Consider the following 216,342-nt stretch of genomic DNA (forward strand, 5'->3'; position numbering starts at 1 on the left):
CTGCAACACCACTGCCTGTTATGGCACTTTGGCCCCCACACAGCCATAAAATAGCTTAGTGGCTATCAAAGTGTGACACGGTACAGTGAAGCACCAGAAGAGCCAGATAATGCTTTTTTTATTTCCAGGGGAATTATAGGCCTGGGGAGCAGAGTAGATCTAGGTTTAAACTGCAGTTGTAGAAGGGAATCACTCCAAACTGAGAATGCCAATTAACTCCAGCATCCCTTGAACGAATTAAGCTAAGGTCAGAGCTGCAGCAAGCAACCATCACTAATGAGCTTTCAGCACTGCTCTGCCTGCTTTATGCACATCAGATTTCCTGTGAAGGAATCCCTCAGGGCACAACTGTTTGGCTTCTGTCTGAAACTTCAGGAGCCTCTGGCTCTGAAAGACATTAACTTCAGCCTTGACGCTGCACTAATCAGAAGGCAGGAGCTGGAGCGCTGCTTTAGCAAATGGCAGATGATTTTAGGCAGACATCACAACTTGGAATATAAATTTTCTTTCTTACAATAAAAAATGTATAAATATTTATTTATTTTATTAAAATTTTATATTTAAGCTTTATATTTATTAAATATTTATTTATCTATACCTCTGGTAATCCTCAATTCCACTTTTGTCACGAACAGTGAATGCAGTTCTTAGTTTTATCTCAAGCATGCTGCAGAATGCTCTGTCCCCATCCCAAGCAAATGGTTTTCCGAGCTCTCCCTGTCTCTCTACTGTCTGTCCCACGTGCTGCCCAGATGCTGACAACAGCAGGAGGAAGCAGAAGAAGCGCCACTGCTAGAAACTGATTTTTTCAGACACATACTTTGCGCAATGTTACACGTTCCGGCGTGAGAGAGATTATTTGCTCTCAAAACATATGTGCCCAGACCAAGCTAAATCCTTGAGAGACCTTCTTTCCTGGGGTGGGGATTGATGTTCTCCTTAGCCAGCACCCCTGTTGGGAGGAGATGGCTGTAGCCTGGAGAGACCTCACCCACCGCAGGGGGCTACTGGCTCTATCATCCCGTGCCGGTGGGGATTAAAAAAACATAAACAAAAAATGCCGGCAGAAAACGCGCCGGTTTGCTTCCTCAGCTCATTTGTGCTCCTTGAAGGAAATCAAAGAAGGCATTTAATGATCCTTCTGGGCGCAACATGATTTGTATCTTCATCCTTCCAGGGCAGGCTCACAGCGCGAAAACCCCTGGGGTGGAGGGGAAATCTGTTTGAAAGCTGCTCGGCGAGCGAGATGCTGTCAGATGTTGAAGGGAGGAAGAATGAGCGCGTGTTATGGAATTTGGCAGGTGACGGAGCTAATTACGGACTCAGAGGCAATTTAGGGTGACGGGAAGTGACTTGAATTGTAACCAGAGGTTAAAAGAGTTTAAAAGGAGGCAGAGCCTGTGCTGCTGTGCTTGGACGGGTGAACACCATTCCCCGTCAGCCGGAGGTCAGGGAAGCACCTTTCACACTCGGTGCAGACTAATTTCGGAGCAAAACACAAGCCGCTGCAAAATGGTGTTAATTGGATGTGGAAAGCCTTGCGGAGCCTTCCCCCACCTCTTCTTCAAATCTGTCAGGTTTTTTTTAATAACAATTGATGGTTGCCTAAAATCACAAAACATGTTTTCATTAATATTCATGAAAAAATGGACTGTTTTTATCTACACCTACATCAATGTGTGGTAAAATGTATCCAAAGCCCAGCTTTTATCTTTAATCACACTGAAAACGATCGCCTCTGATTTTTGTGGGGAAAAAAGTAGTCCTGTTTTCAAAGCAGAAAAGCATGAAAAGCTATAATTTCTGACCTAGAATTTTGGCAAAGCCGCTCCCTTCTGTGAAATCAGAAGGAAGGCAGAAAAAAAAATAAGACTTTTAAGATTTTTAATTGAGTTCTGAATATTCCAGAAATTCCGATATGCATTTCTACAATAGCTCTTGCCTGAACACTCAGTATCAGCAACACAACAAATAAAATTGTCAGGACACCTTTGAAAGGCTAAAAAAAAAAAAAAAAAAAGTCTTTCTGCCTAGACATTGCCCTTTATTTATGCTCTGGTAGCGTGCAGCAGCTTCCCCAGGGATCAGGCACAACTGCTGTACAGGCCATGCAAACCCACAGACGCAGAGCCCGTGGCCCACAGACACTTCACTGGGGATAGTCAGCTCATCGGTATTGATGCCATTTCTCCTGACAGGCAGATGTTTAACGCCTGGATCACTACAAAGAGGTCTGCAGAATGCTGCAGCCCAGCTCCACTGGCTCCCTGATCCACCCCTATTGCCAGGGAACAGATAAAACCACGCTGTGGGCTCAGTCCAACCCCATGTAAACTGACAGTGTGATCCAAATAAATCAGGGGAGGGGAGGGAAGTGGATGGGTTGGTTGTTTTACCCCAGTAGATCACTTGCCAAGTGAGAAGAGGGTCATTTGCCTCCTTCTGTAAGAGCTCATAGAATTAGACAACACCCTGTATTTCCAAAATACCCTACAGCCATTACCTAATAAATCCTTATCAGCAGATTCGTGAGGCAGTAACATCAAACCACAAAGGCAGGTAAATCATCTCTGCACCCCCCACACCTGCTGACTCTGACAGGGGAACACATGGGGGGACGGACCCTCCTTCTTTCTAGCCCAGCCAGGTTGGAGAAACTCTACTTTGCCCCAAATACCTCTGTCCTGATAACCTTGCAAAACTCTGAATCCTTACACACTGAGTAGAGAGAAGGAGGTATCTGTTGTGTGTTCCCTGAATAGGGTTGTGGCATCACACGTTTAATAAGAAGGATTTGGCAACATAGATGATGTTGCTAGATGTGCACTGAGTCGAGTGTCTTTGCAGCATAGAGACTAACAGAATGAGTAGTATAATTTATTTAGTCACTTGATGCAACACGGTTCCTGGGACTCCCTACAAAGCAAAGCCTCCTCCTGCGAAAAAGCTGTTTTAGTGCAACCAGTTTATTACAAAAGTCTTTAATCTCTTTAAAATGGGTTTTCCCTTCCTCTTAATCAAGTTCCTTCAGGTGGACTTGAAATGGAAAAAATTAAGTTTAACCCTTTGGTAGTGGAGAGATAAGGATGACTTTCACTCTGGGTGCTTTTGTGGCATCACCCAGGAAAGCTACATTTTGCTCAGAGTTCTCCCCAAACAGAGCATCTGCTTTCACTTACTTTTCCTTTTTTTTATTTTCAATTGATTCTCCTTTTTCTTGCTTTGGGTTCAGAGGCGGTGGAAAGGTGCTTCAGTGCTCTTTGTTTCCTATGCATTCTACTCTCTCTTGGTGTCTCCCTCTGTGCCCTCAATTTCCTGCTGCTCAGAACACTGTGTCTGATGAGGGTTTAAAATGCTGCTAGCAAAAACAAATTTAAAAAAACACTCATTTCATCTTGGAGTATTTAAACAAGTCTAAATTTAGAGCGAAGCTGTGGAAAAAAAATAAAAAGGAAAGAAAGCAAAGTAACCAGCCGAAGGCATTAATTAACATGACACCTATGTGGCTGCTTCTATAAACTACAGGGAGAGCACGTGGCTTGCAGATGAATGGGTCTGCAGGCAGATATTTACTGAGCACACGGGTGGAATGTGGGGTCTAGAAGGATGCACGTGGTCCAAGTCATCCTGCTGATGCCTCGTGATGCTCTGCAGGCCAGACATTCATGAATTATTTACTGCCTCTGAGGCAACCTGAAATGAGTCAGTGGTGTAATACTTGCCTACATGCCAGCCAGGGTACCTGTACATTCCCCTGTGTAACCCCCCTGTGTTACACTAGGGGTGACTCTGTACTGCCCTACAGAGATTCTAGTGAGTTATCAGGTATGCAGGTATTAGGTGCATTCCCATGGTAAATAGGCTTTTGTGTGCCTTCTCTGTGCAGTCATATCAGGATCTCCTTATGATCACTGGCACTCATCAGCCCAGTCTCCAGCGGCAGAAGAACCCTTCCATGCAGAGCTGCAAACTGTGTCAAGCATTTCCCCTGCACCTGGAAGGTGTTAAGAGCAGCTAATTTAACCCAAAACACACCCACCGGGGTTGCAGTGAGGAAGAGGCACTCAAAGAGGCTGTGCTCACCCAGCACCACACGGTGATGAAGGTCTGTCAGGTCTCACCATTCCAAATGTCCCAGATCTCAGGTGCTGCCAGTCACGTGGCCAACAGAGTCCTCAGCCAGGCAGCCTCTCCCTGCCTCATTGCAGCTTCTCTGGGGCCAGCTGGGGTTGTGCAGGGCCTGATGTGACCAAACAGGGCGGGAGGGCAGCGTTCAGCAGCAGGGACCCCTCCCCAGCCCCCAGCCTGCATCCTGCCTGCAGCGCCAGCACTGGTGCAGAAGCACCTCCTTCCCCATCCCCACTCAGCGATCAAATCCACACCTCTGCAAACAGCCCGTGAGTGCTGACTCTCCACAGCTCTGAAACCTGATCAGAAGAGGTTTGCATGCCCAGCCAGTAAAACCATGACTGAAAGTGCTTTTCCATCGCTGCTTCTGGCAAGGGCCCCCTCCTCCTGGCAGCTGCTGAGACGGGGAGTTCGGATTCTCTGGTACTGGCAAAACACTACACGTCTGCTTTCCAAACCACACAGAGGAACAGTTAAACCTACTCAGACAAGCCAGAGACGTTGTCCTCATATCTCCTCAACAGGACACAAGTTCAAACACTGGTGACAGAGCAGTTTCCTATGCAGAATATTTGACCAGAACAGAAAGGAGCTTTTGTACCCAGATACTCGTCTAAGGAGTTGTGTCGAGAGATAACGAGAGGCACAAGATTATGATCTCAGATAAATGCATCTGCTGTGAACAAGACCGCATAGTTTATTCCCATCATGCCTTGGTTTAAGTTATTCAAAATCAAAGCAAATTATTCTTATTAAGTGCTTATCTCCCAAATGTTTTTAGTTCAGGATCATGATGGAGCAAAGACTTGCCTTGAGGTGTGCAGTGGTGGCAGGCAAACAGCAAGAGTGCAGTGTCTCCAGAAGGGAAAATCAAATCAGTGCTGATCTCTTGCAAGCTCTTCCCCAGTCCTGATGGTGCAAAATGGTGCAAAAAGGTCTATGGTGCAAAAAGGACCCTGATGTTTGCTCTGTGTGAGCCCTGAGACACTGCTCCAGAGTACCCAGAAAATAGGAGGGACAGCCCTGCCTCACTGCATGGGCCATCTGGGAGAGCAGTACTACGGATGCCATGGGGAAGAGGTGTCTCTGTTGACCAGTATCAGCCCAATAAACCTGCTGGCAACAAAAGTAGTAACTTCACTATGAGCTTGGTACTTGAGGAGCTGAGACACTGTCCCATCTGCTCTTCATCTCCATGAAGCTGCACGATCTTCTCTTTGCTGTGCTCAAGGTTGTTGCCATATCCCCTGTTCCAAATGTCTTTCTAACAAAGAGACACTTGGCTGCTACAGAATGTGGCTTATTGACCACTAGTGCATGGAGAGAGGTTGCCTCAAGAGGTTATGCCATGCCTGGCATCTTTCTAATCAGCTTTCTCAGAGGTATTTAAAAGAGGTGTCGATGTGGTGCTTAGGGATGTGGTTTAGTGCTTGACTTGGCAGTGTAAATTAATGGTTGGACTGTATGATCTTGAAGGTCTTTTCCAACCTTAATTATTCTATGATTCTACTCTATGATTCCATGACACTCAGTGTAGATTCCCCTTTCTTCATTTTGCCTTCTTTTCCTCGTATTTATCCCACCGTAAGACTACACTTCTTAACCAGTGTTCTGATGTTATTTGTTCTTTTGCTAATCTTAACATTTGCCAGTATCTTCTCGTAACATGATAATCCAAACTGAACTCGGGTTCTAGTCAAACCAGAAATAAATAGAGCTGGTAAATTTTCCTTGTGCCTGTGAACACAGCATAAAATCACACTGGCATTTCTTTTTATTTCCTCGTGGTTTTGCAAATGTAGCTCTAAATTGCTGTACTTGCTCATCTCATATCTCTTGCAGCCTTAAATTCCCACTCCTTGTTATGTATTTGCTTTCATTCTTTCTCACAGGATTAATTTTCTTTTTCCCCAGTCAGATCCTGGCATTGTTTATCTCCTTCCCGTGCTCCAACTGTGCTTACACACTGTGGTGGCTGAGCTCTGCAGAAGTAACTGGATGCACACTAATCCCATTAAGGGCCCTCCAGGCACCTGGGGTTTTCAGTTTTCAGTGCTATTTTCATTTAATCTTCAAATCTTACTTCCTTGCAATTTTAGATCATTAAGGGGTTAAGTGAGATATATCCAGTAAATGAGATAAATCCAAATAAAGGGATTTAGATCTCCCAGTTCAGCGTGTTCCTGTGTCTCACTGTCTTTTCTATCAGTGTTCCAGGGGTTTCCAAACACACCCAGACAAGGGCTCTTGCCAGAACCCATCTGGATTAAACTGGGTCCCAGCTGCAAATAGCACACAGTGGCTGGGAGGGTTAGTGAAAAGATCCTGCAAAAATCACTCACAATAACTATTTATATGGCTCCCTGAAAAGTGGAAAGAAAATGCAATCTAAAATGTTGATGCTCCTGCTTTCAGATCTCATTTTAGATTTTTTTTTTTTTTTCAGAATGCGAATTTTTATCATCTCTTCCCTGAAGTATCCAGACAGGGAAGCCTGCCAGCCTGGATGCTACCCCTCATTTGTAATCCTGGTAAACACAGACAAATGGAACCTTGATTGTCAGTGTTCCCAGCTCCTCTAAGAGCAATCTTCTCTTCTTTTCAGGCTGCAGAGGAAGAATAAGGCAGCAGAAGCCCAGCCCTGTGGCCCCCAGCGTGAGGCTGAACTCAGGGGAAGGGTAATCAGCTCCCTCTGTTCCCATGGGGGCACATTGTCTGCAATTTCTGGGAGGAAATACATTTCTCTGTACTGCTCTCACCTACAGATTCCCCCTGGGACCATGCAGGTCTGCATGTACTCCTTTTTGGATCAAGAGCCCTCATAGAACATTTTGGCAATTTGAGAAATCCATTACTAAGACCCAAATCTGGTCTTCCTAAGGTGACTGGTTTTGCAATTGCCATGCACTGGTGGTATGCTGAAGACACTGTCTATAGAGTGTTCATGTGCATAGAAATTGATTTTTTTTTGTAGATTTTAAGGTCAGAAACAACCATTTAAACCTTCCCATGTAACCCTTTGCACAGACTTAAGAACATTATCTGGAAATTTCTGCCCTTCAGGCCCACAGCTTCTGCCTGAAGAAGATCGTAACTTTCAATAAGACACTCAGTCTGGAGTAAAGATTGTAATAAATGATGAAACCATCCTATCCTGAGGTGAATTATTCCTGTAATTACTTAAGTGCTCACCACAGACTTTCAGCCTCTTTGTCATACAATTTAACCTCCATTTCACGTCTCATAGTTTTATTCCCTTCTCTGTATTTCCTCTGTCACTTCTATTATCCCATTTAAAGTGCACCTGTGCTGGTTTTAGCTGGGGTATAGAGTTAATTTTCCTTATAATAGCTGTTATGGGGCTGAGTTTTGGATTTGTGCTGGAAACAGTGTTGATAACACAGGGATGTTTTGGTTACTGCCGAGTCAAGGTCTTTTCTGCATCTCACACCACCCCACCAGCGAGTGGGCTGGGGGTGCACAAGATGCTGGTGGGGATGGGACACAGCTGGGATCACAGATCCCAACTGACCAGAGGGACATACCACACTGCCTGGCACCTTGCTGAGCATATTGAGCTGGGGGAAGAAGCAGGAAGGGGAAGACTTTCGGAGTGATGGCATTTGTCTTCCCAAACTGATGTTACACATGATGGAGCCCTGCTGTCCTGGAGGTGGCTGAACACCTGCCTGCCCAATGACTTCTCATTTTTTCTGCTTTGCTTGGGTGTGCAGGTTTTGCTTTACTTATTAAACTGTCTTTATCTCGACCCATGAGTTTTCTCTCTCACCTTCTGATTCTCTCCCCCATCCCACTGTGGTGGTGTGAACAAGCAGCTGTGTGAGGCTTAACCCCAGTTGGGGTTAAATCAGAAGAGGCACCAGTGCTGCACTAGATAGCACATCTGTAGTACATGCCTTAATTTGATTTCAGTGCTTTGTCAGTCACTCTGCCCTCCACATCCTCATGAGAAACCTAACAATATAGCATGGCTTTGCATTTTACATTAAATGAGCCATTTGTAAAGGTGCAAAAGATGATTGGAAGATACTCTTAATAAATGGCTTGATTCATAGCAATAGAGTAAGCAGCTCAACAGGTTGCTGTAGTAATTTATAATCTTTCTGCTGCCATATCTGTAGTTATTTATAATTTATACTTCTTGTGATAATAATGAGCTTCGATAGCGTGTCCCTCATTCGAGCATGCAGTTTGCTACTTCCTGCTATTCATCAAATTCAGCCGTTGGGCTCCTTTGATTCATTGGTCTCCAGACACAGATGAGGGGATGGCAATCTCAATTGAATGTTGCCCAAACGGAAAGGTCTGACTATTAATAAATAATCATTCACATTAGGAGGTGATCAGTTAAAACTGGCAGAGTCCTTTCTTTCACGCCACTTTTGCTTCCCACTGCTCATTTTCCCTCCTCTCCCCTCACCAATGTGAGATTCCCACTCCTGGCTCGGAGGGCAATTTCCTTGGCAATTGCCTTGGACCTGCACTGGATGCTGCCAAAGCACCAGCTCTGCCTGGCCTCATCTGTCCTGTGCAAACCTCAGCACCAAGCAGTGGCTGGCATGAACCTGCTGGTACCTGCAGGACCCCACCATTGCCCCCACACTCCCAGTGCCAATCCCAGGCACCCACTGGGGAGGAGGCAGTGCTGGGCCAACCTGTGGAGGGACCTGTCAGCATCCTGCAGCGTCAGACAGAGATCAAAGCTCAGGCAGAGGTGTTCGAGGATGCGGATGAGACCCCTTTAAAGCAGGCATGGCCTGACCTCCGGCTGGAGAAGCCAAGACCCGTCTTCAGGAATCAGAGTAATCCCGGGTGATTTTATCCCACTCCACTTCCCTAAATCTGTGGCTGCTGCTGCTTGGCGAGGGGATTAAGGGGCTGGCAGGGGATTACGCAGCCACTGCGGCTCCGGTCGCAGAGCTCCCTCCTGGCGCGGCTGCACCTCGGGGCACGGAGACGCACCGCACCTGGGGGTGCCCATCCTCGAGAGGTGCCGGCAGGTTTTTGGCTGCCTGCCCTGCGCTGGAGACCCCCGACGGCGCCTGGCAGCAGGAGCGACGTTCCCGGGGCAGAGGCGGCCGGGGTCGCCCCGGGGCTCGGCCCCGCAGCAGCAGGGCCCCCAGCCCGGCAGGATGGCGGGGGCCGCCCGGGAGCCCCCCCAGGGCAGCAGCAAGGGCGGGGAGCCCCCGCACCCCGCCGGCCGGTCCCGTTGCTGATGGTCGGTGCGCGGAGGATGGGGCCCTGGGCCGTCCCGTGGATGATGCTCTGTCTCTTCTGCTTCCTGCCCCCTGCCAGGGCCCAGACGAAGATCCCGCTGGAGACGTAAGTGTTCCTCTCTCTCTGGCGTGGGGTTTTCCTGGCGTGGAGCGGGCAATGCCGTGGGCATGGCAGGCGGGTGGGAGTGTCTCCCTGGCAGTGGCAGGCTCCGTGGGTGTGGGCTCCTCCACAGGGGCACGGTGCTGCAAGGGGTGGCGTTTCCTTACGAGGGCAGGGATGGCTCATGGCAGAGGACACAGACACAGGAGCCACAAATTCAGTTCCCCAGGTCTAGCATAGGATGCAATACCTCTTTTCCCCCATTCATCAAGCGTAGCAATGATACTCATCTGCTTTAGTTAAGCACTTTGACATCTATTAATGCTCTGCTTAATGCACTAGGCGGCAGAAGGCAAAACCAGTTTAAAGACGCGTTCGTAAAACCCCGCTGCTGCTGCAACTGGTGGAGATCCAAGCATGGAGGCGCATGCAAGTGGCCCCAGTTTGGCAGCTCCCCGGTTGAGCAGAGTGGTTTCAGTAGACACTGCTGGTTTTCAGTATGGCAGGAACACCCAAGGGATGCACAGCACTGGCCAGGAGCTGGCTGTGGGAGGATACACACAGGGTGTTTATCCCACAAAGCAAAGACACATCGCTTCGTCACACATGAGATCCAGATCGTGCAGGGCAAGGTTTGCAGCTCCGAAGCTCTGATCCCTTGCATTGATCTGGAACACTGATAGCTTAAAAGGACCCTCATGCACACACATTTACTCACGTGTGTGGACGTCAGGGGATGTTAGTGAGAGGAGGCTGAATAGAGGAAAGAGGCCATGGCACTTCTTACTTGTTCCTGCTCCTCTTCACTACAAAGGGCGTAGTAGCCCTTCCCAGAGGTCTGGAGCAAATGACTGAAAAGCTGAGCTGCAATATAAAGCATACACAGCCACGTTTTGTGCATGCACTGCATTTGGGTCCAGGTGCTAGTGCACGTGCAGGGAAACTTGATGCACCTTTTTGGATGTGGGTTTGCAGGGCACCCACGCCTCTGCTTGTGTTGGTGTGACAAGCGGCTCCTCTGGCATGGTCGCTCCCTGCCAGCCATGCAGCCCGCCCTGGCAGCCCCCCAGGAGCCTAACAGCTCTCAGCAACCCCAGTTTATAAAAACTTCACCTTGTTAAGCTGATTTAGACGAGTTAAATCCTTTAAGGATTAAAAATGTCAGCACTGCGATTGGTAAAAGTTGTTGTGGGGTAGCTTCTTGGGTGCTACAGTATCTCCATCGGTGCAGGACAGTGGGCTGGTCTGGAGAGGAGACAACACTGCCATCCAGTTTCAGAAGGAGATATGTCCAATAAATCAACAAGTCAGCTCAAGCCCTTTCCTGAGTTTAGGAAAATGTTTTACATTCAAAAACTGCCAATAAAACCCTTACAGATGTGCCCACCAATACAGCTCATGGAATTACCAAGAGCTGAGCTGACATCCAAGAGGGTCTCAGGAAACTTTGCTGCCAATGTTATACTTGGCTGCACTATCAAGCCCTTCCTCAGCAGAGTGGTTCTGATTTGGGTTTCACAAAAAGGACACAGTGGCTACCCAGAAAAAAATCCAACTTCTGATAACTGCGAACTATGCAAATTGACTTTCCATGCCCGGGATAAATACTTCATGGAAATACTTTTTGTGTGGCATTAAGAAGCCAGCCAGTCTGTTCCGCTGTTTTTGCCACTGAATGCAAGTGCAGGGATTACACGCAGGCAATCTCTGACCAAATCCTTTTCTGATGTGTTTAGTTATAATGTGATAGCCCTTTACTACTGAGAAAAAGATTTACGTCACTTTGCACAGTTTGGAACTTAATTCATGTACAAGAATGAAGAATAAACAATAGAAAAAGAGCTTTTCTCCCCTGGTACTAAAACCAGACCAACAGCTGAATTAATCCCTGGTGTTTCACATCCACTTATGAATTTAACTAAAACACAGAAGTCACCCTTTTCAAATGAAATTTCAGTAGAGAAACACGTTGGACACGGGTCCAAAGGGAGTAAATCAGCAGAAAATGGACCTGTTCCATAGGTTACACAGGGACATTTTGGGGACAAAAAAGCAGTCTTTTAAACACCAGCTGGGTTCCATCACATTTAAGTGACACAAGGCTGAGTCGGCCTGTGCTGCTCCCCAAGTCGTGTCTGGCTTTGCTGCATCGCGCTTGGCTCAGTGCCGATTCATTCCCATCTTTGCAAAGCTCACTCAGCTTTAACTCCAGCAGTGCAAAAATCTGCTCAGTTACTAGCAATGCTTCTGGGGTGCATTGCAAGTTCAGCACAGAAACTGCCTCTTCTTTCCTCCTGGACACAGCTCTGCTTGTCTGGTGGCCACGGCATGGGCAGGAGTGCTTGCAGCTGTGAGGATTTAGGGCTGGCTTCTTCTTGAGCTGATGGAAACGTTGGGAAATGCTGGTGGGAGAGGTAAAGATCAACCTGGTATGGCCTCTTTAAGCTGCCCCTATTGCCTTTATACATCTGCTCTTGGGCTGATGGAACCAGCAGCCTTGGACAAAATGTCTCTACAACTTGATGAGCTTTAGACTGACCTTTTCTCTCACTTGTTTATGAAAAAATTAAGGAAACCTATTTAAGTTCAGCAGGCTGCCCTTAATTCCCCAGTACTCTAAGGTTGCTCACTTCCCTGGCAAATAATTGTCTTTTAAATATGTAAATGCCAGTGTATTTCTGCCTCTTCACTTTCCTCCTTTTCGACTTCCATGAAATGCCACCAGATATTTTTAATTACCCCGTCTTCAGACCTGTTACACAGGGATTCTGAACCTTTGTGCCTCCAATTCCTCTGTGCCCCCTAACTTTCCAACAAACCCTCCAGTTCTGCCAGTCTCTGGCCCTCTCTTTGGTCCCCCTGCCCTTGCATCTCCTACTTCTGCTTCAAGACCAGCAGAAATATCAGCCCCTGAGCCAGAGTAGTGGCTCAGAAGTGGCTGGGAGAGCCCTCCCAGGGTAAGGGTCCACTCGACACATAGAACACCCACACAGAAATCCCAAAATTATACAAACCTCAACCTTTTTATTTGAGTTATGCCGTTATTGGAAGCTTCAAGAACTTTCAAGATGCTCAACTACACCTGCTAATCAGAAATTAACACCACAGGCACTTCCACCCTGCTGGGTTGAAAAATGATGAGGGCTGGAAGGAGTAGGGGCGCACACATGACCACAGACATGACACTGAACAGAAAGGCCAGGGTCAAGTGCACCATTTTTGTAAGGCAAATGGGGTAAAAGTAAATATCCCTGCTAAAATTACTATCCCAAGCTTCATGTTTATGTTCTCTCTTTCTGCAGTAAAAGGTGAGGAAGCTGGAGAATATCAGTTAATATCAGCATAAAACATCTCATACATAAAAGTTATAAAGCCAGCAGCAGCAGATGGGCATCAAGTTAGCTGTTGATCCAGAGATCCTCATATCTAAGGGAATGTGTTAGTCACTACTACAACAAACAAGAAAGCATCCCATGGGATCCCTCTTTCTGGTTTCCTCTTTTATTCTAGGCTTGCTAAAATAACTCTGATATGGCCCAATAAATCCTGGTCTCCTAGAAAGTACTTGTATTCTTTTTTCTCTAAGGATGACATGATGAGATAAAAGCTCTGGCTCTCAAAATAAGATGCAGAGCACAATGCAAGAAAAAACAAAATTGCTTCAGCTGGTGCTAGTTCACACTCAGTGGTTAAATATGAATGCCTTGTTGCCAATTAAGGAGTGATTTAAAAAGGCACCCACTCCCTCATGCTTTTTTTACAGGCAGTGGAGAGAGGTGCAGATCAGAGCTGAAGTCCTGTGCCTGTTCCAAATCGTTGCCTGTAGCTGCCTAGTTCCTATTTGTAAGAGAGGAGTCTAAACAGGCTTTCCTAGGCTAAAGCTAGCAGTTGTGATTATTCCCCCATTGCTATGCTGGCTTCACTCCAGAGCCCATCTCTGTGTTGGTGTATTATTTGTGGTGCAATGCACTGGGGAATCAGGCCCTGAGGTTAAAGTCTGCTTGGGACTCAAAGAAATCTACTGGAAGCCATAGGTAAGACTGCACACCATAAATAAGTGGTGTATTCAGGTAAGTGGAGAAGGCCACTTACTGCATTAGAGACATCTCTCTGAAGTGAATCCTTGTTGAAGGAACTGCAACTGTAGGTGGAACTGCCTAATGTGGATCGTGTAACAGATTTCTGATGAAGTGCTCTGTCAATTATGAGAGCCATCTATTTTCATTTGGATGGTTCAGTGTTCAGGCTGCTCTTCAGCATCCGTATGTTCTCCATGTGGTATTGCTATCGTCAATTATTTATAGGATGGCACGAATGTGAGTAGTGCTTTACAATGATGAGGTGCATAATCTACTGTGGCATTATCAAGCAGTAGTGTCTCCACTGAGAGCAGTGCATTCATCTGCCTTATTAGTCTCTGGCCTGCACTGCTGCAGGAACTGAATCCAAGGGGTGAATCTTGACAACTTCTTCCAAGTCTGACACTTCTTTCTCTTCAGCAGTCCTGACACTAGGTGTCTAGCCCATCACCCCAGGCCCTGTCAGTGAAGATAAATGGGTGTCTGCAGCAAGCTATTTATTTCACTGTGCTGGCAATAGAAGGAAAACAGATGATACCTAAGATGAAAATTGTACCTCTAAAGTTAGGTGGGAAAATTTCAACTCCAAACATAATGACCAAGACCAGCAGACCTCAATGTTTCCCCTTGCTGACAAATGTCCAAGAGCAGTGCTTGTCTCCTGCCTTACTGCTTGTCTGGCTAGCAGTCTGGGGAAAAAACATTGTTATTATAGTAGCTTAGAGAAATAGAGCAGGGTTTATACTTGGAAAGATGGGGTTTTCTCTGTCTGAAAAAGTGAGAAGTTGTGCAGACTTTGATTTATTAACATTGACTTTCCTTTTCTTTTTGTCTTTTTAGGGTGAAGTCCTGGGCGGATGCCTTTGGTGGGGAGCTGTACTCCATTGTGACTAAGTATTCAGGCTCTCTCTTGTTGCAGAAGGTAGGCAAAATGTGTGAGGGTTCCCTTTGCTTCACATTATCTCCCTGTGTAGTCCTCCAAGGTTTCCCCCTGGTGTGGAAGAAAAAGGCACAGGTCTCCAGCTATCTTTCAAATCTATCCATGAGCACAGAGTGATGCTCTGTGCCAATTCTCCATGTACTGGAGAGGGGGATCTGTTTAATGCCTTTCCTGTTTCATTAACCATTGCCAAATACCACCTAAATTGTCCCATTTTTTACTAATACTTTCTAACAGTTTCTATTTTTCTCCCCATGTTTCCCCTCTAATGATTATTTCATGCCCTCACATACTGTGCCTCCGCTTCTCCTTTCCCAAGTCTAAATCAGTCCCTCTGCTTCTCATCACCCACCTGCTTGTTGTCACCCCATCATCCCCTCCTGCAGCTCTTCAGCTGGCACTTATTTCTTACTGCTTCCTCATCAGTATTCATCCAGTTGTGCATCAATCCTTTGAATTTTGCCCTTGAAGCTCTGCTTTGGACAGGGTCCCTGAGGCAGATGCCCTTGGAAGCCACAATTTTCCAGAGACACAGACCTCTGCTTGGCTTCATCACCAAACAGGCTCTGTTTCATTAAACTCTCTACCAGCATTAAAGGGTGTAGCTCCAGGGGCTTTAAACAAATAATCCCAGTTGCAGCTCTAGAGGAGTTTCCTTAAGTCAGTGGTGAATGGCTGCTCCTCTTTCAGACTTGGTGATCTCCACCCTCTATGCTGCTCTGGGGGACTGAAGGGGGCCTCAGAAATGCAGTCACTTCTCTACTTCATGTGTCACTTCTCTACTTCAGTTCTTTTTCTTTACTCTTTCTATGATTCTTCTCTTCAAGACAAGTAACGAGTTGCCTCTCAGGCCTCCTAGGTGTCTGATTTCTGCATCCATGTTAGTAATAACACCCATATCCCAATGCAAAAAAAGGGACGTGGAAATAGTTTTCCTTTCCTTGCTGCTGAGCCCTGTTTCCCTGTCCCCTGAGTGCTGCTTTTTGTCTTGAGTAAGGGAGTATTTCCTGCAGCATCGGCTTTGCTAGGCTTTGGCCAAGAAAGGCTTTCAGCATCCATCACAAAGGTCTGTGGTGATCATCAGTTCTTCTTGGGAGGAGAGGGTCACAAGGCAATTAAAAGCTATCAGCACTGATATAGGTACTTCATGCGCTAACCACGAGGCAGCTGCAGTGGGGTATTGATAAGGCAAAAGTTCACCTTTTAGCAGTTTTGATGATGCTTCCACGTTGCCTATTGACCCACGGGGTCCCCAGGCAATAGTTGTCAGAGGTGAAGTGACATGCTAAGGCATCTCTGGTGGGTACTGGAGCTTCAGTGGGGAGGAGATACAGGCTGGGGTTATTTGATAGTCAGGTACCTGGCTGATGCTGTATAGGTGTGGGTCGACACAGGCAACTTGCACTGCTTCATACTAACACATTAAGGGAGCTCATGTTCCTTGAGGTCCAAAAGTCAGTGGGACGAAGAAGAACCAGAGTTAGCTTGAAAATACAACATTGTGGAAGATAGCAATGCAGGACAAGGATGGCAGATGTGGCACTGGGGTGACTGTCAAGGCAGCTGTGCTGTGCTGGCACTTTGGATATATTGCACCAGATTGCCTTACCTACCTCTGCCCACGCTGTGGGTTTTATTCTTGGGATCCTGATCCCTTTGGGATAGGGGTTATGTGAGACCTGTAGATGCTAGTATAGTACCACTAAAAATTAGAGTCATAGTTATCTTGAACCAAAATTCACAACTATTATCAGTGTTTGGTATAATTCTCCAGAAGCGAAGAAAACTAATTTCTGATGAAAAAGAAGCCCGAATGTAACCAAATCCAATCTAGTACTCACATCAGGAGGAACTAAGGCAGACCTATATTCTCCTGATGGTCTGACAGCCTTGCCTGCCTGATAGCACTTGCCTGCTCCATACACACAGTTTTCATCTTGGAGAGGGGAAGGTGTTTGGTTTGGTTTTGCCTGGATACAGCACAGACTGATTGTGCTTTGTGCAGTACAGTGTTATCTGTGACTGAGAGGGGAAAATGTCAACTTCCAGCAGGGGGTACAGATAAGCTGGATCCAGCCTTGTTCTGTAAACACTCCAGCAAAGTCATCTCCTAAATGCATGTTGTGTCCTTCCCTGCCCTAACTTTACTTAAGCAGTTTAAACAGCTCAGATTTACCTTTCAACCCTGAAGCCCCACTTCCTGAGCTCTTTCATTTCCCCTTATTTCCCTGTGGTAAGGAAATAGAGGAGAACCAGCCAGCACCCACTTCAGTCCTTCTCTCAGCCTCCGTTTCTTTAGTAGAGCAGTAAGTCAGGCACCTTCTCACAAATCCTCATCTTAAAGCAGGGACCATTCTGGAGGCTTCCTTCTGCATTTTTGGCACCTTCTGTGTTTCAAGTGGATGTAGGCATGTCATTTACTGTTAGGCAACACTTTCATGCAGAGTGGCAGACCCCAAATAACTTTATGTAGATCATCATATTGGCACAGACTGTGGATGAGTTATGCCTGGGGAGCCAAATACACCAAAGTCTGAAAATCAAACACGTGGATTTGCCTGCTCCCCTGGCACTTTTCTCTTCTTTGGGCTGTTGCCTCTTTTCCATGGCAAATATTTCGCTTTGTGCAGACCAGCAGAATGGTGGGGAGCACAGTGCAGAGGTCCAGGCAATTCTTTTCTCAGTGCTTGTCTAAGTCAATGGGCATTTTGCCTTTGACGAAACACAGACTGAGAGATAACAGCATATTTTGTATTTTTCTTCATGTCTCCCTTGTGCCTAATAGTCTTGAAGTAACTAGCTTATTGTTGCTTTGAGAGCCATAATTTCTCAGTTACTGGATGCTTTGCATGTAAACCTTGTCTTTAACATTAAGCATAAACTTTCTTTTGTTGCTTTGAGTTTACTTGGTTTTCTTTGGGTTTTTTGTTTGCTTCCTCCAGAAGAACCTTAATATCATGTTGCAAACCCAAATGGTTGACTTCTCACCAGGATTTATCATTCCCAGAGACTTGGTGAACCAGTAGACACCCCTTGAATCCACAGGGACAGGCTTTTACCCTGGATCAGAAATCTTTAAGAAAGTTCTCAGATGGCTGGCAGTCCCAAGCAGGCAGGATGTCAAATTAAATCTCACAGAGTCAGCAAAAGCCAAGTGGCTTTGGCTTGATGGCTGAAGCATTCATTGTCTTGTATTCCCTTGCCCATTATGCACACTTAAACCTGGCTCAGAGAGGATAGATCTGTATTAAAGTGTTGGCTGTGGCCTGGGACAGCTGAGGGCAACAGGGCTGGAGTAAAGAAGCAATGTGAAAGGGTGAGTAGGGGGAGGGCAGTAGCGTCTCACAGAGCAAAGGAACAAAAGTTTGAACCTGTGGCTTAATAGGTGTTTGCCACAGCCTTGCTGCTGCAGTTGGCCAAGCAGTGACCATAGGCTCAGGACCACCAAGGGCAGCCATGCCAGGAGATGACTCTGGGCTTTTCAGGGCTTGTCTTTAAGTGTCAGAAACATCATCAGCTTCAGCAGACCCAAAATTTAAATTTCCTTCTACTGTGTTAACAATGCACTACAAGTGTTTCTGAGAATCATCTCCTGCTCTCTTTTATAGTTGAGGTGCTGATTGCCCTGCCCAGTGGATAGAGTTGAGAAAGGACAGCAGGGCTTGACTCCAGCCCTGCAATTACTAGAAAGTGCAACAAAAAAGTACATGGCAAAGAACAGACAAACTCAAGAAGTTCAGTCAAGACTTTTTCCTGGGTGAAGATGAAAGGAATGTCTTTCACACTCTTAATATAGTTCCACTAGCAGTGAGTAATGGAGCACTGTGTATTTCAATAGGCTAAATTTTGTGGAGGTGGGAACAAGAAAATATATTTGGTGACATATCTCTGTTCACAGATAAAACTTAGGATACTGAATTCTGGATATTCCACTTTTAAATTACCACCCCCAACGCTGCAGAAGGCGAATCTTAATGAATTGCTCCTGCTGTTTTAAGGGAGTGCTAAGTACTAGCTGAATAAGAAAAGATTTTCTGTTAGATCTGAGCTAACTTTTTGACCTCTTTTCAACATCAGATCCTTCCAGCCAGTTCTCCCAAGCCTGATTCGTGTTCTGTAAATTATAATGATCTGATTACCTGAACCCTAAATGCAGGTTGCATGGGATAATCTTGGCCAGCTACAAGCACCTGCTTTGACTTTCAGCCGTGGTGTCTGGTAACAGTATTGAAATCACAAGTACTACTTCGTTTCCCACCATTAGAAACTCTCGGAGTCAATAGTCATTAGTAGCAGGAGATTTTAGTGGCAGAAATATAGGCACAAAGTGGTTTGCTGGTTCGTTTGTAGGAAAAAAGCTCAAAGAGGATCTGAGCTCAAACTTGATGTATTCTTTCAGCGAACCAAATCTTGCAGAAAGTTTTTTGGGTTTTTTGGTTTGGGTTTGCCTTTTTTTTTTTCTTCCCAGCTCTGGCTAGATCTTGGGCCTGAGGCATGTACAGTATTAGCAGAGTGCTCATGATTGCTTGTGATAACTTTTATCCTGTGAGCATCTGCTTGTCAATGTGTGAAAAGCACATTAAAAAATAATTGAGAGGTAAAAAGACCTGGTTTTTAATTGAAGATGTGACCCAAGGCAACGGGTGGCAGGTCACTTTGTGAAGCCCGTGCTGATGTGGTCCCCCCCCTTCGTTAGCTTTCCCAGGAGAGATTACCCTCCTCCCCCCGAGGAGAGCCTGATTAAAGCCTGGCCTGGCAGAGATCACTTCTCTCCCGACGAAACCATGACATGGAGCTAAATGGGACAGACACCAGCTGGGATGTGCTCCGGTCTCGTCAGCGGCCAGGGACCGCAGTCCGGGGGTTGTCGCTGCACATTCCTCTTCCTGCAGCATGGTTACACCAACCTTCGTGCTCAACCCCACCTCCTCCTCCCCCGCTGCCTGCCTGTCCCAGCCGCAGCGGAGGGGATGCGAGGCCTGGCGTTTTTAATCCAGTAAAAGCCTCGCCGTTAATCATGCCAGACAGAGCGAGCAGCCTCCCTGCCATGCCTGCTGCAGGCTGGATGCTGCTATTTCTGTCTGACCTCCTCAGCCTGCCCCATCCTCAAGGCGTTTCTTACTCTGCCTGTGCTCAGCTGCCTTCCCAGACCATCAAGGAGCTGCTTGAATAAAAGGAGCTCCACTCGCTCACCCTAAAGACGTGCAAAGTCCTTTCTCTGCCACTTTCTTCTAATTCGAAAGTGTTACCAAAGCCTCTGCCATCTCCTTTTCCTTTTCACCACCTCATTTTTTTTCCCAGCACAAGAAGTCCAGCCCTGGCTGAGATTGCTGCTGTGGTGCTAGCACAACATGAAGGGGGTTTGAGTACAGTGCAGAGAAAACTGATGATGAAGGACCAGGGAACTGCACTTGGTTGCCTCCATGTTTCCATATTGCTGAGGACATAAGGCTCTGTCTCTTCTGAATAGGTTAATCATACTGTGTCCTTTGGCAGGTTTTTTTACTCTTTCCTTTTGGCTATCTCTGTTAGCTGTGGGATTTCTTGAAAAGCAGAAATAAAGGCCATTGTATCCAGTCTTGAAAGGGCAGATTTAAGGAGGCAGATTAGTACACAGTTTGGGAGTACTCAAATTTTTTAATGCCTAGATTATATGAAACGTGGTCAGAAGAAACTAGTTATCTCTAAACCTGTCAGATCCAGATCTTCCTCATCACAGCATCTCTCCCAGTGGAGGCAGCACTAAGCAGCCATGCTTCTAATTCCTAGTTTCTGGGAAATGCCTCTGTGGTGCTCTTGGCCTAAAGCGTGCTCCTGGGTGCCTGATAATTAAGATCATAACTGTCTATATTAGCTTTCCTTGGCAGTCTCCCACCTAAGCACTGAGCAGACTCTTCTTGCTGGAGATCTGGCAAGTTACCTTACAGATATGATGACACTGTGGGAGGACAGCACATGCACTAACATGGCATCCCTCCCACTGCTGCCCCAGAGCACATATGACATAGGAGGAGATGTTAATGACAGTATACAGCTCTGGTCCCTTGCTCTTCCTTCTGCCTTAATTAAACTTCAGGTATGTGACATGTCTAATGTTGCTATGGATGTAATCACAATCTGTGATTTAGGTTTTTTTTAAAAACTTGGCCTTCTGCTTCTCTCTCTCAAATTTGTCAGCACTAATAGCTTCAGGTACATTGCTGTTTTCAACAGCCACAAGCTCCCAATTGGATCAGTTGCTTTTACTTAGTCAAAATGCTTCAAGCTATGGTCAATGATCTGCACACACTCAAATTGTGGGGTGAAAAAGGGGGAAAGGCAAAGATGGGAGAAGGTGATAAATCAGAGCAGCTCCTTCAACACCTCTTCCTTCACCAAAGACAATATCCAGTCAGCAATAATAGATTCACTTCACTCCTTACGAGCCTCTTCTTCAACAGCATTTTCTTTTTTCCCTTGGGCAGAAGTACAAAGATGTGGAGCCAACTCTGAAGATCAAAGAGGTGGATGGCTTGGAGCTGGTGAAGAAGTTCTCGGAGCAGATGGAAAGCATGCTCCGCAGGAAGGTCGAAGCTGTCGAGGTAGGACCACTGGGGCTCTGGGAAGGGAGTCCTCTCCTTCAGTCAGCCCCAGAGCAGCAGGCACAGGCCTCCTGCCTGTTCCAGGAGTGTGTGGGCGCAGAGGTTGTGTGAGGACTTTGCCCAACCAAACTCCTGCTGGTGCGGCTGGCTGCTCACTCTGAGCTTTAAGCAGACACTGGTGGGAGGATGTGGGCGTTCAGACAAGGGAATGCTGGCTTCTCCCTCAGCCCAAAGGAGGAAATAAGATTAAAAAAAGTCTAAGAATAAATATGAGGGAACGAACACTCTTTTAGGAGACAAGAGCTGTTTTAAGAAGGGGAAAAAAAACCCTCACAAGTGAAAATAAAGTTCATCCTTGCATAATGCACTCTGGCCACTGAAGACTAGTAGCTTGTTTCAGCTGTGTGTGTGGCTTAAGGGAAATTTCTTTACCCCCTGAACATGAGCTGCAAGGAAGGTGCTTGGATTTCTAGCTGTGTACATGGGGAAGTGTGGAGGAGGTGGCAAGAGGTCTTTAGCTGTTGCTGTGTGGGAGATCAGAGCAGGTAATCGTTATGGCCCCTCTTACTTCCTGCATCTAAGGATTTATCATATTCCTGTGTATTTACCTTCTATGAAAAGCATATTTCTGTAGTCACAGAGCCTTGACTGTTTAAGGCGTCTAATGTGGAAAAGTCATCCAGAAACACATCATTTGAGTCTCAAAGTGAAATGTGGGCATATTTAAACCCAGAGCTTTGGCCCATAACATTAAATTCTTAGCCAGACTTTTCCAGTGTTTGGATTGCCTTATCCTTTGTAAAGGAGCAAAACGTAGTTTTGCTGAGACTGTTGCTGATTGTGCAACCCTGAAAACATGTACATGTTTAGTTGGATTCCTTCCCAGTCTGTACCGATTGAGAATTAGTGCCCTGAAGCATCATACTGGAGAACACTGGCTGATTTTTACTGCCTTCCATAAATGGTAAGAGCTTATAAATGGCCACAGCATCACTGAGCCCTTTATGAAATCAAGTCATGGTCTTTGTCTCAGTAACAATACCAGACTGAGACTCCCACAAGGCCTTTTCCTTTGATGAGATACTGACATCAAGCTGGGTCTGAGAAGTCTTTCCCATGGCTTTTTGGAAGGGTTCATGGAAAATGAAATTAAATCTCTGTCTGTTGTTTCTCTAAATGGACCTGTTTCTGTTTGCATACGTCCTGTGCTACCTAAAATTGCTCAGGGCTTTAGTTGGGACTCTGCAGTAAATAGGTGTGAATATACTTGGCAATAAATAGCTGCAAATATACCTTCCAAGCTATAAAGTTGCAGCACAGAATAATAGGTCAGCCGAAAAGGAGAGAAAGAGGGAAGTTTATAGCTCCATGATCTTTTGTGGTGAAAGAGGCAGTCGTGCCTTTTCATTAACTGTGTGAATGGCTGATACAGCTGGAAGAGCTTCTGGAGGGCTTGCCACAGCACCCACTCATCTTTCTTTCTGTGTGCTTGCATTAGAGGTTGGTGGAAGCAGCAGAAGACGCAGATCTGAACCACGAGTACAACTCCTCACTGGAGGTAAGTTTATCCTGGTCAGTGACAAAATATGACACACATCCTCAGAGAGACCGGTCAAAAGATAGGCCTAGCCAGGAACCCAGCCACCTCGGGTTCCTGGACAGGTTAGGAATCTCCTTGCCTTCAGGACACTCAGCTTGTCTAGAGACTACTGTGAATAAGAGACTCCCCTGGCAGATCCCAAATCTAATAACACCAAAGAGATTAGTTCTTTGGCTTTGGGAGGGGAAGGATTTGGGAAGACACTAGGTTGTGTGATATTATTGGCATAACTTTTACTGCAGACCAACACTATCATTATGTGGTGCATTAGTGCAAATTAGCTGGCACTTGGTGGGTTACTTGACTGGAAAATGAGCTAAAAATTGAGTGTGAATGAGCAATGAGGAGGATGCTGTTACAAATACTCACAGCAAACTGTTAATCCAAATGAACTGAGCTTCTCACCATCTTTCTCCACAGCTCCCACCATCTTTTCTCTACCAGACAGGCACCCACTTGTCAGGACTTCCGTTAGGTGAAAGTTTGGTGCTGTCCAAGCAATTTGGATAATTGGCTTTCTGTTAATAACTGTTAGTTGTGGCCAAGCTATGGGATTATTGCTGGTGAGGGGAACTGGAGGGAAAATTCTGTTCAAGGAAGTTCTCTGTCCGTAGTACAAGCACAGATATATTAGCAGAAGTGCAGGCTAACCCTGCAAGTAGACATCTCAGTGCAGGGAAAAGCTGAGAATGACAACACTTGTTGAAATCAGACTACCTACTAATTTAATCTCTCCTACCTCTTTGTTTGTTTGTTTGTTTTTTGTTGGTTTGGTTTGGTTTGGGGTTTTTTTGTTGTTTTTAAGAATCACATTATTCATGGTAGTTGGGTCACCTGCATTCCCAGTAAGGGTCATGGGTGAGTTGACATATGTGATTTGGTATTTGCACCCTCTGAATACTGATGGTGCTTGAACATAAATCCTTAAATAACCTCTGGCTAAGATAAAATCAGCAAAAACGTCTTAAAAACAGGTTATCCAAGGACAAAGAATGTCCTAAATGTACTAAAGTGACTGTAGATAATAAATCCCCATTGACCTTCACAGGGAGGAAACTGTGTTGTCTTTGAGCACCTTCTGGTTGATCCTTTGCTCTCGATGAGTGCCTGCCACTTGGAGTGACAGAATGAGGGGATAATCCTAGCTGGATGTACACCAGGAGTTAACCCTAGCAAATGACAGCTGTTGAGACAGGGCAAGTAAGGTCAGCACTGACATGCCTTGTATTAAACCTGGGAGCCAGACCCAGTGAGACACTCCAGCTCTCCAGCTAATCACTTAAATACCTCTGAGGGACCACAGGAGTCTGCCACTGTGTCCCTTTGCTCTTCAGTGGCTCTTCTGCTCCGGGCTATGGCCATGCTTTCAGTCATTTCTTATTGACAATAAGAAATTGGCCAGCAATCATCATTTTGGCATGACACAGCTTTACAATTTTCATTTGACACTAGCTTGTTTGTTGGCTCATCTTGATCCTGTTTGAAGCCCCAATTCCCCATATGTCCCTTCTTTATGTTTTAAAGAGTGTTTTTTTCAGCCACACTGGTAATCGTCTGTCTTATTCTCTCTTCGTCTTTCTCTTTTCCATTGTCTTCATCAACAGTTTGATTACTACAACTCTCTCCTGATTAATGAGAAGGATGAAAATGACAATTATGTGGAGCTTGGAGATGAATTCATTTTGGAGCCAAATGAGCATTTCAATAACCTGCTGGTGAACACAACATACAGTGATATCCAGCTCCCCACCAATGTCTACAACAAAGGTAACGGCCTCTACTTTCTCACTACTGGTAGATTGCTGTGGGAATTATCAGGAATGATACTGGAAACAAGGATGGGAATAGAAAAAAAAACTTACAGGAAAGAAACCAAGGCTGGAAAGGTACTATGCCAAGGCACAGTCATGCCTGTGCTGTCCTCTATCACTGTGACAGGACTTAGGTATAATCTGCTCTTGGAAAACCTCTTATGATGGACAGTCTTCCATCTTAGGCAGGCAGTATATTCTCCTACAGTTCATTTACTCAAACAAAGATGCTGTGAAAACTGATGTGACTTTATTGGCGATTGTTGCTCTATAGGAAGGGTTGGATCTATCAAGGTCTTTAGACGTCAAGGATCTCCTTGATTTCAGCTGAGAACTGAGACTCCAAGTACCTTCGTGTCAGGAGACATTAACACTTGACAAGGACACTCTTAATGCTCAGTGAGCATATCCATAGGTGACTAAGGATGATTCACAATTGCTGCTAGGACATGACTGTTCTGGGCTGTTTTCTGTTCTCAGCAAGCCTTTGGCACCTTGGCAGCTGCAGGAGCCCAGGGAGGCACCAAGGGCACATTCACAGCACTCCAGCTACACCCCAGAAACGGGTTCATCTCTGGGCTGGTGAGCACACAGCCACATCTGCAGGTTGAGACACCAGTTGCAACTGTCTTAAGTTTACAGCTCATTTTGGCCAACATTCAGAGCTGCCTGTGCTGGCTCCTTCCTTGCCTCCCTATCAGCTCTTCCCCTTGTGTATTTTTGACAAGAAAAAAAAAGTGCCATTGCTTCTCTCATCGATGGAGCTCATTTAAAGTCTTCAGGGCCAGACAGGGCAGGCGCTGGTGACTATGCTCACAACTGCTGTGTTATTTAGAGAGACAATAGAGGGAGTTCTGTTTCTCCCATGATGTTAAATTAGTTCCATCTGGTCCAACAGCCCCAGACACTAAAATCTTGCTCACAATAGAGCCACCAGCAGAGCTGGCTGTGGGTAGATACAGCAGAGCTGCACAGTGTAGTCTGCTCCCCTCAGCAGAGGACAGAGAGGTGGTCAAATGGCCACTGGCAGAGACAGCAGAGAGGCACTGCCCAGCTGGCTGATTTCCTGCCTGCACAGCTTGGCACAAACTAACCAGCTCCTCTGGCTATGGCTGGAGCATGAGCAGGACATGGAGGGCTGCTTCCATGTCCAGGGATCCTCCAAGGAGCAGTGTCCAGCAGTACTCACTCCTTCTTTTGCAAACAGCATCAAGCCTGGCTCTCCACAGCTCTTGTGGCTCTCCATTCCTATGAGACTTACTTTGACCTCATCACTGGGGAGTCACAGTTCATTTTTTTCCCTTATTTTGACCAAAACTGCCTTTAGTAAAGTAACTAAACAGGAAGTGGTAGGTCAAATCCCCAACCCTTTCAACATTAATACAATGACCAGTTTCTCATGATTCCCTGTTTCTACTGCTGCTGCTCTTTGGTCTCCTGAGACAATGAGTCAACGCAGACACCAAATATACGTGGCCTCTTAGGAGTTCTTGGAATCTGCAACATCCTATTGATTCTGATGAGATGGGGGTGAGGTAGGACAACCCAGGCTTTGTGAGAGAAAGGGCAGGCAAAGAAAAAAAGAAAGAATTGTTGAGGAAAAGACAAAAGAGAAACTGTGTAAATTCTAGGACTCCTCTGTCTTAGGTAGTTACATCTAGCATGAATTTCAACACAATTTGCAGAAAGGCTGTTAGTGGTGCATCAGGCAGTTGCTTTTCAACAGCCACAGGTCCCCTCTCAGGTACCAGCTGTATGGTGTGCCAGCTGTGCTTGGCACAGTGATGGTTGTCTGGGTCTCTCAGAGCATTCTTCCAACCAGATGTAATGCTCAAGGGCAGACAAGGCTGGAAAGAGAAATGAGGTTAACAGAGTATGACCATGCTGAGATCACCTGCAGGGGCCAGTGGTGACCTGACCTCCAGGATTTATTTTGAATGATGCATCCAACTCCCTGCCCAATGCAAAAGCTTTGGATAAGGGTGCATTCCTCCTGGAGTTTCCTGTTCCCATCCCTTTTCTCTGTCAGGGTGGCAGATGTCCTTCCTTCTTTTACACACTTTTTTCCCTGTTTTTATTCTTCCCCCCACAGACCCTGCCATCCTTAATGGAGTTTACATGTCAGAAGCCCTGAATCCTATTTTTGTGGACAACTTTGAAAGGGATCCCACGCTGACCTGGCAGTACTTCGGCAGCTCCACTGGATTCTTCAGGCTCTATCCAGGTGAAAGAGAAGATTGGGTTTTGTCTTTCAGTGCAACACAACAGTTTTGCAGGACAGGGTCTGTGCCATGGAAGAGTCCAATTTGGGAAGGCTTGGGAGCATTGAAGGGTAGGGTGCAGTGAGCAAAATACTTCTTGCATGGGCTGCTTAAGCTGAAGGAACAGTGTCCAGCAGGCATAAACCCCTTTTTCCCATGGGAACCAGCCCCCCAGGTATGTTGCCCTTGCAACCCCAGAGGAGTCTGATGGCAGGGGTATGCCCTGGGCAGGCTGCCCTCCAAAAAGCTCACAGAACACTATGGCAGACCTCCCCCATGGCAGGGCTCCCTGCCTCATGCTCCCCTGGGCTTTTTAGTAGTGGCCAAAGCCTCTCTCTGTCTCAGAGGACACACGTGGCAGATGCAGCTGGCCAGCCTGACTTGTTATCCACTCACCAGCTGTGAGTGGCACATAAGGTCATGGCACGAGAGGGAGGTCCCATGCTCAGAGGAACCCACGAGATACTCTGCAGCTGTAGCTTGGCCTGGTGGCCGCTCTGTCAGATGGCTGCGTGCCCTTGTTCTGTGACCTGTCACGTGCTGGGGAAGGGGAAAGCAGGGATGACTGTGAACAGAGCCTTTAGCAGGGAATCTGGGACACATCCCTGTCACCGCTGCTGCTTTTTTATGCTCTCAACCACCCTTGGGGAGAAAAATACGTTGTTGAGAACTACATCAAAGTGGCAAAAAGTTCAAAGTACATCCAATTGCTCCCCAAATTTGAACAGACTACGCCCAGGTACATTTTTTAACAAAAACTTTATAAACAGTCTACCGAGAACTGCCAAAGACCACGCAGCTCTGCTTGGGTTTCTGCAGAATGGGTGCTGCTGTTGCTGGCCAGACTTGTGTGCCCCCGCTGAGTTGCTGGGTCTTGGCAGTGAAGAGCAGCAGTGCCAGTGCCTGGGGAGCAGGGAGCAGATGCCTGTCTGTGTGTATTGATTGCTCTTTTTGCTGCTCTATTCAGGGATAAAATGGTTACCAGATGAGAATGGAGTCATCTCCTTTGACTGCAGAAACCGTGGCTGGTAAGTTTTGGAGAGATGTGGCCAGAGCACCGTTCAGCCTTCCTCTCTCTCTCTCTTTTCCAAGGTGACACCTTGGTGAGTTGCTGAGAAACAGTTACTGTCCTGTACTGCTTTTGTGAGAGATGGGGGGGTACATAAACACAGGGAATGGCAGGAAACCCTATCACCTGCCAGCAACAGCTTTTCATATGGGATCTGCACAGAAATCACCAGTGTATCCTTTCTCTGTCCCATTCTCCTTATAATTTTGCAATTTGGTGGAAGGGACACTTAGACTCTGGAAATGTGGCATATTAACTCAGTTTACTCAGCAGACCTAAAGAAGGCTTTAGCAATGGTCACTCTTGGACATGTGTCTGGAGCAGGCCCAGCACTTCCCAATGCAGGAAGTGAGGTGCTGGGGCCAGTGGAAGGGGCAGGTTGGTAGGAAGGGACCTCTGGTAGGATCAGCCTGATCCTGCTGGATAGCTGTGCTCGTGGCCTGTGTTATGCTGTGGGTAGCACTGTGTGACAGCAGTATGTTCAGCATTCCTCCTTCCTGGATGCTCATCCTGCTTCCTTGTATTCTTCTTTTTATACAGGTACATCCAAGCGGCCACCTCTCCCAAGGACATTGTCATCATTGTGGATGTCAGTGGAAGCATGAAGGGCCTGAGGATGACCATTGCCAAGCACACCATTGTCACCATTTTAGATACTCTGGGAGAAAATGACTTTGTCAACATCATTGCAGTATGTCTGTCTCAATTCTAATACTGAATTGCCTTCCTTGTGCCTCTTACCAACTTCTCCTTCCCCTTAGCAAATTACAGGCATTCCAGTGATGTAGCTACAGGAGCTATGTTGGATGGGAGATTAACAAAAATTACCCTTGGGAAGTCAGTTTTGTGTGGTCAGCAGGGTGGCTGTCGAGTCATTTCACCTCTCCTCTACAGAGCATGTCAGCTGCATCTTTTTGCTTACTTGAGGGTGTGACTGCAACAGATAACAAGGAGCTGTAGAGAGATGCCTAAGATAGCAGGGACCTGAGCTAATAAATTCACCTAGCTTAGAATGCTGTCTTTGGGTCCAGTAGCAGTGTAATCCTCAGGATAATGTTTCCAGGCTAGAAAATTACCACCATGTGCCTTTTTGTGCACCAGCACCCTGCAAGGCTGCCACTCCAGAGTCAATCTGCACAGGCCTGCATGGAGTTTGGTCAGGTTGTCTTGGTGTTATTCTCTTCCTTTTTAAGGCCTGACTAGGATAAGGATGGGCTGGTTACCCACAGAGAACTGGTACCACTGACCACAGAAAGCAAAACTTTTCCATGACTTTTGCCAAGACTGGTGTCAGGTTAAAGGCTGCTCACCTTCTAATTTTCAAGGCTATTTCAGCATCATGTCCTTCCCCAAGCTCCTTTCCACAAAAGCTTGCCAGGGCACAGAAACTGAGATATAAAGTCTACTTTTTGTCTATAGCTTTTTATGTTAGATAATTAGAAACTCCAATGGCAACAGCTCCGTCTTTATATGGCTGGACAGATGGAAGAGTGAACAGTGTTGGCAGAAAAATGGAGAGGAGTCATTAAGGAGTTTGAAATATCATCTGTTCTTCAAAAACAATCCCAGAAAGACCATATAATATATATATTCCTTTACTGCACTCGCACCAAGAACCTACTGGCTCAGACATATTATAGCCTGACCTCCTACTGATCAGCTGAGCCTCTTATGAATTACACTCTTCTGAACCTTGTAGGAAAAGGTTTCCACATCTGAGGTAAAACGTGCCAGGCTAGAAGCATACACCCCACTAATTATCACCATTTTGTGGAGGTGTGGTTACCGGGTATGTTATTACTCAGCTGTGTACCCAGAGGCACCAAGCTTCAGGTTACAAAACCACTCGCAAAGTTCAGCTGGTGGCTGGGGACTCACAAAGTTTGCAGAAGTCAGAACTATGTGCAAATAGTGCTAGAAGGGGCACGAGCTAATGGAGTGTGGATAAAAACTCTACAGTGTGAGTGGGGAAAAAGCTGTGTAGGTATGCTCAGATAGAACTCATCAAAACACTGTAATTAATGCGTTATTTAAACAAATAGATGATTTATCAAAATTGTAATCTGCCATTATCACTGTAAGCAATTTTAAAGGGAAATAGGTATAAAATAGCATAATGCTCCATACTGCTTTCTGAACATCCACCAAAGACATGAACCCATTTTGTGAATTTTCTCCCATTACAACCCCTTTCTTTCCCTTTTCTCTTTGCAGTACAATGATTATGTTCATTTTGTTGAACCCTGTTTTAAGGGTATCCTGGTCCAAGCAGACAGAGACAACAGAGAGGTGAGTACCGGGCTCCCATCAGTGTAATTCAGGTAGCTCTCTTAATGTGAGAATTACATGGGGTTAAGATGCCGAGATACGAAACTCCAGGGACAAGGAACAACCATCTCACAGCAGCGTGTGGTTTGCATTTCAGAAACAAGCATCAGTTCAGTGGTGTGTACTGGCTCTGAGGTTCATCTTTGCTTACGTGAAGTCACTGTAGCATGGGGTCAGCTGGCTAACTAAAGAGCAGCAACCAGCTTTCCTGGGTCACCACTGTTGGACCACGAGCAGACCTAGTCCAGGCTGCTGTGGAAAAACAGTGTGCAGAGGGCAAACCAACTTCAAAACCCCACATCTTCAGCCTTCAGAAGGGAGAACAACCAGCCCTTTCCTGGTGAACGTGTTCTCAGCCTGGTCTTATCCTTCATCAGGGTGGACTGCCAGCAAGCTTTCCCTGGTGAGGGATTTTGCTGCTCTGATCCAGGAGGCCTCTGCAGCCCCAAGGTGGTCAACCTGCATCCAGCTGCTCTACCACCTTCTGGGCTGACCAGTATTTTTAGCTCTTCATACTGGCTTTTTTTCTTCCTTTTTTTTCTCTCTGTATTAATACCAGAGAGGGTAGCACATTCCTCCATGTCTTCAAAAACTAGATTTCTCTCCAAATAGCTTTTCCTGGCTTGGTCCTCGGTCACAGAGTATGATTCCAGAGGGTGATGTCTCCTACAGTGTTTCCTAAAGGATCCCCAAGCCTTTTGAACACTATCTTGCAGAAAGCACTCCGAGGTTTTAATTTACAACAATGCCTCTTAAGTAGTAGACAAGCATTCAAATGTTTTCTTCCCCCCCCCAGTCCTGTTGCTTTTGCATGCACAGGATGTTCTTTACCTGAAGGAATGGATAAGGGAAAGTCAGATTTCTAGTGGGTTTGTCCCTGGCATGATTTTTCATGGGCTGTCAATGGTTCACAGCACAGAGACTGAGAAATGCAGTGCTGCTGTAGCTGCATGGGCAAAGGTGTAACCTGATTGTGCCACCAATGGAGTGGCCATGTGACTTTCCCACCTCCCTCAATCCCAGTGCTGACCTCCCCTGCCCCGCCAGCAGTAGTGGAGGAGCAGGAGCCCAATGGCATGAACTTGTCTAGGTTACCCTTTCCTCCCCTGGCCAAAGGGAACACCCTGCCTACAACTCATTCCTGTCTTTCTCACTCTCTTCTTGCCAGCACTTCAAGCAGCTGGTGGAAGAACTGCAGGCAAAAGGAGTGGGGACTGTGAGCAAGGCTTTGACAGAGTCCTTCAAAATTCTGCGGGAGGTAAGAGTCGGTGTTGGTGCTCGTGTTGGGCACAAGAGTCCCTGCCCATTCCTACATTCCCCTCTACAAGTGGTGACTCAGCACGTCCCTCACTGTGTTGTGCTGCAGGGGGATGTGGTATGAGCTGATCTCATGGACCCCAAATTTGTGACAAGCGGTGCAGGGGGAGGTGACCCAGCTCTGGGGAGGTGTTGGTTTGTGCATGATGTCTGTGGCCACTGATCCCTGCCCAGGAGGGATGAGGAACCAGCAAGGCTGTGGCTCTGTGAGTCTTTTTTTAATGAGATCCACAACTGTGCTTTGACCAAGCACCTTTATAGATGGTGGCAATAACATATAACTGATCAACTGAGGGCAGCAATTCTGGCTGTAAGTAATGTTATTAGTGAGTAGTAGATGACAGTGAAGACATGAAAGACTATTCTCAGGCTTCAGATTTATTTCAGTGTCACTTTGCTGAGTATCAGTGCTTGGGGAAGAAATCACAGGTCCAAGAGAATTAATCACTCTGATTATACCCCGTGATAAGAATCATAAATGATTCATTGCCTTCTCTGAACAATAGGGACTTCAGTAGCCTGGAGATAAACATGCAACTTAGCTCTATTTCTTAAGGAATGGTAACAAAAAACCCACCAAGAACCAGCTGAATACCCCCATCTCTTCATGGCACTGTCCATAGTGGGGTTGGCATAAAGAAGCCAATGCCTTTGGTGCTGACAAAAATACATATACATACAATGTTAGTGGCCATAATGATGATGTGGGTGTTAAAGGTGGGCCAGAGGTGTGACTCCCGGGAAGGATTCTCCTCTCTCACTAATCCTGAAAACTGAAGGTGTAGGTTTGTTTGGCCATGGTAATGCTATTCCTAATTTATGCCAGTGCTGGCATGATCGGAGTTGAACCCAGGGAGGGTTGGAGCTGACCTGACTTGTCACTGGTAGTAGAAGCAGAGTGGTTTTAATGACTACCTGAGAAGAGTGGGATGTAGACTTGGCATGGCAGTAATAGGCTGGCAGCACTCCGAGGAGTTCAACATCTTTGGAGGAAGATAGTTACTGAGATGACCAGGGAAGCAGTAATGATATGAAACTAGAACAATTACATGGTCTAGATGCCTGCTAGGTTGCCTACAAATTTGTATTCTTGCAAATTACAAAAAAACCTCAACAAACCCACAAACACAAAAAAACACAAAACAAATAAACAAAAATACTTTAAAATTTTTTTTTATTAATATTTGAAACCAAAGATCCAGAGCCTATACTGGGCTGCATTGTATAAATCAGAATATTTAAAGAATTTTTGCACCAGAGGAAAAATTACTTCCTAATGTCCAATGTAGCCCTGGTATGTACAGTGACGACAGGTTAAAGAAGCCCAGTGCAGTACAACTGCAGACATTCTCAAGCAGCACAGCTATGAAGGTCTCAGTGGAGAATCATAAAGCACAATGCTAAAGAAAGTCTGCTTGCCCCAGATGAGATAGCAGCAGGTCATTCCAGGCACAGACACCAAAACTTTCTGGTTCACTAATAGCTAATGAGGAGAGCTCACACCTCCTTTCTGACAGGCATGGATCATCCACTAGACTAGGCCATCTTCAAGCCTCCAGGAGGCAGAACCTTTATAAAGCCCTGCATGCTTCAAGACAGGCATGCCCATGGGAAATGGAAGGTACATGGTAAAACAGCTGAGACAGAAAAAAGTGCCCTCCACTGACATAGCTAGACCAAAAATACCTCCAAAGAGAGACTGATGTCCATGCAGCCCAGTGGACTAACATGATTCCACTGCAGTAATAGATAAGAAATTATTTGTAGGTAAAGAAGTTATTTTTTTTCTATTTGGCATCAAAAATGCAGTCAACAGTTTAAGCAGTCATCACTTCTCTTGATCCTTTTTGATTCTCCCTTGTCTAAGGAGCTTGAAACAGCTCCAAGATGGCTCTTGGACAGTGCTGCAGGACCCAGCAACCTGCTCTTCACTCACAAGGTGAAGTACTGCTTTCCTCATGCCTTTTGCTATCTGGGAGAAGGCAACTGGCTCAGACATTTTAGCATCATTCCTTTGAGCACCTGCAGATGAGGAAAGGTGTCACATTCTTCTGCATCCTGGAAAAAGCGGTCCATAAAACAGTAGTTCAGAAATGGTATCTTTGCTGCCAAAGAAAGGCATGAAACAGGGCTAAACATCTCTTCCACCCAGCCTTCCTTCCCCAGTAACACTGAGTGCAGCTTTCTTGCAGTGTGTCTTCCACTGTAGCATGGACCATGACTGTACTCTTCAGCACAATGGGACCTCAGCCCACGGTCATTGAAGCCATCAGCTGAGAGCCTTGTTCCCAACCAGCTGTGGGGCAGCTGGAGGTGCAGCAGGAGTCCTGCAGGACCTCCTGTGTCTTCATCCCAGGATTTCTGCCTGGTGACATTCACAAGAGACAGACACTGTGTCTCTGTGCACACACAGCAGCCCCAGAGGCTGCACATACACAGGCAATGCAAGCGTAGAAACGTGCCTGTTGTCCTGCTGCAGCCTTCCCCTGACTGCAGCTTCCCTGGTAAGGGCTCCTCTAGAGAGTGCCTTGATATCACCAGCTGGAGCACCCCAGGCTCTGCAAGCACCACAGCTTAAGGCAGAAGGGTACCACCTGCCAAGTGCTCATATGGCTTAAGGGCTCTCTGAAATCTTCTCTTAGAGATTCTTAAATCTGTATCAGTAATAGTGGAGGCAAAGGTTTTTTCATCAGTGTGCCTGGAAACAAGTCTGTGCTACTGCAGTCCTGCAGGCAGGAGAAAAGGGAACTTCGGTGGACTTGACCACCCCCTTCTCATCAGGCAAGATTGACATTCTCAGCTTGTAATTGTAGCTGTTCCTCACAGACTGCCCTGTTATTGTTCACAGGAGCACACGCAAGAGAATGAAAATGAAAATTGCTACATCACACTGATGAAACAGGCTTTGCTGATTACAATAGACAACCAGTAATAATATCTGTAATGAAAGTGACTGCAAAATTTCCCTGGTAATTTTCCTCAGTCCAATTGCTCATAGAATTAATAGCCCAGCAGAGACCTACTCAATGAGGTATGAGTAGCAGAGAGGGTATGAAGAAGAGCACGAATCTCTCACATCTTTGTTTTCTTCCATTATGTTCTGGGGTAGACAGGGCATATTTTAATCCATGACGCAATTTGCAGAATGGTTTCAGGAGAACGGTTATCCAGAGCTTCCCCTGCCCCTCTCTGCCACGCTCAATAAACCACTTATACTTTCTAATTCAATTTAGCCACACGCCAAAGTGGTTTCAATGTAATAAGCATCCCAGGGAAACGACGGTCTTAAGCACACGTTTATGAAGTGCTTCAGAGTTCTCAGGTGTTAAGTGCTATCTTTTGAGCTCTTCTCTTATTTATCAGTAATCTATCTCCCTGTTATCTTCTCTTCTGTTTCAACAAGCTCTGCACGTCTTGTTCTCTCACGCTTTTCCTGCAGGATTTATACCCCTTTGTTCTGGCTGCTGCTCTGCTCGTGGCTGCTTCCAGGCTGTCTTCCCTGAGACACCACGCTCCCAACAATGTGTGAGTGCTGCAGCTGAGAGCTATCGAGTGCTAAGCAGAGCAGAATAATTGCCTTCCCTGTTTTACACACCGTAGTCCTCTTAACACAACGTAAGACAAGAGCTATGTTTTTTCAGACACTGTCACATCGTTAATTCCTATCCAGCTGATCTGTCTCTGCATTATCCCTCTCCAGGCAGTATCCACCTTCCTGTTTGGTATTTGAACCACTGACTCTCCTTTCCAAGGTACATATGTGTGCACACATATACATATGCAAACACCCTCCCCCAATCCTAAGAGAGACATACAAATATATTCATATATTTGTTATATATTAATCTTTTAAGATTAGATAGCACATTAGATAGACCAGATGATCCTTGAGGGACCCCTTCCAACCTGGTATTCTTATGATTCTATGAAAATCTGTGACACTTATGTGTCCTCCTTTCTCAGAACCCACTCAGAGTAAGTATTTTGAAAGCTAATGCTTTACCCATTCTCTGGAGGACAAGAAATGCCAAGTTCAGCTTTCCAAGGCCACCTTGGAACGTTGTCTTCTCTTAACATCAAGATGCTTTAATCATGCCTTGACTCACTGCTGACCTCAGAAATCACAAAAAAGTTCAAGTTAACTGAGTAGGTCTCTCCAGAATGATTATAGGTGATAAAACATTATGAAACTGGTAACAAACTGGATTTGAGTGAGGCATAAAATTCTGAGTAACTCGAGCAAACTGGTGCTATGAAGAGAATGAACCCATCTGCTGATGTGAGTTATCAAAAATTTGTGGTCTCTTATGCTCCACTTGTGTGAGGAAACATCTCATTTGTGCACTCACAACTGTGTTACTAACTTTTTTAGCAATGAGCTAAATGTTTAAGGACAACTTACCCATCTAGTTTCATCCCTTCTTGTAACACATTTTCTGTTGATCCTCTCTTCATCCTTTGGGATCTCATACAGTTCCAGTCAGGTCTCAGCTCATGAGGCAAGTAGTTCAGCTATACCTTCTGCAATTCTTTCCCTTCATGCTGAACACAGATTATTCATATGCTTTCAATTAGCTTTCTCTTTAACTCTACCACTTTCTGATCCTGCCTGTAATTCTGTCTTTTCCTTGTTTCTTATCACTTCAGCAGGTACCCAGCCACTACAATATTGTCCTTTTGATGATCAAGTATGGAGGCTGTAAAGCATCTCTGTCCGACCATTTCCCTCTGGTTTTTTATCAGCTGGCAACATACTCTTTTTATTCCCTCTTTTGCTTCTTCTCTGAACGTTTATAAATGTTTTCTTTATCCCAGTCGCATTTTTGGACCTGGATTTTACAGTGTGTTTTTCAAGACATGCAAAGCTCAGAATTTCCTGTTTACCAGTTCTTATTGTTTTGCTTAATTTCTCATTTCTTCTGCACTGGCTGTTTCCTTCTCTACTGCTAATTTTCTACCCATGAGACGCTTTTCACCAGGTTTGAATTTTCAGTAGTTCTGGAGGCCACTCCAGAGGCAGGTCTGCATAAGAATAGGGCAGGAGGAGATGAGGAGGGGCTGCTCAGTCCTCTGGCCAGATGTGTACATAATCAGCACGTGTGCCTGCACATCTCTGAGCGATGGTGATGGTTTCTATTGCTTAGCTAGTAACTCTGTGCCAGGTTATAACTGCAAAGCAAATGGCAATGAGCAAACAAGGGAGTACAGGAGACTGTGACCCTGAATTAATTAGATCATGCCTGTTAGTCCTGGCAACGTGACCAAAGTTCTATAGGAGAACATGTAGCTCTGTGCTTTTTCCTCTGATCCAGCTCTAGCCCACATTTCTTTAGACATCTATTCTGTGGACATATTATTCCTCATCTCCCCTTCTTTCACGCTCCTGAGACTTCAATCAGAGGAGGGAATTATGCTGAGAGCTTGATGTGAATGCTGTCAGATCATTTGCTACAGCTGCAACCAGTCACAAAAGGACCTAAAACCCAAGGATTACCTCCTTGTTCATTTGTTTTCTAAATCTGTCTTTTTAATCTCTATTTCTATGACACTGATGATCTCATTTTCCCTGTTGAAAATATCATCTACTCCTGTAATTAGGAGATTGCTAGTTCTGATGCAGCATCTAATTTCTCAGTATCTCAGTATTATGAAATCTGAAGCAAGCTTCACGAAGAGATGTCTTAAGTAGTTTGATGAAATGGTGGGTGACCTTAATTGAGCGTTAATTTAATAATAATCTAAACAAACGTTGCAGATTGCAACATTTTGGACTAAGCTGCTTTTGTAACTATAAGGTTTGCAAATCTGTGATCTGAGCCTCATTCTAACAGCATCTCCTGCACCATCGTAGCCCCATGCCTCCCTGGTGGACACTCACACTGTCTGTTCTCTGCTAATCTGCATGCAGTTGATCTCTGTCCTAGAAATAGCTCACTTGAGGCTCTTTGTCTTTTTTGTACCTGATGGTCTGCAGCAGAATGCTATGTGGCTGTCACCTCCTTTTCTCCCTTAGTTTTCACCTAAGGGCATCCTGTGCTTGTCCCAGTTGCACACTCTCAGCCTTTGCCCTGAGTCTCCCTGTTGAGCAGGATGAACATGAGCTCTGACCCCTGCTGAAGCTCAAATTACCCTGCAATCAAGTTACACTGATGGGGTTTTTTTCCATGGTACAAAGTATAGCAGCTTTTTGGACAACTGGAAATGGTAGACCTTGGGATATCCCCAGGGCTGTGTTGGAGTGGCCACAGCAGCAGAGTTGCTGTCTGTCTCCCCTCTGAATGTGCTGCTGTGATGACACAAAAGAGGAGGTGGCAGAAGGTGATGTTATGGTGATGTTAGCACTGAACCTGGTAATTTCATAATAAGGGACAATCACAGAGGTAACTGTGGTGAAATTACTGGGGAAATCTGGACTTGGCGTTGGCTTGCAGGTATTGATGGACATGATGTTGATCTGCAGTGGAACTACAGTACCATTCATGTTGGTAAAAATATTTGTCTGTCATAATATAGCATGACCAAAACAGAGGGGAGTTGTGAATTGAACCCTAAAAGACCCAAAAAGTCCCAGTTCGCACTCTGAGCTTTTGTTTTCCCATCCAGTGCTTGCTTTCTTTTTATGCTATTAATCTTGCCACTTGGATATCTTTTTCCTCATTTGTAAGGTATAACTATCCTCTCCAATTTAAAATTGCTGCTGTTTGATATAACCTTACTCACCCTTCAGTTAGTCTCCTGTATACTCTCCATCTCATGCCATTGCCTCTCATTAATCTCTTGTGCAGAGTTGTCATCTCTCCCTCTTTCTGTATCTTTTTTTTTGCTCTGCATCAGTTTCTGTATCTTCCTCTGTTGATTGGACTTTTCCTTGCTCAGAGCACAGAAATGGTGAAATGCAGAAAAAGAAGCACATAGTGCCACCGAGCTGGGAGCCTCAGAAAAGTGGCTGCTTGGTTTTGTACCTTGGATGTCCTCCACTACCTCCACTGGTGGCTGTTAACACCTGTGTTGGTGCTGGATAAGGCACTTAGCTCTCTAGAGCTGGGTACCTGAGGGCATGAGAGGCAAATGGCTCTGCATGCAGAAGCACAAGATAAGCTGTGCTCCATGGCTGTTTTTTTTTGGCTGAAAAAGAGGAAGGGCTTGCCTGCAAGAGCACATCTGTTCAACACCTCTCCAGGTGCCCTTGGGAGCACATCAACGTTTGTACCAGAGTCCCAGTGTACTTCTGCCCTGCCTTAAATATCATTTATGCACAGATAACGGGTCATCTGTCACTACAGTGTATGGACTCCCTATCTGGCCCATCCACAACCTTTCTCAGCTCTGGTGGCAGTAGCCTCCTTTTCTCATGTGCTCCTGCCTTTCTCTGCTATTCTTTGGCAGATTGATGTATTTACCCTGAAATAATGAGTTTGATTTCCTACTCCTCTCACATTCTCTGCCATAAAAAGTGACAGTTACTGCTGTCAAATCAGAATTGCAGTGTTTATGGTCCATCTATAGTTGTTTTGCATAAACGAATGCGACTGTGCAAGATGTGAAGCAGCAGGGAATCGCACCCTTCCTCCACAACGCTTATTTCCCCCTCATTATTTTACTTCTGTAAAGCCTCCCATGTCTACATGTGCGAGGCAGGGCTGTATAAATAAAAAAATTATATGCAGCGTGCGAACACAGCAGTTATTTGAGCAGAGCTCTTTCTGAGTGTGAGGTTTGCAAGAGGAAGTCAGGATCTGGCCCACCGTGAATAAATAGAGTGCAATTACACAGAAGCAGCCTGAGCTGGGATAACTAATGCTCTTCCTCTCTGTTTGTAGTTCAGAGAAGCTGGTCAAGGAGGCTTGTGTAACCAAGCCATCATGCTGATCACCGACGGAGCAGTGGAGGATTATGAATCCGTGTTTGAAAAATACAACTGGCCAGATCGGAAGGTTTGTCTGGGAAGTGATAAGTAGAGAGGGAGAGGAAAGGTGCTATCCTGCTATGGTGGGAATAGAAGAGCACAAGTCAGGATATCAGGCAGAGCTGAGCATTCACATCCTCCAACACCTGTATACCCGTGAGCACCTGGCTGTAAACACAAAACAAAGCAGCCAGGTAGGAGCCTGCTGCGGAGGTTTTCAAGGTGGTAGGATTACAAATGGGTATCTGTAGGTCAGTAAAGAGGGTTTTTTCCTACATTTCATTTTCTAAAGGTATGGACAACCAAAGTGTTCTCCTGATAACATTATAAAGGCTGAGTTGAATACTTAAAAATTTAAAAAAAAACCCCACCAAAACGCCTTTTTGAAAATAGTTTTAATCCTGTGCAGGACTGTTTATAATTGGTCCTGTTTGGGAAAGGTTTGGCTATTAGCAGTTCTTATGTTGGGCAGGGAATGGCCCAGAAAAGCTCTCTAGGTGCCCTCCAGCTCTGTTTACTCTGAGGTCTGTAATTACAGTCTTGTACTAGCAGAGCTGACTGTGAAAGCGGAATAGACCAGGGCTCATCCTAAACCCTCCTGATTTATTTGTTTACCTCTTCCCAGCTAGCAGCAATGCACAAAGGGAGAGAGAAGCCTACTGAGAGACCAGAGCAAGGGGCTGTTAAAGCAGTTTATTTCAGGATTGGCTCTTTTGTTGGTGGTCAAACACAAGAGAAATGGTAAAGCTTTCTCTAAATGATTCATGCAGCCAGCTGTTCCCTTGGGTAAAGGATTCCTGTGAGCTATAAACCTCTCTGCATGTGGTTGCTGAGTGCCTGGCAGAGCTGCTATCATAAAATCAAGCAGAATTTGCACTTCTGCCTTGTTATTCAGACGATGCTGGGTGCTACTTGGCTTTCTGGGCTTGTTGTAATCGGAAATTAAGTTCCAGCCCGCAAAATGCAAAACAAATGGTGCAAGAGGCTCCCGTCTCTGTGTGAAAGCAGAGCTATTGCTTTGCACCACAAACAGGCCCTCACACCAGTGTGTAACAGGATGCCAAACCTCAGCCTCAGGATACCAAACCTCAGGATTTGGTAGCACATTACAGACTAATTCTTCTATCTTCGTGTTCTTGTTCCCAGGTCCGGGTTTTCACTTACCTCATCGGACGGGAGGTCACTTTTGCCCCCCAGGTGAAATGGATTGCCTGCAACAACAAAGGTGCTGTGTGGGAATGGTTCCCCAATCCCCATCACACACGTCACCTGTGGACTGCAGCCACAGGGCCCTGGACCCTGCTAAGGCTCACCCACTACAGCTGGGGCCCAGGAGCCCTTGCTTGGAAGACAACATAAGGAAAAATCAGACCCTGCTAGTCCATGTGAAGCGTGTCTGTGTCCAACTAACACCAGTCCTCCATGCTGAGCCACTGCATTTTCCTGTCACGGTGCCAAGGGACACTATGACCGAGATTCATGCTGGCTGTAGTCCACCTAAGTCCCTGTGCTTATTGTGCCCCAGTTGCTGGCTTTTGACAATCTGTCTACAGCTCTGTCAGAGAGCCCGACATCTTTTGGCTGAGATGTAAAACAAACATCACCTCTTTAAAGATTTTACAGCATTTTTCATGAGGTCTGTGGGTTAACCCCTGTATCCTGGCCAAATTCTTTGTGTGTCAGTGGTTTTCACTGAGGCACCAGAATAGCTTGTTAATCCCACCCCAAACCCAATATTCTCTCTAACTGGCATTAAATGACATGAATAGGAAAATCCATTCACAGTAGGTGAGTCACCTCTATGCATTAGGGGCCAGTTAAAAAGTCAATTTAGTCCTATCAGAGTCTACAAGGCTAAAGGAAGAAGGAGGGGGGACAAGTTTTCCATGTTTGGGCTTGACCTGGCCTCAGTGTGCCTGGAGACAGCAGTGCTTGCTACATCAGTGTCCTGCTTAAACAGGAAAAGGAAGGGAAGACTGGAGCTGGGTACATCAGCTGTTTTCCAGTCTGAGCAGTAGTTCCAGCAGACTATGAAATGCATGGAGGCATTTCTACTGAAAATCATTGACAGATGAGTTCCTGACCTGCAGAATGTCTGTGAGCTGGGGATTTTCAAGGCTCAAACATTCACCTATTAGCACTTTGAATTACACATAGTGTTTTTAGGTTTTGTTAAATGAAACAAAATCCTGGATTTTAGATTGTATTCCCAGTGATGAGGTTAGTGACAGGGAATTTGTAGTGCTGTTGGTTCATCATAAAATGTCAGAACGGGGTTCTTCTGAATAACCAGATAACAAAAATATGCTCTTTGCACTTGGATTCTTATTTACCACACTTGAGCTCTGTAGAGGGCTCCCTGATTTTGGTTCTTCTGTTTCAGCACATTGTATAGCTCTTATGGTCCTTGTTTTCAAGCACACTAAGTCTGTTTCCAAATCACAAAGCTTATCAGAATACAAGCCCTTTCACATGACAGTGTTTCCCTAGTGATAGGAAAGTTTTCCATCTATCTGATGTATTCCATCTTGTACCAAGTACAACCAAACCATGTGGTGAGAAGCAGGACAAGGGTCCTCATGACATTACACTATGTTAGCATCTCTAACCAGTTAAGTAGCTAGTGTTGAGGACCGTCTGATAACTTGAATATGTTCTTCCCCTATACTTCTTGTTGTAGTGTTAGACTGTTATAGGTCCATCTGCAGGGACAAAGCCTTGGAAATAGGTTATTTGCACTTTTATCTTTTGCTTCCAAGGGGTAGATGGAAGTAGTCGCCATCCTTGGATGTAAAGCTAGGCAGACTGAAGAGTGCTGGAAAAAAATCTGGAAGCAAAGGTGGGAGTTTGGTCTTAATATAAAATAGCTCAGGGTAAGCAGGTAGGCTGGTGAAATACTTTGTCTGCATATGTTTGACCTTCAGGACCAAAGGCAGCCTCAGTAGTGGAAGGTTTTACCCAATACCCAATGCAATGTTGTGTATTTGCTTTGCATGAATCTGGTTATACCAAGACTCTGACCTTGAGCATTGCTTCAGTATTTTGAGAGAACAGAGTCCGTGCTTCAAAACTAGATTTCCACAGAAACATGTGCCCACAGAAGCTTGTGAATACAAGGCACGTCAAGGCTTTTGTAAACTGGGTAGATAGAGTGTTTGACATCCAGTTTTCTAGCTTTGCACAGGCGCTCATGTAAAAATACGGAAGATGCGTTGGCAGAGTGACTCAAACCTCTGTTTCTCCACAAAGGCTACTACACTCAGATCTCCACGCTGGCGGATGTCCAGGAGAACGTGATGGAGTACCTGCACGTGCTCAGCCGTCCCATGGTCATCAACCACGACCACGACATTATCTGGACTGAGGCCTACATGGACAGCGCGGTAAGCACCTACAGCACGAGCCTTTAGTCGGCAAACAGCAGGGCCTGTGGGCCAAAGTGGCAGAGGTCTTAGGCACACAGCTAGTATGTTAGCCATATAACTTATCCCTGCTTCCCATCTAAATATCTTATGTGTATCAGAATCTAAATAAAGCCCTGAAATTTATGTAATACCGGGAGTTGGCTGACGGACAGAAATTACTGGTCCCTGGCTCTGTTGATACAGACAATGTTTCTTTTCTACTCTCTCCCGGAGCTGAGGTGGGTATGCGGTCTCAGATCAGAATCTGCAGTGACCCAATCGCCCAGGGCTAATCACACAGGCACAACGTCACTTAAGTAGTGCTTCTGTGAAAGCAGGTTACCTTCTAAAGGATTATTCACAGGAAAGATTATCCGTGGCTCAGGGTACAGGTCACAGAGACTGATTTCCTCCAGACCAGGAGCCAACTGCATATTGCTTGCCTCCCAAAGGTACAGATTGCTGGGGAAGCAGGCTTGCTCTTTTGTTCCTTGCTCTAGCAAGGCCTGTCACCACAGTGGTCCTGTGCCCAGCCCTGAGGGCCAAGGACACATCACAAAGGACCAGACAATCAGCACTCCCAACCCCCCTTGCTTTGCCTTAGGCCTGCCCTGTTGGAAGACATTTGGACCACGAGCAGGTGCTGTCATCATGTGGTGTTGCTAAGGCAGCTCTGAAATTCAGAGGGAAGGGAAGGACAAAGGTGTAGATGACACTGAAGGAACCTTCCTGTGCACTTCACCAAACAGATGATGTTCCTCAGTCTCCATCTCCACCCCTTTTTACACTGCTGAAAGAGAAAATTACAGTTTTTCCTTTGTGGTTCTCTGTGCCCTCTATGTGGGAGAGAGTTTTTTTCCCACATTGGATTCTTCACTCCAGAGAAGTGCCTGACTTCTGGACAGCTAGAGATGATCTGAAGTCAGGTTTCCCTCTTCCAGAAACGAACCCAAGGTTTCAGGACTATTTATTCTATCTGAGGAGAAGAATCTTCTAGAAACATTGAGAATGTTTCTGTACACAGTCTCACTGCGGGACTGAATTTGCAGGCTCCAGTCTGGACAACAGCAGCTTTAGGGTGTCTGCCGCAGCCCTGGGGAACACAGACAGTTTTCAGGTTTAAGATCTACAGTGAGAAACATGAGTTCTCTGAGCTGAAGTAAAACTAGGGATAGTGTGCTTAGGTTTGTAGCAGGAAACATGGAAGTCCAGGCTACATATGGTGGTACTCAATGCTGTGCTCAGAGTCGACCATATGAACCCCAGGAAATACCTTCAAGGTTGCCAGGATGGTGCCATCATGGTGTATAAATGTTATAATTGGGAGACTCTTGTAGGAAGGGACCATTCCCCACTTTTGTGCTGTGTCTGACCACTGAGGCTGCAGCCATGGCACACTAGCTCTGGGAGAGTGAAATGGAGATGTCTTTGCTGCCAGGTGAGAGCTGGGACATGGTACTTGAAGGTACAAGGCAAAACCTCCAGAGATGCTACTAATTACCCAGCAAGTTTATTTTATCAGCGGGCTTGCCACCTCTGGCACTGCTGTATGGGGTCACACTTCCCAAGGCAGCCACAGAGATTTGTTTGCTGCATGTTTGTTGCTGCACCTCTTTTCTTGCCTTGTGTCTTGGCTTGCCATTCTCTTCCTCTGTCCCAGCCTCTCCCATCTTTGATTCATTCCTCCATTCATGTATTCATTTATGTGTTCATCCATGTCTCCCACTAGCTGCCACAGTCTGAGGAGGTAACTGCACCCCTGTGTTTTGTGAGCGTGCTGTTTCCCTTGTGCCAGTTGGTGTGTCAGTGCCAGTGTTCACAGCCACAGCTGGCCTGTACATCTTGGGGGGGGTGGGGGACACAGCACTGAAAGAGTCCTCTTGCACTGGCAAGAAGAGGAGAGGAAATGCTGGATGTACTGGGGAGCTGTGCTGTGCTGCTGGTTCAGAGTAGGTAGGGGTGTCTGTGTTGTGCAGTAGCTTAGCTCACCTGATCTCTTTTTCAATATGTCCAGTAAGTGCCAGGGAAGTTTACTTGCTGTGTGTTAGTGAGCATTGCTGTGAATGGGAATTTTCCACAAAAAATCATCAGAATAGTAACTCAAGATATGAGGCTCAAATCCCCATCAAGTGACTGATTATTGACTGGCTCCTTTATGGCTCCTAGTACATATTGTAATGAAGACAGGAGGTCGCTTCTTGCCTTGCTACTTACTTGGCCAAATGAGAGATAAAAGGGGGGGATGTTACTGACAACAAAGGATTAGATTCTTTTGATAGCTTGGCATGTTTGGGAGACTCATTTGCATGTGTCTTACCTGTTTACCTCCTTTCATGTGTGTTTTTAGAGCATCTGTCTTCTGTTGAACTGGGAGCATCTGTTACCCCATTACATGTGCATGTCCTGTATCCCTCATAGAGAAAGCTCACTCTGTTGTATCTGTTTGGATCATGATTTTGTCTCTGTTTTTCGTACACTTAGATGGTTGGGTAACAAGTATATATAAGCAGGCTTTGTGTGTATTTGTCCCTGTTAAATATTTGCCTGTGGTGTTTTTCATTTGTGGTATTCATATGTTAGCAATATAGACAATACCTTGTCTGTGGTTTTGCTCATATTTGTGTTGCTTTTCTCCATTCTGTGCTCCTTGTGTTGGTGGTTTTTACACTCGTTGCATAAGTGTTCATGTCTACACTCCTAACACATGGTGGGTACAAATTGTGCCACCAATTCTACAGGTTCCTGTCTCTTCATTAAAGCAACTCTTCAATTTCTCCTGCTTCAACACATTTCACTGGCTTTCATCCCATCCTCATCACCCCACACGAGCAAGCATCCACCCCAGGATCTCTTGGATACAGAGTATTTAAAAGTGCTGCCATCTGTTTCTCGAGAAGTGTGGGAGGAGGCAAGGAGGTGGTTAATTGTAATCAACATCTGGGGTCCTTGGGAATTCCAGTGCCTTCCATTTGGGTTATCTCTGTTATTGCACTTGCTAACACACGTTCCATTGCTCTGTGGCAGCTCTTTGCATCTCAGGCTCAAAGTCTGTTGCTCATGACGACAGTGGCCATGCCAGTCTTCAGCAAGAAGAATGAGACGGTGAGTGTAACGTGGGCTTTGCTCTCCTTCCTGCCAGCAGAGGTGACAGGATGCAGGGTTTTAAAGCCATTCAGAAGTGCGATAGACCTCTGCCAGGATGGATGGCTGATAATTTATCTGTCAAAATGATAGCCTGTCATGTCCTCTGAATGCTATTTCTTTAAAATACCTCTTAAATATGACATGTCTCTCTGTTTTATCCCTTCCATTTTCAAAATGTGCCTAGTTCATTGACCTTAAAATTTCAGGCTGGAAGAGATCATTACCTTGTCTAGTCCATCTCTTTTATTGCAGATCTTTACATTTCACACAGAGGGTCCTTCACGAACCCAATAACCTGTTTTGGCAAAAGTGCCATTGAAGAAAAGCATCCAGCCCCAAATCTCTCCATTGTGGTTTCTCACTCTCCACTAAAAACTGGTGTCTAAATTCTGCTTTCAGTTTGTCTGGCCTCGTGTTCCTGTCATAATGGCTTCCTCTACTTGATTAAAAAGCCTATACCCCTTGGTACGTTCTCCTGGGAAGCATCTTCTACACTGACATAAAGTCAAACCTGATAAGATAAAAAGACTGAATTATTTAAATGTATTTGATAAGGGCATTTCCTCCGGGGTTTAAAACCCTTTAGACACTTTTCTGTACAATTTCTTGTTTCTCAGTATCCTTTTAAAATGGTGGACAGTATCTTTCCTTTGCTGTATGAGGGATAAACTATTCATCCAGGTCTTACAAACAACTGTCTGCCTTCTCCACCTGGGGCTGGCCTTAGCCTGTATTAGCACAGTGGTGCAATGGGAGTCTCTGTGTCATTTTTTCCATCATGCTACATTAATAATGCTTATTAAACAACCTATTTCCCATATCGTGGAGGGGGGAATTCCTTTTTCCTAGGTTAACAATTTTATATTCAGTATTTGATTTAGTTGACCCAAGTTGTCAACCAATCCGTGTTCTGTTGCATGATTGTCTTGACCTTATTTTGTTTACACATACTAAATGCAGGAGTTTGCCCTCAAAACTTGTTTTCAGTGATTTTATGTTGCTTCTGAAGCATAGTAAATAGTACTGACTAGTATTGTGTAGAAATACTCCTCTCCACAAACCCTGGAACAACCTCTTTATACTTTTTGAAGTATGCTAATTGATTTTAAATAAAGATACACAAGCCTAGAGAGGATATGTGAGAGACTAGTAGGGAGACAATGTGCTTTCAGGTAGAAAACTACCCAGGTCTTGCTTCTGAAAATAGATTCTCCTTTGTTTTAAAGCGATCCCATGGCATTCTTCTGGGCGTGGTGGGCTCTGATGTACCACTGAGGGAGTTGTTAAAACTTGCTCCACGGTATAAGGTAAGACTCAGAAAATGCAATTTGTTCTTTTGCACAGCAAAGTCACTAGTCATTTTCTCATGGGCATGACTGAAAAATCATTTCTCTGCCTGTAAGAAAAACTATGAGCATAAAGGAAGAGATGTTGGATGTGGTGATGTGTGGTTTCTATACAGCACAAGTGACATTCACTACTAGAAGCTCTTTGCTGCTTCAGGATCACAAGACCTGGATGATCCAGTAGATTGGCAAAATGTTGTGGAACTTTTGCATTTTGATGGTCACCAACCTAGATCCCTCAGAGATGACAGCCTATCTTAGAAGAATTAAACTTTTATATCCAGTTCCCAGTGGACAAGAGTTGCCATGCCAGCTGGCAAAAAATGTATTGGTTTCACTGTCAATATTCTTAGAAGAAAAAGTGAGGGCTGAATGGATTATGGAGAGCCAACTCTTCTGGCATGCCCAGAAGAATTTCTCCAGATCAGCATGAAGATTTTTTGGCAGGACAGTGCACAGAAAGTTGGCTCTCACTCACTTTTTCTGTACCTAGATGGAGTATATGCTCCCCAGACTTGTTAGTCAAAAAGCTTTCCATTAGCTCTATGTTCAACGTATCTAAAAAAAAAAAAAATGTTCATTCATAGGAAATCCCTCCAGAGATGCACTGTTTAGTTTGGTTTCTGATGTAAACTCTGTGCAGTGACCCTTTGTTCAGTCAGGCTGCACACCAGGAGACAACAAGCACATCCAAGGACCACCATGAAACGAGGAAATTTGAGCCATCATTTCAAGTTTTCGGTTTCTCTTAAATAACTATCAGAAAACTACTACCAGTTAGGCAGTTGTCCAAAACCTGATTGCTAAAGGCTCACAGGACTGAAAGTGCTGTCAGAAGCTATGAATTTCTGTGGCGCTTCCAGACATGGATACACAGCAGACCATTAACATGAAGCTGTAGGAAATGATCCTTCAGGCAATCCTAGAACTAGGAGTGTCAGGGTGCATGCATTCAGCATGCAAAAGCTGGATGCTTTGGGCCTAGGGGAACCTTGTCTAGGAGTTTCAATTTTTATACATTTATTTTCTGTTTAAGACTGATACCTTTTCATCTTCCTCCCTCCATGTCACTCAAAGGCCAGGTGTCACAATAATCTTTCTTCTGGCCCAAGAAGGGACACAGTTCTTTCCTCCAAGCAGTGTCAGGGAAGGAGAAAAAATTATTTGAATTTCTTTACATCAAAGGCAGGACACATCTTCCCAGAAGCTCTTCCAACTCCAAAGCAGTTTAGAAACCCAGGATCCTCAACTTAAATTCCCTGGAATATAGGTTACAAAAGGACCAGTTCCAGAGTTCCAGCCCTCAAGAGCTTGTGTATTAATGATCATGCTTACTTGGCTGGGAAATATCACGTTTAATAGGCAAAAAAGAAGTTTGCTGATCCAGTGTCTTGGTTTTGTTCTTGCCACGCTGAGCTGAGCCAAGTGTGCTTTACAAAAAGCTGCTTTACATAGAGACAGTCCAAAGTTTTGATCCGAGATGTGTGAAATACAGAATTCGTTCCCTGAATGCACAGACGGATTGTAAATGACTCACCTCCTCACTTTCCTGCTGTTATCCCTCCAGGATTGTCTCTATAGGAAAATAAAGTTGCAACATTTTTTTGGAGATAGAAACCTTAGACATTCTTGTTTTTCTTGAGACACCTCTTTTTTTGGCAAGCACAGGCTATCTGCAGATTTTTAGCTGGAATTTGTATTACATGTGGGCTTGAGCTGAGTAATTGCTCTCTCGGAAATCTCTTGCAGATCAGGTCAGCCAGTGTCTGCTCTTGTTAGACTGTGCTATTCCTTAAAAAGCATTTTAAGACTACAGGCTTGTACAACTGGCCTAGGCTAGGTCTGGTCTTGCCAACACTGAAACATAACGCAGAGCTCCTCTGAAGGCCGACAGGGTTTCCAGGGAAGCCGTCTGTGAGATTCATACTCACTTGTTCATTCACTGCTCTGCACACATAGTGATGGGCACACAGACCTGTCACCGGTGTTTCTGGGCTGTTTACAACATTCTCCATCGTTGCACTTTTTATGAGTGGCTCTGCTATGCCTGCTGTGGAGAGCTCAGTCTACCTCTGGGTGGTGATTGTCCAGGACGACAGTCAGACTGTAGGGGGGCATCTCTCTCTGAAGGTGTACACAAAACCAATTACCTGTCCATCCTTTTGTGCATCCAAGCACAGTGAGTCTGCTTGGGCAGAGCAGTCAGAGATCTGGAGATAAATGGTTTGGGATGGACCCTGTTTTCTGCTGGTCAATACCTACAAAAGGAAAATACTTCTGACTATTGGTGGTGCCAGAGTATTAGTGGTACTCATTATACATGTTTCTAGCTAAAGCACTAATTATTCTGATGCCTCTTTCTTCAGCTGGGTGTCCATGGATACGCCTTTCTGAACACCAACAACGGCTACATCCTTTCACACCCAGACCTCCGTCCTTTGGTATGTATAGCTGTGAATCTGAGAACCTTTGCTGACTTGAAAACAGAGAATTTCAGGGGTCTTTCTGATTTGGGGGTTTTTTGAGCTGTGAAGGCTACCAGGCTCTGATATACAGGCACTCAGTAGCAAGAGGGACGGAGAAATAAATTCCATGTACACAGATGTATATACGTACACACATGGGTATGAAGCATAGGGTATCCTGCCTCTCTGTTCTCTGTAGGACTGCATGTGAGGGCTGTATTCGTGTGCACTTGCCGTACTGTGGGTGCACATGTATCTGTGCCCATGCAAGGTTTCACTGCCAGGCTGCAGGAACAGGTCCCCTTGCTCAGGCATATCTCCTACGAGGAGATTCAGCATGAGTATCACCCCAGTAATAACCACCCAGCAGATATGGACATTTTAGGATTCTGAGCCTAGCAGGGTGCAGTACCACCAATCTTAGTAACATGGTAAGTCCGAGACCATTCAGAGACCAGGAGATTGCAAACACCTCCTGGGACTTGAGGGAGTGGACATAAGGACAGCGTTTCTCCCTCGTGGTGCCACTGGGAGCTCCAGGCTACCCATCTGTTTGCAAACACACAGCTGGCCTCATCAGTCAGATAGCCAGGCACGCAGTGATTTTACATTTCCTACACGTGCTACTCAGCACCAATCCACCTGCACACAGCTCTGAGCATTAGTGTGGTCACCAGCAAGAGAAAGTGCCACCACAGGGCTTCACAGCAGCTGTCTTAAAAAAGGCAGCTTTGCAAAGGGAGACCACTGGCACAGGGAGTTTCTTTGTTACGTGAAGAGAAGGGACAGGGCAAGGCAAAGTTAGGCAAGGGCTATGCTTTATCCTTCCACCTTAACTTGGCCTCTCTTGGTCTGCTTCACACCTTTTCCCTCACCTGGAAGATTACAGTGAAATAGCTCTTTTTTGTCAGCTAGCTCTAGGTGAAAAGTCTACCCTCAGAGGAGTCAAAGCCTAACTCCTGTCAGGAAGGATCTCCTGCTGGTATTATAATGTTAACGGGATTATACTCTTAGCTGCAGGGAAAAAACTGATTTTCTGGAGGCAAGTGTGTTGTACTGATCTGTTTAGAAGTAGGAGGCCATAGCTTTTACCTGCCAGTTTACCTGTGTTCCTGCCTTCTTCCTGGATCAACCTCTCCCACTTGAACTCTCCTAGCCCCTCACTGCCTGTGTAAAGAAATACATGACATAGGACCAATAAGGCACCTGCACAAATGCTGCCTTCCTAGTCAGTGAATAAATGAGACACCCCTATTTTTCAGCCAATTCTTAAAGGGTTAGTTTAGAAAGTTATCTAGCCACTTATTTGGGTATTTTTTCTTTCTTTTTCTTTTTTTTTTTCAATAAACACCAGTATAAGGAAGGAAAGAAACTGAAGCCTAAGCCGAACTACAACAGTGTAGATCTCTCAGAAGTGGAGTGGGAAGACCAGGAGGAAATAGTGAGTATCAGAAAGTGAATTTAGCCTTTTTTGTAGTTCCTTCTTTCTATTACTTGGTGTGTCTGTATGGAAGGCGTGGGGGAGCAGTGGGCACTCCTGTTTTTTTCTGTGCCTGACCGGCTCTGAGTAAGAGAGGCTGGTGCTCTAAAAGAGGACAAAAGATGAAACTCCTCTACAAAGTGTTTGTCTTCCATCCCAGTATGAGTTTACCTTCACAAGGAACAAAGAGGGAAAGTGCTGGCATGAGGAAGGAAGCACTTTGGAGGGTGCTCCACGGAGCCAGTCTGTGCATACATGGCCCAAATGCTGCCTTAATACAAAGCCAAGGTAGCTTTAGGAGTGTGGCAGTGTCCTGTGATGTTACCCATACATTCAGGATGTGAGATATAGCTGAAACCACTCAACTAACAAGATCTGCAGCAAGGAAGAAAGTGCATTCAAGAAGAGTCTAAAGCTTGCAGTTACTATTAATACTAGACAAAGAGGATAAGGGACTTAGACACTTAAGAAAAACAAATTTCCAGAAATCACCTTATTGCATAGGTGTAGAGGCACTGAAAATAATAGCTGACCAGAGGGTAAAGATTAGAAAATACTTTTTCTATTGTCTTTTGAGAAAAAATTATTAAAAGGTGATAGACAAGAAAGAGCATGCATGTTATAGCTGCACATTGCTGCTTTGCATAATTAGGAACCTAGATAAAATGAGAAGGTAGTGAAGTTCCTCTGTGGCTGGTTTTATTTTACTCAGAAGAAGTAGGAGAAAAGAGATACTTAAGTTACTAAGATAAGAACTGAATTTGGAGTAAGACAGAATTAGCTGCGAGACAGATGCTTCTGGATTACAGGGGAGACTGCAGAGATAAACGGATCTGATGCTATAGATATCCACTTAAACAGGTAGGACAAACAAACTGACCAGCAACAGGATCAAAGTAGCCACTGCCACTAGTGCAGGCCAAGTACAAAGGGTACACCAAAGGAACTTGGGAAGGGGAAGAGTGGCAAATTGAGAAAGAAAACACAGCAGAACTGGGTGTGAAACATGGAAAGCAAGACAAAATAAGAGGCTTTACGTGTAGTGGGACCACCAAGGTGCTAGCTGCCAATGGCTTTGTGTAGGTTCACTGATAACTTATACGAGCTCTGCTCCCACTGTAGTTTTTCTCTCACTGGAGCCACTTTTAGAGCTGTTCCTCTTTACCTAATTTGCTGTTAAAAAAAAAAAAAATCCAGGAAATGAGAGAACTTTGCTTTGCTCTCCTATTTATTTGGCTAGCAGGTTCCTATCTGACCAATTAACTGATACCTGAATGCAACTACAATGCAACGTGTAAGGTTTTTGTCCATAGGCAGTCAGAACAAAACTACCCACAGGGGAAAAAAGTCATGAAACAGGCATGAATAACAAAGCCACTTTGTGTTTCTCTGTTGCACCTTCCAGAAGAAAGGTTGCAGTCACTGAGGGTACAGAGACATTCAGTGACGCGAAGTATATCTGCAGTGTGACTTCAGCAAGTCTAGAGACTCTCAAGATACACCCACTGCAGCAGAAAGCTGCCAACATTTCAACACTCAGATTTGTAGCTATGGTATTAGATCAATGACAGACTCAACATCAGTTGCAGTATAATCTCAGCAACACTGATAAGCAGCGAATTCCGACTGGAAAAATATGCCCAAGTGCTAATGATGTGTAATACAGCCAGCCGCTAAAAGGAAATCTAGTGGAGGGAAGATGGCATTGTCTGGAAAATACCAACTGATGCACAATGGTACTATCTGCAGCCAGGCAGCAGCAAGGGTTTGGGCTTGCTTGTGAAGCAACACAGGGGTATTTGTAGTGTGAGGGGGAAAGAAGAAGGGTCGAGGGTCTAGAGCGGAAGACGTATAAGGAGTGGTTGAGGTCACTTGGTTTGTTTAGCCTGGAGAAAAGGAGACTGAGGGGACACCTCACAGCACTCCACAGCTTCCTCACAAGGGGAAGCAGAGGGACAGACACCGATCCCGTCTCTCTGGTGAGCAGTGACAGGGGGGCCCCTTGAGGGAATGGCATGAAGTTGAGTCAGGGGAGGTTTAGGTTGGATATTAGAAAAGGTTCTTCACCCAGAGGGTGGTTGGGCACTGGAACAGGGAAGTGTCACAGAAGCAAGCCTGACAGAGTTCAAGAAGTATTTGGACAACACTCTTGGACGCACGGTGTGATTCTTGGGGCTGTGTTGCACATGGCCAGGAGTTGGACTTGATGATCCTCGTGGGTCCCTTCCAACTTGGGATATTCAATGATTCTAAATCCAGAACCCATAGCAAATGCTGCAGGCTGTCAGACCAGAACAGAGAGTATGCCGTGGCTCTGGCAGGAGGTCAAACACTCTTAGCCAAAAAGGAGTAATAGTACCAGTCAGTGTTTTCATTTCCAAGATGTGGGCCTTGGGAAACATGAGCTTTATATTCTAGGTCTGTAAATAACCCACATCAAACAGCCATAGTAAACAAAGCTGTGGCCTTGTAAAGCAAATGCAGTTGAGACTGGCTAGCAAGCACCTGAATGGAGGCCTGTCTCTGGAAGTAAGGAAACAATTTGTGTGAATGAATAAGTTACTTCCCACCTATTTTTTCTGTCCAGGCTGAAGCAATAGGCTGATATGCTCTGGCAGGCTGGGCCTAAAGTCAAAGCCTCTGCACTCGTGGAAAAATTTCCTGGCTCTTTCTTGCAAGAGGCTGGGAGTCACCGTGAAAATTAAATTTTGGAACCTGGATTGAATAAAGAGGTCTTCTCACTGCCTACCCTGCTGACATACAGTCTTGCTTTGCTGCGCTAAACAGCTGCTTTGCTGCACCTCAGAAGTGGTGCTGAATACAGCCTATAATTTATAAATCAGTTTTTAAAATGTCAAAGAGCTTTGGATTCGGTCTGGGGGAGTTAGTGAGTTTCTCAGTTGTCTCCTCTTCCAGGCTCTCAAAGCACTGTGCTAATGACTTTCTGGCTGCCACACAGTGAAGCCTGAAACTCAGACTGGCAATTTCATACATTCCAGATCCTTTCTTTGTGCTAAAAAGACATATCAACAGGGTTTCAGCATAAACCATTACTTATCAGCTTGACCGAACAAGGATTCTGACCACTGAGAACAGGTTTTCAGTTTAAAAGAAGCAAGAAAGAGCTGGGAAGGAGAGGGAAGCTGCAGTCACTCTTTCTGCCAGCCACTGTATGTTAATGACAAGTGAGTCTATTAATTCCTGTCCTGCCTGGAGACACTAATACTAAACTTGTTCACCTCTGCAGCTGAGAACTGCCATGATCAATGGGGAAACAGGCTACCTCTCTATGGATGTGAAGGTCCCTGTGGACAAAGGGGTAAGAAATTATCCTTCTGTTCAGGTCACACAAGGGAGTGGATGGGAAGTGGATGCTGAAGAACCACAAAGGATGTGGTTTTAATGCTCAGCATTTCTGAGTGTGAGGATTTTATTGTTTCAACACATATGTAACGCATGTGCTAAAGACATCTAAAAAAGCATCATTAGAAGTGCTCCTTACACCTACTAATATTCTGGTCTTAGAAAATTATTGGAAATGCCTCTCAGCCCCCTACTTTTTCCAGCCAAAGCCAAAAAGCATGTTGTTCATTGTTTATAGGGCTGTGAAATGGAATCGGAGATCTTCAAGAGTTTAGAATAGGGAAGATTACGCAGATCTGACCTAGACAGAAAGAAGTTTGGAGACTATTTTGCCACTCCCTTTCCCTACCCAAAACCTCTCATGAAAACTTTGTCCCTCACTTTGTCAGAATATGATTTCCTTTATCCAGGTCCAGGATTAAATTTCTATGCAAATATTTGCAGATGTTTTATGAAAAGCCCTAACGAAATGTAGACTTTTGAACATTCCCTACCAGCTCTAGGGTAGGGTTACACATCTTCCCTTGGAATCAGTGCAAGATTATCTTGTACATTTATGTTCACTGGTACTTTTTCATTCAGGTTTATTTAACTCTCTTAAAGATTTTGGCTTTCATCATTTCCTGTTAGGAAGTATTCCAGAGTCCTGCAAGTTACACTGCCCAGAAATCTTCCATATTTCAGGAAAATTTTCCATCCTTTACAGAGAGTAATTTTTTCAGTGGCTGGCTGAACTGCTCCCATGCTAAGCCACAGTCAGCACCAATTCCAACAAACTGCTCACAGCCACTGCTGAAAATAGTGCCACTTCCTGATGAAGACACCCCTTTGTTTCCTCTGAATGGTTGTACTGCTAGATCTTGTCACTACATTTTCTCTCTCTATTCTTGGTGTTTACAACTCTCAGGTTCCTGTCAATGCCTTTGCCTTTCTTCTCCCGGATTGCCAACATCTACATTTGAAATATTTGCACATTTTTCAGTCCACGCAACTCAGCCATTGTGTTTGTTATCTTCATGTCTTTTATCATTTCTGGTGTACAAGCACTAGGGCTTTGCTGAATTAGAGTTCTGTTTCCCTGATGCTCTTTAGAGAGCATCTATTCTCTGCAATATGATACTTCTGAACAAGGAGCCCCAAATCTCCTTTCTGCTGTCCCTTCAATTTTTTCTGCCTCCCCCAGCTCCGCTGGAACTGCCACCTTCACTTCTGTATTTCTTAGCTATTTTTTTCCAGTTGCCATTTTTCCATGTGAAACCCACTCCTCCTCTTCATCCAGCCTTTCTAATTTTAAGGTCTGTTGCGGCTTTTATTCAGCATGCAGAGAAATGTTGTTTTATTTTGTCTTACAGATCCCTGTACATAAGGGCTGCTAAGGCAGAGTCTGTCTGTTCCTCTCATTAGATCTTTTTCCCTTGATGGCTTGTTGTTTACTGTCTCTTTTTGTTTACAATGCTGCAGCTGGTTCTCACTCTGTATCTTATTTAAGCCCACTTTAACAGATTCCTTAGAATAAAATTTCATGAGAAGCTGTTTCAAGTGCTTTATATAAACCCAGACACATTGCATGTCCTTTATTTCCTTCATTCCTCTACCTTAGTTATTCTGTCAGAAAAGCAATCAAGGTTTTCAAGCAAAATCTATTATTTGTAAGTCTAGATTGCTTATTTTGCTAGCTTAACCTCTTTGTGCACCCTCAACAACACTTCTTCTGAGTCATCCAGAGATATCTTTTTAGTTCAATATTTTAGAGACATCTTTCTGCTCCCCTACCCAGGGGGGGAAAAAAAGATAACAAAAAGTAGCCTTGGTAAAGAGGTATTACCTGTTTCATTCTGCAGCTCTGGAAGCCTTATGAAGCACAATAGGAGACTGAAGTATGTGACAGTTTTACTACTATTGGAATACACACGGTGGGAACCAGAAACAAAATTCAGCAATTCCCAATTTTACCCTGCCAGCTGATGAAGCAGATCAGCATTGAAACAAAGAAAGTGCTGACAGAGCCTTGAAACAAAGAGAAGGAGGTAGTCAGACTACAGAGAGAAGGCCTGAATGAAGAGATAGAAATTATTCTGTCAGCCACGTAAACATTGATTTCCCAGGCTGATCTCAGGAAGGTATTGAGAGCAGAGTGAGACAGAGAGGGGAAAATAAGGAACAAATACAAGAGGTGGTTTTTAGAGAGATCAAGTGGCAAAAATATCTTTGCTTGCAGCTGGAGTACAAAAGAGTTGTGACTGTTAAAGCAAAAGGGTGAGGACAGGGGTAGGAGCTGCGGCAAACCACTGGTAATGGCAATAACCAGGAGTGGATACCTGGTACAGTGACAATACCAAAACTGGAAATACTCATGTTCCCAAGCTGCAGGGGATGGTAGTCAGCTATCCTATCATGGTGCCAACGTGCCCATGCTCTTCTCTTCTCCCTTGATCCCCCTATATAGCAAAGTCCTGTCTGATCATCCTCAGCCCTGCCTGGTTCAAGGGTGCCTCTGCTTCTCTTCCTTCCATGGATAAGTGGTGATACCTCCAGCTGTCTTGGAGCAGGCTGGCCACCCACTCTCTCCTCCTGCCCCAAAAGACGTTTGCCCTCCCTCCCTCAACTTGCAAGTGCTGAGTGGTTGCATGAGCAGAAGAGGGGCAGGTCAGGGGAGCAAAGGATGAGCAGGACAAGCCCTGCTAAAGGAAAGGGTCTCAAGCAGTGGCCAAATCTTCTTCTCCATGCCTCCCTGCCTCCACCATCAGATCAGATAGGCAAGAAAAGGAAGGATTAATAGCTCTTGTACCACCTCAAAACATCACCATGCCATGTTCTTCAGGGGTAGCACAGCACTCTGGAAGATCTTGCACATCAGGAGAAATAACTTCACAGAAAGAGTTATTAAACATTGAAATGAACTGCCCGGGGAGGTGGTAGAGTAACCATCCCTGGAGATGTTCAAGAAACAACTGGATGTGGCACTTAGTGCTCTGGGCCAGTTGACAAGGTGGTGATTTGGTCATCTTAGAGACCTTTTCCAACCTAAATGATTCCGTGATTCTGTTGTGATCTTGGCACAGCAAAAGACCCTGTTGCTCAGCAGTATAGAGCTGCCATACATGGAGAGAGAGAGAGAGGAGGGAAGGGGTTGAGCCACCTGCCACCTCCTCACCTAAAAATATCCCCCAGCCCCATCAGCCCAATAAGCACAAAGTCAGTGCTCGCTGTGGAGCTGGCACTGGCTCATCCTTTGTGCCTCGCTCCACTTCCACTGCTGCACGGCTTGAGCACGTTAGAGCAGGCACAGCTCTCCCTGGGGAACACTGAGTTTTCTGTGTTCACTCCCCTGTCTCCCACACACATCCTCTCACCTCGTTTTCAGGCTGGGTCTAGGATTTTAAACATATTAGGGTTCATATACTGGCATGAGACTTGGACAGAAACTTTCCAAAAACTTTTCTCCTTTGGAAAAGAGTTCCACTGAAATCAACACTTTCCTACAGGAAAAGGCTAGTCTGGCAAACAGATGAAGTTCTGAAGCAGCTTTCAATAATCTGAAATGTCTTCAGTTGAAATGTCAGTCTGAAAAAAATATTTGCACGTGAATCAAAACGGCTTGGATTTGAATCAGCACTTTTTTTCCAAATTTAAAGCGTAAATTTTTTTTACTTATGTTTTTTAACAAAATTGGAATATGCTAATGTTTTGTCCCAATTTGGCATGAAAGCAAAGGTCAGGAATATTAGAATTCCCACAGGAGTGGGGAGACTTGGCTCCAGCTGCCTTGGCCCCAGCTGCCCACACACACAGTGGGTAGGTTTGCCATCTTTCTACCTGCCCCACTGAGCCCCCCTCCTGCTGGAGATGATGATGATGATGATGATGTGCAAAGCTGTCAAGGTTGCTGTGTATGGCAAAAGAGCAGTAGGGCCCCAGCACATTGGCTTGGAGGGTGTGAGAGGGAGGGCAGCTTCCCCCCACCCCTTCCTGCAACCAGTGCAGGAGCCCCAGAGCAAAGAAAGGTTTAACTGAAGCCCTAGTTGGAAAGACAGAGTGGCTGCCTGGATGCTGAAAGAGCTGGATATGCTGAATACTGCACATTCATCCCTGCTTCCAGCCAGCCCTAGCAGGGTGTGAAGTGTTGGTAATGATTGACTGCTTTTGCTTAGCCTTGGGGACATATATCCCAGGTCCCCATCACCACTGTGCTCTTGGTCTGTCAGATGGTCTCTCACTCTTCTTATTCTTGCTCTTATTCCAGAAACGAGTTCTTTTCCTCACCAATGATTATTTCTTCACGGACATCAGTGGCACACCCTTCAGGTGAGCGAGGACTATGTGACATCAACACAATGTATCAGAAGTATGATCATGGATCATGGACAGCAGATTGGTCCCTTTTCTTCATAAAACTGGCTACAAGTCATGAGCAGAGGAGTGTGAACAACTGACTTCTTTGTTCCTATAGCCATTAAAATATTGTTTGGGGTCAACTCAAAAGGAATATTATGATTTATCTGAAGTTCAGAATACAAAAGCTATGCCTTAGGTGAATCATGTTTCATTTCAGAGAAATAAGACATCTTCAATTTTCCATTCCACTGAATATGGTTTATGTTCTGGTGTATGGCTTTAAAAAAAACAACACTGTTATAAACTGAAAATTATAAAAAATCAAATAACAAATCAAGCAAAGCATGTGTGTGTGATTGCTTGTGGGTTGGCTTTTCTTTTCCCCAGTTGAAATGATTTGAAACTGGCACAGATTTGAGTAATGTTATCATTTACCTGAATCTACAATGTTGGCTAAAAAATTATCACCAGAAATGCCTCATTTCAGCTCTACAGACAGGTTCCTTTGCCTCTTATGCTGAAATCGGATCTCACTTAATCCTCTTCTGATGATGTTCTTTTCTTTAATAGCTGTGGAGGGAGTTAATGTCTTTAAGGGTTGTTACCGCAGGGAATGCAGCGTCACGTTTAGGAATGACACCTTTCCTTGCTGACAAGTCCTCTGTTTTCCCTCCTGCCTCCAGCCTGGGTGTTGTGCTGTCCAGGGGACACGGGGAGTACATTCTGCTGGGGAACACTTCAGTGGAAGAAGGTAGGTTAATCTCAAAGGGCCATGCTGTCCCAAGGGACAAGGCAGCTACTCTGAACTTCACCACTTCACTTCTCCTCCACAGCCTGTATATGGCTGGTACCTAACTGAATATTCCATGTATTATCTGCTTTCAGGTTTGCATGACCTGCTCCAGCCAGACTTGTCTTTAGCGAATGAATGGTAAGTGAAGGAAATCCTGTCAGTGACACAGGACTTTGTCACGATATTTGGGCAAACTTCCCAGCAATGTGGCTTGCATTCACCACCCTCTGTGGCCTAGGGAAAAAGCAGTGCTCTTCAGGGGCTGTACCTGCAAAGACCTGATTGTGTCCAGGCAATTCAGTTCCACCTCTTCCTCTGGGAGATCCCACCAAGACCTGGCACATTACTGTGCTAACAAACATCTGAGATTTATCCTCAGTCTTCTCTGCTCAGACTTATTTTTTCCCCCCATGTTGCTCAGAATTGTCTTACAAGACCTACAGTATGTCAGACCTGTCAGGAAATTTTGTTGCAAGCTTGGTGAGAGATTGAAATGCTTTTTTAAATCCTAGCTTATTTTTGGTTGGCATTCTTCTGAACTGAGCCTAGACCTAATTTCTAGTGAACATGGAGGTGATTTATGACTCCTGTTTCAATAGCAAGCAGAATTTACAGTTTTGCTTGGTTTGGATATGAAACCGGGTGAAGCATGGCACTTTCCATTTATTGCTGTGAGGTTTGGGGTTTTCATGAACCCAACATTCAGTTACACTCAGTCACATGAACCCAGCCTGTATCAAAGCCAAAATAACTATATTCAAGAAGCCCTCCACCTCTTCTCACCTCTCATTACACTGCTAAGTTTCACAGGCAGCGCATTTGAGACACAAGCAGTGACTTCTCCTTCTTCTACCTCTGACTTGGTGTGTCAGCTTACACACTTTACATATTAATTTCTCTTAGACTTCTCTCATAAATCACTCCTTTCAGCCCCTTTATGAGTTGTAATTCTCTCTTATAACCCCTTCCTGTCCTGACAATGGAGTGGTCAAAATTGGAAGCAGGATTAGAAGACTGGTTTCTTTTATAATGCCGAGCATTTGTAGCACATTCTTCTGCTTCTCCCCAGACTGTGTCCAGAGGCTCCTGCAGTGGTGTCCCTTTGGGACAGATTTTCTTGTCACCATATCATACTGCAAGATCATTCCTCATCTCACATTCTGTTTCTCTGTCTCTCGTTTTTTCTGCTCCTGGTCTGGTCTTACTCACGTTACACACGACTCTCTGCTTCTCAGGTCTCTCCATCACATTGTTATTGTCTATATAGGCACATGTACACATCTTACACAACATGTAATACATATAACTGCTGAGAGGATTTGGGACAGCTGTTTTACATTGTGAGCTTAGGCTGAAGACCATAACAGCAGCCCTACCAAGCTCAGCAGTCAGGTTGATTGGTGTTGGTTTACTGGTAGGGTTTGACTTACAGCCACACTGCTAGATTTTGAGTGGGCACACCGTGCAGCAGCGGCAAAATCTTTGCAGACCCAGGTTTCTTGCTGAATTTTTTTTTTTTGCAGTTATTATCTTCCAGGAGCATTTGGTTAACTGTGGTTTATCTTTGCCCTTGCTTCTTCTTCCCTTCCCACCAGGATTTACTGCATCACCGACATTGATCCAGACCACCGCAAGCTCAGCCAGCTGGAGGCTGTGATCCGTTTCCTCACTGGAGAGGACGCTGACCTGGAATGTGAGTCCCAGGCACTGAAAGTGCCTTTTCCTGTACCCATCACAGGGGAGAGGGGACTAGGACAAACTGATTGGTGTCAGACTGAGCTCTTTTGGCACCTGTTCACACACGCAGGGCAGAACTCAAGCCCAGAGTAATTCACAAAAGGAAACAAACAGAGAATCCACTCCCTTGATTCCGTCAGAGGATTCTTTTTCCATTTCAAAGCTGACATGTAACTCAGCCTTATTGGAGGTCTCAGCATAGGAAATACTGAGGGGTGAAAAGCTTGAAAGGAGCTTGGTAGGGGCTGCAAACCATGTTTAAGACAGACTGACCAGCTGGGCTAGATGGGGCAATGGCAGGAGGAGCCAGAAAAACTAGAAACTACTCAGCTTCCCAGGGTCCCAGTCATCATCCTCCAAGGGTTCACAGTGCCATCTAAAGAGATGGGTTCTTTCAGAACAAGGATTATTACCTTTGTTTTCCAAACACAACAGGTAACTGACCTAGGGGTAAGAAATTGTCACAGAATTATTGTCTTTCCTGCTCCCCCTGCTGCTCATCCATTACACCAGTTCCCGTTCTCCAGGCAACACGTAGCCACACGGGCAGCTGATACAGCACCACCACAGTGAGATCTCTGTCAGGGGGCAGAGGTGGGCAGCTGTGCATGGGAACTCCTTACAGCTATTTAGCTTTAGGATGTCCTTCAGCCCCTTTAGTTGTGCAAAGTATAAGATTTTGCATATAATGCTGCAGCTGAGAGGCACAAACCTTTGGCACAAGAATGGGAATCTCTTAAAAATAAAATCAAATGTAATCCAGTAATTTTGCCTCTCTTTGTACAATGTGAGTGGACCCCCACCTGGCTCTCCTTAGAGCAGGCTGGAAAGAGGAGATGTATCAGCTCAAGTGGCCAGGGAGGAGGAAAGTTTCAGGAGAGCTGACTATGAGAAACATGCAGACTTGGAAGTGCTGTGGAGGAAAAACAAATATGATTTGAACACATCTTAGACATATGGGGCCTGGAGAGGGAAAGGTCTCGTGGTGAGCTCTGATTCTGAGGTTTGAATTACAAGGATGGAGAGAAGGATGAAGGCGAACTTGAGATAAAACATTAAGGGAGACTGGAATATCAACCCAGAAACACTGAAATGGTGAGGGTGTTTCCATCTAGAATAGCACTGAAAGGTGCATTTCTGCAATATGATGGTCATCATATTCTCATAAGAATGAGAATTAATGCAAGCAGGGCAATACAATAATGAAGCAGGTCAAAGAAATGGGGTTTGGGGATAAGTCATTTAGCACATGATGATACTTCGAACTTTCCTAATCACTTCTTAGTTCCAAAGTGGATTAGACTGGTGGCCTGGACTGGCTTGAGCACCTGATGGAAACCAGGACAGGACAGTGTTTTGTGAGACTTACAGGAAGGAAGGAGGGCTAACAGAGAAGCCGGTGAACACAGGAACAGAGTAGAGGCCATAAAGAAGTCACTAGGGGTTTTGAAGGAAGTTTCTTGAGTGGAACGTGGTGGCTGGTATCCTCTCTATGGGATACCCAGAAGAAAAGTCAAGGCAGGGATTTCAGGCAGTGGCCTGTTCATTAAAGGAGATGGTTGAGTGAAGGTCTAATGAATAACTTCATTTGAAAGCCTCTCACTTGCCCGAACTTGTTTGGGCACCACCCTTCCATCAAGTTTGCAGGGGAACTGGTCTGATGATTTTGAATATTGGGAAGAAATTCTTCACAGAAATGATGATTGGAAATTGGAATGGGCTGGCCAGGGAGGTGGTGGAGTCACCATCCTTGGAGGTGTTTAGGAAAGACTGGACATGGCACTCAGTGCCATGGTCTGGTTGACAAGGTGATGATCCGTCACGGGTTGGACTCGATGACCTCAGAAGTCTTTTCCAACATAATTGATTCTGTGTTTCTGTGATCTTGGCAGTAACATCTGTTCCTGTGCTCTCCACCATCCGGGGGGGTAGGTCCTCTTCTCTGCCCTGTGATGAGAGGTCTCCTTTTGTGCCACATTTCTCCATTTTCCTGGCCAGATAGATGTTCCTTACCAAGGGACTCTCTAAAACACTTAGATGGGAACATATTTTTCTTTCCTGATTTTTGTTCTCCCTCTTTCTCAGGTGATGAGGAGTTGGTCCAGGAAGTGCTGTTTGATGCAGTGGTCACTGCACCCATGGAGGCCTACTGGACTACATTAGCCCTCAATATGTCCATGTAAGTGTATGAGAAATAAATATGGGTAGAACACCATTGAAGAGGCATCTTCAGAGTATATGGGCTTAAGGCAGTGCCTGAAACAATCACAGAGCCTTGTACAGCATACAAGAAGTTCAAAAGGCTGATAGAAATAGCTCAATAGTTTTAGAAATAACACAAAAAGTGTCTCTCAGGAGTGAAATCCAGCAGGCTGGGCCTCCTCGGGACAGCCTTTAGTTTGGTGAGGGATTATTTTAGTGAAGAAAAGGTACTTTGGTCTTGTCTCTATTGGTGATGCCTTCAGATTGAGCCTCAGGAAGGTAGTGGACAGGCTGGCTTCACTAAACAACTTTCTACTTTATTATTTCCAGTGATGCACCTGTTGCTTGTAGTATCTTGTATCATGTCACACAGATCTTCTTTCAGCAGACAACATGTTGCTTACACAGATATGTGGCCACGGAGCTCCTGTCTCAGTTAGTGGTATCCCTACCACTAACAGAGGTTGAGCCAGTGACAATCATTTTAGGATACCCACCCAATTATCAGTACACCCTTAAACAGCTACACCAACACACTCTCTTCAGAGACATTCTGCTATGCTGCCCATCCTCTGCATCCCTGATCCAGCCATTCTCTCTCCTTCACTTCAGCCTCACGAGGGTAGCCTGAAGCAGGGTTAGCAGGGGGAGAGGAGCTTGTGATCCACTTAAAAGAGAATGAAATGAACAAACTTCAAAGGTGTGAACCTAAGTACAAGTCTTAAGCCTGCCAATTGTTAACCAGCAACCACCTGTTGCCATTAGCAGGGAGGAACCACTGTCACTCCTGGTGTAAATGGGTTATGTTGCAAATTAACCATGTCTTCGGTGTGGCTTCTAGTTTGGAAGGCTCCCACCCTGGGGCAAGGACATGGCTGTTCTTCTGAGAGCTGTTTGCTTCTGCCTGTGTGTTTCTGTTCCACAGGGACACTGAGGCAGGTGTTGAGATGGCTTTTCTAGGCACTCGGGCTGGACTCATGAGGAGTGCCCTCTATGTGGGCTCTGAGAAAATTTCCAACAGGTAAGTCCCTAAACTGATTAAGGGGTTTCTCTCAGTGTCTCTGAAGGGGCAGCACGAAATCACCACCAGCCTTAGAAATGTATTTAGGGAGACAGAAACAGAATGGAAACAACACCTTGACAGTATTGGTGCTGATTTGGAGAGTCAGGTTAGGGGGCCTTTGTCTTCCTCTGGTCCTTTCAAGTTTTTCTTAAAATACTGTCCCAAAGTGCATTCATTTAAATGGAAACCTTCAATCATTCCCTGACTTCAGTCAGCCAGTGCAGAAAATGCCCACAGTTACCACATATCCTCAGGACCATTTTGCAGTGCAAAGGCTCTCTGCACTCCAGTGCCCCGGCGACATCCCAGCTTGGCTATGTTTGATCTTTCTGTCTCAATTCCTCTCCCACATTTATTCTGTTCTGCCTCCTTCATTGCCCACATCGCAGCAGCATCCCAGTGCCTTCCAGTGAGGCATTAAGTGATGTGACTGACATCTGTCACATACAATTCGTTCTCTTGCCCTCTGCCTCAAGGCAAAAGCGTGTGTTCAGTGGAGGGTTTTGACATGGAAAGGGTATAGTTTGCATTCTGTTGCATTTTGAATACGCAGGCTGGTGCACGCTGCTGTAAGAAAGGACAGGTCACAGAGGCACACCAGCAGATGGAACAGAAGGGGACCATGTTCATGGTGGTCATTAACTTCTTGGCAACTGTTTCACTGTCCCCAAGTTCCCCAAACATAAGTCCTACATTCAAGCTCTGCTGTGCCTGAAAGGTGACATCCCTCATGTTTTTGAGGTAGTCTGAACAATTCAGAGTAATCAGTCTCTGGCAACAAGGGAGAAAACGCTGTGTGCTGCAGGAGGCTAATATGATGATTCCCTATCCCCCACTGCTCATCAGGAGCAGCGTTCAATGCTTTCAGACAGCCGCAGTCACCACACTGCTGAGACAGAGCCCCACGGGAGGCGCTTCTGGAATCCCCTGAAAGGAAGGAACCATATAAATGAGTAATTATCATTACGTCAAAATATACAGAAAAACAAGAGCCCGAAAACAAAGGAATTTGCCACCCAAGTCATAGGGGCCTTTAGGGAAACCAATGACCTGATTTTCATGAGGTCTCTCCTGAGAATCCACTGTTTGTCTTGTCATGCCCCCAGGACACATCCTCCTGCCTTCAGGAGCACCCCTTTGCTCAAGCACTTCAGTCCCTGCATCACATCATAGAATGTCAGGGGGTTGGAACGGACCTTAAAGATCAACTAGTCCCAAACCCCCTGCCATGGGCAGGGACACCTCCCACTAGACCAGGTTGCTCAGAGCTCCATCCAACCTGGCCTTGAACACTGCCAAGGTCAGGGCATCCACAACCTCCCTGGGCAACCTGTTCCAGTGTCTCACCACCTTCACAGAAAAAGATTTCTTCCCAATACCCAACCTAAATTTCCCCTCTTTCAGTTTTTACCCATTACTCCTTGTCCTATCAATACAGCTCCTAATGAAGGAGTATCTGTGGTCCCCTTCAGATACTGAAAGGTTGTTATGAGGTCTCCACTCTGAGAGAGGGACTCCTGAGGAGATCGGGATTTGGCTACAGTAGCGCGACCTTGCGCTTGGAGTGGATTTGTTAGGAGACTGCCCAATCCCCCTTTCCTCACCTGCTCCCCATTCCCCTGCGGTAACTCACGGCCACACTCCAGCGCCACGTGGGCTCCCCTCTCCCGCCCGCTCCCACCTGCCGCGCTTCACCTGCGGCACTCCCGGCCCTGCCCCTGCTCCCCGCGGGGTAACCCGCCCCGGCGGGGCAGGGGGATGCCCCCTCATCCCGCCCTTCCCGGGCTCCAAGCCGCAGGTCCCGGGAACCGGCGGCAGCACCGCCCGCCGCGGGGCTCGGCCGGGCCAACAGCGGCACCTGGCGGCGGCTCCGGGCCCGGGAGCGGCCGCCCCTCACGGCGAGGGGGGGCCCGGCACTGCCCCGGGGGTCCCCCGGGGGGACACCGTGTGCCCCTTTCGCTCGGTAAGCCCCGGGCGGTGAGAGGCGGGCGATGTGCTCAGCCCCGGGGGTCGCGCTGCGGTGCCCCCGAGGAGGGCACGCCCTCCAGCCCGTGAACAGCGGCCGCCCTGGGTTCTTCTCCCGGCAGGAAATTCCTGACACAGAAGGACAAGGAAAGTATCTTCACTATGGACCACTTCCCTCTGTGGTACCGCCGGGCGGCCGAGCACCCCCCCGGGAGCTTCATCTACAGCATTGTCTCGGAAGACGATTCAGGTAATCCCAGCCTGAACTCAGAGGAGAGAGAAAGAGAAAGCTTTTCACATCTTGCATCCCGCACCACGCCCATCCCGATGCCTTTATGGCTGCTTCCCGCCTAGTGGGAATTGCTAAGACCTGACCGCTGGGTGTTACCTTCACACCAGTGTAGAGGCACAGAGGTCACAGCCGAGTTACTGGTCAGAGCAAAAAGGTAAAGCTGCAAGTTGTGGGGAAGGCGGTCAGGGCTGTGTAATGCAGAGTCACCGAGGAGGTGAAGGATGCATGGAAATGCAGGGCTTGGGTAGATGGAAAGATGTAGGGAGGTGGGAGTTGTGGGAACACAAGTTACGCGTGGAGCTGGAGAACACATGAAACGTGAGAAGGGAACAGGCAAGGCGTTGCAGAAGGAATGAGACACATAGGTGTGGCCAGGCTTGGGAGGGAACATCAGCCATACTGGATGACAGTAGCAGCTGGCACGGATGAGGGACCATCAGCACTCAGTCAGGAAGTCTAAGTTTAGAGGGTGTCATTTCTTCCATCACCACTTTTCATGGCAGGAATGGATGGGTTTGTTATGGAAGATGGCAGAGGAAAAGGGTGGGGAAAAAGCTTTTCCACAGCATTGGTGCCCTGCATCCTTCCTACTAGAATATAGCATAAATAAAGAAGTTCAAACACTAGAGGAAAGCAAGGAGTAGCTTTTCAATGTCTGTTGCTTAGGGTGTTGGTTCCTGTGAGTATGCAGGGCCAGCCAGGACCTCCTCAAAGGCTGGAAGAGAGCAGAAGAGCCTAAGAAGAAACAAACAAAACAAAATATTCATGTGAGACTCCTACACAGAAAGCAGAAATCCCCTCTGTGCTCCTCCCTGGCCCCTAGCTCTCCATCTCTGTCATGGAGCTCGGCACTTTAGCTGTTAAAGCTTTTTGTGGTGCAGTGGTGGGAGGCTGGTGGGTGGGAAAGCAAGTAGCAAAGTGAAGAAAACCAGGCTTGAAGGCAAGAGATGAACCAGGATGTAAAGCGGGAGGAATGGAATGAGAAAATACTTGAAACCTCTCAGAAAAGCCTCTCTCTGCCCAGCACCCTTAAATATCACTTAAAAGTCAAGTGTGGAGAGAGGGGGAGAGAAGGCAGGAAGGACCTTTTACTCCTCTGCATGTCACAACATTTGCTCTTTGGAATAGAGCATGGGTTAGAAAACCAGGCAGTGACACCCTGTGGGACTTCCTAGGGCAACCATTACCCACAGCAGTCACTCCTGGCTTAACACTGGGGTTGTGGTTTGCTGTGGCTTTCTTAGAAGTCATGGGTAGTTATGCATAAAGACAGAAAACACGTAGCTGCCACTAGTTTTTGTTTTACATGGCTAATGGTCAGAAGCTTCAATCAAGTCCAGAACCCCATTCACCTGGAAACCCTGCAGGCACATTGTAAGAAGTAGTATATGACCCTGAAGACCTTGTGCCCTAAACTGTAAGGGAGATTAGTAGTCTCTTCAGGGATGAGCAGCTGGGTTTAGAGAGACTGTGATCCATGAGATCACACAATATGCCTGGAAAGAGCCAGGAAATAATACTCAGTGCTTCTGAGCCACAGGGGTTCACTGTAAAGCAAAGTCCAGGCCCTTCCTTGACATCCAATGAAGCAGGGCTGCCCCACCTTTTAGCCAAAATAGGCCACCCAGTTTCTTATTAAATTCTGTTAGATGCTGAAGTCCCTTTTCATGTTTTCCACGATTCCCTGCCCAGTGACAAGGGGTTTTTATGGCTGATGGAATTCTAATCATACAAGAAGGAAAAGCCCCAAAGGCTCCCTGCTGGGGAGGAAACCAGCAGGGAATGACTGCAGGTCATCAGAATACTTTATCCAGGGCACCTCCTTCCAGTGTCCAAAAGTCCCAGAGATAAAAAGATATCAGGGAACCCTCTGCATGTCAGGTAGAACTGTTCTTGCAGCCCAGATCTCTCATGTGTTGGATGAGATATTTTTTTTCCAGAGACACTAGATGTATTTTGCTTCTTTGTCCCATCTGAGGAAGACCAAGACATTTGGGATTCGCCATAAAGGCAGGATCATGCCCAAGGCATGTGAGCATAAGTTGGCTGGGTAGTGTTTCACAAGGGTTTTCCTATTTCTGACACCCTTGAGCAGGTTAATGTGGCTCTGGTCCAAAAATCAAAAAACAGTGAGAGCCTCCAGGCTAAACTGTGGTATAATCTGAATTGTGCTCTGGACGCACTGGGTACCACCTAGAACGATGAAAGCAGAAATGGAAAGCAGTAGCAAATGCTGGAGCTGTTGGAAAGAAAGAATCCCTGATGCATCTGTCTAAGCAAGAGATTTCCATGCAGCATGCAAGGAGGGAATCAACTGCAGACCAGATCGATCATACTGACCTTTAAACTGTCCCCTGGCAGTTCCAGAAGAGGTGCCCCAGCTGAAGCTAATCTAATAATTTAAAAAAAATACAGAAATGGGATCTGCCACATGGACAACTGCAGAAACAACTGCAGTAACACAGGCAGAGGAGGTTGGGTTCAGTTGCTTAAGCCTATCCAGCCATGTTATTTTAAATGCCCTGTGGGAGCTGAGAGATCTGCACAGGGCTGGCAGATGTGACACAGGACTTACAGAATGCTTAAAACAGCAGCTCAAAGATAATCAGGAGACCCTGGGGCATAACAGAGTTTGAAGTCCCAGAGGACCTTGTTTCTAAAATGGAGTGCACCCTGGAAGTACCTGGGAGTGCTTTGTCTGCCTCTGCAGTTTGTGGTGCTGGTCTGGCTTGGGTAACTGAGCTAGACATAAGCCCAGCCTTTACTGTGCAAGTGTTGTCAGAATTACCTGTCCTGCTTCTCTGTCTACAGAGTTTAGATGGTGCATTAAGCAGAACAGCTTTTTGGCCTAAGAGAGGCTCTACATGTCCAAAATCGAGGAGGCCAATCCTTTACATTTTATCTTAGAATCATGGAATGTTTGAGGCTGAAAGATCATCTAGTTCCACTCACCCTGCTAGGTGGTGTGTCTCCTGCAGGGACACCTTCCACTAGACCAGATTGCTCTGAGCCCCATCCAACCTAGCCTTGTACACTTCTTTTATGCTGAGGATGCTCCTTTTATCATGAGACATCATCTAAAAGGCAAAAAAAATTAAAATCTACTCATAGCCCATTACGTTGCTTATGTGTCTTGAAAGATGTAGTCCTCGAAACTCTGGGATGTTTTAGAGTTTATACATGTGTACACACTGTCCTGGATGAGAAATTGTGTGAGCAAGCTGCTCCTGCTGCATTTTACTCCTCTCTGGTGGTGAGCTAACCAAGCCTGCTGTGTTTGTGTCTTGACAGAGGGAGGTGACCTACCGCAAGTGGTGACCGTGAGCACGGCTGTGTCTGTGTCTGTGGATGGGAAGATGGGGATTGCTGCAGGTAGGACATTCTGGTGTCTCTTTTTATCTTGAATGGAACGGTTGCATTTTTGTATGGAGTGTGGGAGCTGAGAGCTCTTAGCTTGTCATTCAAGGGAAGTGATGGGAGCCACAATAGATTGTGATGTTGAAAACTAGGCTCAACAGAGAATAACAGAGCAGGTACTGAATGGCTGACAGGCTTCTGAAAGGGGAACTGGCTGTTTGAAAGGAAGCTTCCCATTGTCCGTGCTGGTGAATTTGTGGATTGAGACTCTTTCTCTGGAGCACAAGTAGGTTGAGAAGTCCGTGCAGGTTTAAAACTCTTTGCAGGAGACACTTTTGGCTTTGGAAAAGCATCATGTTCGTGCATCTCCACTGCTGTCTCAGCTGAAAAACGAAGTTTTGCTGGTGGAATGGATGTGTTGCTAGATCTCCAACTCAGACCTATAGGTTGCCAAACTTATTGTTGTATCTGAGCTTTAAACTCCTTTTGGCGGACCTTCACTAGACTCTGCATCTACTTTTGGAAAATTCGTACAGCACGTTATTTCTGGCAGAACCCCAAAGCTTTTGAAGATTTACCATTTTCTGTATTAATTGCTTCAGCCTTTATGGAAGTACAGTAAACTCACAAGTGAAACAGAGCACCCATTTAACAAAGAAAAATCAACATAAATCAATAACACTGGTGTCATACCCAACTTAAACGCTCGGCATAGGAGTATTGGGGTAAGAGAAGATGTAGCTCTTACCCCAAGTTTTTTTTAGAACCTGGAAGTGTTGACCAAGGGAAGAGGTTGATGGAACAGGTAATGGAGTAATTATCACCAGAAATACTCTGTGATGCAAAGCTTCTTGTGAAAGAATGGTTAGTGTTAATGGAGCTTTGTATGGTGGAAGGAATGACTGATGGAATAGATACCAAACAACAACTTTCTTATAGTTATATATAGTTATGTATATATATCTCCAGTAGAGAGAAGGCCATACAGCAGATACCTTCAGATCACATATTGCTTTTGCCTAGGCTGGGTAGTATACAGGGAATGATCTTCAACACTACTACTAGTCAGTGAAACTGTGGCAATTTAACTTCATCTAGTCAAGTGTTCCTTAATTTCCAGGCTTCCAGTAAGTTCTAGCTGAGAGTGTTACTCTTTAAATATCACCCAGGCATTAAGAAAGTACTTATAAGCTGAAGGAAGGGTGTTATGAAATAGCACTTTTCACTAATAAATCACCACGTTAAGCCCAAAACCAGAAAATTGTTATGAAGTCTGTCCAGAGATACCTGTAAAATAGAGATGGTTTCAGCAAAGTTCACGTTAATAGGTGCTTGGATCATAGAAACTGCTCCCCAAACTGATACTAGCTGGCACTGTTATACCCAGCAGAGAAAGAAAAGAGCATTGAAACTGTACCAAGGGTCCCTGTGTAGCACTGGAGCATTTTTCTAAACAGTAATTAAGGAGGACAAAAAATATTTTTAAAAAAAGACCATGTGTTTTTCATGGTCCTTTTGCTTCCCTTTCCTGACCTGTGAGTTAGAGCAGAGGCACAGCAGCAGTTCATCTGGCACTCAGCATAAATACAGGGAAGGAAACTTCTTGGTGGAAGCACTGGAGCAAGAAGAAGTGGCAGGAGGATCTGCCCCTGACAGAGCCATTTCTCTTCTGTCAGCAGCGCTTTTCACAACCCCTGTGGAGATTTCCACCCACTCACTTATGCTGCATACTGAATTGACTGTCTGTGTGGACATGCTGTGAAGGGGCAGGATCCTTTGCAGAAGGTGGAAAGAACAGCAGAGGATAGGGAAACAAATCATGTTAAAACAACAACAATAAGGTAGAAAATCTGTCATTTATGGAAATGATACCGAACAAACCAGTGTTCTCACTGGCAACCACAGAAGTTGAGGCACAGAAATGAATTTTCAGTTGTTTTCATCCCTTAAAGGTACCATGGTCCCTGTCATTAAAGGCCCATTAGGTGACCTGACCACAAGCATCTTCTGTTCTCACACATGGTGTGTGTTCTTCATTCCTGGTTTCTTATGTTTTGATGAAAACTACCTGTCTTTCATCCATGGTATGGACTCAATGACAGCATCCAGACAATTACTTTCTCCCAAAGGGTCCAAAGTCCTTCATCCCCCCCTTGACTTCAGCAGGAGTGCCAGGATTTGCTGAGATATGACCCATCTGCTGGTTTGGGTGTCAGCTTACACCATGTTTTGGGGGTTTCAGAGAGGAAAAAGGTATTATATCTATACTACCCTTTGCTTTGTTTCCAGCAGTGACTAGGTTCATCATCTGAGTCTTTCATACTAGAAGTCATTAAAAAAAAAAGGATAATAATTGTGATCACACTACTTATTGAAATACTATTTTTTATTGAGGATGTCAGCTTTGAGAGTAAGGATGTAGGTCTCACTTCATCTCCCCTCACACTAATATTCTGAGTGGCTAGATCCTGATTCTAGGGAACTTCATCCTACAGCAGTCTCCAGTTCAAATGATGCTGGGCTGTGCTGCAATACCATCCTGAATACAGGAGAGAGGTAAAGGAAGGGGAGACACAACAAGAAGCAATCAGAGCAGAATGGAATGCAGATTGTTGTTATTATTATTATTGTTATTCTGATGGCATCAGACCTCAGTGGGATTGATGCTGTATTCATTTAGGATTATGATACTAGCAGAAGTTTGGTACCCAGAACTTGTTCCCAGAAAGCCAAATATCTGTGTAGACTTGTAGTTTCTGAATAAATGCAGTCACAGTTCTATAGAAGGGAAACAACAGAGACTTTGTAAGTGCCCCTATAAAAGAACAAGTGGTATGAACTGGCTTGTCATTCTGCCAGTGATCATTACTGTCACTTGTTTGACTTGATGGTGCTTGAGGGGATTTGTAAGCACTTGGAAATGTTCACTATGCATGCAGTGAAAAATTAAGCTCCAGGATTTACAGCCATGCCCGTGGGGAGGGAGCACCCTCAGTGTCCCCGTGGGGAGAACGTCAGTGGTGGAGTGTTGGGCCCCTTTTCTTCTGGCAGATGAATGTCAGGCCCCAGCCAAGGCAGAGTAAGGCAAACTGGTAAAATCAAATCTCCTGGCAGATGACATAGGTCTGGGTGCTGTCAGGGAGTGAGGGAGCAGTCAGATGGGATTAGAGAGTAGCCAGTCTAGAGGGCTGAGAGAAGGGATGAAGGAGGGAATACAAGGGCCTCCTTACTCCCATTTCAATCTGGTTTAGCTCACTGAGAAATCCCAGAATGTATTTGAGGGATGTCAAGGCTGCTTCTCTTGCCTTTAGAGATGCTACTCCACACAAGGACAGGTGGGGAGGTGGCCAAATTCAGGAGAGAAAAGCAGTGTCCCCTGCCCTGCCCTACCCTTTCCCCTTTTCACTCATCCCTCTCCTTCCCCCATGGGCTAATCCTGGGGCACAAGGTGGGTGCACAAAGGGTATGTGCAAATTTCTTGGAGGATGTGGTGGAGCCAAGGCAGAGTCCACTTGTGTGAGCTGAGTTGGTGTGGCCTCTTGGGTGGGAAGCCACACAGGGAAACCTACCCCTGGCTTGACTATATACCCGTTTCTTGGAATTAATAATATCTACCTGCTATGTTGTGCTTTGCCACTTCAAAGCATTATGCAAACATTAAGTAATGCCTGGATGATTAATTATAATTAACGAGAAGGCAGCTATTCTACTGGGATGTCAGTCCAGAACCTTTCACGCACACTAACGTTGTTGGAAATGAGAAATAAGGCATGGTGATGGCACTCCCCCAAGCCATGTCCTGCCCCAGATAGCACTGTCATCTGCTCCCTCCCGTGAGTCAGTAGCCCGGGGCTTCCTGGTCCTCGGGGTGCAAGGCAGAAATCACATGTAGTTGCTGACAGAAGCTTTTAGTGATTTAAAGCCCCGGTGAAACTGCTGGAATGTGCCCAGGAGTTCAGCTGTCACTCTGGGCTGTGTATGACGTCTCTTTCATTGCCTGACCTTCTCGCTGTTCGACTTAGGTGGCTGTCAGCTGGCTGCCAGTCCCAGCAGGGGCAGGTAGGGGTTTCTTTCCATTAGGTTCCTGGCCGTGGTCGTCATGTTTCAGGGATGGGAAACGGACGATGGGGCATGCAAAGGCTCCATGGTGCCCCAATAAAAACAATCCAAATGGGCACTTGGGAGATGCAGGTTCATTTTATACAACACTTAGCTCCTCTGTTTATATTGAAAGTTACTGTTCTTAGCAGCAGTGATTGGAACACGGTGAAATCATTATCCCCTGACACCAACGGTATATACAGATGTATTGGGGGAGAGCTCTAGGCAAGCTCAAACAAGGGCCAGAGAAGAGAAATATTGTCTCTATTCTAAAGAGGGAGTTTTGGGACGCTGAGTTATTAAGACCAGTATTTTTGGAAGACCTCTGTACTCACAGCAGGAGCAGATTAAAAAAAAACAAAAAAAAAAAAACTTACGGTTTTTTCGAGAGGTATTTGAAAACAATCAGTCTGACAAATAGATAATGGGAAGTTATTTTGCCATTTTACCACTGGTTAATATTCCACCTCTGTCATTCTGATGGAAGCTCTTCATTTGAAAAGCGATTCCTGGCCAGCGTGATGTCTCTTCCTTGGTCCCCAATTTTGGATACCTGCTGTCTGTCACCAGCAAGCAGGGACAGGAGCTGCAGGTGGCTTTTTCAGCAGTTCTGTTGCTGTGGCATCTTTTCAAACTAATCTACACACAATTCTATATTCCTACAGTTTTGTTGCTTGGATGGATAAAACATTTCAACCTTCTCTCTAGAAAGTGACAGTTGCTTCCATAGAAGCTGCTAAAAGGCATGGAAATAAGCTGTAATAGCATAAGCATATTTTACATTGTAATAGCTGCATCTTAGCTAGAGAATTAAATTTATTTCACTAGTCTGGTTCAGAAACCAGCAGAAAGTTACCCATACAAAACTTGAGGGCAGCCGACCTCTTGAGTGTGTGCTGCAGTATTCAGAAGGAATGCTGTCCCTCTTTTGATGCTGAAGGTTGTGCCTAAGTTGTCCCAGTGCAGAGACTTCTGTCAGCTCTTGAGTCATCACCAGGTGCCTTTATGGAAATCACGGTCCCCCCGCATCCAGTGGTAGGATGGATAAAAAGAAGGAAGACTCAACTCATTTTTAGCCCATCACCTGCTATGTTTGGTTTCTGTCTGATGTCAGCCCCTTCTGGCAATCCCCAAAGCACAAGCAGTTTCTCGCTCATCCCTTTGATCTGACAAAATGAGAGACATCTGAGGGGGCCGTGCCCTGGCACTGAGTCATTGGAAGTGTTGGGGCACTGCAAGGCAGAAATGCTGATGATTTTAGTGCCAACAGCAGCTGTGCCTTCTCCACCTCTCAAGATACCTGTCTGGGGCACCTTTGGCTGGTCTGAGGGTAGAGCCAGTAGTTCATGGGCCACAGTATCCACATTACATGGTGCCAGTGGAGTGCCAAGACCAGTGTTTCTTGCACCCTTCCTCTACCCATCTGCCTGCCATCCATTGAGTTCTGCTTCTGTACTGAGCCCTGGGGGAGAGACCTGTAAGCATACAGGCTGCTTTTCGGGGTGTTTCTGGGGCAGACACAAGCTGATCTATGAGCCAGACAAAAGTGAGGTGGTTGCATTGTTTTGCACTGGCTCTGATATTACAAACTTTACCTTTCACTAAGGTTTGGTGTAGGTTCTGGGGCCACATGGTTCCCTGTTCAGAGCTGGTTATCCTCCAGCCATGTCAATGAACAGGCAGAAAGAGCAAGCATCTACCTACAGAACTCCAAATAGATGTCTCCATGCATAGACAGTAGCTGGCAACAAGAGGGGAAAATAAGATGATTTTATCCTCAAAAGAATGCTAAAAATAGGCATGTGAGATATCTTCCATAGTTTTCTGTTCACCCTGGCTGGACCTTAGCAATTTCCGTTTCTTCCATGGTGTATCCGCTGTCTGCACAGGCTGTAAGATCTTCAGTACAGGAGTGATGCCTCCTCCCTGTGTGTGCAGACATTTCCTTTTGCCTTGGGAGGAGTCCTTTTCTGGGAAACAAGTGAAGAGAATAGCCAATTCTGTAAATAAATATTTCCTTCTGGTCCCCGCTGAGTGCCAGAGTTTGCACACTGTACCAGTTCCTGGGAAAAGAGCACTAAGTGACTGAGCCCCTTGTGCCTGTGCCCAGGCCCTGCCCTCACCAGCCCTTTCAGAGAATTTCCTCAATGGGACACCAAAACAAATTGGGGTTTTCTCTTGCGGGGTCTGGTGAGGCCTCTCTCAATCCTGCAGCCTGTTCCAGGCTGGAGCTCCAGCCCAGGTCCCTGTTCTTGCCTGTGCGTAGCAGAAATCTTCTAGCCTGAGGTTATCTGTCACCACTGCCTCTCCAACTCCTCTGATTGCCATGGTTGTCACTCTTGAAGGGAAAAGAGCCCTTGACACCAGCTCAGGAGAGACTTGCATATAGCTGGATATTTTAGATTGGCACCCGGCGCCTTTGCCGTGTTCCCTTTGCTTGCAAATTATTTGATATCATTTTAATTCTGAGCCGAATTAGAGCAGTGCACGGGTTGCCATAGCAACCATTTCCTTGTGCCTTTTGGTCTGACTCATTGCAGACAATTACTCTTGCGCTCCAGGATTCACAGATGTGATAGGAGAAGAATCATGTGCTGGGTTTTCAACTTTTTTTACTTTTAATTTCCTTCCCAGCCTCTCTCCCATTAACTCCTACATAACCAGCATCAGCAGGGACCTGTATCTCTGCCCAGGGCCACATGGCCCCGAGGGAGCACACTGCAAGTGGACTATGTGTAGACGCACAATGTTTGAGGGGATTTGTGCATACCTGTGTGTATTTATATACATAAACAGTTTCTCTGCAGTGCATGGCTTGGGATACCTGTCTGAATGTCTGATTAGGGATGTGCACAGATATTTCTACCCAGGGAACGATTTGCACTTAATTCTGTCTGTAGTGGGGCTACGTGCTCACACGTGTTTTCTGTGTGTGCACACGGGCATGGATGTGATTAATACCTGTGCACATGGAATTTTACCCACTGTGCAGGGTCTACCAACACACACTGAGTGTCTGGGGGACTGACAGTGCAGGGGGCACAAACAGTCCAGGATCTTCCATTTGGAGCTGTGCGGAGATCCAAATGTCAAGCAAGTGGCACTGACACCTCTGACCAAGCAGGGTCCACACCTAAATCCCTGTGTGAATTCAAGGACAGCACTTTACCTTGCTCACACCTGTCCCCCCAACACCCTGTGTCTGTGCATCTAAAGTACATGGAGTAAAGCAGAGTCGTCCATGCAAGGACTGCAGCCTTAGCACAGATATAATCGATGTCATGAGCTGTATTAGGACCTACAGCTCATCAGAGGAGCAAAGTCACGTGAGAAGATGCTGAAAAGGATCACACAAGCATATGGGATCATAAATACGAACATAAGCAGTCTGTAGATGTAGGGATGAAGGTGGCAAATATCACAGCAGAGGAGGTTATAGGAAATGTCTGGTAAGATGGTTTAGCTGAAGTTCAGCCAAGGCACAAGCAGACAAGTTTTGCAGGGTGAGAACCACAGAAACTTAGCAGATCTGAGTAAAGCTCCAGTCTACTCCTAAGATACATTCTTTTTACCACCAAACTCAACCTGAATTATTCTTCTTCTGCCCTACCTGTCACCTAAGGCACAAATCTCCCCACCATAAGCCTATATTAAGGGACTCTGACTGCCATCTCTTTCCCCTCGCAAGGGACTCTGACTGCCATCTCTTTCCCCCTTTTTCCTCTCTTCGTTTCCCTCTCTGGGATGCAGAAACCCCACTCATAGGATCGCAGGATAATTCTGGTCAGAAGGCACCTCTGGAGGTCTCTAGCCACCCTTCTGCTCAAAGCAGGGTCAACTGTGAAGCTGGACCAATTTGCTTAGAGCTTTATCACATGAAGAGTCCCAGAAATATTTCATGTTCCTCTCTAGTGCTCTTGCACTGCACTGTCCCTGGCTGCACCATGCAGAGGCTGTACTGACAGCCATTCCCTTTCTCCCTGTCCTTGTGCTGTGTGAGGACTATCAACAGCTCTTCATTGCCCACTGGGAGCTGTGGAGGGCAAGGTGGTTTGCAGTGTGTATGGGCCCAGTGTTGGATGCTGAGGCAAGGAGCACGTGAGAGGAGAGGAAAGGAAAGAGCAGAAGGTAGGCATCCTGCTTCTGCATATGGGAGAGCCCTTGTCTGGAAGCCATGGGGAGTTCCAGGCTTTCCCAAGGCAGTGCAGAGGCAGAGAAGAGAGGTTGTGTGTGCAGGAGATAGGCAAGGTGTGGACTACACTGCTGCCCAGAGTGCGTGGAGGGTGTTCTGCTGCTGACTCTCTGCACTGCTTTCACAGGCAGCAGTGCAAAGTCTGGAGTGTGGGGAGGGAGCAGTTGAGCTTTTGGGGACAGCGTGAAGCCCTCATTTCTGTAAAGAGCCCGATTCTCTTGCCCTCCAACTGTCTGCCACCACAGGCAACTGCTTAGGCTGCTTACGCTGGCCCTGCAGAGAGCCTGTGTGGAATGGAAAAAGAACAGACAGCAAAGAAGATTGCCTTGACCTGCCCTGCCCCCTTTTAGGGGTCAGGAAATATGGGGATAAAATGCAGATTGCTTACAAGCTAAGTTAGACCTTGCAAAGCAAGTTAAAACAAAGAGCAGAAGATCCTTCAGCTATTTGAAAAGAAAAAAAAAAAAAAGAAGAAGAAGTAGGACCACTTCTGGCAATAAGAGTGCAGTGGAGATCAAGGAGTCTATAGCTTGAGCCAAAACCAAAGAGAACGCTGTGCCCAAGTTATTGATAAAGACAGAAATGTCGTCCTTGGGGAAAGAAACAAGCTGACTACCATGAATAAGCAGCTCAAGCTGCTTAGTGCACTCACAGTGCTGGGCTTGGGTGCTCTCTGGCCCTGGGAGCGCTGGCACGTGGAAACACAGGCTTATAGCAGAGGGCTTTTTTCAACTCTGCCCACAGTAGTGACTCCATGCAGCCTGGAAAAGTGAAAATTCAGCAGTTAGGATTAAGGAAGGGTGAGAAATAAGTTTGTCAGGCCTTTAAGTGTGACCTCTCTAATGTTTGTAGCACTTTAGAGGAGATCTTGAAGGAAAGTATAATTATTACCAAGCAGTTAGGGGAAAAGGGTTATCAATGCTGGATCATACCAGACTAACCCAATAGCTTTCCTTCAGATGATTGTTTTCGTGGAAGGCAAAAGAAATTTCAAAGGCCTCCTCTCTGTGTTTCAGTAAAGCACTTGATACAGTGCCACACAAGAAACAATTAGTTAAACTGGAGAAGATAAGAAAGGCAGAGGAGTTGTGAGGGGCAGGGAGGGAGAAGTTAATCTGGGAAGACAGAAGCAGCAAGAACACCTATCAAAGTCTGGCAAAAGGTTACTTGTTACACTCCCTGTGCTCGCCCATGGGATTAGCCTTTGCTAATATTAACCTCAGACCCTATAGCTATAGATAGTGAGGAAGTATCCTGATAATTCAACACTAGAAGGCATTGCTAGTGCAGGGAAGGACCAGGATATCATAGAGAAAGCCTTATTTGACCTTGGCAGGAGTACTAGAAACAGAATGAATTTCAGTAGTGCGACAGACAAGGTCATATGCTTGACAACTAATAATAGAAATATTCTGTAAGCTGGGAACTCTGTGAGATCTGGCAGAGAGCACAGCAAGCAGGACTAGAGGCAGTCCTTGTCTTCTGGGAACTGTTGGGCCAATTTTGCCAAGACTCAGTGAGGATCCTCAGTGTAAGCTGCATTGCTCCCTGCTGCCCACAAAACATTCAGGGAACCTTTGTCATCTGCCAAGATGTGTCCTGAGATTCTTGCTGAAAGGCAGCTGGATAGACTCATTAGGTAAACATATCCTGAGAAAGCTCAGGAAAAAAATGCTGGGATGGTGGCATGGTGGTGAGTGAAAGTGTGATGCAGTTGTGGACAAAGCAAATGCTGTTCTAGAAAGTACTTAGGGATGTTTTCCCAGTAGGGAAATGCATTGGCACTCCTACCCAAAGCCCTGTGAAACCTCCCCTCTAGTTTGTGTTACAGCTTTGGTCAAAGGAGTACAGGCTGACACAGGAACAGACAGGATGAAAAGATGATGAGAGGAAAGGGAAGTCTGACTTTGTGAGAGGAACCCGGGAGCACCCAGCTTGTTTAACCACATGCAACCAAACCAAAGTGGATAGGTTTGCTGTAATAAATGCATCTTGGAGGAAACATTTAAACTAAAGCACATGGTTGTATGGAGATAGTGTAGTACAGATAGGCAATGAAAATATTTAGAGTGGAAAATTAGAAGGGGGTTTCTATCTGTTGGGGTAACGCATCTTTACCCAGAATCTGAGGTAAAAAGACAAATGGGTTTAAGCTGGAGCTTGAGAAGTCTGTAAGAAGGAGGTGGTGCCTTGAATAGAAAGAGCTGAGACCCTGTTAGTCTGCCATCCCTTCTCCATCACCAGGGAACGGGTGAAGTCCCTGGTCTCACCATGCCACAGTACAATAATCAGCAACGGACAAGGTGCAGGATGGTCACTCAGGGAACTCCCTGAGTGCAACATTCCCTTTGGGCACAAGGATGGGCCTTCTTACCATCGAGTTCACACACTGCGTGATTTTAGTCATGACCGAATAAAAATATGTTTGTTAATGCAGCTGAAAGCCCCAGCACAGCACCTGGAAGGCCAGAACGTAGCGCTGATCTAAACCCTTCTCTCAGCCTTTGGCAGTGTGGTGGTTTCTCTTGATTGATTTAGGTATTGCAAATTAAAGAATTGTGAGTAGAGAAACCCCAGCTTATGACAACAAGTCCTTAGAAACCAGGTGGGGATGTGGGGGCTGGTGTGTTTTGTGGCAGCTGAGAAGCGACAGTTGAGCAGAGCAGAGAAGGGAGAATCTGAAAAGCAGCTGGTCAGAAGCACTCACTGAAAAGGGAATGATCAGTCACAAGAGGATGAAAATAAGGAGGAGAGAGAAATAATAATTGGGGAATCAAAAACATATATGTCCAGTAGGAGAGATGTGAAAAACAACCATATGAGACCCTGAGTGGATTAAAAAAGTGGAGAATGCTAGAAGGGGACCATCCTGTTAAATAAAGGGCTAGATTTTCTCTTGCTAAGAATTGCATAAATCTGGAGGCTCTTATATAGAATGCAGTGAATTTATACTACTATAAAGGTGGCTATGAGTGGGATCAGAACCAGTTATCCATATTCTGACTTCCTCAAAATTACTAGTTAGGGGTTTGCCCTAGTATTTCCATATGACTCCACCTTTAAAGTAGGAACAACGTTCACACAGCCTAGTGAGTGGGCTGTGAGACATTGTTTGGTGGGCAGGAGTGGGGAAAGATAATATTTATTATTTTATGGCAAAATCATGTCGTATGTACAATACAGAGCACAGATATTCATGGATGAGAAGAATACTTCTAAAAGGAGGAGGAAAAACTGTAAACAGTGTGACAATAGGCTACAGTGTTGTTCCAGAGGTGAGGAAATGCTTTGCAGGCAAAAGACTTAGTGAACTCAATCTGCTTTTTTTACCTAAAAGAAGACTGAGAGATGATTGGATTTAGAGCATAAAGTGCTTTCACGGGGAGAGGTGCTGGCTACTGAAGGTTTATTTTTTTAATCTAGGGAAGAGAAGCATAACAAAAAATGTGATGGAAACCAAATAAATTCAAATTAGTTAGTAAGCATGAATGCTAACAGTGAGCATGAATAGTTACTGTGGTAAGGTATGAAGGGAAACAGGATTTTTCCCTTTCTTGAATGTTTTTTAAATCAAAGGTAGACGCCTTTCTGGAAGATTCGACTTAGCTGCATGTAAACATTCACTGTTGGTCTTTCTGCAGGATAACTTCTTTAATTTCTGTTTCATAAGCTAAACAGATTGAGCTCTTTAAGCCTTTCACAGGAAGGCATTTTCTGCCACCCTCAAATAATGTTTGTGGTTCTTTTCCACACGATTTCCAAGTAGCGTGCAATACGCAGAAGGTCAGACTGGATGATCTAAAGTCCCTTCTGGCCTTTGTATTCTCTGAATCTCTGCCTCTGTGAATTCATTAATGTTTGCAAGCTCCCAGAGAGCTGCCAAAGGCAAGCACTATAGAAATGCAAAGCATTGTTGTTTCTCTGCATATTTCCCCTGAGCTTTATGCAGAGCTGGTTGAATATCGCAGGGTATGGTCTGTGCGTGTTGCCTCAAATGAAATACCTGCGCTCCTCGCTCCTTCGGCGCCCTTTGCGACTTGATTTTCTGTGGCTGTTGTAACAAAACAAGTTTATTCCCGAGTTAGGACACAGAAAAGGCAAATGTGAAGGGGCAGATCTCTGCTTGGAGCCCCGAGCAAAGAGTGGCACGTTGTTGTCCTGGCCCAGCAGCTCCACACAGGGCAGAGTTATTCTTAGCATCACTCTTTGCTTTCTCCTTGGCTCCAGGTGCCCTGCACATGGTGTCTGCCTGGCTGCAGCACAGCATAACAGTGGGAAGGACAGATCTGGCCCCTGTTGGTTGCTTTTCCCCCTATCCTCTATGGGGAGAAAAGCTGTGGGTATGCTGCCTTGTCCCCAGATTTCCAGGGCTCCTACCGATGGCAAGAGCTCTCCGAAATGACACAGGAAATCTTTATTTACTTGCACTTCATTCTGTAACCGTCCTCATTGGGGAGTGCTTATTCTTTTGTTTGTATTGTTCTTGGAGGGAGGGCTTTTTGGTCCTCAGAAATCCCATGCTAGGACTTGCACTTATCTGATCAGAGGACAGAAGCTGACCCTCTGACCTGTGCTTCCAGTCAATACTGGCAAACACTCTTCAAGCCAGCACAGCAGTCTGCTGATGAACAAGATACTGAAGAGGAATTCTATTTTATACATTTTATATGTTATATATACATATTTACATGGTTATATATGGTGTTATATGTGTGCATGAGTAGATAGGTAGGCAGGACAAATACATTTGCCGATATAAAATAATAATCAAATTATAATAATCAAATTGCAGAAAATTACAGCCTGCTCCCAGATAGTTCATGAACTGAAAAGGCCTGGAGTCATCAGATGAGTGTGTTGGCTTTGCTTTTTTTCTGCTCTGTGTTTCTGGTATTATATGAACTGCTTAGCAGTATCTGTGTGCACTCCTCTACCTACATGGCAAAATTAGACTAAACTATGTGTCATAGACACCATACTATTAAACAATAATGGTGACTGTCTTGCAGCACATACCTTTTTAGCAGCACAGATGCTTCAGCTCTTATCGGATTAAGAGTATCTGGGTTCTGTTCCCAGTTTCTCTCTGAAGATCAGCCTGAGACTAACAGGGTGACTTGAGTATAACAGTGTGAGTTCGGTGGCACAAGGGTTTGCTTGTGGTGGGGCTTAACATCTTTTGTGGTTCCACATGCGTCAGGATGAGCTTTTTTCTCACAGGATGAGAATGTGATGAATTGTGTATGCTTAGCACTGAAAGTGGCAAAGTGGGGAATTTAAACTTCTTAGCTGTGTGTGATAGACCAAGCCAGTGAACAGCTGGTGGAGAGACTCTTTTAGCTCCAGGGGTGACAGCTTGTGTACTTGGGGTGCAATAGGATTAGACTGCAATTTCCATCCATTTCAAAATAACCTTGCTCAAGAGGGTCAGGAATCTGGAGATGTAGGAAGCCATAGCTCACTATTTGTTACATTACGTTCTAATTAAAAAAAAAAAAAAAAGGCTTTTGGAATCAAATTTGACCTGAATATAACTCCGTTGGCTTCTGCGTTCTTACACTAGGGATTAATTTGGCCCTTTCTACTTTTATGTAATGAGCTGATTGCCACAGTATCTTATCCTTGTTACACAATCACCCTTGTCTGGCTGTGTCCCTGGAGCACTGTGTGTGTGTGTTTCTAGATCTAGGGTCTCACCTTGACTGTGTGTCTAGTCCTAGAGCCTCACCCTGAGTTACACTGATATACTCTGTGTGTATGTGTGTGTGTATGTTCATTCCAAGTTCCAACAGTGTGTACAAACCAGCATACATATATGGGAATTGAGGGGCTTTCTCGTTTGGCTGGCTGTATCCCTGTGGTGTTTGCTTTTGCAGGGGGCAAGGAGAGAGGGAATTTTATCATCAGAGATCTCATTTAAACAAGAAGGAGCATAGGAAAATACATTCTTTATTATTATTCTGTAACAACAAGCCAGAAATATAATATACCTTTAAAAATTTTCTGTCTCATGCCAAAGAAACCTCCATTCAATCATTTTAGAAAATCTTGTCGCTCTCCCTCAAATGGTAACAAAAAAGAAAAAGGAATTACAAGTGCCATCTCTTCCCTGCAAGAAATGTGCCTGTGCCACAGGTGGATGTGTGGGGAAGGGGAGTGGGGGAGAGCAGAAGGGGTGTTTCTGGTGGCCCTGCCAGCCCCTAGATCGCCCTGGCATGCGTTGGACCTGCCTGCCCCAGAATACCATTTCCTGAGTGCAGGCACCTGTGTGGAGCTTTGGTGCACCTGCCTGCACCAAAGGGTGCATTCAGGGGGGTTTCCCCCATGCCTAGCCATGCCTGCAGGGATAACAGGAGCCCCTGTCTCCACACACCAAAGGAACCCATTGGCTGAGCACGCAAGGAGCACTGGGTGTCATTCTGTATCCAGCATCCCACAGGAGAGTTTTGTTTCGGACTGTGCTAGCTACCGTGTTCCCTGGTGTGCCTGTGGACAGTGCAGCAGCTCAGTCACACCAGGGCAGCCTGTTTTCTAGGTGTGCTAGGGAAAGGAGGAAGAGCCTGTTTGCAAACAGTGGCATGAAGAGGGTATTTCCCAGTGAACCCAGTTACTCTGCTCTGCGTGTGAGAGGTCCTCATCCTTCCCAGCAGAGTATTTGCTTTCCAGTGGGACTCCCCATAGCAGCCAGCCTTCATATTTCTCAGCAGCACTCAGTTCTCTCCTTTCCTGGGTGGGTTTCTAAACATAGCAGTCCCTTGTCTAGGGTTGAGATAAATCCAGACTTTCTGCTGTATGAATTAAAACAAAAAAGGAAAGGATGGGCAAGGTCATCATCAGCCCCACAACACAAGATATAGAAAATATTATTAGCAACAAAGAAAAATTGGTCAGGGCTGGAGGAAGTCACAGGGAAGGTGCGGGGAAAGGAGGATTTCATCCCCTCAACCCCTGCAGTGTGCCCTGCCTTTCTCCCATTCATTTTACCTCTGGTCTATTCCCTTTAAAACAGTCTCTCACTCTCTTGCTCACTCACACACATACATACACACACACACATATATAGATCCCATTTGTTTTGTGCAATATTTCACCATTTTTTGATGCAAGTAAAATATAGATCTATAAATATACCACTCTGACTCAAGTCCCATTTCAAGTATGATTGTGGAGTCCAGTATGGTAAAGGGAGAAGTTCCCCTGAGAGGGAGGCTGGGGAGAGGTTTGGATCCAGCAGGCAGAGTCTAGTCCTGGCTTGCTGGGAATGTGGAGCAGCAGTGACACGCATATGGAGTCTGCAGTGCACCAGTTCTGCCCTTCAGAACGGGCTACACTTGGAGCAGATGGGATGGTTGTAGTGGCTATACAGTGTATGGGGTGAGAGTCCTTCCTCCTCACGTCTTGCAAGCCCCCCTCCTCCTCTTCCAGTTCCTCACAAGCAGTGTGCTGGGAGCAGGGGTAGAATGTGTGTGCACACTTGTGGGTGGACTGCTTCTCCCAGTTGTTCTTCCATGGCAGCCTTGTCTTCTGCTTCCTGAAGAACATCCTCCCCCGTCCCATGCATCCCTGTGTCGAAGGAAAGTCATGCTTAAACAGTTCAGAGCATCCTGTCTCCTTGCCTCTGGTGACCCTGGGTAGAGCAGGAGGGATTTTACCACTCCAGGCTTTGATTAAAGACGTTGTGTGCCCATGGGTCAGTACAACCACCTGTCTGGAGCCAGAAGGGGGTGAGGAGCCAGCGTGCATTGCTTCCGCAGGGATCCGGTCACAGCGAGCAGGAGGGCTGCGACATGTCCGAAGGCATCGGGATTCAGATGGAGCAGGTGGAAGAGGTGATGTGCCCTGGCAGGGTCCACCTGCAGTGCATGCTGGGCTCTGAACACAGGTTGCCAGCGAAACACCCTGCAAAGCTGGGCTGGCTGCCAGCTTGTTTCCTGATGGCAGAGATCACACCATCCACAGGCACTGTGGATGCACGACCTCCAGTGTCATCTTCCTCGCCCAGGAATACCCACTGTGACGGGTTAGAGCAGGTTACCATGGCAATGTGTGCTCTCCCCTGGAGACAGCATTTTATCCCACTTCCAGTGATACAAAATGAGTCCTTATGTCGAGTTCCTTTCATTTTTTTTTCCCCTCTCACTTTTTTTTTTTTTTCCCCTGTCAGGTCAGAATGAGCAAAGACTAATAGGAGGCACTGCAGTCTGTGGGCTTTAAAGTCTGACTGGGGGAAGTCACCCTACGTGACAGTGGCAGTGTGTGCAGTTGCGTGTGTGGGCACGCTCGTGTGCAGCTGTGGATGGCGTCAAACACACCAGTGATGGTTAAGGGAGCGTATGTGGGCTGTGCTGCCTTCCATGCCAGACCCTTCCTGGGCTCTCCCACACCTGCCACGCTGTGATCCAGGTTTCAACCTTCAGCTCAAGACCCCTCAGAATTGCGCCCACGCTTTTCAGTCATCTCAACTGCATCACCCTGCTCCACACGCCATGCTGGCCCCTCTGCCAGCCATGTCAGTTGTGTGACTTCTTCCCCTGACACCTTTCCCCAGGCTCACACTACTCAGCATGGCTTACGCTACTGAGGCTGGTAAACCACCTCCTCCTCTAGTCTTTCCTGATGACCCAGTTCTACTCTGCCAGCCAAACATTTCTAAATGGAGGCTTTGTATCCTTACCCTCTCCATTTATCAGAGAAAACATAAAACAGATAAGAAGAATACACCTTATTTTTTTCACGGACTCATGCTGTAATCTCAATAACTTTGCCTCTCTCTGCCGTCTCCTGCCAGTTTCCACTGACTCTGCACTAGGGCTGAGATGTCTCTGTTAGCTCCTCAGTGGCAGTGTGCATGTATTTTGTCTGAAGCAGAAGGCAATATGCAGTGCTGTGATCAGGGTAAGGTAAAGTGGCTGAATGTATTCAACACACAGAGGGCAGATCAGCATGGGCATGTGTGGCTCTGCATGTGCAGGTGGGGTGCCTGGATATCTGGAACTGTGGCTGGCTGTGTGTGCGTGTTGGGATCAGAATGAGTCAGTGTGTGTGTGTACAGGAGGGTGACTCCGTGTCTGTGCACCTATAGGAGATGACATGTGTGTCAGCTCACAGATTTGGACTTGGCCAGGAGCAAAAAGAAGGACACTGTGCTCCTGGCAGTGTGTTAAAGTGACACAGGTTATCTTTCCACCTTTAAAAATGAGAAAGGAACTCTCCCACTGACTGTTGTCCTACCCTGGGGACCTTCCCTCCCATCTGATGTAAGGAGCACTGACTTGCAGGTAGTGACCCTAACAGTGAGGCATGGACACTTCTGGTGTCCTGCTTCCCACACAAGCTTTCACAGAGCTGCTCTCGGTTTGCAGAGAACTCTTGACAGGATACAGGATGACTCAGGACCGAAGCTGAGAGAACAACACAGGTTCCCAGAATGTGCCAGCTGCCTTTGCAGCAGGCATGTGAGGGAAGCTCTGTGCAAGGGCATGAGGCACAGCAAGCACTCGAGGTCTGACTCTACTTTATTTTGTCTGGGAGGCCCCAAGGGTGAAAGGGCACAAAATGGGCCTGGGGCAGAGGAAAAGAAATTGAGCCAGGTGCCCTGACCCCCCAGAAGCATGTTGCACTACTTGGGTGAGTGGAGCAATAGCACAGTCTGTCTCTCTGTCTGGGAAGATGTATTTTGGGAGGGCCCCATGCTTGACTGCTCTCAGGTACCTTTTTTTCATCGCTGTCCCTTCCTTCCTAGAAGAGTTTCACGCCACAGAGGAGATTTGTTTTTGTTCTTCGTGTTCACCTTCTGTGTCACCCATGAGCGGCTGCCTCTTCTTCAGCTCCCGATGGTACTTGGCCATGAGGGAGGCGTAGATGCAGCCGTAAGCAGCTGCCACCACCATCATGATGCAAACGATGCCGCAAACCACCCCTGCAATGATCACAGTGCCAATGGCCCGGCGCACGCTCACGGGCCTGTATCGCTGTTTCTGAGGGCATCCCACACTGGGCTCCACTTCTGTTTCTGGGCCTGATTTAGATTTGGAAGGAGTTGGGCTGCCTTTAGTGCAGGGTGGGCCAGTATTGTCCAGCACAGTAGAGCTGTTCTCGTCATCCAGCTGGGAGCAGTAGTTAAACATCTCCATGGGTACCATTCGCATATCCTTCCCTTTCAGCTCCTTGGGCAGGGTACATGCCAGCTGGTCAATTTTGCCACCTGTTCCAATAGAGATAACAGGAGTGAATCACAGCTTCATCCTGTGACAGTGACAGCAGAGATAGATCCTGAGGTGGGGTGAGTTCATGGGCCCCCATTCACGTCTGCTAAGTATTTTCCCTGCAGAAGTTTCAGCCATGTCAGCTGGCTGATATGATTCTGCCTAGGCTGGATTCCACACTAGAGCTCATGGTGCATATCTGCACAGACATCTTTCAGGCCAAGACATGAAAGCCCTCTGAAACCATTTATTAAGTCAGCCTCATATTGTTTAGTGAGTTATGTAAGTGTCAGTAGAACCGTTTTATAAAAGGAGAAATAAAAGCAAAAAGATAGGACCAGGCTGTGTCTTCTCAAAATAACAACAGATGCATGGTCCCATCTTCTAACAACAAATCCATCTCTGTGAAAATAATGACAGATGATGAAACAAATGCCTGAGCGAACTTGGGCAATTTCTTTGGAAGGGGACTTAAAAAACAAAGTTACCTCTGTGTGCTTTCCATCAACATATCGTGTGATATGGGAGTCAAGAAAGAAAACAAACCAAAAATGAAAAAAAGAGGACAGTGGCACTTGTATGCTTGTTTGATTCTGCTCACACAAATGCATATTTCAGACTGCAGTGTAGCCATAGGCAGAGATAATCTTCTTGCAGCATGGCTGTGATCAGCAGGGATGTGACAGCTGACTGTTGCTATCCGCATGATTTGAGACCCTTTCCTACTCGTTGGCTTCAGCAACAGAAGGTCAGGCCTTCAATCGTCATTCCTGTAAAATGTGCCATCTTTCTTTGAGTTGCAGCTCCTAAAAATATGTCATCCCATCAGCATTCCCCATAAGTGATATGTACCTTTCAGCCTTCTCTGTTTCAGGGAAAAGGTGGAAATACAAACTTGTCAAAAACTGCTTGCTTTAAAATGATGATTTTGTAGCCAGTCTGACTTGGGGCCTGGCTTGTAAATTTGAGCTTTCAGTTTAGGTTTACCAATATTAGTTGGAGTGTTTTTCCTAAGTGGCACCTTTGCCTATGGTTCTTTTGTTGGCAGAAAACCTGATGCTTTATAGCCAAATCTGACTTTTAGTTCTCTTGGCTTAAGAAAGAGAATGGGATGGCTATTTTCAAGTGTGAAAAGCATTTCTTCTCTTTAGGCAGAAAGGGAGAGATGAACTCATAATCCTAAAATTTTGATGTTACTTGGGGAAAGTTCTTTCTTCTCCCAAGGTTAAAAAAAAAGGGGGGAGGGGAGTAATTGTTCAGATTAGAAACAAAACAAGGAAATAGGAGATCGGGGGCTGCAGAGGACTCCCTGGCCTGGCAGTGTTGTTATACAAATGTGCAGTGGCACTAAACTGTGGTATGGTCCTCATACTCTTTGGCTAAGACCTGTCATTCGGGTCAGCCTGACCTGACAGGTGTATCTGCTCGTGTTTCTCCCCTGCCTTTGTTTGCCCTTCCGTGGAAGACCAGCACTTCTGCGCTTTCGCTCCCGCAGCGCGAGCACCTACCTCGGTAGGAGAACCACTCCATCCAGTGCTTGAAGTCTCGGAGGTTGCAGTCACATTCCCAGGGGTTATCCCCAACTTGGAGTAGCTGCAGGCTGGTTAGCGGTTCGAAGGTCACCCTGTCCAGGCTCTGCAGGCGGTTGGACCTGAGAGAGAGGGAGCGGAGAGCAGGCAGGTCGTCAAAGATTCCCGAGGGGATCTGGGCCAGGCCATTGATGGAGAGGTCCAGCTGACGCAGCAGGGCCGTGTGTTGTAACAGGTCCTTGTCCAAGGCCCTAATGCTGTTGTTCCTCAGCTGGAGCTCCGTGAGGTTCCCCAGGTCACTGAAGATGTTCTGAGGGAGCTGGTCCAAGAAGTTGTTGGATAGGTCCAGCCTCTGTAGAGCGGAGAGGTTGGAAAACACTGCCCCTGGCAGGATGCTGAGTTTGTTGTTGAGAAAGAGGAAGGTCCTGGTGTTTGTGGGGATGTCTGAGGGAATGGAAGAGAGGCCCAAGCCACTGCAGTCCACTTCCAGGTTGCCACTGTTACACTTGCAGGAGGAAGGACAAGCAAAGAAGGACTCAGCAGCACATAGCGACAGCCAACAGCCAAGCACTGGTGGGTGAAAAGCAGGAAAGAAAGAGTGCATGTATTAGAGCAGTGCTTTCCCACCCTCACCCATCGCCACCTTGAGCACAGCTAGGACCACAGTACAACCCTCACAGCAGGACCCTTCGCTGCAATGCCCTGCAGTGTAATGAGTTTCCTCACAGCTACATCCCTTTGCTGCTGGCCTGCACCCTCACACCGTGACTTTCCTCTTAGCCTTTCATTTTTATGAGCAAGTAAATATCCTTCCAGCTTCACAAAGAAGTTAGAACAGTGCATCCCAGAGGACTTTGCTGACAGATACTGGAGCACTGGTACCTGTCAGAGGAGAATGGAGCAGAGAGCAGTGGGAGGTGTCACCTCTGATAAAGGACAACTCTTTCTAAACAGTCAGGGCAGAGAGAGGAGGGACCAGTTTATATTTAAGAAGCTCTGTTTTCTTCAGGAATAGACATGTTAATGAAGAGCTTTTAAGAAAAAGGAAAACAAAACAACCTACATCTCATTTGCACTCCTGCAGTTTGAATTCTAAGATTTATGATAGATCAGACTCAGGTTCTAAGTTAGCCTCTACATCAGGGTATTGTTTGCTTTACCATATTCATAGTGTGTCATGTGGGCCTTGTGTCCACTTTCAATGAATTAGATTACATTACAAAGGGATGACCAAGAAAGCTGGGAAAAAGTAAGAAGAAGTCCCTGGACTGAACACCTGGAACTTGCCACTGCTCTCAAAACAGTTTAATGATCCTATAACAATAGCCCCAGAAGTACCTCCTCTGACTAAAATTGCCCACAGCAATGGAATGAGGAAAAAAATTGCAGATTGGTAACTAAAGAAAGAGGTGTTAGGAAAAGGGTTACCATGTGCACCCTTTCTCCTTCAGTGTCTCAGACTTAAGATCAGACAGTCCACAAATCTGCATTTTTTTAGAGGCTGCTCTGGATCACCATTCCAGACATAGGTCCAGATCCTCTTAGTGGAGTTGGGACACTTGTTACCAACCCTCCCTGGGTGCCAGTGGCTTCTAAAACTCTCATTTCTGTGACAAAGAAGCAATAGCAACAGGAAAGTGAGCTTTGTGCCTCCTGTCATTAGAGGAGTGGGAGTTATGTTTTAGCAGACTATGTAAAACATTTGCATCCTTCATCTTAATTCCTTTCATGGAGTTGAGCTCGCACAATGAATTCCACAATTTTTCAATGTGGGAAGCAAATTCAGCTCCCTCGCAGTTTTTAAGGTGACAAGTTTAAGCATTTAACTAAAACTGAAGCAGGTTCGTCTGTATGTCATGCCCTGTCCTCTCCGTTTCTCACTTTTCTCCAGAGAAGGCAGTCACTTAGGGGTCGGTTTTAGGGGTCTTTTTAGGGGTGAATGGTGGCTAAGGTGGATGCATTTATTGTCTAACCATTCTTTCCTAAACTGAAAATCAGTTTCTTTTGTCCTGCTTTTTTTCAAAGAACCAACACGCAGGTATTTTGTTTCTTAACCCTAAAGGAATTGTGAAAGGACTGCCACAAGAGAGGGAGCCAATGGAGACACAAGCTCTGGAGTAGCTCTCCTTGGAACAGTTCTGAAGTCAGCCATGCTCTTCCTCTCTTCCCCTGTGCCACTCTCTAGAGCTCAGTCTGACCCATAGCCCATTTTTTATATCGACTTGGCTTCTGTCAGCAAGGTGCCTTCATGCTCAAACCCTGTCATCCTGCATAGGGTGTTTTTCTGTTCCCAGAGATCCTTGTGAGAACTGACAGATTTGTGGACTGGTAGCCTAAGGAGAAGTACCCATTTTGGATCCTAAGCTATACAACTTTATTAAGGACCAAGGGATAAGCATTCAGAGAGTGTCCCAGCTCTCTCTTATTTTATCCATCTTTCTCAACCCTTCAAGAATTTTTTGCTATCCTACAGTTGAGAGCTCAGGTGTACATCAGCCCAGGCCATGCCAATATGTGTGACCTTTTAACAATAATCATGGATCCTTATGGTGAAATACAAGACAGATCTTTACCCCGAGCACCTCTGTGCTCTCTTGGCATGCAAATGTTGGGGTTCACAGCAGAGATTGCCATGAAAGCAGATTGTACCCTCTGGACTTGCAGTACAGGTACTGACTGGCTGCCTGATATTTAATTCTGTTCAGAATACATCACAGCCTTGTTGTAGGAAGAGAATTAAAAGAATGGGAGCTAGAATGGGGAAGGGAGAGAGCCATGAGTCACTGAAGTGACCCCGTCTTTTTCCTAGATGCTTAACAAAAGCACAGTATTAATAATAGATTGACAGCTGTGATGATGAGATAACACTTAGCTACTTTGTACACCAAGAAAGGCAAGAGCAGACCGTGTGTAATGCTATACAGGTGGCATTCTGCTCACAGGGCTTATCTCTCAAAATGCCTGCCCGCCTCCGGCGCCGACTGGGTGGCTGTGGGGTTCCACCAGTATGTGTGCTGGCAGCGGCTGGTAGGAACAAAGTCTCAGGCAGCTGGCTATGGTTATGTTCAGGAAATGGATTTATGCCAAGTTTCTGCAGCCATGTATAGGATATGCCAAAAATGTCTTGTTGTTACCCATACATTGCTGTATGCTTTTGGAAATATTTTACTAAGATCACAGAGAGAAGAGAAAGCCTGATTTCATTTTCGTCTCCTTACAAGAAGTGCATCACACTGGGATGTGAGCTGAGACCAGGGAATTCATTGCACTGGTTAGGATGCAGCTCCATGGGAAAGAGAGGCAGGGAAGCCATAGACAGAACTTGGAGATGTCTTCCAGCCCTACGGAAGGATGAGTAATATGTGTTTTCGTGTTAGGGACATATGAAGTTACTTTGTGAGGTGTTTGGTGACTCTAGTAGGTGGCAGAAAGCTGATGCAGGTATATCAGATTAAGTCAAGACTCAATAGCATTTATTATAAATAATTTATATAGCAGTCTAGTCTGTGAGGATGGATTACAAAGATGCCTGTTTTCTGGAGAAGGAATAATTCCTCCAGCTTCTTACAGCCCAAAATTTGATCAGGAGGACTGGAACAAGGGAAACCACAGACCTACTTGTTGCCTGGGCATGCAGTAGTGATGGACACACTCCAAGTGTTCCCTTTCCTTTGCTGTGGTCCCCAGATGCTTCTCTGAGATCCAGGTACATTCCCAGAAGGCCACATCACCCTAGCTGTCTCTGCCCTGCACTCAGAGGTACTGTAGCAGTCCCAGTCCACTGGGAATATGCACAGGCTGAATGCTTACAATTTAATTTGAAAGAGATCTTCTTTATTTACTCCTTGATTTTCCCTACATGTGGCAGTGCCTAGTAGGAGAATTCTGCCTTCACGTCCTGCATTCCCTTCTAAAATCTGTTTTGAGTTCTGCTGTGAAGAGCTGGGAGCCTTGTTCAGCAGCCTATGTATAAACCCCTACCATAGAGAGGAGTCTGCAGCTTATAGGATACTGATTTGAGAAATGCTCGGGGTGGATCTTTGTGTGATGGTATCTGTCATGCTGTTTCTCACCTGCCAGGCCCACTGGAATTCAGAAGCAATCATCACTCGCTGTCCCACTTTAAGCCCATATTCAGCTTTAGAATCTCACTCTCCCTCCCAGCTAGCCTGGCCTCTAAAGGAATCAGGAATTAGTTCAAACATCTCCATTCTTAGCTGTCCCTCTCCCCTATTCTTAACCCTGATGTGACCCATTTTCTTCCCACTCCCTTGACAAACAGGAATATCGTACTGAGTACCTGAGTAGGCATTACTTACGACAAGCCTCTTGCCACCTCATGAGGAACCTGCTCCTCCACCGGTGGCCAGCACTTGTAGGCAGCATCCTTGTCTTCTCCAGCGTGTCTTCACATCCAACAGCCAGCCTGGCACACAGCCCCAAAAGGAGAAGGAATGACCTTGTAGCCTGCCTGCCAGGTCCTGGAGTGAGAAAGCAGAGCAGAGCGGATGAGATTCAGTTCCCTGGGTGGAGAGCGAGGGGCTGGGCTCAGTGTTGTCCTTTCACCTCCCCAGCTAGTGTGTTGCCTTTGAGGCATCATCTCTGTTTTGGAGGAGAAATGGAGGATGTTTCAGGAGGCACAGCATGTTGAAGGCTCAATGTTAATTCATTTTGAACCTCACAGTGCAGAACTAAGGCCTGATTCACCTAAGTGCCAGAGAGAGAAGTTTGTGCTTGAATAGCCTGCCGTGGTGGCTACATCAGCCTCATGCTCAAGGTTAGCCTGATGAATTGCTAAGGTGACCCTGCCAGGGCAGCAGACTCCAGCTCATTCCTGTCGCCTCCACGCTGGCTGGTACCACCTGTGCATCCTCTCCCTGACGCACGGCTCAGGCTCACAGAGATCTGGGCACCAGCGGCTGCCAAGCTGCTTTTCTCCCTCCCACCTCCCCCCCCCCCACCCCCTCCCCGTATTCCCTACCAGCACTTCCTGTCTGTTTTAAGGTAAAATGGATGTGGTGGCTAGAACAGCACAGCTTCAGCTTGGGGATTTCCCACTGCAGCAACTGCAGGAGCTGAAGAGCAAGCGAGCCTCCGAGGAGAAGGAGAAGGAAGGACCTGGGGCGGGGGAGACGGAGTGGGAGTGTTGAAAAGAGGGGAATTGCATCTTAATTAGAAGAAGGAAAAATCCTCAGTCTAATTAGAAACCCAAAGACCATAAACTATCCCCTGACAATAAGTGACTGACAACAGGTTTCAACTTCCCTCCTGCTTCCCTTCTGGATACAAGGAGGCAGGAAAAAGGAAAACACCACGAACCCTTCTGTCCCCCTGTGCACTCTCTGACGTGCCATCCACAGTCGCAGCAGCAGTTAGATGGACGCATTTCAACCAGAGTACAGATATAAACCCTGCTCCATCCCCTCTGAGGGGCTCTGACAACAACCACAGCTGTTATTTTAGCTGGGCAATGCACTCCCACTAGGACACTCTCCCCACACACATGTCAGGCTCCCCTACCCTCCCCCAGGCTCCCGTGACTGATTTATTTTATATGGGAATGTAAACCACCAGAAAAAAATATTTAAATTAGCATCTTGATGAGAATGATGAGCAGGTTCAGTGCCTGGACTAGTACATTAGCAAGGCTATTTAGATCACTTACCTAAATGTCAATGCACCAAATAGATTAATACCTCTCACGGTACCGAAACTGGTTCGACCTTCACCCGCTGCAACCCCCCACTCCCCAAACTGAGCTGGAGCCCTTTCCCTGCAGCCCCCACTGAAGGAGAAGCCGCAACAAATAGCTGTCCCCATTTGGTGCTTCTGCTCGACCTGACTGAGGAGACTTTCAGCTTCCCCCATATAAATGTCTCCATCCTAAATGCCACCCTGAAGTCTCCTTTCCTCGCCTGTCCGTATTGAAAAGGAGGATGAAAAGCCACAAGCACTTACCTGGAGAGGTTCTGCCTGCAGCCACTTCCACCTGATTCCCCGGACACTGCCCAATTACAGCCTCTTCCTTCCCTTTCCCTCCTTGACTTTCATTCCCCAGCAGCAGGCTTTCCGTGTGCTCTATTTAACTCCCTACAGCACTGGAATAAACGGCAGAGTTAAGCTGACAGCCACAGAGCCTTATCTGCCTGCTGGATAGCGCGAGTCGATCAGCTCCAAATCCTGTTGCCAAATGATCACGTCCTTGCTCTCAGCATCAGGGGCAGCCGCCTGCCACGCTCTGTCTTTCCCTCTTCCCCACCTTCACTCCATCTAACTTTTGTCAGGGTTATAGATAGCTCTGTTCCTTGTGCTTTTGCTTTTTGGCTCTGTTTTATAACACCCCGTCTGTATCAGCTGGCTCAGTTCCAATTGGGGGGCTAAGCTTTTTTGAAAAAAAAAACAACAAACCTAAACCAAAACAAAAAAGCCCAAAATCAGCTTCCTTGGGTGCTCTGTGACTCAATTTCCCTCTGTGATCTCCCCTCAGCCCATACCCCCTCTCAGGCCATGGGCTGGTGTCTCCCCTGCCGTGCTCGCTGCTGTGCAGTTCACCTGCACCATCCCCAGGTGACAGTGGGGGGCTGAGGGCAGGACTGGCACACCCAGGCATGGGGATGGTGACAGGGTCAAGGTTTCTACCCCTAGATCCTTCTACTCTGCCAGGGCAAGTCCAGCTCTTGCACTGGTTTCTGGTACCTCACGGGCGCCTCTTTCTCTCAGGCAGCACCAAGGCTCAAGCAGAGAGTGCAGGGTGGGAGGAGCAGCCGTGTATAAATAAGCCCTTTCCCTATGTTTAGAATTTATTACAGTGCATAGTGATTAACACCTGTTCAGGCTTTAATGCTGTCTCCTGCACTGCAACATGCACAAAGATGGAGGGGCCTTGATAAACCCAAGATTATTTTAAAAGCATGTCACATACACGCAACACTCCCACCCCATAGATAGCAGCCACCCTGTGTGCACTCGTACACGTGTTTCCAAGACTTCAAAGTGACTGCCTTCATGTACAAATGCACATATTCTAGTCACCAATCTAGCTTACATTTACAAATATGTGCACAGACTTGGGCTTGCACATGTGCTGGGGACTCTTCTGTAACCCATATTTATCAGCCTCCATGTCTTCCACAAAACCGCCTGCTTCTCCAAGCATACCATATGCTCAGGTGGCAGAACAGTAGATTTGGAATAGGTAGAGGTTCTTGGCTGCTGAAGGGCAAAGCACAGTGAGCTTCTGCATTTGTACCTTGAAGTAGAAGGTTTATGGAGAAATTTTAATTCCAAGGATCCGGAAAAAAACAGTTTCTCCCACGCATTGACTGCCCATAAGCACATTATACCCTTAGTGATTAATATTCCACAGTCAGGAGAGAGCAAGGAAGCAGAGAGGATTTTTGAGGGTTTCTTTTTTAAATGCTTTCTCTGACTTATCTTGAGTTCTGACTTTATTAGCTGTTTTATTGTGGCCCAAGAGATGCCTTCTGCTCTGCGGAGCACCAGGCCAACTGCACTCGCTGCCAGTGCAGCACTGGGAACACCCAGTCCTGGGACAACTAGCACTTGCCCACACCTCAAGCCTCTCCACAGCAGCACCAGCTCTGTCTGGCTGCTTTCAGCCTGAGAGCCAGGGTTTTTTTCCAGCAGTGAACACTCTGCCAGACCTAGGAGTGCCCCTTGTGTGCCCCCAACTCAAGACAAAGAGGCACTGTGCCGTTCCGAACCCGCCTGGCATTGCTTGGGTTTGGGGGCTCAAGGCTGATTAGCATTGCTGGAGCTCTGAATGTTCTGAAGTCACCCAAGTCACCCAAGGGCTCCACAAACCAGGCATTAGTCTTTCTCCTGGGCTTACTAGATGGTTCCTTCTCCCTAGAGCAACATGTCAGCTGAATGCCCTGTGATCCGTGGGACACAGTATCCAGAGCTTTCTTCCATGTACTTGGAGTAGCATGTCTTTTCCAGACTCTGGAGAAATTAACAGGGTAGCCTGTGGCGCTGGTGATGCCCTTTTCTTCTTACTTGTTCATATAGGACAGTAAAAGACAACTTTTTTAGTTTCAGCTCAAAGCAACAAAATGAAATCATCCATTTCTGGCCCATGGGCTCCAGTGGCCAAAAATACACTGAGTTGAAGTGCCACTTGGACATTTGGCCTGCTGTCAGACTCTAGAGGACTCTCTAATGAGGATTCCCCTAATTAGATTGAACAGGGAACTTTACTGCTGGGGCCAGGGAGTGGGGGGGGGCTCAGAGGAGATTGTAATGATTTTGCAGCGCTTGCCAGGGCATAAAAGCTACAGCAGACACTACCCCTGTCTTGTGCTTTGCTTCTCTCTACCCAGACACCAGTAATGTTTGCAGTATCACTCCCCTGCAGTATCACAAAAGCCTTAGCTTTTGTGAGTAGGGTCCCAAGGATCATGCTATGAGAGTGGGGAGGGTTTCAGATAACTGCATCCACATACTGTTTTAGTAACACTTCCCAATTCTGTGGCACCTTCTATCCGAAGCTTTCCGTTTGCTCTATGAATGGCTCTTACCATAGTTGTAGGTGGTGTTACTTTGTATTTAATGACCCTCAGAAGTAAGGCTGAGATAATAGCCGGTAGTGCCTCTGCTCTTGGCAGGTGGATGTAAAGGTATTCCATTTTCCAGATAGCAACATTGAGGCTAGAGAGACAGGTGACTGTGTCACTAGGATGAGACACTGTGAAAAACAGAGCCCAGCAACTTCTGTCTCTGATTATCTCTCCTAGTCCTTTGCACTAACCCTTGGATCATGGCTCAGGGATCAGACTCCGTTAACAGCCTGGCTTATGAGCATTGGCAGGGCATGTGGGTGACCTATATTTCAGAAGGGTAGGTAGCAGAGGCTGCAACAGATGCCAGCAATAAATTATCAGAAAGTATACACAGACGTTCATCCCTCCCCCACACTCTCCTTGATAGCAAAGTCCCTTTCCCCTTCCTGATGCTGAATTACTTTAGCCTTTATCAGAAAAACAGCAGGGTAAGGGAGGGCATGGAGGATGTTTTAAGGAGATTATCTTCTTCCCTTCCCCTTTCCTTGTTGCTTTTAGGATTCATGTTTTATTAGTATCACCCTATAATGGAGGGGGACAGTGGTACCCCAGCACCCAGTGACCAAAGCATGTTATTCTACGCCTGTTCCTTTATCAGCCCTTGGGGGGCAGGAGTCACAGGCAGCAGGAAGAGATGTCAGCTGATTAATACACCCCAAATGGGTTCAGATGGCATGGAGATGATGCCCGTTCTTGGTCCCCCAAGAGACCTAAGTTAGTCATGCAAATTATCAATCACAAGAGGTCACATTGTCGCAGTGGCAGCTCTTCATTTGTCATCTATTTGGACTGCAAAAGCACACAGAGGTGGTAACAAAGCTCAGCAGCACTGTAGAAACATAGTATGTGTCACTGGCCCAGTGAGCTTCTAAGCTAAATAGCTGAGGGCTTCATTTGCAGCAGTTGCTGATTTATTAACGCATGTGTTCAGGATTCATTAGTGTTGTGCTGTCACAATCAATGGAAAGCACATTTTAAATTCATATGAAAAACCCAGCTGCAGAAGAAATGGTGCCCTCTGACTTGCAGTGATCAGTCACAGCTAAGCAAAGCACCTCATACAGAAAGCTGTAAAGGAAGTAGAAAGCATGCAAAAACCACTTGGTATTGTAAGGGACTCTGCCACATTCCTGACTTGGTGTGAATAAAAACCACACCCTTTTCTCTGTGATGTGAAGAGGTCAAAAAGCTTCTGGTTTTTGAATTGGCAATGTGTAGGCACCTCTGAAATGCAAATGTGTTGATGGTAAAAAATATTTCCTCCCCAAGGCCCTCCAAGAAAGATCAACTTTATCCCCATATTATGGAGGGGCAAACTATGATACAGTAAAAATGACTGTTGAGTTTGGCTGGCTGAAATTTCAGCTGTCTTGCTTTTGATACTTCACCATGAGCCCACATTAGTTTCCCGCTCAGGACTTTCAAAGCTGTCGAGAGCAGCGCTTGCACTTGGGCTTGTAAATACTCTCCTGTCCTGCAAAGAGTACTTGTAGGGCTTGCCAAAATTACACAGAATAAAGGAGTTTTGGCCAGATTTTCCCCAGAGTTTCCTGACAGGCCTATGGCAAAAGCAGGAGAGAAGCCAGTTTTCTTGATTCCTCATTCCGTACCTTAACGAGTACACACTATTTCCATCCAAAGCCTCCCTGAACAATGCACAATAATTAGACTGGGAGATGCTGGAGGGGCTGGAAATACCAAGGACATAAGGCCTCAGCAAACCCTCTGAGAAAGTACAGAGCATCTGAAGGGGAGCCAGAGAGGGCAGCACTGCTGGGAAAGACCCAGACTGCTGTGGAGATGTGGAATTCCTTGGGAAGCTGTGGAAGCAGGTGCGGAGACCAGGATACCCAACACAGGAGTGACAGGAAAGTCCCAGCACAGTGCGGCATATGGAGGAGGCCCAGAGCAGCAGCAGGAGGGGAGCTGAGGGGGCAGTTGACAGGAAGAAATCCAGCCCTGTGTGTGCCAGCATCTTCTCCAAGTATTATTGAATGCGACAGACCACGTGCATGTTTCCTCCCTGCAAAACGGAGGCAGCTGAGGAGGCAAGCGGGTGAGGGAGTGGGAGAGGGGCTCAGAGGAGGGACACGTGAGTTGGCTACCCAGTTTCCTCCTCTTTTTCTTTCCACAGAGTGATGTTTTCGCTCTTCTCACACTGTTGGCAAAAACTGGTAACCGAGATGTGGAGGGGGGTTCTACATGAAGGTTGAGATAACATTTTCTGATCCAGCCGGGAACAGTTGGCTGTGGGTGGTGGCTTGTCACCAGCCCTGCCAGTTCTAATCCAGATCCCAGTTTTTCTCTTTCTCTCAGCTGTGAAGAGCCTTCTCTGCAACTTTAATTTCCTGCAGGGGTTAATCCCATGGACAGTGGTAGCTCAGGCCCTTAATCCTTTCGCTCAGTCCCTTGGCAGAAGGACTGCAGCTGCTCCTGACCTGGCAGGTCTGAGGGAGGCACCCTTCTGCTCCCAGTTCCTCCTTTACACCCCACAAGCATCCTCCAGCTCACTGGCATTTGAAATGCTGCTCCCCCCTTCCTGGCAAGCCTACCCTGGGGGTGTGGGTGGGTGGTACAATCCAGGGAAAGGTTCCAAGCAGAGAAGACAGCTTAATGGGAGAATCCTGGTTCTTTGGTCCTCAATCCCCTTACCACTGCACACACAGGTATTTTCTGCACTTCTTAGTTGAATGGTGCCCTGAATCCCAAAGTATTCTCTTTCTTATTTGTATTTGGGTGGTGTTCAAGAAGAAAGGTAGATATAGGCCCACATTTATTAAGGATTCTCTGAGGGTTTGGGACTTTTGGCACGACCCAGTGTATCTTACTAGAGTCAAAGGATGCAGCAGAACTTTAAGAGGAAAGGTGCCAGTCTGTCTGAGATAAAAGATACGTTTACATGCACAGAGTAGTAGATGGAGGTGCATCAGTTTAGCAGCAAGATAGGAAAATATAAGGTTTTTAATCAATACAAGCTCTCAGTTCACAGTTCTGTCCCTGGAGTGCTAGGCCAGAAGTCTAGCCTGAACAATATGGCCAGACTGCCAAATCCAGGGGCTTGCAAATCAACACCAAGAAACCCCTGTTATATCTTATGGGGGCCAAGGCACTTCAGCCATAAGCTTTTCTCCTTGTGGCTTTTCATTCCTAAAATGAGGTGAGATTCTGCAAGCCTAGGTGATCTCTTGCACCCAAAACACCCCACACCTGCGTGTTTGCCATCGTTCATGTCTGCAGTAGCCCAAAAACTGCCTTTGCCTTTTTCTATACCCTGTATTCTGAAATACACCAGAACTTCCAGCTCACTGGCCTTCCTAGTGCTTGACTCTTGTTACTCATCCTTCTTGTGGAGATGCCAGTGTGGTGAACTGCTGCCACCCAGGCTGCTCAGTGAGGGAGTCCCCCCCCCTCCATCACTCACCACCTTGGCTGTGCTTCCCTGGCTGCCAGGCTCCCAGAATGAGACCACCAGCTGCAAGGGCAGTGTCTTGCCACTCCAGCAGTTGGGGCAGGAAGAGAGAGAGGAGGTAGAAAACACGGTCCAACAAGGGGAGAACTTCCCCACCGTCTCACAAGCCTGTGCCCTGGGTGTGTTCACAGGGGCAGGGATCGTCCATCCATGTGCGCACATTGCTGGGCCAGAGCGCAAGATGCCAGCAGTAAAATTCCTCTCAGCTCTTATCAGCGAGGGGATTGGTGACCCAGCACGCACACGGCTCCTGGCAAACCTGCCCAGGAAAGGCCGACTCCCACTGCTCACACACGGAGCGTTTGTGCTGCACTCTGAAGGAGTCCTCTTTCTGCCTCGGTGGGTTGTGTAGATCTGTCTCACTTGGTTGCCGCTGTGGCATGAGGTTGTTGGTGCTGCCTGTTAGAGAGAGCCTGGAGCTCTTCTGCTGCCCCATCACCTTCCCAGAGCACTCAAGAGGGGCAACCCTGCAAAGTCCACGCAAACTGTGTGGGATCTGAGCTGCTGCCTGCAGCTCCAGGGGTGCCTGCAGATCTCTGGGACACAATTATGCTCTTTACAAGCTGGGAACACTGCCCATAGCTCAACAAGATGTGGTGACAGCTCTTACAATCCAGAGTTCCAGCCAGGATCTTTGGATGCATCTGGGTTAGCACACAGATCACAGCCTCATGCTGCAGGGCTTGGTGAATCTGAGGAAGGTCTTCAAATTTGATGTGACTTTAGTTTTCTGGAGGGTTTGCAGCCACAGAAGAGATAGAGTTATGGCAAAGATCACATCCCATCAAAATCACTAGATGCAAGTGGTGTGGAAAGAGCAGGGCCCACCTTCAGCCCCTCTGCCCCAACACAGGTGCCTCACAGCAAAATCACAGCAGCACCGTGCCCTGCTTTGGCAGCACTGGCAGCAGAGAGCCTCACCAGGAGTGGAAAGAGAGCCCAAGTGATGAGTGCCAAGTCAAGTTGCCTCTAACAGCTCTTCTCCAGACTCAGGATGTGGTCCTACTTTTTTATTCCTTGTGTGAGAGCATGGTTCATGGGGAAGGAGTCTTCCTGACCTCCTTGAAGTGAGGAGGATCATGGTAGCAGGCCCTGTCTTCAAAGCCTTTGCTTGCAGTTGGTGGGGAGGTTCTGACTTGTATGGCCCTGCTGTAAATTTAAGACTCAGTCCTTCCTATGATGGGTGTGGGGCATTGCAGTGCATAAATAACAGAAAGTCTCTTGTTTTCCCATTCATAAAGAAAAAGAATCAAGAAAGTGACATTTTACTTAAAAAAAAAAATTGCCCTGTGATCAAATATGCTATTTGGCTTGCAAAGCCAAGCACTTAAATGTGAGATAATACCTGCCCAGTCTTCATTCAGCCACTTGCACGTCTGCATCACAGCGCTGCCTTTGCTTACCCAACCAAGTACTAATTCTTTTTTTTTCACAGTACCCCATCCCATACTCAGTGCAAAGGACACATGATACTCAAGCTAACAATAAGGATGCTGTAATAAATAAGGCTATTTTTATGTGGTCGGAATTGAATATTAAACCACAGTTTTGGCAGGAGGCCACAGTCTGTACATTCCTAATTTTGCGGGTGCCCAACACAAGACCCTAGGGGCCATTTTGCAGAACTGCTGAACACTCACAGCTGTTTTTCAAAATGCTGGCAGCTTAGCCAGCAAACTGGTCTCAAGGACTTGATGGCACCGAGAGCCAAGAGGCCCCAAGCTCCGACCCTGCACCTGCTGCTCCTTCCCTGTGTGGCTAAAGCAGAAGTCTCCTTTCCCTTCAAAAGCAAGGAAAATAACCACTCTCTCTTGCCTCGTGAGGAGCATAAATTCTCTATCATCAGCTACAAGGCAACTGTAGCAGCTAACATCTTCAGAACACCACAAGACAATGAATAATGATGTATTGCCTCCAGGGCTTGGATGGCAGGCAGTAAACAAATGAAACAGGCGCACACTTTGCAGTACCAAAGAAAATAACAGCCCCCTGCTTCACTCCTTGCACACCATGTAGCCAGTACCCTGAATGATCAGCTCATGGAAATACAGCATGTCATCCCACCAGTCAGGACTGCAACCCAGTGCAGATGGTACGTTACCCCCAATACCGACATTTTCCAACTTTCAACTGTTTTTTTTTTTGCAATGTGAATAATATATTTCACATAATCTCACCCCTCAAAGGCAAAACAACTTCTCCTTACATCTCTTGAGTCTGGAATTTAACTGGTTTATAGAAAAAATGCACATCTTCTTGCTATTTTCATACCCTCAGTCACACAAAGCTTTTTTTGTGAGCCGGCATGTTCGTAAAGCCACAGCAGGAAAAAGGCATGTGTTACAAGGTATTTCCGTGTTTCCACGCTGCAGAAGGAACATCCCAGAACTCCCACTCCAGCTCCTTTTCCACTGAGAACTGGAGTGTGTGTCGTGGTGTAGCTCGCTGAAACATTCCCCGGCTGGCAGGAGCATCCCAGTATGGCCATTTGATTTATGGCTTGAGCCACCCAGGACTGGGACAGATGTCAAGCAGTGTGAGCAGCTGCTTGTAACCAAACATGGCAAGTGCAGGAGACTGCCTGGTCTGTCTTTTGGATCAGCAACAGGCAAGTGCTGAAGAGTCACCAAAGAACTGCCCAGAAATGCCCTTCCACAGGCTTGAGCCTGTCCCCATCCTATTGCAGCCTCTGCTGCTCCTTGAATGCTCCTCTACAGATATCCTCGTGGCCCTGTGCTACTGCTGGGCATCCCAGCTCTACTGAGACACAGGTCTGCTTTCATCAGGCTTCTGTGGTGCTGAACAGCCTAGAAAATCCTTTCTGTACCAGGCTTAAAAAAAGGCCAGAGGAAGGGCAGGAAACTGGAGTAACTCATGAAGATATCCAAGCTGAGAGTGCACCTTGCTAGCATGTGGCATTCACTTTGCTGGAGGCAAGGGTAAAGCTATGATCTGGTATAAAAATTATATAAGAAGGCTTCTCCCCCTTTCTCTTTGCAAGCAGCCCCTTTGCTCAGGATTTACCATAATTCCTCCAAGTGGGCAAGATGCACTAACAGAGGCAGCACTGATGTCTGACAGGGAGACAACTCCCGCAAGCCTTTCGCTCATGTGGAATAATTCCCTTGCAAATGTTGTTTGCCCACAGCAGTTAGAGGAAGATCCACCCCCTCCCACCCCCAAACAGACCTGAGCGACAAAGCTCAGAATAAAAATGGTCTGCAATTCTGGAAAGGCTCCCTCACTTCTGGAAATGTCCCCTGCTTTAGGACAAGTGCCTGTGTGCCTATGAGGGTTCCCCTGTCTTTTAAGGGTTTCCTTCTTTAAACTGTGCAACAGCAGCTGCTCCAGTCCTTTCCCAAATGAGATCTTAATTTCTCCCTCCATCCTTGAGTGGCAGGTCAGGCACCAGCAGCAGAGCAGTGCTGTACCCTGCTCGCTGCCATTCCCATCAGGGGTGTGCTACATGTGGCACATTCAGGCTACCCGACAGTCCATGTGGTGGGCCTGGTCATGACCTGGTTGGAGCAACAGCTTAAAAAATCCTCTCTCCCCAAATCTGGAGAGCTGCAGTTCTACACGTCTCTCTTAATTAGCATGAGATGCAGGGACAGCAATAAACTGGTCAGGCAGAGGGAGAAGAAGGGGGCAGAATGCCCTGTGTGGGATGTGTGTGTGTGCACGTGTCTGTGCATGCGTATGTATGCACACACACACACCATACAGACACCTAATGCTTATATATATACTCCTATCCATAGGGGGCTTCACATCAGCTCATTTGAGACCTTGTTCTTGCCCTCTTCTGCCAGTCAGGGCTGGAAAAGCCTGTGAGGCTTCTCTGTGCTGTGTTTCACCCACCCCACTCAGTGCTGTGCCTTCTGCCCAAAAGTTCAAAAATTGCGAGTTGAGCCTGCAGAGATGCTGAAAGCAACTTGGGACTTATTTTTGGCTCTACTTGTGATTTGGCATCCTTCACTTCATGTCCTGTGGTCATGTCCGTGAGCACACACACCCACACACAGATACATGCACCCTCCCCTCATCCTAAAGCTGTGTACTGAGTGCTGAACCTGTGCAATTTTGGTCCTCACTTCTCCATTTTAGGTTCTTCTTACTCAGACAGCTGAGTCCAAAATGATAGCCAGCAAAGTCATCACGGGCCAGGCAAGTGGCACCTCTCATGCTGACCCCTTTCACAGCCCCGAGGAGGGGACAAAAGCCAGGGCTCCCTGGGAGCTGCCTGGCACCTGGTGACCACAGCACCAAGCCCTTAAGCCTCAAAACTGCATCTGAGCTGCCCGTGGTGCAAGGAAAGGTGCTGGTGCCATTCGCAGCTGGGAGAAGTTGCTCCCAGCTGCCGGCACTGAAACTGGACTGGAACCAGTACCAGGCACCTCTGCAGCAGGTTTGCCGTTCTGCTTTGTCGGGAACATCGCTGCCCATCAGTCTGGCACAGCCGAGACTTGTGCACTGTGCTGTCTGGCAGACAGTGCTGCCCCTGCTGACACTCTCCTCCCCGGGGAAGCCGGTTCCTGGGGGGCAGCTCCACTGATCTCGCTTAGCTGGGGATGGGGGGAAAAACGCAAAAGAGAGATGTCTTTACTTACCTCTCTCAGGCTGGAATGGACCCTCCTGTGAGAATAGCAGCTCTTCCAGTGAAGCCGGTACAATCCCAAAACAAATCCAGCAGAAAAGTCCCTCTGTTGCCAGCTGGGCTCTCGGTGGACCCTCGCAGGCAGGAGCCCCCCCTACCCAGCCGCTCACCCCGCGTGGAGGGCAGAGGAGCCGCACGGCGAGGTGACAGCGTGGGAAAGGGACTGTAATCCTCCGTAAATAATAAATAGGGGGAGAGAGAAAGAGAGAGAGAGAGGCGGGAGAGGGAGAGACTGTGCGCGGTGAAGTGACAGCTGGGGGTACATCTGCGATGGCAGCAGCACACGCACAGGAACGCGCACAGACAGTGCAGAGGAGTCACCCCGCCAGGCAGGCAGGATCTGCTCCAAAACACCCAGAGGAAGGAGCTCGGGAGGTTTTCGTTTCTCTCAACCCATCCTGGAGAAAGGGCAGTTGCTGTCAGTCCCTCTCTCCCCCTCCTCCCACCCTTGCTGCCATCCCTCTCCGGGTGCCAGGAGCTAAGGGGCTCGAGGAGGGGTGAGGAGATGCCAGGGCGGGAGGAGCTCCCCACAGCCCCTCGGGAGGCAGATTGGTCAGGCACAGGTTACAAGAGAAGGCACCGAGCTGAATACCTCCCCCTCTCTCTCCACCTCTCCCCCTGCCTGCTGTGTCTGATGACAATAAACCTGGAGAGAAAGGCATGAGGATGAGAAGGGACGAGCCCTGGCTTTTGTACAGGAGTGAGGCGAGCGGTGGCAGTGAAGGGGAGACAGCAGGGGAGAAACCAGGGGGCCTGGGAGAAGGGCACCCCCTTTCCACCAGTGCTCCAGAGATGATGGGGGGATGGCAGCGTGTCCAACTGAGAGGTGCCCACGGTGGGCTGGCCACATCCTGTCCGGCCACAGCGGGTGTCCCCAGAAGCTGCTTGGGTGCAGCACAGCCCTGTGTCTGTTTTCTTGGGGATTCAGGGAAAACTTGAGGAGTGCTGGTAGGAGATAGTTGGACAAGGGGAATGGGTGAAAGAGAGGTGTGTTTGCATCCATTCATTCCCCTGAATTTTGTGTGCAGCAGGGAGACTGTGCTCAGCCGTATGTCCAGTGCAAGTGTCGGGTGTGGGTACACCCGTGCAGTAACAGAGGCATTCCCTGCCCTCCCCGACATAGCCTGCTGGTACAGGGGTGCAGTAAACAGCTGAATCCAGCCCACTGCCTCTGTCAGTATGCCCTCTGTGCTCTCCCATGGGCTCCTACAAAATCAGACCCCTCTCTTGCCTCCCTCCAGCTTGCTGAGGACCTCGGTTGCTCACATTTGCAGGAATGACTCTTTTGCTGATCTACTTGAACTGCCTCTTCTATCAGGTCCAGTGTCATAAACAGGCTGGTTTGGGCCTTTTGTTCATTTTCATTTGTCTGGAAGTTATTTTTTAAGTAAAATTTTTAGAGGACTTAAAGTAAAATTTCGAGCTGCTGGCTCGAGAGGGAAAATGGGAATATTTCAGAAACAGGTAATGGAAAATGCAAACAGACAGTATGGGCATGGCTGCTCTGGTACCTTCTTCTACTTGAATCACAGGTTTTATTTAACTATTGGACTGTCTGCCATGCAAACAGGTTGTGAACAGCAAGGTAAATCTTGATAAGCACTCTGCAGGATGTAATCTTGCAACTCTTTGTTATGCCTTTTTGTTGTGCAGCAGGCCCAAGAGTTAAATCTTGGGGAAAGCTCCTTATGAGAACAACATATGGATAAATCAAAGAGAGAAGCCAGAGAATGCAGACAGAAAGAGAGGCAAGCAGAGGATGAGCTAATGAAGCAGGCATGCTCAATGGAGGGATGAACAGGTGGAGGGGAAGGCTTTTATTTCCGTGCACAGCTCCAGAGAGAGCCCACTGCAGCCATGGGTTTGCAGGCAGGGTGCCTGCTGGTGGGAAGTAGTGCACAGCTACAGCAGGTAGCACAGTGTCAGCACAGTGAAGCAATGTCTGCCTGTGCAAGGTGTTCAGCAATGCTTGTCCTCGTCTTTTATTTCACTTCTGGGATGCTACAGTTGCACAGGTTACTTGCACATTACTAGGAATAAAACTATTATCCATGGTGTCTCTGAACACTCTGCAGAGGCCATTCATCATTTCATAGACCTCAGATCTTCCCACTGCTGCAGCTTACTTTTGCCACCAGAGCAAAAAGGCTCATTAACAATCAGTTATAGTGTGGAACAAGCACGGAGGAGTTTATTTCAGTTTTCTCCCTCTCACCTGAGCTGTAGCATCATCCTTACCTCAGACTGAAGTGCTGCTTTCCTCCTTTCTCCTTGGCTTCACCAACACCGTGAAGATGCCCAGGCGACTATTTGTTACTAGCACTGAGGGGGTGGTGACTGTGGCCTGTTTCTCCTCAGTTCCCGTGTCTTCCTCAGGTCACCCGAATGTGTGAAATTTTCTCATGGTTCTTGCCAGTAGCTGTCAATCCATGCCAACTGGCAAGGAGTGGTGCTGCCAGGCAGAATGCGAAGCCATCCCCCCCAGCACGGTTCCCTGTGATGGATACCATCCAGACAGACAAACCTTGCTGCGAGGCAGAAGAGACCCCAGCTTTGCTTTCAGCAGCCTCTTCAGGCTGTGCCATGATGTGAGGAGGAGAGTGGTGCTCACCACACCTCCATGGATTCCCCTAGCTAGAAATGTGTGCTGGACCACTGGGAAGGAGAAATAGGGCTAGTGTAGAGAAGATGAGTAAGTCCAAGCCCTCTCCCCTATGGAGAGGTTAGGGCTGAAAAGATTGCATCCAAAGGAGAAGGCTTGCTGTCAGACAGCACAGATAGGTTACACAGGACTGTGGGCAATGTGCAAAGAGGAATTAAGAGGGCTGAGAGACTCCACTTTCTGTCCCTGCCACTGGCCACCCGCGCAAGCTTCCAGGTCTTCTTCTTCCTCATGTTTCAGGCAACTCTGTCCAGGTTTGGTATGTGCTACTCATGCCTCCTGGGCAGAAACAAGGATTCACAGCCAGGGGCTAAAATCCCTCTGAAGAACAATTTGAGACTAAATGTTCCCACTTGCAAAAAACATGAGCCGCTGAGTATGCTCTGCATTGCAAGGTTAGTTATGTAGTTATCCACTCCTCTTCAGGTCTCGTAAAAACTCCATGTCCTGGGTAATGCTCAGCCCCATTGATGTGATCTGCTGTGATAAGGAGAATGGCTCTTTCTTGAGGTGGTTTGGAAGGATGGCAATGAATTTATTTAAAGCTACATCCCAAATGGGGTGCGTGGGCCTCATTGGACTCAGCAGCAACAGCACCGTTTCCCTTCTGTCATGGACTGCTGATTTGTCAGCAGGGGCACCAAGCCAAACCATGCCTGCAGTAGCCTCGCTGAAGGTGATGAATCTTCGCCCAGGCTCGACTCAGCCCTGTCCTTCCTCCTTTTTTTGCATTCTTTGTCTTGTCTGGTTTGTGCTCTGTGAGGCTCAGGGCAATGCAGCTCTACGAAATCATTCCTTTCTCCCGTGTACAGGCAGTCAGATTCAGTTTACAGCAGGCAGAGGCAGGTTAAGAAGTGTGCCTCTGATACGTGGGATTTTGTAAGATGTACCAGCAGTGGGAATGTGACAAGGACACTGGTATAAAAGGTAGAGCTGATGCCGGGTGCCAAGATGCGTCAAGAAAATACACCATTGCATACTCCGATTTTAATTCATACCCGTCTGAATTAGAGCATCAGTTCATACTGTTAGTTTAAAAGCACCCACATGGCATGATTCAGATTTAAAGGATCTCTTCCCCCCTTTGAAGCTCTTTCTAATTCAGAGGAAATCTGTAGAAACAGCAACACTTCATCTGCCTGATATTGGCAGTTGTGAAAAAAGGCTCAGAATCTCCCTCTCTTGTGTTTCTTTTTCTCCCTCACTTGCACTTTATATTCTATTTCAAGGTCCTGCTTGAGGCTGTAATTCCTCCAGAGCTCTAGGATTCAACTAGCTGACACACAGCCCAGTTGTTCCCCATCACCGTGCCAGGCTGTGCACGGCTGCGCTGGTTGTTACATGTGCTCGTGGGCAACCTACCCGGGGACAGCTGGGTCGTTCTGTTACAGAGACCCTGCGCCGTTTCTTCTCCTGCCTTACTTCAGGAACACGATGCTGGGAATAGAAGAGAAATTAAGCCAAGAAATTAGGGCACACTTCATTAAGAGACACGCACACACGGAGTTCTGCTTAGCCCACCGTGCGCTAGGCTGGGACGGGGTAACAAATCGCTATTCCTAATCACACTTTCTGTTAAGTGACATTCATAATTCTGTGCATTTGTAGTGGCTTAGGAGCAATCTAAATCTCTGTGATTTCCCCTTGAGACAGGTGGGTTTTCAAATTAATCGCTTCCTCACACTGGCCTACTTTATTTCTGATTGATGCTGCGTGGTACAGGACTTGGGGCCAGGGTGATCACAAACATCCATTCTGACCAGGCAAATCTGAAAAAGACAAAGAGGAAAGTTCATGATATCCTGGGGTGTCTTGGGAGGAATTTTTATTTTCTGTTAATTTGTTTGTAGCTTCGTAGTGCTTAGTGTGAGGGAGGTCTCAGTACCTCAGTACAGTCAGTGTCCCCTTTTCCTCGCCCTTGTTAAACCTCTGACTCTCACTTGGCAGTCTGACTCAGTGCTGATACCCTGATGCTTATCGTTCACACTTGGAAGCAGGTTGCAATTGTGATTTCCATGCCATCACCTTGGGCAAATGTTTACTCCTCTTTTCCTAACTTGTACTTGTCTTTCCTCTCTTGCACATTCCTCTCTTCATTCTCCCCTCTTTTTTGTTTCCCATAGCGGTGGGTGTGCAAATTAAGCTGGAGTTGCTCCAACGCAAGTTTTGGATGACCATGCAACAGGTAGGAGCATCAGCAGTCATGCAGAGAGACAATTTAATGCTCTTTGTCAGCAAGGTCGATGCTATGTTACATCACATATGACAGCATTTTGATGAGGGCTTTTGCAAAATTCATATTAAATGATTTATGAAGTAGATTAGTTTGAAGTCACACATTTCTGTAATCCTTTGATGGCACTAATGCCATGTGAGCCGTGAGTCTGCTCCGCAAATGCTGTGTTGACAGTGTCAGCATCCTGGCCTGGCATTAGCTCTGCTGCATATGACACATTTAATTGTAGAAATATGTTTCTGCTCATTCAGCCTTTCAGAAACCTCACGGAAATCTGCGATTTTGGGCTCACAGAAAAAAAATTCTACTGCCTTCTCTTATCTTCTTGATAATGATAACAAAACACTACCAGCTTGCCAAAATAAAAATTATTTACTCCAGGGATAGGCTTTTGGTGTTGTCCTAATTTTGGACACTCTTGCTGGACTGAGAGAGTGGAATAATTAAAACACCTCCCCCAGTCTGAGAAGCAGGAAAAGTGAAACACCTTTCCCTTACCACCCAGGGGCTTTCTCCCCAGGCTTTGCTTTCAGGGAGGTCTACTGGAGGGGTGATTCTGACAGGATTAAAGCAGCACGCAGGAGAAGCAGCTCTTTGCTGTCAGGGGAGGGAACTGTCATCAGATGGGGATGACAGAGGAGATGAGAGGGCAGGAAGCTGCTCACCGGGAGTGAGAACACGTGGGGAACAAAAAATCCCAGAGCTGTCTGGGGGTGGCAGGAGCATTCTCACAGGTGGGCAGATCACATAAACCTAACCTGAGCTAAAAAGACTCCTGCAAAGCAAAGGAGAGCATCCTGAAGCAGCAACAGAGAGCATCATTTAAAAAAAAATCTCCTGAGGGCCATACCCAGACAGTTCTCACAGAAACAAGCCCTCACGGGTGTTAAGTGAAACTGAGAAGCCTTATTAAAGAAGCTAAAGGAGGCCTGTGTGCCAAGTGCCTGCAGGCCATGGCCCTGGTAGATGCTGGTATGAAAAAAGCGTGCGTGTGCTTTCCCAGGACGTGACCGCCGTTTGACAGAGGAATGACTAACAGATTTTGTTTTCCTTCTTTCTCCCTCTCCTGCTTCACTGCATGCTGTGCCTCTCTGGATGTCCACGCTGTGCCTCCCATCTCCCAGCCCAATGACAGTGATGTAAGTAGACAAAAGCTGGGGACAGGGAGGCATCCTGGCGTGGCCTCGCTGCAGCTTGGCTTTGTAATTGTGTCATTTGTGTGCCAGCATATTATAGGCACCGTCCCTTGTCTGTAGTCACTGGAGATGGTCCAAACCTGTCAGAGGCTGTGTTTGTCTTCACAGTAATTAAGTGTCTTTGGCAAAGCTGAAAGTGCTCTGGGTCACAGAGACCTGACCAACAGCAGGAGGATGCTGTGAGGTAGTCTGGTCTCTGAGGAGGGAGCTGTGCCCGAGGCAGCAGATGTGGTTTCAGAGTAACCAGGGAGCACAGTTTCAGTTCTGCCCCCACCTCAGAGACTCTGCAAGCTGCCAGTGCTCTCAGACCAGGGTCCTCACTGTGGTGCTGCTGCAGTATGGCCAGCCCAGCACTGGGCACTGCTAGAACTTCTCCAGGTCTGGAAGAGCAGCGGCAGTGAGACTTGGTCCTCACCCTGCTGAGGAAGATGCTGTAAGACACAGGCCTTTCTTGTGGGAAACCACTCTGGTTCTGGGTTTCTGTTCTGACATCTGAACTCCGATCTCTGTATTTGTTATCCCCCAAGGCCATTATAGTGGTTTGTTGTGACCACATTTCTCTGCTGACCAAAGGAAGGAAACCACCAGGGTGAAGTACAGGGCCACCTCTAGGAATACATCCAGGGAAACAAAACAACCACATGCTGTTTTGTGGTGAGGCAGGGGTGAGACGGTGCTTGCAACCGTGGATAAAGGAATGTTCCTAAGCCAACCTCCCTAGAGCCTCAAAAAGCCAGCTGGATTCAGAGTGTGAACATGTGATATTGCAAAGCCGTGGGGTTTGAGGCAAACTCAGGCATCTCCAAGCCTCCTCTGAAGTTAAGCAGAGGGACAGCAGACTGAAACTACTGGTTGTGTTCTGCAAAGCTCAAGAGGAGAAACAAATTCTAGCTGAAAGTTATGGTCTTGTCGTGGTCTGAAATGGCAAATTCACCTCTTGTTATTGAGATTCATCCAGGAAGGGGATTGGAGTTTATGTCTAAGGGTTTTGAGAAAATAAAGGGTAGCTGGCTGAGAGCAGACAGGCTGTGTGCTATGCCAGTGTCCTTCCCTGACCCCAAAAATCCTCTGGCAGGAAGGGGACTCCGTGTACAGAAATGGCATCACCATGTCAGCTTTCTTCCCTCTGCTGCTGGAGAAAATAGAATTAAAAAATAACATGAAGAGACAGACACATGCAGCCAGGGCAAACTCCAAACAATTATGAAATCAATAAGCACCTGAAGGGCTTTGTTACTCACCACTTAACCCCTCATGTCCCCACCCGGATCACTGTTGTGAAACACGTCAGGTCCGGTACACAGAAATCCTAAATGAAACAAATGGATGTTGCCTTGGGCTGCATGAGCACCATTCACATCCTATTTTATCATTAGCTGTCTGGAGAATAAAGAAACCAACAGCAACAACAAAAAAAATATCCCTGCCTGAGAAGAATCCTATCTAAAATACGCTTAGTCTGGATACTAACAGATGCAGAAATGCATGCAGGTTTCTCACTGGTGCACAATAACCTTCACTTTTGCCCTTTCTTGACAAGTGGCACCTCTGCTTGGAGCGCAGAGGTACTGCTGGAAGCATGTCAGGGAGGCAGGTGCAGGATCAGAGCCCTCAGCAAAGGGGATGTTGCTCAGAGAGGTAGAGAATACGAAGAGCTACCGAGTGGCCAACTTGTGCCTGCTGTAGAGCTCGTCAAAGAAATGCCAGCTTAATTGCAGAGCTTTATGGGGTGCTGTTACGGAGACCTTTAGCTCAGCAGTCCCAAGGGGGAGGCTGTAAGATGAGATCATGCCATGTGCTGAGGGATACATTCAGTGCAGGTAGCTGGGTGTGCAGCTGCAGGCTGAGCTCTGGGTGGTGGGAGCCCGAGATGAGAGGCCTTGAACTGGCACTGACCCTTTGCACGACAAAGGGCACAGGGACCTGTGGGCCAGCCAGGTGTCGGGCCACCCAGAGGCACAGCAGGAGCCACTGTCTCACCAGAAAGATTCCAGACTATCACACTGTCAGGGTTTAAAAGCCGAGGGTTTACTTCATTCAGGGTCCCTCCTCAAAGGCATCAGCTCAAGCTCTTTCTGTGTTACTGCACCATGAATAAATTGTTTTAAGGTTCTGGATATCTGAGACTCTCCTATGGGAAACCTGGAGTCAAACCAGCAGGGAAAACTTGTCTGACTTGTGTGAGAGTGGGGTGTGTAGGGAGTCAAGTGGCAACGCATTGGGTCACTGGAGCCACCTGCTGCAAAGGGGCTTCAGTATCAGCGGGGAAAGTCTCTGGTAGTGGGATTGTGAATGCCAGAGTGGCTCGTGCATGATCAGACAGGAAAGTTTCCTTAACACCACGGTTAATGCTCCACTTTTCCTTTCCAGTGCAGTGCCTTCGACGGTGCCTGTCCTCTCAGCTGTCAGGATGATGTAAGTTGCCCAGCTTTCTTCTCTGTACCTATGATGGGTGGGACTGCCTACCTGCTCTGTGGAGATCTCTGTCTCCCAAAAAGAAAAGTATTTCCTGTTGTTTCCTCACAAGAGATTGCACAGCTGGGGCAGGACCTCATGCTAACAAGAAAAATTTGCAGTTTAGGTCTTCCCATCAGCTGTGAGAGGCCAGCTGGGCCAAGGCAGGGATATGGGGGCTCCAGCCAGTGGCTCTAAGGAAAGTCTGTCTCCTCTGTCTCCCTGGCATCCCAGACAATATTGAACATGATGATGATGAACAGGAAAGAGGAGTTGTCATGCCACTCTCATGACATGTGCTGGACACCTCTCTTTGTGTTTAAGCCACTGCTTCAACCTTGTTCCCAGGAATATTTGGGACAGGAGCTCCTGCCCTGAAGAGCGGGATCACCAGAGATTTCTTGTTGTATGTTCATGTAGGATTTCCTCTGCACCCTAGTTTTTCTCTGCAAGACCTAAGGGTTTTCATCTAAATTCTGTGCCTCCATTTCCTGCTCTGCAAAATAAAAATAAGATCAGCACTGATACTCAGTGGTGAGGAGAGGGTTATTTCATGAGTGGTTATAAAACTCTGAAACCTAAAAATGGAAGGCATTAGACACCATATTATTAAAGAGAAGAGCTCTCCCAATATCCTGTCTCTTCCTGAAGCATACCTTGTCTTAAGTGTGTCTCACAGCCTGCTAGGCCTGCATGCAGCTCTGGCAAGAGGCAATCTCTGTCACAGCTCATGAACTAAATACCTCAAAATGGAGGCAGAGAGGGAAAAGTCAATTGTGTAAAACCCGTGGTAGCTGAGCCGTGGGGCTGGCACGGAAATGCCGAGGCTGTTGCCATCGTCACAATCCCACACCGCCCCATCCTGGGCACGCACATGCAAACACGGAAAAAGCCATCTTTAATATTGATTCTCTTTCATCTCTGCAGATTCTGAATTGCTTCCTCCTTGATAACAATGGCTTTATACTTGTTTCCAAAATACCTGAAGAGGTAAGAGAGCATAAGGGAAGGAGGAGGGGTGGGGTTTGCTTGTTCCTGAATAACCCACCAGAGCCGGTTTAAACAAATGCAGTTCAATTGTGTAATAAGGGTGGCTGTGGTGTAATTAAATTCAACTGTGCAGTGAGGGGGAAGCCTCCCAGCAGAGTGACAGCACATCCTAGGTGAGGAAGGAGTTTGCAGTGATAAGTGAGGAACTAGTCAAAATACCTTTTTATCAGAAGTGAGGAAATTAGACTCCTTTCCCTTGGCACAAATGCTACTGAAAGGTGATGCGAGACAGTCCCAGAGGGCAGATATGCCAGGGAAAGGGGAAGGGAAAGGGGAAGGGGAAGGGAAGGGAGTAGTGCTTTTGAGCACTTCTGAAGTCAAAGCAGGTGTTCTTCAGGAAAGGAAACTGAGGGGATGATAGGAGCAAAATGATAAAGGCAAAAATTAAGTTGAAATCATTTAGGCAAATTGGAAACCAGAACACGCCTAAAGATCTGAAGGATTTACTGGACTCACAGAGGTGAAAGGAATATGGGAAAAGGCTCAGAATTGTAATAAAAATAAGGTGTGTGTTTCCACAACCATTTCTAGGGAGATGAAGGAGTGCAGTTTGTGATGTGACATCCTGTGCAGCCTGGGTAAAGTCAACACTACCAGCCACTACATGATTTAGCTATACTTTTCTGTTCTCTGATAAATTCACCATACAACTATTTCCTTAAAAATAATAAAGCCCCATAGTTCTGGATGTCAGAAAGTGATATGTTGGAACAGTTTCATAAACTGCAAAGCAATAAGTCAGTAGTAAGAGTGGTCTCACAAAAGAAACGGGAAATGAAGCAGCTTTGTTACTGACAGAAGTGTGGATTTTCATTAAAATTGCCATTGTACTGGAGTTAACAAATACAGTTTGGGTGTTTCCAAAGGGCAATAGGTCCAAGCCCAGAAATTATTTTTTTCAGGATGTGACAAACAGGTTGAAATGGAAACCAAGGTAACAAAACTCCCAACAGATGTGATTGGGACAAGCAGCACAGCTTCTATAAGGAAGAAAACTTACCATCTATATTTTTTGAAAGCGAGAAAATCAAAATATAAGGGAGACTGGGTGACCTACTGCTTTTCAGTTCCGTTCAGCCTCAGAGTCCCTTACAAGAGACTGTTGAAGTTCTGGTGAAAGAGTGAAGCGTGAAGTAGCAGCGTTGATCTCAAAGTAGCTGGGACAGAAAAGAAAGAAGAGGAATTTTTAGATGGATATTTAGACGGAAAACATCAGCTATGTGAGTCCCGTGGTTTCCCACCTGGACTTGTGTTAATTAACATATTCAGAATAGGCTGGGAAGGGAAAAGGTGAGATTGTGCATCCCACAGGCACTGCACAGGGAGTTCAGAGAGGCCAAGACGGGAACTGAATCGGCAGCACAGTGGCACCAGGGGGTGATGCAGACAGATATCCAGGGAGGCATACTGCAAGGAAAAACCAATCTCTTTTCTGTAGGAAAGTGACCTACCCAGCACAGTGAATAGTCCAGTAAAACGGCCCTTTCAATTCTGTGGTGTGCCACAAAAAAAAAAAAATAAAAAAGAAAACTGGAAAAATAAGGGAGAGAAATGCTGTAAAGTTGTATTGGCTCCCTGCTCTGGGAGGTCAGGTCCTACTGGATGTTCGGGATGGGCTGATAGTCTTAGGAATTGATGGTTCCTCTTCTGACTCCCATGGCATTTTCAAAGGTGCTTTACTGAGTCCCATGACGTGTCCATCAGTGGAGACAACTACACCCTTTAGCTACCATGTGTCCTGTTTGTCCTCAACACCATCCTCCTGGGTTCTGTCTCTGTATTTTTTCCTGCATCTTATGGAAAATGGGGTTTCCCAAAAGCTCATCTCTGAAAAATCTGACTAGCAGAGACATAGCATTATAGTGGATTTGGGTAAATTATAAATTATCCACATGCCTCCAAGATCAGGCATTTTGGCAGGCACCAGAGCTGTTCTCCTCCAGCTGTTACCTCCTCTGACCTCAGAAGGTTCACCACTACTTTTCTTCTGATTTCTTTATCTTGTTCCAGTTGCTGTTTTTATCTCCTGGTGGCACCATGAGTGTCCACATGGTTAAACTCTACAGGGAATTCAAGACAGCAGCAGCATTAAATCAATACCCTGGTTTTCACAGCTTTGTGACCTGGATTTTGCTTCATGGGATCCTTTGCTGCAGTGTGGCCTTCCCTGCCCCATCCCACACTCTTTCCTCAGTGCATCCTTTAACATAATGCCAAAACCAAAATCTCCTACCTGGATTTTTGTGGGTATTTTGCCATTCTGGAGAAGTCAGCTAGTTCACTGCTCTCCCTCTCTGCCCTCACCAGCAAAAGTGGCTCAGCTGCCTGGGTCAGGGTTTCAGCCCAGCAGCATGGAGAAGGGCAGCCTGCCTGCACACTGCCTGTGCTGCACCTCCAGCTGAGGTGGGAGTGAGCTCATGGGATGCCTAAGGAATGAAGGTGCACAGGTGAACCATCTACCCTGCTGGGCCATGTGGGCTGTGGCAGCTCCAGCACCAGCAGGGCCCCATATCCAAATGCCTACATCCCAGGGCAGAGTGGAAGCTAACAATAGTGGAGAGGTGCCAAAGTGCCTGTGTCCTTACAGCCCCCGAGCCAGAAGCTGGTGCTGGAGACCCTTTCCATGGGCTCTGAGATGTTTTGTTCCATCTCTCTGCTTGGTCCTTTGGGACTGTGGTGTTTTATGCTGCATTCAGCACAGAGCTGCCCACTGCCTGCACCTTCTTCTTGGGTGACCACTTGTGGGTCCCTTCCAACTCAGCATATTCTATGATTCTGTGAACCAGTTCCCTCAGGAATGGGGTGAGGACAGCATGGCTCAGGCCCTGCTCCCCTCTGCCCTTTGGGACGGGGGATCGGAATGGGGGGTTGCCTCTAATAACCTCTCTATGAAGGAAGCAGGAGGCTTGCTGGCAGTCAGAAACCACCAGAGAAGAGGGACTTCTTAGGATTTTAATGAGTGACGAGTTGGAAACTCCCTGCGAGATTACTTGGGGAAGAGTGGGTAATCTCTTAATTGGAGCTAATATCTCCTCATCGGACTCTGAGCCCCATCTGGCTCAGAGGAAGCAAAGAGTTAAAACCCAGAGTCAGGAGAAGGGAGCAAGTGAGGGAGAAGACCAGGTGATCTAGAGCAGGGGAGGGAGGGAAAGTGGGTGGCAGGCTCAGGCTGTGCTGCAGGGAGGACTCTCAGTGCTGTGTTTCAGCCAATGTTTGCAGCCGTGGCCCCACGACCACCCCTGAGTTTTCAGCCGCCTTCCGTTGCCAGTCGTAGGCACAGCTGTGGATCACAGGTCTTGAGCTCCCTCCGCCTGCTGCATCCAGATGTTCCCTCACTCACTAAACCTCTTTTTCTAGGTCCTGCCTTCTCCCTGAGGCATTTTGCACAGTGTGTGTGCAAGCTCTGCCCAGGGTGCAGGGGGGCAGCTGAAAGGCCAAGGTCCCACCAGGGCTGGGCAGAGCTTGTGGAAAAGCAAGGGCCATTTGAGCCATGCAACAAGGAGGCTGCCTGCTTTCCCAAAGCCTGGCTTATTGGGCAGACCCTGTTTGTTTACAGTTTTTGAATGTACAAAAAGTGTAAATTGCTCAACGAGCCAGCAAAGGGTGGATGTGCATTGTCTGTGAGCAGTGATGTAGCTTTTGAGCCATATGTGTGCTCTGGGTTGCATCTCTTTCCTGTGCATAGCCTGTATGTGTGCTTGTACACTCAGCTGCAGGAGGATGTGATACAGCATGTGTCACATGGGTGCAGGGGGATGAGATACAGTGTGGGTCATGCCGGATGTCAGAGCGACGCTTTGTGCTGTGAACCTCTGAAATTGCAAGGGCCTGTGGAAACCTGCCCAGAGATGGGAGTCAGGAGAAGCACAGCAGAGGGATGCCTAGGAGAGCAGCAGTCACTGGAGGAAGCAAGTTGTAACGAGAGCTGCTTTGCAAAATGTTGCTCTGGTACAGGACTGCTTTGGTCTCTGCCAAGTGATGCTTTTCTGTGTTACTTCCTGCACAGGGTACCTAAAACAATACCAAGGTTTGAATGTCTGGTTTGATGTTAAAGGCCAGTTTGCAGATGCTTTTCTGAACACACTGCCTAGGCTATACTCTCATTTATTCTGGTAGCTCCTCATTCTTTTACCTGTAGGAATGACATCCTAGCTGGAGAAATTTGGTCAGACATCAGCATCTCTTGACAGGACAGGACCCATTTGCAGTCTTGCAGTGGCCCCCTCCCCTCCCCTTGCCACACTGTCCGCAGCTTGCACTGTGTTAAATCCAGCGCCTGCTGGGTCTGCAGACTGGTATTAAATGGAAGCAGCTGGCCTCTTCATCATCCTAATCAGATTGAAAGAGCAGGGACAGTGAAAAAGTTAGTGCTTGCTCAGGCACATTTTACTATGTCTGAGACAATTACAGCCTAAATGCTCAAAGAGGAGTTGATGTTATGTATCGCTTTATACAGCGAAATGACTTCTAAAGCCTGTTGGGAAGAAGCTCATAACCATGTAACACTACTTTTAGATGATTACCATGTGATCTTAGGTAAATCTGCCTAAGGGTTCAGGTTTTTCCAGTCAAAATGTCCCACTCAAATAAATGAAGTCATCTGTCATCTGCTAATACATGCTAAATGACTGCTAGCCTATCAGTGGAAAAGCAAAACGTCCCCCCAGACTGTGTGAATGCTTCCATAACACGTGGGAGCTATTTACCTTGTCAGGATCCATGAGCCAGGAAAATAGACAGAGGACGGCTCATATCTGATGAATATTTTATTTACTTGCCTACAAACAAAGTGGTGGACTCGACAGATTTGAAGCATTTTTGCAATAGATTTGTCATGGTTTAGTAGTCAGGAAAGGTAGAATTGTTGTGTTTTTGAAGAAGTCTTTAGAGCAGCAGTTCCCAGATTTGGGATTGCGTCCATATTTGAGGTTATTGACTCCAAGACATAAATGGGACCACAAGCTTCTCTTTTAGTCCAGGCATGCAAGTGGGACTGGGGGGTTGTTGCCCCAGATGCAACTTTTGCTGGGGTGGAGCCCGTGCAACAGCTCTGGCTGTGTAAGCTAAAGGGATGGATGGGTTCATGTTGTGTTGTTTGGGTTACTTCAGGCTCAGATCTTGCACTGCAGTGCGTTGTAAAATTACGTTTGCTGCCTAAATAAATCTGTACATCGCACTTACACGTGGTGGGGCAGTTCACCCAGGGCAGCAGGAGAGCAGAGTTTCCAAAGCCACTGTGGTCATGGGCTAGCAGAGAGGCTCAAATGGAAGAGTCAGGCATTCAGATCCAGAGAACATGGGTTCCCAAAAACCCACAGGAGAGCCCAGGCCTCCGGTGACTCAACATGCCTGGGTCTCTGCAGCTTGAGAGCCTGCCTTTTTCTGTCACAAGCTGCAGGGACTTATGTGGGCTAAATCATTTCCAAGCGTGGTAGGAATGGTGCAGGATGCCCAGCTGGCGATGGGGGAAGTCCTCCCTCAAGCTTTCCAGGCAGCCAAAGGACAAGGCTCAGCGTTACCTCCTTATAAAACACTCGTCGTACATAGCAGGCTTCCAAGCAGACAAGATCAGCTGGAGCCTTCGAGCATTTGGAAAATTTACTGTTGTCAGTTTATCCTGTTTTTTCCTTTTTTGTACTTGCAGACTGGAAAATTTTTTGGTGCAGTGGATGGCTCAGTAATGACCCAGCTGCTAAACATGGGCATGTTCAGGCGGTAAGTGGGGGATCTCCACGCTGTACTTCTCGTTCTTCGCTGGTGTGTGGGTCAGAGCATATTGGTTCCTCTGAGAGGCACTTGAGCAGGGGAAAATGTACATGCTGATGATGCATGTGACTCTCTTATTTAGAAACAAGAGCTCCTTTAGCTACCTGCCCCCTCCCCCGACTCGCTCAAGGATCATCACCACACAGGCTGTTTCTCCTCATCTCCTGCTCTTCCACCTGCTGCAAAACACAGAAAGACACAGTAACTTCCAATCTTTATGTGGCCAGAAAATAGCTGCTTCTCTGTCTGGGAAACATTTCTTGTCATTTTGGGTACAAAAGTGCTTCAGTTCCTCCTGCCACTGGGAAAAGCCCTTCTACGGAATAGTTGTCTGAGAGCCCCCCAGGATGCAGCATTGCAACTGGCTGACCACATTTCTCTTTCTCTTAAAAATACTTCTGTTCATCTCAGTCCACTCCCCCAGCTGATGTCGAAAGAGAGTTCAGAGTTTCAGTGAAAACAGGAACTAGGGGGTGTTGCCGGTGTATTTTGGTTCTGAAAAAAATCTCCGGAGCAGTTAATTAGGGGTGAGATAAGAAAGGGTTTATTTGCCAAGGCAATAGGTGATATAGACACGCGGGCGCCCTGTGCCCGAGAGGTTACATTTTATAACGTTATCCATCCAATCCCAGATGTGTCCACCCTTTGGCCCTTCCTCTGGTCCGCCCCGGGCCCTCCCCCTGAGAATTGGGTCTGGGGTCTTTTTGGGACCCCCCCTTCATCATCTTCAGCTTCATCACAGCACAAAGGGTACATGATTACCTAATTCTTGACCGTACTCTGTGGTTTAGGCCCTGATACGCTGTTCTCCAAACAGTCTAGGCCTTTGCCTTGACAAAAGACTAAACACCGCTACTGAATTCAGGGGTAGGTTGATATAGAAGGCATAGAATGGGGTAAAAGGGTTAGGGAATGTGTAAACAAGGGAAAGGAACAAGGGGACAGAGGGGTTTCTGCTTTTTAAAACCTACAATTCTTACCAGTCTTACAAATATTAGAAAAATAAAAAAAAAAAACATTAGGGGCTTAAGGCATCAGGGGCCCTGAGGTAGTTACAATCATAATTCCTCTGCTTCACAGCCTGCTTTACTCACTCTCTGAAATTAGGGACATATTTCCTTCTGACCCAGTTGCATTAATCCAGAGCCTGTATTTCTTGCTCTGCCAGATCCAGCACTGGCCAAACAGCAAAGACACGTGTAAGCAGGTCGCTGTTTTAGTTCATACAGGAAATATTTCATACATGAAATTTTTTAGAGAAGGCTGACTTGTCTGTCCCCTAGGCCAGTTGCATTGCTTGCTTTTGACTGCTGGCTTGTTTTGTTTTGATTGCAGGGTGACCATGTATGATTACCAGGCAATGTGCAAAGTACCCTACCACCACCACAGCGGCGCCCGGCCCCTGCTCAGCGTACGTATCTGGCAGCATGCAGCCCTCCCTGGGCTGTGCTTTCTCCTAGGGCATCTCCAGCACCTTGGGGCAGCACATTCCACAAAAAAGACTGTAGTAGAGGTTTGCTTTCAAGCGGTGGGAATGTCCAAACTCATCTAAGGCAGGTCTCTGAGGCAGCGGTGGCCTCTGGCTGTGGTTTCCAATGTGGATTTCTATTGGCATATAGGATCTCACTGAAAATTGGAAGGTTCAGGGAGAGGACATGAACTAAACTATGGCAGGCTTCCCCTAAAAGCCAAGGAATCAGCTAGCAGCTGAAATGAACAGGAATCCTTTTACAGGGCATGGTTTTACTCAGCAGCTCATAAAGGAGGGTTGCTCTGTCAGGGAACATCTGGGAGAAAACGGACAGTCATTTGGGGAAGTATGAGTGGAGTTGGAGCAATAGACAGAGTGGTGATAGCCCAGGGAACAAACCAACAGAGGGAAGAGTTTTACCAGTACCCAAATGCAACCTCTCTTTAGGCTGATACAAACCAAGAATCTAATCCCACTCTACCTTCCTAACGTGGCCTCAAACAGGCAGAACAAAGTAATTACTCAACCCTTAGGCCACTTTAAACTAGTTGGCACAACCCTAAACAGGGATTTTAACACTTTTAACAACATGTTACATTTTTAACAGTAAGTCTGTTTTGGAGTGGCTATACTTAAGCTAGATAAAATATTGTGATTGTAGTGAAAATATTTGCTTGATCGTATCCTCCAATTTTGATTACTGTCACAAAATATGAGCTGTCAAAACCAAAGTGAACTGGGAAGAGAATACAAAGGTGAGCATTCAGCCTTCATCTCTCATCTCCCCCTCTTAGCAAAACCCTTGAAAAGGAAAAAATCAAGAAAAGTCTGTTTTTTATATTCACACATAAGAATCGGTCGAATTCCCAATAATCTCTACATTTTACTATTTGCTGACTTATTTTGGCTGAAGATAAGTCAGTTAGCATAATGGAACATTATCTTGTGTCCTGTGACTACTGCATCTGTTTTGGGTTTGAGGACACGGGCATGATTATGAGAGAGACAGATGAAAATTAGACATGGTTACCATGAAGAAAAGAAGCAGCAGGATCCTCTGCAGATGAATTGTCCCTGGGATAATGCTGGATTTCCAATTTGTAGCTGAAAAGCAGGAAGATGATAGAAGTCATGCCATCTTGAGGAAAAGCTGGATGAAAGCACAGTTAAGCATAATCAATCAATGGAAGATAATACTAAATCCTGGGCTTGTCCCAGAAACACCACTTGCTATCAGAACATAAAGCATCCTAAACTGGTGGTGTCCCATTTAGCTATGTTTCTCTCCTGCTCTGAGCTCTGAAGGTCATCCATACTGGAGAGAAATCATCAAGCAATTACATCTTCAAAGTCCTTCATACATTTATGATAAACTCCCTGACCCTGATGGGGAGGGGGTGAGAAGATATTATTAGTAGCAAGGCAGCTCTGCTGGCTTTTTACATCAAAACATTTTGAACATTTTCCAGTGATGCCCAGACCTTGAATTTCCAGCCTGTCTTCAAGAGCTCTGGTCAGTGGAGGGAATTGGTCTGAAATGTGGGGTCCTGCATAACAATTATAAATTCTCTGACCAGGTCCTTATGGTATTTCTCATTTCTTCTTTTGTTCTCCAGCCAATTTATGCCTTTCTAGCTGCAGTGAAATGGCTGATAAGTGATTTCCTCATGTGAGTACCAAAAGATGCGGGTGTTTGGGAGGCTCAGAGCAACGGGGTCAAGAGCTGAGAAAGCTGCAAGAGGAGGCCCCTGCATAGGGCATTGCTGTCAGCCTTCTCCTGACATTCAGCTCAGCCTTGCTCCTGGGAGACAGAAAGCTATTACTATTCCCATTTTGAGAGGCAGAGGCCCAAAGTGGGTCTGGGATTTACCTGAAGTCACTCAGTACAAAGTGCCTGAGTCAGAAATAGGACTTGGGTCTCCTGGGGCCCTGTGCAGATCCTTGATGCCGAGTCCTCTTGCCTGTCTCCTTTGCCCGTGCTGAGCAAATGCACACCTTCCTTTCATGGGGGGAGAAGGCTGAAGGAAGCAAGCCAGGGAGCTCAGCTCTGAGTGACAGGCCAGGGAGAAGAGAGGGAAGGCTGTCCCCTAGATTTGGGTTCCCCTCAAACTTCTGGGGTGAATCAGAGTTCAAGCTCAAATTAGGATGAAAGTGCTACTGCTCAGCTTGCTGGGTGTGCAAAAGGGAAGGAAAAGATACAGCTCTGCCTATTGGTGCAGAATAATTCAAAGTGGCATGTAGTTACCTTCAAGTAGACAGAGTATAGCCTTCTGATGGCCATCCATGCCTGCTCCTCAGGTGGGGCCCACAGGGACTGAATTCCCTCCCAGCCTCAGGGGTTGCTGTACTCATTCCTTCCTTCACTGGCGAGCCCCTCACACTGTATATACCTCGGGAAAAAGCCCATTCCCATCTTCCACGGTACAGATCCCACGATACAGAGTTACACTCTATCATATGGAGAGGAAAAAAAATGAAAAAAAAAATCAGACTTCCACTGCCAGCAAATTTGCAGTAAACATTTTAGAACTGATACTTGCCGGGCGACAGGGCCATCTCCCTGACACCTGCATCCTTCCAGGCTGCTGAAAAAGCATCCTCTGTTCTTGCTCTTTTGACAGCTTCCTTTTGGAGTTTAACATGAGTAGCTTCTGGCACTCAAACAACTTGGCAGATGGTGAGTACACAAGAGTCCAGCCACCCCACAGCACGTGAGTGTTACAGCCACGGGTGACAGAAGAAACTGTATGGGGAAGCCTGGCCTTGTGCAAGGAGCCTGCCATGTGCCCCACACCTCTTCTTCCATGGACACTGTAATCCAGCTTCCAGATCCTACCACCACCACATCTCCCCCCATTTCCACCCCCATTTCAGGCTGCCACAGCACCAGAGCGGTCAGAGTGAGGTGTGTGCTGCTCAGAGCTTGCTTTCCTCAGGATTACTTGCTGAGGAGGTGGGAGGTGCTTCTCTCTGAGGACTCCTACCCTGAGTGCAGTGGGATGAGAGAGGCCATCCACTGCAAAGCACTTCAGTTGGAAAGACTCCCTTCCGGTCTCCAACAGGACAGGACAGAGCAGGGCTGGAGCAGGAGGTTCTCCAGAGCCTAACAGGGGTTTCAGGAAGCTAGACAGAAACCTTACAGTTCAATAACACATTGAGGGTCTTCACTTACCCACTGGACCTGCTCTGGAAGAGAGAAGATGATGGCACATGGTATTGCACAGCAGCTGAGTGCAGCAGAGGGGTATGTCTGGTTTGAAATCCAGTGATCTGTCCTGCAGCTGTAGTGCTGCCTGCTAGAAACATCCTGGGAATCTCCGTGGTCCCATCCCTAGCCCTGCAGGCAGGGGGTGATGTTGATGGCACTGAGGAAACTCCAAGGAAAAGGTGAGGTTGCTCTGTGCAGCCCTGTAAGGGCTGTTGTTGCATTCTCATGAATTATTGATCACTATTTTAGTGAGACAGCGGTACCTTCCATGCTAACTGTGGAGCTGAGTCTTCTGCACTGAACTCTCCTGGTGTAATGGGGAAACAGTCATTTTTAGAAAGCAAATTTCCCTTCTGCTCAGAAGACAAGGCCTATGTCCGGGTACTGTTTAGGTCCCACTCTCTTTCTCCAAAGAGATGGCAGTAGAAGCTGCAGCTATCCTCTAAGTGGCCCTGGCTGCTGCCATCAGGATAACAGGAGGGGCCCCATGCCAAAATCAGTGAGGAGGAGTCAGATGAGCAAGTGCAGTGCTCGTGCCAGGGCAGGAGAGACTGCTCCTTCTGGAGGACAGACTGACCTGGTGTTCCTGCACTGAGCTGCTGTGGCTGCTCGGTGGCTGCCGTTGGATTTAGTCTTTGCTCGAGGAGATGTGAGGAAAAAGGGAGGGGGTTCTCACTGCTGCCCTGCTCATCACCATTTCCTTTTGTGCTTTCTTCATCTCTTTCCCACATCACCTCCATGACTGCTGTGTGTGAATCCATGTGTTCATTGTGCTGCCATCATGTGAAACTGTCACGTGGCTCCATCGTCACTGTGTGTCTGCGTGTCACGGCGCTTCTCCAGCCAAGGCTGTCTTCCATCATTGTAAGTAGAACCACTTAACAGCGAAAAAAAAGAGAATTAACTAGAAATTCCAGGCTAGGAAAAATTTTTTTCCACCTTTTGGACAGTGGGGAACTTGCAGAAAGGTGTGACAGGGACAAGGCAGTGCCTGGCTCTATTTCCCTGCTCTGCAAAGAAGCAAGAGAAGCTGTTGCTCGTTTAGCTGGCTGAGCTGGTGATTGAAGGTCTGTCACTGAGAAGTTGATAAAAGAAGGAACACACAAGCCTCCTCAGGGACTACAATCACAGGCAACATCATCACTCATTACTACAGCATAGCTGGGCCCATAGCCTGTGTACTATGGCATGTCCTTCACCTTGGTTCCCAGCAGGCCCATCCTGTTTCAGTTTTTATCCCAAAACCAAAGACCAACCCACGCCTTCTTGCAGGAAAAACTATACGAATCTCGTAGACATCAGTTATTAAGAAGCAACTTAAGTCTTCTTTTCCACACCCCATGGCTTAGGTCCTTCTGATAAATCCCAGCCCAGCTCCAGGATAATGCAAAACTACTTTCAAGCAGTTCAGCTGATAAGTATATGCTCTAGCTCATAAATCCGCTCCTACAGGCGAGTTAGAAATTCCTCCAAGACGGAGTCCAGACTGTGGCTGTGTTTGTATCTCCCTGATTCCATATCTAGCTTGTATTTGCTGATTTGCTCTCTGCCCAGCAAGACGTATGTGTGAGACAGAGATAGAGAAATAGAGACAGTTGGAATGCATTTTACTGTATGAAGAAGAGGAAGAGGAGAGGGTGTCTACAGATAAAAAAATGAGTGTCCATGTGTGTGTGGGAGTAGCAGGGTGGAAGAATACTATTGGGGCTGGAAGAAATGGATTGCACATGTTGTTAAGAAGGGGCTGTAGATTTTTGCCAGAGTTGTTAACATTTTCTTGACTGCATGCCAAGGCTGGTGTATGCAAAAAATATGAAGCGAAGGAGACATTTTGTGAGAGAGAAATTGAGCACACATTTTTTCCGGGTTATGTGCAGGGGAATTAATGATCAGGGTTCTAATGCTCACCCTTGCCTGACTGGGTACCTCTGGCTCTGCAGCACTGAGCCTATTTCTGCTTCCCAAGTTCTCTTGTTTCCTGGGAAGGTGAGACTTGCTGTCGGAAAATGGGCATGATATATTCAGACTGCACTCATCATACAAATCTGCTTTTCAGAGGGGGTGAGAAGACATGTTTGCTGCCATAGATTTTTCACTGCTCTCAGCATCTTAATTTCTTTCTGCGTTTGTAAGGGCTTCTGCTTTTATGAACATCACCAGGTTTGAAAGCTTTTAATTAGGCCAAAAATACTTCCAGCCAAGGCATGCAGCCTAGAAAGGACTATTTCTAGAATTCTGTAAACATAAAACTTTCCTTTTTTTACTGCATGGTAATGTACACAGAGGATATTTTACAAGATAATTGATCAAATTCTGTGTTTTATATTGGTAACTAAGTGGCAGATTTTGTCTCGTGTCCCAGAGTAAATCCACTGACTCTCGGGCGCGTGATTTATGCTGGTGGGAAAGAGTTCACAATCTGGGCTCTATAGTTCATAACAAGGCACGGCAGCTGCCTTTGCTGCTCAGAAGGATTGGTTGCCAAATGTCTGACAAAGGCTTTCTGGAAGTGCAGATGGTAGCAACAACAGCCTGGAATTAACTCGCTCTTTGCTATAAAGTTTGCAATATGTTATCAGCTCCGCTGGCTGTTTACTAATCCCTGACCACCAGACTCTCAGGGGGCTGATAGCATTTTGATGTCCAGCATGTGCATTGAGAGGCTCAGCCCAAGCGTTTTGCTGATGATGTACATGCTACTGGGCTTCTCTGAACTTCTCAGTACTGCTGCAACTGCATTGCTTCCAAGAGAATTAAGTGGCAGTAGGCTTAAGTATAATCTCTGTCATGGGTCTTGTCTCTGTGCAGAAGTTAGGAGATTTTAAAGTGGCTTCTTTTCATTCAGCTTGTGCCAAAAAAATCTGAGTAAAGATTGTCTGTGCCGGGCACTTCTCAATATTTAGCAGAGTTTAAAAATACAGCTTGGTGCACACGATGAAGTTAACCCAGAGCAGCTCGAATTGCAAAGGGTCATGAAAGACTCAACCAGAAATGCCCCTTCTGAGACTGACACAGCCCATAATGCCAGTGGCAAAAGTGCCTCTGAAGGAACCAAACCTGGTGCACTTCCCACTGCACACGCTGCTCCTGTGGGTGCCACCACGGCGTAGTTCAACCCCAAATTAATGACCAAGTGTTGGCTCTCTAGTCCTGTGTCCAGAGCTCTTGCCCATGTGTGCAGGTCAGGCCAGCAAACAGTGCTGTCCAGGTATGGACATGCAGTCTCTTTAATTCCCATTGAGGCCCAAGGCTGCTCTCCAAGCTCACCAAGACCAGCATGACAGCCCTCATTCATCGCTGGTTGAGGCTGGGAGGCCTGAGATTGACTTCCATTCTGTATTTTCCAAGACGACAGTCTCTTTCACCCCCTCCCTCCACCCCGTCCTTCACACCACTGTATTTTATATTACTGTAGCTCCATCTGCTTTGATGATATTATAACAGGAAGCTGGAGCTAGAGAAGGATGTCATTCTTTACCAGGGACAGGGGAAAACTGAGGTCCTGGATGAAATCCCTGTTATGTCAGGAGCCTTTGCCACTCCTGACATGAGCAATACTCTAAATTCCTGCTAGCAGTTTGCCCCAACTTTATCAGGTCACCTTTGCGGTCATCACAGCAACTCTTCTGAGCAAGAATGGCACAGTCCATTGCCAACAGCTGGGCTGCAGTGACAGTGCTGCAAATCCGGGGTAACACAACAGGACTTCGATGGTTTGTGGCTGAAAGACCAGTGTGTGGCCTTGCCACAAGCATGTCCTTGAGAAGGTCTGTTCCCAGTCCAGACTAGCCTGGCCACCTGTTCCAGGGTTTGGAGCTGCTTTCCTGGCCTCAATTACAGTGAATTAGGGCTGAAAGGGTTCCCACTCTGTTCCTCACACTCCTTTGGTCTTATTTTAGGGACTTTACTGGCCAGAATAGTTACCAGTCCTGGAGGTGGTCTGAGCTAGAAAGCATTTGCAGCTTCTCTCCTTACAACACAAACACTGATATTTTGCATGTTCCATCAGAAATGTCTAAGCCTTTGAAATTCACCTCAGGAACAGGGTCTTCTTCTGCTCATCCCAAATCTCCTCAGGACTACTTTTTCCTTGTAACAGAGGCATTCTCCATTAGCAAAAAACGGGAGGGGCTTTTCTGTGCTTCTGCGGTGTGGGGTTCTCACAGAGGGACAGCAAATGGTGGCAGAGCACAGCCAGGCAGCTCCTGGCTGATGGCAGAGGTGCTGCCAGCCCCTGAAATGAGGAGTTTAGTTGATTAATTCAATGTAAATCCAAGGTGAATACAAAACAAGGCACCATGCTGAAATCGTGCTCTCTGTGCTTTTGGATCTGTGCAAAATTAACCTAACCATGAGACCGACAGGTGGGTCCCACAGTCTGGGAGGATTTTAAGGGGCTGCCTCATGAGCACTGTTTTTCGAGAGTTCAGAAGAAAAGCACAAAAAAACCTACCAAGGACTCTGTACTGCAGGGAAGGGCTTGAGTACCCATTATATTCACCCGGGAAGGGCATTAGAGGGGAAATTGGGCTGGAGTTCCTGAGAGAAAAATCAGAGAAAATCATCCATTTTTTCTCCCTCTCATTTAATCCACATTGTTTAGACGGCAAGCTCCACCGGGTGGTGCCTGCTGCTGTCTGCGTGCTCTGGCAGCATCGGGTGGGGGGGGGGAAAGGAGACCATTGCTCTCAGCGAGGGTTCTACAGTGATGCAAATTACCCATCGGAATCATGGTGCCCTCTTGGTGCCTTCTTAACATACATTTGCTGATTAAAACCCGTGATGCTGCATTTTTCTATAAATCTCCGGCGCTTCTGCTGCACGGGGTAAAGTGGGCGCCCTCCCCATCCGAAGGACCCTCTTCCCTGCTGGTCCCCACCCCCCCGGCAGGGCTGCCTGTGGCTGTTGTGTGCGAGGGGGGCTGCGAAGTGAGGCTTTGTGCTCAGACCCGAAGCTGATGTAGAAACCATTTCTCATACGTGCTGTTGGCTGAGCTGCAGCCACCTCTGCCCTAGCAACAAAGCTCGGCGTTTCCATCGGCAGCATTCCCCTGTGTCCTGCAGAGGCAGGAGCTGGCTTTGCTACCTCCAACTGCAGAAAATAATTGCCAGAAGGGCCCAAGGCGGCAGTTTCAGGCAAGACAGATTTTGCTGAACTCCTAGAAAGAACGCTCTTGCTTCTCGAGGGAGGCTTAATAAGGCAGTCCAGCTCCCCCTCATCCCCAAATTAGTTTGGAAGTCCCACAGAGTGTGACTGATGAGTGATGGAGCAGCTGCTCCCTGCCTCTGCGGTGGATGGCTCCCTCCAGGAGCCGCTGCTGTGTCTGAGCTGGGTCTCTGCTGGTCCTTGAGAGCCATCATCTGCTTTCCTGTGGTCTCAGGTCAGATCTGTTTGCTGGCCATGGTTTCTTAGTGTGACAAATATTCAACCCCTCAAATTTCCTGCTGTGGGCTCGCTCAGAAGCATCAGAGGGCTCAGGAGGGATCAGCAGTTGATGAATCCCACCGTGGACACACAGGGTTCCCGCAGGGGCAGATCCCTTGGCACAGGCACTGAGACCAGCCCAGTCACAGGTTTCAATGTTTAAAAAAGTGAACCAGGGCTGGGTTAGGCAGGAGGGACTTCATTAATGCTGCTGGTTCAGTCAGACCCCACTGCTCCTTTGAACAGAAGGGTACCAGTGCTCAAATGACCCTTCCTACCGGGCAGGGAGTCCCTGGGGTGCTGTGGCCACTGCGGTCCCACAGCTGTGGCTTGGGCATAGCAGGGTCTGGGCTTGCTGGGGGAAGGCAAGTGGCAATACTGTGCGCATTTCTCACATAGACTGGTTTTCCCACACCACCTAGTGGGAGCAGGGATCACTGCCTGGCTGCTTTGTGCAGCACCTCCTTCCCATTATTCTCTGGTAGGCACCTGCCCTTTGCCACTCTTGAGGGGGTAGCAGGCATGCAGGGCTGCTCCTCCAACCTGTGTCACCAGTTTTAAATGCTTCCATCTCAGTGCAGGCAGCTCCTGTGTGATGCTCTGCCCTTCACCCATCTCACCTTGTCTCCTTGCCCTCGCAGCTCACAAGCACAAGAAACACGATATGTTGCAGCCCTGTGACACCGAGTACCCCGTTTTCGTGTACGAGCCGGCCATCAAGGAGACCAACGGGCTGATTGAGTGTGGAGACTGCCAAAAGTAAGAACTGCAGCTTCCCTTTCATTTGGGGGGGTCCCCCAGGGGGATGGCACACAAGCCTTGTCAAAGGGCCCCTTGGTGATGACAGCAACCTGAGAAGAGTCACCTGCTGCTTTGCCCATGGCGCGGCCACCACGGTATCTCCAGCTGTGGCTGCAGAGCAGAGCTAAACAGCTGTGCTGGACAGGGAGGAGATGAAGAGACCAGGTTATTTGTTCTTGATAAAAGAGACAAAAATTTAAAACCATCTGTTAATAAGCAGAGGTAGCTGTAGAACGAAGAAAAGAGCATTCAAATATATATATATATCTTTCCATTCCACAGGTTTCAGAAAGGAATTTTTTCTGTTTTCTCATGCTTCTGGCAAAGATTTTCTTAGAAAATTTTCCTTTTTGCAATGCTTTCGGCTTTCCTTTTCCTTTTTTTTTTTTCCTTTTACCCTTTTTCTGTTTTTCTACAGAAACAAACAAACAAAAAAAAGCAGGGATGGGGAAAAAAAGGAAGCGTGAAACTGAAAGAAATGAAAATAAGGGTCCACTGTTTTATTTTCCATTTTCACTTTAAGAGAAGGAAGAGTACAAAGTTAGATAGAAAAGTCTTTGTGGAAAAAGGCTGTTTTCAGTGGCTCCATAGTGCCATCAGCAATCACGTGTGGAAAGGTGGCAGAAAGATGAATTTCCACTGGTCCAGCTTTTCCTAACATGAGGCATCCAAACAGATCTGACTGGAATTCCCATTAAAAAAAACTAAAAATCCTACCTGGTCTGACTTCAGTCTTGGATCAACTGCAGGAAAGACTTAAAGGTTAGGAAAACAGCCTGTGCTAGTCAGCATGACTGTAGGAAAACCAGGCTTTGCCAAACATTGTTTCAGAAGAGATTGCAGATTTGGTGACAACAAGGTATTGTGTAGGGGCATTAAGCTCTGGGCAGATCCAGAGGAGCTGACTGCCCTAAATTGGCCTGTTAAGGTCTTGCTGCACAGATCTCTGCACCAACACAGCCTGGGACTGACCCCTCCTTGCTGGAGGTAGCACCTCACCAGCGTCACAGCAGCAGGTGCTGCATCCTGTCCTTCACAGCATCCTGCTCAGCTCCTTTGTAATTACAGGTGTGGTTACAGCCCTTGGATCCCAGGTGCATCTCTTGTGCATCTTTCGTGCAGGTGTTTGGGAGAGACACACACCCTGTCACAGGCTCTGTGAAGCATTAGCTCAGGCATGCAGGCCTTCCTGATCCCGTTCCACAAGCCCAGGTAGTTCCTTGTGGAGTGATGGTAGGCTGGGTGTTCTGTACTGGGGAAGAAGTTGGCTTGCAGATTAGTGCATGGAGCATCTCTGTCCTGGTTACTGAATTTGTTAAAGCCTGCTTGTCAAAGCTCCCAAAGCAGTCATTAGTGAAAAAGCCACTAATGAAATGGTCAGCTGCAGTGTGCAACCTTCAACACCTCTGAAAGGGAACACAGAGATCCCCAGAGGCTAGAGGGCAGCAAGACAAGGTACCAGACAAGCAAACCAGGGAGACAGGGTGCTCCTCCAGTGCAGCCAGGTTGGACAGTGGAGTGGGCACATCCTCACAAACCTGTATTTGTAATCCAGAAGCCCTCTCCCTTGGCCGAGCGGTGTTCAGCAGGACTGGGAGTGTACAGAGCCACTGTAGCCCTGCCACCAGTGCAGGCACACTGAGCCCGACATCCCCAGCCTTCCCTGTGCCCAGCAGCTCCAGGACAGCTTGCCAGCTCCCTGCCAGCAGGCAGAGGGGGATGGCAGCGTGGGCAGCTCAGCCTTGCTTTGGGTGGCTGCAGCCTCCGTGCTGGTGAATGATACATGATGGCTGCAAGGCATTGGGCAGGTTGCCGAGGTGCCCAGACATGTACAGCACCTTGCGGTGGCATCTGTATGCTTGGACACGCACCCCCTGTGACTGATGTGCACGTGCCGGTGCACAGACCCTCAGTCACAGGCACATGCAGCCTCGTGAGCACAGAGGCAGATCCGAGCTGCCCACACACCCCCACGTGCACAGCACTCATGCAGAAAACCCTGCACTCAGCCAAAACATGTCCTGCCCTCGTCCTGCCCTGCCCACTCAATGCCTGCACTGCCTGCCCGCTCAGCCCTCACGTGCACGTCCTCGGGCAAACGCTTCCATCCAGAGACATCACCACAGGCACGTGCCTGTGCTCGTCACCGCAAGCCACAGCCTGCTTGTCCGACAGGGAGGGGAAGGGGCAGGCGAAACTGTGGCCGCAAAGCGAAGCCGTGAGATTTTCGAGCATCGGTCGGTCGATCTCATCACACCCATGTAACGTAGGGTGCTGCTGGGATCCTCTATGTCTCTCTCCACTGACATGAAATTTAGCAAAGCACTGTTCCTCGCAGGACCACATAATAACAGACATCCTTGCATAGTATGAGCATACACATAAATGTATGTTAAATGGGCACTGACGTACCTCCAGACGAAAACAGGCTTTCTCAATGTCATCTGCTGTGATGTGCTGCCCCATCTTGTGTTGGGTTTGGTTGGTTGGTTGGGTTTTGGGTTCGATTTTGGCTTTTGTGCCTAGCACGGAGTTGTAAATGTGAGCCAGTTCAGAGTTTTCTGAAGCCAAAAGGGTGTGCCAGCGCCACTTCCCCCCCGTGTACATCTGCTCCCTGGGTCTCTCCTGCCTTCCATGACTGACATCCTTTTTCTGATGATCTCTGTTTTCTTTGCTGTGATTCAGGCAATGCAGCTCTGGTGTTGTAGCTGGAAGGATGTGCTTTCTTTATCTGTTCTTCTCTTGCAGGATGTTTGTGGCACAGCAGATCGTCAGCAGTAACCTCCTGCTCCTCGTCACGGATGCCGTCTGTGATTGCAGCATCTTCCCACCTGTCCCAATGGACCCAAAAGAGGTCAAATATATCCTTCCACACCCAGCAGGGATGCACAGCTCCACAGGCCCCTTCATCTTCATATTTGCTAGGGTGGAAAATGTGCTTCTGGTGCAATTGCTGTGGGGGTAGAGGGTACAACCCGACTTGTGGGACAGCTTGGAAAAATCTCCAGCCTATGCAGGGTGACCTGCCCTTCCCTTGACCTCCCTCTCTGTCTCTCAGGTCGTGCAGTTACACCTGTACAAACTTGCATCCGAGCCCTGTGTCTCTGTGCTGTGTTCATCCCCTTTTTCCCTGCCTGCTGCTGCCATTGTCCTTAACAGCCTCGCACATAACGCTTCAGTGAAGTGTGAACGGATGCGGTCCCAGAAGCTGCGACGGCGGCCGGACACCTGCCATGCATTCCACCCTGAGGTACCCCGGGGTAGCGTGGGAGAGAGGGAGGGAGGGCACACAGCTGAATTTCACCGTGGGCATGCCTGTTACCCATGCACAAATGTCTCCTCCTGCACCCTCGCATCGGGTGTATCACGTGCCCATCCTGCTGGCTGGACCCGGACACAGCCATGTGAATCCCCGAGGGGCTTCCTAGCAGGAGGACCCTCACGCATTAATACCACCTGGGAAGGGCTTGAGCTCAGACACCAGAGGGTCAGGAGCAAGCTCCCCCACCGCTAGGAGCCGAGGAGGCAAGTGCAAGCTTGCAGGCGGCTGCTCAAACCAGTCCCTTCCTTTGCCTCTTTCCTTTTGGCCACAGGCATTGCTCCCCTTTCCAAAGGTGACGGGTGGGATCCTTTCCCTCCACCGGCAGCCACCCTGGCAGTGAGCAGGCTGACCCCTTCTCTCCCATCTCCCAGGAAAACGCCCAAGACTGTGGTGGCGCTGCTGAGATCTCCGTCTCACCGACGCTGCTGCTCCTGCCGCTTGTGCTGCTCCTGCGGTGACCCCGCCTGCCACGCACCTTACACGGCACAGACCCGGGGGGACGGAGCTGCCGCCGGCCAGAGCGATGGGAGGGGAGGAGATGGGAATGCAACCCCCTCTGGGACACCCGCTGCGACTCCCTGGTGTGTCCTTCACCGCAAGGTCCATCACGGTGAGCACGGTGGAAGCTGCTCCCTCCTTGAAAACCTGTCAGCAAAAGGCCGGTGCGAGAACCAGCGGGGTCAGATCCTGGCACGGCACCTCCCGAGCGGCTCCTCCCAGCCCTCGGGAAGGCCGAGGTCATCAGCATGGCCAACATTTCACCTGACTCCCACGGAGCCACTTGGGGTACAGGGGGCAGAGGGCCCAGAGGGGCAGATCTGGACTTAGGAGAGCAGGAGGAGCAGTGGACAGTGTCTGCCTGTCCCTCAGTGGGAGCCGCCAGGACTTTGAGCATCCGGGTCTGGAGCAGCCCAGGCACAGCCCTGCCAGAACAGGGCCCTTAGTGGTTCCCAGCAGAGAGGCAGCATCTCCTGGTCTTGGGGGTGGTCCTCAGCCGTGACCCTGGGGGTAGGACACAGCGCCTGACCTGAACTGCACCAACTTAACATGCAGCTGGACAATGGGAGGTAGCACAGCTTGACTAGTTAGCTACAGCTATGCCAGCTCTGCCAAGGAGAACCCTCCTAACACTGCTAGAACAGCATCCAGATTCTTGTCTAGATGTGGACTTACCTCTGGGAAAGGGGTTTTGTATGACCCACCAAAAGAGAAGGTATGTTTCCTGCTACCTGCTGTCTTCACTGCAGAAGCAGCTACGAAACAGGCACTTTTCCCCTCGGAGCAGCACTGCCCTGCTCACTGCAGCTGCCCTTGGGTGTTCCCTGCTCTGAGCCTGGCATTCCTGGCTACTGGGCATGGGCCATTTCTTACAGAGCTTTATGGACAACGGGTGGGGAGCACCCATGTTTCTTTTTTTTTTTTTTTGTATGAACTGCTCCATACCATCTCATTAAAAACAAATATATGGCATATTCTAAATAGATACTACAGCTTCAGCATGTTTGGTGGTAATCGCAGCCCTACACTACACCCCAGAAACCTGTGGGGACAGGGTGTGGGTGGCAGGACTCAGCTGCAGTGGCCTGGCCATCAGGGACTTGCCACAGGGGCGCCAGGAAGTGCTCCTGATCACTGTGCTGCTGTTTTTTGCTGGAGCTATAGGAAGAAGAGCCTCTGGCCATGCAGCACACTGTGAACCCGCTGGCTGCACCCACAGCCCTCTGTCACTCTGAGGAGAGGTGGGGGTCCCAGCACTGGCAGAGAATGTACCAGGGGTGGGGATGCCACAGCCTATGGCTACAGATGAAACAAGGTCTCTCCTTGAGCTCTGCCCCCTCCCCATCTGTAGCCACCCATGGGTAAGCCATGATGGCCCCAGGGGAGCAGGCTGGTAGACCAGCAAGGCAGAATCTTGCCCTGGCCTCCTCTGCCAGGTGGGCCCCTTTGGGAGCCTCCTGCACCACTCCGGGCCCCCAGAGCACCAAGTGGCTCATCCCAGAAAGCTTCCACCTCCTTCAGGACAAGGGCCTACACCCTCCTCACTCCCTGCCTGATGAGCAGCACTGCCCACAACACTGTCCTGCACATGTGCCTGCCATGGGGACCTGTGGGGCTCCTCTCCAAGCCCACCAGGCCACCTACTTCCACAGCCACCACCACCAGGGCTGGACTCGTGCAGCTGCTGCAAAGAGGAGTTTTCTGGGAAAGGGTTTTATCCTCACGCCAGGTCTGTTCCCTTTCCTGCACAAGCAGGAGCCCACAAATACACCTCAGGTGTGCTAGGGACAGTATGGATGCTGTCCCTCTTTGTCACCCCTCTCACCTGACATGAAGGGGACAGTATCAGTCACAACCAGGTCCTGCTGGAGACTTTTCAGGACCTCAGAGGTCCTGCTGTGGGGGTTTTGCCTTGCTGGAGGCAGTGTTACAGCAAAGAGAGGAACGACTGCAGTACTGGAAGTAAAACTGGAGAGGGAGATGGTCTCCAGGCTTCAGATGCAGTGACCTTATCAGAGCCAGAAGCAGCCAAGGAAGATGAAGGCAGCACAGAGGGAAAAGGGGCTGCTGTCAAGGCCGAGGAACCAGGAGCTGTTCACAGATGGAGGAGCCCCTGGCTCAGGGCATCCCCCGCCGGCTGGCACAGTTCCCCCAGCTCCACGTGCCTGCCCTCCCAGGGCACCACTCTCAAGGATGACCTTCCTGTCAGAAAGGATTAGCAGTCCCATATCCACTCAGCTTAAAGAGGATATATAAATACACATTGCCCCGCTGCATATGAACCATGCTTGATTTCAGGTGCATAAATCCAAAATAAATATGAGCCCTGTAAAGATACCTGCGCTGAGAGAGTGAAGATGTGAAGTACACCTGGTTTAGTTGGCTCAGCGAGTTTGTGCATAGGTTGTAAGTGGAGGGAATGGGACAGGGGTGAGAACTGGATTACTTCTTAAGCTGAGAAATAAGGGCAAAGGTTTGCCCTGACTTAAAACTCAAGCACACACCAGGAATCAGGCTGTGGAGTCACTCACCCCGATGGCACACCACAGTGGGCAGCAGGACAGACATCTTCCCCTGCTCCAGCGCTGGGGTGCACGTGGCTAAAGGAAAAGGTGCTGTTCCCAAAGCTGCTGGTGCTTCCCAGTGCACCCTCAAGCAGCAGGGGCCAGGCTGTGGGCATGGCTGGCCAGTTCAGATGGGCCCTGCCAGGCCAGGCAGTGGATGCCAAGCACTCACCTCAGCCTGTGTGACCCCGGTGCCACAGATCACAACCCACCTGCCCCTGCAGCCTCCTCCAGCCCTCACAGGGTCAAACAGGATGGCAACTAAAGGTCAGGCATGTCTCCAGAGGGAAGTGGCTCCTGCTTCTGTACATGAGGTTTGTGTTAGCTGTTTATTAGGAGGCAAACAGAGCCCTTCCCACAGTGCTGCTGATCCACAGTGGGATGAGCTGCACCTAGGTATGGTTTGAGCCTTGGAAGGCAAACGGCTTCTTTTATTATTTTATTTTTGGCAGCAAAGCAGACCATAAGCAAACCTACCCATTTCTGGTCTCCAACGTGGGGTTAAGCAAATTCCATTTCATGCTCTGACAGAGATAGTGACTCATGACCCTACAGCGAGAGAAAAATCCTCAGGAAGAGCAGCTGCCCTAGCTCCCAACTTCTTCAGCCATGTGCTGGGCACAGCAGATGAAAATAGGTCAGCAAAAGCAAACAACGAGCTGAGACCAGAGGATCTGACCAGCAGCAGAGCAGCTGTGAGAGGAGCCGTCTCTTACTTCCAGCTGAGCAGCACCCCACTGCCATCCTGGTACAGCACATAAATCACAGCTGTCCCTCCTGCAAGACCCTGTCCATCCCTGTAAGCACACAAACTGTAGGCATCAGGGTTTATTCTGTCAGGGCAAGACTCGAGGGGAGAAAGCCCACTAAGTGGTGCTCTGCAGCCAGGGGTGTCCATCAGACCCACCCAACCACATCTGGCTGCCGCACGGACCAGGGGCTTCACAAGCCCTAAATCTGCAGCCAATTTCCTCGCAGGCAGGGGGACAGGGAGCTGGGAAGGGACCTGAATTCTCTTCATTGCACTCCTTGCAGGCTTCAGAAACACCCCACTGCAGGCTGAGGTAACCCTGGATCTCCCCCAAACACTGCGGTGGGCAATGAGGGCGTCCGAGCCGCAGGCAGGGGCACACACCTTGCACAGTGTTGCGCACACGTGCCCTCCCTTGACTCATGCCTTGGGACACAGCAGGCTCATGACTAGACCTTCAAGTGTGGCCAGACAGGGATGACTTCACCCTACAAAATAGTAGGAAAATCAGCCCTGGATTTACAGCAGCTGTTTGCAGTTGAGATCGGGCACAAAAGCAGGCTGGCCTGAGTTGGCTTATACTTAGCAAGAGCCTGGCACATCCCAGGCTGGGGATAGCAGCAGTCCTAGTGAGGAGCTGCATGCTCCAAGTGGGTTAAGGTTGCCCATCTCTGCCATAGTGAAGAATCAGTACCACAGTCTTCCTTGGTTTTATGCACACCTCAAACTCGGGCCCCACAGAGTATTTTCCAGGATCCTTTTTCAGCTGATAAAGCCCACTGGCACCGTCAGAACAGAAACCCTGAGCTCTCTCAGGCCTCTGCTTGTAGGGGAGGGGGCTGAGGGCAGCCTGAAGCAGCACACTTTTGTGCTAAGTGGGAAAGAAGCATCAAATTCCCATGTGATGAATGACTCCATCACCAGCCAGGCCCTCGCTGAGGGCGGTGGCTGCTCCTGTCCCCCTTGGGCGTTAGGGAGCTGCCCTGTTTCCCAGGCCCCTGCCACAGCTACGGGTTCCCCTACACCACCTCTGCCTACCCCTGACAGGAGCCTTTACACCTTCTGTGGCTCAGGTAAACCTCTCTGTCATTGCCTCCCGTGACCTCAGCCGCAGCCACGCGGCCCCTCATCAGCGCGTGATGCCAAAGGTAATGGCCCCACTCGAACGCCACCAAGCACGTTTCTTCAGTAAATACCTCCCAGGCCCCGCAGGAAATTTCATCAGCTCTTCCTGCTTTGCTTGCTGCTGCTGCCTCAAATTTTGGGAGCCCTGGCACCCTGCCTCTCCCCAGGCAGGCCCCTGCTGGCAGCAAGCAAGGGCTGGGCACCAAGCCCTGTCTTTATACCTGTTTGGCTCCTCCAGGGCCAGGCAGCTGCTGCTGTCCTTCCCACCAGCATTATGAGGAGCAGCGCCTGCGTTGCACAGGGATGTGCACGGGTGCTTCCTCAGCCCTCCTAAAAACTGCAGGGATAGTGGCAGGAGGCTGCCAGCCTTCTTGGAGGCCACCGTTGCACCAAGGGTTGGTCTCTCATAGGCGGCAGGAAAAGGGACAGGGAGCTGCTGGGGAAGCCCCCACACCAATGACAGTGGGTATGCTGACAGTATAAGTCACACACCAGCCAAAGCCCCAGGCTGCTCTTGCTCCTCTGAGTTTCAGCCAGCAGTGACTTTCTTCAGCCCCTGGCAGCAGGGCCAGAGCATGCTGTCACCCCCTCCTGCCCGGCCCTGAGGGACACTGTATTGCTTTAAAAGCTGGCAAAGGCAGCAACCCCAGCCTGGCTGCCCCTGCAGACAGCAGGATAGGGGAGCTGAGCCAGAGCCAGGGCAGAGCCCCAAGCTAGCCACAGTGGCCAGGAGCCGGCAAGGAGGTGGTGGCAGCAGCTGCTCTCTCCCATGGGGGATGGCTTCCTGTCCCAGCAGCAGATGCCACCCCACATTCCCAGTCTGCCTGTGCCACAGCGAGCAGCTCTGGCCGCCCGCCGGCCCCGCAGCCTGGCCTCAGACACAGGGAACAGCTCCTGCAGCCCGGGGGAGCTTGGCTCCAGCCACGCCAAGACAAACCCCAAACCACAGGCACAGGTTCGGCACGGTTGGAGGTGAAAGCAAAGACAGCTACTGGAAGTGGCTGGGGTGTCATTTGCCTCTGTAAGGGAAACACACCATTGCTCCGGGAACCCAGCCAGGCCAATGATTTTCCCATCTCATTTACAACTAGACTGGTTCAGATTTTACGCCAACTGTGAAGTGCCTCCGTGCCCTGTTGTACCACTACAGAGATGAGGCTGCTAACAAAACGGAATCATGGTGAATCTCCAGTGCAAACATCTCCCAGCTCAGAAACAGTAATATCTCAGTTGTTTAAACATGAATTTTACCAGAGAAAGGCAAAGGTAAAGCTCCTGGAAATACCAGAAAATTTCTTCACTATGAGCGTGGTGAGACACTGGCACGGGTTGCCTAGAGAAATTGTGGATGCCCCATCCCTAGAAGTGTTCAAGCCCAGGCTGGATGGGGCTTTGAGCAGCCTGGTCTGGTAGAAAGTGCCCTTTGCTTATGGCAGGGGGGTTAGAACGAGGTGATCTTTAAGGTCCCTTCCAACTCAAGCCATTCTGTGATTCTATGATAAGACCAAGCTGGAAAACCATCCCCCTGCACACACACACGGGGTGCTAGGCTCACATCCCACCATCCCTCCCCAGGGAACTTACCTTCCCAGCAGTGGTGAACAAGGAACTGGTTACACTGCAATCCACTTGCAGCAACTGCCCACATGATGTTTGGCAGTTTCCTCCAGCACTTTTCCTACTTTGCTCATCGTTAAAATAGCTGAAGATGATCAGGTGGGACATGCTCGATGCTGCCTGAGCTCAAAGCCAGTATTTCTCCTTCCAGGGGAATACGCACCTAGGAATTAACACACGTCCTCTCCAAGGACCTGATCTTTTTAAGAAACTTCACTGAAACCACATCAGTGCTCAGCACTCCTGGAAATCAGCCTGGAGAGTTTCAGCTTGGGCAACCCAGACAGAACAAAAGCACTGAGCAGAAGGAGGGTTTAGTCCAAACAAGTTGCTTTGATACCACACAGGAGGCAGAGGTAAAAAGAAGGGAAAAATAACTCAATTTTGCAGGGAAGCCTCAAATAGCTTCAACCAAACTGAACTCAGCTCCTCCATCCTAATCATATGCTTCATTTACTTCCAGCTCCTTAAAAAGTTAGGCAATGGCCTTAGACACTCACCTTGATTGCAGCACTTTAATCCGTACTCAGGATACTTGGCAACCAATGAAGCAAGTGATTCTTGGGAGAGGGCAGAGCATGACCACAACTACATGCAGAGGAGGTAGGACACACAGTTTTAGCCTGCCCAGAAGACTTTTAAGTATTACTCTGCTTTCTGAAAAGAGAATAAGCCTAATTCACATTCAAACATGGAAGCTACTTTTAGTGACATTTGCGTGAAATCTGATGCCAACATTCTCCACCATTCCTTGAATTTGCGTTTCATAAAAAAAAGAAAATAAAACAATAATACTCCATCCTGAGACCTCAAGCTGTTGAGGTCATTTACAAGAGCTGTCTCTCTTTACAAAGTCACTGCAAAGCACCTATCCTGAGTCAAGCAACTGACAAAAGCCACAGCTCAGCTGCAGATGCCCAGACTTGGTGTGAGCCAACACAAGAGGAGGATTAGGCGTATCTTGCCCAGGCAGTTCCCAGATGTTTGCTGACAGCTGAGGAACAGCGATGACAGAGCAGAAGGCAGTCTGGCACAGGGCTGTTCTGGTCAGCACCAGCCCCACTCCCTTCCCAGCCAAACCCCCCTCCCTCCCACTCCTGCCAGTCCCTAAGCCTGCATACCAGGAGAAGATGGTCAATCCTTTATAGGGGGTGCAGGATAGGAGGCATTTCCTTTACACAAAAAATTTAAATCCAGGTCTCCTGAATGTCTCAATCTCAACTCACCTAAAATTTCACCCACAACCACTAAGGTCTCCAGCACTCACCCTCTTCGCCCCGCCAAGTTCTTCTTTGCACCCTTGGTCCCTCTCGCTCATTTTTCTCCTTGCAAATGCTCATCTCCCAGTGCTTCTTCACCTTTGGCTTTCCAGTGCTGTCCATAAATCACAGTTTCTGCTCTTTTGAACACATTTCACCCATTCTCCACCTGGCCAGCCTGTTCCTTTCCCTTTTCTGCCTGTTGTCATGTAGCACCCAAGACACAGTGGTAAGCGTTGAGCCCTTTTAAACCTTGGAATGAGGAAGGGGATAGTCTGCTCTGAAATCTGTAAGACCAGGAACTTGAAAACTGAGCCACTAAAAATTTTTATCCCTAAAAAAATAAAAGGTAATTTTTGAAATTATAGCCAGCCCAGCTTTGAAAGCTTGGGAGTCCTGACCGAGGATAGCCAGCCCCAAGACCACACTGCTGCTTTATGCCCTCACTCTACACCATGGGTTCAGCAGAGCTCTCCACAATGAAAGACCAAACTTGGCAGTAACACCAATCCCACTTCGTTCCTCACGTTACTTTTAAAATATGGCAGAGGTGAAAACTGAGCAGACCGTCCCAGGCCTATCGTTCTCTGCCAGTCTGGAATAAATGTACGTCGGGGAATCCTTATGACAAGCAGCTCCATGCAGTGGTAGCACCAGACACACTCAACACCTTCCCTCACACCACCACTGGCCCCATACTACAAAACCAGCAACTCCATTGGGCATCACAGTCTGGACTTCCAAAAAATAATTTCCTTGGAGATCAGCACCGTAAGGAAGAGGCAGCACAGTCCAGGCTCTGTCGGCCGTGATGTTTGACTGCACCAGACAGCACTGAAATCTTAGAGCAAGACCAGGCACACACTTGATGTGAATCACAGACATCGAGAGGATGCCACACGGCAGAACTACTGTTCCAGCTGCACAAACTTCCCACCTGCTGGCTTTTGCCAGAGGAGGCACACAGCAAGCCCCAACCGCCTGGGAACGGGCCTTTAGGCATCAGTTTGGTTTCTGCACCAACAGAAGTCTCTTACCTACAAACCTGGCTGGCATGCACTGGGAAGGAAGAAAGCAAGAGTGACTCAAGTTTCACACACAGCACAGAAAGATCCAAACTAGACAATAATCCATTTGGTTCTTTTATTAGCAGAAGTTAAGAATACAGCAAGTAATAAGATCCCATCTTATATGGAACCATCACCAGAGTCCCCAGCCATCAAAACCCCAGAATGTGCTTCATTGCTTCCAACAGTAAGCAATTTTTAAAAAGAAATATACTGAACAAGGCCACTATTTAATGGGGAAGGAAAGAAGCTGTAGGTCCTAACTATTCTATGGCAATAACCTGCACACAGAGCAAGCAAGCCTCTGACTGCTGAGAGTAAGGCATTCAGGTGCCAACCTGGGAAGAGTTCTCAGCAAAAGCTACAGAAAAGTGCACAGCTAGGTTGTTTTTATTGGAACACACAAACTTCTTGAACGGAGAGACTGACTGGGTTAAGAATAGCAGGTGGAGTACTGTGTTTTTGTAATAGTTCTGTGCTGTGTAGGACCAGGTTACAATCACCCTTCAAGGAGTGAACGTGGGATGATCCAGGATGGAGACTGTCGCTTCTGCTGGTACTGTTCAGAGGTATCCCAAAGCACCTTACAGACAGCTCTGATTCTGATATGTACCACGCTTTTCTCAGACACCAGCACACTTCCTCCAGTGCCATTTAGCCCTTACATCCAAGTTAATACTGCTCTTTACTTCATATAAGTACCACACAGACCTGTGACAAACCACTTCCAGCCCTACAAGCATCCAGTATCATGATCCTACTGAGAACCTGTCCCCCTAAACTTTGCAGGCTCTGCTGCAGCACCTCTTTTTGCAGCTGACCTTGCTCTCAGAGGCTTTACTCCATTCAAGGGGAGAAGCTTAATATCCAGTCAACTTTAGGAAGGCATTCTGCTTCTATCTGACTAAGCAACTCCCCAAAACACACTCCGTGGCATCCACGGTATGGGAAGATCTTTGCAACCCGAATCTTTCTCTTGAAGGATGAAAACTGAAACTTGCAGGAGTCTAAAAAAACCCCAAACCCCAACAACAAAAGAAAACCCACACACCAATCAACCACCCCTTACCTTCCTTCCTTGTGAAATATAGCATGTTATGAGCTGTTTAACTCATCTGTGAGAGAGGTAATTGCTCTGAATTTCCAGCTAAAGACTCCAAGCAATATCTGTGCCATAACAAACAAAACGTTCAAGTTTCATCTTACGACTCCAAAGATTCTCCTTCAGTCTGGCTTCTGACTGGGCTCCAAAGATCAAGCTACATCAATTACATAAGAGAAGGGTATAGGCCTCCCCTTATATAGGAGGTGTGTCTGCTCCACAGCAATCCAGCTGAACTCTCAGTTTTAGGTTTAGAAATACCAGTAGTCCCATTAGTCCCATTGCTAAAGCACAGATGAGAAGCAGACCTTACTAGGGACAAAAAAAAAAAAAAGGAACTGCACTGGGCTGGTTGTGGATTTACTTCTCTTAAAAAGAAAAACCTGCAAACTCCCTTGGCATATGGAGCCTGACACACGAGAAGGTAATGTGCTTGAGGTCTGCAGTAACTGTTAACTCCAAGTCCTGGAGCACACAGCTTCCTCTTTCCAGTCCATCTTAACCCCACCTCTGTTTCCCCTCACATGCTCAACTATCTTCTGACAAGCCTATTACCATCATTTCTTCAGGTCAAACAAAGCAAATGGCAACCATCTTCTCAATGGGGGCCTTTGGGTATAGGCAGGCACTGATGGAGTTGGACTGTTTGCCATTTCATGTGCAGTTATCCCATTATGCTCCAATCCATATGATGAGAACCAAAACAACTAACTGTAAGATCCATCACCCACAACTACACACGCCACGCAAGCTTGGAAGGCAGCTGTCCCACACGCTTGGGATGTATCCTTCAAGTTACTGGAGTAAATACCTTTGCTCACACTGTGACCTGGATGACAACGTGACTAATCCAGCCTTCACAACCCTTGTGTACATGTACTGAGCCTACTCCAAGTGCTGGCCAGGACCCCACATTGCCCAGGGCATGCTGGCCACCAGGCAAATCTGCAGGGCCAACCTGCTTCACTCCTGGGAATTTTACCTGGTCCTCCTGCAATCATTTATTTTGTGCAAAATTGAAACAGTGTGTGGTACTTGCATGTTGCATTCTTTACAAAAACCCTTTTCCCCCCACCCATTGTTTAAAACATTTATATAAATTTTATTTAAACAGAAAGTTAGAAATCTTATTTACAATTTGTTTTTCTCCCAAAAGAGCATCTAAAATCAACGCCCGAACCCTCCAAGAGGATATAAATTTAACCTTGATTTTTTTTTTCTTTTTTTAAAAAAACAGAAACTGCTAAGCTATCCCTCCCCAATTCTACAAATAAATATGGCATTGAACAGAAGCCGATTTGGAAAGGGTCCTCTGTAGCTCAATCTGTAGATCCCAAGAATAAATTAGGGTTTCAGAATTTCCCGGTCTTCAAATTGATTTATTCCATTGCTTGAGGTATAGAATTTTATCTTGGTTAGTCAGAATCCCCATGAAGCTCCATGCCTCATCAGCTGAAACGTGGATTCTTCTTAGGTATTCCTTTTGCTAGCCTGTATGCTTCACCGCGCCGGCGGCTGTTTTGGTTACGGTCTCGGGCTGAAGGCTGGTTCTACTGCATCCCATCTTCCTCTGTGCAGCCTCCTCCGACCGTGAAACGGAACTCCTGGAGGTTCGAAACTCCGTGGAAGTGCACGAAGGCGCCAGCCACTACAAAGACGTGGAACAGCTGATGGGAGTGGAACTGCGGGAGAGAAAACACTCCTGTTCAGCCGGGGCACTGCGGGCTCCAGCGCGACCCTGCCTCCCAAAAAGCCACATTCCGCTGAAATACACAGTGACAGGGAGCAGTACCTCACACCACGAGCTGCAGAGTTCTCCAAGTTGTGTGTTAAAGCCCATCCCTCTCCTATCATTAGCCAAATAATCGAATTCTACACACACACACACACAAACATACCCCCTTCCCTCCAGAGCCACCTTAACCAGCTGGTCAATAAACAAATATAGTACGTAAGTGCTACAACTCTTCTTTGTGAAGGGACAGCGATGATTTCAAAGCCTTAGGCAAAAGGCTTAAGCAGGACACTTTTAAAATTAGTTCCTTCACAAGATACGCTGCTGATTTATTAAGGTCTCTCTCCTACAGATAACAGGTACAAACTCTGCTCTGGTCACAGGCATAAGTTTTACCAAATGGATTTTCAATGCTGTTATTTTACTTCTCTACCATAGCAAAACAGAACAGAAAAAAAAATGGTATTATATTAAAACCTAGAACAACTAAATGTTCTGAATGAATGCCCAGCATGGTATTGATTATAGTACAGCAGAATGAAAACCATGAGGGAGCTACATGACAAAGCACGCCCTTGTTTGAGGGAAGTCGTACCAATATGGACGATGCTTTTGAAATATTTCTACAAACGTGTGTTTGCAGGCTTCATGGAAAGCTTGGAAAAGAGTTGGTGGTACACCAGTGCTTTTGGAGCCTAGCTCATCATAGCAGCAATGCTTTCTTTGGCCATTTAAACAAACCAAGCAAACTAGTGCTGTGCAAAAGTCACTCAAACAACTCAAGTCTTATTCTCACTTCTAGCCCCTAGGGGCCTTAACTATGCTAGTGGAAGTACAGTGGCCTTCTAAACGTCCACCTCCCCCTCATCTCTACTCTTGCTTCACCCAATTTCTTTCTTTACATCTTCTCCATGTATTTGTCCTCCAGTCTTCACTATTCTTTCCCACATATCAAGTCTCCCCCACCCACCCACTTGCTCACTCCACTTTCCCTTCTCCTAGGTCAGAGATCCCTTCAAAGTCCACCATCTCTATCCAGCATTTTCACTGGCTGCACAAGATGAGGAGCCAGACCTGGTGAAGATCCCAGAGAACACACTGAACATCAGCAAAATAACCATGTACTATTCTGCACAGAAGCAAGATAAAGATGTGTGTTTGTAGGATCCTCAACACACACACACACACACAAGTTCACAGAGTTGCTTGGCCATTTGTTAAAGCTGCCTAGTACATGTGCTGGGGTGGATTTGCACACCAGCAGTTACCTCAGACCAGCCAGATTGTGACAGGTCAGGAAGAGAGGCACCAGGAAAGCCAGGCTCGGAGAGCCCACAGCTATTTGGCCCCTGAAGACCTATTGCTTCTGGTGCAGCAGTTTGATACTTGCAATAAGAAAACACTGACACAACATCCTTCAGCCTCAAGGGGAACCAGCTTTCACATTGGTCTCCTCATCCAGCCATGCTGTAGACTCACCCAGATGTCACACTTGCCAGGGAAGAATCTCTCCGGGATGCGGGCAGCATATAGTGCAGCACCAGTGATGTACAGGCATGCCATGAGTGCCAGCCAGCCTATCTGCCCCATTGTGGCTGCTTTCAGGAGCCCCTCAGAGATGACAAAGTGCAGAGTGGGAATTACCCCACTAAGACCCAGACCTAGAAATACTCCTGGGAGGTAAAGAAAATGCGGGAGAGTCAGGTTTGAGCACAGTGGTGGTAAAGGGACACAATGAAAACACAAAAGCTACACAAGGAAAACTCAGTATTTGCCAAAGCACCAGAAAGGTGACAGCTCTTGAAGCTGGAGGTGCCCAGAAGAGATTTATTGGAAAGGAAGCTAAAGAATGCACAGGCTTCCTTCATATACCAGAAGCTACTCAGCTATATGTTCCAGCAGATAGCCAAAATATTTCATTTACTGATTGCTCCTGCCAGCTTCAGTGTACGTGAGGCCAGTTACTGCTCTTGGCCTGTAGAGGGAACTGAGACCACACAGACTGTGCCTCACTTCACCATCATCGCTCAAGAGCAAGACAAGGAGAAACAACAAAGAGGTTGTTTATCATACACTGCACAAGCAGTCCTAGGAAACAGAAAAGGGGCAACTGCGCTCATTTGATCTGCGGGTAAGAGAAACACGGTTTATTTGTTTAGATTTTAGCAGCAAGTACAGAAAACTTGTAAAAAAAGAGGGCGTGGGGGGGATATTCATGACCCATGCAGAGATTTTAAGTTTGGAAAGCTGATCTCTCTGAAGGTGCACCCATAACTTGTCCAGGAAATCTAGATTTACTGCAGACAGCATGTGCAGGTTAAGAAACAAGAAATATTACTATTCAACCCAGCACATTCCACAGTTGCCCCCTAAGCTTTCTCTTTTTTCCTACCTCGAAATGTGAAACCAAATCTGGTTTTGTTCTTTTGATAAAGAGAAAAAATAGGTTTTGTCTTAACTATGTATTTTATCCAGGCAAATCATTCAGATTAGCTCAGTCATCCAATGATTTCCTAGTGTCTGAGCCTAGTGTTACCAAACCAAGACAAACAGTAGAAGTACACATACACACACCAAGCAGTCAGTCGTTTTTTGGGAGCAAAGTTGCTGGATACAGCTAGAAATACTTTGCACTACCTTTCCTATTGCATGTGTTACTGTCCATTTCAGGAATGCACTTCCAGGACTGGCACTAGCCCTTGTCTGTGCATCCAGTTGGCTATAAAACATATGCTGAAAGCAAACCCATCGAGCTCCCAATCCAAGAATATTAGGTCTCTATAAAATTAAGCTCTCTAAAGTCTTCCCAAGATGGTTTCTCCAAGTGGCAAGTAGGAAGGAGGAAAGGCAGTTAACTTGAGGTCTTACCTGCCCTTACACCCCGGTATTCAGGGGTGGCAAACATGTCCCATTGTGAGACGATTATGGCTGCGATGCCCAGGACACAAATCACAATCAAGTAGATGAAGCAAGGCTGAGGGTTGCAGTAGAAGGAGTAGTACAGCCATGGTACAAAGCTGCCCATTATGAGAAGTGCAATGCCAGAATAATCCAGCCTAGAAGGAAACAAAAATCAGTTTCGTAAGAAATGCAAACCTTTGGAAATCCTCTCACCCACAACGCCCTTCTTTAGTAGACCAACTGTCTACTTCTCACTGCAAAACTAAATTACTCTTGCTATTGCAGCTTAATTCCTGATGGCAACTCTTCCACCAATGCCCTCCTGTAGTAATGGACTCCCTTGGCAGACAGCCAGTAAGGCCATTTTTGGACAGTCATCAGCAATACCTTCAGCAACCTTTAGACCAAAACCTTTTGAGGTAAACTCAACTTTGAGTTTCAGATGAGGTAAAAAGCAGCACAAGAGCCCCCTAAATACGGGGCACACAGTATGTTGTGAGAGCACAGCCAGTGCAAACACTTCAGTATCTGACAAGCATCAGTTAGTTATGCACCAGTTTAAGTGAGCACAGAGGAAAAGCGTTGCAATTTTTCAACCACGTTGTTTTTCTATACACCAGTGTGAAAAAGGAAATCCACAGCCATTGCTTTTTACCCCATCCTGACAAAACACTCCTACAGAAGTTGGTGGAGTTAATTTTTCAGTAGGGGACTTTAATAGCTGGGTTACTTTAAAGGTGGTCTCGCGGATTACAGATTCTACTTGAATAATCTTAGGAAATATGAGATATTTAAGCAACCAGCCAAAAAAGAACGTGAAGTAAAACCAAAAGGTCAAGACATCTTGATACACATTGTGGAACTGTCTTACGTAAGTTTAAGACTTAAAGTTAGTCAGAATAGTTGAAATGATGAGAAGTGACAGTTGCATTAAAAATTCAAAGTCCAGCAACTAAGCTCAAGGTATATTACTTACAGCAGCAAGATGCAAGCACATGCCTGCCAAACAGCAGAAAATGATGGAGTTTTAAGACTAAAATGACAGCACAAAAACTCATGCTGAAACAAACTATAATTAGAAGAAGCTGCATTAAATCTCTGCTCAACTCTGTTCCAAAGTACATGCAGTCATGAAATGAACAACTCCCACACTGGGGCTCCAGGCACAAATCCCAGTCCTGTTTTCCCACCTGTTTCCTATTTGGCCTACCCTGTTCCTTAGGCACTTACTTGGAGAAGAGCCGGGAAACACCTTCTGAGTGGCAATAAACTGTGTGGAAGAGCCATGAGAAGGAGAGGCAGAGTATGGCTCCCAAGAAGAACAATCCAACGACCACCTTCTCCTGCACAGGTGCTACAAAGGACATGTTTGGCCGGAACATGTAGAAGATTCCCAGACAGAGGAAGAACACACATCCTGAAAAACAGCAAGGCAGAGAGGTGTCAAGTTCATGCATACTGAAAGCTTTTCTTTAAAAGCATGACTGTAATGTATAGGACCACTAAACACAGGAGTTGCCTGACAGCCAGCAGCACATGCAGAGTTGAGTGCTGCCCTACTTTAAGTTACACATTCCAACCACAGCTCTGTCTCAGACTTGGACAGACCCTGTATTTTCACTTGTTTAGCAAGATGCCCGACAACTATAACAACAAAATATCTGTTGCAAAATGTAGAAAGAGAAGGGCAAAGTTAAAAGAAACCCTTCCCCTTCAAGGCTTCTCACAAGCTGAAACTGGTCACAGAAGCTGCAACATAAGTATGTTCTTGTGGTAAGAAATGTGATCTCAGTTAACACCTACACACTCGGGAAAAAAGTACGTACCAGTAATTTATCAACAATTAGGCAATTTTTAATGCACTTGTTTGTATTATATGATTAAGGAAGTCCTATCCAACTCTGGTGGGATAAAATTAGGAGAGGGATACCAACCTGCTAATTTAACAGGTTACTAGTGGAACAATAACGCTGATCAACGTCACACCCCTTTCTATCTTGCTCTCTTTCTTTGAGAGCAATGAAACCAATTGGCATTAGATTAGAGCAAGCTGACAATACCTAGAAGATGTGTCCAGATGTTACCAGTCTCTGTATGTATTCTGAAGATACTCTTGAAACAAGCCCGGAAGGAAGGCATGGGTGGTCTGTGTCCATGCAACAGGTAGTCGTTGTCCTTCAGCCAGTCAGGCAGAACATCATGGGGAATGACTCTCCATCGGCCCTCCCATACCTAGAAGTTAAAAGATTTTAGTTAAATGCAGCAAATCAAGTACCAGCAATGCATGGCCAAAGAAAACCCATATTAGTAAGAGTGTTACTCTACGAGTACAGTAAAGAGAAAAGAGTTGATGGGATATCTCTGGGGAAAAGACTCTACAGTTGAAATATAATGGTTTAGTCACTGTTCCCTATTCAAAACTATCATTATGAAGCTGACCTGCACTACCAGAGAAAGAAATACTTTAGCATTTCATCAGACAGGAAGGCTATTGGGCTTTTCTTACTGCTAATGAAGGGAAAGCATTTAATTTCCATGGTTTGTTATTTTACAGGTCATCTTTTCCATTTAAGTGAAGAAGTCTACACCTCGTTCTTTCAAAGAAATAAATAAGCCCGTTCCTCCACCACAAGCCAACCTGACTACATATCTGCTAGCATTTGGGGCAGTCCAGCAAAAAAAGCTACCCATCATCAGCACTAATAGGGGCTAGAAAGCATGAAGAGGCAAGAGCCCAGCAGCAAGTATCCAACCACTTATTCAGGCTGGGGAAAAAATGCTCCCACGCTCACAAAAGAAATGGTAACAGATCAGTTAAGGCAACAGGTTGGTGACTCAATTCCATCCGATTTCTTCTTTAAACAGGGAGGGAGTGCATGTGCACACAGCTATTCCTGCAGCTGGTTCCCCATGAAATAAGTGTGCACAGATGTCCTTAGCACTGCTTTGGTAACACAAGACACACGGAGTCTTCAGCTGGGCGTCAGAAGCCGCACTGCCAAGCAGAGGGGGATCAGGGAACTGCTTTATGTACCGGGGCTGTTTCTGCAGTGTTCCTTGGATTTGCCGTCTGGCTAGAATTACAGGAGCAGGGCTGAAGATTCCTGAAACACTGAGTTTAAAAGGCTACATTCTTATTTCAGTTTCAACAACAAGAGCCCAGAGTTTTTAAATCAATTCTCCACACTCATGCATGGAAGCGAAACAAAGCCATTCAGAATAACCAACCCAGTTCAAGACTGGGTTCTTAAATACATTAAACAAGAAAACAACTGGTTTACTTCATGAACCAAAACTGTGAATTGAGGTAGAAACAGAAGGAGGGAATTCATTTTACACAATCCACTCTGCAAAACGTTTTAAAAGAGGAAAAGATGCACAGTTAAAAAAACCCCAAACAAAACAACAACAAAACCCCCACACAAAAGACCACCAAGTAACTACAGTCCCTCTGTAAAAACATCAAAAACAGTTCATAAAAACAGCAGGAACCGATGTATGAAGAGGCAGCATTCCTTTCAGCAAGGAAGGACGGCCAGAGACTGATACAGCCCCATGGCTCTCAAAAATGCAAAAATTGAGCCAAGGTCAACAATTACAAAACCTACAATGGATTTACTTAGATATGGTTTTAATACAGCATTGTTTTCAAGTCAGGGACAAAGCTTATTCTACAATGGATGCAAATACTGCTGGAAAAGCAAAATATTTGCAAGTCTGACGAAATCTGGACAAAATGACCTTGTAAATTAAAGTGCCTTGAACCAGAAGGCTTTTATTCTGCTTTGCACTCACAGGTGTTTCTCAAGAGATGCACCTGAGTCGCATGATCAGCTTTAGAGTCTCATTTGTAATCCCTATCGTTCCATGCTTTACAATTTAATCATGTATGACACACTGAGATCCTGAGGCACTGTAGTATTGCTAGTTAGAACACGAGATGCTCATTCAGGGACCGTGTGTACCTCCTCCTCTTCCTTACATCAGCAGCACAGATGCTTCAAGTATAGCCTGCTGCCCGTGGAGCTTCCTAAAAAAGGAAACCACTTCAGCAGTTTCCACATGCCCTTACCTTACACACAAATTCTTCCATTCTCTCCATAGCATGGTGGGCTTGTAGAAGAGGCGACATACCCATAAACCCTTCGTCTTCTTGAGGTGACTCATCATTGTGTTTGCAATCCTCAGAACACTGAGGGGGGAAAAGAAAACAGAAAATGCTTTGTAGAAAGATGAATAGAGAAAAGTAATATTGTTTTCCATACAAAACTATGATTTGAGGTCTTGGCAAATAAAGAAGTCTTTCCTTGTACAGCACTGAAGAGGGGAATTCAAAAGAACAAGCAAAAAAATTATTACATTCTGAGGTATCTGAGAACCACTCACACATCTAATCCATTCTGCATGTGTTCTCCCCAGGTTTGGAAGCAAGCAGTGTTCTTCTGCAAGTTACGCTTCATTAAAGCCCAGATATGGAGTCTGAGGCTTGCAGCCTACCCACCTCTAGGGAAGGATTACCCCCCATTTTATGTTTCAATAACACTATGTCGGTGTTAATGCCTCTATAACATATTTGGCATTTTAGGGTAATAAAAGGTAAGTCGAGGAGAGGAATCCATTTACCTTGTTATAAATGTTTCACCTCAACTTTCAGTCCAAATCTGAAGATATTCTGTTTAACTGACGCTTCTATTCAGCTCATAATCCAGTAACAAACATTCACTCATTTGTCTGATTTTCAAGGTATTTCAGAAACTAGCATAAAACTTCTGCCAGTTAGACAAAGGCAAGTTAACAAAGAAAAGCAGCAACAGACATCAGTTATAAGCAAAATTCAGATAAAGAGAAACACCCACATCCCCAAGGTGCACCACAAAAATTACAAAAAGAAAAGCTAAAAGAATCCGCTGAGATGGGACATCAAGCTGGTACAGATCACTAACAAATTTACAGAAATGAGGTTTGGTAGTTTCCTACCCTATGGTGACTTATCACATCATCTACATATTATGATACACTCTAGCTTCCCATTTAGGAAAAAAGCAAGGGGGCCACAGAAGTCCTACATTCCTGTTTGCTTACTACAATGCTCATGGCCCATCAGAGACTCCATTCAACACTTCAGCTTCCAAGGTAAACAAATTTGAGAAAGCTGGAAAAAGAGAATGAGCTTTTTGTACCCTTCAGACTTAATGCAGAGAGCTGCCACTCACCTCATGACCCAGAAAGCTCCACAATCCGTATGAAGACTGGCCTCCTCCATATTTCCCAAAACACTCTTTTCCCCTCCTATCAAGGTTAACAACTTTAAACTCAAGATTCTGTATCAATAATGCCATCCAAAGTGACTGAGAATGTGGTACATAACCTCTCATACCTTACCTACAAATTAGTAGCAGTAATGTCCAGGTTAATGCCCCGAACTCTGAGTCAGAGTTCAGATGTGGCTGTGCATTTGTCCCACTTTACAGCTCTCTCCTTAGAGTAAAGCCTTATTAACTACTTCCGTCAACAAGTTAACTCAATAAGCTGCTTAAAATTTTATGGTTTTTAATAAATAAAAGGAGACTTCTTCCTGCTTACAGTGAGCTATGTAGAGTCCTCAATATTTTTCGCTTTTCTGAGAGAGAAATGACATGCTAATACCTGCTTTTGTGCCCAAGGCTTGCAGTAGCCACTGAAGCTCCATCTTTCGAAGAGGTCCCACCATCAAATAGTTCTTGACCCATTTCTGCTTATCCAGAATGCAATTTCTGGTAATACATAGTATAGATCCCTTGCATTTTACATATGACCTTACATTTGTCCACACTAGAAAAACTTAATTGACTAAACAAATATTTGTAGACAAACCACATCCCTCATACTGCCTACTCACCTTCATTTATCATGCCAGTGAACACCCTCTCTGAGCAATATTTTGTATTTTATAGCAATGACTGATATAAATATTGATCAGCTCTAACCAGATTCTACAGCAGTTTAAGACAATATTAAATACACTCTGACTAGATTATCCCATTAGTTCTATTGAGAAAGGCATCAGGCAACACCAAGATGCAAATAGGTTTAATATCCTACTAAAATAGGCACAATCCCTGTTAGGCATAGGGATAAAAAACAAATTCAGTTTCATTCTGACTCAACAACAATCACTCACATTATTTACCACACTGGCTTTTTAATTTTACTGGCTTTTTCTACTATGGTGCTCTCTGGTTAGGATTCTCAGTTTTCAATATTATAAATAATTAACTCAAGGTCACAGAAACACAGAATGGTTTGGGTGGGAAGGGAGCCTTAAAGATCAACTAGTCCAAGTCCCCTGCCATGGAGGTCTGCACAAGATGCTCATGATAGTCTGCACAATCTTAGAAACCAAAGAAACCTTCGATTGCCAAGGGCATGCCTTAGGGAAAAGCAAGGCTGGTGTTTAAGTTCCAGTGCATTGACAAAAAAGCACTGCTATGCCTTTTAGCTACCCTAGAATTCCCTCCCCCAGCACCACACAATAACCAGCTCAAATGGGGTGAACAAGTTAGTAATCCTCAATTTACAAAAATTGGTGGACTGAAGGGAAAAAAGGTCCCTTATGGAATCAAAGCCTGTATTCATTGCAGTCTGCCCAGTGACTCAAAGCCAAAAAATGTTCATTTCCCCCTCTGCACATACTCCCATTTCTAGAATGATGGGAAGGTTTAAATTTGAACAGACTGTAAAGCTTGAAGAGCACAGCTATTTATGAACTAGTCCAAAATCTTTGCTTTTTGGCAATGTGCCTACAAACAAATCATTACTGAGCTTCTTCTAGTGATAAAAGGAATTCATATCATATACACAGTCCAGATGACTGCCAGAAAATGGAATTGATTTTACTATCTCCTTCCTGCCATTAAACTGCAAAATTAGCATTCAAGGAAAAAAATTAAAGCTCAGCTTCTTAGTCCCTTCCACACTAAGGAGACAAAATAAGGTCCATTCTGGAATGTCTGTCCTCTCTCGACTCCTTCCTGTAACGTCTCATTGGAAAGAACAGTAAATTGTGCTTCTGGAAAGACCATAGGCCAAAAGCATTTTCACTCAGCTAATGTTTCCTTTTATGTCACCTAATTTACTCTATTTCTTTTATAAGTGTTGCAAATTTTGACTAAATAATTCTGTGAAGTTTTCAGGGCATTTTAGAGTATCTTTAAATAAAACCCCTCATTTCTTTGTAACAAGCAAAGTTGTTGCAATCATCAGCTATCATTTTTCTGTTGCACACATGCAGCAAGGTGTACAATCAGTCATTCACACAAATAAGAAATCGTGGATAGTATCTGTAATTCTGGATACTTATGCTCCAATGGCTCTGGACTCCTAATTCCATAGAAATGCCAAATTCCAGTTTTAATCCTACTCCCTTGGCAAATTCACAGTGTGTTAAAGCTACTAAAAACCAGCACAGATACCTAATGAGATGGAAATTACACAACAGACATATAAACACAGCCTAAGTTGAGTAATGGTACCAGAGAATAAATCAAATCTGAAGGACAAGTGAAAGTGGCCAGAGGAAAACAGCTTTACTGGTCTATCCATATCCACTTTATTTTGTGAAGCTTTACTGTTTCTTTTGTGGTAACAGTGATAGACAAGGATGTAAAAGAAAGCAGGAGAAATCACACTATTATATTCATTTTGTACCGAGAACTAGGCAACACATCATCTAAACAAGAATTTCAGAGCATATGTTGGTAGGGATCAAAAAGGTTTGATACCAAAACCAAGACTTAGAGCACCCAGAGCAAACAAGAGCAAGAAATCCAAGAGCTCAATTGCACAGTGCCTATCATTAAATAAGATTAGGAACAAAATCTCATTCTTTTATAGCAACGGTACAGAAGGTAAAAAAAAGTTTACATTTAGTACAAGAATTTGTTGCCTGAATACAGTCCAAAAATGTCAGATCACATAGCCAAAGATCCTGTTACAGAGAAAAGTGCAGTAAAACCTGCTCTATACCTCTCTTGTCTACTACAACAGCTTATCCTTCTCACATAGATTAACAGTTTCTGTACTATCACTCTCAAATCTGTTAACAGACACACTGTTTAATAATGTCTTTACTATTAGAAAGTCTGTCAGAAGTCAAGTCACAATTGAAGAATAAGAGTCCAGAAACACTTTTCCCACTTTCTCGAAAGTTGTGTTCTCTGGACTTCGATCAGTAAAAGTTTGTTTTCTTGAGGTCTGTAGTTTCTGGATGTCAGTTTAAAGATTTCTAGAAAGTTTCAGAGTTTGCACAAGTGCTGTTTGCACAGGTGACAAGCAAGTTCTGGTTCATCACTTCAGAAAGTGTCATCTCTCTGTGTTCGTTAGACTGTGCAAACTGAAACATAAATCAAATCTGAATGAAGCTACTTAAGAAGTTTACCCTATCAAAAGTGGTCCTCTTCTCCTTCGCCCCCATTTTTTTTTTACACTGACACTGGGACCCCTCTGATCCCTGGATTGATTAGCTGATCCAATACTAATCCTGCAGAAATTACACACTTTTTTTGCTAGGAGACCCTCCTATTAGATAATAAATCTGGTGCAGACAACCAGGGGATTTCAGGAGCTCAAGCTAGTGCAACAGAAACAAAGAGAGCATCAGCTCCCATTTTACTGAGATCCACCACAGAATACACTCTGTGGAACACGTGCAAGGCCAAGTTTCTCTTCAACACACGTCAGCTAGATGTCAAATGATCTACAGCCCTCCTCTTAGTAGCATTCATAATTTACCAAGGAGCCTAAGAACCCAGCTAGGCATGGATTAAGGAAAGTTAAACTGATGAATACTTCAACAGAATGATGTATTCTCAAAACTTCTTACAGCTTTCAGGACTGCTCTTTCTGAAATTTAACAGTTTTTTGGGGTTGCATGCATGGTATTTGAAGAAGTGCACACATTAAGCAGTAACACCATGTCATAGTTTAATCCCAGATAGCAATGAAGTGCCACAGAGCCACCTGGTCACTCTGCCTGTCTTCACACTGGGATAGGAAGAAGAATCAGAAAAAAGGTAAAACCCATGGGTTGATATAAGAGCAGTTGAAAAAAAGTAAAATATTATTGTAATAATAACAATAAAAAGGAGAGAGAGAGGAATAAACCCCAAGACAGGTAAGTGTTGCACAATGCAATTGCTCACTGCCCACTGACTGATGCCCAGCCCATTCCCCAGCAGTGATGGGCAGCTCCCAGCCAACATCCCTCCAGTTTATATACTGGGCATGACATTCTGTGGTATGGAATATCCCTTTGGACAGTTCAGGTCAGCTGTCCTGGTCACCCTCCCTCCCAGCCTCTTGTGCCTCTCCTCACTGGCAGAGCAGGGGACACTGAAAAGTCCTTGACTTAGGGTAAGCACTACTCAGCAACCACTAAAATATCAGTGTGTTATCAATGCTATTCACATACTAAACCCAAAACACAGCACTGTAGCAGCTACCAGGAAGAAAATTAACTCTACCCCAGTCAAAACCAGGACAACTAGTAACTGTAATAAAACTCTCCTAAACCCCAGAAAGGGCAGAAGTCTTCTGGTTTAGAGTTCTTTTTCAGACAGTCATTACTCAGTTACCCAAGAGCCTAACTGACCATGCACTTACCTATGTAGTATTAAGCTCTGGAGTTAATAAACTCCCATGTCTCAAAGTTCAATTGTTTGTGATGTCAATTCACCATCAAGATGTCACCAGTGGCCTAAACCTACCATCACAGGAATTTCCAAAGCATGATGCAGTCTGAATCTGTTCTAATATTCTTGCTGCTTCCTTCAGCTGCTGACATCACTCCTTCACTCTCTTCTTTACACATGTCCTGACAAAACTCTCTGCCTTAGTAGGAACACATTATTGTTACATCACTGTAACACAGGCAAGATAGCTCAGAAAACCCAAATGTCTTGACTAATACTGAGTCATGGGATATTATATGGCACGGTACTTATACACTATTCTCTTCTTAAAATGCAAGTCAGAAAACACATGTTGCTGCATTTACAATACCACTGTTATCCCTCACATTAAACTGAAGTCACAAAGTCTAGACATGACTTGGAGTTTTTGTTCTTGTTTATCTTGATCTCATCAGATGAATGATTAATAGTGTTTAACATGACATTCAAGTCATTTAATGTTCCTTGGGGCAGCGTGCCAGGCTCAGTAACTCGAGAGCATTCAGCATAATGGCCAAGATATGTTCAAGGTTATAATATAAAAATGTTATTTTTCTAATTACAGTCCTGTATCATCCTTTTCAGCTCCCCAGATTGCTTTTTTTCAGCAATTCCTCTGTGCCCATTCTGTCAAGTGACCTTTATTAACCAGCCTTTCGTAAGGGGGAAGCAGCAATAGGTGCTGTCGTGCCACACCACTTCTCCTGAATGCCTGTTGCACAATTTTCAGAATTTCATCAGCTTATGTTCTTTGGATTGGAAGAACTTAACTGGAAATGAACAGCACCATAAAACTTTCCCTGACTTCCCCAAACTTCTGCATATATTCTAAAATAACAGCTTTGTCCTTTAGAATTCACATTCTGACAGGCTTTTGTAAACACAGCCACGCCACAGTTACCAAAAAGGCTAACTATATTCACCCTCTAAGCAGGGTGTGCAAAGCTGGGTTTGCTGTCACTGGACCAAAAAAAGTCTTTCATTAGCACTGTGCCAAAAACCCTCTCAGCCTGCTGGTCAAAATGTTAAGTACTGGGAGGTTCCTGGAGTTTAGTATTTTTCCTTTGTAAGTCACCTTATAAAAGATACAGTCCATTTAACATAGCACTTGGAAACAGCTTTATACAACTGGTCATGGGTGACTGCTTGCTGGCACTCATTAAAAACAAGCACTAGCATTCAAAACTCATGTAGCAAATAGTCCTAGGACAAAGTCACATTTTGGCTTCAGCACCCTTGCTAACACACTCTTATTAGAACTCGCTCCCTTGTTAAATACCTTCAGATGAAAAGGCTCTGTTGAATCTCTGAGCAGTAGCAACTACTGATTTTCTGTCAATGCCCAGTATTTGACAAGGGCCAAAGGCCTCAATGCCCACATGTGCTCATCAGCACCCTTTGGGGGAGAGCCTGTAGAAATCGCTCCTACTGCAGAAGAGTCTCGTGTGCCTTTTCCTGCTCCTCTGCCATTGTTAATCCTGACAGCAGGAAAAGAAAACAAACACGCTGGGCTTATGGAAAAATAAGTGCTCTGCTAAAAAAATAAACAAAGAGAGACAAAGTGCACTGCTGAACTTAACATCAGAGCAGAGTCAATCCATCTAAAGCTGCTGGAGGAAGATGCAAGTTAACCCACCAGTACAACAGTGTTTCCTCTTTTATCACTGTGAAAGGCCAACATGCTCCCCCAGTGCTGCCGAAATCAGACAGATATGATCTCCAGGAGAACAAAGGCAAAGCCCATGGAATCTAACCCTTGTCCAGGGAAAGAGTTGTGCCAGTGAACAATAAACAAAACTACTCCCTCCCTCTCCCAGTTTCAAAACACAGCACAGCAGGCAATGGTTACAAAACCTGCTGGCAGGCAGCAAACCCTGGAGTACCAACACTTCCCCTCCCATAGAGCTGAAACTCCACACTAATAGGAGACAGTTGAACCCAGCTGCAACTCAACAAGCCATAACCTATGACAAGCTTCTTGTTAACTCAATGAGAGTTTTCTGGGAGACAGAGCAGAGAGACGTGGCCGATTCGCACACGTTACCAGCCTCCTGGGCACTGCCTACTCATGGTTGATTAGGTCACTAGTTTTTGTCTTTTCTACAGATTTTCAAGCTCTTAAAGTCTGTTAATAACCCAGGCACATCAACTGTCAGTGCAGGATCCATCAGCATCTGACCAACTCAAGCCTCTGGAGCCTGGAAACCATCTCCAAAAGGGTATCACGTGTCTTCGTACTGTTTCAGTGGGAATACTTGGAGATATCCTGCTCTGTGTATCCAAAAATGCTTTGCTGTACAAAAAACAAAAAAGGGCATATTTACTAGAGTCAAGCACTTACTTCAGTGACTGGCAGTCTGAGTAAAATACATATTACTTCCAGTGCTTAGAACAGCAAGTGAAGGATAAATTCAGATGTTAAGATCTTTTGATTTGAAGTATATTGTCAGCTCGCATGCTTTTAAAGAAATAACACTCCTTCCCAAGAGTTGCAGAAATGGAGGAAAAGAAGATGTGGTAAAGAAATCTACAGAACAACAAATTTTGAACATAATCTGCCTTAAAACAAAAGCAAACGTTTTGGTGGGACCTCAAACTTTATTTTTCCAGGCCTCTCCCATTCACTCTCAGACGACAGCCTCTGCTAACAAAACCTGCAATGCAATGCAATGCAAGAAGGAAAATACAGAAGCAGATGCCAAGTTTTTAATCATAATTTTAAAGTACCAATAGGAAAATATCAGACTGAAAATAAAGCTAAATGGTTTCAAACCGAGCAAGAAACTTGCAAGTAGATCTATAAAAGGATAAAATTTCAGGCAATCAGAATTTATAAACATCAGCTTCAGAAAGACTGAAATGTCTACCTTTGACCTTCAAGACTTAACACCTCAATCTTTCACTCCGATGGCATGTGCCATAAAGAGAAGTTGACAATTTCATTTATTTACATGCACCTTTCTGTCAATACCAAAAGTATTTCTGTAGTCTGCTTTTGCAGATAATACATACACACTTCCGTAACAGAAAAGGCCTTAAGTTCTATGACACAAATGACTCAAGTCATTTGCTCACCTTCAATTACTCTAAAAATTCTGGTTTGTACCTGAAATTCTGTTACATCCTTCTGCCTTCCTCCTTCAACTCCCTTTGGTATTTACACTCGAGAAAGACTCCTGTAGGTACATGGAGACACCACGAAATCTGTCAGAGGTCAGCTAAGTTCCACTTAAGTCAAGCCCATGCTCCCTGAGAAGCAATCCCGACAAATATTTACCTAAAATTCTTCTGCCCATTCAGACGACTTAAGCACTACACAGACCTCCTCCCAAACCCCTGCTGTAGGTTTTCAAACACTTTAAAGCAACAGGTCTCCACTTTATGGGCACATTTTGGTGCTACACAGGACAACTGCACTCCACAGCTCAACTGCATGAAAGATAAAAGGAATCATCACCCAAGCACAGGAAAACCCGATGACTGAAATAAAGGTAAAAAAAAAATGGTTCTTTTGTTTATCTCCCGTCACTGACCGGTTAAAGTACAAAAGGAAAGAGTCAAGCACAGGGTTTCAGGGCTGCATAAAGAGCCCATTCATCACATTGTGAGAAGTCACATGCATTTGATTGTGTCAGCTTAACAAAGCCACAGTAAGAGAGATTTCTTCAGGAACTATCACTGCTGGAATTACAAAGGCAGTTAAGACACAGAAACTCCAGGACAGAAGAAAGAATGCTGTCCCAGAGGCAAGGCAATCCAGCATGCTACAGGAGGGAAGCACCTGCTGAAAAACACCTTATCAGCACATACACAGCACATGCAAACCAGAAAAAGGAAAAAAAGTTTAAGCTGCCGAAAGAACAAGAACTATGCAGCTTGTCTGATCCTTTTCTCACCACCAAATGCTTAACGGCAGATAAATGGTCACTGTTTCTCCAAGTCACACAAGTTTCACCACTCACCTGCCACTACTTTAACTGCATGCTTAAACAAAATAGTAAGATGTGTATCTGTTCTTCGGAACAGGTACTTGGAAGAGGGGATAATTTATGTACACATATGCACTCTAGGAGAGGGCTGAGAATTATGGGATAAAATACTGACTGAGGGGTTTGAATGTAAAAGGATATTAATTTTATCCTCTGGTAAGAATCATTGTAAAACTGGCAGAAGGATGCAGCTGTTTTATTATTATTTTGAATAAGCACGTTCAATATGGCTAGTAAATCTTTGCTGTATGTATTCAGTGAATGTCACTATTTACAGAAAGTAATGTAATTTTTAGTTCACAGCTATGCAACCTCCCAGGTAAGTTACTGGTGCCAGGGTCAAAGGCCTCAAAAACAAAAAAAACTTTTAGGAGTAAATTTTAATTCTTAATATCATTCCCATTTTCTTTCCACAAAAAATGCATTATTACTAATGGGGAACAATACTGGCCCATCAAAATTAGAAATACACAGTATACAATGCAAGCTGTGAGGGAGATGGAAAATAATTCTGAACACAATGGCATGCTTCCACCTCTTTAGAAAAGACTGTTAAAATAATTCATCAAATTCAACTACTATCTCTTAAGAGCTCAGACTGCTTACTCCTACAAGTGGAGCAGAAAGTAGGGAAAGGAATCTTGTATAGGAGAATTTGGGGAAGATTTTATATAAATAAAGGAGCTGCAATGATATAAGTAGGGTAATAGGAGGTGACAGGAAAAGTAAACAATGCAATATTATGAGGGCATATTACATCCTATGCAGGATAGAAATATACACATTTTTTACACTCATACCTCAAGTCTTAGGCCCAGTACATTTTTGGGAAGTGTTGTATCTATTAGAATACATCTATATTATGATACTAGCTTTTCCTAAGTAGAAGCACTTAAAAGCACATTAAATGATGATGGTGGTTCTTCCACCAAGACACTGTATAGCTCTCATACACCTCCCTTATCCAGCACTGGAATTGTTACCATCAGCTACTCTGTGGTCACATTTAGCCTCTGGAATACCAATGTAGTGGGCACCACTTGAGTCCTTTCATAAGGCTACGTTTAGCTTGAGTGGCTGAGTACTACTGCCATCTAGCCAAGAACAATAACCTTACATTACCGTTATCTAAACATGAACCTCGTCAAAAGCAGAGGAGAATCACGCTTTTGAACTAATTAAGTCATCTCTGCTGAGGCAGTTGCACACAGCCAGAACGGACAGTGGAGCAAAGGAGTGAATCCCAGCTGACAGTTGAGTAACAGCTGTGCTGAGGCTTACACAAGACAGAGGAAGATGTAGAGGGTAATGTTTTTTCCAGATTATTTAGAACACTGCAGAATATCACATAATAAAGGCCATTTGGCAAGATAATATCGGTACTTTTGACAGCAGAGCGTTTTGGGATGATCCATCAGAAGCATCAATTATTCAGCCTTTTGTGATGAAAAATAATTTAAATACATCACACTATTAAAAAAGAAGAAATCACAGAGGACAGGAATGAAAGGCTGAAAAAATATCAAAAAAGCAGGAAGCCATATAAGGCAGAGAAAGTGATGCAGATCAAGACAGAACAGCAAGGTCCAAATGGCAACAACAAATTTCTGTGACAGCATTTCAGAAGACCAGGAAAAAGAAAAGACATCAAACACAAGAAAACTAAGTACTTCTAGTGAGCCAAAACACAAGAAACACATACTTCTGTCATACAAATTAGAGAAAACAAATAAAAAACCCCAAACATAACATATGCTAAGAATGCCTGAAACAGAGAATGAAAGTGTTCAAACCATTTTATTTCCAAAATTTTAAAATCTAACACTTTGACTCATCCGGGTAATTTCTGTTTAGTTAAGCAAAAGTACAGAAAGAATTTAAGACCATAATCAATTATGGGCTTCTACTTTGGGCTATTCCACCTACAGGTAGCACGTAACTCACATTAATCAACCAGGAAAGTCAGAGATGAGAATGAAAACATCCTTCAAAACAGATGATCCTGGACACGGTCAGATAAACGTGTGTTCGAAATACGTGACGGCACAGTTTAACTACTCTTTTTATAACATTACAGAATTCAAATACTGGCCAAGACTTAGCACCTCATACACGTGCTTCACAACCTTCCACAGAATGGAAAAAGACTCTGGGTATTTCCTGTTATCATGATATACTGACAATGTCCTCAAGAAGTGTACAACTTACAGTCCACTGGCTTAGCTTACTAGCCATGATTATCTGTTCTGACTTCTCGTTACAAGAACACTTGAAACTAAATTCTGTAAGAGCTCAAACTCATCAAGTTAAGACAGGCTCATACAGGTTCTCATGTCAGCTGACCCATGACAGTGGTCCATGCACATACTCAGAGTTTGTGGCAAATGCAATTACAGCCACAGCCCAACATACACTAAGTAGCACCGGCATGTTTTTGCTGCTGGCTAAAACCACACAGTTGCTGTGACTGAGCTGATACAGTAAAGTCATTAATCCATGATAAATTTAATAGTGAGCCTGAGATGAATGCCTCTTCCACTTAACTGTGCTGATATCCATCTGAACATATCCTAGGAGAAGCATTAATTACAGTTCTGGAACTCTCTAACCAGAAGGTACTGTAGTCCAGTGCTTGGACATTACCTTTGTGTAACACCTAATTAAGCTGTGGAACACCTTTCCACAGGATGTTGTGGCTGCTCAAATTTACAGAGGCTCCTGCACCAAAAATTTTAAGACACTGACACTGGCTCAGAAAAATCTGTGAGCCACCAACTGCTAAAGACTGGGAGAGTGTTCTAGGGAAGTAACCCAATGTGCTTCCCCACCCTTGTACTCTTCCTTATAAATCTGTTACTGGCTACTGTCCAGAGATAGGATATTGTACACTGTGGATGTTTGGCCTAATCCAGTATGGCCATTCTTCCAACAACAATGCTTGCAAACAGATTTTTCTGTCCTAATCTCCAAAATTATAGCAATTAGTCAAGGTTCTGATTACATTCAGCCAAAGTCAATACATCTTCCCCTTTCACTTGTAATTAACTGAAAGTTCCAGAACAAAAATCTTTTCATATGAGCAGCATCTCAGCAGAGAACAAATCAGCACAAATCCTATTTCTTTGAGGTTGTAAAATTAGTTATGCCCAGTCTTGTCACTCAAGCTCCCATACATTCAACTGAGTATTTCTGGAATCTTCCTGGTATTATTACAACTATTTAGCAGGCATTAAAAGGCTGTAGGCTCACGGTCCACCTTTCTGAGGGTTAAGGAGCACTTATGTCACAACTCACTTTTCCCAGCAAACCTAGCAGGTAATCATATAAAACTTACATTTTCCTGATCAGAAGACAGAGGTGGCTCCTCTAAAAGAAGCCTCTGTTGAGAGCTGTCCTCCTCAAAGGCTGCCTGTGTTGTTGCAGGGTCAGACATGTGTCCTCTTCTGAGCCGTAGACCTGGCTCTGGAGAACCAGCATTATCGAGTTCCGTTAGTTCGTTCATGAGATGCTGGGAGCCTTCTCAAATATTCTCTTTCCTCTTGGTTCAGTTTGGCTGATTACGTGTTGGCTCTGAAAGACAAACGGCTTATATAAGTCGACTGAAGTTTAAAAAGAAGTGTGTAAAAGCTGGCTGGAAGAAGAGCATGCTCAAAAGCTATCAAACAGTTACCACAACTGCTTTTCTATGTGCCAAAACTCCCACGGGATCAATTACACAGATTTCTAAACCGCTGGACAACGAATTCTCATCTTGAGACCACTAACACTTTCATACCCTAACATAAGTTAAACACAACTAGGAAAGATGATAGAAAGTGAGCTTCATAGAACTTTCTTTTAAAAATTTGCAATTCTTTTAGAAATTATTTTTATTTTTACAAAGCTGCAAACACCGAGCTGTTAATACTACTTAGAAATAAACTACTTATCACAAGTCCTCTGTAATTATCAGCTTTTCGCAGGTATGAAGCTCATAGCCAAGCTCAATCATCTGGGCTAGGATTCACCAGAAGTAGGTCGTTAAGTACTGGTACAGCTGCTCAGGTAATAGCAAGCAAGCAGAGCTCATGCAGCAACTAATTTTAGACAGGCTGCAAGGAGGGCAGTAGTACACAGAGCAATTAAGCTTCCCTTGCCTAAATTAACATGCTCACAATCACTGCTGGCAATAGGCTTGTACCTTTACTTGTGCAGTGAATTAGAGCAGACAGATTTAAACACCATTCATTCCATCAGAGCAATGACACACAGGCAATTCCCCCAGAAAACCATAACCCAAGATTTCTACTCACAAAAGTCACTATATTTTAGACTTACAACACTGCAAAAAGGATTCAGGGTAAATTTATCTCAAAATGCTAAAGATGCGATTGTATTTGCAGAAAATTAATGACAACAGTTATTCTGAGCTCTCCTCCAAGGGTTTTATTGGCTACCCCTTTGTCTTGTACATCACTGTATATCTCTTCAGTCAGCCAAGAGATGCCTGCTGGACACTGGTAGCCTTGGGAGGCACAACACCAACGAACTTGGCAATCTGAGTGCCAGAAAGCATCAGAGCAAATTATCAGAATGAAGCCTCAGCTGAGGCTTCAGAATCACTTTGAATGAGAATCTATTCGTTTTGCACTAATCACTTGGTGTCACTCTTATTACTGTAGCATCTAAGTACTCAGATGTGACTAACACATAACATTAGGATAATCCATCTAACAAGTTTTAACTTGCCAGGATGCATAATTAAATTGGAATTTTAGTGCCCAATAAAGATGTTGAAATTTGTTATAATGTAGGAGAGAAAATTAAAAATATAAGATGGGGAATTGATATTGGCAGTCTTATAATAAAATGTCACCTCCAAAAAGCCAATAAACAGTGTATTCTGTCCTTACAGGAACTAATTTCATTTACATATGATCACTGCAAGATAATTCTCAGCTGTGACAAATGGGCTATAGTTAATTTTGCTGCAGCATTTTGCAATATTATATCCCCTCAGCAGCCTGGCAATCCTCAGAGGAGAGAGCTGCTAATGAGCAGGTAACAGACTCTGCAGAGCTAAATGATACCTCAAGTTGTCGAGTTCAGCATGGCACACAGCTTTAATCACCCAAGATGGTGTGCTGACAACACGACAGCAGAGCAGATGGTGTGCCCACCTTCCTGCTACCTTCACTACAGGGTCAGCAACCTCCACCTGAGAAGTAACATCTAAAATGGCCACAGCTGTTTACTTGGTAAACACAAGAGTCACAGGAGAATTAAAATGAGGTTTAACACCATTACACAGGAAGCTCAATGAAGAAGTTGAGCAAGATTTTAAGAGCAAGAAAAAATATTTAGAAAGCCATAGAACTGCTGAAATCTTGATTGGTTTTGTCATATTTCAAGCAGCCAAGTAACAATTCTATTTTTATGCACAAAACATGAAGACAATCACACTGCCATTTGGTAAAACTAATCTAAAAAAGAAAAGAGTATGCAACGACAACTACAGTTTGAAACAACGGGCATCCTAATTTAAAAGGCAACCTATAGGAGACTAATTTCAGTACAGTGCTGGTTTGGCTGGGGTAGAGCTCATTTTCTTCCCAAATGTCCGTTATGTGTGACGGAGCCCTGCTTTCCTGGGGATGGCTGAACACCTGCCTGCCCATGGGAAGCGGTGAGCAAATTCCTTGGTTGGCTTTGCTTGTATCCACTTATTAAACTGTCTTTATCTCAACCCACAGGTTCTCTTTTACTCCTCTGATTCTCTCCCCCATCCCCCTGGGGCAGAGTGAGTGAGTGGCTGCGTGGGGCTTAGTTGCCAGCTGGTCTTAGACCACATCAAGTCCCCTGTACCAATTTGAAGCTGTAGCAAAAACCAAAAAAATGCAAGCAAGCAGAGCAGCTGTTCATAAACAACAGTTAAACACACACATAGGCACACACCCTGATATTCCATACATTTCAAAGAGGTAGTTAGTTGGAACAGCCCTAGTTAGCTTCATGGATTGTGCAATTTTGCATTAGACGTTGAACCGGCAAGTTTTACTAGTTCTTCTTTCTACCAGCTTTAAGCAATACAGTTGCCACTTTGTGCTGTGTTACCAACTATATTGCCTAATAGCCTGTCCTTACATCACCTCTATGACATTGTGAGAGCAATGCCCTGAGACACAGTAACAACCACACAACAGGCTTAACTGCATTTGGCCAAGATGGTTGCGAAAGGTTCTGCTAACACAAGAAGATACAAGAATGCCAAGAGACTTTTAAATCAGGCCTTGAAGATTTACTTCGCTAGCACTTGCTGCCAAGCAATCACTAAGGTTAAAAATAAAAGATGCATTTCACCTCCAGAGAGTCAGACTTGCATTCAGCAGCGGAGCTGAACTTAAGAGCTCTGCAGAAATAAAAGTTGCTGTTTCTTGAAATGACAGTGGAATTGTTCAATGAACTACAACGTTTCCATGTTCTCATTTATGCAGGATCCTCTTAGCACTAAATGTGCTTGCCCTAAAACAGCATGCAAAGGTAAGCAAACTAAGAGATAGTAAAGTATGGTCAGTAGCATCTAGACAGAATTCGATGGCTGAAACATTGTAAAGAGACTTATTGCCCCATTCTCTCTAAGACTGTAGCTTGTGAAAACAAAAACTAGAAAATGGAAAGCTACAGAACACTTGAGATCTTGGAAAATATTGTTTTGTGTTTCACTGAGATTACAAATCTCATATATGAAGTCCTTTAACTTTTTTTTGTAGCATGCAAACTAAAGGTTTCATTAAAATTAGCTGCCATTTAAAGAGGAAGTTGCCATGTACAATTTAAAATCTACTTAATGACTGCATACATAATAAGCATAATATCAGCATCCAGATGAATCAGTGAGTTCCTGATGTGCTTAAAATAAGCTGAGAAAAGCATCTACAGAACTTGGTTTGTTGTGTTTGGGGCTTTTTTTTTAAGGTAGAAAATTTCTAAATGCTAAGTCAGCTTTTAGAAAGGACTTACCAGATAAATACAACCAGAGTTCTAAACACAGCCCATAAACACAAAATGAGGCACTCCCTTATCCGACCCAATATGCTGCTGCCATGCCACCACACCCCCCACAGCAGCCTCAGCTGCTGCCTCCATCCCAGTTCAGCAGCAGTCAGCCCCACAGCGAGGGCAGTCAGGGCCAGTTTGAGGCTGGAGACAGACACCTGCCATCTTTCCAAAAACAGAATCAGAAGGCAATACTATCTCAGCAGTTCACTGCAATTGTGCAATGTCACAGGAGTCAACATCCATAACTGCAGCATATTTAGGACACTGCTTCGCTCCTCTAGATGACAAGGAAAGACACAAACTTAAGCACCAGGGATAATGCTATTATTCTTTGTAAGATATTCCCCAGGATAAGCACTACAGCCCTTCTAACCTCCCAGGATTCACCTGGCACAAGGACTGGTTTACAGTCTAAGCTAAATGATGTCACATGGTAGCAAACAAAAAAAAGCACATTAACAGTGTGTAAGCACATCTAAAAGACCTGTCACTCTCTTTTTAGGATAAAACAGTCCTGGATGGTCAGACTACCTCCCACTACCCCTAAGCAAAGCAATCTCTGCGGTATTCAACTCTTGTCAGTGTGTTCTTTTCTATAAGCGATCCCTTGAAAGGTATTTCATTCTGTCTGTAGCTGGTATTTGGAGGAAGAATGAAAATTGCATCCCCCTACACTCCCCTCTCAGCCGCCTTTCTGAGGGAAACTTTTCTGAACAGGTGGGCAATGGCACTCACTGCAGGCTCCTTCCTTGCCAGTCCTCTTCCAAAGCGTCCATTAAAGCAGCATAAGCAATGTATACACTGGGTGATTCTTCATAAGATCAGCCCATTCTCCCTAATCTGTTATCAAAACAACAAAGGGCCATCGTGAACATTTCAGGCTCTACATTTCTCTCAACGTTCATTAATGCTTAATGAAGGGCTTGAGTGCCTGAAAAATCTTGTAAGAGACACTCTTTCAGTCTACAAACTTTGCCTTGCCCGTGTCCATGTACCATGACAGCCACAGTGGCATCACCAGGTGACTACAACCAGGCCAGTGGAACGGCAAAGGTGACTGAACAGTAGACCACTGATGGGCTCAATCACTTCACCAAAGCCAAAGCTGTTCAGATGAGGCCTTAGTAACAAAACAGGCACAACTCCACTTCCCGAACTGTTAGTACAGCTACAAAATGCAAAGAAAGCACTTCCAGTACAACCCACGGGCAAACTGTTTGTGACAAGAACACGGCTTATATAGGGTGATAGGGAATGTTGTGCCTATGAAACAGTGGATTCTGGCTATCTTGACAAATAAAGTATACTAAGTTAAATGTAGCTTTCTTGGCACATTGTATTTTACTATCTTCTGGTAGGGAGGTTCTGTCACAAGTAGTCCCTCACAAATGGTATAGTAACACCAACAGCATTCAGTAACACCACACAAAAGCTTGACTTAGGTGACAATGGCATCATCTTATCACCCATCTGGCTCCCTTAGTCCCCACCACCGACACTGATGCTCAGCTGTGATCTGCTGGCAAGGTGTTGGATTTTGTGCTTTGGGTTTTCCTGGGGAAGAGGTGGACTTTTTTTGACCACCCTGATTCATACAGGGGAAATCAGGTACACACCAGCACAGGTGTGCAGGTGCACAGGGTGCGTGTAAGGGAAAGAAGAAGAGTGTTACCTACACTCCTGTGTTACACGAGTTAAATTTCACATTGAGTGACACCCACACATGTGGTCCAGCTGACCCGTGGTCACTTGGTACCCGCATGGGGGATCTACTTGTTGGCTGTTTTTTTCATTATGCACACAGCAAAGCAAAGGAGATAAGAAATCCAGACATTTTAAGTAATTCGTGAATTGTCCTATATCAGCAGGCCACAGACAAAAAGTTAACAAAACATTAATACTGAAAGATTCAAGAATATAACTTGAAATAAAGGATCTCTTTTCTTTTCTTTTTTTTTTTACTTAGAGTCTTAAACAGTTGAGCTGTCTTTTTCAATTTAGGAGTTAAACATCCACAGTTAACATTCCAAATATTCTCTAAAACTACAGTCAAAAACAAAGCAAACAAGGGTATGTATGAAAGGGAGGAGGAGGAAAACCTCACAGAAGACCTTGTTTTCTGTACGCTGAAGGAAAAGTATGAATCAGGCTGTAAAAATTCTTTGGAGGTCATCTTTAACAATGAGGAACAATGAGGAAGTAATCCAGCACCTCTTTTCTCGATGTAATTTCCCTAGATAAAGAGGCATCTACAAAACAAAGCTTAGGCTCCCGCAGAGGGTCAGTGGCCAAAAAGCTGTCTTTGTAACTTGTAAACTGTCACTGGACGTTTCAGCCTAAGCTATTTCACAGCAGGCTGCAGAGGCAAACAATCAAGCACATTCTGATGCATTTGGGTCCAAAGAAAGGGAACAAGCCGGCAGCCTGCCTACATTAGCAAAACGCTTCCATTTCAGAGGATCCCATTACATTGTTACAACATTTGTCCAATTTGTACCGCAAATTGGCCCCCAGTTTTGCAACTGGGTTAAGTGTTATGTAAGAGGTTGGCCCACCCCCAGTGCACAATGTCCGGTTGTTACAGACTGCATAACCGCTGTAAATTAGTTTTAGTCTTTAATAAACCAAAACCAAGAGAACTGTCACAAAAGCAATACAAAACTAAAAACAGAAGTTCAAATCCTTTTCACATCACATTCCACAAATATCCACAGACCAGACCTGGAAAACTTGCTTTTTCTTAATTTTTCAATAAACAGCTCAGTTTCTCCAAGTGAGGAACGTTCCATCTTTTGCCCTTTTATGATTTTATTTCTATGGCAGGCTACTCGCACCATGCTACTTCACGGTTGCCAACAACAAAAAGATGCAGCTCTTTTTTGTTAGTAACACTTTGGATCACAGACTGTCTAAAAGTGAAAGACTGAAATTAAACATCACTTTCCTCTTAAGTGAAAATTTAGAATACATCCTTTTAGTTACTGCCTCAAGGACATCCAATTCACAAAACGCTGCGTGAAGATGAAGAAACCTAAGTATTTGGTGCAGGCAGTGAAACCCAGAGCTAGACCACTAAACTGAGGCTACATTCATTTAGCCCCTCTACCCAGAGGATCTTTGCATGGGAATGTAAAGGACATCAAGATAGCGATTCAGAGAGCAAACATTCCTCCACCCTGGCAGGTACAACACTCTCCTCCTATAAAGGCCAAGTCTGAATCTGTAAAAACTGAACCAAGATCTTTTATAACTCAAGAAAGCGCTCCAAGGCCTGGAGCAACCCTACAAAAACAAACACAACCACTGTGCTTTTAAAACCAGAAGAGAAATACACGCGTTTCAGGCCGCAAACTTCAAGTAGCAAATCATTCCGACAGTTGCCTGCAGCGCTTCTTACCGGCCTGCTCGGACACCTCTTTCCTTGGATGCTGCCACCCTGCAGATTTTAAGGGCTGGCTGGTGCCAAGAGGGGGCAGCCCCACTCTCCCCTGTTTGGGCAGTAAAGAGTCCCACTTCTCACGGCTGCCCCTCCACCCAGAGGCACTCTGATGTTTGTCACAACCCATTTCCAGGTGACAGTCTGGAAACACATTAACCCAGGGAGGAGAATAAGATCGTCATTTGCCATGAAAGACGCAAATACTATCAAACAAGCAAACTCAAGCACTGTGGACATGGAGGATGTGACAAAGGGCAGCACCTCACCCCCAAAATTTTAACTCCGCGTATTTTATAGGCAGAATTTTCCTAACCTGCTAAAAACTGACAGTTATCTGTTGGGCCTGGCCTTTAATTGTTATATATGTACACACCATGGCCTTTATTATGACTTGTTGACCAGCTGCAGGCCACATCTGGCATAGCAAACCAGGCACCTTACCAAGATTACTAATTTTAATAGAGCAGAGAGGACCTCAGAGGCCTGGTTGCAAAAAGCTGTCACTCCTCCCAGTTTTTGGACACCTACTCTCTAGTTTTACTGATAATCTTGCTAAATTTTATTCCTGAGACTGTGAGCTTGCTCATCAGTGTCTCATTTTGTGGCTGACAGGTTTGGTGTACAAAATGTTTGCATTCCCATATTTGTAAAAAATAAGAACAAAGCAAAGTTACTACTTTACTTACCCTCAGCAATGACATTTTTTCAGCTGAAAACAGCATATATCCCCCTCCTCGAAAGCCACAATGCTGCTTTGCCACAAGTCAGACAACTAAAAATTTGGTACTTTTCTGTAGCAAAAATGCCACAACAACATTGTAGAAATAACCAACATCCACATCATAGAATTGTATCAGTCTAAGACCAAAAAAGTGATGCGTCATCTTTCAGATTCTTTTTTACCCACCAAAACTCAAGCAAAAGAGGCAGATCCACCACAATTAGACTGCATCAAATTTATGTCAGTCAGAAGCAAATTCAGTCAAACGGCTGAAGTTCTACATAAAACCAGGTAAAGCTACTTATTAATTACTTAACTTCCTTAATGCAATAGCCAGAGAATAATTTGGGGTTTAAAAGATAAATATTGTTGAGAGTTAAGAAAAGCTGAAGTGAACTTTTAGTCTCCTTTACCATTTAGTGCCACTCTCATATAAGCATGCTTCCTGGTAACGTTGTTTGAAATCATCTCAAATTCTGAAACAAGACCTAGTATCGGACATTGGTATCATTATACATCACTGATGAGCTTCAAAAGTAGAAATGTTAAGTTAATCTTTTACTTTCTACTGTCCCACAACTAAGTAGAGATGGCAAAAGACCCACAGTCTACTTATGAGAGTAACGCTAAAATTTCAAGAACCAAAATTATCATCAATACACATGCAAGCCCTTTAAGCAGGGATGTAGCTTAAACTCAAAACACACCTACAGGCTTGAAACAGTTTAAGACCATAAACTTGGTTCGTGTTAATTTACATGTTAGATGTTTTGCATGACTTAATATCCCTTATTGATTGCATTCTTCCTCCTAGAGGGAAGAAGAAGAAATGGGTAAAATCAACATCATACTCCTCCAAACAAACAACTCCCAAGGCTGACAACCTCCCATTATCCTCTCCAGCAGTCCAAAGCTGCTGACTTAAAGACCCAAAGCAGCAATGGAAGGGTGAAAGTAACCCCACCTGAAGGGCAGGAACCAAAAAGTCTGTGCGTTACAATATTAGCTGCGCTTGGCAACATTTTCCTGTATGTAAGTACTCTGACTGCAATGATTCTCTTAAGAATCATTAGTTTAGACTTAACTGGTAAAGAAAAATTGAGTCAGACTGTTAGGATTTCTATTATACTAACAATAAAGTCTTGGCTTTACTTACTCACACGTTACTTTCATAAACAGACACATGTACAAAGGGTACTCCCTCTTTGCCCATACACAAGAATGTAACAGCATGCCTGGAGTATTCCATTCCTTCTCCTATTTTTCAACTCTGAAGAGCATTGTTGTCTTTAAAGTGTTAGAGGAAAATCACAATATAATAACAAGCTCTGAAACAGCCCCAAGAAAAGCAACTAAATGAGCTGCCTGAACCGGCAATATTCGCTCCCTTAAGAGGGAACTCTCTGTGCTGGGGTGACCTGGTCACTGTTGTTTTGTACCAAAGGGCCTTTCACACACCTTTATACAATCCTACAACAGCACTTAAACACAAACATGGAGCTAAGCAGTCACTGTCTGCATTTTCTGTTTTGCAGAAAGAAGCTCTAGACATCACAGAAGAGATACCATTTCTTTAAGAAACCCTGAAAACAGGAAGGAAACATGGCCAAGCTGATAAGCATTCGATCTTAAGAGTAGGAAGGGTAGGAATTTCAGCTGATTTCCTGGACAAGGGCCCAGACAGGAGGAACAGGAGCAGAAAGCAAGAACTGGGTCAGCAAACTACTGAATAGTTATTTGTCCTAGTTTTCAAATACTCACTGAAAGTACTCTTACCGTAACACAACTGCATCTGTAAGGAGTGTTAATACATGTAAAACTACTCCGGCAAACTATTCTGGAAAGAAGAAAAAATACCTTATGCTGACACAACATTTACTGTCAATGGAATTAGCAAATAAAGGATCTCATTCTAGTATAAGTTTGTACTCATTCTGTAAGAAAAATAAGCTATCTAATGTAATTTTGATGCAAAGACAAATTATTGTATCCATGGCTGTGACCGAGATGCAACACAGCTCTTCAGATTCATCTGATGTGCACAGACAGAAAACGCAGGCCAAGCTTCTCAACAGAGACAAAGTGCTACATGTAGAAGCCAACCACTAATTTGTATGCCAAAGATGTACTTGGAAACCCAGATGAGAACTCTAGACAGGGGATCAGTTCTAAACAGAGCATAAACACTGCCTTATCCACTGGTAAAACCCCCAGGTACACTATTAGGAAAAGCATGAAAGGTTCTTCCAGTATTGACAGCACAGTAGAGGCAGACGTGATTTTGGGGGAAAAAAGCAGACAATGTCAGGTTGTAAGTCATAACAAAAATCAATAATCAGTGTTGTGAATTTAGTAGGTAAGAAAAAGCAGAAGTAAAACTTTGAAGGACAACCAACTTGCCCAGATAACCAGGCAAGTCCTGGCCTGAGTAGATAAGCAAGCGACTGTAGCTAAGGAAACAAGCAAGAAGTGAACAAGTCCTGCATTTATGAAATACAAAATCTGAAATCTATTTTTATCATGTGCTAGTCAATCTGTAAGAGTTCAGAAGCCTTACATCCCATTTCACACGTCTACTAAATTATTTGAGAGAGGGTTTCCTTTGTGATAGCAAAGAAAGTTTGATGTAAACCCAGGGTCGATCACTCAAAATTGCAGTTAAGATTTCAACACAGCACAAGGTTTCCTCATCTTCAAGTCTACAACAGCAGCACCACCCCAAACAACAACAAGAAAAAGTGAAGATACCAACCAGTGACCATCAACCAAGGTAAGGTCACAGAGTTAGCAGATGGCAAACTCACACATGAAAAGGACTTGGTTTTGATAAAGCAAACGAGCAAACCTTGGAACTTCTTGCTACAGGATGAGGATTCACAGGGAAAGTGGACAAATGCACAGGATAAATTCATCAAATCATGTTAAGCACATGAAGTCACCTCTAGCTCTAGAAGACCCTGAATAACATCTAGCATATACAGCTTGCACATTCATGCTTAGAAGCTATTTTCTTCCTTAGGGAATGGACATCCTTACTAAAATCCTTAGAGTTCTCTCTGAGGAAGGACAGCAAAAAAACCCCAAAACCCAAACAGGAAGGAAGTCAAATTATTACAAAGCAGAAAACTAAAAACTGCACAGAAGAAAGGATGAGGGTTGAAACAGAAAGTTTCCCAGGGACACCAGGCAAAGCACCCCACCAACACCAGTAACTCCCCAAAGGCATCCCACAAGCCAGCAGGCACTACCCTGAGATGCTCCAGCCAGCGACTTACATAAGAGGACAAGGGGACAAAAAAACCCTACGGCTGCCAAGTTTCCTCCTCCCCTGAATGGTCAGCTTGCCTGAGACTGGTAGGTGGTCCTGCAGCTTGGCCAGGCTTCAGACTCAAAGGTTATAAATAGAAAGGTCAGGGACAAAGCAGAGTCAAAGCCTCAGTAAAAAGGTGCTGCAACCTGGCCAGTTGGCATATGCATGTCAGGATTTCATTCTGCAGCAAGGGGGACACGTCAAGTGAACCCTGCCATGAACAGGCCCATAGCACAACTCTCACTACCCCCCAACTCAGCACCAGTGACACACAGAATCTGCTGGGCACAAGCAAACCAGAGCTTCCTGGTCTCTCTACTTCAGGTAGGTCTTGTCACTGTGCATGGGTGAGACACAGGGGCAAGAAAACTGAGCAAGTGGAGCCCAGAAACATGAAGCTGTTTCTGGAGCAGGGCTTGGAGGCACACTGGGCAGATATCACACAGTGCATCACACACAAGGGGGTGGTCAAAGAGCCTCGGGGGGCAGAAGCTTAAGCAGCAACTCCACAATAAAGGCAGAATCCTGAGCCGGAGGGATTTCTAGTTTGACTGGTTTATGTTATAGCTGTTCTGTAATTTCAAGTTTCAGTGAAGTTACCTTGCCTTTTTCCAGAGACTCAAGGAAATCAAAACACTCAGCGTGCCCCAAATTTTTTCTTATGTATAGATTAGATAAAATCTGTTTACTACTATGATTTTTAATTTCTTCATGGATGGTGTTTAAACTGTCATAGAGCAGTTTGATGTCACTGATTTTCACTGACAAAAGTCAGAACAGTAAGAGCAAAGATTTAAAGAAAAACTGGGAAAAAAACCCCTAAACAAACAAAAAAACCCCATACACAAAATAAACCAAACTCACAAACCTGAAAAAACCCCCGCATAAAAAAACATCCCAAAAGCCAGTCTTACCAATTACTTTATGCACTGCTACAGTTTCCCTCCTGAAGGGGAAAAGAATGACTTGTTTAAATCCTGTCTCTCTGGTTTATATTCTCCTGCACATAACCAGCCCTCACCTGAACTATGAACTCCAATTTGGAAGCCAAGCTCGTCACACTGTCACGTCATTTCACAACTGTACAAATTTCTTGTAAGTCTCAGTACTGAGAAACACCACAGAGCAGTTAAACAAACAGATCTTGTACCTTCCCCATGGAGTAACAGCAGTTATTTTAACCACTAAAATAATATTCCCAAAAAACCACCAAGTATTCCTAACACTAATTTGTAACTGCTCTCTGATAAACAGCTGTGCTACCTGTGAGGAAGCACAGAGCAATTTCTCTCATCTCAATTTTGTCACTGGTTCTTGATGTTTGTATTCAAGCTTGGGAAGCTTACATCTTTCCTAAAAGAAAGATGTGTAATCAACATGAAAGCTGTTTCTCCAAGTAAACTTAAAATTAGATAATAAATTTATGCAGAGAGGGAACAAAACTCCTTAGAGTATGTGTCCTATACAGCAACTTGTAAACATCTACAGGGGATGACAAAATGCACGCATTCCATTTAAACTAGAATCCTTCCATTTTTATAGGCTGGCTCATCAAGACAACAACCTTGACTTAAATAAAACTCCACATAGTTACAGCTAAATTGCACAAAGATGCATCAGTACAAAATCTAACACAGCAGGAAATTTTTCAACCGTCTCGGATATCATCCTCTATAAATGTTCAACATAACTCCAGATACCATATCTTATCCAAACCCTCTGCCAAACAAATCTCTGCCTCGGTACTTGTTAAAGCTGATTTATTACTGTCAAATACATTAATCTGCACGTTAATCTGCCTCAGGTCACTTAAAGTTAGTGAAAAGGGACCCTTGTCAAGCCACATAAAATGTTGCTTTTGGTCCACATGGGAGTTTGAAATCAGAGCTTGGGAGAGATCCTCTATGACATAAATTTTACAGCATGAAAACAGCAAGGAATGCAGAAGACTTTTCCTGTAATCCATTGCCATTTTCTCTGCTTCACTTCATAGCGTGCTGTTAAAGCCTAAAAATGTCACTAAATGAAGGCTGTGTTTATCTTGGGATCCTGTGTCACTGGAGTTGTAAAGCACACAGCACTAGCATGACAGCTTCAAACTGGCATTCACTGCACTCCAGTGGAGGAGGAAAGGCTTGTACGTTATACAACCTACTTAATCCATACTGCAAGTAGTACACAAGGCAGAAAATCTGGCTCAAACAACACACATACTACATTATGCACAGTAAGTGCTGCTAATACTTCTACACGAAGTGTTATTCCCAACAGTTTAAAACCTCCCAGTTGTACGGCTTCCTTATTCAACATTTCCAACACAAAGCAGAACTGGTTTTCACTAACAGACCACTTGCTTCCTAATATAACCAATTCCCTAGACAACTTACCAGATGATCCAAGATTTTCAGGACAACCAAATCAAAAGTTCAAAGACGAATAAAGGCAGTTGGACAATCACTGAAGAGAAGCAGTTTTAACAAACACATCCTGCATTTTTGCTTAGCAACTGGATCACCATCAGCAGAATATGCTGGTACAGCTCTATTACCTCTGTCACATCCCCTGAAGCAGCAGTCTCCAATGGAAGCAGCAGTAATGAGCATATCCTCCACCTTTCCTTTTTATGTTTGCCTGGTAATTAATTTTAAGTGCCAGTAATTCTCAATTGCTCCATCATTAGTGTGACTAAATGTCATTCTACGACAGGAATTATGCAACTATGCTTTGGTCAACCTCAAATACCACCACTGTTACCTGTGACTTTGAATGTTGTAACAAATAATATGCTTATAAACTGTTCATTTATTACAAAGACATTACTTCGATTACTGCCCAATTCACGAGTTCCTTTGGCTTGAAATGAGAAAGCATTCAAATTATCTGTTACTTCAAAACAGGATCTCCAAGAAGGAAGCATCAAGTTTCAAGGGAGTTTTAATGTCTACATAGGATGAATTCTCTCAAAATGTAGAAAGATTTCAGGTGGTGGTACAAGAACTACTGGACGCATCATACTTACTGTTAGAAGAACAGGAATGTGGAATTGTACCTTTTCAAGGATGACCTTAGTCTACAGAAAACACTCATGTGAGTCTTGCAAGCATATAAGCCCTCAGGCACTTACATAATAATGAACTATTGAAACAGAGCCAAGACATGAGTTTTCAGAGGAAAACAGTCATGGGTTCTGTAATCACGCTTTGTTTCTCACAATGACTTTACTGTGATGTGTAACAAGGGGCTGTTTGATCCGGTTAACCAACGCAGAAAAAGTCAGCTGGAAAGGGCTTACACGGAGGAACGAAAAACTAGCGTCCTTCTGAGAACATCTTGTACCACCTTCCCAAGAGCATCTTAAAACTCTGCTGCTCCAAACCCAAAGCGGGCCCTGGTTACCCACAGCCATGCAGAGCTGGACTGTTACATCCACCTGGACCTTATCCGAGTCTTTGAGATTTTTTTTTTTGGTACAATCTCCCTTTCCCTACACTGACCCCAGTACTGGAGCCCTTCCAAATCAGTTGACACAACTGGCACTTCCAACAGCGTCACGCGCCAGTTTGATGTTTGGGACAGAAGCATTTATGCAACGAAACTTGGTCAAGCTTCTCTTGCTTCTATCAAGGATAAGCTTCACTTGAAACCGAGTTTTCCTTCAAGGCAGAATACAGGCAACATCCCACCTTTGAACTCCAGAGCATGGGTTTAAGGCCAAATTAAAGAGTTTTACAGACACAGCAGCTAAAAACAATACACATCTCCAATTATTTTAGCAACAAGTCACTTCCTACTGAATGAAACATTGGATTTTTGTAACCCAGAAAGTTTTAACATTTTATTACTGATGTTCTTTCTTTACAGTCCTAGGTGGTATCAGAATGCCAGATCACCTATGAAAAATCCTAACAGAAAGAAAAGGAGGCTTTTGCAAATTACACTCTCTGTTTCTGGGGGATGATCTAAAATGAGAATAAATAAACACACCACCAAAAACTATTTCTTTATATCCTTCACAGGAGTAAAACGAATAATTCATACTTACCAGGTATATATATTTATATTTAAATAATATAGTATTTCCATTTAAATTCAGTATCCATCTTCCATACCAAAAACGTATTTGAAAATTGCCCCTTGAGAAATATCTTACAAATCAAGTCTAAGCTACCTAGCAACTTCCTTTGCTGCATTAGTGAAGCTCACAAAAGGAAAAGGAATTTTATCACACACCTATTATTGAACTATTTCTGTAACGCTGCAGAATTCATATAGTTGCCAATTATTAAAATGTCACAGAGCAGGAAGTCAAAGAGCAGTTGCACTTAACCATGGACATTAAGATAACCGTGACAGAAGCCTTTTTCAGCATCCTCCTTTTAGCTTGGAATACATAAAGGTCAGAAAACTACTAAGTAAAGCTTTTGTTGACTTTGTTGTGCTTTTCTCAACTCTCAGAACACTCACCTCAGAAAATAACCCATTTTGTTCCCTGCTGAAGGTACAGCAGGCAGAAAGCCAGTAGCTGGCACTTTGTCACATAGATAGTTTAATAAAAATTATGAATAGGCTCTTACTTTTATTTCTACAGTCATGTTCCATTAAAACAAAAAATTATTTGCCTAAAGGATTAATATTGAGAAGAGTAGAATATCACTGTTACCAGCCTTGCAATGCCATATGCTATTCTACACAGACACAAATAATTGCTTTAACTATCACAATTTGCAAAGCACACTGTTCTTCATGGGCAAATTGGTTGTGTCATCCCATAACATCAAAATGTACCAGATTCCACCACCACTAACTTATCCCCACAGCACTAGTATTTCTTTAAGTAATACGTGCCCACAAATTCCACCAGTCACAGAGACCAAGATATAAATTAAAACATTAGGAAAGAAAACAGAAAAAGTAAATCCTTCAGTTTACGCCAGGGAATGGCAACCACTAAATCCCAGGAGCAGCCCACCAGGAAATGCCATGCAGGGTTCTCCATAACAAATGCACACCTAAGCTGTCAGCTGAGAGATGCCAAAATGCATGTTCAATGGCTCTTCATCCCAAGTCCTACTAGCCATCCTCTTCCTTGTTCCAAATGCTAAAATCCCTTTCCTTGCAGCTAAAATCTTGCCAGTACTCTCAGGATTGAGAGCACAGTCAGTCTCAGCTACACTTATCTTTGCACTGCTTTTTAAAACAGCTCCCAATGCAGACTGGGAGATATGGATATATTTCTAGTACAATCAGGAGTTAAAGATTAACTTTAGGAATTTTACCACCAGCTAAAGGAATTTTACCATTCAGATTTAATCTAAGAACCCAGAGTTGGTATTTGCTCTCAGAAGGCAGCTTTTACTGCCTCAATTCAATTATTCCATTTTCATCACAAGTTCTGCATTTAATAAAAACTCAGAAACAATGTACAGACAGTGTGATCTTGAAGTCCTTATCATGGTTACAGTTCCCAAATCCTGCTATCACCCACCAAGTAGTTCTCACAAGAAACCAAGGGAGCACAAATAAGGGTCTTTAACAAAGTCTAAAGAAAATGTTTCATACAGCAAGAAGGCCCATGGCTTGTTCCCTCCAGAACAGCCTGTTTATTCAAATATCCATAAGCACTCAGTTTACTAAAACACACTTGAGACAGCACTTTGAGAAAAATCAAACTTGACAAGCCAAAAACATCCATCAGTAAGGAGCTAAAGCGGGAACCTTGCCAGAATGCTGTCATTAAAGCAGAGAAAAGCCCACTAAAGGTTCCTACCACTAAAAGGACCCTTACCTAAAAGCTGTAGAACGGCTTAACACATCCAGTGATGATCTCCTAAGGAAATCTGTGGCGCATAAAGTGTCATCCTCTAGACCTAAACAGAGCAGCACAATTGATCTTGTCTTCAAATCAGGAATGGTAGTCTCTGCAATCCTCTAAGCAGATGGAACCATGCACACTAGGGAAAAGAGCATTTAATTTGGTTGAGAAGGAGGAAAATTGGATGAACAGATATGAGAAATGGTTTTGGTGTACTTAAGGTAAGGCAGCCTAGTTGCACCTTGTCTTTGAATACATGCAGATGATAATAGAAAAGCTTAAAATTGGAAAAACAACCATTCGCTTTAGCAGACAGCTAGACTTTGACAGGACCCATTCAAAGGCAAGCAACATTTATGACATCTATATCTAATATAGTTTGGTTTTCAGCATTGCATGAGAAACATGAACGTTAACTGCTTTGAGATAAAATACTCCCAGACAGAAGAGAACAAAATAGGGCAAAAAAGGGAAGTAGCCTTTCCTGTAGCAGGTCTCAACAGAAGTGTGCAATGTACTTAGACGTGCTGGCAGAACACTGCAATACCCATTGTAAGCATTCAGACTTGACTTTCAACCCATTCAGCAAGTAAATTGTCTACTCTCTTGCCTACTGCTGTCTAAAGGTACCTCAGAGCCAATGATTACAGCTCTGCCTGTTCCAACTCTTTCTTCCTGTAAATAGTGCCTGACTATTTTCTCTTCTCACAAGGGCTTAATTAGTCCTGTTCACAGAGCGCTACAGCAGCTGGCACATCCCAGCATTTTCACAGCTATTGAAATCCATCTGAACCGTGCAGCAGATTTTTCTACGCTGACAATTACGTGTCCTGGGAACCTTGTATCTGCCTATGCATTTGAAGGCACCTTTATGCAATCAATTTAACCACAAGGCAGCCCTGAGAAGTCCAAAAACATTCACTGTCACACATACACAGTTCACAGAAGTCCAAAGAATCCTGCCTGGTCAGAAAAAGAGACCCTTTCCTCCACTAACAGAGCAGCAGAGATCTGCAACTCCAGAATACAAGAGTAATCACGGCTATGTGCAACAACAAATAAAACTGCCATCAAGATATCATTAAACTAAAAAAAAGAAACCAAACAAAACCTGGACAGTAATTTTTTTCCTACTGTGATCACATCATAACTCAGACAGATACCACTGAACAAAAAACAGTGAAATACAAAGGTATTTCCATGAGGTCCTGAAAATTCCAAAGAGGTTATAATTGAAAATCATGTTAAATCAGAATGCAAAATGGAATTAAACATGTAATATTTGCTCTCCAAATTTCTAAGCACCTTAATTTTGCCAACTCACTTCAAGTTCTCTGCTACTTCTCAAATCAAGCAGCAGCAGAAGCTGTGGCACCTCCTTTCCTGAGATAGGCTGTCTGCTTATCACCACACCAGCTACCACATCCCAGCATGGTGAACAGTCCTCTGTAAACAGAAAGTCTGTCACCATGTCCTGAAAGGAAACCTTGAGGTCCACCTTCAAAGTGGACTAAGATAAAGATTATATTTTTATGTCAAACCACTGCGACAAACTTTCCAGAAAATCACTGGGCAAGTTAAACTGCTGTTCAGTTTTACAGTTACATGATAGAAGTCTGAATCTCTCACTGTCACACAGAAGGCAGGAGGTCATTCACTTCACAGTTCTGCAACAGGAACTAAATGAAAACAACTCACCTCCTGCTTCTTACTAGTTTACATACTGATCTGCAGCATCCTACTTCAAAAATAAAATGTTCCAGTAGTAGGAGCATATTCAAATAAACAAATGAAAGTTAAAAAATGTTTTCAGAAGCAGTTTTCTGAAGAATCAGAACTAGTATCTTATTTTTCTCCATATTCTGAATTTTTGAAAACCAGCTTCTTTGTTGAACTTGTCTTGACAAACGTATTGCTTTAAATAGCAGCGGCAGGCAGTCACCACATTAAGCACAACCCACTGAAATACAATGTCTTATATGTCAATACAAAGGAAACAGCATTTAAAACAAGTTCTATCACAAAACAATACAATTTAAATTAATAGTCTTCCCCCTAAACACTGTCCCAAATATTTTTCCATAATCGCTACCATTATCTTTTCAAATCTACCAACACCGTCTGTCAGAAAAATTCACTGAATGACTCAGACACAGACACTTTCAAATCATAAATACTCAAAACTGCTATTTCCATTTCAGAACTACCTCTATTCAAGGATTTGAATTGCTGATGGCATCCTAATAATCCAATGATCTCCTGAAGTTTCCTTATCAAGATTTTCCTCATGCACAAACAGCATCTCCACTGACGAAAGCGGGCCTTGTTGCTTTGCACAGTGTCTTGGACAATGTGGTTATGCAACCAGAAACCTGTAAAACTTGCAAAATTTTTAGTGCCTAATATTGAGTATCTTTCGTACATGAATGCTTGACACAGCTCCTTGAACATGCAACTGAAGACATGAGATAGCAGAGAGCCAAGCATTAAAATCACTGGCATTACATGCCCTGCCAATTCCCATTAATTTTCCTTCATGACAAATCAGCAGAAACGCTTGCCTAGAGCAAGCAGAGGCTTTTCAAACCCCAGCCCTTTAATCCTGTATCCAGGAGTCAGGCTCCAAGTCTGAATCTCACCCACGTTGCCAAAATCACTGCTCACTAGCCACTTTAGCAAACTAGTGGTAATGTCACCAGTCCAACGGCACTAATACAACTCCATCGGTGCAAAGACTGGGGTTGTGGGGGGGGGTCAGGGAAATACCTCTGTTTGTGTCTGGCTCTCTTGAAGACCTGATACAATTTAACCTCATATACCCAACACATTTTGTATTTATGTCTGAGAATACACATACAATACATGAGAATCTGCTGAAGGAATTTTCACCATGAAAGCTTTTGTTTAAGAAGTATGCCAAAAATACGCTCTTGCCCTTCACACCAGATTACGTTTTCATATCTGATTTACACTCAGAAAGCATCATTTTGAAAACCTGGACTGAGCTAGGATGCAGCTTTTAACTCCTCCATCACTAACTCGGATTCAGTTTTCCACGTTAGTAACTATTCTGCATGGTTTTCACTGCAAAGCTGCCAACAACCTTATTCACAGCCATATTTATTTGTAAGCTCAGGCAAGGGAATCATTTCCGTATTTTATCAACTAATATTACACTTCCCACACAACAATGAACTTCTTTTAAGTTGCCTGCTAACACATACTCATAGCCTTCGTACTGGATTAAGTGCCACGGGACAGATGAAGTTTACACATAATAATGCAAGAACCACAGCATAAAATCTTCATAACTGGAGCTGGCTTGTACCCCTATGGGAAAAGGAAAAACAAACTCAAAACACAATCACTTCCTTTCTCATATAAATAATATTAGCTCATAGCCAAAGATAACAAGGAAAACAGGCTGGGTTTTATGACCGTGCTGCATCCATAATTTCATGACACAACAACCTACTTCTGTCGATCACAAACATATTTTCCTCTGTTACAGCAGCTGCCACCGAATTTGTAGCAGTCTCACTAAGGTTCTGCAGAAAACAAGCACCTCGACACTGAACTACTACGAAAAAGGCCTCTGAAAGCAGAGGATTTTTACCACAGTGCTGAGAAAGAGGGCTGTGCAGTGCACAGCTCTTCACCGACTTCCAGAACAGATCTGTGAAGACCACAGCCAGGATGGAACCAGAAATTTAATACTGTCCGGCACTGACTACAGCAAGGGAGTGAAAACAAGAGTTTAAATTACACTTTAAAGGTCTCAAGTCTTGAAAACCAGATTATACCAAGAAGGGTTTGCCCAGAGGGCCTGGCCAGTTTAGTAAAACCTGGTCCATTTTAAAAAAAATACGCAACATGGTTGTGATACACAAGACAATTCAACCGCCTGAAGAACTTCAATGCTGCACAAAGAACAGAAAGTGCCCTTAAACAAGGAGTAATATCTAAAAGCTTTTCTGCTATGTAACAGGTGCATGATAGTTTACATTCACAAGGTGACAAAGTCTGTACGTCAAAAAAAGTTATAATTTAATATTAACGTTTTTCTCAAAACAATTGCCCACACAACTACTAAAGCCACGAAATCAACTGACTTGTAAGGCTAAAACAGACACAAAAAGAAACACTGCTGCAAAAGCCCAGTAAGAACAACAGCTGTCATATCTTCTTTGTCTTCTGGGCGATTACCATATGTTTAAACGTCTTTGTTGTTCAACCTAAGCAAGCAAGAGATGAATGTCTGATTCTCTCAGGGAAAAAAAAAAAATTACAAAAATAAAAACCAACTTTTTAAAAAGTTTATTCCGCTGCCACTTGAGAATATCCGAATTGTGGTTACCCAAACAACGTGAGAATATCCAAACTGCGGTACAGAATATTTGCATTATCTACTGTTGGTAGTTCAAGGGTTTATACACACATTCACTTGAAAACACTGAGAGACAGAGACTGCTCTGCTTGCACAATAAGGCTCCCATATTGTGCAAGCGGAGGCGTTATTATTTTTATTGTCTCTGTAAAAGATTTCAGGAGCAGCAGCAGACCTCCCTGCCCTGGCGAGCAACAAGTGCACGGAAGACTATAAACAAGACCCACTTACGGTGCTCTTGACCCACTTAACAGCGCTCCCCTGGCCCAAAGCCTCCTCCAGCCGGCAATTCCCGAGCTCTCCTCCGTGCCCCGAGCGAACTCCCCGCCCGCGGGCTCCGCTCGCTCCCGCCCCGCACACCCGCCCGCAGGGCCCAGACACGGCCGGGCCAGGGCAGCGCCGCCGCCGCCCTCCCGCGGCCCCCCCGCCCCGCCGGGCAGCGCCGGGACCCCGCAGCGCTGCCCCCACACCGCGGGGGTCCCCCCGCCGCCCCCCGACCGGGTGCTCGCCCCGGCGGCGACCCCCGGCCCCGCGGGCGGCCGGGCCGGGCCCGCGCAGCCCCCGCGGCGCGGAGCGGGGGCCGCGGCTCCCCCTGCGCTCGCTCTCACCTGCCCACGGCCGGCGGAGCTGCTGCCGCCGCCCCCGTCCCGCGGCCGCCGCTGCCGCCGCCGCCCGCCCGGCCCGGCCGCCGCCTCCCCCGGCCCTACGGCGTCACCATCGCACGAGGCCGCCGCCGCCAATGCGGGAGGCGCCGCCGCGGCTGCGCGCCCGGGGCCGGAAGGACGCGGAGAGAGCCCGGCCCGGGCCTGGAAGGGAGGGAAGGGAAGGGAGGGATGGGAGGGGATGGCAGGGAGGAGGAGCCACCGCGGCCGCGCAGGCGCACCGGGAGCGGGGAGGGGGGGGGGGGGGGTGCGGGGGCGGTGCGTTATCTGCCTTCCGTCCTGGGAATAGAGTCGCGGAGTCAGTTAGGTTGGAAATGATCTCTGAGGTCATCGAGTCCAACCTTTGACCGGACACGGCCACGCCAGCCAGACCATGGCACTAAGTGCCACGTCCAGTCTTTCCTTAAACACCTCCAGGGATGATGACTCCACCACCTCCCTGTGCAGTCCGTTCCAATGTCTAATCACCCTTGCTGTGAAGAAATTCTTCCTAATGCCCAACCTAAACCTCCCTTGGCGCAGCTGAAAACTATGTCCTCTTGTCCTGCCACTTGTTACCCGGGAGAAGAGCCTGACCCCCACTGGGCGACACACTCAGAGAGTTGTAAAGAGTGATAAGGACCCCCTGAGCCTCCTTTTCTCCCAGCTAAACCCCACCAGCTCCCTCAGCTGCTCCAGATCCTTCATCAGCTTCTTTGCCTTTCTCTGGACTCGTTCCAAGACCAAGATGTCCTCCTTGAGTTGAGGGGCCCAACCAGACACAGTACTCCAGGTGTGGCCTCAGGACAATCACTGCCCTGGTCGTGATGGCTGCACTATTCCTGACACAAGCCGGGATGCCATTGGCCTGCTTGACCACCTGGGCACATGTTCAGCTGCTGGTGACCAGCAGCTGGGCTACTTTCCAGCCACTCTGCCCCCAGCCTGTAGCACTGCAGGGGGTTATTGCGGCCAAAAAACGGAGAGGGTCAGCAAACACTATTAGGGAACAGTGGAGTTTCCAGCCCCCAGCAACGGGCTCTGGGCCTGGCAGGGGGTTCTCCTGTGACACTGCTTCCTGAGCAGGCAGCAGAGTGTCACCTTCTCCTACTGAAATCGGTGTCATGGGAAACCCCTGGGCCACACAGTGCTTCTGTGGCCAAGGGGGGCCATCTGTGGTGACAGCTCAGAGCCATCCGGGCACTGCGAAATTCACTGGGGGAAAGGTGCCCAACAGAATAAGTACCAGAAAGGACAAGAAGAATCATGATTAGTAGTTAAAAATTCCCAAATAACAATAATGCTCATGCCCTCCATCCATCAGTCTTCTCCTGCAGGGCCTGAAGCTGTTACTATACTCTCTTGTTTCTTAGTTCTGTTTAAATTACAGTTGAAATCTGTTTTTTTACATTAGCAGTGACAATTGAGAGGAGGACTCATCAATGTCTTTAAGTATCTAACGGTGGGAGGGTACCAAGAAGATGGAGCCAGACTCTTCTCGGCCAAGCAATAGGACAAGAGGCAACAGGCAGAAACTGATGCACAGAACGTTCCACCGGAGGAGAAAGAGCTTTTTGACTGTGCAAGTGACCACTCACTGGAACAGATTGCCCAGAGAGGTTATGGAGTTTCCCTCATCGGAGATATTCCAGAACTATCTGGACACAATCCTGTGGCATGTGCTCAGGGATGGCCCTGCTTGAGCAGGGGGGTGTGACCAGATGACCCACTGTGGTCCCTTCCAACCTGACCCATTCTGTGATGCTGTGATTCTGTGGTGTGAAGCATCCCTGGTGTCCAGGGCAGCTGCCACAGGCCCACAGTTGAGGTGGGAAGACGCCCCACTAGACCAGGGTTTAGTGCTTGGGACTGACCTGCGTGCTCCAGGGCACAGCACCGGGGGGGGGAGGCCATGGCCAGTGCAATGCCAGAAAGATTATGAAAACCAGATGGTGTTTCCAGGCCTGATGTCGCTGCAGGCAATTGGGAAGCCTGGCTCATGTGACAGGGCCTGTGTCTGGTGTAGAGGCACAGAGGGGGAACACCGAAGAGAACAAGAACTTCCCCTGTTAAGGAATGGGAAGTGTAGGCAGAGCAGCAGGAAAACCTATGCAACGTGGAGATTTCACCTCAAGAAATAATATCCCCGGGGAAAATGTTGGAAACTGCACACCTGCATCTTTTACAGTGAGACTAGTCAAAACACTACAGGAACACCACACTGTTAGAGGACAATCTTAGCAATTGCCAAGGAGAACAACTGGGTGATTTGGAGAGCCTGTCTGTCTGTAACTTGTGTGGCTCTATGCACTTCAGTGCTTTGCTGTGCTACACTCCAATCAGTACACATCCCCACACCCAAAGATTTTAGCTCAAGCCAGCGACTGCGAATGAAATAGTTAATGAAAGCAAAATTATCCCCATAAATTAATATTTGAGGTTTTTTGATCCCTAATACCCACAAACATTAGATACATACTGCCAGTTCCTTAAAACTTTGTTAATAAAGTCACAATTCCCTATTGTCTCCTTTAAAATATGTCTCATCTCATATATTCATGAAAGTTTTTATATTGCAGAGGGAGCAAGATAGTTACTGAAGATCACAGTTGTACTATTACATGTACTTACGGTTTCTCTCATCAATCAAAATGTACTTTGGCAGCCGTTGGGCAGCAGCAGGGAGAGCAGCAGCTGCAGTGGCTGCTCCAGCTCCACCCTGTGCCTGTCGGATGAAGTATTTCCTGCCCTGTCTTTCAGGATTTCTTCTGTAAAATGGCGCTAACGATTATAAAATATTTTGAGCCCCACTGACGAAAAATATATGTAAAAACTGCATGTCATTTTTATCTGTCATTTCCTGTCACCATAACTTAACATGTACTCAGCCAATAAAGAGGGAAATTGAGATAGGAATACTGTTTCAATAAATAATAAATAAAAGCAATTAGGGTAGTTTATTCTGGTTCGAGAGCCTGGAAATCAAAAAGAAAGAGCTGTGCTTGGCCATATGGGGCAAAGCATTCAGCAAGATACATTTTCAAACACTGAGCTGTGTACAGCCTGGACATTTATAGATAATTCCTAGAACTTGTAGCATTCATAAAATGTTCATTGCCTTAATTCCATCTCAGAATGTTTTTGTCCTACATACATAGCCCTGTGATTTGTAGAAGATGGCAGGTCATTACAGGTTCACCCTGTTGTTGTTCCCCAGCAAGAGAAAACAAATTTGCCTGTGGTAAATGAAACTGGCCAGAATCATCACAGTGAATTGCAGAGGGCTGCCACTCTAAAAGACTGGTCTAAATGTTTGCTCAGCCCAAGAAAGGCAATAGCTAAGTACTCGTGCAGCTCCTTGGGGCTGTGGACAGGACAGGGCTATGATTAGATCCAGCAGAGTGACTGTGACACTGGGTCTACCCCACATATTTTTATTTTTTTCCCCCGAAAGGCAGGATTGTAATGTGTCCTTGCAAGGTAATGCCTCATCCCGCCCATCCCACGTGATCACAATGCTCTTGGAGTCGTGTGAAGGACTGACACAGCTTTATGGCACTCCAGGAAGACCCATAAGACAAGTTATGATTCAGAACAAAACTGCCCTAAGGGCAAGGAAGAACCTGGTCTTTTTTTCTTTTTTCTTTTTTCCCCCAGCATATGCCTTATTGCTGAAAGCCTTTAAACTGCTTCTACTACTGCTTAAACTACTGGCAAACATACCTGAGTGGCTCCCTTCTGAACTCCCCAGGATGGCTGCCACCATGGGGCAGCAGACGGGGAAAGGGCCTCGGGGAGGTACTGCTATCTCCCTGCCTCCCAGTAAAGTGGTGCCTGCGCATTCTCTTTGCGTTTCCTTCCTTATCAGAGTTCTCCCCGCCCAAATCACCGAGGGCCTCACCCTCAACACACACTCCATCACGCTGCTGAAGACTGGTGCTTGCTGCAGCCACCACATTCCAAAGGGATGGAGCTGCTGCCGGTACCGCGGGGCCATCAGAGCCAGCTTGCACTGGGCAGGCAGTGTGGAGAGGTAACTGTGACACTTAGGGCAGGTGTCCAACTTCAGTGTCACAGGGCAATATTTAGTACTTCTTTTTACGGCTGCTGCATTCTATCACTGCTCACAGGGAGAACTCCTGACCCTGTTTGTTCCCCCCCTTTCTCTCTTTCTGTCTCTGAGGAAATGCTACCAAGTAGGTCATGCCTTTTTGAATTCTAATGCAAAAAAATAGATTTCAACTGTCATTTAATCAGAGCTAAGAAACAAGAGAGTGTAGTATCAGCTTCAGACCCTGCAGGAGAAAACAGATGAAGGCATGAGCATGCTGTGATCATTGGATTATACTGGGGGGGTTTATTATTGTTATTTGGGGATTTTTAACTGCTGATTGTGATTCTTCTTGTCCTTTTTGGCATGTGTTCTGTTGGGCACAGAAATCTTATCTTTGGTTATCTTTGAGGCTGGTTATATTTAGACTTCAGAGCTGGTATGCTCACAATGTGGCCCAGTCTCAAAGCCACCACCTCTCTACACTGGAGCTGGGACAGGCTACCCACTCAACAGTCTCTGTATCCATCAGCCTTTGCACACAGGGCATTGGTGCCCGCACTGCCCTAGCAGGCAGTCAGGATATGGCCAGGATGCACATCAGGACCAAGGACATGGGATGCATCTCTGGGTCCCAGGGATTGGCCAGAGTTTACCTTCGAGAAGGCGATCTGGTATTATGTTCACATCTGCTGTCAGTTGTACGACAGTTCCTTCAGAGCCTGCCCTTCAGTGAACTTGATTGCACAGACTATCTGCTAAAAACTACTTAAACTCAACTGTAGTTAAACAAAAGCTAAATGAAAGTTAATGACCATATAAGCAGCTGGTTCTGGAAAAACCTTGTGACAGATACTTGAGAAATGCCCTTTAGTCACTGGAAAGTATTTCCCAAGGTCTCTTTGGGATATTCTGTGTCTGTGTCAGCAGATGAAAATACTGTCTATATTTCTGTAGCCACAGGTGATTAGGAATTGCTCCCACAGTGTAATTTAAACCTACTAGGCTTCTCCCTGGATGGGGTCAAGTGAGCACAGAGAGACCCTTGCATGTTTGATTTTATATGACTGAACAAGATCTGCTTCATTTGTGCTTTATCAGGGCTATAAAACTTGGGTCCATATAGAAAGTATAAGTTACACTCACACTTCTGGTCTGGGTTCAGCTTATTTCCTGAATTGCAAAAGGCAGCAGTTGCTGTGTTACACTGAGCTCTGGGTAGGCACAGACTTTTTGGACACAAAGAATGGAAGCCTCCAAATGATGCAAATGGCCTAAAGTTCAGCAGTGATAAAAGGTTCCTTTAAATTTTCTCACAACCCTGCCATATCTTTTTACCATAATTAATATCAAATGAAAGTTTCTGTTCAGGGATCAGCTACTGTTTAGCTTACCTTGCAGCAGAGCATACTAAGGCCTCATTCATTCGCATTATAGCTTAGGTGGTACGGGCCAGTTGGGAAATGCTGACAGATTTGCATCCTGTTCTGCTCCGTTTAGGAGCCGATGTTCACTGACTTGCAATAACAGTGTTTGCACAGTGCCTTTAAGTCCAAAATATTTGAGTTTTACATGACTTAAGGGTGGTCATTTCTATCAGCCTTGAAGTGCAGTGACTTCAGGGTTGGCATGTGGCAGCCAGTAACCAGCACACACTATATAATAGTGTATTGTGTGACTATCTTATCCATATGAAATTGCAAACAGAATTCGAGGAGGCAGGTATTTGATTCAGAGACCAGGCTAACCTCCCTAAGCCTTACCCTAGCTACAAGACATTCAATACCCATAAATAAACAAGCCCCGAGTTGACCCCTCTTTTGTAGCACCATCTTTCCTCCACCATTGTGCCAGAGTAGGGCTTTGCTGCTACAGACCCTCCGAGGCTCCTGCTAAGCCCCCCAGCAACCACCTCCGAGCATCTGACCCTCCGAGGTGCCGCTGAGCCTCTCTTTGTCCCGAATTGAGCGTGTCCCAACACAATGGGGATACAGCTGTCTGCCTGCCAGAGTTAATGAGCATAGAGGGTAGGCCTTCAATTACCTTCTTTATCAGACATATTTCTCAAAAAGCTTTACAGAAAAAGGAGGTATTCTGCTCCTAATTTTATACAGAAGGAGGCTGGAGGCTAAAATGCAAGGAAATTAAGTAATTTGTGGAAGATTACAAAGCAGATAATCGGCAGAGCTCAGAATCAAGCTTAGCTCCCCAGCCCCGCACCCCTCTACCACTTTTTGCATCTAAAAAGGCACAACTTAAAATCCAACACTTTTTAACTTTCATAGTAAAGAAGCAGTTCTGCTGCAGTTTTCTGTTTGACTTCTTTTGGCTTTGCATCAAGCCAATCTGGCTGTGTTCTTATTTTATACTTACTAGCACCCTAAGGAGGATCTTTTATGAGTGGGCGCCATAGAAATTAAGTTTTAAGCTACAGTTTAGTGGGATCAAGTTTTTGGATACAAAATTCCCAGAAAATCTAAAATACTGAAACCTAGGTCTTATAAAAAAAGAAGGAGGAAGGAAATCTAATGGTCACTTCTCTCCTATCACTATATGGTCCCAGTCCAATAGGAACTGCTGGCTCCAACCAGGCTGCCAGAGGTCTGGAGTGCTGGGACAAAAGGCCAAAAAACATCTCTTTTCCATACAGACAACATTTTAGGTGGAAAAAGAAGGACATATCCAAGGACACCCAGATAAATAGTAGCCCTAGCAATGCCAACTTTTCTGCTCCCAAAGTTGTTTACACCCACAGAATTTACTGTGGTGCCAAACCGCAAGGAGAGTTGTGACTCCCTTAAATGTGTGGTCTTTATCTGAAAGGCCAAATGAAGTAATTTTGAATTGTTAGGCACATTAACAATACCTGAGGGTGTCATATACAAACAGCCAACACCTTTAAGCACTGATGCAATAAGGATGGACAAGAACATTAGGTGGGGGTGGTGGGAGGAAAGGTCTTTTTTAGATGTATCCGAGGTAGAGCAAGTTTTATTACTGGGCTAGAAACATATAGTATCCCAGGAGTGAATAGCTCACACATTTGATCCAATCTTGGGCTCAGTCCAGCTCCCACTGAAGTTTAATGGGAGTTGGATCAGGCCACTGCACTCACATTTTTTCCATGCATGGAAAACTATTTCCGTTACTTTGAATTACAATACCACTGGCTTTGGATTTTATATAATAAAATAAATCTAGGCCACTGTTTATATTCCAAAAAAATGCATTCTGGGATGCCAGCAAATATATTGCCTGTTGGATTAAAAAAAATAAAATAAAAACTGGACACATTGGTTTAAAAAAACAACAGCTCCTAATTATTAAGCATAATTTTTCTTCCTTGTGCTTTTCTGGAGTCCTCAAACATTTGAAGTACGAAAGGTACATATAAATTCTTCTCTGGTGGTTGAAATGGTGGAATCTGTAAAACTGCAATGTTTTATAAGAAACAGAAGTTTAATATAAAAATAATAATCTTCACAACTGGCTCTTTGCTTATTGGCATATTTTGCGCATTTTAAAATTTATAGGGAAAAAAAACAACACCCTTGGAATGTCAGTAACAAAGGGGATGTATATTAGCAACCCCTTAAATTTTGGGAACTGGCTCCTCTTGATTGTTCTGACTGCAAATGAACTCTGCAGATGCTGAGAGGCACAGGAAATGTGCTAGAAACAGCATTTGTTCCCTACTTTATGAATTGGATTCTACTGAAATCCCAATGTGGTAAGACTGATTAGCAGACTTTGGTAATGCCTTCTGCCCCAGTACAATTTTATTATAGTCTTTTATTACCAAGGGAAAAAAACACAGAAAAAAACCCACAGAAAAGACACCCACATTCTGGGAGCAAACATTATCTGTGGTGAGCTTATGCCAGCGAAGAGCATGGCCCCTGGACTCTGAAATACAGAGCAGCAAAATAAAAGGCATGTCACCAAAAGAATAAAACAAAAACACACATATACACAAGCAAGAGAGGGAAAGAAATGTCACTGAGGGGTGTTTAATGTTAAAGAGAAACTATACGACTGGCATGGCGGTGAGGAGGATTTAATAGAGCTGAACAAGGTGACCACCTGCATCCACTTCAAAGAGGAAAAACCGGCAGTGGTACGAGGAGTGCTTATGCAGTCATGTGCACGTGTTTGTGCACAATGCTTCTTTCTACTGACAAAATATACTTTGCAAATATCCCCGGGCACTGGCAGCTTTTCTTCTGTATTGACAAATTCAGTTTCAGCACAAGATTGAAAGGAAAAGAAAAAAAATTTCCCTCACACACAGAGCCACGTAGTCTGAGCTGGACAGATTTCCCTTGGCCCAGGTGGTACAGAAGAGGTGCTGGCTCCATGGGGACTCCCAGGCTGTGCGCTGGTTAGCCACAGGCTGCACCTTCCTTCTTCCCAACAGATGGTGGTAAACCTTCCTCCACCCCGTTGTGGTCTGGGGAGCATCCAGGAATGGTTTACAGGACTGCGGATTTTAAGCCATACTGGGGTAAGGGAGCCTTGGCTAACCTTCCTTCTAGTGTGACAAAGCCCTTTAGACAGACCAAGAATTGGTTCCAAATTCCCCAGTGCAGGGTTTGAAACTCAAATAACTAGGACTCACCCACGTTTGGCTGTAATTTCCGATGTGCAGTAACTATGCAAAATGCTGAGATTTACTGATGAGAGAGCAGGAAGAACCCACTCTTCTTCTTCTTCTTCCTGGCTTTCTTTCTGTAATGAAATAGTGTGTGCTTGTGTGCTTTGCCAGCACCTCCTCAGCCTCTTCACCCTGATTGAAACAATCCTAGGGGAGATGCACCCAAAGACAAACTCCCCAGCAGAACTGGCGGAATGTCAAACCAGCTGGCCTGATGGGGGAGATTTCAAAACCAAAATGTCTCTTAAATAAGCTTCTTTAATTATTATCATCATCTGTTTATTTATACAAATATAAAATATATTTATATAGATTTATATAATATAGATTTGTTGCTTTGGTGGCTCCTTTCATTTACAGACATACTGGTCAACGATCTCTGTGCACTTTTTACACTTGACATAACAGCACCAATGGAACTTGCAGTGGCAACGCTCCACCTGGACGCTCTTGAACTGGTCATAGCCCCGTCCGCAGCACATCAGCTCACACCCATCCATGCCCTCTGAGGTCTTGTTGCACAGCCGGCCCTGGGTGCCCAGAGAGCCGGTGGTCTCGTTGCGCAGGCAATAGTCCGGGCTGGGGTCAACGTAGACCAGGTCCTCTTGTGTCGGCACGTTGAACCGGTTGTTCACCAGCTCCAGCTTCCCCTTGCGGCTGATCCTCATGGCAGCGGCGCTGTCGTACTTCTCCTTCAGCAGGTCGCCCACCTTGCGGAAGTCAGCCAGCTGCAGCCAGCAGGTCTTGAGGCTGCAGGAGCCCGACACACCGTGGCACTTGCAGGCCACGTCTGCCAGCTTGTACACGGCCTGTGGGAAAAGAAATGCAATCAGGCAGAGCTGCGTTTAGTTTATTCCTGCTGCACTGGCAGCTGGCTTAAGTACAATGAATTCATCGCGCTTTCAGAACTGCTTTGATTACCCCGCAATTTCTGTTGTTTTGCCCTTCAGAAGAGACAAAGGTCTTCTCATCTCCCTGTTGCGACTGCTGTGTTCCTGTTCCCTAAACATTTCTATTTCTGGTCACATTGCCTGCAAACACGGCTTCCTCGCCCCACCTGCTTTCCCTCTGGCAGACTGCTGGCTTGACAGCAGGGTCATGAGAAGGAAAAAAAAAAAAGGATGAGTGCTCTTAGGGTGGACTCTGGAAAATCCGCATCTCACAGACCACAGCAGTGTGGCATGTTTTTCCCTTCAGTGCTGCGGAAAGGGAACACCTGGGAACCAGCCCATTTCCTACCATACGCCCCAGGAACCAAGGCTATCACTTGTAGGGATACATCTGCATCCTTTGGAAACAAATCCGCAGACCCACACCCTTTCCCTTCATGCCTGCTGAGAGGAGCTCGTCCAGGAGCAGCGTCCAGAGAGGAGCAGGCAGGGGTGGTGGTGCCAAAGATGGGCACATCCACCCTGGAATGGAGCAGTTTAGCTCTGCTGGAGGTGTAAACCAGGCGCCCTCCTGAAGCAGCAGGGCTGAGCTGGGAGCCCTCGCTGCGGACCTGTGCCATCTTGTGCCCACACGTCTCCCTCCACCAGCAGGGCTGTCGCCAGGCAGAAAAGCCTAGATTTTAACAGCAAATGCAAGCTTTCCGTGCTGTCTTTTCCCAGACGGTTTCAGCTATGTTTTCAGGAGCCTGCAGGGGCTGTAGATGCATCATACCCCTGAAAACCCGGCATCAAAGTTAGCAAAGAGTCTTGAAAATTCAGGGCAGTGAGCATTAAACCCTCAGCAGAGCAAGTACAACATGTAAAGAGAGACAGACGGTGGTTACTCTCCTCCTCCTCACACTAGCTGGGAGGAGAGTGAAATACTGAAAAACATTCTACAGTAACAAAGCTGAAAACCATGGAAAATAAACTGAAATGCAAGTTGTGTTTGTTCTTTAGATCAATTCCAGAGACAGGTACAAAACTGCATGCTAGGTGAGATCCTGTCAGCTCTCAGGCACTGACAGAGCTTGCAAAGCAAAGAGCCAGCATCCCCACACCATCAGAGCTGCTCCGTTTTATAGGGGCTGACCCCCCCAGCCCTTGCTCCTCATCCTCTCACCAGCAGGGTCACATCTGCTCTCCCAAGACCATCCAGCATCCTCCAGTGCCTTTGCCAGATCCCACACACCAACCAAAGGTGTTTGGCATCAGCTGCAAAATTGCCACCAGCTGTTTTTGGTGGGGGAGATCAAGGAACACGGGGAAAAAAATAGGGTGCTCAGAAGGAGATGGCAACGTGTCCCCTAGCCAGGTTTTCTGCTGAAAAAAAAAGCAGCCAAACACAGAGGTTTCTTTTCTGCCTCACTCACTGACAGAAGAAAGCTTCACAGCTCTCTGCTTTCACATGCCAAGGACTAGGCGGTTAAGGCAATTGAGCATAGTGCAAGCAAAACCATCTGCCTGTGACTACGTTCTGGACCAGCAGCAAGAGGTCAGAGTTCTCCTACAACAACTGGTTGCTCCTGGCCTAACTAAGGTCTAGTGCTTTTGACAGCTAGTGAAGATTCAATTTGGCTTAATGGCTAAATCACATGGAGGCCAGTACAGCTCCTGAGAAAGTCAATGGAGTGAGTCCCTAAAACAGAAAACCTTTAGTTGCCCTCCTCAGAGCTCAATTTACTGAGGCAATCCCTCACGGCACAACCTTACAGCGCAATGTAACAGCTGTAACAAGCTGGGAGTTAAGCGCTTCTCTGGGATCAAACTACAACTGCAGAGGACCAACCACACCGTCACTTAAGGATTCCTGTTGTACTGTAACCAGACAGAGCTACAGCTGAATTTCCCGTGCACCAGACACTTACTATATCCTCACTGCATTCCCAGCCTGCTTGTTATAAGCTTGTGTTAGCACTTTTTGGTTATGGTTCTGTCAAATCCCAGGCCACCTGTGCCTCCCTTGCCCTTGCAAGTGTTTTTATAAAGTATTATGATTCTTCCTAATCCTAGGCTTTGTTCCTTTAGAAAAACACTGCAACTCAATCCCTCTCAGTTAATGTCATGGGACTGAGTTCACTCCGTCTTGGCTTTAAGCAATTGATGCTCAAAACATCTGGCCCATGTGGGTAGTAGCTGTGCTGGGGAACAGAATGCTACCAGTTATCACAGGTAAGGATGGCGCCACTCAGCCCCCACAGCTCCCACCACCAACGTCCCGTGGAGGTAACCAAAGCTTCAACTGCTAAATGACTCTACACTCTCCCCCTTTGCTGCTCGGATGGGGAGAAAGCAGAGGAAATTGGAGAATTCCTCTCTGACCATGCTCAGGTCAAGGTAAAGAATAACAGACCCCACATGCAGTTCTGAGGGCAGGAACTGATCGATGGCCATGCCACTTAAACAGGTAGAAAATGCCTCTAATGGAAAGGCTTAGAGCCCCTTCCCATAAGCCCAAGTTCTCTTCCAATTCTTTTCTTGCAAGAATGGGAACAGGAAGAGGATTAATGGGTAATTCCTCTGTGGTCAATTAGCCAGACCCCCTTCCAGGCTCTTATGGCACTGGCTCGAGTGACTGATGACTGAGGCTTGCCATATGCTGACTGGGTAAACAGCATGGAAGGACTGACCATCCCAGTCTGCCAGACACAGTGACAGATAAGGAATGGGGGAAATAAGAGAGGGTAATGGAGACCAATTGGAAGAAAAAGACAGATGGAAGGAAAGGACATATTGAGATAACAGCCAAAGACAAACAAACAAGAGCAATAAAGCCAGAAGCCACCACAAGGACTCCAATGTGGACTGAAGGGGTGATGGGGTCAGGACTGCCTGAAAGATAAAAGGCCTCTGATCCCCTCCCATCCTCCCCAGCTCTTCTTGAGAACCATGAAGAGAAGGGACAATCTTCTCTCCTGCCACCAGAGCTGCTCAGGGTTCAAGGAGAACTTTCTCACTCACAGGAAACTGAGTGAAGGGACATGCCAAAAATCTGCCTATAAATCAGAAGGTATCAGCTGAAACACTGGCTGGGAAAGCGGGGCAAGGCTGTAGTGGGATGGCACCTTGGTGGTCACTCCACAGTGTTCACTGCTGGGTCTCCAGTACTCCTTTCCTTCAGCATCAACTTTTAGGAGTATGGACTTACAAACGCACCTTCCTACTTCCAAAATCAGAATCTGAGAAGTTTAGGAATGCAGGACTAGACAGGATCTCCTTGGTTATTAAGTATGATCTCTTGCTATTGTAGGCACTGCTTCAAATAATATTTTCCCTAAATGCATACAGTGCCCTTTTAAAAGCAATTAGGTTTTCAGCCACCATTATTCTGATCACTATTGCAATGATAAAATATCTTTTTCTGATTTCCAGTCTAAATGTATTCACTTTATGCTCATTTGCTATTGTGCCAAATTGTCCTTTTGCTTAAAGAGTACTTTTCCTCCCATATTATTTCTCCCATGAACACAGACATCAGTCACATCCTCTCTTAACTTTCACTTTAGTAGGCTAAATATGGCAAGCTGGTCTAGCCCACTTTCTTAAGAAAAGATTCCTATCCCTTAGGTCAGCCATAACAAGCCTTTTCTAGTCTGAGGTCATTTTACTTGGGAATATGAGAACATACAATATTGTGGAGCCTCACAAGAGCTTAATACAATGGCATTAGTATTCCCTCATGTTTTATAAATAGGCTTTCCCTAGTATGTTATAGGATATTTACCACCTTCTGAGCCACATTACATCTGTAGCTGACTGCAGACCCATTTCCTAATGACTAAAACCAAATTTCCTACAAGGCCTCAAATGATGGTCTTAATGTTGTTTTATTGGATGTCATTAGCTGCTACAAAATTCAGATTCTCCTCTGCCACCTTTGCATCATCATCAAATTTCATCAGCCTAATGCTTGTGTTGAGGCTGAGAAACAAAAATATTCAGGCAAGTCCTTGATGAGCTCTGCTAAACAAGCTCTGTTAAGATCAAGATACATCCTCTCACAATTCACTGATATCTTTCCTTGAACCAGTTTCTTGTCCATCTCATAGCTGCTGCATTTTTCCTTATATTTCCCAATTTAACAAAGAATTTTCCATGTGGGAAATACCTTAAATGTTTCAGATAAATGAGACCTATTGGACCCAGTCTGCTTTTTAGGAGATCGGTCATATTCTAAATGACTGTGTGATCAATCTTTGCAAAAAATGTTCTCAAATTATTTCCCATTTTGCCTGTTTCTCTGAGATATCCTTTCTCCCAGGTCCACTTGTAAATGAAGCCAAGATCACAGGTGCCATCTCTTTCAGAGTGCCAGGAAAGAAGGTGAGCACTCCCTGAGACTTGAGCGGTTTATGCTACCTGAGTTTTGCATCTGCCTTAGTGGCAAAAATTTCCATCTCCAGCCTTTCTCCTTTGCTCCCATGCTAATATGCTTTTAAGAGCCAAGAGGAAAGGCTGTCCTGTACTGGCCAAATACCAGCCTGACCAGAAAACCCTGGAACACGCAGCGATGTGACCTCAGAGCCTCCTATGAAAGGATCTGGAGATGAGACCTGAGATGGCTCTGAGATCTCCATCCTTTCATATTCATCTCCTTTCCCAATCCCAGTATCTCCATTCCTCACTACCCCCAAATACTCATCCACTCAAATCCACCCCAAAGCCCCAGCCACAATTTCTCCAGAGCCCTTCCCTCTTCCAATCCTTTGCAGCCACTTGACTCTCATCTGAGTCATCTGGCCCGATCCCAAACTCTGCTTCCTTAGCAGCCCCCTGCACCATCCCACCTATGTCAAGTCCAATGGCTCAAACTTCAGTACTTGGCTGCTCAACTCCTCTTCCTCTACCTGTCTGAACTTTATAGCTGCCTCCTTGTGCCTTCCTCACTCCCACAGGGTGCCAGCACCATCAGCCTACTCTGGTAGACCTTGCCTGCCCCTGTGGCACCCTGCCCTGCCTGGCTTCCCCCAAAAAATACAGTCCCAGAGGTATTTAAAAATCTACACTTCAAGTACTTATTCCTGCTAAGCAGAAGTGTTGAGGACAGAAAGAGACATCTCCACTGTGCAGCAGACACGCAGCATCCCTCTCCATGAGCAATGTCCCGCGCTCCAACTTGGAAGCCCCAGGTAAAGCGCTCACTTACTTTTGGGACCAAAACTTCTCTGCCTTTAGACTCAGCCCCATCCTCATTGACTATGTCTCCTTTCTTCCAATCTCCCCCAGTCTGCAAAGTTTAAAAAAATTTTGCTGTTTATTTTACTAACCTTTGCAAGGTCCGACTCAGCGGGATTTTTACTATTCTCACTTCATCTTTACACTTCTTGACCTCTAAGACAGAGCTTTTCATTATTTATTTGCTATCAGTTGTTTTTTTCTTCCCCCATTCTTAGTAGGCTCTTGGTCTATTCCTAACAGCTTCTCAGTTATTCATTCAGTGAGGTCTGGATATTCTTCCTATAAGCTTTTTCCTCTTGCTTGGCATGCAGAACTGTAATGGCTTTAGCATCTTTGACTTGAAAAAGTTCCAGACCTCTTCCACATTGAGTTCCTCGGCTCAGCTTATTAACCGGCTCCCTTAGTTTATCAGAGTTTTTTTGAAATCCACAAGCTTAATTACACACTGGTTCATACTACCATTTAATTTAATCTAAAATGACTTGTGTTCATTTAATCTAAGGTTATTTTCTACAGCCATCTGTTCTACAGAGTCTACAAAACTCAACCCTGAAATAACACTGTCTTTCGCTGGCCCCTTTGGAAAGCTTTTGTCCAGGTCCTGGGTTAACTGGAGACACAGAAATGGCCTTGAGAGCTTGTCTACAGAGTCCAAAGAAGCGAGGTACTGTAGCACAATTTAAAAAACTTTCTGCACTGTAGTAAAGGCAGGAAATAACTGCCTTTAACTCTGTCCCTAAAGCAGGACAAAGCTTTTTTTCCTCTGTAGCATCACCTGAAATCACAGCTCAGCAAGAATCTTGCCTATATAACAAGAATAACATGACAGGCAGTATTTTGCCCGTGGCATGGAGCAAGCATCTTCTGACTTGATCTTCTAATACAAATGTTACTGCAGTTCAATTGGCACCTCAGATTATTGGCCATATTCTGTCCCTGGATCCCTCAAGGCAATAGGGCTGGCTGCTAAAGTCTCATAACATACTCACTCCCTATTTTAGGTAGAGTATTTTTTTGTAGTAATCCAAGTTCATGACTCCAGACATCTAAGATGTGCAAAGCAAGTAATGCAGAAAAGAATGTCATGTTCAGGCTACTACTCCACTACACCCTCCATTTCTAAGCAAATGCAGACCCTCTGCCCTTCCAAGCCAAAAAAAAAAAACAATCCCAAAGCAAAACCTACTGAGTTCTACAGCTTTCAAGTCTGTTTTTTTACCTACTGCAAATTTACCACAATTTGATTTTTCAAAAGAACCGTGGAATACTCACAATGCTTCAACCTGACACACTGATTTCACAATCAAAAAAACAGAGCACATCATCTTTGGTGGCAAAATGAAGTTGAAATTACATGCAGAAAAGACAAACATCCATGCGAAAGGGAAAGATAATTCACTAATAATTAGAAACAAGAAAGGGCAGAAAATTGATAAGGAAACTAAGGCTATTAGTTAAGAATGTGCAAAAGAGCAAGACTAAGTACGCTTAATAGGATTTTTTAACGTGCAGTAGAAATAAAATTAACCTTAGAAAAGCTTACTTCTACAGAAGAATGATAAAATCTTAAAACACCCTGGGGAAAATGCACAACCGTTGAAGTAAATATTCCTGTTCTACTTTTGGAAAGAGGAGGGATTACATGGTTGTACCACATATGAAGGATGCTACACCTTCTGGGCTATTAATCACAGACAAAGCAATTGTGATAAAAAAGCAAAAGTGCATACACTGAATGCATACAAAAAGGGTATGGGAAAACTGGAAAGGGTACACTAAATTGACAGGGAAATGATTTGATGGCTGATGAGAACCTCTGAAAGTGAGAGAGTTTTCAGTGCTCTATCTAGTTTGTCAAGAAAGAATGGTGAATAAATTACAGTAGATAAATACTTGCATGCAGAGGAAATTCTGATTACTAAGAGGCTTTTGGATTTAGCTGTAAAAGTCAGAAAAAGAACTGATTAGAAGCTGGTGCCAGATAAATTCAAATGATAATGAGGTACAGCATTGAAACAGGGTGATTAATGATGGTACCATACTACAAAGTGAAGTGATGGATTCTCCATCCCTAGGGGTCTCCAGATCACAACTGTGAATCTTCTCAGGAAATATTTGTCACCTAGATGCAAATTATTTATTTTGCCCAATAGCAAGGCAACTGAGCCAGGCCTAAGTTCCAGAAATAGCCAGGTAGCCTGATTCGATGTTTGCTTCTGGCCTTATGTTCCCAAAAATCTAAATGATGGTAGGAGAAGAGAACTCCAGATGCCAAAATATTATTCTTTTCATCAGCCTGTCACTTCCAGAGCTCTGGGAAGCTCATTTCTGAGACATTAACTTTAAAAATGGGCCATAACAGCACCTAGTTTATTTGGAAAGGGCTTACATGTCTGCACGTGTGCCATACGGTGTCTCAACAGACCCCAAAATTCACTGGCTTTAGCTGGCAGTGGAAGCCTGACATTAAAACTGGAATATATCATTGTCAATATTGTCTGTAATATTCTGAAAAATGCAGAAAACGTGAGCATACACTCTTACGGGGGCATCACTGGACTATCCCTCATCACACCTCCAACTAATTTGGTATCCAGCTACCTCCAGCCTTCTGACTCTGCCTCCGAGAAAAAAGAAAGGGTCAGCATCCGTCTTACCCTGCGACCGGCCTCGTTGTTCTGCAAGTTCATCAGCATGCGGGCCTGCTCCTCTGAACCTCTCACGTAGTTCTTCTCCCTCTCCTTGGCATCCACGAATTCCTTGGCGAAACGATATCCGTACTCCACGTTATCGCCGCAGCCGCCCCACAGCCAGTCCCGGGGCAAGTCCTTGGGCCGGGCCGTGCGGCTGCAGCCACAGCTGGAGAGCTCTCCCTCACGGCAGGCCCGGCTGATGGCGTTCACCACCCCGGCGGCACTGACAGCGTAGGTGAAGGCGGTCTCTCTGCTCCCTGCCAGAGAGGTGAGACAGACAAATTAACCACAGGCAGACAGACCTCACTGAACATGCAGCACACAGTGAGGAGCAGGGCCTGGGCAGTGAGATATGGGGTGCTCCGATAAGGCGCACAAAATTCACAAGAATACGATGCTCAAGAGCAAGGGCACCATCCTGTTCTGGAAGAGAGGGACTGCCCTAACACATGCCTGCATCCCAGTTTTGTTTTCATTTCACTTGTAACAGCTCCAGTCAATTGACTGTCCAGAGCTGGCAGTTTCTGCGTAACCAGGATCAAACCCAAATCTGATTATCTGACATGCACCAGGGAAGGGTCTGAGATTCCTGGAGCAATGTTCTTTAGAAAACCATGTTCTTCATCGTTTGTAGGTGCTGCTCCTCCAGGGTTATTATTTTTATTACACCTATGTTTGAACATTTAAGAGCCCTGGGAACTGCAGGCCTTCGCCAAAAGAAATAGCAACACTATAGGCAAGAACTGCTCAGCCTCTTTCCCCTTCATCTATCCTCTCATTTTAACTTGAAAGAAACTCTCAAACAGCAAGAGGGTTATTCACTTGCTGAAAATACAGCTGCTGCCTTAGCCACTGCATTTGCCAATAATCAGTGAGAACAAGTAACAAGGTTGGGCCTGTGCAAAAGAAACATTCTGGATAAGCCAGTTATCACCTGGAAAGGTTTTCATTTAACTGGGACAAGCAGTCTTCACGGGCTCCTCAGTTCATCGACCTTATTTTGGTTTACATAAGGTCAGCTGAAAATTGTTTGGAGACAAACTGAAGGAAACTCCTTTTTACACTACAGCATCGAGCCAGAGGCTCTCCCAGTGCCTACAGAACCGCAGTGCTGGAACAAGTAAAACTTTCCCATGTAGACAATAATAAATGAAAAGACTTTCCATTAGGAGGTTTACTAGAGAGTGCCCTGCTTGGCATGTATGCCCTACACAGCATCTGAGCCAAGCAGCTGGATCGGGTCTCCAGCTATGTATTCCTGGCAGTGATTCAGCCCCAATGTGACCGGGGCACCATCACAGCCAGAACACTGCATGAGGCCAAGCACCAGGAGCGCTGTGGGTCTGAAGAGGGGGAGTAGAGAGGGAATAAGGAGGAGAAGGAGGCAATCCACACCTGCACTCTCACCACACGGTCTAACAAGCTAAACCGACACCTTCAGAGTCATTGTGTTCATCACCAAACTTTCAGTGATAAAGAGAACAACTGCCAAAGCTTCATTTGAATAAGCAATCTAATTGTGAAGAGCTACTTACACCAAACCCCAGCAAGATCCTCTCATGCAAATTTGAATGACTTCAGAGGGCAGATCTTCCAAGAATACTTAGTTTGTCACCAGCCCAGGAGGCTCTCAGTGCCAGCACCGTCAGCAGGGCTGAGCTGATGCTTTTGGTATGCTCTTGTTCCAATTTGCACCTGCGGACAATCTGTAACTAATAGCAGCTTATCACCAATTTAGCGGTAATGACCCAAGACAAAGGCAGGGCTGTGAATGGCATCCACCTTGCAGAACAACTTGTGATTCCCCCACCCCAAATGAGAGTCCAACACTACGGTTTCTGCTCTGGAGTGCAGCACAAGGCTGATAAAATACTACAGGACGCGTAATATAGAAGGGAGGGCCTTACTAGAAGGTCACAAGGAGGGAACTATGCTCCCCTAAACCTCGCTGGTCTGAGAGGTAGAGAGGAGTGACTCCTAGTTAAGGTAATTCAGCTGGCCCATAAGGGAGTTCGTTTTTCAATAACCAAAAATCAAGCTTTTACTCATCTAGCTTGTTTTGCACGTTATGGTTTTTTGAAGATAACAGCCCAATGTGCAGTTTTGCCCCTACCCCTCTGTGCCTGTATAGAGAGAGCCCTGCAGACACATCCTGTTAAGTAGAGCCCTCTCTTGTCTATAGAGATTAAAACAAAGGCAAGGAAAGGACCTCATGCTGTTACAGCTCTTGCAACAAAGTCCTCACAACTCCAGGTGCTTAGCATCCTTACAGCTGGATTGAGATCTCTGAAAGCACAGACTGGATTTGCACTTTTACTGTCCATGTTTTAACCATCTCCACCTGTCAGTCGTAGCAGCACAACTCAAAATGCAGCCCCTGGATCTGCACCAGTTGTTTAAGGCTGCTGGAGGATGGTGGTGGGAGAGGCTGGAACAAGTCACAGCAGGATGGGTTTTTTTCCCCGTGCTGCCCACAAAGCAGAACAAACCACAGTGCTCACTCGACTCTGGTAGTAGGTTTGGAAGATCATGTCTTGGCCTGGGAGGCAGGATCAGATGTGATAAAAGCCTGTGTTAATACAAACCAAATTTGTAGCTGACAACTGAGGGCTTATACACCCAAGTTTTCTCTGCTCTCCTGCCGTGCCTTCCAGCCTTTGAAAAGTATTTGGGTTTTTGCTGGTCCTCTCATTCCAGTTCATTCCAGTTCCACACCTCTGTGCTGTCGTCTCGCAGGACTGGGAGTGTTCCCAGATTTGTTCTGCCCTTTTCCACACCTCTGCTGAGCTCTCCTGAGCGCTGGATCAGAGTCACCCCGGGCTGCCGGGGCCGATGCCGGGGGCTGCGGGCCCCGGGAGGCTCTGCCCGCCGGCTTGGAGCTCCACGGAGCTCTGCTGCCCTCCTGTGCCCGCCCGCCGCTGGCAGCAGGACGGGGAACCTGGGGCTGCGGCGGCTCTTGGGGGGCACTGGCGGGATGTGGCGTGGGCAGCACCCAGGCAAGGGCTCGGTCCCCACGGCTCCCTTCCCTGGAGCTGCTCGAGAAGGAAATGGGAGAACGAACCCAGTGGGGAGACTGACACAAAGATGGTAAAAATGTGTCAATTTAACTTTTTTGATGAAAAAGATTTAGCTTCAACTGATTTTTTAAAAAAGCGTTACCCTAAAGTTTGCCAATCTCGAAGAAAAACAAAGAAAAAAATATTTCTCTTTGTTCTCTGGTTTTATGACTCTTTTTTTTTTCTTCTTTTAGCATTTGAAAAGGCTGAAGAGATAAGATCTCTGGCTCCAGAAATGACTGGACTAACCTGGAAACCCCAGCCTTGCATTTAGGATTACTCAGAGGGAGATCTGTTCTCTCCTCCCCTAAGGAAATTCTAACATGACCTTTTGGGGTGCTCTTGTCCTCTCCCCCTCATAAATGTAGCAGTAAGGAATGTCTGTATATAATGCATAATATATATATATACACGCACATGTGCAGTCTAAAATCTGTATTGACAGAACAAGAAGTAGCTTCAGAAGAATAATATTTGTACATCAGATATAATTATTGAATAAACCACATTTAAAAGGTAAGAGCAACTCTCATAACAACACAAGCAGTAGGAGGAAGTAATGCTGAAAAGCACCCCACTTCAGTGCTGTGGATCCCTCTACAAAAGCTTGGTATCATTGGACTGCCTCACCTCTCTGTGGAACACAGAAAATGAAGGTGTAATGATTAAACACAGACCGACTGGGTCTCCTGTTTCTGAGCCAAGCCAAGTTCTGCGAGGGGGAAAGGAAACTAATCTTCCAGGTTTCTGAGTGAACGCTCTCGCGAGGATCTCCCAGGCTTTGGACTTGGCCAGGTCAGATTCTCCTCCCCTCTCACAATCTAGAGCAGCTCAAGAAATCATGTAATATATGCCATGCCTGCATCGGTGGGTGGGCAGCCGAGGGCTGCTGGCACATTACACACCTTCTGGGTCCTTCTTATCACCTTTCACCTCCCTCTCCACAACAATCTGGCATGCCTGTGCACTCTTGCAGATATTCTGGTCTCCAGACCTTTCTCGTGCCGTTGGCACAGAGTACAGAAAAAGGGCTGTGGTCCAGATTTGGGGCTCAGAAGTTGAAAGCAGGAGACAGACACACAGTATGAACCCAGGGAAGAATGTCTTTATAGCTAACACAACATGAGATTGAAAGGCTTTGTCTTCTTCCTCAGTGTGGACAATAGATTTGCTGAAATGATAAGCAATGACTCATTACAAAGTAGAAAAATGCAAAAGCAGGAGGTGGAACTGAGGCAGCACAGCAGCTTATCACTGACACAGGCAACAGTGATGAATCATGGATCCCCTAATACCCCAGGCCACCTTTGGTGACAGTTTTCTTATTGCTGTGCTGCCTTGTGCTGGAGTATAAACATCTGAACATACTCTAAGTGCCCAGAGAATCTAAAGGAGATGGGTTCAAAACTCTGTTAGGACAAGTTTTTAAACAGTGGGCAACTCCTGGCCCACAGACACTGCCATCAGTAGATTCCTAAGAGACATACAACAGGACTCAACAAACAAATGCAGCACACATAAATCAAGCAGGACTTCTGGTCATACCTGTCACATACCCACAACACCTCCTGCCTCCATCAAAACCCAAATCTACTCCCCATCTAAACAAATAGGATCAAATTCATTTTAAAGAGGAGAAATCTTCCAACTTCCACTATCCCTTCTTCCTGTACACACTCTGATCTTTCCTGACAGCTTCTCATCCTTCAGATCTGATCTTTGCTTTCTCTTAGTTCACCCTTACTTTTCCAGGTGTGGACTCTCCCACTGGAGCAACCCAGGGTTGCAGGAAGATGCTGAAGAAGAGAATGAGGTTTGCTCCAGAAGGGGAGATTGCTATATTCTTGCATCCTTGTGGAGTCACTACTATCTCTTTGGGGATCTGAAATTTACCCCGTTCTTCAGGGTAAGTTATGTGTGAGGGAGGGACACCAGAAAGGAGAGATGGAGGTCTATTTTCTGTCCTTTCCCTTTGGTGGCTGAAATTTCAGTTTTCATACCCCAAAGCACAAGTTTTAACAATCTGGGATTGCATGCAGCCCCATGTGGCCACCACCCTCGCTATCAGAAAGTGAGAGATCAAGGATGCACAGATGCCTTGGATGTGTGTCAGGAACTAGAAGTATGTGTCAGGAAACGGCATTTCCCAGGGGAGTACCCCAGAGAAGAATTGTTAGGGTATGGGCTAGGCAGAAAGGGAAGAATTAGAATGGCTCTGATGGGCTGAATTAGGAATTTTGAAAGATTTGAGTAACAAATGCAGAAATATCCCTAGAGTTCTCTAAGATAACGTATAAGAATTTCAGGATCAGATGGAAGGGATCACAGGACTTGGTGCCCTATCGCCTTGACACCCCAGAGGTATTAAAGATGCACCTCTTGGTGCCTTGCTGCCTATGCAGTTTTTTTCAGAGTTAAGCCAAAAAAGTGAGAGCAATGCTGGGGGCAGCTAGGGCTTCAGGAGCTGAAGGTCTTTTTCCATCCCTTGCTAAGTGTTTTCCTTGACCTCACAACCGAAAAACACTGCTGGTTCTTCGGTGTAAATGATTGGCTTTGTGGGTGGGAAAGAAAACCTCTTCAGACAGGGGTTGTGGGGAGTGAGTGTGTGTGTGTGTGTGTGTCTGTTTTAACACCTTTTCCTTATTGTCCTGGCTGTCGGACACATCAAAACGAGCCCGGATTTCTCAGTTTCTTGCCATCAGATGATTGCATTTCAAAAGGAGCTGGGACAATGTAGCTAGGTCACACCTCAATTCAAGTGCAGCAATGGCCTGTCAATGTGCCTCTTAGGGCCAGCAGGGCAGGAATTATAAAAATCGCTTAGGTTTACACAGAAAGTGGCAGTACAAGGAAGGGGGGGAACTCCCACGCCAAGGGAGCCCTATTTCCCACTTCTCAGGGCTGCATTCCCTGTCCCAGGGTACTCAAGATGCTGGTAACGATAACACGGGGCCACTGTTCCTGGCTCCAGCTTCTTCTCTCGCTACCTTTAAACAACCCCTCAAAACAGAAGACGCCCCGCTCTTCCTGACCGTCCCGTGCTTCCCCCAAAAGAAAGTGTCCCCCTCACCCCCCGCTGGCTCCTGGTGTGGCTCAGGTGCACTGGTGCCACCCGCCCAGGCACAGGCAGCACCAGCACACCAGGGAATGGAAAAGCTCGTTAAAGGCAGCTTTAGGAGCTGGTACTAATGGGGCTCATCACTCCTGCATGTGTATTTGAAGGAAGGGAGAAAGGTGCAGAGGGACACCCGGCCTGCACTCAGCACCTCCCTGCACTAACTACTAGGTGTACTAGTGTTCTACCAGGTGTTCCTACCTATTTTCATGACCCTCCCAAAGACGGAGGTGTTGTCCACCGTGCTGCAGTTCCACCGCCGCTGCCGAAACTGGTACTGGCACTCCTTGATGGCGCTGCGGGCCCCTTCCCCGATGAACACCATGTGCTCCTGGTAGAGCTGGCAGAGCTTGCGCTGCCCAGGGGAGAGCCCCGGCAGCTGGCTGCACACCGGCTGAGCGCCGATGATGTACATCTCAGGTCTCTGGATGGGGTTCATGGCCAAAGACCTACGATGAGAAAAACATCCCAGGGAGTCTGGAGGGAGAGGCCCCCTCCGCGAAGCGCCCGGCACCTCTCCCCGCCAGCCCAGCCCAGCCCAGCCCGGAGCCCGGGCGCATTTCTCATGTCAGCTGCCTCCCTCCACGGCTCTGCCAGATGCGAGGCTTTTCCAGGGCTCTAGCGGGAGAAACACAGCTCGTTTGTAACTCGAGTTTAAACACAGAGGACACCCGGGATGGGGAGGGGGCAGAGAGAAAGCTCAGCACTTTCTCTGCAGAAGAAAGCGAGTAGCTTTTTTACAGAGCGCCAGCGAGCGATGCCTGCCTTCCAGCCAGGCTATTTTCCGCTCTTCAGGAGAAGGGGGCTCCGCGGCTGCTCCCAGGGCTTTTGGCAGCGGGTAGGAAACCTTACCCATCCACTCCCTACGCATTCCCCACATCCTAAAGCCCGGACGGCATTTGAGCGAGCCCGTACAAAAGGAGCCCAGAAATGCCTGGAAGGAGAGGGGCTGCGTCCCACGTCTCCAGAAACTGGGCAGGGACAGTGGGGGGGGGGGGGGGGGGGAACCTGGAAAGAAGCGAGCTGCTGCGAAAGAAGCCCGGGAGGCAGGGAAGTTCCCGCGGAGAGCACAGGGCAGGGAGCTGCCGCACCGCCCCGGACGGTCCCCGGACCCCGGCCCTGGGCGGACAAAGGCACCGCCGGCTCCCCTCACTTACCACCAGGAGTTGGCGTCGGCCACCGGCGAGGTGCAGCTGCAGAGGAGCGCGGCGGCGAGGGCCAGCCTCGGCCCGGTCATGGTGGGCTGCGGGGGCAGCCCCCGCCGAGCCGGCCGCCGGGACGGGGCGCCCTGCGGAGAAGTGCCGAGGAGAAGCCCTGGAGCGGGGCCTGCGTGCGGCGGGGGCGCGGCGAGCACGGCCCGGCTGCCGCCCCCTCCCACCCCGCAGGACCCTCCCCCGGCCGCCGCCTCCCGGGGGCTCCGGCGGCGGCCCTGCCTCCCGCCCGCCCCCGGCCCCGGGGCAGGGGCCGCGCTGCCGGGGCTCCGCCGGCACCGCCCGGGGCTGTTCTCGCCCCGACGGGCGTCGAGAGGAGCTCCCGGAGCCCTCGGGCCGCCCCCGCCTTGGGCGCGCCCGCCGGTGCCGGGTACCCCGCGGCCGCAGGTGTGCGGGAGCCGGCGGGGCACATCAAAGCGCCGCGCTGGCCCCGCTGCCTTTGTAATGCAGAGTCGGCTCGGAAATGAGCTGTGCCCCCTCCCCAAAACGGCCTCCCGAGGGGCCTCACGCCACGGACCCGGCCCGCGCCCCGGGTGGGGGGTCTGCGAGGCTCGGCCGGGCCGCCAGCGACGAGCGCAGATAGGGCTGGCACCGGAGTCTAATGGCTTTATGGGCAGGGGAGGTGGACAGGAGAAAAGCTTCAAAGGCTCCTCTTGTCCAAACAACCTCTCCCTTCCCCACTCGACCTACTGGCAGCTCCTCAGCCCTGTCTCCCCCAGACACCGGCAGAAGGCAAACGCAGGCATCCCACACTGCGGGTACTTGTAACAGATGCTCCTCACACCCTGCCTCCCTCATACCGCAGTGAAACAGCCACCTTATCACGCCATCCACACCACTGCTGCTGCCTCCATCTCTACATGGCTTCCCGCTGTCCTACCCTGTGCCACATGGTCTCCACCTCTCTGCCATGGAAAAATGCCCCCCCCCTCCTGCCCCACACAGTGTTCACACCAGGCCTGGTGTCCCCCCAACTCTGCCCTGCAGCAGTGGCTCCCCAAGGGCAGGCTGAACTTGCAGGTCCCCCCCAGGCTGCGGCCACGGTGTTCGTGGTCCAAGACGTGCAAGTGCCCAGCCTTTCAGTCTGCCTCACGAGCAGCACCCGAGACATGAATCACCAGACTCGGCAGCTCAGACCGCTGAAGTATATTTTTTATCGAATTC

At 46.1% G+C, this 216,342-nt stretch overlaps 4 protein-coding genes across 9 annotated transcripts; 1 reads left to right on the forward strand and 3 right to left on the reverse strand.

The window, feature by feature from the left end:
* Positions 1-9,364: 9,364 nt before the first annotated feature.
* Positions 9,365-138,004, forward strand: CACNA2D4 (calcium voltage-gated channel auxiliary subunit alpha2delta 4). The gene is made up of 39 exons (XM_039383152.1): positions 9,365-9,471; positions 14,385-14,466; positions 20,949-21,065; positions 22,564-22,623; positions 24,270-24,432; positions 26,569-26,700; positions 27,705-27,765; positions 28,347-28,497; positions 30,021-30,095; positions 31,303-31,392; positions 39,272-39,385; positions 40,504-40,582; positions 42,607-42,740; positions 45,786-45,863; positions 47,132-47,212; positions 49,618-49,692; positions 51,071-51,157; positions 54,444-54,515; positions 58,803-58,864; positions 59,578-59,645; positions 59,780-59,825; positions 61,283-61,380; positions 63,510-63,603; positions 64,552-64,647; positions 66,777-66,904; positions 70,238-70,318; positions 111,824-111,885; positions 113,061-113,075; positions 115,503-115,547; positions 116,514-116,576; positions 122,281-122,351; positions 123,738-123,813; positions 125,490-125,542; positions 126,495-126,550; positions 127,925-127,945; positions 133,147-133,264; positions 136,055-136,167; positions 136,474-136,556; positions 137,000-138,004. The coding sequence occupies exons 1-39, from the start codon at positions 9,365-9,367 to the stop codon at positions 137,084-137,086; spliced, it is 3,294 nt and encodes a 1,097-aa protein (XP_039239086.1). The 3' UTR covers positions 137,087-138,004.
* LRTM2 (leucine rich repeats and transmembrane domains 2) lies at positions 84,512-107,558 on the reverse strand. Of its 4 annotated transcripts, none has more exons than XM_027726645.2 (5): positions 106,992-107,558; positions 96,289-96,428; positions 94,650-94,811; positions 90,310-90,900; positions 84,512-88,800 (listed from the first exon to the last, which is right to left on the reverse strand). In XM_027726645.2, the coding sequence occupies exons 3-5, from the start codon at positions 94,714-94,716 to the stop codon at positions 88,346-88,348; spliced, it is 1,113 nt and encodes a 370-aa protein (XP_027582446.1). In that variant the 5' UTR covers positions 94,717-94,811; positions 96,289-96,428; positions 106,992-107,558; the 3' UTR covers positions 84,512-88,345. The 4 variants fall into 4 exon arrangements, with proteins under 4 accessions (XP_027582446.1, XP_039239088.1, XP_027582445.1 ...); XM_039383154.1 differs by lacking the exon at positions 106,992-107,558 and adding an exon at positions 95,312-95,448 and having other exon boundaries at positions 96,289-106,975; XM_027726644.2 differs by lacking the exon at positions 96,289-96,428.
* A 7,567-nt stretch (positions 138,005-145,571) lies between the features above and the next one.
* On the reverse strand, positions 145,572-190,486 carry ADIPOR2 (adiponectin receptor 2). Of its 3 annotated transcripts, XM_027726562.2 has the most exons (9): positions 190,259-190,486; positions 185,237-185,402; positions 168,278-168,513; positions 155,320-155,439; positions 153,308-153,479; positions 152,478-152,664; positions 151,215-151,402; positions 149,826-150,019; positions 145,572-148,293 (listed from the first exon to the last, which is right to left on the reverse strand). In XM_027726562.2, exons 3-9 carry the CDS (start codon positions 168,443-168,445, stop codon positions 148,162-148,164), a joined length of 1,161 nt encoding a protein of 386 aa, XP_027582363.1. In that variant the 5' UTR covers positions 168,446-168,513; positions 185,237-185,402; positions 190,259-190,486; the 3' UTR covers positions 145,572-148,161. The 3 variants fall into 3 exon arrangements, with proteins under 3 accessions (XP_027582363.1, XP_027582364.1, XP_027582368.1); XM_027726563.2 differs by lacking the exon at positions 185,237-185,402 and having other exon boundaries at positions 147,595-148,293; XM_027726567.2 differs by lacking the exons at positions 185,237-185,402; positions 190,259-190,486 and adding an exon at positions 189,882-189,992 and having other exon boundaries at positions 147,595-148,293.
* Positions 190,487-198,336: 7,850 nt separating this feature from the next.
* Positions 198,337-215,252, reverse strand: WNT5B (Wnt family member 5B). Its single transcript, XM_027726611.2, has 4 exons — positions 215,125-215,252; positions 214,169-214,416; positions 207,761-208,053; positions 198,337-199,805 (listed from the first exon to the last, which is right to left on the reverse strand). Exons 1-4 carry the CDS (start codon positions 215,202-215,204, stop codon positions 199,347-199,349), a joined length of 1,080 nt encoding a protein of 359 aa, XP_027582412.1. The 5' UTR covers positions 215,205-215,252; the 3' UTR covers positions 198,337-199,346.
* Positions 215,253-216,342: the final 1,090 nt, after the last annotated feature.

This window comes from Pipra filicauda, unplaced genomic scaffold, assembly GCF_003945595.2.
Source record: "Pipra filicauda isolate LSUMZ 115617 unplaced genomic scaffold, ASM394559v2 scaffold2_size9829703_pilon, whole genome shotgun sequence".
Lineage (NCBI taxonomy): Eukaryota > Metazoa > Chordata > Aves > Passeriformes > Pipridae > Pipra > Pipra filicauda.

Excerpts from the sequence above, each read along its gene's own strand:
- ADIPOR2 (XM_027726562.2), bottom strand. The coding sequence starts at position 168,445 with ATGAACGAACTAACGGAACTCGATAATGCTGGTTCTCCAGAGCCAGGT. Across the intron at positions 151,403-152,477 it reads GTTTCCCGGCTCTTCTCCAA|GCTGGATTATTCTGGCATTG; the intron begins GTAAGTGCCTAA and ends GTTTCCTTCTAG. Across the intron at positions 148,294-149,825 it reads CTGGCAAGTGTGACATCTGG|TTCCACTCCCATCAGCTGTT; the intron begins GTGAGTCTACAG and ends TCTCTCCCGCAG.
- WNT5B (XM_027726611.2), bottom strand. The coding sequence starts at position 215,204 with ATGACCGGGCCGAGGCTGGCCCTCGCCGCCGCGCTCCTCTGCAGCTGC. Across the intron at positions 214,417-215,124 it reads GCCGACGCCAACTCCTGGTG|GTCTTTGGCCATGAACCCCA; the intron begins GTAAGTGAGGGG and ends TTCTCATCGTAG. Across the intron at positions 199,806-207,760 it reads ACAACGAGGCCGGTCGCAGG|GCCGTGTACAAGCTGGCAGA; the intron begins GTAAGACGGATG and ends CTTTTCCCACAG.
- CACNA2D4 (XM_039383152.1), top strand. The coding sequence starts at position 9,365 with ATGGTCGGTGCGCGGAGGATGGGGCCCTGGGCCGTCCCGTGGATGATG. Across the intron at positions 30,096-31,302 it reads CAGACAGAGACAACAGAGAG|CACTTCAAGCAGCTGGTGGA; the intron begins GTGAGTACCGGG and ends TCTTCTTGCCAG. Across the intron at positions 47,213-49,617 it reads AACTTGCTCCACGGTATAAG|CTGGGTGTCCATGGATACGC; the intron begins GTAAGACTCAGA and ends CTCTTTCTTCAG.
- LRTM2 (XM_027726644.2), bottom strand. The coding sequence starts at position 94,716 with ATGCTGCCTACAAGTGCTGGCCACCGGTGGAGGAGCAGGTTCCTCATG. Across the intron at positions 90,901-94,649 it reads GAGGTGGCAAGAGGCTTGTC|TGCTTGGCTGTTGGCTGTCG; the intron begins GTAAGTAATGCC and ends TTCACCCACCAG. Across the intron at positions 88,801-90,309 it reads GGAGTGGTTCTCCTACCGAG|GTGGCAAAATTGACCAGCTG; the intron begins GTAGGTGCTCGC and ends CTATTGGAACAG.